General features: G+C 41.4%; 3 protein-coding genes across 7 annotated transcripts; 1 reads left to right on the top strand and 2 right to left on the bottom strand.

Moving 5' to 3' along the window:
- Positions 1-25,930: 25,930 nt before the first annotated feature.
- On the bottom strand, positions 25,931-37,591 carry LOC146651596 (lactase/phlorizin hydrolase-like). Its single transcript, XM_085383865.1, has 16 exons — positions 37,042-37,591; positions 36,700-36,770; positions 33,250-33,327; positions 33,060-33,153; positions 32,144-32,228; positions 31,360-32,038; positions 30,616-31,264; positions 28,976-30,514; positions 28,596-28,864; positions 28,205-28,495; positions 27,897-28,095; positions 27,220-27,422; positions 27,030-27,136; positions 26,642-26,773; positions 26,317-26,540; positions 25,931-26,157 (listed from the first exon to the last, which is right to left on the bottom strand). Exons 1-16 carry the CDS (start codon positions 37,565-37,567, stop codon positions 25,931-25,933), a joined length of 5,373 nt encoding a protein of 1,790 aa, XP_085239991.1. The 5' UTR covers positions 37,568-37,591.
- A 14,592-nt stretch (positions 37,592-52,183) lies between these two features.
- Positions 52,184-59,545, bottom strand: LOC146651597 (lactase/phlorizin hydrolase-like). The gene is made up of 14 exons (XM_085383866.1): positions 59,488-59,545; positions 58,847-58,931; positions 58,061-58,739; positions 57,317-57,965; positions 55,677-57,215; positions 55,297-55,565; positions 54,906-55,196; positions 54,598-54,796; positions 53,635-53,837; positions 53,445-53,551; positions 53,086-53,217; positions 52,761-52,984; positions 52,389-52,611; positions 52,184-52,223 (listed from the first exon to the last, which is right to left on the bottom strand). Exons 1-14 carry the CDS (start codon positions 59,543-59,545, stop codon positions 52,184-52,186), a joined length of 4,698 nt encoding a protein of 1,565 aa, XP_085239992.1.
- A 32,722-nt stretch (positions 59,546-92,267) lies between these two features.
- Positions 92,268-222,225, top strand: hdac4 (histone deacetylase 4). 5 transcript variants are annotated; one of them, XM_085384896.1, is made up of 29 exons: positions 92,268-92,409; positions 105,919-106,113; positions 148,508-148,570; positions 165,351-165,406; positions 170,623-170,799; positions 170,881-171,026; positions 171,805-171,955; positions 173,867-173,987; positions 175,769-175,887; positions 181,188-181,316; positions 181,428-181,534; positions 183,866-183,985; positions 184,290-184,500; positions 185,534-185,751; positions 190,056-190,328; positions 191,299-191,485; positions 191,808-191,941; positions 192,686-192,788; positions 193,891-193,937; positions 197,145-197,252; positions 199,152-199,207; positions 199,395-199,482; positions 200,572-200,691; positions 200,787-200,884; positions 206,820-206,938; positions 207,660-207,793; positions 213,754-213,838; positions 214,024-214,165; positions 214,922-222,225. In XM_085384896.1, the coding sequence occupies exons 4-29, from the start codon at positions 165,403-165,405 to the stop codon at positions 214,959-214,961; spliced, it is 3,237 nt and encodes a 1,078-aa protein (XP_085241022.1). In that variant the 5' UTR covers positions 92,268-92,409; positions 105,919-106,113; positions 148,508-148,570; positions 165,351-165,402; the 3' UTR covers positions 214,962-222,225. The 5 variants fall into 5 exon arrangements, with proteins under 5 accessions (XP_085241022.1, XP_085241020.1, XP_085241021.1 ...); XM_085384894.1 differs by lacking the exon at positions 165,351-165,406; XM_085384895.1 differs by lacking the exons at positions 148,508-148,570; positions 165,351-165,406.
- The last annotated feature ends 569 nt before the right edge of the window (positions 222,226-222,794 follow it).

The raw sequence follows: 222,794 nt of genomic DNA on the forward strand, positions 1-222,794 counted from the left end.
TTTTATTTTTTTTTTATGTGTGTGTGCGTGCGTGCGGAGTCCTGTCTGTGCCCCTCAACAATAATATTTAACTAGTCTATTAATCACAGTTTTGCTAAATAAAAGGATCTGGCTTGCATCAGTCACATGATCACATTTAACCAATGACCGCCCTTGACGGCAGAACGCGCTGGTTACGAGCCGGGAACGAGCTCACAAAGAGCACGCGCATTTTTAGCGGTCCGGAGCTGTAGGAGAAACACAAGTTAACTCAGAGACACAGACTGATGCGACAAACCCAGTAAGTAGGTGTACAGCGCACACTGTAGTGTATAGCACCCAGGAGTATTAGCTTATTACGTACACGTTGGTAAGCTGTCTTGTGGCAACTGACGAACTGAAACAAACTAGCGTGCTGTGTGTGCAACAGCGCGACAAACATACCTGTCCTTTTATTAACTGCACAGGTAGTGCTGGTCATAGCTGCTGGCTACCTGGCTGTCATGGGTCTGTAGCTCTGTCACCGTTTTAGGGAACATATTTAGTTTTAAAGTATTTAGAAACATATTTAGTTTTAAAGTAAGTTTCCGGGCTTTTCCTGCCTTTCTGGAGGGATTATATTTCACTAAAAAACGATCTAATATGCATGACCACATAATTATGCATTATTATAATTATAATATATTAAAAAAGAACATACATTATATTTTAAAGAACATACATTAAGAAGCAGATTATATTAGATTTATATTTTAAATAAGACAAAATTTGGATTTTACAGCAGTAAAATGATTGTATTTCTACAGTTTAAAAATGTAATAACCCCTGCACAGAGTGGATAGTGAAACAAATGGAATCATCATAAATACATTATTTCATATTTATTACTTCCCCCTCCTCATTGCTTTATTATTGTAGCTCTAGTAATAAATAATAATGTAAGGATTCTGGATGAGCACCATGATGCCCATAGTATATACAGCAGGGCTCGCAAAATTTCAAAATCCCTGGTAGCCCTTCGGGCAGGGACGCTTCAGTTTTTGGTAGCCCAAAATAAATTTAAGTAGCCCAAATAAAAAAGAGAGCAATTTTTTGATTGATGTTTTGTTTCCTGTTTTGTTTCCATTACAATATTATACATTAAAGTATAATATTGTAATGGAAACAAAACATTAATCAAAAAATTATTGAAACACAAATTACAACATTGTATAAAAATTACAATCATCAACTCAAATATTTGGTTCTAATTGAACAGAAATTTCTATGAACTTGTAAGAACTGTAGAACATGAATCAGTCTGTGTCAGATCCTGAATATGAAATTTCCACTGAAGTCACGGGTAAGAGGCAAGTGGAACCAAGATCGAGGCCATTTGCTTTTTGAAGTTTGCAAAGACTGCTAAATTTTGCCAGAGGTAGTTCACTCTTTGCAACATAGTAGCTGTTCTAAACAGATTTTTCAGGTTTATTTTTAGTATGTTATTTGCAATTGGTGTTTGTTCTGGGAAAGATATTGCAGACTGAGAAATAATGCATTTCTTGCATTTCTCATGGGCTCTAATGGGGGCCTTTCTTAAAATGACTGGTCCCAGTAACAAAGGCGCTTGTCGACTCAGAAATCGAGGGAAAACCAACAACACACCCGGCAGAACATTAGGCCTATGTTATTTGCACGGGTGCACATAAGTGGTCCGCATGTGCGCATTCCCTGTCAAAATAAAAGACGCGCACCAGATAAGAAGTTTATATGGACGTTTGCGTCCATATAAAAGGCACTGTTTTTGTCCGCTAGAGTGGGATTTTCACGGCACATTCTGCATCACATCTCTGTGTGTTCATCATTTGTTTGAAGCCAGCTCACCTCCTGCAACCAGTTTTCCGAGAATACACGCTTCTTTTGTGGTTCTGACTCCTGACATTTCTTTGGAGGTAGAGGAACACCAAAGTAATTGCTTAAAGGAGCTTCTTCGACATCTTTAAGAGTTCTAAACAAATGTCTGTCCTCCTCCAGAAAATCTTATGTAAGCAAACAAGCGTTGCAACTTCTTATCTTGTGCACGTTTTTTATTTTGACAGCGAATGCGCACCTGCGGACCACTTATGTGCAGCCCTGGTTATTTAGCTCGTCATATTGCAGCCACAGAAATTCTTTTGTCCATGAAACCATAAAGCTGCACTTTCTTTTTGCCTTATAGTCTGATTTGTCATAACTTTTCCGTTTTGCGGTAAGCTTTTCTTTGGCTGTCACTTCTTCACCCTGACCTGTCTTATTTGGCTCAGCAGAACTGAAATATATATCCTGCTGCTTTTACACACGCACTCACATAAGCTCAGCGATTCTCTGCGCGATCAACCTCTCACATGTTTAAGCTGCGGGAGATTTCACTTGTCATGTTTGCATAGTAAGCTAACGATTAATAAGACGATGTCAGAGGAATTGGTGCGCAAATTATCATCACTCACCAATCAGTGCTGTCGCTCTGTATACACAGTTCACACGATTGCAAAGTGAAAGCAAAAAACAAGCGCAAATTCAAACGCGATTTCAATATGTCACATATTGACAGTGGCTCACCGATGCCAATGACATAATTACCCAGCTACATTTCCTAAAGAATGCAAAAGCATTGACATACTTTTCCTTTCTACGATAGCCCGACGGGCAGGGCAGAGAAAGATTTTGGTAGCCCGACTGGAAAAATCGCTAGCCCCGGGACGTCGGGCTAGCGATTTTGCGAGCCCTGTACAGTATTCTGAAGAAGGTCTAAAATGTCATTGTGTGTGCGTGCATGTGTGTGTTTTATTTAGATAGATTTAAAAAAAAAAATATTACTCATGATATAACATTGTCCAGACATGCCTGGTAAGGACATGAGGAGGAAACAGTAGGAGCTGTGTGAGGCTACTAAAGGCAGTGCTATAACATTTTTCTGTCATCATTTTATTATAGATTAAGTGCTGGAGTTGTTAGGTGTGGATAATTAGATTATATTTATTGCAATAGCAAGTTGTGCCTTGTTCTCAGATAGACAGCAAGTGGAGAGTGATATATGAAATGATGGGATGGAAGGAAGAAGAGAAGCAAAGAGTGATTCACAGGCAGAGCCTAAATTATTTCTCACAGTTTTTTGTTGCCTTATGGTTCCAAGCGCTGTCACCAATCTTTGCATTTTGTTATTATCTCATGACACTTGTTTAATCAGCTACCATCTCTCCTATGAACTTTTTAATGTCTACAGTCTCAGATCAACACAGCCCTGCCCTTCCTATATTAGATTCTTGATGAATGTGTGTTGTTGTTATTCAGCCTGGTTCAATGTGCCCCTTTTTAACTTTGAGCACCCGCCCCTTTAAACGTCTCTGCACGGCCCTGCCGTAATATGTGCTATGTTATGAAGCGCAGTATTTAGAACCCGAATACAGACAGACAATATAAACCAACAAATCAAACTGAAAGTTGAAACTGACAATAGGAGAGACCTAACTTCAAGCAGTGGTGGTGGTGGTGGGGGGGGGGGGACCTGAATGCCCTCAAGTTGACTGCATTGGCAAAATTTAAATGGGCCAAATCTAAATGGAGAGGAGTTGTGTTTCTGGGGGTATTAACAGCAAAGTCACACCCTGCATGTTTTCATAGAAAAATAATTCAGTTTTCACTGAAAACTATATTAGGAGGTAAAGTTACTTTGGTAGGCTTTCTTTTGTCTTAGTTTCTTGTCCAGAACACATTTATTAGATGTACAGTATTTATGACAGTATTTATGACAGTGCTAACTGCTTATCACAGGTCCCAAAGGTCACTTACCCACTAAGGTGGGCAAGTGAAGAAGTGAAAATAGAGTGTGCTGTACTTTAACATGAGACTGAAAAGCAAAGTTAATGACTGCATGTGGTATTAGTCATAATGAATGTCATTAAAATCACATTCATCTGTTACCAGCAACTGCTGGTGACTCCACTGCAACAAAACGTAAATAGATATGGCAATTCCTAATGTAAAAGTTACTGTATTACACTGCTTCATTCATTTACAGCTCCTGTTCATCTGTATTATTTTTTAAATGCAATATCTCAGTGAACTGGGAAATTTGGAGATCAATTTGGAATTAGAAACAGTATTCTCAGTTTGTTTGGATAAACAGTCCTTGAAATGGTTTAAGTACTATCTTTCTATTAGAACCTGAGTTTAAAGTCAAGTCCACTCACCAGTAATATACCAAAGGTGTTCCTCAGGGATCTATTTTTGGACCTCTTTTATGTATGTTTTTCCAAGTTTACAGTATTTTTAATGTAATGTAAACAGTCTGTGTGTGATTCAATTCGGCAATCACACACACGCACATAAAAGGACCCAGCCTACAGTTCATATTCAGACCCTTCATGATCATAAAATTGAAACTGTTGATTGTTATAAATACTTTAGACTCTGGCTGGATGATAGACTCCTTTTAAAAACAATATGGAATGCCTTTCAAGAAAATTAAAGACAAAGATCAGATTTTTACATCTAAATCTTGCTTCTCATTCACACGTTGTTGCATCTAATTCACAATTTTGTCTACATTGATTATGGTGATATATTTTATATGCATGCTTCTACATCCACTTTGAAGTAGATTTAGTGTATCACAGTCCATCATGATTGATCACAGATGATTCTTTTTTTACTCGCCCATGCATCTTGTTTGACAGAGGGATTGTGCTGCTCAGCAATAGAGCGCAACATTTTATGATATTTATTTACAGTTCTGTACTGCATAGGACTGTACCTCTTCTTCACAGTGAACTTGGAAAAAACAGGTTTAAATACTTTGGTTCCTATAACAAGCCACAAAAAAATAACTACTCTTGCATGTGTTTTTTTTTCTTAATTTGTGATCATCTTTAATATGTTGTTTTATATTATATTTATAATTATTTTTTTACACAGGTCTCAGTCTTATTGAGACTACCTTCGTACATCATATTGATAATAATTCCAGTACTGTTCTGAACTGCTGCAAAATCCTACCTGTTACTAATTTCAGAGTTCATTAAAATCTTTTTAAGTGTGTTGTGCCTCTCAGTGTTTTGCACAAACAACTGTGACATTTTCTTTGATTAGACCCTGATGTGCCTTCTAAACCCCATTTCAAATTTTGCAGGATTTCCTTTACATAACAGTCTGGTTGTGGTTTCATGCAACAGAAGGTGAATGATGGATTTATTCACTTTATAACTCTTGCATAATAGCTCCTCATCGTGGCTAGCTGCTGCAATAACTAAAGTTGTGATACATTTTAAAACATGAACATGAGCAAAACAAATGAACAAACTGAAGGCACAGATGTTTATTATTGACTGCATTTTACTTACTTTTTACTTCATATTACTGAGCATATTTATGTCAGTGGGTTGGTGTGTTGTGAAAGATTCATTATAATTAAAAGTTATTGCTTTTATTTTTCTTTTAACTACCTTCAATAATTACCATCTTTTGACAATAATGTTTGGCTTTAAGATCACCTTTGGTTTTAAAATTGTTTACTTTGGATCTACAGACCTACCAAGGCCTGGCTGTGTGGCAAGCAGAGGTTGGACCCAAACACAGGACTCCAGAGGTGCTGAGAACTACTAACTAAAAGTACCAAACAATAAACTCTTGGTGTGGTAAGTAAGAGGCAAAACATGAAGCACACAGCATGGGGAGAAACATGACGGGAGGACATCAAGACTGACGACATGATGAAGAACATAAATACACAAGGTTGAAAATGATGTGCTGGGAGTCCACTGTTCTCGCCGGCTCTAGTGAGCCTCGTCCTCCCGGTCAGTGATTGAACTGGTGGGGTAACAGACATCTCCGAAAATGTCAGAGCACTTTTACAAATATGAGTAATTAACAAGGGCCGGACAATTATGACCAGAAACACTAAAGTAGGGGCGGTGGGGATATGTGGTGTCTTGATAAACAGAGCAGATATTTGAAGTTTACTCAGCTACATTCTCACTTGAAAATATCTTAAAAGTTTTTTTTGTGACCTAGAAACAGTAATATTTCAAACTTTTTAGCCACTATCCTCCACCATTGCCACGTTTGAGTTTGGACAAAATGCATTCTGGGATATTTGGCTGCACGAAGTCCATGCTCGATAAAATAGGAGGAGCAAGAACACATTTGGCTTGATGCGTATTCTGAATTGGAACATTACTTTGTCTGTGACTGATGACGTATCACAAGTCCATGAGAATGCAAGTACACACAAGTACGCATATTGAGAATGGCCATTGTCACTGAAAGCTCCGTGTCAACTAATGAGAGAGAAGCCTATGAGGCAAGCTGCCAGTGCCTCAGCTTTTACTGTTCTGAGATCAGCCAGGACCTGCAGTTCATTTTGAAACATGGCTAGCATTAGCAAGTAAATGCACATAAGTGATTGAGCATCGTAACAGATGTCTTTCCTCTTGCTAACCACCTTGGCCAGTATGTGTGATACACAGAAGATGGTGTTTGAAAAAGTTATCAGTAACTGCTTTAGTGCATTAGCATTAGCAAGGAATTAGCAAGGAAAGCTGAAATGATGAAGATGGAGACAGACAGCAGCTCTGACCATGTCCATCAAACAGGCAAGTTGAGCAGGTGCAGTCTCAGCAGCACTTTTAGATTAGCATCTATGAGAATGTCTGAATGGAATACATTTAACTAGCTGTTTTGTCAACACTCCACCTTCAGTTTTCATTCATATTTTAATTCTCTCTATAGATATTGATCGTTAACCTTATCATACCTCCCACCTACCTAGAGGTCATCACAGAAGAGCCACTACAAAAATATGTTTTATAGAATATGATGTTGAACATTAAAAAGCATCAAAAGTATTTAAAATCGGCTCAGTCTTAAACATGTGTAGCAATGGCATTGATTCATTTAACACTGATGGGGAACATGTTTTGAAGAATAATTATTTTAATTTTGATACTTAATGCACAATTTTCCAGTAATAGTTTGTGGTCTGAAGGGTTTTCGTTGTCACGGCGGGGTGCGCCGATGTGTGCGGAAGCAGGACCCAAAAGCAGATGATGACGAGGGATAGTAATGATTAACAGAAAAGTGAACCTTTATTGCGATGACGGCAGGAAATAAACCAAGAGACCAAAGCAAACAGGCAAAACACTAAGAAACAAAACACTGAACTGACAAAACACTAAGAAACAAAACACTAAAGGTACTAAGACCAAAAACTATAACTATGACCGAGGTGGAAAATAAACAGGCTATGACTATGACCATGATTCTGGTGAGAATAAACAGACGAACTGACAATGGCATGAAGAAAACAAAAGGCTTAAATACAGACATGAGGTGATCAGGGGAAGTGGCGACACATGGGGGAAAACAGCTGACAGACATAAACCTAATGACAGGACCAGGAGAGGAAAGCTAAATACAATGAACAAAGAACACATGACATTGTCAGAATAAAACAGGAAATGACAACACAACTTAACAGACCTAATACGTGATGAAATAAATAGAAAACCCCAAAACATAGAAAACCCAGGAACAATAACTGCCTAAACTAAAGGCAAATAGGAAATAACACAAAACTAACAACATCTCAAAAAATGAGAACAATACAAAGAAAGCTCAAAGTGCTGGGTCGGAGACCCAGCCTGTGACAGAGCCCCCCCCTTAAGGGCGGATTCCAGACGCCCCAAAACCTCGAAAAACAAAACCAAAAACAACCCACCAAGGGCGGGCGGCGGGGGTCCAGGTCGGAGGGCCAGAAACAAGGCCAAAAAAACAAAAAGTCCATCAAAATCACAGGAGCGCAGGGAACAGTTCATGACTCCTCAGGGGGCCGACCCGGAGGGTGACGGTCCAGAAAGTCATAGTTCATGCGATCAGGGGGCCGTCCGTGCGGACGGCAACGGCGGCGACACGGAAACGGTTCAGGGGGCCGACCGTGCGGACGGCAACAGCGGCGACACGGAAACCGTTCAGGGGGCCGACCATGCGGACGGCAACGGCGTAGAAACAGTTCAGGCGGCCGACCGTGCGGAAGGCGGCGGCGGCGCCCAAGTGTCAGGCGTACCGGCCGAGGCTTGGAGGGCACAGGACCAGGCGACGCTAAAGCAGAGGCTGAGGCCGGACCAGGCGACGCTGAAGCACAGGCAGAGGCCGGACCAGGCGACGCTGAAGCACAGGCAGAGGCCGGACCAGGCGAGGCTGAAGCACAGGCAGAGGCCGGACCAGGCGAGGCTGAAGCACAGGCAGAGGCCGGACCAGGCGAGGCTGAAGACTCTGACGAGGCCGGACCAGGCGAGGCTGAAGACTCTGACGAGGCCGGACCAGGCGAGGCTGAAGACTCTGACGAGGCCGGACCAGGCGTGGCTGAAGACTCTGACGAGGCCGGAGCTGAAGACTCTGACGAGGCCGGAGCTGAAGACTCTGACGAGGCCGGACCAGACAAGGACGAAGGCTCTGAGGCTGCGGCTGACGAAGCACAGGCTGGAGCTGCGGCTGACGAAGCACAGGCTGGAGCTGGACCGGGCGAAGCACAGACCGGAGCTGGACCGGGCGTAGCAGAGGCAGAACCAGGTGACAGTGAGGCAGCCACAGGTGGTGAAGCAGAAGGTGGCTGGACGGGCTCCTCAGGCCCTCCAGCTGACGAAGCATGAGGCTGAACGGGCTCCTCGGGCCCGCCAGCTGACGTGGCGTGAGGCTGGACGGGCTCCTCGGGCCCCCCAGCAGACGTGGCTTGAGGCTGGATGGGCTCCTTGGGCCCTCCAGCTGACGAGGCTTGAGGCTGGATGGGCTCCTTGGGCCCTCCAGCTGACGAGGCATGAGGCTGGATGGGCTCCCCGGGCCCTCCAGCTGACGAGGCATGAGGCTGGATGGGCTCCCCGGGCCCTCCAGCTGACGAGGCATGAGGCTGGATGGGCTCCTTGGGCCCCCCAGCAGACGTGGCTTGAGGCTGGATGGGCTCCTTGGGCCCTCCAGCTGACGAGGCTTGAGGCTGGATGGGCTCCTTGGGCCCTCCAGCTGACGAGGCATGAGGCTGGATGGGCTCCCCGGGCCCTCCAGCTGACGAGGCATGAGGCTGGATGGGCTCCCCGGGCCCTCCAGCTGACGAGGCATGAGGCTGGATGGGCTCCCCGGGCCCTCCAGCTGACGAGGCATGAGGCTGGATGGGCTCCTCGGGCCCTCCAGCTGACGAGGCATGAGGCTGGATGGGCTCCTCGGGCCCTCCAGCTGACAAGGCATGAGGCTGGTGTGGTTCTCCTGAACCTTCAGCAGACGAAGCATGAAGCTGGCTGGGTTCTCCTGAACCTCCGGCAAACGAAACATGAGGCTGGCTGGGTTCTCCTGAACCTCCAGCAGACGAAACATGAGGCCGGACGGGCTCCCCGGGCCCTCCGGCTGACACTGAAATTGGCTGCACCAGCTGTACCTCCGTCTCCGGCTCCAAACCGGCCTGGATAGCAGTACCACAGCAGCTTAGCTGAGCCTGATGGCTAGCTTTTCCAGGGCAAACAGTCTCTGTATAGCCGGGCTCATTAACCGGAAAAGTAGTGTCAATTTCAACAACTTCCTGAGAGAAAACATGAGGAGCCAAAATGTAATCACTCACTTGCGTTTGTGATACGGAGCGTCGGTGGCGCGCACGCCGCTTTTTCTTAGGAGTGGAAGACGGCGGAGCGATGGGTGGAAGTCCTTGGTAACTCCGAGGTCCCCCGAGAGCCAGTCGAGTTCCCCGGAAAGAGTGCTCGTGCTCCGGAATGAGCCACGGCTTCCACCGGAGCTCCTCCTCCAAGAGAGCGCAGAATATAGACTGGCGCTCGTCGTCGTCCAAGTCTATGGTGTGCGGCGCTTCCTCGCGCTGAACTGTGACAGGAGTATGGCGAGACTGTGATGAGGGCGTGGAAACTGGTGAGCTGAGAGGTGGTGACGCTGCGGCGAATCTCAGCGAACCGACACGAACACACTCAGGTTCCGGAGGCAGCAATGGAGATGACTGATTGTGGGGTTGTTGTGACTGGTGGGTGCTGGAAGCCATTTCCTGACTCGACAGTCCCTGGGCCTGCAGCATCTCCTTTATCCTCGTAAAGGCATCAACGATGGCAGGTGAGTCCGGGAGCTGGAGAAGGCGGGGATCCCTCTCCATAATAGCTTCAGCAGTGTTAATCATTACCAGCTTGCTCTTCAAATCGGGCGCTGTGAGGACGCGGTTGAGGATCGCTTGGATCTGAGCCATCTCCTCCAGACACTCGGTGAGAGCAGAGTCTGCTGGGTCCATGACTGGTCAGTTCGTTCTGTCACGGCGGGGTGCGCCGATGTGTGCGGAAGCAGGACCCAAAAGCAGATGATGACGAGGGATAGTAATGATTAACAGAAAAGTGAACCTTTATTGCGATGACGGCAGGAAATAAACCAAGAGACCAAAGCAAACAGGCAAAACACTAAGAAACAAAACACTGAACTGACAAAACACTAAGAAACAAAACACTAAAGGTACTAAGACCAAAAACTATAACTATGACCGAGGTGGAAAATAAACAGGCTATGACTATGACCATGATTCTGGTGAGAATAAACAGACGAACTGACAATGGCATGAAGAAAACAAAAGGCTTAAATACAGACATGAGGTGATCAGGGGAAGTGGCGACACATGGGGGAAAACAGCTGACAGACATAAACCTAATGACAGGACCAGGAGAGGAAAGCTAAATACAATGAACAAAGAACACATGACATTGTCAGAATAAAACAGGAAATGACAACACAACTTAACAGACCTAATACGTGATGAAATAAATAGAAAACCCCAAAACATAGAAAACCCAGGAACAATAACTGCCTAAACTAAAGGCAAATAGGAAATAACACAAAACTAACAACATCTCAAAAAATGAGAACAATACAAAGAAAGCTCAAAGTGCTGGGTCGGAGACCCAGCCTGTGACATTCGTACAATTGCACTGTTTGTTTTTCCAAAGGAATGGTTTAAAAAAATCCTCCACCACTTATCATTTTAAACTAATAACAAATAATTTTTAGTAATATATGATACTTACTTGTCTATAGTAGTAATTATATTTTACAATTCTTCAGCCAGGAAGGAGGGCAGAAAGATGAAGAGCCCATGTGGAGTGTACAGATGGTGTGTTTTATTTTAATCGTGTTAGATGAATGTAGTGGAGGAAGGGCAATCATCTCTGCTTGCCTTTCTGTAAAAGTCACGTCAGATATACTGGGCATATCATTGCTGACCAATGCAAGTGATGATGGACTTGGAGTAAACTGCATTTTGACTGACAATATAATTTTGTGTCACAGTTAGTTGAAGCTGACTGTGGAGGACCCAAGTGCTGACATGCGAAAAACAAAACTTTATCTTAACAGGAAGCGAGACGTTTATTTAAGGCTGGTTAACAGTAGAAAACAAAAAGGAAAAGGCAAAACTAAACAATAACCTAAACTGGGAGAACTAAGCCAAAACATAAAAAAATCTGAAAGATGAACATGGAAACCTGGCATGGAAAAACCTGGAACGTGAAGACTTGGCATGAGCAAATGAAGATCTTCATGGCAGACAAGGAACAAATGAAACCTTAGAGGCTAAATACACACAAGAGGTAATCAGGGGAAGTGCAAACACATGGGGAAACAGCTGATACGAATGAAAATAATGACGACACAGGGGAAGTAAAACTACAGGGAGTGCAGAATTATTAGGCAAGTTGTATTTTTGAGGAATAATCTTATTATTGAACAACAATCATGTTCTCAATGAACCCAAAAAACTCATTAATATCAAAGCTGAATGTTTTTGGAAGTAGTTTTTAGTTTGTTTTTAGTTTTAGCTATTTTAGGGGGATATCTGTGTGTGCAGGTGACTATTACTGTGCATAATTATTAGGCAACTTAACAAAAAACAAATATATACCCATCCATCCATCCATCTTCATCCGCTTTGTCCGGGGCCGGGTCGCGGGGGCAGCAGCCTAAGCAAAGAGGCCCAGACCTCCCTCTCCCCAGCCACCTCCTCCAGCTTATCCGGGGGAATACCAAGGCGTTCCCAGGCCAGCCGAGAGATATAATCTCTCCAGCGTGTCCTGGGTCTGCCCCGGGGCCTCCTCCCGGTGGGACATGCCTGGAACACCTCACCCAGGAGGCGCCCAGGGGGCATCCTTGTCAGATGCCCGAACCACCTCAGCTGGCTCCTTTCGATGTGGAGCAGCAGCTGCTCTACTCTGAGCCCCTCCCGGATGGCCGAACTTCTCACCCTATCTCTAAGGGAGAGGCCAGCCACCCTTCGGAGGAAGCTCATACCCGTTTCAATTATTTCTTTTTACCAGTGAAACCAATATAACATCTCCACATTCACAAATATACATTTCTGACATTCAAAAACAAAACAAAAACAAATCAGCGACCAATATAGCCACCTTTCTTTGCAAGGACACTCAAAAGCCTGCCATCCATGGATTCTGTCAGTGTTTTGATCTGTTCACCATCAACATTGCGTGCAGCAGCAACCACAGCCTCCCAGACACTGTTCAGAGAGGTGTACTGTTTTCCCTCCTTGTAAATCTCACATTTGATGATGGACCACAGGTTCTCAATGGGGTTCAGATCAGGTGAACAAGGAGGCCATGTCATTCGTTTTTCTTCTTTTATACCCTTTCTTGCCAGCCACGCTGTGGAGTACTTGGACGCGTGTGATGGAGCATTGTCCTGCATGAAAATCATGTTTTTCTTGAAGGATGCAGACTTCTTCCTGTACCACTGCTTGAAGAAGGTGTCTTCCAGAAACTGGCAGTAGGACTGGGAGTTGAGCTTGACTCCATCCTCAACCCGAAAAGGCCCCACAAGCTCATCTTTGATGATACCAGCCCAAACCAGTACTCCACCTCCACCTTGCTGGCGTCTGAGTCGGACTGGAGCTCTCTGCCCTTTACCAATCCAGCCACGGGCCCATCCATCTGGCCCATCAAGACTCACTCTCATTTCATCAGTCCATAAAACCTTAGAAAAATCAGTCTTGAGATATTTCTTGGCCCAGTCTTGACGTTTCAGCTTGTGTGTCTTGTTCAGTGGTGGTCGTCTTTCAGCCTTTCTTACCTTGGCCATGTCTCTGAGTATTGCACACCTTGTGCAAAAAGCTAAACAATCCAATCCAATCCAATCCAACTTTATTTATATAGCACTTTTAAAAACAACAAAGTTGACCAAAGTGCTTTCCAATAATAAAACAGAGATAGCAGTTAAAACCATACTTTAAGCATACAATGAAATCAATAAACAAAACAAATATATAATTGAAAAAGAAGATAAAAATAAATCAACATGAGTAGAATAAACAATAAGATATACAATGAATAAGATTAACAAAGTAAAAAGATTAAGAATGACCAACAGCTGACTAAAAACTGACTACAAACTGGCTCTGATAACACTCCTAGAAGGCCTTTGAAAAAAAGTGTGTTTTTAAAAGTGATTTAAACATTTCAAGTGTTGGGGCCTGCCTAATATGGAGGGGCAGTTTGTTCCATAGTTTGGGGGCCACAACAGCGAAAGCTCGGTCTCCTCTGTGTTTCAGTCTCGACATGGGGACAGCAAGGAGTGACTGGTCAGATGATCTGAGAGACCTTTGTGGAGTGTATTGGTGTAAAAGGTCTGACAGGTAAGACGGAGCCGGGCCATTTAAAACTTTAAAAGCAAGCAATAAAATTTTAAAATGAATTCTAAAATGGACAGGCAACCAGTGTAAGGAGGCAAGAACAGGGGTAATGTGCTCACGTTTGCGTGTCCCTGTCAACAGGCGAGCAGCAGCATTCTGGACCATTTGCAAGCGTGATAGTGAAGCCTGATCAATACCAATATAAAGTCCATTACAATAATCAAGGCGAGTGGTCATAAATGCGTGCAAAACTCTCTCCAAGTCACAAAAAGAAATAAAAGGTTTTACTTTAGAGAGCTGCCTCAACTGAAAAAAGCTTTTTCTCACCACTGTATTTACTTGTTTGTCCATTTTAAGAGCTGTGTCAAATTTTACTCCAAGGTTGGTGACAATTGATTTGACACACGATGTAAGAGGACCCAAGTCAGATGGAGGGACACCAGGTCCATTCGGCCCAAATATAATGACTTCAGTCTTCTTTTCGTTAAAGTTTAAAAAATTCAGAGCCAACCATGCTCTGATATCCTTAAGACATTCTAAAATAGGCCTGAGGGGGTTAAGGTCATTGTGTTTCATCGGTAGATAAATTTGACAATCATCTGCATAAAAATGAAATGAGACTTTATGTTTTTTAATAATATGGCCAAGGGGAAGTAAATAAATACTAAAAAGAAGGGGCCCAAGGATGGATCCTTGAGGTACACCACATGGGACGGGGGCGGAAGATGAATGAAATTTACCAAGTGAGACTGAAAAACTTCTATCAGAGAGGTATGACTTAAACCACTCCAAGGCAGTGCCTCTAATTCCAACATGATGTTCTAGACGATAAATCAAAATATTGTGATCTACTGTATCAAAAGCTGCTGTGAGATCCAAAAGCACAAGTAAGACAGACTTCCCAGAGTCAGCAGTTAATAAGATATCATTAAAAACTCTCAAAAGTGCAGTCTCTGTGCTGTGAAGTGCTTTAAAACCAGATTGAAATACCTCAAAAATGTTTTGACTCTCTAAAAAAGTCTGCAGCTGTGAGCACACTTCTTTTTCTAAAATTTTAGAAACAAAAGGAAGCTTTGAAATAGGTCTGAAATTACTCAACAAAGAGGCATCCAAGCCAGGGCGTTTCAGCAGAGGCTGGACCACTGCCTATTTAAAAATTGCAGGTACATGGCCTAAAGTCAGGCTGCTGTTTATAAGCCTTTGAATATAAGGTCCAATAGTGCCCCAAACTTCTTTAAAAAAGCAAGGGGGAAGAACATCACTGGGAGAGCCAGACTTGATTTGGGTGACAATTTTACCCAGTTTAAATAGAGACACAGGTTCAAAATGGCTAAAAATTGCTAAAGGCGTAAAAATAACAGAAGGGTCATAAGAAGGGGGTAAAATATGTGCTCTAATAGATAAAATCTTCTCCACAAAGAAATTTAAAAAAAGCTTCACAAGTTTCAGCAGAAGCTTCTATACAGTAGGATTGGGGAGGGTTAAGAACAGAGCTTAAAATACTAAATAAGACACGGGGCTTATGGCAGTTGTCATTAATAACACCTGCAAAATAGGCGGATTTCTGGTTCTTGACAATTTTCTGATATCTATGCCAGCTATCTCTTAAGATATCGTAAGACACTTGTAGCTTGTCTTTTTCCCATTTGCGTTCTGCTTTTCTGCACTCTCTTCGAGCAGCCCGAGTGATGTCGTTCAGCCACGGCTCAGACTTCAATTTAGGCCGCCTGACCTTCAGAGGAGCAACAGTATCCAGAATGATTTGACAAGTAGATAAGAATTTTGCAGTCAGCACCTCAGTGTCGGCACAGACTGAGAGCTCTGAGTCAACATTTAAGGCCTTATTAAAGGCGGTAGAGAACTGGACGGCACTTGATGGTTTAAACATGCGAGAAGCAGTAGGAGGGCCACAGGTAGTGATATTACAGGGAAGAGAAGTTTCAAACAATACAGGCATATGATCAGAAAAGACGACATCATAAATTTGAAGATTATAAACAGGTAAACCATAAGACAAAACCAGATCCAGAGTGTGTCCATATTTATGAGTGGGACCAGTGACAGACTGCAAAACATTAAAAGCATCAAGTAGGTTTAAAAAGTCCTTTGCCAATGGTTTAGTAGGACAACACACATGAATATTCATATCACCCAAGATTAAAACCTTGTCATACTTTGGCATTATTTCAGCCAAGAACTCAGAGAAGTCATTAACAAAGTTCCTATTATATTTTGGTGGACGGTAGATCACCGCACAAAGAACAGGATGACTGCTACCAAGCTCAAACATATTCAGTTCAAAACTGGAGAAAGTGACAGGTGACAGCTGGCGACAGTGAAAAGTAGATTTATAAACTGTGGCCACTCCTCCACCTCGGCCCATAGTCCTTGGTGAGTTAAAATACGAACAATTTGGCGGTAACAAGGTCAAAATAGACTAAGACGTAATCATGATCAGGGGTATGCAATTCTGAATAATAATAATTATTATAATAATAATAATCAACAGTCTAGGTAAGGACAAAAATTGGCCTTATTTCACTCCAACATTTAATTCAACAACTTCCTAAGTATAAGAGCTTGCTGCATATTTTCAAGGCTGAAATAAAAGCATTAAAATGTAATTTAAAAATGCACACACACACACACACACACACAGTCTTCTGGAATAATTCTTCTAGTCCCAAAGTTTATAACAGCCTACTATAAAAATTATCTTTGCTCCAGCCACAGGGAGTCGGATAAGCTAATTCAAGCTTTTATATGTTTGATGACAGCGGCAGAGACTCAGGACAAGCTGCTGTACATGGATGACGTCAGCCACACTCTGCATACTGTCATAAATGCACAGAGAAGCCTGATCAACGATGGGCTGCTCTTCCCCAGGAGTAGAACCAGCAGGCCTAAAAACACAAACTGCACAACTCAGCACTTGGGGTGAGGGGGAGGAGGAGGGGAGGGGTGTTGACCCAGTGAAATGACCAAACAAAACAAACACACTGCCAGTGTATTACACTTTACACTTTAATTCCTGGATTTGGTTTCGTTATTATCTTTCTAAATTCTGCTGCTGATTTTTTATTCTTAATATCCTATTAATTATTTGGTAGTACTTTATCTTACAGCTCAGTAATAACGGGGTAATAGTAGGATTACAAGTGGGAGACAAGAGCATAATAATGTTGTTATTACCACTTAAGTTGTCGCTATACAACTACCAAAGTAAAAACCACTTAAGATCAAAGTAACATCATGGTAGCAACATTGGTTACAGTTGAATAATATTACAAAAAGTCTTATGAAGCTGGATATAAAGGGCCCCAAAACTGGTGGTAATAATGCGGAAATACAGCTCAGTAATAAAGTGCTAATAGTAGGGTAACAAGAAAATAATAATGAGGTAATTTCTAAGTTATTACCACTTATTTACCTCTGGTAGCTCTGTGAGGAAAAAGAGCTGCAAAATGCAAAACTGTTTGTTTCTATTTAATAACATATTAATAACCTATTAAAGCAAAGTGTTTGATTATTACCTGGAAACACCTGTGGTAGTTTCTTTGTAATAAGCCTAAATAGAAATAGCCTGACATGCCTCATATATCGATGCTTGCATAAAACAAAGTTTTATAACAATATATGTGGAATCAAACCCATATTCTAGGTACTGCTGTAGGACTGCAAGGTAAGTAATTACTACTAACTTTTTTAATTAGTTAAGTTGTATTTAAATTTCTCTTGTAGTTATTAACTTACACCAAATACTATCAACTTACATCACTAACAGAGTAGCTAACAGTAGGTTAGTAGCTAATGTTAGCTTAGCTAATAATACTCAGAGTAGCCATAAAAACTAAGGTTGCATAAAAGTAAGGTGGTCATGAAATAAGCTGACCATTTGTTATTGAAAATATAGACAGAGAATTAGATGTGGTTAGTTACAGGGCTTTGCAGTTGACGTCACGCCGCAATGTATTGTGGGAGCGCTGCGCCATTTTCCAGGTCCACAAATCAAAACAAACACAAGAAAGATGCTTAAAAGCAGCTCAAAAGAGAATGGACTGTATAGAGACCGATTGCGTCCAGAGCCGAAGCGGCGGTACTTGCAGAAAATAGCGTGTATTGGAGATGTGGACCCATATGAAATACGGCCGTGGAGTAGAAACCCTGAAGACCTACCTCTATTGACGTAGCCTGATATATTTTCGTACCTTGTCTGTGGAGTCAGCGTGTAAAAGTCATTATTCAAACAAAGTCAGCTTGAGTACTGCGAGTGAAATGCGTTTGATTTCCCTCTGAACATTCAGATTAGTGCAGCATAAATTCATTCATTCATGCAAATTACAGTGAGAACATGTGGAGGCTCTGTTAGAGGGATAACACAGTGCATTGATGTGACATTGTCCTGAAGGATTTAGTTATTTTTTATGGTTAAAGAAATTGCAATGATTTACTCATATTTATTATAAATAATTCTTATTATACATCTTGCTTCCATGTTTGTATCCTGTGTCACTAAAAATACATTTTTATTTTAGTTTTAGACATTGATTAATGACCTGCAGAATCTCCTTATCATATTAAGTGATTAATAATTGTCACTTTATGCTTTCTCCATCTCTAAAGTGATGACATCCTTGCATTACATACTTTAGGTTCATTTTCTGCAGGCAAGTTTCTGACAGAGAACAGGCAGATTTAGAATATAACATGCAGCGTTCTATAGATGGATACATAAAAAAATGAAAAATTACATGTATTGGCTAACTTTCTAAACACTTTGTTACATTTATGATAAAGTAGATAAAACACATTTGTGTCGGCCTTGTCTCATTAGTTCTTGTCTTTGAATTAACTTTGTCTGTGTGTGTTTCAGGTCCTGCACTCGCAAAGACTGAATGAACCAGCATTGTAGCCATGGGTCACTGTGAGCATCACAGGTAAGGTTGAAGCTGCCCACTGCACCTGTATGGCCGGAGTCGCGGAGACCTGCACCCATGTCGCTGCTCTTCTGTTTAAAGTAGAAGCAACAGTCCGGATCCGTGGCACAAGGACTGTTACAGATGAACCTGCATACTGGGTTTTGCTGGGTAATATGACCAAGATACAGCCAGAGGTTGGCCATAAGATAGACTTGTCCTCTTCAGCTGCCCAAAAAAAGGCTCCTGCTCAAAACATAAACAGACCACCCGTATTGAAAGGTAAAAGGAGCCATCCTCAAAAAAGAAAAATCCCACCTGCTACTGTGGAGGAGTTGTCACTGCTATTGGATACTTTGCTGGAACACAGTAAAGCTGTGGGTTGTGGGAATGACCCATAATGTTTTATCTAGGGGTCTAGATTTATGCCTGAAGTGCACTGCTGTGTAAATAATTTGCATTTACTGAATATCTACTGACTGAGTCCCACTGTTCAAAAGTTGAATAAAGAAACAAACTAATTTTTGACAGTTTTTTTTTAAAACCACTTTACAGAACATCACATTAGTTACAATGTAGAATCCATGTCATTTATAGTTTACAAATGACTAAACGTTTACACAAAGTCATGACAGTGTTTACATGATATCACTCACTACTAACATTACTTTAATTACTGTATCTTTTGAAAAAAGGCACAAGGCTTAAGAATATTTAACAGGAGCAAGTTTCATTTTTCCCCGGTTTTAATACCACACTGTTCACCAAACGCAGCAAACCTTCACCATCTTATCCAGAAGGGTCACCTCTTCACCCTCACATGGAAGAAGTAATCTGATTGGCATGGTGGTATGTTTGAAGCAGGTCTCTTGTGTAGCGCTGGAACCCAGTCATGATGTGTTTCATCCATTTCATAGATGTGAAATGGATGAAACAAACAATAATACCAATATTTGGCATTATTGTTTGTCTGCAATAATGCCAAATAATTAGCAACTCTATAAATAGAACGTAGTTCTGCAAAATCACTCGGTAGAATGCTTGTTCTAATTTGCTATGGCCTCAGAGTGCATCGAAAATAAAACTAATAGGCTATAAAGAGCGATATGAACATATTTAGAACTTACCGGAATGAGAGGAAGAAGGAGGTAAGTGACGGAAGTGACGGAAAAAGGTAAGCGACCCATGTTGTAGGTGACGTCAGAAGCCGGAGATTTTGGTGGGAAAAAAGCAAATGGTAGCGTAGAATTTAACAAAGTTTCTTTAAGCTTCAGTATTGCCAAATAAACTAACCGATTGTCATATAACTAACAACATCTGTCCTATCATCTCTAACACCCTGGAAGACAACGAGGAGAGTTTAGACGCTCTCCAAGATTACATCGACCGGTGCTTCCAAGATTTAGTAATGAAGAAGGCCTAGAGGGCGTCTTCCCCGGCCAAAGTTGAGACGCCGTCATCTAAAAGATGTTGCCCGGCAGACTCCCCCGGCACAACATCGCCTGCCGGCAAAGACACCGTAGACATCCTGGAGTCAATCGATAAGCGATTGTCCAGTTTTGATGCGAGGCTATCCCTGGTGGAGATCTTACACCGGAAATTTAAATCTCTAAAAGAATCCCTGGAGTTCAGCCAGCAGCAGGTGGAAACACTTGTATTAGAATTGCTACTGCTCACACTGTCTAGCAAATACACCGGACAATTACATCCACGCTCTTCGGTTCTGTCCACCAGTTCAGAAGTTTTGGCGCGAGATATGTGAAGACTTATCAAAGTGTCTGAAATGTAACATTCCAGCCTCCCCTTTAGTATGCTCGCTGGGCAACTTGGATGAGGTCACTGCAGAAATAAACACAGCCCACATTGTTTTTACGGCCCTATGCATTGCCAAGAAAATGGTCCTCATTAACTGGAAAAATAAAAATAATCTTAATTCTAACCAATATAAAAACCATCTAATAGATCACATTAGTCTTGATACAGCCTCTGCCATCACATTTGATCAATCCCTTGGGCTCCTTTGATCGGCTTCATCACCTAGTGGGGGTGGGGGGTCATGGTCTGGTCCTGCCTTCGCTATTGTGGTTGATATGGGGGTAGGGACGGCCTTAGGGCGTCTGGAGAGTCCCTAGGGACGTTTTCTCTGGAGGGCCTAACCCGGGGGATGTGGCCATGACCTGGTTAGGGGCTCTGGTGGCTCTTAGATGGTGTTTTCCTTGTGGCTGCGTACAGCGGAGATGGGGGAGGGTCTGTGCTGGCGGACGTTGGTTACTGGCCTGGTAGCCTGGCTGCCCCTGGGTGGGTCCAGGACGGGCGTGGAGGCTTGGGGGTCTGGGGGTGCGCCGCCCCCGGTCTGGGGTGCTGGCTGGGCCTTGGGGGCTTGGGTCCTGGTTGTTGTGTCGCCGGGGCTGTGGGCGGGTGGGTGCAGGGGGGCTCAGCCCCAGTGCAGGGGACCTCCGGTGCATCGGCCCAACTAGGGGGCTCTCTAACTGGTGGGGAGGCTGTTATATCTTTGCAGGTGGTCTCCTCTCTACAGGAGCTCACTCTGCAGGTGGGGGAGAGATATAGGAGAGGTAGAGAATGAACTCAACCTGGGTGTCTATTGTCTTGTGTAGTTTGGGAGATGATTGGATGATGGGGTGGGTGCAGTTTTCTCTGGGGTGGGCTGCCCTGGACTCTGTGGGGCTGGGCGGTGCTGCTGCTGCGGGCCCCGGTCCGGATGGGCCTGGGCCCCCTTGCCCTGGTGGGTTCCAGAGTGTGGGGGTGCCTACTGGGGTCAGCGGGGGAGCTGGCCCCAGGGAGGGGCCGCTTGCTCAATCTATTGACCTGGTTTTCCTGGGATCCAGGCCTGAAGGGTGGTTCTTCCCACCGTGACACCTGAGGCATAATCACACACACCTGCTGCTGATCAGCCTCATCTTGGGAGCTACTCAACAGAGTGGCTGTTGTGCTCCAGTCAACGCTGGATCGTTGTGATAAAATTCTTCAGTTTCGCAGTTAACTGTATGTTTGAGAGTTTACCACCAGTATGGAAGTTACTCTGTGGTTTCCAGGAGAGTTGCGGAAACGAGAAGATGAAGCGAGCACATTGTATATAGCCACCAAGAGAGTGGAAACACGGACCACGGACACTGGGAGAAGATACCACACAGGAATCGGGAATAGACACTCACCAGGAGCACACACAGGGATTTATCTGTATCTTGTTATCACTTCACTGTAAACACTGTAAAATGTTTACAGAGTCCACAGTGTTTACTGTAAACACTGTGTTCTATATCGAGAGTCCTGTGTTGGGGTCCTGACTACACAGCTGACAGTTTTACTTACAGAATTTTCAAGAATGGGTCACTGGGTCAAACCAGCAACTTTAAAGGCCGGCTTTTAGGCCAATGACCTCTGACTAAAATAATTATAGAGAAATACCTGTTTTTCAGGCATTTCTCGTTTGTGTGTAATCCACACATCCAGGAACAAACATACACCATTTCTTTGCTCACACCTGTGAAGATGCCTACATCTGGTCTCCAGGGTGACCCACCTCATCTCAACAGGATGTAGGCATTAACACACAGTAGGGGCCTGTCTCAATATGCGTACTTGTACGTACTTGCATTCTTGTGTACTCGTGATACGTCATCAGTCGGAGACCAAGTACTGTTCCAATTCAAAGTACGCATCAAGCTGAGAACGCGAAAAATTCCCAGACGTGTACTCGCTCCGCCGGTTTTATCAAGCATGCATCGGTGGTGACTTGTGTGTACTTAGTACAGCTAAATATCACAGACTGCATTTTGTCCAAAACCCAAACGTGGCAATGGCGGAGGAGCGCCGTTAAAAACCTTTAAATATTACTCTTTCTGGGTCACAAAATAAACTTTTATGTTATTTTCAAGCGAGAATGTAGCTGTGTAAGCTTCAAATATCTGCTCGATTTATCAAGATATCATATATTTCCAAATGTGCTCTGACGTTTTCAGAGACGTCTGTTACCCACCAGCTCCATAGCAGACCGCGAGGTCGAGGATCGCTAGAGCCAACGAGACCAGCGGACTCCCGGCACATCGTTTTCAACCCCCTGTGGTCTTTCACTACTCAGGTTAAACATGATATATAAGTCACTTAGATCACTTCTAAATGTTAATATTTGGTTTATTTCAGTGTATTTCATAACATATTAATCACAGTTAAATTAAGAGGGGATGGCAGTAAAAGTTCCGGACCTGTGACATCATCAAGTACGCTGGTGTTCCAATTGTACAAATCGCGTACTTGAGAATTGAGTAAGGGCCTAGGTGTCTTTTCTGCATGCTCCTCAGCAGCTCTTGTTAACAAGCAGTCGGTTTCTGATTCCACCCGTTCTCCATTTATAATGAGAGTGGAGTTTCATGGTTCGTGGGAGTGCCTGGGAGGTTTTCCACCTGTGGCAACTTGTCCTCCCCTTTTTATGTAGGACCTCCAGCACCTCACCTGCACTTCATAAACCTGTGCAACCTGCTTCCCCTCGCCTGTTCGCTAAGCTCTCCACGGCGAGGTGTTTGCTTGCACGGTTCATACTCACCTCAATATCTGTTTCTTCTCCCTGCCTGCTTGCCTGTTTGCCTGCCCTCCGGCCTTCCATTAGACCTCGGACTCTCTGGAAATTCCCACAGACCTCCCCTTCTCAGAGCTTGCAAACCTGGACCTGCAAATTAAGGAAAATCACTCACCAGCAAACATCTCTCACCTCCTGCCTCCCGTTCCTCTGTCTCTCACCATGACCATTTTAGTAACCCAGTTTTCTGGGACTATTCCCCATGGCAATTACTAACCTAAATCTCAAACTGTTAAACATTTTCTGTTATCAAAATAAACTTTCTTGTAAAGAGTTATTTTATGTGTTTTGGTGTCTGCATTTAGGTCCATTCCTTGAGTGAACCTTCAGTTCATGACAGGGAGTGGACCTGTCTGTGCTGTCTGAAGTCTATGAAAACTTCTTTTAAGGATGCCCAACCAACACAAACCTGATATTTGTCTGAAAAAATAAAAGATTTCATTGTGGTGTGAGAAAGGGCTAAAAAATCTAGAACATGTTATACAAGATGGAAGGTTTATTTCATTTGAAGAACTTGTATCAACATATTGAATCAGCAACAATAAATTTCTTGAATACCTGCAACTGAAATCCATCATTCCATCATAACATCCATAAATTCAATTCTAGTCAAATGAAGCTTATGTGTAAGATCAATACGGAAGATCTATGGCCTCACATTTGTCCGCTCTTAGGTGGTGCTCTTAGTACTTCCAAACAGCAGGCCACCTGACCTTCTGGGTGTTTGAAGAGAGCAAGGTTAGGGAAACCTGGTCGGTGCAGCCGTTTTGTGAAGGGCAGTTGGTGGAGAGGCGGAGGGGCTGAGCAGAGCTGGTGTCAAAGCTGTGATGGACCAGTCCTGTCTGTCTGCAGTCTTTGTCACTGGCAGCGCACGCGTCTAGGAGGCACCTTAACCAGTGATGCTGGTCAGTGGTGAGACCTGCATTGCTGTGTTGCCATATGTCATGGACAGCTTGGGTTATTTCAGTCGAAGGAGGGTTATCAGACCCGGATGTTGGGGCTGACGTGAGCAGTGGTGGCAGCTGCCTGGTGACTGGCTTGTCTGTCCTTTTTCTTCCTCTAGCCACACTTGAGAGACAAATTCTCTGTGCCTAGGGTTATGACTGGCTTCAATGTGTCAACACAGGGCCTCCAGCAGGTCTGTGTTTACCAGAGATTGCAAGGCTGGTCATCAATACAGCTGTGCAGATAGAGCCCTTTGACGTGACAGAGTTGGCTAACTAGGGTGCATTGTTCTTGGAGGGGGGCAGGCAGCTGGAGTGGTGGCCACCTGACTCGACAACTCCACTGTTGTTTCCCTGTGGCTGAGTGGCTCTGGTCTTCACGGTTGGTGTTGGGCACTCATGTGGCCAGGCTCATCACACTGATAGTGACGGTTTACTGGTCGATGAGGAAGTCTTTAGAATGATGGAGGTCGAGGCTGGCAGACTTCAGCTATACAAATACAGGCCACAGGCCAGGCCAGTTTGTGAGGAGTCACCAACTAAGGAGATACAGTACCCTGACACTTACTCTCATCAGGTCTCTTTAACAAGAACAATTTAAAGTGCGTTATTCTGCTCCTTGTTTGTGAAACACTGCTCTACTTTGAAGACCGCTGAAGTCAAATGCACTGAAGTAAAAAACTGCAAAGGTTTAAGAGGCCACTGGATTTATAGCTAAATAACAAATGTTTAAACACAGTTTTAGACTTTTATTAACAAATGAATCAACCTACAACACTGATCATTATTTAGCTTAAATGCTGCACATGGCACACAGCAGCACAGGACATGATGGATGATGGATATATTGTTTAGATTTACATTCTAATTTTAATCACTTCAAGGTAACAGTATTAAAAATTGCTTATCACTGTACAAAAGAGTGAAGACAAAAAATCTGAAGAGGAAGAAGGTACTTACATTTAACAACAATCATGACATTATTCACTGGATTATTGTTTACAGTGTTTTATTTGATAAATTTGATTTTTTGATAAACATATACAAAAACATTATTCAAATATGAGGCTTATTATGCATCCTATACTATAACTGGAAAATTGTTTTTTATTACAAAAATCACTTTTATTTTTTAAATACAGGATAAAATGACACTTTAAATAATCTTGTTGGATTCTCAAGTGTTCATGTTGCAGCAGTGGTCAAGCAAATGATACATGATGGACAAGGATTTAATAACTGACTAAATCATGACAAACTTACAATTTTAGTTATAAGACATCTTACACATACTATGTCTGATGAGCCTAGGAGTTCAAGTATTGTTCAATTTTTAAGGGCCTGCAATCAAATACTGTTTACAGGGGCCTACACTGCACATCATCTTATTGGCAGTTACAGTTTTCACTACATTTGATACTGCCCCATGTTCACTATTCTTGGACCTTTTTTTTCATCTTAAGGAAGAAAACAGAAACACAAATCATCCCTACTACTGCAACAATCATGTGGTGTAAAGTCCAGTCTCAGCATCATTGGTGGAGGGATCCAGACCAAGGAATTTCACGCTGTTAATGTTGACTGGTGGTGCAGCTGTTGGTGCAGAGAGACAGTGAAAACAATACTGTCATATTGTTTGTGAACATTTGCAGATAGTAACTTTAAATCCAACCTTTATTTTAACTGTTGCATGGCTTAGGAAATAGAGGGTTCATGAGAGAGTACTAACTAACCTGCTGAAAAGATATTTATTTGAACATTTAATTTAAAGGTCTATCATTCAAAGTAGGAATCTGAGCAAATCTTTTATCACTTTACCTTCAGACTATGGGTTCAGGCACTCATGTCCTGATTCAGGGTCGGGGAATCCGTTGCACTTAATCATTTTGGTGTAGAAGTTAACAGAGCTCTTAGGCACTCGAGGAAGATTAGGGTCTGTGCGATTAACGTAGAACAGACCAAATCTCTCTGAGAAGCCAGCAGTCCACTCTAGGTTGTCCATAAGTGACCATGCTGTGTAACCACGCACATCCACACCATCAAGCAAGTAAGCTGTGAAAAGAAAATAAGTACCTTCATATTCTTAAAATTCTTCTTTCTTTTAGAGAATGAGCAGAACAATTTTTAAGCATCCATATTACACACAAAACATTATTTTCCTCTCCAGGACACTTGTGGCTTTAGATTTCATATAAGGGGAAGCTTTGATACCTTTCAACACCTCGTTGATGTATTGGTCATAGTAGTAAATCCTGTGAACATCATTTAGATCAACAGTCCCCCGCTCTGAAACTCCATTCTCAGTGATTACGATTGGTGGATTTCCATATTCATTCTTAATGAAGTTCAGCAATCTGCGGATACCAAATGGTGCGATCTTCAGCCAGGAGGAGCCTGTATCCAGCCAGGTACGATCAGAAACTCCCATGGCACCCCTGCAGGGGACAAAGTTAAGAGAAGTACAGAATAAAAAAATGAAGCTGTTCAGAAGAAGTAGTCCCAGCAGACATTTATTTTTCAAATGTTAACTTCTTACTTATCTGCCTCAATGCTTTGAGCATCTCCGTGGTCCACAGGGAATGCCAGCACAGATGTGTAATGGTTTAGTCCAAAGAAGTCATGAGTGCCCTTAATTCTCTTAATCTCCTCTGGAGTGAACTCAGGCAACCTGGAGAAATTGAAGTAAAACCAGACTTACTAATTTTAGTAGACTTAAAGTTAAATTATTCTACTATAAAGTTGTTTAGAAAATCGAATACAAAATTTTAAATATTTAATAACAGCGTTTTGATGGATGCTCAATCATCCAGATAAGGAAATCCCAAAAAGTTGATTCTGTTCATATGGAAGTAGTGTTTTCAGTAGGAGAAATGTTTTGTGAACAGAATTAGCTTTTTGTGATTTAATAATAGCCTTTGTAATACCGAGACTGTGGTAGACCAGCAGCTAGACTTCGGTCACGTATTCTTTTCTTCATAATTTCACTGTAGTCACCATTAAATATGGGATGGGCAAACCAGCCAAGGTAGAACTGCACAGAGAGAAACATAATAGTCATTTGAAACTAACTGCTGTCAATTTTTCTTTTGTCACATCTGAGAAGAAATGGCATACCTCCACCACACGTCTTGCAGCGTCATAGTCCTCCTGCCTATAAGGATTTCTGGGTTCAGACCAGTCAGAGTTGACAGTGATGGAGATTATGCCGTTCTGTTTGGCCCTGTACTTGTCATTGTAGAGATGCCAGGCCTCGGCATGAGCTTTAATCAGGTTGTGACCAACAATGTAGGGCAGAGTGTCTGGTCCTGAACTGATTCCTGGTGAGAAAAAAAAACCAGAGCATATAGGCAGCAAATGTGTCATGTTTGTTTGCTTTTTTTCACTACGGTTTAGAAATTTGAAGAACTGCTATAAAGATTACAGCTTGTTTCAAAACAGTCAGAAATTTACCTGGACAACAATTTAACATTTTTTCTTTAACACTATATTACTCTGTAGCACTTATAGAACTTGGTTAATACCAGTGTAGTATTAGATGCAAAGCATTACTTAAACCAGGGGTGTCGAACTCCAGGCCTCAAGAGCCCGTGTCCTGCAGGTTTTCGATGTGTCCTTGATCTAACCCAGGTGATTTAAATGGCTAAATGACTTCCTCAACATGTCTTGAAGTTCTCCAGAGGCCTGGTAACGAACTAATCATTTGTTTCCGGTGTGTTCCAGAGTGATATCTAAAACCTGCAGGACACCGGCCCTTGAGACCTGGCGTCAGAGATTCCTGACTTAAACCATACCTGGGGCAAAGCTTCCAAAGCCATATCCATGGTTGGCTGTCATGATTGGTTCATTAAAGGTGATCCAAATTTTCACCTTGTCACCAAGACGGTCAAACATGAGGTCAGCATAGTCCCTGAAAAGCTTAATAAAGTTCTCATTCAAAAAGCCTCCATAATCCTCTATAGCTTGTGGCAGGTCCCAGTGGTACAGAGTAACCTGAAGGGAAAAGGAAAAGAAAGGAAAGGAAAATGACTGTCTTACTAAATCTAATACATTTACATGTATCTTTTCTGGCACACAGGGAAATTAATACAATTATTCATACCTGTGGCTGGATATTTGCAGCATGCAGTGCGTCCAAAAGTCTTTGGTAGTACTTGATTCCAGCCTCGTTAATGTTATTAATGGTGCCATCAGGAAGGACTCTTGACCAGGATAAGGAGAAACGATAATGGCTGACTTTCAGCTGCTTTAATATCGCAACATCCTCTTCTATTTTATTGTAACTGTCACAGGCTATGTCCCCATTGTCATCATTTAATATTTTGGAAGGACTGTGAGCGAACTTGTCCCAGATGCTTAGACCTTTTCCATCTGCCCTCCATCCTCCTTCAATCTGGACACAATAAATGCAAAACAAAAATTTAAAGAGATGAAAACAAGGCAAGCAAGACAGTATTGAGTAAAAGTAAAATTGCAGTAAAAGTATAAGTTACTTGGTATGATGCTGAAGCAGAACTCCACATGAAATCCTCTCGGAATTGACCATAAAGCATCTTCTCATCATCTGGCAAGGGGAAACCATTATCCTTTATGATGTTGTAATAGTAATGAGCTGAGTACTTTGGTGTTCTTGGACGGTCTGGGTTTGTGAAGTCCACGTGGTGCAGCCCAAATAGAAATTTGTACCCGTGCAGCCACTCAAAAGCATCCATAAAAGCTGTTGCTGTGTATCCTCGCAACCGCACACCATCAAGGTTATTGGCTGTAATGTAACCACAAATGCAAACACATACATACAAAATAAATGAACAACCAGTCATGGCAGTGGTGGAAAATGTTAAATATCTTCTGAAATATTTTTATATCACTGCACCTTTGAGAGCCTCATCGATATAGGTCTTGTAGAACATTACTCTTTCAAAGTCATCCCATTCTACTGCTGCTCCATTCTCAGTAATATAAATCTCTGGATCACCATACTCCTCCTTGATCCAGTTGAGGAGTCTCCTCAAGCCCCAGGCCACAGCTTTTTGGTTAGGAATGGCTGTAGTTGGTGAACTGGGTTCCTCGGATTCTCTCATGTCTCGGTCCCATTCATAGGAGTGAGGCTGAAGTGCAGCTGTAAAGTAGCTCACTACCCTTGTAGTGTAATGATTTACACAGAATACGTCAGCAGTTCCCTTGATGAAGTTCTTTTCTTCTTCAGTAAAGGAAGGAAGTCTTGACTGTGGAAGACTTTGGATTTCACTTTTGTTCCCAACTTGCCACTTCAGTACATCAGGATAGTCACCATTCTTAAAAATAGGATGTGCAAACCATCCCAGTTGGAACTGCATCGCCCGGTCAGCAGTCACCACTTCACGGACTACGTTGACATCAGCAGGTTCAAACCAATCAGCGTTGAGGGCTATGGAGATTAGACCACCCTGCAACTGACGATATTTGTCATCATATGTATGGTAGGCCTTGGCATGGGCTTTAATGAGGTTGTGTGCAACTATGTATGGTCTATATCCTGGGTCCACAACATTTGGTGGCATATTTCCAAGTCCATATCCAGACCATGCAATTGTCTGAGGCTGGTTAATGGTTATCCAGAATTTCACTCTGTCACCAAAAGTAGCAAAGCAGAAGTCGCAATAGTCATTAAAAATGTCTATCATCTCTGCACTTTCCCAGCCATTGACCTTTTGCAAAGCTTCAGGAAGGTCCCAGTGGTACAGTGTTACCATGGGTTCGATATTGTACGCTATAAGACCATCAATGAGTCTGTTGTAGTAGTCAACACCTTTCTGGTTGAGGGACTTACGTGTGCCATCAGGAAAGATCCTGGACCAGGACAAAGAGAATCTGTATGACTTCACCCTCAGAGCCCGCAGCATGTAGAGATCTTCATTAAGTCTGTTGTAACTGTCACAGGCTACATTGCCGTTTGCATTATCAGGAATAGTGTTAGTTGTCTGAGTGAATGTATCCCATATACTAGGACCTTTGCCATCAGCATTCCAGCCACCTTCAATTTGGTAGGCCGACGAAGAAATTCCCCAACTGAAGCCTTCAGGAAAAGTGCCATAATGGTACATTTGTCTATCAAAGTTTGACTGTGAAGAGAATTTCTCCCAAACTACCTTTGCCTGAGATGGAACTTCTGAGGGTGGTAAAGCAGCTAAACGTCGAGTTAATGGCCTTTCTGCAGCTTTAAACTTCTTACTTTTTTGTGAACTGAAACCGTTTTGCTCGATAATCTCAGCGTACAAATATGCAGATTGCTTTGGGGTCCTTGGTCTGGATCCCACTTCAAAGTTGACATAGTGAAGACCAAATCTTTGACTGTAGCCTTGGTTTGCCTCAAATCCATCCATGAGTGACTGCACTGTGAATCGCTGCACATCCACTCCATCTGTGAGTGTTGCTACAAAATGAACAAACAAAAACAAAATTAATATTTGAATTATTTTAACTCTCTCTCTAAAAAAAATGTGCCTTCAAATTGGGGAAATCTCCAACACTAACCTTTCAGGGCCTCATTGATGTAACTTCTCATGTAGTCCATTCTGCTGGTGTCAGTGAGACTGTCAACACTGTAATCTGTTGGCATCCCATTTCCTGTTATGTATACAGGCAATTTGTTAACATTCAGGTATTCTGTTGCAATGTAGTTCAGGAGCCTTCTAAGTCCCCAAGGAACAGGATAGATCCAGTCAGAAGCTGTGGAACTCCATGTGGGGTCCACAGTTGCATGGAAGTCACCCACACCGTCAGGACCAGGGGTGCACCCACCATCACTGTTGCTGACCAGCCGAGAAGTATAGTGATTTAAACCAAAAAAGTCAGCAGTACCAAGTATCCTCTTGCTCTCTGTGGGAGTGAAAACTGGGAGCTTTGCTGGTACAGAGTCAGGGCATGCGGTTTTCTTCTGTTCCACCTGATCTTTGAGTATTGCAGGATAATCTCCGTCTACAAATATGGGATGTGCAAACCAGCCCAGCATAAACTGCAGGTAACGGTCTGCAGCTGCTACGTCTTCAGGTTTGGCAGGGTCACTGGGCTCAGCCCAGTCAGAGTTCAAGGCAATGCCCACTTTTCCTCCTTGTGTTTTTCTGTAATTGTCATTATAGACATGCCAGGCCTCGGCATGGGACTTGAGAATATTGTGAGTGACCTGATAATGCAAAATCAAATGTTAAGTACATTAGTGCAATAATTACACTTGTAATAAAGTGATTAATTGTAGTATTCTAATAACATCACTGTCACCTGATAGGAAGATTCCACATAGTCCTTTACTCCTGGGGCATGCACACCAGTACCATACCCGGCATGGCTCACTACCCAGGGACTATTGAATGTGTTCCAGATCTTGACTCTGTCTCCAAACCTGGAGAAGCAGAAGTCTGCATAGTCTTTGAAGGCCTCTACAATGGAGGCATTGGTCCATCCACCATAATTCTGGAGTGCTTGAGGCAGATCCCAGTGGTACAGAGTGACAATGGGTTGTATGCCAGATGCAACGAGAGCATTTATCAGCTGGTCATAGTATTGAGCTCCTTTTTCTGATTGGCTCTGTCGGTACCCTGTGGGGAAAATACGGGCCCAAGAGATGGAAAACTGGTAGGTGTCGACCTGAAGACCTCGCAGAAGGTAGACATCATAATCTACCTTACGGTAACTGTCGCAAGCTAGGTCAGCTGTCTGATTTGCAAAGGCCAATCCCTCATGACCAAACCGGTCCCAAATAGTCTCTCCTTTCCCACCTTCTGACCAGCCACCTTCAGTCTTAAAGGATACGCTGGAGGTGGCCCACTGGAAGCCAGAGGGGAATGATTCCTGAAGGAAAAGATCTCGTTCTGCTGTGGTCTGGGACTTAAATTTATCCCACACAGTCTGATAACTGTTTCTTAACCCTGTCATCCTGGTGTGGTGTGAAATGCCATGGCTTTTGGAAAGAGAGAGACATGAAAAATATAAGCAAATCTTTAATACAATAAGAAGAAGAAAAAACAGAATTCCAGTACATATAAATCAGAAAATGAACTCTTACTTGACAAGAGCATCTTCCGTGTCCAGTTTGCCTAACATGTCCTTCATGTCACATCCCACAATATTCAGGCCATTGTCCATCAAGCCTGTGTTGTGTTCAAGAAATATGAATTGTTTTATGACTGATGATAAATAACTTATCTTGAAAAATATATTACTCTTAAAATAAAATTTTGTGTAATTAATCAGTTTATTTGTGAATTTCGCAATACTTCGCTTAGTTTATGTAAGGAATTTTATCTAACTAAATCTAGAAATAATCCTCTTTAATCTTAAATAAAAACCCACTTGCTGTTTCTTTGACACACCAGGGCTCTATTAGCTGTTTCAGTAACAATATGTATTCACTGTTACTGAAAAATAGTGAGCACAAGTCGTAAGCAAAGGCTAAGTCTACAGGTGCCTTATATAACATCACTGGCCCATAACAAGAAGATTTCATGACACAATAACACTCCCAAAATCTAGAACTTTATCTTAATGTATTCTGTTTGGGTAACAACACCAGAGGATTTGCCCAGATGTTGTGGCCTTTGGTTTTTCTTTATTCTGCCATCCCGTAATATCTTCAGATCGCTGTTTTACAAAGCCATTTTTTGACAGGATGTACACTGTACACATTATTTAGTGATGTTATATTCACAGAAACATTTAACATTACATGTATGAAGTATACATATTCATTTGGTATGTTCTTGGTAACTAGCTTATTAGGCACCATGAGTACGAATTTCATGTAGAAAAAAAACACAAATCTCTACTAAGACAGCCACTGGAAAGTCGTATTGTTTCTTTTATATATACAGCTGCACATTCATAAAATGAGGTATTGTTCTCATGTCTATTATGGGAAATTAGTTTTAATTAATTATTAATATCTTATATTTGCTAAGTCAAAAAGCTGTCATGACATTTACCATTTAGGAAATCTCCAAGAAGCTGGTAATCACTGGGAGAACAATCATGAGCACTCATCTCGTAAATCAGGATAGGCAAGTTCCTGCTCAAAATCTACAACATAAAATGAAACATATGTAGCTTTGCTGTATCAGCAAAATGTTAAATGCAACATTTTTAAAAAACCCCATCTTATTACAATTTCAATACCTGTAAGTTCCTCAGTTCATTTTCAAACTCTGAAGAGATGGCACAGTTGTAGTCAATGTGCACTGACAAGAAATCCATCTGTTTAAAACAGGAGATACACAACATGTTGTCACATCGTTATTCTGAGATGGGACATAATGAGAAGAGACTTAATGTGAAATGTATTACAGTAAACCTTTCCTTTTTTTGCACGACTGAATGTAATGCTCCATTTTTGTAGGAAATTGTTGTTTTTAACATAATTTTTTATATATTTTAAGGTGATTAAGCGGACTTATGTTGCCACTTCCATCCTTTAAATAAATACAAAAAAAACAAATTAATCATCTTTGAAACAAACAAAAAAAGTATATAATTATATGACCAATTAAAATCCATATAACAGCAATCAGTAGTTCCAGGTTTGGTGACAATGATTCCAATTTCCTTCGGGAATGATTAACCTCACGTTATTGCACATTAGTGCTGCTGTTCTTGTTACTTTCTTGTCACTAGAGTGTGTGGTGTAAAGAGGTGTTGAATGCCTTCAACAAAACCAAAATTAAAAATAAATGAAAAAATTGGATAATAATTAAAAATTTAAATACAAATTTAACAATTTATTTATTACATTTAATAATTATTATAATTGTTAATGATTATTTGATTCGTTAGAAATAGTTTAATAAAAGAGAAAAATCATCTACAAGAAGCAAATATGATTTCACAACAGCCATTTAATGTGCACATTATGCACATTTTTGACTCTAAGTGGCATAGTTTAACAGTTTCAATTTTCAGTTTTAAAATGGAAAAAATGTTTTATCCTCAGACAAATTTAAGATTTAATTGTTTGGCCACAGTAAAAATGGCCTCTGTGATACATGAAAGCTTTTTAATGTGGTCACTGATTGTGACCACACAAATTATGTGGTCACATAAATTGACCAAATAATTATATGTTCTCAGTCTTGTCAATTAGTGGTAAAGATCATATAAATGACCATCACTGGGGACGTTCATTGAAATAATCATAATAAGCAGATTAACAAATTCACCAGTGAATTGCTTAAAAAGCTGAATTTGAGGCTTGTAATATGTTGGAGAGATTTAAAAACAAGCTTTAAATGCACGAAAATCATGAAAAATCTCGCATCAGATGGAAATTTGCATGGTTACTTACGTGATTAAATTTCTGCAAGAAGTAGTCTATTACTGGCAGAAATTAACGCAACTTATTTCCTTCAAAGAGGACATTTGTCACTTTTGAGGCCATGGAAGAATTTTGTTTCTCATATATTTGGTAGGTTGGTTGCTACTATCAGGTCTCACATCTCCCCTCCAGCTTATGATTCCTCTATGAGCCCTCTATGTGTCACCTCGACATTATTATATTTCAAAGAAGTCTTTGACACTATTGGACCCAACGTTTTAAACATTATTAACATCTCTTGCATTCAGTTCTTTAAAAACCTAATCTCAATGCATCAGTTCTGTCAAATTTTAGGCCAATCTCTAAACTCCCCTTCCTGTCCAAAATCCTGGAAAAAAATTGTTTTTCTTCAGCTCCAGGCTTTTCTGGAAATGAATGACATCTCAGTTTCAAAGCACTACATAGCACTGAAACTGTGCTTTTAAAAGTTCTTAATGATCCATCCATCCATCCATTCGCTTCCGCTTATCCACCCCCCTTACATATGGGGTCCCTCAAGGATCTATCCTGGGCCCAGTACTCTTTTCCCTTTACATGCTCCCATTAGACTCTATTTTCAGGAAACAAGGAATCTCATTTCACTATTATGCCAACGATTCTAAAATTTACTTTCCTCTTAAAAAGAATTCTACGGACTCTCTAAACGTTTTGCTAGACTGCCGTGATGACATTAAATCGTGGTTTGCATTACATTTTTTTAATGTAAACAACCAAAAAACTGAGATTGTACTATTTGAACCTTCTGACCCTTGCTTTTCTCTGAAGGTTGACCTTGGTCCTCTGGAAAAGACCAGAAATCCCTTTGCAGAGAATCTGGAAGTGTTCTTTGATAGCAGCTTTTTATTTGAGAAACAAATTCTGTTGTAAAAGCTTCTTCCAGCTCATCTCTCCAACACTTGACATTTTTAAAACTCATTTGAAAACACATTTTTTACTCTCTGGCTTTTAATTGTGACTAAGTGTGTGTGGTGTAAAGAGGTGTTGAATGCCTTCAACAAAACCAAAATTAAAAATAAATGAAAAAATTGGATAATAATTAAAAATTTAACTACAAATTTAACAATTTATTTATTAAATTTAATAATTATTATAATTGTTAATAATTATTTGATTGGTTAGAAATAGTTTAATAAAAAAGAAAAATCATCTACAAGAAGCAAATATGATTTCACAACAGCCAGTTAATGTGCATCGCTTTTCTCTGAAGGTTGACCTTGGTCCTCTGGAAAAGACCAGAAATCCCTTTGCAGAGAATCTGAGTTCTTTGATAGCAGCTTTTTATTTGAGAAACAAATAAATTCTGTAGTAAAAGCTTCTTCCAGCTCAGGGTCTTTGCAAAAACTAAGAACATTTTGTCATTTGCTGACTTCGAGAAAGTGATACATGCATTTATTTCATCCAGGCTTGACTACTGTAACAGTGTTTATTTTGGTATCAGCCAGGCTCTGCTCTCTTGTCTTGAGCTAGTTCAGAATGCTGAAGCCGAACTCTTGACAGGCACTCGTGAACATGGCCATATTTCCCCAGTCTTGGCTCATTTACACGGGCTTCCAGTATGTTGTAGAATTGGCTTTTATCCTCAAACTTAATTGTGACTAAGTTTTGTGTTGTTCTTTGTGTGTGTTTGATCTACTTGTTACTAGTGATGTGCGATACCACTGATTTCCTTTCCGATCCGATACCAAGTAAAATTCAGGGTGGTATCGACGATACTGATCCGATACTGATACTTTGTACAAAGACTGTTTCATTATATTTCATATATACTTGTATTATGTAATTGTAATAATATAATAATATAGCTTCATAATGATTACAGGACATCAGGACTATGAAAGGCGTAAGAGGAAGTAGTTCCTTCTAATTTAGACGATCCAAATGATATAGTTTCTTTCCATTGTGTTCCTGTTAATGATAAACTACAAATTTACCCCAAAGTACTAAAATATTGATATTTTAATATGAGAATCGATTCTAGAACATAAATTACTGGTATCAGAAGAATCGGTATTTCAATATCGATCCGCACCACTACTTGTTACTTTTTACTATGTGCAGCACTTTGGTAAACCTGTGTTGGTTTTAAATGTGCTTATAAATACATTGATTGATTGATTAATTGATTATTGCCAAAATAAGATCAACAACTGAAAATTTTATTAGGATCCTAAATAAAAATCATGCAAGGAGGTGAAATTCTGACTATACCTATATTATTGTATAGATTATGTATCTATAAAAGAAAAGAAAAAACTTACACTTGTTGAAGCTTTAATGTCGGAGAGAGAAGCCACATCTTTAGTTTTCAGTCCAAGTGACAGACGTCTACCTGTAAATATGCAAGCATGAAAGGCACTTTTACTGTTTGGAACTGCTGAACATGTGCTGAAGGATTTTATTAACTTAGTTTGGTTATACACTGATGGAAATTTATTTTTACAGGTGATTTCTCAAGACACTTACATATAAACAAAACCTTAAGTAAACTCAAGCCTCAGAGAAATAAGAACAAGTATTGACTAGTGAATAATTCTGAAAATATAAATTTAGTCATGTTCTTTTGTCTTTAATCTTCACTTTTTCCTGTTAATTTGACTCACCTTTGTCAGGAAAGCGCTGATGGTACATCTGGTAAATGTTCTTGTTTAGTTGAAGGATGTTCTGCAGAAAACTGGGAGCATGTGCAGGCTGCCCGTCATGCCAAACACCATCCAGTGTCAACCATGAGTGTGCAAGTGGTGCAAACTCTTGGAAGGCAAACTCTGCATACTGCTGAAACATCTGTGCCAGCTCCTGGCTCTCCCAGCCTCCATACCTTGATTGCAGAGACTCTGGAACTGTCCATCCTTGAAGGATGACCAGAGGCTGAAGACCTGCTTCCAGCAGCTGTTTCAGCAGGGTCTGGTAACATCTAACCACAGCCTTCTGGGGCTGGCTGGGGTGGCCTGTAGGAAGAAGTTGAGCCCATGACAGCAGTACTTTGAAGTGGGTCACCCCTCTGCTCTGCAGGTACTCAAAGTACTGCTTAGAGCCAGGAGGAACGGGATGACTGCAGTCAAAGGCATCATTTATGCTTCTGTCTGAGCTTCTGACCAACTGCTTTGTCAGAGGCCCTGCAAGAAACATGAAGTCCTCTCTTCCATTTACCTCACTGCTCTGACAACTACAGAGACAAAAAATGTACAGACTAAAGACCCACAACAGCTTCTTCATTGTGGCTCAAAAACAGAACAACTGATATTTTTCGAGTGTAGCCGAGCTATTTAACAGCAATATCTTTCCTTTTTTTTTACATTGTTACACAATTATTGTTATTGGCACCTCATCTAGTTATCACAAGTGTTTTATTGTAGCTTTGAGAGATAGGCAGATAGACTCTGGACTCTAGAGATAACACCTTCCCCATCTTCTGTTCTTGAGCTCTGATATACTTTTTATTGCTGTAGAATCATATCATAGTCATTAATTTTACTACTCCTATCCTAGGTGCTTAATTTTAGTCTTTTAACTCTTTTATTTACTTTTGACTTATGTTGGTTTGTTTTTATGTTTAACATAGTTAACATTTTACTGTCGAAGTGTTGCAAAGGTGTTGAAAACATTATGTTGTTATAATTATTACCACTTTTATTATTGTTATCTATGAAGCCTTTTTATGTGCAACAAGGTATCAAAAAGATTTATTTGATACAAGTTTAGTTTTGACATGTATTCATTTATTTGTATTAATAGTAGGGAAATCCTACCAGTGACTGGACAAAGATGGACTGAAAGACAGCACAGAGGCATTAATCATGGCAGTAGCAAGCCCTAAGCACAAGATCAACAGATGCTGGGGTCTACCACACCAGGCAAGACCCCAGGGGCAGGCTGTGTAAAGATGATGCTGAGACAATCTAGCACATAACAGCAGGGTGCAAGAGTCAGGACATACATGGAAGGCCATAACCAAGTGGCCGACATAGTAAACAGCAACATCTATACTGAGTATGGCCTGGAAGTCTTGATGTCAAATGAGTGGTTGAGAATTACCAACCAAATTAATATCCTTCCAGATATAAACAAACTGGTGATGGCTAACCAACTGGACATAGCAGTAACTACCATATTTTTCGCACTATAAGGCGCACTTAAAATACTTTTATTTTCTCAAAAATTGACAGTGCGCCATATAATCGGTACGCTTTATGTATGAATTCTGGTTGTGCTTACTGACCTCACACCGATTTTATGTGATAGACAGCGCTCAAAAAATGTTTTAGTATGACTTTGGTAAGCTACGAAACCGCACCGCTTGATGGATTGTCGGAGCATTACGGTTACAGTAGTCAGGAGCCTCACGCACTTGGAGTAATCTAGGTCCAAAATTCAGTCCGCTTCAAGTCCCAAAGTCAAACAAACACTGCGGCATCACTGAGAGTTAGCAAACTGTCTAAATTATTTCATCTTTAATAAAATGATCAGAGTTTCTCCTTTACCAGGTGTAACAATTAAGTTTAAATCCAGGCATCCATGAAAACAGAATTTAGTACATTTAATGGAGTTAAAAGTTAGCAGGAAGTTAGCTCGCTAGTTTCCAACTAAACATGACATACCATGTTCTGACTAGGAGATTTCTGAAAAGATTAAAACGTACACCTCTGCTATCACTTCCAACATAAGTGAAGACAGAAAACTAAACAGCAGTGGCGTTTGTAGGGTTACTGAAGTTGGACTATCTGGTATATAATGTTGTGCTACATGATCGCTAGCGACACAGCTATGTTAGCATAACACTAGCACAGTGAAGCTGGAGGATGAACACCAACTTTTTTCCACTCGATAAAAGTTAACGTGAGGGTTCCCAGTGGTTAGGGTTGAGGGCATGGCAAGATGCTGTAAACAGACCAAACTTTAGTCAGGAGAACAACTGAGATAATACATAACACATATATGGTAAATGGTCTGTATTTCTATAGCGCTTTACACATCCAGTCATCCACCCATTCAAACATTCACACAGTGGTGATGGCAAGCTACATTGTAGCCACAGCCACCCTGGGGCGCACTGGCAGAGGCGAGGCTGCCAGACACTGGCGCCACCAGGCCCGGGTGAAGTGTCTTGCCCAAGGACACAACAAACGAGACTGTCCAAGCCAGGGCTTGAACCGGCAACCTTCCGATTACAAGCCGACCTCCCAACTCTTGAGCCACGATCGCCCGTATATGTATACATATATACATAGCACACCATTGTTTTTCTTGTGACATTACCAATAAGTTTGATGTGTCACATGGCCCTCTTCCTATTGAAAAACCAAAAGTTGTATCCAAGATGGCCAACTTCTAAATGGCCACCATGGTCACCACCCATCTTGAGGAGTTTGCCCCCTCACATATACTAATGTGCCACAAACAGGACTTTAATATCACCAACCATTCCCATGTTATTACGGTGTATCCATATAAATGGCCCACCCTGTAGAATGGAACCAAAGGCACCCGCAGGTGATGATGTTTCGTCGACATTGTTGTGTTTGTTGTTATGTAAATTTGACAAGCTGAACGCATTCCTCGCTGTACAGGAGACACGGCACAAGATTGATTAACAATGGTCTACAGCCAATCAGGAAGCAGAACACAATGCGCTGAAAAAAAAAGCATGCAAAATTGCACAAAAAAAAGCAGCAGGTGAACTGTGATATAGCAAGGGACCACTGTATTTTTATTTCTTCATTTGAACACAGTAACACACTTCAGTTTCCAATAAGTTTATTGATTGGTTTCAGTACATTTGTTCTATTTGTAAGGGCGCACATTTTGTTTACTTATATATTTATACTAGGGGTGGGCGATATAAACGATATACGATAGAAACGATATAAATTTGGCCAACGATAGAGATTTTGACTATACCGCTCTACCACGATAGCGCATGTTGATGATGTCATCAAGCTGCGCCTGTTTTGGTTGAAAGTATTGCAGCGGCTACAACCACTATCATCTGCAAATTATGCCAGGCGACAGTAATAACAAAGAGATGAAGCACTGTTGAAATATGGGGAAAGCCAACAACTGCGCTTCCTCCATTTACGTAACATTGATTCATTAATGTTGAATTCTCTCGCAGCTGTTCTATTCCCATGTTGTTGCAGTATATTAATAACTAACCTTGTATTGTGGATGAATTATCTGAGTTGTTCTCCTGACTGAAGTTTGGTCCATGTATAGCATCCTGCTTTGCGATTGCATGTGTCCCCAACCACCAGAAACCCTCACGTTAACTTTTATCGAGTTGGTGTTCATCCTCCAGCTTCACTGTGCTAGTGTTATGCTAACATAGCTGTGTCGCTAGCGATCACGTAGCACAACATTATATACCAGATTTCAGTAACCCTACAAACGCCACTGCTGTTTAGTTTTCTGTCTTCATTTAGGTTGGAAGTGGTAGCGGAGCTGTACGTTTTAATTTGTTTCAAAAATCTCTCAGTCAGAACATGTTTAGGTGGAAACTAGCGAGCTAACTTCCTGCTAACTTCTAACTCCGTTAAATTTAAATAAATTAAATTTAAATAAATTCTGTTTTTATGGATGCCTGGATGTTAAACTTAATTGTTAGACCTGGTAAAGCAGCAACACTGATCATTTTATAGAAGATGAATGAATTTAGACAGTTTTTAACTCTCAGTGTTCGTTTGACTTTGGGACCTGAAGCGGACGGAGTTTTGGACCCAGATACTCCGCGAGGCTCCTTACTACGGCAGACGTAATGCTCCAACAGTCCATCAAGCAGTGCGGCTTTGTAGCTTACCAAAGTTGTACTAAAGCATTTTTTGACAGATTTCTGCACGCCATGTATTACATAAAATCGGTTCGAGGTCAGTAAACACAACCAGAATTCATATATAAGGTGCACTCTCGATTTTTGAGAAAATTAAAGGATTTTTACGGTGGAAAATATGTTATACAGAAAAAAAAGAATATATCGCGATATATATCGTTACCGCACATGCTTCAAATTATACCGCAATATGGATTTTAGGTCATATCGCCCAGCCCTAATTCATACCAATTCATCTTATTCGTGGTTTGGTTTGTGACTAATCTTTGTTTCTTTCACCTGCTTCTTACCTTCTATGAACCCTATGAACCTGCTATTCCTGGAGTTACCAGACAAAAGCTGGGCTCAAAGCATCTAAAATACATAGAGGGGATGATTGGACTGCACCACCACTTCCTGCCGAAGGAGGAGAAAGTGTATTTTCAAAGATTTTGTATTTGATTAAATACTTGAGTTTAGGGTTTTAGTGGGTTTTGAGTTTCCTCTTTGGTGTTTAGTTTATTAATAAACCAGACTGTACTGCATCATTTATGTGGTTTATGATTGTGTTTTGTTTAGTTAGCCCTGTTGTGTCATAGTGATCTGATCAGCCATTATACATACCCCTGTGTGTCATTTCCTGTTTAGGTCAGTGATGTTCGTTTGGGCAGTTGTTTGGTTTGTTGAGTTCGCAGTTCTTTGCCTGAGTTCAGTTTTGTTTCTTTGACCTCTTTTATGAGCTCAACATTTATTACTTTTTTAAATATAATTTTTGGGGGTTAAATAAATAAAAAACGTACTTTTCTAATAATTCCTGTGACGACTCCTGCTTTTTCAACTCGGTCCATCACGCCCATATATAATTTACTTTATGCATGTATGTTGTCAATACAAATAATGGCAGTAAGAAACACAGCTTTTAATTGTTATATATAGCATTAATATCACTTTGACCTTCAGAGCAACCTGGTGATTTTGAGAGGCCAACAGTCAAATTTGAAATGATACTTTAAATCTTTATACACTAGTTTCTACATATTGACTAAACACCAAAGTTATAAAGCTTTTTGACCAGTTTTGACCAATAAAACATTAATTTGGCCTTGAAGTCCTTGATGCATGCAAGCCAAATTTTATCTCTACACCGCTACAAAGAAATTATTGCAAATTTTCAGAGCTCTTGTGTTTGCAGACAGAAAGACTCATACAAACACAAATGCTACCAAAAACGTAACCTCCTTGTTGGAGGTTACAAAGATCTGATCAGACTGAAACTAAACATTTACTTTCTCAATGTCAAATATAAGATAATTACATAATGTAACTAATGTAATCTTGCCATGATGTGTCCCAGATCACTTGAACTTTGATCCACACGTGTGAAGTTATATCACTTTTTCTTATATAAAAAAGTAATCATCATAAATGCCTAATCTATACGGCTCAAATCAAAAGGCGACACCTGCACCCTAATCAATAAGATTCAGTTTATTGAACAGGGTTGACAAAAGAATGACTGAGAGATTTGAAACGACCTTGAGATTACAAGATTAAAAAAACAATAAAGCAAAACAACATGTCTTAATTATTCCTTATGTGTTTCACTTTTTGATTTGAATGTCCTAAAGTTTAGAATAACTTAGTATCAAACTGTCTTTGTTTGAGCCAAAACTTAGATGTACAAATCATTACATATCTTTCACACACTGAAATCAACAGAAATGTTTAAATATGAATATCTTTTAAAAAAAAATTATTTCTTTATATTTCACTATAATGTAATATAAAAAAAAGCATGTAGAATACTTCACATTCACAAGTAATGCATTTTTCAATCAACTTTCAGGTTGAAATGAGCAAACACATGTTGCAAAAATGAAAATATCAGTACATAGTCTACGCAATTCTGGAGTTTCTATATATTCGCTAAAAAAGGTGAGCTTCAGACCTTTTTTTCTACACATTGTTATAACGATTCCAGCTTGAAATGATGAAATAATTTTGTTAAATACGGGCATGTTTTGTCTCCAACTATATTTTAACCTGAATTAACTGACTTTTGCAGGACAGCACGTCTCAAAATCGTGGGTAGGTAAAGTAGGTGTTGAAAATAAAAAATGTGCACATATTTAACCAAATTATTTTCATAGATATCATTTGATCACCTCCTGGAAATTCCTACATTTGGTACTATGCGTGTTAATGAAAATAACATTTTCTTCACTTTTATGACTAAGAATTTATTTTTAAAACTATTCTGTCTCATTAGCATTATTATGAAATGTAGTTATATACTATTCAGAAATTGTTAGGTATAGGGTTAGGTTGGTCCCTACACAGCACCCTACACCTGTGACAAAGACAGGTAGAGCTATGTATGTTTTATTTATTTAGTTTTTTTCTTCATCATAGACACTAAAACATAGATACTGTTAAATTTGTAAGCGTAGTTATTTATTATCACCATAATTGTATTGGGTGTTACACTAGATTTCCTTTATCTTCTTTTGTTGACTTATCCACATTTATTTGATTGTTCAGAAATGATCACCCTGCTTTGTGAGATTATATCTTTCATGAACACCTGTCCCAAGGTCATGATAAGGAGTGTAGGTTATTCAAGCAGGAGAAAGAATATTGTAGAAAACTATATTTGTTTGTGTATATCTCAATCTCTCTGAGTGCATTTCAATCTGTGTGGAGATTTGTGTGAGCCTATTGAAAAGTGTGTGTCATCAGATCTCTATGTGTAGTATTAACTATATTTCAGTTCAATTACATTCAAATCACAACAACAGTCACCTCAAGGTGCTTTATATTATAAGGTAGACCCTACAATCATACATACAGAGAAAAACCCAACAATCATATGACCCCCTACACTGTAAAGAAATATGTATTATAAAAGTATTTTACTGTGTGCTTTACAGTTTTGTACTGTTCTTCTAGAATATCATTAAATTTACATAAATAGACTGTGATTTTACATTTCAAATGTAAATTAAGGTAAAATCACTGTAAATGTAATAAAACATAATTTTCTTGTTTTTTAAATGTATCTGTCTGTACATATGCATATTTAGATTGTTAAAATACATTCACAAATGTATCATAATTTCACAAATATTTATCCGTTATTTGAAAGATTGAACTGTTAAATTCAAATGTAATGCTATGGAAAAATATATAAAATGATTCTTATAAACTTTTTTTACATCGAATAATTATTATTATTACTGTTATTTAGGGCGATCGTGGCTCAAGCATTGGCAGTTTGCCTTGTAATCAGAAGGTTGCCGGTTCGAGCCCCGGCTCGGACACTCTCGGTTGTTGTGTTTTTAGGCAAGACACTTCACCTATACTGCCTACTGGTGATGGCCAGAGGGGAATTGTAAAGTGCTTTGAGGGTCTCAAAAAGCGCTATATGAATACAATCCATTATTATTTAAACCAACTGTTAACTGTATATTTCTGTACATTTAAGTATTATTATTCATATTGTCGCATTCATTGACCTTGTTTATAGGTAATTTCATTGTTTGATCACATTAAAATGTACCTAATTTAAGGTTTAAAAGCAAAAAGAGATGAATAACAAGTATGATTGAATGCAGAGAGGTTTATTAACACATAGTGAGAAAGGTGACTGAAGTAGAAATACTCAATGCATCATGGGAATCCCCCAGCAGACTACACGTACTGCAGCATAGCTGAGGTTTCAGGGTCACGTGATTCACCCCTAACTATATGCTTTAGCAAAATGGAAAGTTTTTGACCTGTGAGTCATACAACGCTACTCAAGTCAAGTGGCTTTTATTGTCATTTCAACCATGTACCGTGGTACGGTACAGAGTGAAATGAGACAATGTTCCTCTGAGACCCTGCTTAAAGTGCAATGTGCAAAAATTGCAAAAAACAAGATAAGACAGATGAGTGCTTGGTAGTGATGTGCATGAAGGTGTGTGTGTGTGTGTGTGTGTGTGTGTGTGTGTGTGTGTGTGTGTGTGTGTGTGTGTGTGTGTGTGTGTGTGTGTGTGTGTGTGTGTGTCATTCCAGTCACTGAGTGCTCAGGACTCTGACAGCTTGGGGGAAGAAACTGTTCCACAGTGTGGTAATGAGGGCCTGGATGCTCCATTACCTCTTTCCAGAAGGCAGCAGGGTGAAGAGTGTGTGTGAGGGGTGTGTGGGGTCCTCCACAATGATGCTGGTGGCTTTGCGGATGGAGCGGGTGCTATAAGTGTCCGTGATGGAGGGAACAGAGGCTCCAATGATCTTCTCAGCTGTTCTCACTATCCGTTGTAGGGTATTGAGATCTGATACGATGCAGTTACCATAGCAGAGTGATGCAGCTGCTCAGGACACTCTCGATAGTGCTACTGCAATAGAGTCTGAGAACAAAGAGCTGCAAATGGGCATGAAAGCTTCCCTTTAATTTATTTGAAAAGCAGTGGTCTGACAGCAAAGTGCATCTGTGTCAGTGCAACATGATCTGTACTAAACATTAATGCAACTGAGAAGAAGAAAATATATTTCCAATGGCAAAATACTTTCAGAAAGAAATGATGATAGTTGATCGACAGGGCATGTGTTTGTGAAAGCCATAGCATAAAAATTTGCAGAATTTTTTATAATCATCAAACCACTCAATTCAATACATTTCAATTTTATTTGTATAGTGTATAGCAAAGTATAAGAGATTCCAGCATGGTATTTTCATAGCTAAAAAATACATTAAAATTTAATTTGAAAATACACACACACACACACTCACGTAGTCTTCTGGACAAATTCTTCTAGTCCCAAAGTTTATAACAGCCAGTAGCAGTTTTTGATACGGGCGACACGGGCGGTTGCCCGGGGCGGCATCGTGGTGGGGGGCGGAATCACGGGCATCGGCACAAAAAAGAAATGATCATACTCATGCCGCCCCGACATCAGCCAGCGCATAGTGGGAATGTCACCGAATGTGTAGGCACGTATCGGCTTTCTATCGCCCATTTGCTGGGCGTAAGGGCGCCCTCCGTTTACGAGGTGCGCCTGCTGCTTGTGGCACAGGGAGGAGAGGACGGGGCGGCGGGGATTCTCTGGCTGGCTGTAGCTCGCAGAATAAAAGAAAAGAAAAACAAAACAACAAACACGAAAACAACAGACATCATGATACAGACTTATAATTTGCACCGATGTTTTTTCGAAATTCTGTACGCGAAAAGTGAGCGCGAGAGCCCTCGGTGCGCCTGCTCGCTGCTGGTCAAAGTAAACTTTATTGTCATCTCCGCTACAGTCCAGTATATAGAGAGACGAGACGACGAGGCTCCAGTTACAGCAGTAAACAAACAATAAATATAAGAAGAGTAAGAAAATAAATATACACTTTAGGACTCGGGGTAAAGGATCAATAACAATTTGAAATTTATAATTTACAGTTTGATGATTTAAAGTCTCACACACAACCCGTCGATGTTGCTTCCAAAAAGAGCACATTTCATTCATAATGTTGTAAATCCAAATCCATTATGTATTCATGAGTTGAATCCTGGGTTGTGCGAAATCCCAGAAATAAACCTTAGACAAAGTGAATCTGTGAACTAAGGTGTTGGTCTGTTAGGTTATTTTGTGGCGATCCTCGGGTTGGGGGATTTGTTTTCATACTGGAGTGCAAAATTAAAACCAGTGGAAGATGGACAAGAAAAGTTCAAAGTCATCAGGTGCTCAGTTTAGAAAAAAGATAAAAGAAGAGGAGGAGAAACGAGCAAAAGAAACAGGTAAGCAGATGTGTGATTGGATCCTGGCAGGTCATCCTGAAACAATCAGAATCAGAATACTTTATTAATCCCTAAAGAAATTATGTGGGTTACAGTTGCTCCAAGAAGAAATGGTAAAAAATATTAACAGTAACAAACTAAACTTCAAACATTATGTTGCAGATTTTAATATTAATTAGTCAGTGTCAATTGTTGATTTGTCCTGTTTTCATTGTATGACGAATTATGATGGCCGTTTGCATACTATGCATACTCTCTCTCTCTCTTCATATATGTGTGTGTGTGTGTTTCTCTGGTGAAATTCAGTATGGTTCCGACAACAGTTTTATGTTAATGTGTACAATCCTTAATATGTTTTACGTGTGTGTTTGGGGGGGGGGGGGGGGGGGGGGGGGGCAGAGGGAGTGTTCGCCCAGGGCGCCAAACAGGCTAGGACCGCCACTGATAACAGCCTACTATAAAAATTATCTTTATTCCATTCACTATTACTCAGATAAACTAATTAAAGCTTTTATATCTTTGATGACAGTGGAAGAAAACAGGACTGTTGCCAAACATGGATGACGTCAGCAACACTCTGCATACTGTCATCAAAGCCCAGAGATTCCCGATCAGCGATGGGCTGCTCCTCCCCAGCAGCAGAACCAGCAGGCCTAAAATCTCCTTTGTACCCTGAGCCATCAAACTGTACAACTCAGCACTCAGGGTGAGGGGGAAGAGGAGGGGAGGGGTGGATGATGTCAACCCAGTGAAATAACCAAACAAACACACTGCCAATGTATTACGCTTTACACTTTAATTCCTGGATTTCCTTTCATTATTACCATTTTAAATTCTGCTGTTGATTTTTTTATTCTTAATGTTCTATTCTTAATTATTTGTACCTGCTTGGTAATTTTGTTTTCTTATTTGTATTTCAGTTAGTGTTGTGTTGTGCTGCTGGAACCATAATTCCCCTCAGGGGAAATTAAAAAGGTATTAATAAGGTTCTATTCTGTTCTACAGCAAATAAAATCTACCGCCTGATACAGATAAAAGACAATTATAATAAGTGATGATTTTAAATCATCTTTAAAGGAAACAAGGTTCAAGGTTCAAGGTTCTTTATTTGTCACATGCATAGTTATACAAGTATAACACACAATGAAATGTAGCCTGACACGCTCCTCAACATGTGCAAAAATTGGGGGGGGGGGGGGGGGGGGGGGGGGGGGGGTGTAGAGGAAGAACATTATATATATATATACATACATATAGTATATACACTGGGTGAATGTGCAGTAGTAGCAGCAAGCAGGTGAATTCTGTACATTAATATGAATAGACATCTGACTATTTTACAGGATAGACAATATAAACATATTTAAAATTAAAGGAATTGAAATGTACATTGTGCCTTGGTTTAGAGTGTCTGGAAGAGTCCTGTCTCAGTCAATTATAGATGATGTGAGAGGGCGGGTGTGTGTGTTTAGGGCACGGATGGCTTGGGGATAGAAGCTCCTCTTGAGTCTCTCTGTCCTTGCCCGGAAGATGCGGAACCTTCTACCAGATTGCAGAAGTTGGAACAGTTTGTTGCCAGGATGGGACGGGTCCTTCAGTATCTGCGCTGCTCTAGTCCGGCATCTCCTGGTGTAGGTGTCCTGAAGCGGGGGGAGAACAATCCTGCAGCAGCGTTCTGCTGTACGGATCACTCTCTGGAGAGCTTCACACAGCTGTTCCCAAACCACGATGTCATGTTCTGTGTGAGGATGCTCTCCACAGCGCCTGTATAGAAAATCCCGAGGATCTTTGGAGAGACCCTGAACTTCCTCAGTTGTCCTCAGACACACATTTTCAGTTTGGTCGAGCTCAATATAAATGTTTCCTATTGCTGCTTTAGTTGACTGTGTTACCACTATTAGAATTTTTATATATAATATATTTATATTTTGGTTATATTTTGATTTTTATTTGACTTTTTTCAATTACTTCCAACTTTTTAACTGGGTTCTTGGAGACCCTGATTACAAATGAGGGTGACTGTAAAGCACTTTGTGTCAGTTTCTTTTGTTTTCAATTTCTTTGTTTAAGTATCTTTGCTTGTGTGTGTGTGTGTGCGCACGCACATGTTCTTTCAGGTTGTTCTTAGAAAATTTGATTACTTTGGTAATAAGAAATTAGATTACTCTGGGACACAGGTTTTATCTTTCTTGAAATGCAGCCCACAGTTGTTAGATGTGCAGAAAGTATGACGGTGCGTTTTCCTAATTGTTTACTACATGTCCCAAAGGTCATGATGACAAAGGACGATTAATGCAGCAGGAGGAAGGAGAAAGTGCTCTGTCATGGTGGAAAATATAAATAAACAAGAAGCACCTGGAGAGTACAAACCTCCAACAAGCTACTTCTCCACTCTCTGGACAATATTTACTTTTAAGGCAATAGTATAAAATTTTTGATATATTCATTCTATTTTGTCTCGTTCTTAAACAAAGAAGTTATTTTCAAACTTCTTTGTTTAAGAAATTCATATCTCAAAGAAATAAATCCCACTGATAATGTCTGAGCCTAATGCCTCAAAACTCGAATGCCTTAAACTATAGTGATAATGTATGAATGTTAAAATGAGGTCAGAGGTCAAACGTGGCATGATATTTGTTGCAGACTATGATATTTAAAATCAATTAAGCTTTAATTTTATTTTCAGCTGGCTTCCTTTTATACTCTACCTGTTTCAGGTAAGCATCTGGAATAAGTTATAAGCAAACATGGACACATGGAAAAAAAAAAAAAAAAAAAATATATATATATATATATATATATATATATATATATATATATATATATATATATATATATATATATATATATATATAATGTCTCTGGGAATTGGTGGTAAAATATATTTTATATTACTTTGTTAGTCTCAGGTGAGTAAAGCACAAATCATCAATACAAAACACTCTAAAAATGTGGGGGGGGGGGGGGGGGGGGGGTATTTGTTTGTTTTGTTCTGTATAAAACATGTGACTTCTCCACAGTGACCTATAGTGGGACTGTGATTTCTGCAGAACATAGCAACTCCAGTTTAAATCACAGCTTTTGAGATTAGCAGTGAGAAGCAGCATAAAAAAAGGGTTTTCTATTTTAATTTTTGGAAATGTTTTTAAGAGATTGAAAGTAATCTTTTTTTTTTACTTTTTATTTTGTACTTTTTCCAAATTTATAGTACATGCAAACAAAAAATGTAAGTAATCTTTAATATAAAAATATAAATATATATATATATATATTTATACCCACACTCTAAACCCATACTTCATACTGGTACTCAGGTTGTTGCACTCTAGTTATAGTATTATTTATTGTAATGTCTTATTACTTGTCATTTCTGCTTGTTAAAAACAAACAAAAAAAACATAATAAACTTAACTATTTATTTATAACTTAAAAAAATGTAATAATTCTGTTTCTTCATTATTTTTGTTTCTTTTCACTCCGGGACCGTGTGTACATAATTTCATTCCACCTCATGTTAACATGTGATGCGCATGACAAATAAAGCTTTTTGACTCCTTCAGTCCTTGAAAATGATTTTAACGGAACACCAGATTCTTCAGAGTTCTCTCACTTCACTTCTCTCACTCTGATAAATATTAACATAATGATACCTTTACGTCGCCAATTTTTCCTCCTTTCGGTTCTGGCCTTGACTGTAGAGTTTTTTGTTTTTTGGGGGGGGGTTTTCCTATCCCCCGACAGACATGGCTGGAGGATTGGAAATGGAGAAAGAAAGAGAGGATGGAAAGAGAGAAGAAAAACAGATCTGCTAGAGGATGTAGGGAGCCATGGCCCTGTCCCCCAGGACATGAAGCAGGCATGCAGGAGATCCAGGCCCATGACATCCAGAGTGCAAAAGCCCAAGGAGGACCATTGGAGGGGCATCCGTGCCGCCCTCCTGGAAGGAGCTGAGAAGAGCCAGAGATATGGGGTCAACCAGCAGCCATGGAGCAGAAGCCAAAGGGGCCTGCAGTGATGTGCCCGCTGGCTCTGCCGGCACCCAGCTGCGCCAGAGTGAACCGAGCTGCAGGCCCAGAGGCCTAAGGGCCCCCAAGCAGCCACCAGGAGTGAGCCAGTACATACCTGAGCGCCCAGCCCCAGACACTTAGAACCACCAACGCACCGGCGCCTGGGGGCATCAGCCAGGGGCAGGGAGTGTGGTGAGGGCTGTAGAGTGCTGACTGAAGCTGGAAAACAAATACAAGTCCAAACCTTAGCAGATACAGTACCCTGACACTTACTCTCATCAGGTCTCTTTAACAAGAACAATTTAAAGTGTGTTACTCTGCTCCTTGTTTGTGAAACACTGCTGGAGACCGCTGAAGTCAAATGTATTGAAGTAAAAAACTGCAAAGATTTAAGAGATTTCAGAGGCCACTGGATTTATAGCTAAATAACAAATGTTTAAACAAATATAATAAATATAATGGATATATTGTTTTGATTCACAGTGTAATTTTGATTACTTCAAGATAACAGTATCACCATCAAAAATTGCTTATCACTGTACAAAAAAGTGAAGAAAAAAATCTGAAGATGAAGAAGGTACTTACATTTAACAGCAATCATGACATAATTCACTGGATGTTTTTGCAGTGTTTTATTTGATATATTTGATTATCTGATAAACATATACAAAAACATTATTCAAATTTGAGGCGTATGTTACATCCTGTACTATAACCTGAAAATTGTTTTTCTTATTACATAAATTACTTTTATGTTTTTTGAGTACAGGATAAAATGACACTTTTAATCATTTTGGGGGATTCTCAAATCTTCATGCTGCAGCAGTGGTCAAGCAAATTATAATGTACAAGGATTTAATAACTAAGTCATGAGAAACTTACAATTTTCTATGTCTGATGAGCCTAGTAGTATTTTTCAGTCTTTAAGGGTCTGCAATCAAATGCTGTTTACGGGGGCCTACACTGCACATCAGCTTATTTGCAGTTACAGTTTTTACTCCATTTTGATACTGTCCACATGTTCACTTTTCTTGGACTTTTTTTTTTTATCTTAAAGAGGAAAACAGAAACACAAATGACTCCTACTACTGCAACAATCAGTAGAGCAAATGTGGTGTAAAGTCCAGTCTCAGCATCATCGGCGGAGAGATCCAGACCAAGGAATTTCACGCTGTTAATGTTGACTGGTGGTGCAGCTGTTGGCGCGGTTGTTGCTGCAGAAGAGACACAGTAAAAACAATACTGTCGTATTAGTTGTGAAGATTTGCAGATAGTAATTAACCTGCTTTTCAGCAGGTAAGTTAGTTATTTATTTGAACATTTAATTTAAAGGTCTATCATTCAAAGTAGGCATCTAAGCAAATATTTCATTCTTTTACCTCCAGACTCTGGGTTCAGGCACTCCTGATTCAGGGAATCCGTTGCACTTTATGACTGTGGCATAGAAATTTACAGAGCTCTTAGGCACTCGAGGAAGATTAGGGTCTGAGCGATTAACGTAGAACAGACCAAATCTCTGTGAAAAGCCAGAAGCCCACTCTAGGTTGTCCAACAGTGACCACGCTGTGTAACCACGCACATCCACACCATCAAGCAAGTAAGCTGTGAAGAGAAAATAAGTACCTTCATATTCTTGAAATTCATAGTCTATTTTAAAGCATCCATATTACACACAAAACATGATTATGTTATTTTCCTCTCCAGGACATTCCTGGCTTTAGATTTTTTTTATAAAGGGAGGTTTTTGTTACCTTTCAACACCTGGTTAATGTACTGTTCATAGTAGTAGATCCTGTGAACATCATTTAGATCAATAGGTCCCTGCTCTGAGACTCCATTCTCAGTGACGATAATTGGTGGATTTCCATATTCATTTTTGATGAAGTTCAGCAATCTGCGGATACCAAATGGTGTGACCTTTAGCCAGACGGAGGCTGAATCCAACCAAGTGGGATCAGGAACTGTCGCTGCACCGCTGCGGAGGGCAAAATTTGGTAAATCACAGAATAAAGAAGCAAAGCTGTTCAGAAGAATTAGTTCCAGAAGACAGTTGTTTTTCAAATGTTAACTTCTTACATGTCTGCCTCAAGGCTTGCAATATTTCCATGGTCCACAGGGAATGCCAGGGCAGATGTGTACTGGTTCAATCCAAAGAAGTCATGAGTGCCCTTAATTCTCTTAATCTCCTCTTGAGTAAACTCAGGCAACCTGGAGAAATTTAAGTGAAACCAAACTTACTTATTATACTATAGAGCTACTTAGAAAATCACAGACAACTTTTAAAGATTTAATAATAGGGTCTTGATGGATGCTCAATCATCCAGGTAAGGAAATCCCAAAAAGTTGATTCTGTTCATATGGAAGTAGTGTTGTTAGTGAAAAACGCTTGTGAACAGAATTAGCTTTTTGTGATTTAATAATAGCCTTCATAATACCGAGACTGTGGTAGACCAGCAGCTAGACTTCGGTCTCTTATTCTTGTCTTCATAATTTCACTGTAGTCCCCATTAAATATGGGATGGGAAAACCAGCCAAGAGTGAACTGCACAGAGAGAAACATAATAGTCACTAGAAACTAACTGCTGTAAATTTTTGTTTTGTCAAATCTGAAAGGAATTGGCATACCTCCACCACACGTCGTGCAGCATCATAGTCCTCCTGTCTATAAGGATTTCTGGGTTCAGACCAGTCAGAGCTGATTGTGATGGAGATTATGCCGTTCTGTTTGGCCCTGTACTTGTCATTGTAGAGATGCCAGGCCTCGGCATGAGCTTTAATCAGGTTGTGACCAACAATGTAGGGCAGAGTGTCTGGTCCTGAACTGATTCCTGGGGACAAACATAGACACATTTGCTGCCTATATGCTCTGTTTTTTTTGTTGTTATTGTTTTTATTGCAAGGTCGGGGGGGGGGGGGGGGGGGGGGGTGTTGTCACTATGGTTTAGAAATGTGAAGAACTGCTGTACAGATTACAGCTTATTTCAAAATACTCCGATATTTACCTTGACCCCATATCCATATCACGGACAAACAGTAACAGTTGTTTATGTTTTTAAACCCATTTTGCACAGAGAGGCATTTTTTTGGAAAATGTATTGATAGCAATGTTGAATATTCTTACACAATAAGACCAAAACAAAATAACTACACATAAAATAATTACACCATAAAGATGGTTTATTTTTCTACCTCCACACGTACATGGGTATTTCTGAAAACAGAGATTTTCTGTTTTTGTTGATAAAAAAAATCTCCACCATGGCAGGAGTTTTTAAAAATATACTTTTTCAGTGACCCAAACTGCAGTTTACGTGTGGACGAAAGGCCCACATGCATAGAATAAGCTGTGTTTTCAAAAATACCAGTGTAGGTGTGGACGTGGTGTAAAAGAGGTAGTAGTTGATGTTATTGCTACCTGTAATTTATTAGTTTACATTTATTTGTTTAATTCTTCACAAACAGTTTGAGGTGTGAAATAAACCGCAATTGAATTTGAAAACAAAATATGTGTGTGTGTGGATGGATCATGTGTTTGTGCCGGGAGGGGGCCTAGAAAAAAAAATTGGAAACCACTGGCTCAAACCATACCTGGGGCAAAGTCTCCAAAGCCATATCCATGGCGGGCTACAACGAGCGGCTCATTAAAGGTGATCCAAATTTTCACTTTGTCACCAAGACGGTCAAACATGAGGTCAGCATAGTCCCTGAAAAGCTTAACAAAGCTGTCATTCAAAAAGCCTCCATAATCCTCTATAGCTTGTGGTAGATCCCAGTGGTATAGAGTAACCTGAAAGGAAAGGAAAGGAAAATTGGCTGTACTTGCTGACTTGATCTACTTTACATGTATATTTTCTGGCACAAAGATTTTCTGTTTGCCAGAAAGGAATTATTCATACCTGTGGCTGGATATTTGCAGCATGCAGTGCGTCCAAAAGTCTTTGGTAGTACTTGATTCCAGCCTCGTTAATGTTATTAATGGTGCCATCAGGAAGGACTCTCGGCCAGGATAAGGAGAAACGATAATGGCTTACTTTCAGCTGCTTTAATATCGCAACATCCTCTTCTATTTTATTGTAACTGTCACAGGCTATGTCCCCATTGTCATCATTTAATATTTTGGAAGGACTGTGAGCGAACTTGTCCCAGATGCTTAGACCTTTTCCATCTGCCCTCCATCCTCCTTCAATCTGGACACAGTAAATCCAAAACAATAATTTAAAGAGATGAAAACAAGGGAAGCAAGACAGTATTGAGTAAAAGTAAAATTGCAGTAGAAGTATAAGTTACTTGGTATGATGCTGAAGCAGAACTCCACATAAAATCCTCTCGGAAGTGGCCATGAAGCATCTTCTCATCATCTGACAAGGGGAAACCATTATCCTTTATGATGTTGTAATAGTAATGAGCTGAGTACTTTGGTGTTCTTGGACGGTCTGGGTTTGTGAAGTCCACGTGGTGCAGCCCAAATAGAAATTTGTACCCGTGCAGCCACTCAAAAGAATCCATAAAAGCTGTTGCTGTGTATCCTCGCAACCGCACACCATCAAGGTTATTGGCTGTAATGTAACCACAAATGCAAACACATACATACAAAATAAATGAACAACCAGTCATGGCAGTGGTGGAAAATGTTAAATATCTTCTGAAATATTTTTATATCACTGCACCTTTGAGAGCCTCATCGATATAGGCCTTGTAAAACATTACTCTTTCAAAGTCATCCCATTCTACTGCTGCTCCATTCTCAGTAATATAAATCTCTGGATCACCATACTCCTCCTTGATCCAGTTGAGGAGTCTCCTCAAGCCCCAGGCCACAGCTTTTTGGTTAGGAATGGCTGTAGTTGGTGAATCAGGTTCCTCTGCTTCTCTCATGTCCCGGTCTGATTCATAGGAGTGAGGCTGAAGTGCAGCTGTAAAATAGCTCACTACCCTTGTAGTGTAATGATTTACACAGAATACGTCAGCAGTTCCCTTGATGAAGTTCTTTTCTTCTTCAGTAAAGGAAGGAAGTCTTGACTGTGGAAGACTTTGGATTTCACTTTTGTTCCCAACTTGCCACTTCAGTGCATCAGGATAGTCACCATTCTTAAAAATAGGATGTGCAAACCATCCCAGTTGGAACTGCATCGCCCGGTCAGCAGTCACCACTTCACGGACTACGTTGACATCAGCAGGTTCAAACCAATCAGCGTTGAGGGCTATGGAGATTAGACCACCCTGAGACTGGCGATACTTGTCGTCATATGTATGGTAGGCCTTGGCATGGGCTTTAATGAGGTTGTGTGCAACTATGTATGGTCTATATCCTGGGTCCACAACATTTGGTGGCATATTTCCAAGTCCATATCCAGACCATGCAATTGTCTGAGGCTGGTTAATGGTTATCCAGAATTTCACTCTGTCACCAAAAGTAGCAAAGCAGAAGTCGCAATAGTCATTAAAAATGTCTATCATCTCTGCACTTTCCCAGCCATTGACCTTTTGCAAAGCTTCAGGAAGGTCCCAGTGGTACAGTGTTACCATGGGTTCGATATTGTATGCTATAAGACCATCAATGAGTCTGTTGTAGTAGTCAACACCTTTCTGGTTGAGGGACTTACATGTGCCATCAGGAAAGATCCTGGACCAGGACAAAGAGAATCTGTATGACTTCACCCTCAGAGCCCGCAGCATGTAGAGATCTTCATTAAGTTTGTTGTAACTGTCACAGGCTACATTGCCGTTTGCGTTATCAGGAATAGTGTTAGTTGTCTGAGTGAATGTATCCCATATACTAGGACCTTTGCCATCAGCATTCCAGCCACCTTCAATTTGGTAGGCCGAAGAAGAAATTCCCCAACTGAAGCCCTCAGGAAAAGTGCCATAATGGTACATTTGTCTATCAAAGTTTGACTGTGAAGAGAATTTCTCCCAAACTACCTTTGCCTGAGATGGAACTTCTGAGGGTGGTAAAGCAGCTAAACGTCGAGTTAATGGCCTTTCTGCAGCTTTAAACTTCTTACTTTTTTGTGAACTGAAACCGTTTTGCTCGATAATCTCAGCGTACAAATATGCAGATTGCTTTGGGGTCCTTGGTCTGGATCCCACTTCAAAGTTGACATAGTGAAGACCAAATCTTTGACTGTAGCCTTGGTTTGCCTCAAATCCATCCATGAGTGACTGCACTGTGAATCGCTGCACATCCACTCCATCTGTGAGTGTTGCTACAAAATGAACAAACAAAAACAAAATTAATATTTGAATTATTTTAACTCTCTCTCTAAAAAAAATGTGCCTTCAAATTGGGGAAATCTCCAACACTAACCTTTCAGGGCCTCATTGATGTAACTTTTCATATAGTCCATTCTGCTGGTGTCAGTGAGACTGTCAACACTGTAATCTGTTGGCATCCCATTTCCTGTTATGTATACAGGTAATTTGTTAGCACTCAGGTATTCTGTTGAAATGTAGTTCAGGAGCCTTCTAAGTCCCCAAGGAACAGGATAGATCCAGTCAGAAGCTGTGGAACTCCATGTGGGGTCCACAGTTGCATGGAAGTCACCCACACCGTCAGGACCAGGGGTGCACCCACCATCACTGTTGCTGACCAGCCGAGAAGTATAGTGATTTAAACCAAAAAAGTCAGCAGTACCAAGTATCCTCTTGCTCTCTGTTGGAGTGAAAACTGGGAGCTTTGCTGGTACAGAGTCAGGGCATGCGGTTTTCTTCTGTTCCACCTGATCTTTGAGTATTGCAGGATAATCTCCGTCTACAAATATGGGATGTGCAAACCAGCCCAGCATAAACTGCAGGTAACGGTCTGCAGCTGCTACGTCTTCAGGTTTGGCAGGGTCACTGGGCTCAGCCCAGTCAGAGTTCAAGGCAATGCCCACTTTTCCTCCTTGTGTTTTCCTGTAATTGTCATTATAGACATGCCAGGCCTCGGCATGGGACTTGAGAATATTGTGAGTGACCTGATAATGCAAAATCAAATGTTAAGTACATTAGTGCAATAATTACACTTGTAATAAAGTGATTAATTACAGTATTCTAATAACATCACTGTCACCTGATAGGAAGATTCCACATAGTCCTTTACTCCTGGGGCATGCACACCAGTACCATACCCGACATGGCTCACTACCCAGGGACTATTGAATGTGTTCCAGATCTTGACTCTGTCTCCAAACCTGGAGAAGCAGAAATCTGCATAGTCTTTGAAGGCCTCTACAATGGAGGCATTGGTCCATCCACCATAATTCTGGAGTGCTTGAGGCAGATCCCAGTGGTACAGAGTGACAATGGGTTGTATGCCAGATGCAACGAGAGCATTTATCAGCTGGTCATAGTATTGAGCTCCTTTTTCTGATTGGCTCTGTCGGTACCCTGTGGGGAAAATACGGGCCCAAGAGATGGAAAACTGGTAGGTGTCGACCTGAAGACCTCGCAGAAGGTAGACATCATAATCTACCTTACGGTAACTGTCGCAAGCTAGGTCAGCTGTCTGATTTGCAAAGGCCAAGCCCTCATGACCAAACCGGTCCCAAATAGTCTCTCCTTTCCCACCTTCTGACCAGCCACCTTCAGTCTTAAAGGATACGCTGGAGGTGGCCCACTGGAAGCCAGAGAGGAATGATTCCTGAAGGAAAAGATCTCGTTCTGCTGTGGTCTGGGACTTAAATTTATCCCACACAGTCTGATAACTGTTTCTTAACCCTGTCATCCTGGTGTGGTGTGAAATGCCATGACTTTTGGAAAGAGAGAGACATGAAAAATATAAGCAAATCTTTAATCAAATAAGAAAAAAAAAGATAACAGAATTCCAGTACATATAAATCAGAAAATGAACTCTTACTTGACAAGAGCATCTTCCGTGTCCAGTTTGCCTAACATGTCCTTCATGTCACATCCCATAATATTCAGGCCATTGTCCATCAAGACTGTGTTGTGTTCAAGAAATATGAATTGTTTTAAGTTCAGTTCTGATATAGTTCTGATATATGTTATTGTAACAATTCACTATTCACTATTACTGAAAAACATCATAAGTGTGTGCTAAGTCTATGGGTGCCTTATATAACATCACTGGCCCATAACAAGAAGATTTCATGACATGATAACACTCCCAAGATTTAGAACTTTATCTTAATGTATTCTGTTTGGTTAATAACACCAGAGGATTTGCCCAGATTTTGTGGCCTTTGGTTTTTCTTTATTCTGCCATCCCGTAATATCTTCAGATAGCTGTTTTTTGAAAAGGATGTACACTGTACACAATAATAAGTGGTATTATAGTCACAGAAACATTTAACTGGTGTATTAGGCACCATGAGTACGTATTTCACAACACGAATCTCTACTACAACAGCTACCGGAAAGTAGTATTACATATACAGCTGCACATTCATAAAATTAGGTATTGTTCTCGTTTCTGTTATGGGAAATGATTATTAATATCTTAAATTTGGAAAGTCAAAAAGCTGTCATGACATTTACCATTTAGGAAATCTCCAAGAAGCTGGTAATGATTGGGAGAACAATCATGAGCGCTCATCTCGTAAATCAGGATAGGCAAGTTCCCGCTCAAAATCTACAACATAAAATGAAACATATGCAGCTTTGCTGTATCAGCAAAATGTTAAATGCAACGTATAAAAAAACATCTTATAATGCTTATTGTACCTGTAAGTTCCTCAGTTCATTTTCAAACTCTGAAGAGATGGCACAGTTGTAGTCAATGTGCACTGACAAGAAGTCCATCTGTTCCAAGCAGGAGATACACAACATCAGGTTGTCACATCATTCTGAGATGGGACTTTTTTGAACCGTTACGTCATCATTTTTTAGAAATCTTAAGGTAATTAAAGTGACTTATTCTTTGTTTTCATTGGCATCATTTAAATAAATTGAATGTCATGGTTCAGGGTCAGTATGACCCAGCATTTTGAGTTTCTTGTGTTTTGGTAATATTTTGTAGTATGGTTTATGTTCTGATTCACTGATAGTCTTATATGCTGTTTTGAGTCCTGTATTCCCTGTTTAACTCCTTGTTTGGATTCTCTCTTGAGTCTTGTTTATTTGTTAGGTTCTCTGTGTATTTTATATTTCCTAGCCCAGTATTATTATACTCTTGACGTAGTCTGTATTTGTAGTCTTGGTCTTGCCTCTGTTAGGTCTGTTGTGTTTCCACGTCATAGTGTTTAGTCTGCGTCTTTGTGAACTGTCTCATGTTTCCTGTTTTACTTTGACAGTCCCTTGTCTCTTGTCAGTGTTTCTACTTTTGCTTCCCCTTGGTCGCGCCATGTTTGCTGACAAGACACAGCTGTGCTCTCCTCCTGTGTCTCATTCCTTCGTTATCCTTCAGTGTATTTAAGCCCCGTGTTTCTCTGTCAGTGTTGCGTTGTACTGTCACCGTGCTGTGTGGTTTTCTTGGTTTCTTAGTTTTTAGATTCAAGTGTGTCCAGTTTATTTCTAGTTTTCTAGTTTGAGGTTTTGGTTTGTTTTTTGTGACGTTTACTTTTTATGGAAGGTCTCCCTGATATAAACGCTGCCGCTTTAAGTTCAATCTGAAATATGAGTCCTGAAATTGGGTCCTATATCCTGCCTACCACACAGCACTCAACATGACATAAAAAACCAAATCAATCTTATTCTAAACAAACAAAAAAACAAACAAACAAAAAATATATAATTATATGACCAATCCATATAAAATCCATATAACAACAGTCAGTAGTTCCAGATAACCTCAGGTACGTTAGTGCTGCTGTTCTTGTCACTAGAGTGTGTGGAGTAAAGAGTTGTTGAATGCCTTCAACAAAACCAAAATAAAAAGAATAAAATATTAAAAAATTGGATCAAATAATTATTTAAATGGCTTGAAATAATTTTATAACAAGGGAACAATCCTCTACAAGATGCAACCCCCCGCAAAAACAGTCAGTTAACGTGCAATTTATGCACGTTACTTGGAATGGAAATAAAGTTTTGTCATGAGACAAATGTAAGATTTCATTGTTTGGCCACAGTAAAAATCGCCTGTGTGATACATGCAAACCTTTTAATGTGGACTGATTCATTTACAGACTTTAAGTTATCAATGAGTGGTAAACATCATGTAAGCGAACATCTGTGGGGACGTTCACTGGAATATTCATCCTAAGCAGATAAGCAAATTCCTTAAAAAGCTGAATTTGAGGTTTGTAATATTTTGGAGAGATTTAAAAACAAGCTTTAAATGCAAGAAAATCATTAAAGGGGATATTTGTCAATTCTGAGGCCGTGGAAGAATTTTGTTTCTCATATATTTGGTGAGTAAATAACTGGAGCTTATTGTAAATATAAAATATTTCATTGCCGATTATCAAAATAATATCAACAACCGAAAATATTATTAGGATCCTAAATAAAAATCATGCAAGGAGGTGAAATTCTGACTATACATATATTAGTGTTTAAAAGATATGTATATATAAAAGAAAAGAAAAAACTTACACTTGTTGAAGCTTTAATGTCGGAGAGAGAAGCCACATTTTTAGTTTTCAGTCCAAGTGACAGACGTCTGCCTGCAAATATACAAGCATGAAAGGCACTTTTACTGTTGGGAACTGCTGAACATGTGCTGAAGGATTTTATTAACTTAGTTGGTTATAAAATATGATTTATTTTTACAAGTGATTTCTCAAGACACTTGTCTATAAACAAAACCTTAAGTGAACTCAATCCTCAGAGAAATACAAAAAAGTATTTACTAGAGAAGAATTCTGAAAGCATAAATTTAGTCACGACACTTTTGTCATTAATCGTCATTTTTCCTGTTAATTTGACTCACCTTTGTCAGGAAAGCGCTGATGGTACATCTGGTAAATGTTCTTGTTGAGTTGAAGGATGTTCTGCAGAAAACTGGGAGCATGTGCAGGCTGCCCGTCATGCCAAACACCATCCAGTGTCAACCATGAGTGTGCAAGTGGTGCAAACTCTTGGAAGGCAAACTCTGCATACTGCTGAAACATCTGTGCCAGCTCCTGGCTCTCCCAGCCTCCATACCTTGATTGCAGAGACTCTGGAACTGTCCATCCATGAAGGATGACCAGAGGCTGAAGACCTGCTTCCAGCAGCTGTTTCAGCAGGGTCTGGTAACATCTAACCACAGCCTGCTGGGGCTGGCTGGGGTGGCCTGTAGGAAGAAGTTGAGCCCATGACAGCAGTACTTTGAAGTGGGTCACCCCTCTGCTCTGCAGGTACTCAAAGTACTGCTTAGAGCCAGGAGGAACGGGATGACTGCAGTCAAAGGCATCATTTATGCTTCTGTCTGAGCTTCTGACCACCTGCTTTGTCAGAGGCCCTGCAAGAAACATGAAGTCCTCTCTTCCATTTACCTCACTGCTCTGACAACTACGGAGACAAAAAATGTACAGACAAAAGACCCACAACAACTTCTTCATTGTGGCTCAAAAACAGAACAACTGATATTTTTCGAGTGTAGCCGAGCTATTTAACAGCAATATCTTTCCTTTTTTTTACATTGTTACACAATTATTGTTATTGGCACCTCATCTAGTTATCACAAGTGTTTTATTGTAGCTTTGAGAGATAGGCAGATAGACTCTGGACTCTAGAGATAACACCTTCCCCATCTTCTGTTCTTGAGCTCTGATATACTTTTTATTGCTGTAGAATCATATCTTAGTCATTAATTTTACTACTCCTATCCTAGGTGCTTAATTTTAGTCTTTTAACTCTTTTATTTACTTTTGACTTCTGTTGGTTTGTTTTTATGTTTAACATAGTTAACATTTTACTGTCAAAGTGTTGCAGAGATGTTGAAAGGTTTGTGTTGTTATAATTATTACCACTCTTATTATTGCTATTGTCTGTGAAGCCTTTTTATGTGCAACAAGGTATCAAAAAGATTTATTTGATACAAGTTTAGTTTTAACATGTATTTATTTACTTTTTATTAATAGTAATCATGTAGAATTCATATCCTGAGGTATTCACTAAGTGGGGAATTTATCCCCACTTAGTGAATACCTCAGTCAGCAGAAATCTAAGATGGATGAGGAGCAAGAAGAGGAACTATCATGGAAGGACCGTCCTCTCGACTAAAAGACAGCACAGAGGCACTAATGATGGCAGCACAGAAACAAAGACCTAAGCACAAGATCCATAGAGGCTGGTGACTACCACACCAGGCAAGACCCCAGGGGCAGGCTGTGTAAAGATGAGCCTGAGATGATCCAGCACATAACAGCAGGGTGCAAGAGTCCGGGCATATATGGAACGCCATAACCAAGTGGCCGGCACAGTAAAAAGCAACATCTATACCAAGTATCGCCTGGAAGTCCGGATATCTTCCAGGCCAAGGGAAGGTGATGCCTAACCAACTCAACATAGTAGTAACTAGTAGATGGAGCTATACTGAGGGATAGCAACATCAGGAAAAAGGAATACGTGAAGCTTAATAAGTACCAAGAGCTAAGACAAGATGTCAAGGGTGAAGGTAACAGTGGTCCCATTAATAACAGCACTCAGTGCAGTGACCCCCAAGCTGGGCGAGTGGCTCCAACACATCCCAGGAACAACATCCAAGATCTCTGTCCTGAAGAGCACAGTCCTAGGAACAGCAAAGATGACCCTCAAACTCCCAGGACTCTGGTAAAGGCCCGAGCTTGAAGGACAAAGAATGAGAGCCGGAATTTTATACATTTCTTACAGAGAAAACTGTTATCGCAATTATATTCTTGTCAAAGTAAGTCTTTCAAGAATATAATTCTGATAAGAGTTTTGTCTGTAAGCAAAGTGCATGTAATATTACTTCTAAACTACAATGAAAATGATGTTATCACAATATCATTATCAATATTCAATTTTTCCTACATATATATATATATATATATATTTTTTTTTTTTTTTTAATGTAGGAGAGGGTAATGGGTCATAGGCATTATTTGTAAATAACTTATCATGAATACATTTTGCTTTTTATATATGACACATTTTGAGGTTCACTTGACAGTAAGGCAGATGTGAAATGTAACAGTAAGTCCACCTATGACCTGAAGTCCTGACCTGAATCCAATTGAGACGCTGTGGCACGACTTTAAAAAGGTTGTTTAATGCTCTAAAACCCAATTACAACAATTCTGCAAAGATAAGTGGGCCAAAATTCCTCCACAGTGCTGTAAAAGACTCATTGCCAGGTATTGCAAACACTTCTGTGCAGTTGTTGCTACCAAAGGTGGCCCAACCAGTTTAAAGAGAAATCACTTTTTCACACAGGACCATGTAGGCTTGGATTTTTTCCCCCTTAATCATAAAACTGTCATTTAAAAACAGCATTTTGTGATTCCTTGTGTTTTCTTTGTCTAATATTTAAATTCGTTTGATGATCTGAAACATTTAAATGTGACAAACATAGAAAAATTAGGAAATCAGAAAGGAGCAAAAACTTTTACACACTACTGTAAAAAAAAAAAAACTAAAGTGATTCTGAACTGTATCCAAATAATTGTCCTAAATGTTGCCAATACAAACAAAGACCGTTGAATTTTAAGCAGAGTTTAAAGATAAAATACATTTTGTGAAAGTTTGACCTTATATGACATTAAAGAAGTGATCTATTTAGACTTATTATCACTTCAGTGTCATGGTCCGGAGTCTGTGACTCCGTGTTTATGTTAAGTTTATTATTATTCTGTGGTTTTGGTTATCTTGGGTTTTTGTACTCTTCTGTTTCACGTTTCATGTGCCGATGTCGGTGTCCTCCAGTCTGTGTTTAGTTGGTGTGTGTTGTGTTTAGGGTGTGTTTCCTGTTTTACTTTGAAGGTCTCTGTCTGATGTCAGTGTGTTCTGTTTATGTTTCCCCTGCCTCGTCAGCTGTTATGTCTCCCAGGTGTGTTTCCCTCCTGTTCCCCATCCCCTGATTACTGCTGTGTGTTTTTATAGTGTGTGTTCCCTCGTCCTCATTGCTGGTTTGTCTGCTTCTGTCCGTCTGTCTTCCGTGTATTTCCTCGTACCTCCCTGCGTCTTCGTTTCTGGCTTGTTTTGTTTTGCCCAGTTTAGGGTTGCCTGTTTCATGTTCGCCATTGCTGTTTGTATTTTCTTTTGTTATTAAACTCACTTGCACCAGAGCTGCCGCTTCCTGGGTCCTAACTAACTCGCACAACTTGCCCCGGCAACCCGTGACAATCAGAGGAACCTGCTGATTTTGAGAGGCCAGCGGTAACTGTTAGTTACAACATGATGTAACTAACGTTATCTTGCCATGATGTGTCCCATACCACTTGAACTTTGATCTACATATCACTTTTTGTTATGTAAAAAAAAATATCATCATAAATGTTTAATCTGTACGGCTCAAATCAAAAGGTTGTAACAGCCACTATGGTGTGGTGTCCCTTTAAGACACCCAAGTCGAGGGTTGATGGTGTCATCAGTGTGTGCCACTGGTCTCTCTGCTCTCTCTCTCTGTGATGGTGTGGACATGTGCTTGCACGCTAGTACATGAGGAGGGACGGATTTTATGTTTTACCTCTCCAGACACCTTTGTTTGCAACGTTATGGGTTGTACGAACACTGTGCGCTATGTTTGTTAAGCTGCAGCCGTTCAACCGGGCTTATATGGTTGATGAAGAGAAGGTATATTAAAGAACACACTGTGGAATCCCCAACGCCAGCGTGAGTGTGTATTCTTTTGGCTACCCTGCTAGGTGTTTTGCCGCCTCCTCTCACTCCACTAAACGCAACCCGACGTTACAAAATGGCGCCCGAACATCTTCTCTTGGACCTCAGTATGCAGTATCTTCGAGCAGTTGATGATTGGTACATAAAAAGGTACGACGCGGCAAAGTGGCTGTCCGCCATGTTTCGCGGGAACGGACCAGGCTGGCCTGGACGAGGACGTCGGGAGGATCAAAGGGTCGCGGCGGTGCATTTCCATGGCAGCGGCTGGAGCTGCCCCAGCGTGGTTTGTGGACTGTGGCGCCGTTCTCTGTTTGGCCTCTTCGTCGTGGCTCCATTGGATGCGCGTGGACCTGCGTTTCCTGGGCGTGGGTTCGATGCAGCTTTGCCATAGTTCCTGAATTTGAATTTTTTTTTCTTATGTATTTCGTATTGGTTACTGTTGTAACATGACTGTTGTTTGGGTTTTCTACAGTACTTTCTGGTACTGTTTTCACATATTATGCTGTCTGTTGCAAGTTTGTGAAGTAGAAGAAACGCAATGAAAGAAAAAGGGAATTTCATTCTGCAATTGTCCTGGCTATCCTAAGTTTATTTTCTTTCTTTAACCTTTGTTTAAATGGACATTCACCATGTGGGACACTGTCATGTATGCCAGTTTGTCAATATTGCACTGTACATTTCCCTGTTTTGGTTTTAACTTCTTATCCTGCTGACCATGTATGGAGGCTGGTTAAGTCTGCACTGTACCAATGCTGTACAGGTGTGTAACAATTCCTCCACGACCTGCTTACTACCTAAAGTAGCTATGTGTGGTGAAAGGGGGTAGCGGGAGGAGGGTCACCTGGGTCCGGCTGAGGGCAGCCTTTGTTTAACCCGGGGGGAATATGTAACAGCCACTATGGTGTGGTGTCCCTTTAAGACACCCAAGTCGAGGGTTGATGGTGTCATCAGTGTGTGCCACTGGTCTCTCTGCTCTCTCTCTCTGTGATGGTGTGGACATGTGCTTGCACGCTAGTACATGAGGAGGGACGGATTTTATGTGTTACCTCTCCAGACACCTTTGTTTGCAACGTTATGGGTTGTACGAACACTGTGCGCTATGTTTGTTAAGCTGCAGCCGTTCAACCGGGCTTATATGGTTGATGAAGAGAAGGTATATTAAAGAACACACTGTGGAATCCCCAACGCCAGCGTGAGTGTGTATTCTTTTGGCTACCCTGCTAGGTGTTTTGCCGCCTCCTCTCACTCCACTAAACGCAACCTGACGTTACAAGGTGACACCGTCACCAATAAAATTCTGACAAAAGAATGACTGAGAGGTTCAAAACAACCTTGAGATTACCAGCTTGAAAACCAATAAAGCAAAACAACTCGTCTTAATTATTCTTTGTGTTTCACTTTTTTAATTTTAATGTCCTAAAGTTTAGAATAAGTATGAAACTGTCTTTGTTTGAGCCAAAACTTAGAATCTTAGAAATCATTACATATCTTTCACACATTGAAAGATATGTAATGCCCAGTATGCCCGATGGCCAGTCCCGCTATGGTCTTGCATCAGTTAATCCTTGGCACATGTGCCCTGGGTTGCCGACCCCTGCTCTGGACAATATTAACTTTTAAAGAAATAGTATAAAATTTTCTATGTATTCATTCTGTCCCTCTTTGCAGCACAGCAAAGAGGGACTCATCCAGGCTGGAGAAACTGATCAGGAGGGCTAGCTCTGTGGTCGGCATGAAGCTGGACACTCTGGTGACAGTGGCAGAGAAAAGGACATTAAAGAAACTGATGGACATTATGGACAATGCTGGGCATCCTCTGCACACGGCCATAAACAACCAGAAGAGTCTGTTCAGTGACAGGTTGCTTCTCCCCAAGACAAGAACTAACAGACTTAAAAACTCCTTTGTCCCACACGCCATCAAACTGTTTAACTCCTCTCTGGAGGGGAGAGGGAGGGGAAACAGGAGGACAAAGGAGGGGGGAACAACTAAGCTGTAGTGCCTCTGCACCTCACTGTACAATACCTTGTGCAATACTTTTTGTAAATAGTCAACAGTGCAATAGACTCAATACTTGAAATGTGCAATTCACTTGTATTTTTATTTTTTTATTCCTATTTATTCTATTTATCCCCTTTGTATATTTTATTTATATTTGTCTCTGTATTTATATATATGTGTGTGTGTGTGTGTGTGTGTGTATATATATATATAACAGTTCTGTAACTGTAACTTTGGTCGTTGCTGTGCTTTTTTTGGAAGTCGAATTTCCCAGAGGAACCCACCCGAGGGATTAATAAAGTTCTATCTTATCTTATCTTATCTTTCTGTTTTGTGATTTTTTTAACAAACTTCCTTCTTTAGCCTACTGCCTGAAAACTTGAGCAGGACACATGTTTGTTTTGATTACACAAACATGTAGGAGTAACTCATGGATAATAGATATTGATTTGTAAATAACTGATCATGAATAGCTTGAGCGTATTAGCTTATTAGCTATGATATTATACTACAGTGCAGCTCTCTGTCTCTTGAATGGGGTCAGCTTGAAGGAAAGGCAGGATTGTAAAAGTGAGGTCAGAGGTCAAACATGACATTTTTTGCAAACTATAATGTGATTTTAAAATCAATTCATTTTAATTTTATTTTCAGCTGGCTTTCTTTTATACTCTACCTGATTCATGTAAGCATCTGGAATAACCCAAGTTGCAAGCAAACATCAAACCGCAATACAACACATAGAAAAAATTATAAATAAAATTAAAAAAAATTTAATAACACACACACTTGAATCAGTCTTCGCCTTCCACAAACAGTCACTTAAATAGTAACCCAAATGTCAAACCTGATAAACCTAATAAACAATCACCAAGCCATGAATGTGTGTTTCTTTTTTTTATGCACCTTTTTAAATAGCAATCCCTCAAACTAATAAAAATATAGGTAAGGGTAGAAGAAGTCCTGGCCTGCATTACACCCTGGTATAACAGCCACACCAACACCAACAGCTACGACTGATGAGCGCGTGGCCCAGTGGGTCTGACTAACTTCCAAGCAAAACTTTACTCCTCCTGGTCGTGGACATCTTCTGGAATCATCTGTTCTACACCTTTGAGTTCTGGAAATATTATGAACTCCTTCAGAATACTTGAATTTTAAATTTTAAGTTCTTTAAGTGGCCAGCTGATTACAGGTGGGGCAGTCTGAATGACACCAAGAGAATGGAGTACATGAGCAGTAACATCAATGAGGCATTAAAATGTTATGTATATGTTCAGAGTAAACAAAGTTGTTATCTTTAAAAAGTCATAAACGCACACAAATCATTAACTTGTGTGTGTGTGTGTGTGTGTGTGTGTGTGTGTGTGTGTGTGTGTGTGTGTGTGTGTGTGTGTGTGTGTGTGTGTGAACTCCTACACCATTCCTCACATCTATAAATTGTGTCTTCACATCTCACGTCATATTATCAATGTTTAAACCAGTCCAATCACTGTAGGATGAAGGAATTGCTGCATTTTCTGTTTAATATAAGCTTGTGGAACAAATGCACGTCTCTAACAGAGGAGAGAGACAGTGAAAAATATAGCTGAAAAAACAAGTCGATATTTTTTTGTTTTGCTCCCTTTTGTAACAGTAGAATCCCAAAGTCATCACATTACACATATACAACACCTGTACACTGCCTCTCACCAAACTTACTGGCTTGTGGCTTCCTTCGTATTTGTGGCTCCTGCATAAATATGAAGGATGATCTTAAAATGTTGTTACCTCCTGAATGCAATAAATGAAATCTGTTAGGATGAAGAAAAATAAAGTCTTGATAATAAGCCACGTTTCGGGGCACCTCTTCTTTGTCCAGACTAGAAGAAATGTTTTTTTGTTTGTTTGTTCTCTGAGTTTCTTCTTATTTCTAACCAACTTATAACTTCCCTATTATGACAGCAGCTTTGCTAAAGCAGTAAAACAGGTTTGCTCACGTGTGCCCTGAATTTATCCAGCTGGCAGAAGAGCTTCACCTTTTCACGTGCCAGTGTCAATGATTGACCTCTGGATGGCGCCAGTAAATTATTTTCTAACGAGGCTTTTGCTGTGACTCTCTACCTCTTACTACAATATCACGATTTTATAATAATATTTCACAAAAATCTGAGTTGAAGGTAAAAGGATGATAAGCTAATGAGGGCATTTTAAAAGGCATTTATGTGCTTGTGCAATAAAACATATTTCTTTGTTCTGAGCTGCACAACGTGGTATATTTCATTCCTCCACTGGTCTTTTATTGTCATTTTACTGAAATAACATGATGGGAAATTTTGATAAGGAGTAAATTTGTTCGAATTGATTTTTTGAAATGTGGAGTGAATGACCTACTTTGTTCTGATGCAATGCTTACTCACTTTCCCGAAGGGATCACTGAAGCACTTAATTCACATTACTGAGTGTACATCATCATTCTTAAACTGTTGAGCTGCTCCATGAGTTAGTTTTGCATTTCGTTTTACTTCCACTATTTTCAAGGATAGGTCACTGGGTCAAACCTGCACCTTTAAAGGTTTTTTGGTCAGTGACCTCTGGCTAAAACTATTGTGGAGAAATGCCTGTTTGTCGACTCAGTAATCCACACATCCAGGAACAAACAGAGCACATACACTGTTTCTTTGCTCCCACCTGTGAAGAAACCTACATCTGGTCTCCAGGGTGACCCACCTCATCTCAACAGGATGTAGGCATTAACACACAGTAGGTGTCTCTCTTCTGCATGCTCTTCAGCAGCTCTGGTTAACAAGCAGTCTGTTTCCTCTCTGAAACCTCAGTCACTCTTGATGGGGTATGGGTCAAACTGAGGAAACCATGTTGGCTCATAGTTTCATGAAATGTCTTTAGGTCAAGTAATTAATATACATAAAAGTTTGATGACATGTACATGTGCACCTGCTGATCTCTGTTTCATAAACACTTATTTAAGATACTAAATAATTACACTGCATGCATCTTTTCCTAGTTTTTCTCAAGCATGATGAAATGAGGACCAAGCCCCAGCATAAAATAAATATTATATTGTACATAGCAGTATATAGTAGTCCAGTATATTTGAACTGCAAGTCATGCAAAGCTGCTGTAAAGAAAAAAAAATATGCAGCTCGAGATGAGCGTCCAAAGTTCCCTTTAATAGCAATAATAATGCAGATGCTCGTTTTCACCACAACTTATATTAAACACACTCAGAAGAAGAAAAGAATTGGCAAAATGGGGCGACCGTAGCTCAGGGGGGTAGGGAAGCGTATCTGTAACCGGAAGGTCGCCGGTTCGATCCCCGGGCTCTCTGTCCTGATCGTTGTGTCCTTGGGCAAGACACTTTACCTACCGCTTACTGGTGTTGGCCAGAGGGGCCGATGGCGCGATATGGCAGCCTCGCTTCTGTCAGTCTGCCCCAGGGCAGCTGTGGCTACAACTGTAGCTGCCTCCACCAGTGTGTGAATGAATAGTGGCATTGTAAAGTGCTTTGGGTGCCTTGAAAAGCGTTATATAAATCCAATCCATTATTATTTTTAAAAAGAAACCCTCTGGATCAAAAATATTCTTACTGCAAAATTCATAGCTTTGGATTCACTTGATTTGTATAATTACAAAGTATTTGGTATTCACTGTAGGTTCAAGGGTTTGGTTTTGATATCATCCCAGTTCAAATAAATCTGACAACAAGATCTTTTTGCTTCTTAGTGAATATCATCAGCTACAGTTACTCCACGAAAATACACTTACAGTCGGTCCAACATCACAATAAAAGTCAGGTATAGCTTTAGAATACAACACCCATCTGCTGCTGTGTACGACCTCTGCATGCTGTGTTTTGCAGCAATACAAAAAAGGAACTTGATGTTCTTCTGATGCTTTAATCAAATGCTTGCTGAGTGAAAGTCTCCCCTTTGTGTCATGAAGGGAGAGTGATGGTGATTGCAAACTGCTGTGTGCCATCTTTGCTTCCTGTTATAGCCTCAGCTGTGCGAGCGCATGACAACAGTTAATCTCTTTAAGAGTTTTACAGATTTTTTTTAAAAGTTAGTTTACCCTCCTGTGCCATTTGTTATTGCTGTATATATTAGCTATGTGTCATGTACTAATCCAATCTGACATACAAAAGTGATTAAATGATGCTCCACAAAGGCAAAGAACTGTGGGAGTCTTCAGCTCTGTCTCTCTTCCAGGACAGAGGCTGAGATCTTCCCATTTGAAACACTAGGAGAGGAAAACATTACTGTTGAAGAACAGTGTGGGATGAGACTCCGGAATGGAGGAGGAATATTTTCATTCCAGTAATAGCAATGTGATACTTTAAGAATGTTTCCAGCTGAGCAGTTGGAAGCAGCACCTCCTGCAAGACCGAGCTTTCTTTTGCAATTAATAAAATATATCGAAAATCACCTCGATGAGAAATTTGCAGCTACTGAACATCACCCAAAAATCCTACCAGTGATTTCCTTCATCTGCGTGAATCCAAACAAAGGTGCTTTGTATTTTATTTTGGCTTTAATTAAAAAAGATTGAGTGGCTAACACACATGTCCCATTAGAGATTTCTACTAATTTGTCTCTCCAATAACTCCACTGTTTTGGAAAATTTGAGTTATAGCAAAAAAGCCTCATAAATATTTACACTCATACAAACATACATCTGTAAAGAATAACACTAATTGTTGGGAGTTGTTTTGTCTGTTTCCTGTGGCAACCTGAGATTTGGAAATCCAGGTCTGTGTGTGTTACTTTTATGAGTCTAATTAGTGATGTACTTGCTCACTCTCTGCCTCACACACACACATTCCAGTATGAAACTCCCATTGCTATGTCTTAGTTAGTTGGTTGTTTTGAGGTTACCACGGCATCCAATGAATTACACAACATGCATACACATTTAAGCTGATAAACAGCTTGAACGTGCATGTTAAATTATGTCATTTGCCTGTACGAACAATAGCAACCTTGTTGTGTGTTTGCAGGCCACTTTGAGAACATAAAGGAAGTGCAGTTTGTTTTTATAGCTCAGTTCATTCTCACTGCCAATTCAAAGTGTTTTACATGTAGGCGGGTAGAAGAACAGAGCAAAGTGCATTAAAACAAGAAAAAGATTACAAGATTTAATAAGAAGAGAGCACTAGCTTTCATTTCACTTCACTTACGGAATAATAACTTTAGTGACGTGAATCCTGGAAAATATCATATACAGTGAAAGCAAGCAGGCCCCTCTGAGAAAGACTGTGATGTGACAGCGTGGAGGAAAAGCCTTTTAATGGAAATAGAGCTTCAGCAGATCCAGGATTAGGGTCAGTGACTGGTGGGGTGAGAGGAGTGTGAAGACAGGGAGAAAAAAGATCTGAGCAGGTTGATGTGGCCAATCATCTCAAATCAGGACTCCTCTTCAGCTCCTGAGTCAAAGATTTCTATGGAAAATTACAGGAAGAGGGCACAGATTGAGATAGCTGTATGAAGTATGCTGCAAATGCACAGAAAATGAAAGAAGGAAGTAGGAAGAAGAAGTGCTCAGCCCGTCATAGGGTTTTCCACAGTAGCCAAGGCTTATGGCAGTATAATTGTTCATTTACATCAGATTAATTATCAGAAGTTGAATAGGTCTGTTTTGCTTCTCCACGAACTCCTGATCGAACAGCAGTCATAAGCTTGGTGCTACACAGAAATGCATAAACATAATTTATTATCTTTGTTTCCCCAAATATGATCCTCTGCGAGCTGTAAAGTTGGGGTTTAATTGCAACTAAGTTGCAATCAAAATGTAGAAAAAAATAAAAATAAAAATAAGAAAGAGTTGCTCAAGACAAATCAAATCTTTCTTCGTTTGGTCTCATCGACTAATAAATGCTTCATATACAATACATATGTTATTCCTTACCAAGACCAAAACAACGGCATGTTTTCAATAAGGTTCCTTAATTAATAAGATTTCACGTAAAAACAAGCAGCGTGAATTGAATCACGTTGTAGTGTTCCATCCGAGAGCCTAATTGGGAAATAAGACCTTGGTGGTGAGGGTGGTCTGATTTTAGTTCCTTTTTGTTGCACTTTGTAGCTTGTCATCTTTCAGCGATACACAATCTTTTCAACATTTTATCACATTTTCTGTCCCCTGTGTGTGTATGGAAACCCACCAAACTAAACGCTCATACAAACATGACCAAAGTCTGAAAGACTGAGGTCAGCCGGTGTAAAATCTGGGATCCCAAAGCTCAGGCAGTTTTTTCTACTCAGGGCTTTATGGTGTCACTGAGAGGGGATATCCCTAATACAGTTTTCACAGCACAGGAGCCAGTGCCACCTGCTGTTTGAACCTTCTGTCTGCACCAGTAGAAAAAAAGAAGAAGGCTGGCCTAAAGGAAACGTGTCTTTAAAAGGAGAAATGCTAAAACAGTTAAAATAAAAGAATAAGGGGTTTTAAATGAGCAGAGTAGGTTTCCTCAGCCCTGTTACCTCAAATGCGTCATATTTGATTTGAGTTTTTATGCAAAATCTGAGTAAATGACATGATGAAATTAGCAACAAATTGTGCAATGTAATAGAAATTGGTACAAATTAGAATACAATTAAAACAAATTGGTAATCGTATCTTTAAGAACAATCGTCATAAGAAGGTTCAATAAACACTCCATTTTCCAAAAAACTGAATTTTCTGTGTATTTTTTAAAAATTTGATTTAAATGATAAATGGGTGTCAGATTGTCTTTGTTAGATCATTTCTTTCACTGCATGATAAAAATGTTGAAGGTAGCCTTTAAGGGATAGATGATGTTTTGTGATCTATCAATATTTTTATTAAAGTTGTCAAATGAACGAAATTGGTGTCAAGTGCGCGCAAAGATCTGTTTGCACGACGACATATATGCAAACAACTGTAAAATTTGCTTGTCTACATATTTGATAGACGGCATGGATCATTTAGATGCAACATTTTAAAAAAAGGTCTGGGCCTCTTGACTGTTTCAACTGTGTCGCTGCTAAAACAAGCAGAGGAAAAGCATGTATGTCAACAAGTCTTAACTCAGCTCTGATATCAAGCTTTACTGTGTTGAGGGAACTAGATTATACCTCAGGCACTTGTTTTAAAGCCTGTTAGAAACAACTGCTGCGCTAGGTGTGAAATCTCTATAGGGACTTGTGCTAACCCTGTTTGAAATCATCCTATGTTTTTATTGAGATCATTATCACAAATATTGCCTTTGACAGAATCAATTTCCTTGTTTTGTGCTCTGTGGTGCCATATCGGCTAAATGTTACATTCTGCATTAGCGAATCCCTCTTTACAGGTCCCTGCACGAAATAAAGCAGGAATGGAAACTGGTGCAGGAAATTGGAAAGAGGGTTCCCGTTGTGCTGCAGAGACTGCTGTGCCTACTGCTATTTCCTCGGAACATGCCGGCCGTGTACAGCTCACCAGATGTATGTGTGCCCTCCAATAATCCTCTCAGTCCTTGAGGGGGAAATTCTGGTCAGGCGTGTAATACAGCGTTACCCATAACTCTGCTGCTGCTTCAGAGCTCAATTACGCTTTATTGTTGGGACAATGACCTGGCAGTAGTCTGCCGTTTGGCACCTTCAGTCCATCTTGGCTCATTCATCATGAGGCCTGGTTGGCTTTGGCACTTCAAAGGACATGCGGCAGTATGCACACAGCAGCTGGTATACAGCTTGGTGTTTCTCTGAGGCTTACAGACTGCTCGCTAATGTTTACTGAGTGCCAAAACCAGTTTAGAGTCTCTGCTGATTATAACACTTAATTTTCAGAAGTGAAAAGGGAAACATGAGTTACCACAGTCTGGATTTATTTAGACTTTTCTTCTGAATTTGCTGTCAACAGACAGGGACACAGCCATAATATGAGAGCAGGACTTTTAATAAAAAGGGAATTACTGTAATATTGTACTTGTATGCAAATACAAAGTCTTCTCACAAGCCAGGACTCTATGTAGTAATCTGTGATGTCTCTACAAAAGTATAAACTCAACTTGTGAGTGTTGTGTACCTGCTCGAGGGTTTGTACAACTTTGTCGGGCAGGTTGGAGTCTTTGAAAATCCTAATTAGGTCTGACTGTCTGGCGTGCCACTGGTCTCAGGGAAACAATTAGCAACAGCCCCAACATGACAGGATGTAGTGTGCCATTCTCCCACCAGGCTTACTCACCCTGCTGAGGAGAACCTGTGCAACTGCCTCCTCATTCTGCAAAACAAACTAGCAAACACTTTCAGGATCATCAGGTAGGAGAGTGATTTCATTAGTTCTATGAGAGCCTTCCTGCACAGAATAAAGGTATATACCAAATGCTGCACAGCTGTGTGCTGTAGTATCGCCTCCTTTTCCCAGTTATTGGAGGTTTGCACTGTGGCGCCAGGGAGCTCTGTTCATTTGAAATTCCGAAATGAAGCTATTATAAAAATGGTAACAGGTAACTGCAGAGCACCCCTGTATGTTTTTCTATAAGAATCGAGATTATAGAAGCTCGCAAACAAGTGGTTGTTTTGAATGAATCAATTCGTCCAAGAGCGAGTATCTGGGTAAATGAAGAGTGAGTTTGAAGAATCACCTTCCCCCTAAAAGTTGATAGAGTTTGGAGTAAAAAGGTTTTTGCCACTGATGCATGTATGTATGACTTCAATGCTTTAATTTGCTGTAATCACAGAGCTCAAGATTCAGCAAATGGTTACAAAGACAAATAATTACATGAAGGCCAAAACAAAATGTGATGGATATGACTAACACTGTCACTGCAGCGGCCGCCTTCACATGCCATTTAACCGCACCACTCCGGCTCCTGACCTTTGCTACTTGTCATCTCTCGCTAGTTCCGTTTCACAATGCAACAAAGACAAAAATGCAGAACGTGGAAAAAACTGAAACCCGGTTACACAAAGAGTTTTTATTTTAGAGCCGATTGAATCCAAATGACTCACAGACTGACTCATATACCATTCACTGCCTCCGCTGCTGCAAATGTAAGACAGAGTCAAATGAAGTTACTCAAAAGGACCTGTAGACATTTTCAATAGCTAGCCAAAACCTGATTATTTACACAACTTTAAACACAGACATTTAAGCCTAAATCCATCAACCCTTATTTGATCCATTATTGATACCTGCAGTATCAGTTAAACTATAAAATGACTAAACTTTGGTGTCCCGGGAAAAGCAAGTCTTATCATAGTTCTTTCTTTGCATAGACCTCCAACAGACTTCCAACAACAGAATGAGCTACTTCTTAGGTTAGCAAGTAAGCGCTTGTAACTTAGTAAACTGGCATCATCTGCCAGAAATATGCATGTCACGTTATTTAATCTCAAAGCATCAATTTCCCTTAATTCAACCTCACTGAACTTCTAGCACGGTTCTTTTGTTTTACTCTGACTCACAGGCAGTGCTTTGGTGCTTTGCTCTACCACAAACAGAAACAAAGCACCTACTGACACACATGCAAGAAAATACTGGAAATGAAGCATTTTGTCATCTGCCTCAACCAGTCATGCCAGATGGCTGCATTGAACCCAATTCTGACATTATTTCCTGTTAGAAGGGAGTTTTTCCTTCCCACTGTCGCCAAGTGCTTGATCATCTGATTTGGGGGATTTTCTGTGTATTACTTTAGAGTCTGTACTTTACAATATAAAGCGCCTTTAGGCAACTGCTGTTGTGATTTGCTATAAAAATACAACTGAACCGAAGTGAATCGAATCATTCAGCAGTTATTTTTGGTTTGTACTGAGAAATTATCTGAATTAACTCTAATTTAAGCAGTCACTAGGGCATCTGCATCAAAATCCTTAAAAGGTTTCCTGACTTTCTTACAATTTTTTTTACCTATTATTTATATTTCTACTATTTTATTTGCTACTGAGGAATTATTCTATAGATTTCAATTTTGAATTCTTTGAGAGTCTTTTGCTTATAATGTATTAAAACACACACACACACACAAACACACACAGCTAACAAGAGCTCAGCTGGACATTTTGACTAAAGCAACTGAACAAATAAAACTTCCTGTTGCAGCACGAAGTTTAACCCCACTGTGAGCAACAGCTTTCTGCTCAATTACCTTTACTTGTTTGAAAACACAATCAAAATGTTTCAAAAGGGCTTTAAGTTAAAAGTGTTTTTAGAGAACAATGACTTTAGATTTCTCCAGGGACCTTAGTAATTAGGAGGTAAGAGGTATGCCTGCCCAGGTGGATTTCACTGTTGACTCGATTGCATGGTGAAATTCCCAGTAGGCGTTTGCTGTTTGGCTCCCAGCATGTGCTGATTTCAATACAATATCTGTAAAAACCGCTACTTTGAAACGTATACGTATGCCTGCAGACTGTTTGACATTTGCCTGTCTGTTAAATCAGTGCACATACTTTGTAGTGAAGCACTTCTGTTATTAGCAAAGGAGGTGGATGATTCGGGCTCTTATTCGTAAAGGTCACCCCCTCAGGCAATCAGACATGATTTGTGTTTGAGTGCATAGATGTGTGCATCTGTGCAGGAGACTGTCTTTACTTTAATAATAGAGTTTTTGTTACACTCGAGATGACAGCTTACAAAAACACGGCTACAATTTAGTATTTTATTGATAAGCATAATGTCACCCCTCACCATGCAAAGACATCCATCTGTACATTGTCTTTACCAGTTATCCAGTTCAGGGTCGGGAAGAGACTCAAGTCTATCTAATGCTAACGATTGCACCACCATGCCAACCCTGTGCAGTAGAGTTTAACAACAGAGGGTTATATTTTACCTTCATCAGCCGAAGCAAAATTTAAGACATGCACATATTGGCTCTATAAGCAAATATCTTCATCTGCAAAATGCTGGTTGCTTTCTTGGTTTTTATTTGTAGACTCTTGTAGTCCATGTTGTATTCCCCAATCAGATTTCAGCAGGTCTGATTAGTATTTAAACAAGGGGAAGCAGAACAGTGCTTCTGGATCAGAGTATCTGCTGGCCACACTGGCAGCAGATTGTGCATATAGCATGATGGCAAGCTTAAAATGCAAGCTGGTTATATTTAGCGCACATACAATGAAAATGGACTCCAGGGTGTTGGTATAAGTCAGCAGGAGCAATCTCATCGTGAGCATTTTCAAACGTCCAACTTCATAAGCAGACGCAGATTGTGTTTCAAACCTGAATAATCCTAAATACACGATGTAGTGCATTTTAATTGGCTTTTGAAGTCAGATAATTTAAAATAATCATGATAAGGGGTAACTTTACAAACACAGATGCACTGAGAGTTCATGCCATTTGGTGTTTTTATGTTTTTCTGCCTGTCTTATCTCAGTGTGAATGGAGAAGTAGGACATAATTAGAGGGTACAATGAGAGCTTCCTCGCTGCAGAGTTTCTTCTTTGTTTAATCTTTAACATTTTAATTTTTTATTATTTTTTAATGAAGGATCCGTCTATATATTTAATAATGGAGTATTTTTGCAAGGTTATGAAAACAGGCATATTAGGCCTTGAACACTCAGTGATCTGTCTGTTCTTGAAATTCTACTTCTCTGAACCATCAGGACCATATGTCCCACCCAGATCTGTACTGTACACACTAGCAACAAAGGCTGCACAATGTGACTGTTTATCGTGTGGGTTTAAGTGCACAGCCCCTGTTATGTAATCACTGATAATCCACTGTTACCACAGTAATGCTGCTCACATCTGGTGTGGAGATTGCACTGCACTGTGACAGCATCAAAGCGTCTTTCCCACTTCACTGTCATTCCTCGAGTTCTCTTTATAATGGATCAGTGTTGTTAGTAGCTTCTGTTTATCACACCGTCACAGGACGTTATCTGTGCCACAATGTTCTTGGTTCTTTTCAGATATTTCTTAGCAGCATTACTGTGCAGGCTGGCAAACAAGCATATAGTATGGAACAAGCCCTACAAAGCTTTGACTTAAAGCTTAAAAAAAGGCATTCTATATGTCATGTTTCACGTTTTGCACTGGTATTGGGAGGGGGTGGAATTTGCAGGAATAAGCGTGGATGCGCCATTAGCGTGGATGAACACGAGGACAAAGAACTTAAAAGGGGAGGGTGTTTATGGAGGGATACACCACAAACCAAGCATCTATGTTACTGGTTAAAGCAGAAAGGATGGAGCCGGTGGTGACTCAGGATCATGGGTTCAGCATTTGTAGTCTGAAAGAGGAACTGGATTTGAGTTGGGGTTGTAAAATGGGATAAACTGGCGTGTACGCACCGTTACAGGAGAAAGTGTGTAGGGCGTGATCTCTGTCATCAGAGCCATCGTTGGTGTCAGGAGATGTACGAAGGATCGCCAAAGCCACACACATTTGCACTATTGCAACCATGCTCGGCTTGGATTACAGGATTGGCTGGTGTTTTAAGGTTTAGATACCATTAATCCCTCTTATCCACTTGCTGCACCTTAAACTGACGCAAAAAGATAAGCAGTATAGCAAGCAGTTAATATTTACTGGTGGTTATCCCTTCTTTAAACATCAAGCAACAGAAAAGCTACAACAACCAACAACACTTATGTGTGTAGAGCGAATTACGCTCTACACCTCCAGTCATTCAGCATCATGTTTTTAAGGCAGTAAACAGCAGTTTTGACTAAACATTTGAATGCCACGTACCGTGATTGACATTTCTATTGCATTGCACTGTATTATACTCTGCTCAGGGTTTTTTTGCATCTGTTATCTGCTCCCACACAGGAAAAAAAACCCTGAATGGATGGCTTTGTTACACATTTATACGACTCTGACATTTGGTTAAAAAGTGAAAGGTGAAGAGCTGCTCCTCTGGTCAAGATGTTGAGTAAAAGCATCATCACATCTAAATTTTGCTGAAAAGGGGAAAGAAACCCTTCCTCATCAAGACCTCTGCAAACTCCTCGGGGGATCGGCGTATTTTAACCCAGATCCTTCTCGCTGTGATGCAACATTGCTTATTATTATTAGCACCTTACTGCCCTGATGTTGCACAAATAAGCGACACACAATGATGACTAAGCTTTTAAAAATAAAATCTACATCTACGTGTGTTTTTATAATGGGGAAAATGTTCTGTCCAGTAAGACGAGTTTGTTTACCCATTGTTGTGCAGCTATCTGATCACAACTGTTTCATAACCAACGAGATTTCAATCAAAAGAGCCAAAAATAATACAACGGAACAAAAGGATTTACATGTTTACATATTTGAGATGCCTTTCCAGTGTGTCATGGTCCCCCTTGTCCTCCAGGTGGAGACTTGGCTTGTGCTCTCTGTCCTCTACCTGTATGAATGTGGGCGTGGCTATGACTAACCAGTCTCTTACAGTGTCAGCGTGGTCTTCTGATTTCTAGAAAGCACAACTTTTCAGTGCAGCACCACCACTACTTGCTGGACTGTTGTCTGATGTGTGGTAGTGTAGCTTTTACATATCCGGGATATGGAGACCTGAACACAAAACACACAACCCCAGGTCTGAAGCACAAACGGAAGCCTAGGTATTTATATACTTGCTCTCTACGTCACACCACACTTAGTTGGTTTCCCTTTCTAGCTGCAAAAGCATGTAATTTCCCGTCAGGCTGCAGCCTAGTTTTACACTGAAGTCTGGGCCTCTCTTATATAAACCAATATAATCAGCATATAAGCATTTAAGATTATATATTTATTACCTAACACTGCTTTACATACCTTATATGAATCCTTACTACTCACCTGGCCTGAAACTCTGGGCAGCGGAGGTCAGCCCTGCAGAAAGAGAGGAGCAGCTGTGTTTCCTGCTGGATCCTGTTGTGACGTTCATTGTTACTGCTCATTTTGAAAATTCTGTTCATTAAAACTGATAAACTTGTCAGCTGTTTCCTACATCTGAATACTTTAGTGAAACCTTGACACAGTTACCTGAAGGGCCGCTTGACTGTGCCTGGCTGACAGGATGACTGCTTGGTGTTTTTTTGGGGGGGGATACCATCTTATTTGATAACAAAATAAGATGATATGTCACATAAAACTAATTCCTACAACTATTAAAAAAAAATCTGAGATGTAGCCAAAGCTATGAAAGCATGATATTTATCATCTAGACTCACAATGTGCCTCAGGACTGTTTCATCAATCACATGTTTATGCCCACGATTCATAAACTCCTTAAATGATGTGTTTTATCTCCTTTAGCATGCCTACGATGCTCCAACACCTGAGTAACAAATCACAGTCTGCAGACCTGTTTCATAAATCTTGCTTTTCACCGTCTTGGATTAAACTGAACATGCATCGTTTGACATTAATCGCTGACACAAATTGTCTGTGTGTTGGACCAAAGAGCTAAATCGATGGGCTGAACATTCAACAACAGAAAGAACTAAAAGTCGGGCTCTTAATCACATTAGCTAGATGCACAAACACACGCCCTGTTAGCTTTTTTTCCTTCTTCTGTGGGTGGAAGAAATCTTAAAATTAAATAAGATAATGGCAAAGAAGATCATTATTAGATTATTCCTACGCACAAAACCCTGTTCCCTGCACACCAGTTTACAGCAGTACCAGCAATTTCCCCACTCCATCATGTGTGCCCCATTTGCATTTGCAGGCATCTACACCAGATCCTCTATCCCACTTTGAATTGCATTAACCTACAGTGTGTGAATGTGCCAGCGTTAGCTTATCTCTTAAAAGATAATGCTGTGCTCTCTGGAGAATGCTCTGCTATCGTTGGATTGCAAGAATTGATCTTCCCGTCATAGCGGGCAGGAAATCCATCCGCTGCTGTCAAAGCAATATTACAATGAAGGCATACAGTGTGTATTTCCTCAAGATCTTGGGTGACTGCGGAGCTCAAACACAATTACCAGTCAATGTTTGGAAGAAAAGCAGCAAGATTTAATGAAGCAGGTGTTTTGAAAGGCCCGCACTGGCATTTCTAAGGAGGGTTGTTGACAGTGATTGTGTGGGCAAGCTGCTTCTGTTAGCAGAGAGGGATTAGCTGTAGCTTATTAGGATTTTTATGTGATGAAGATGGAATACGTATGATTTTTACAGACAAAAATAGAATATAGTCATGCACTTTTGTTGCAGTAGATGATTTATGGATCATTTATGGAAACTCAGTGCTTCTGGGACTTCTTGTTAACTACTATAGCTCCACAGTTTTAAGGCTTTGTTTGAGTCATTTGCCACGAGTTGTTTTGTTGATCTGCTGGGGATTTTGAGCAATTACATTTTACAGACTTTATCTGAAGTGGTGAAGCGGTGTCTCCCTGTCAGCACCCTTATGTTTTAAATCCTATTACAAACCATTTTTCTGTTTTTTGGCATGCTATTAGATATCATACTTATGTCTCATATGATGCAATAAAATGCTGCACAAAAAATTTAAATTTGCAGACATGACATGCAAAATCTGCTTTGAGTTGTGAACAAAAAACTTACTGCGACGGGCATATAAAACTCCAGAACATTAGCTGATTCCCGTTCAAGATCATCTGCCAAGAAGGGCAAGTAAGGAAGCTAAATTGTGTTGGTGTGGCCCAAAAACTCCTGTTTTCAAATGAGCGGTTGTTTTGCTCGGTGAGATGGTGAGATGACAGAGGTTTCTTCCCGTTAACAGGAAGTTTTTCCTTCCCACTGTCACCAAGTGCTTGCTCATCACGGGTCATCTGATTTTTGGGGTTTACTCTAGGGTCTTTACCTAACAAAATAAAGCACCTTGAGGTAACTGTTGCTGTGACTTAGTGCTATATAAAAAATGCAATTAAACTGACCTGAATTGAATTGAATCATGAGAGCTAAAGTTTAAATGCAATGCCTTCCTTCCAGCCAAAATGTCACACAAACTTTAAGGGAATCCATAATACTCAGAGTTTGTATGAATTTCTCTGACAGGTCTCAGACAACAAGAAAGTGATATTACAAAGAATGTCACTTACGACAGTTTATGCTGACATTACTTTGTTGAATTAAAACTAAACATCAAATATCTTTAATATATAAACAACTTATGGATTTAAATGTCCATTCCGTTGCTAAAATTAGGGGGGCTTGGGAGCAGGAGTTAGGAATAATTTTTTCGGATCAGCAATGGGAGAAAGCAGTATCCAATGTCCGTTATAGTACGTCCTGTGCCAGGTTACAACTCATCCAGTTCAAGGTGTTGTACAGGGTTTACTATTCAAAGTCTCGTCTGTCTGAGATTTACCCACAAGTGATGGATCAGTGTGAGAGATGTCATGCCACCCCATGTGACCTAGGCCATATGTTCTTTCTGTGCCCAAGACTCCATGGCTTCTGGAGTCAGTATTCAGTTATTCTTTCCAAAGCTCTTGGGACCCAAATCTGCATGGACCCTTTTCTAGCTGTTTTTGGGCTTCCAGTCAACACTGGTCTAACCGACCCTACACACTTCAAAATATTAGCCTTTACATCACTTTTGGCTAGACGTTGCATCTTACTCCTTTGGAAATCTTCAAAGCCACCTTCAGTTTCTTTTTGGTTTAGAGATGTGATGTCATCTCTTAAATTGCAAAAGATAGGCCTTGTGGCGAAGGGCAAATACAGAGAATTTTATTCTATCTGGGGCCCCTTCGTGGACTATTGCAAGTCATTAAACGCTCTACCAGCTGATTAATATCATGTCTCTTCCCCCCCCCCCCCCCCCCTTTTTTTTTTCTCTTTCCCCCCTTTTGGGGTTTGTGTTTGTTTTGGGTTTCTTATTAGGTTTTGTTTTGTTTGTTTACTTAAGCGTGTGTGTAGGTGTGCCTGTGTGTGTGTTATTGTGTCTGTTCATGTAAGAAAAACTAAAAAATATGTGAGGGGAACAGATTGTGTTGTCATTGTAAACTACTGTACACTTGTCTCTCAATAAAAATATTAAAAAAACAAACAAAAAAAAAAAAAACTAAACATCAAGTTATGTCTCAAAGTAACAGGTTATTTATCATCACGATTCAGATTTGTCACACAGTATTTAGGAATCCTTTTACATTCAACAAGATTGAGAGCTAAGCTAAGGAAAACTCTTCTATTTTGTGTCATTCTCTTTTTCTGAAGCCCGCAGGCTGTTGTCTCTCGTCCTGACAAGGGTGACAAGATGAGTATCAACCCAAGTGAGAAAAATGTCTCTCTTGCCCCATTTTCGTGTCATTCAAACTCTTGAGAGAGTCTCTTATGTCACTTAACTATGTTGGATGGTGTCATTCTGACAGCAAAAACTTTCACAAAGACGTTGAAGGATCTCTGGTTTCTTTTCATGCTCTCACCCCGTAGTGCGTCATAACAAATATTGGATATGGTTACATTTTTGAGCACACTGTGGAATTAGATGTTATCTCAAGTAATGAGGTGAAATGCACATTATCCACCGTGAATCTTGATTTTCTGTTTCAAGGCTAAGCACTCCAGTTATTGTTGAAATGTTTGAATGCAGACACAAAAAGGGGGCTGAAAAAGTCAGGGTTCATCCACAGGCACACAAACATGTGCAGCTTAAGTTTTTTATAAAAAAAAATAAAGAAAGAAACACTTTAATAGTTCAAAAAGTTCAAAGTTGGCGTTACACTCTTGTTTTTCATGCTCTGCACAAATTGCAGCTCTTCCAGACTCCTCTATAATCTTTTAACCTCTCCTTTTTCTTCCTGCACTCAAACACAGGAAGCTCCACTTTGTCAGCCGTCCATGTTCAGGAGAACTTAGCAAAGATTGATGGGTGAACAAGTTGACAAGGAATGAAGCTCTGGATATGATCAGAGGAAGGGAAACTCAAGATGAATCGTTGCCACAGAGAGGTGAAAAGCCACAGGAAGTCTTCACCTCATCCCTCTCTCGGGGAAGACGATGACCGTATGAGTTTTTCTAAAAGCCTAAGAAAGAGATGAAGCCCAAAAATGCACCCATGCCAAACATTTCATTTTTTTTCTGTAAAATCTCCATCATGCTAAAATACAAAAGCAGATAATTACTTCTATGCCTACTGTGTTTGCAAGCGGAAAGTTTCAGACACTGTGCATGATTTCAGTTTGTTTTTTGAATGCATTGTTTATTACAGCATGAGCATAATTTCACCAAGACATTCTTTTCACATATGTCTTTGTTACACAGTAAACAGAAAGCAATCTGTCTCTTTTGTCTGCTTGTAGTGAAACTGCTTTCAAGAGCACAAGATCCTCCTAATACACAACTTCATATCCTTCTGCTGAGGGATTCTATTCTTTGTACAGGCTGAAGATCTTGGCTCTGTGTGAGTATAAAATCAGCGAATCTGGAGACAATATGGCCAGGAGAGTCATGCAAAGTAAAAAAGATTTTGCTTGTTGACGAGCAATTGATAAACTGTATTCTGGTTCTCTTTACCACCTACACTTAGATCCAAGCAGGAATCCTGTGACTACCACCTGTGGCCACAGAGGCTGCTATTGCTCCTGGTCAGAAAAAGCTGCATGTGTTGCTTTACATCAGCGTCCATGTGCACGAGCTTGAAAACAATGATGTCAGCCACCATCTGTTCTGCCATTAAAGGACAGCGTGCATATGCTGCTCCATCACACCGAGAAAAGAAACTCTGGTGTGAAGCAGCAGATCTCATCTCAGCACAAAATCAAAGTGAGTGTACTCAGAGAGCTAGGAGATGGAACAGGCCATCAATGACCCCAAAGGATGAAAGATGCTGCACTTGACAAGCTCGCAAACAAAGAGCATCGCAACACGCTGCTGGAATTGTTCCTTATTCTTACTTTTCAGTCAGTCTACCGACACATCAGTATAAAGAATATTTGAATGTGATCATGGCTAGAGGTACACTGCAGGAAATTCTTAGTGAGAAATGGACAAATCACTTCTTTCTTTATTTTTTTATTCCAAAATATGCAGAAGCCAGACTGACCCTCAGGCTACGGTGTCACTCAAGGCCAGATGTAGACCACATCTGGCCTTCTCAGAAAACCGTGTAGTGATGTCGGCTGTACTCTTTGGCAAAGGGCAACACTGAATATGGGTGCGAACTGGTCAGTTACTCAAGAAAAGTAATATATCGCACATTACTCATTACTTTTCCTTAAAATCATGCCAGGGATGGAAATTGATAAGTATTTAGCAATTCTGATTCCATTATCGATATCACCTATTGATTCCTTATTGATTCATATTGGATTCTCATTGGCTCCTCATTGAGTCACCACCATCGCTAAGCGCCATATCAAAGACATTACATTCATGCAAATTAATTGTATGCGGTGGGTCAAATGTTTGTGCATGTTGGGAGTATTTCCCTTCTTCGTTCTGATCAGTTTTGTGATCATTACTCAAAAAGAAGTCATTATTATACATACTGCACTGAACACTTTTCTTAAAAGTAATGAAATACATAATTACTCGCAGGAGAAAGTAATTTGTTATACTACTTGTTACTTTACTTTTGCATTTCTCCATAAAATGATACGAAACACATTGTCTCATAATTATCATTTAACGATATAAACCTACATGATACAGTTTCACACACCAACACAAATACCTTTCATATTGAGGACACATATATCATCTTTCTCTTAGTATTTTGTAATGAACAAAAAGCCGACAACACAAATATCAAAGATGAAAACCAGCACAAAGAGACTTTAGTGCAATCGCCATGGCGATTCTACTATAGAAACATAAACAGGTAGAAACTGAGGCTGCAGCCTGACTGCCCATCAGTTTGTTGCCTAAATTCAGGGTCTGGCTGCTGGGCTGGGTCGGCATTCACTCAGCTTTAACTTCACTCTGGGTTCTTTACTAGCTTAGCGTTAGCATGCTGTCCCTGCAGATGCTTGAAAAGAGCCATTATGTTGGGTTAGCAACATAATGCAGTTTTTCTGTCCTGGATGCAGTTTCTGCATTACTATCACGCTCTTGTAGTTTTTCTGGAAAAACAAAACAAAACAAAAAACAAATGTTCATATCTCAAAAACTGTATCGCTGTACTGCATTTGATCAGCTCACTTTCTTTTAATGCAGTGCAGATTTAATGCAATCTATGTTGCTGTGGGTCAAAGAGTTGTGCCATTTCTATTCCATAGTGCTGAATGAATGAACATGATCCTAATGAGCTCTTTATAACTATCTAGCTATATCAAATAGCTTGGTGTGGCATCTTGTGTTGGCCCTATCTGCTTCCACTGCAGCAGATAAACTCTGGATGCATCCCATTCTTAAATGCCGTGGACGGGTTTCAAGAGAATACTTATTATGCTGTCAGTGGAGCTTGTGGCCGGGTTGAGCCATCCCATCGTTGTTCAAATCAGCTTCCTTGCTTATGTGGACAGGCCCGTGTGAGAGGATGCTCATTATGCTGTCAGTGTTGTTCTTTAGCGAGCAGCTCCACTGGGTCGAGTTGTTTCATTTCTCTTTGGGTGAGCCCACACTCTTAAAGCTGGAGTGTTTATGTAATCCCAGCCTTGTTGCTGCTACATCTGTGGCAGCATCAGGTGTCCTTTCAAGCCTGACAGTAATACAGTCCACTGTTGTGCAGTACTTGCATCAGTGCAACTGCTTATTATGACCACACACGGTGCACTGCTGGGTGTCGGTTATTTAAGGACAAAGTTACCACATAACAGCAATTCATCACATTTCTTTGACAGCCTGGCTACATTAGCGAGCATCTTCAAAACTTCTCTGTTTTGCTTCCAGCCTGCATGAGTACTTCCTAGTCAATTTGTCCTTTAAATGGAAGAAAAAAAGTCACAGGTTCTGTTTGCTCCATGAAAAATAAAGTACGCCTTTATCGCCTCATAGCCATAATCGCATCCAGACAATGTGTTTGGATAATAAGTAGATGAATGATGTTTAAAGGGGATGAGGTGATTTACAGCTCACTGTTCTATTTTATCCACCTAATTAAACCTGCTTTCCCACTGAGCGTTTTGTTTTTGCCGCTATTGTGTCATTTTTATTTTCATGCTGCCGCTTGTTATTGATGTCTTTGCTCCCTGTTTCAGCTGCTGATGTGTGTTAATTCCCCAAACGCTGGTAATTAATGGCACTCGTCAGAGTTACTGGCTGTGTACATTCATAATGTTGCTCTTCAAAGATAAGATAAGATAAGATAAGATAACCTTTATTAGTCCCACACGTGGGAAATTTGTTTTGTCACAGCAGGAAGTGGACAGTGCAAAAGTTATGAGGCAAAAATTAGAATACAATAAGAATAAATACAGTACACAACTGTACAGAATAGAATAAAATAAAATACTATATACAGTAGAATAAAATAAAATAAATATACAATAAGATAAAAATAGAATACAAATACAAATACTATATACAACTGAGTAAAAATACAACGATGACAGAAAGGATTATTGCACTTAGTATTATTGCATATGTATGGATGTGTGTGCTTGATCAGTTAAAGTCTTTGTTGTGGAGTCTGACAGCAGTGGGGAGGAAAGACCTGCGAAATCTCTCCGTCCCACACCGTGGGTGCCGCAGTCTCCCACTGAAGGAGCTGCTCAGTGCTGTCACAGTCTGCTGCATGGGGTGGGAGATGTTGTCCATCAGGGATGACAGCTTAGCCGCCGTTCTCCTGTCACTCACCACCTCCACTGGGTCCAGAGGGCATCCTAGAACAGAGCTGGCCCTTCGGATCACCCTGTTCAGTCTCTTCCTGTCCCCAGCAGAGATGCTGCCGCCCCAGCAGACCACACCATAAAAGATAGCAGAAGCCACCACAGAGTCATAGAATTTCTTCAGGAGTGGGAGTGACCCCCTCCCCCCTCCAAAAGAGTGAAAACATTAGATTGCACAATCAAAAGGGAACTAAGAATGGCACTTTTTCATGAATTGTGCAACATTTTAATCTACGCGCTGTGATTCATAGCGTCATTTTACTAGATAAATCAGGGAGTAAGCCCTATTGCTTAATACTGATACTGACTAAGGTACAGCGGAAGGAAAGAAGATTAATGGGAAAAAGAAGTGATAATAGTTCCTGGAGCACCTGGTGTGGTCTTCTGCTGCTGTAGCCCATTTGCCTCAAGATCTGAAGCGTGATGTATTCAGAGATGCTCTTCTGCATACTTTGTTTAGAACAAGTGATTATTTCAGTTCCTGATCCCTTCCTATCAGCCTAAAGCAGTCTGGATGTTCTCCTCTGACCTCTTATGTCATCAAGACATTTTCACCCAGAGAGCTAACAGTCACTGGGTTTGTTCTTTTCCACAGATATGGTTGGTCTCAACCATATCTGAATGCCTACATACACTGAGTTGCTTGGCTGATGAGATATTTACATGAACATGCAGTTGAATAGGTGCAAATACTGTAAAATAAAGGAAAATCCTTCCATGGCCTGTGTAGCTTTCCTGCTGTTGGCACACATGCTGTCTATAGCAGGCTATGAACTCATCTCTTTTGTGCTGTAGTTTCTTTTAAACATCACAGTAATGACTTTAAATAAACTAAACATCTGTTTGTAGTTAATATTATACACAAGATGAACTCACTGTTCGCTGACTTATTTTGGGATGCTGTGTAAAACTGACCGAGCCAATAAAGCTGTCACAGGGATTAATCGTGGCGACCAGAGATGGGCAGTAACGCGTTGTTACTGTAATCCGATTACTTTTTTCAAGTAACGAGTAAATTAAGGGATTACTATTGCAACTTTCCCGTAGGAACGCTGCGTTACTGCGTTACTAAAACCGTGATTTTTTGCGAGAATGTCTCATAACAGTGACGTAGGCAAGTGCGACGTTCGTGACAACAGCTGTGTGCAGATCAACAATGGATCACATATGGAGTGCAGAGAGAGTATGAGCGTGCAGCGTTTAAAGCGTGGAAGTACTGACCTTACTTTGAGTTTGATTCCATAAAAAGTGACAAAAACATTAGTGTCCGCTGTGCGTGGGAAGAAAACTTCTTTTTACAGCGAAAAAAAACCCTAAACTTCCAACAAGCACCGAGTAGCTACGACGTAATGGGAAACTCACAGAGAAACTCGTGGATTCTTCCACTGACTGCCGCGGCACACCTTCACCAGGGTAAACCTCCGCCTAACCCACTCCTGCTTTACAGGTGAAAATAGAGCAAAAGGACCACTGAGTCTTTGACTTTATTTATTTTCTGCTGTGTTTTACTTGCATCTATTTGAAAGACTGAGTGTAAACACAAAAAATATTTTATTTTATGTGCTGGAATGTGCAGAAAATAGGTTTAAATGTTAAACTAATTAGAGAATGTTGCATATAATAAAATTTTTGCTTGATGTGTAAAGTTAAAAGATTAAAACTAATAAAACAAGTTTAAAAAAGAGACTTTTCCATTTGGTTACATTTTGTATGATGGATTATGCAGAAAAAGTAGAATTGGGCTGAAAGATCTATCGCTTTATCACCTCTTCAGGTTGTAAATTGTGTTTTTAAAAAGTAACGGAGTAACTAAGTAATTAATTACTTTTGAAAATAAGTAATCAGTAAAGTAACTGGATTACTTTTTTGGGGAAGTAATCAGTAATTAGTTACTGATTACTTTTTTCAAGTAACTTGACCAACATTGGTGGCGACTGAAGAGGAAAAACTATGAGACAGATGTATGCCATGCTCCAGTTTGTTAGAGGAAGTTGGAGTTGCACTTCTCAGCTTACGGAAGTGTTCCTTTAACAAACAAGGGGAATCAAGAGCACTACCCCCTGGTGAGAATTAAGCCTTTTGGTGCTGTGCAGATATCAGTTACATATGTGGTTTTGTGGCTATTGAATGTCTCCTTGGACACTATAAGGCAGCTTTATACACACATACACACACACACATATATATATACATATATATATATATATATATATATATATATATATATATATATATATATATATATATATGTGTGTGTGTGTGTGTAATTTGAAGTGTATATGGTTTTAGAAGGCTCACTTCCAGGAGGGCAACTGCAGTCCTCCAACCCCTTCTGGAAAATCTACTGTTGCCACATATCTCTCCACCTAAGTATTAAACCAGCTACTGCGTGTGACAAGTTGACACATGTTATCTGCAGTTTGGGAAAGTCGACCCGGAGTGGGAAGAACCAACTGAAACAGCAGACTGAGTTCGCACGGGGATTTCATTCTTCGGTACCAGTGGGTGCATTATTTTTCCTGATTAAAAAAAAGTACAGGCTTGTTTGTGTTATATATTAAAGTAAGAGGAGTGCCGAGCATTCCAGTGACATTAGAAACCTTGTTTCTTTAGTGCAGGCTGGGTTTTGCTTGGCCTGTACTTTGGTATTTGCCTAAAAATACCAAAGGTTTGAATCAGCACTCAGGAGCTGTTTTACTGTTTATTGTAATTTAAACAAAATTAGGACATATATATATTTGCTGAGCACATACTTGGATATCAAATGAATCCTCTATTGAATGTAAAATACATAAAAACCCCATTAAACAAGTTAAAAATAAAAAAAGCTTAATGTACTTGGTAGTAAAGGAGGATAAGGACGGGTGATGATACCTGTGTGTCAGAATGGTGGTCTTACCTCGTGTCCACTTAGAGATTTTCCCGTCAGCTGTCAATCATACTGCCCGCAGACCCCGCCTCCTACGGAAACACAGGGGGTTGTCTGACACGTGATTAATTCAGTATGGCGGATCTGTTGGATGACTGATTTTTTTTTTAACGGCACCGACGGGTCCTAAAACCCTGCTCCGTGGATGCTGTTAAGCAGCGGGAGAACAGCAACAGCTCCCAGCCAGCACAGCTCGGTTCAGGTACTGTTTCTGTTCCGTGTTTGTGGAAAAATAAACAGTGTTTGCTTTGAACGTTTAAGGCACATGATTGAAAAAAAGTTAGCGATGTTTATCTCTGGGGTCGCTGCGCTTTGCGTCTCCCCGAAGTGAGCTGCAGTCGTGGGGCAACTCCACTTTACTCTGTTTCGTGTGGGTTTGTGGGTGTTTTACAGTCAGCTGAAGGAAGCCGTGAGTGTTGCGCAATAGATGCGTTGTTGCTCACTTTCAGCAGTTTGTAGTAGGTTATCAAAAACAGTGTGTTGTGCAACATTGTTGCTCAGCTTTCAGTTCGGTAGAGGCAGACTGCGGTGAGAAGCGGACTGTTATTAAAGCGTATTCACTGTTTCTGCCTCGTGTTGGCACACTGCCTTCATGATGACTTTGAGGTTACAGCGAAGGGCTGCCAGATGTTCTGGGGAGGTTTCGGCGCAAACAGCCGCGCTTTCAGCGGAGCTGTTCGAGCTCACATAAAGTTTTGTTCTTGTAGTTAAACGCACCGCTTTGCTCCATAGTTCCTCAAGTAACACAGAGACAGCACGGGTGTCCGTGTGCGTGCGTGCGTGCGCGTGTGATGGAGGTTTCTGCTGAGGTCGGACCGCGCTGCCGCAGTTCTGGCTGTAAACTTTGTCTCGGTGAAGTGTAAACAGAGCGGAGCAGCAGCAGGGCTGTGCCTGTGCTCTGCTAAATCTCCTGTAAGCCTTCACTAGTGGAAACTATTCCCTCAGCATTACAAGCTCTGGAGCACTTCTGGCGCATGCTTGTAAACTCCAGGCCCCACGGGAACAAGGTCACAGCAGTCCACTAAAGAAATGTCTGAGTTGTCCTCCTAAAGGATGAGTCTGCCGAGAGCACAGGCCAGACTGGTGAAGATGTAAAACAGCATCATTGAATTATGGCAGGATCTCTTTCTACAGCCTGCTGCCTGTTATATTCTTACTCTTTAAGAGCTGATGTTCAGCAGTGTCTGTGACTGAGAACTCGTTAGGCATGTCTGATCTTCTGCAGCTTCAAAACGTCCTCATGTGGTCTCATTCAGTTGTTTGGTGATGACGGATGTCATTACATCATGATCTCAATCCTTTGAAGGTAACAGCATAGTGAAGATGATGGTGTAAAAGAAATAAATGTTTGTGAGCCAAACGCTCGGGCTTCTGGCATCTCTGAACGATCAGCTCTAGACTGTTTTTCACTCTTGGCTTCTCGTGATGTCATGCAATCTCAGACACGCCACACTGATTGTGAGCACAGCAGCTGCAAACTTGAACCTTCTGACTGAGACGGGCAGCCAACCAGAAGAAAGCTGATTTGGGGAGTGAGTTAAATGGGTTGTTAAGACAGTGGATAACCTGAGAGGTTACACCAAGGCCTACTGTAGGATAAAAAAAGGGTTATTTGAACGTTGGAAAAGTGACTTCTCTAAGGAGTTGAGTCCAAGTATTGAGCTGGAATAAGTGGGAGAATAAGATGGTTGGAGGATGGGTGTCCCCTTTAAGAAGCATATGCAAAGTCTTGTTGTACAAAACAAACTCTAAACATGCCTAATAAAACTCCACGGGGCTGGCAGCCTGTAATTATTCTTTGGCCACATGAAAAATTCCAGAGGAAGACCATATTATGGCGTTTTGGATTGCAACGCAAAGCCGCCACAAAAAATGTTTTTGTTTGAAATAAATGGTTTTGCATTTGCACAAAGTTTTTCTTTGTGGCGATTACTGCCATTTTGCATTCTACATGCAAAGAGGAAATGTTGACATGGTTGTAGTGCGTGGTAATGATTTCAGTTATTATTATCTAAGTCTCTTTCTTGTTTTCTTTGTAATGATCATGGGGTGTGAAATATCTTGCAGTTCCTCTGGATTTTAGTCTTTGTAGACCAGTGATGATGATTTGTGTGGGTTATTGTAGAATGTGAGTGCGAAACGGAGTCGGACCCTTTTGCTTTCTGGCAAGGACGACCCTACAAGAGTTGATCGACCCACCCAAGACAGTTCTTGGATTTTGACCAGATGCTCTGTATCCATCTGTATCTGCATCTCCGTGATGGGGGTGTACAGTAAGCTACAGGAGAAGCATAAATAATCTGGTCAGATTTCAAATGAAACACCTGTTGTATTGCTTGTATTGACTTTAAAAGACAAAAAGTCACCTGCACATTTGATTTTCCCCTTTCGACAGCTTTACGTGGACTAAGGACTTAAAGGATAACTGAGAGTTTTTAAATCACTGTAAATTAATTGTGAGTCCATCTAACAAAACATCTGCATGGCTTAAACACCTGCAGTAACTGTCTCACATTTTAGACTTTTGTGTTTGTGGAACTGAATTATTCCTAATTGTACTGTGCAATGTGGGATTTTGATGTGGGCAGCACAGTGGTGCAGTGGTAAGAACTGATGCCTCACAGCTGGTCAGCCGGGGCCTTTCTGTGTGGGATTTGGGTGTTCTCCCTGTGCAATCCAAAGACATGTGCATGTGTTAGCTCTGCGATAGACCAGCGCCCTTCCCAGGGCGTAACTCGCCTCTTGCCCAATATCTGCTGGAGGGTGTTGGATCTTAGGCGTTAGTGTTTAAGAAAATAGTTTTTTTTTCTTGTAATATTTAAGCTAAATGAGACTTAATAGCACAATACAGACTGGAAGTCCCGCTATTGTTATTATGTCAGCCATATTATGTCCACTTTAAAGGAATCTGTTGCAGTTAGTGCCATGTGCAAAAGGCTGTAATATTAGGAAGTCTGCATTTTCAAGCAGGACTTTGGGTTTGACAGTAAAGAAAAAGAGAACTTCTGTCTGTCTCTAACACTGGGCTGATTGGGGTAAATGTAACCAGTCTTTTCATCTTTTCATCAGGGAAAAAGCTTTTATATGATGGCCTGCAAGTTGTGCTTTTGTTTGTTTGAGTATGAACCGAGAGTGCACTGTGAGATTGTTTTGTATTTCTATTAGGAGCTATTAGGCGGATTAAAATGCTGGTTTTGGGAAAGTACAAGGAAAAAGAGGTTTTTTTTTGTTATTTTTCTTCAATCATCTAGTTGATTCAGCCTCTATTTTTTCCTGGAGTTTCCCAGATAAAAGTTGACTAACAAGACAGGTGATATGTCATGCTGATATCTTTTGGTCGTTACTCCAAACTCATGATACTAAGTCACGTAATAAGAGAGGTTCAAAGTTATATTGGTCTTTAAACCAACCAAGCCTGAGGCAAAATTCATAAAGTACCAGAAGTGTAGGATAAGCATTTCACAGTGTGACTGCTGACTACCAACTGACCAATAGGAATGCAGTGTGAAATGATGCACTGATCAACGAGCGCTTGTGAAAGAGCCAAAACAAACTCAAACAGTATAGATGGAAGTAAAGCATGCAGAACAAAATAGTTGAGATTCCAACAAAGAAGAAAATCTTGTTGAGAAGCTTTGTTTGTATGATTTGTCCCCCAGCTGGTATCATCACTGCGCCAAGGAGGGTGTAGCACGGAAAGATATAGTGGATGTATAACAGCTGTACATCTTGGCCCCAATTCAGTACTACGCATTAATATCATAGGGAGTACATGCATCAAACCTCTAAGTTCCATGTTGGCTTGTAGTATACTCAGAGGAGTACAGAAATCTCAAGATGTGTAGAATAGACTAGAATAGCCCTTTATTGTCATTGCACATGGACTATGAAAATGTAGGTGCTCCGCATCAACTGTGCTGGGATAAAATATAAATAGCAAACAGGAGAAATGTGTAAAGTCAAGAAACAAGAGAAATGTAGACAAAAATAGGAGAAAGGCGCACATAAGAGAAGTTGCAGTAAGTGACCTTAGACCAGTAAGCACACGGGCTACCTACATCATTACCTTACCAAAGTTCATGAGCACTTGTGTCCTAAGTTTGCCTCTTTTAATCTCTTTAATAAGCTCATTTATCTTGGTTCCATTGTGCTTTGTGAAATTCTGGGTCTGACTTTCCAATTTCCTTCTATTATTTAGGACAAGCTGGCGCTCAGAACGTTTGCTTGTTTGTGGACAGTTTGTGGACGTTGTTGGATTCTAATGGGTTCTATTAATGCGACTGTTGTGCTCGGAGACAAATAAAACCCAGCAATCCACAGTCACCCAGTAGGAATTTGTAAACTGGGAAGGTCGTTCCACCAGCTCACTGCCGTTCTGAATACTACTGTATCTTTGATTTCAGTCTGTATTCATTTATTCTTTTATTTTGTCCTTCTCTTGATTGCACAGTGTTTGAGAAGACACTAATATAGTTTGAATGACACTTGGGGAAATCGGCTGCACATGAATCCTTCAACTAAAGCAGCCAACCAGTCAACAGATGGTTACAGTACATTGTTTTTTCTCATTTGGCTTACTGTTATGCAAGTTTATAAAAAGAAAGGAAGCTGGATATTGGCCAGAAAAACAGCAAAAGTAAACAAGAGGAAGATTGAAGGCAGTAAAAAAAGGACTGTGAATTTTCAATGGCCAACTGTAAAGAAGCTCTCAGCCTCAATTGATGTGATTTGAAGCTTGATGAATCCTTGTGTTGACCCCCTTTGGGTGCTGTATGAGTTCATTGCTGTTGACTATTCTCCAACATTCAGCTCTATCCCCAGTTGGTGCCTCAAAACTCCAATAAAAAAACCCTGTTTAGCTCTTTTGTTCTTGTCCTGACTTTGAACCTCTAAAATCAGTTAGCATGTGGTTGGTATTTGGGACAGGCACCCCTGTTTGTTCACATGTTGTTTATGTTACACTGATTGGCTTTGTAAATGGCATTGGAGCTTTGGTTTCATACTCAAGCAGCATGGTCCAAATAGTAATTTGTCTATCAAACCAAAACTGCAGTTGACAGTTGCTTTTCAAATGAGTGTAGTTTAGATTTTAATTCCTCTTAATCACCATATGTTGGTTTTAGTCTCACTTCAATAACCTTCATTGTGCCATGTGTATTTAGAAAACTAGATGCAGATGGCAAAAGTTGCTTCTCGGTATCTGACAGTGTTAAAGTTGGCACATGCTAACCATTCAGTGTTTTCCACATGTAAACTTGCGCGGCTGTAGGGTCTAACGGCCTCAGTATATTAGCAGTATATTTTTCATTATAATTTCTTTAGCTGTCTGTTGGAATGACACCATCACTTTACTAGTAGATGATCCCTTTGCGTTTTTTCTCATTCTTCTGCTGCTAGCCGCCTTGTTGCTGCCCTTAACAGTTTGGGTTTTCCGCACAGGTCGGGCTGGCTGGCTGTTATAGCGGTCCTCAATGCCATTCACCTGCTTATGCACCAAGAGTCTTCTACATCTGTATTTACTTCAATATCACCATCTGGGACTGACGCTGGCAGTGGTGGTCTTTCTTCGTCAGCAGTTGTAACCTTTTTCTGTAACCATGACCTGGAGCACATGGACAACCGGTTCACCTGCTGCTGTGCCAGGCTTACTGATTTAAAGTCAGAGTTGGAGTTACTTGCGTGAAGTATATTTGAATGAATGAATGAATCAATGAATTTTAGAAAGCAAGCATGCACACACAATACTTGCAGACTACTCCCTCCCTCCACAATACCTCCTACCTCTGTTACGGTTGTCAAAAAAATAGATTCTCAGATACTAACTTGACTGATAATACTGCAAATTACTTTGTGATTATGTTATCATTTGCAGCAGTACCAATACAAATGACAGCATCTTGGCCTCCTCCAGTTGACACAAAACATCACACAGAGCAGTTGCAGACAGGTAGGTACACAGCTCCTCCCCTTACCAGCAGCTGAAGTATTTGATGTCCACAACACTGAACAATTTTGAGAGGTCATGAACCATCATAAATGTTAACTTGGCCACCAAACAATAATTTTAGTTGCTTAACTATTAGGAGTTACAAACCCAGCCTCAGGGGATCACAAACTAGTGTACGCCTAGTGTTGGTGTTGGTCCCATGCCTCCTTAATTGGGAGCGCTGCTTTAGGAATTGCATCTGGTATTAAAATCTTTGCCAAATCAAAGGTGGATCTTTCAGCTGAAGGTATTTTCATTTGATAGCAATGTTAGCCATCTGTTAAGTTATTAATTATGATGTTACAGACAGACAAAATTGATAACATTTGTCTCCTGGCTTAAAATTGTCATTAAGGTAGCGGGCTAAGAATGAAATCATAGCATTATCGTTCTTGCCTGTCTGTAACATTATAATGACCACTGTCATGTTTTAGTGTTTTGGTGCTCCCTAAGACAATCTTAAAATATTTGTCACATACATATTTTACAATTACTTTTTTGCACTATATACTATATATAGTCCAATCAAAAATGGTGTTGTCACTGTTTGCACGATTCTAACATTTCTTTAAAAAACAAATGGCTGTATAAATGCTATAGAAGAATCCGCCCATTTACCATTTACAGTATCAGTGTGCTAATGTTTGGATTTTCTAAACCAGTAAGAATGTAGGGAAACGTGCAACCTGATAAAATCAGCACACATTGCTTATATTTTGATCCAGAAAACTTTCAGTACAGGTATGTTGATGTTAACCTTCCAGGAAAGACAGCTGTGCATGCTAGGACTTTTCTATTATTAGCAGAAGAGTGCTTTGTTACGTTCAGACTTGTTCATTAGTATAGATTGAAATTTCACTTTAATCAAAGAAAATTGATTTTGGCCCGAAAAGAAGACAAAGATTGAAAGCAGCAAGAAGGATGCTGGGATTTTAATGGGCGGCTATACAGAAGCTCTCATCCTCAACTGATGTGATTTTGAGGTTTGATGAGTTCTTGTGGTCACCCAATGAACTCATGGCTGTGAATTATTCTCCCACAGTTCAGCCCCTTACACCCTGTTGGTGCCTCGCAACTCTAATAATAACCCGTATTAGCTCTTTGTGTTTTTCCAGGACCTCCTCCTGACTTGGAACCCGTCCTAGCGCTCTGAAATCGGTTATCATTAGGTTTGCAGTTTGGAAAGACATCCTTATTAGTGCCCATTTTGTTTTCCTTTCACTGATTGTGTCTATTAATAGCACAGCTGTGTTGGGTTAGAGCTTGGTACCTGTGATGGACAGGCCTGCACACTCAGCCATTGTGCAAATAGCCATTTTTTTAATAGGCAAAAGAAAGACCATTTCAGGTAATCTGTCTGTTCTTGTGATGGGAATTTTGGTTCATATTCCCTTCCTAGTTGCATTAATATTCTCAAACTATTAATTTAAAAAAATAACTCAACATAAAAAGTTGCATCTGGTTGAGTCAACCATCAGCTGAGGATGCAGGAAAAGTGAATTTTCGGGCATTTAGCTGGTGTGCTTCACCCACGTCGGGATATTTTATTTGACATTTAGATGAATTCCAGCATTTTGTGACGTTAACCCAGTAATAAAAACTGTGACTGAAGATGAGTCAGTACATGAACAGAAGTAATGCTAAAATGGTATGTTGTTGAGAAATAAAACACGACCTCCACCACTTTAGGCTTGAATGTTTAGTAATGATTTGCCTTCACCGTAGCTGCATTTAAAACATTTTAAAGTCGCTTAATTTAAAAGACTTTTAATGCAATATCCGTGATGTTATTTGAATTTGTGTAGAACTCCGGTACCAGGTCTCGAGGCTGGTCTCATGATTTTTATCTCCAGTCATTTCATTAACATGTACTCGGTTACTGTTTTGCATTTTGATGTGGAACATTGTGTGCTGTATTGAAGTTGATATGAAGGGAAAGGTGTCAGTAAAATGAGGACTTTAAAGAAAAGATGATTTAAAGAACTTCAAGTGGACGAGGCTTGTGTCATTGAATAGACTTCATCCAAATATCCACCCACTCCTGAACCAGAAACACTGTCAGAAGTGTCTTACCTGGACTGTTCCTCAGTAGTCTAGCTGCTCTTTTCAGATAAAAGTACATTTTGGAGTAAAGAGGCACAGAATCCAATGGATTTGAAGTCCAGCGTGACGTTTCTGTGATGCTTTGGGGTGTGATCTGCTGGAGTTGGCTGCTGTTGGTCAGCTGTGCTTCATCAAGTCCAAAGTCAGTGCAGCCTTCTACCACGAGATTGTGGTAGAAGCTCTTCATGCTTCCATCTGCTGATGAGCTTCATGGAAATCCTGATTTACTTTCCAGCAGGACTAAGCTCCTGTCCACTGTGCCAAAACTACTGTCAAAATAAGAGCAGTCATTTCTGTGAAGGTGCACGCAGGCAGATATAATGCAAGACCTGTTTTAGGGTTTACGCACCCAAAAGTGATGGAGTACAGGTTCTAATTCTTATGACCACAATCTACCTTTTCAAAGCAATGACGGTTTCAGGCTTTTTGGAAGCAGTGGTGGTGCAGTGATTCAGCTGTTCTCGTAGGTCTTTGGCATGTACAATCTAAAACTATGAGATTTGAATCTTTTTTGTTGTTGTTGAGTATTTTGGCTTTGAAAAGAGCAGTTTTGTTCTTAGTGTCTCGTTTAAATAAAGCAGGAAACCTCATCAGCTTCAGTCACAAATGCAATTTTAACATTCAGTTAACGAATGCCTCAAACTTTAGTTATCACTCACGTCAGGAGAAACTGCAGAAAGTGAGAGTCTGCATAGAGAGCTTTATCTAGGGCACACTTTATATACCTCAGCATCAAAGGACATTCTTATATAAACAGGACTGTCTCATTCGGTATATGTTTTGAAATTATATCAGCTGTACATTACCCAGCCCTTGTTTTACACCCTGAACTTCACAGTAGAGCTGGGCGATAGAACGATAACGATATGTATCGCGATATAACTTTTACTCGATAGAGAAATTAAACTATCGCGATAGACCTCGCCGCTCTTGTCCTCTTTAAAAAAAAAAAAAAAAAAAAAAAAAGTCAGCCAATCCAAATTAAGTAGCGCAGAGCCGAACCAATCACAGCCGCAGCGTCACGTCGCGTGACTTGTTACGTACAGCACAAGTGCCAAGCCGCACGTGTGTTTGTTTGGGAAACAGCCAGCGGGTAATGGAGGAAATGAGTGTGCCGACTAGAAAAATCAACCGAGCGTGACCGAAGAGAAAACAGATGATGGTTCCAATGCCGGAGAGATTGTCAAACGGAAGAGCCATAGAAGTTCCGTAGTGTGAAGGTATTTCGGCTATTTCAAGTCTGACAAAAAACAGAGTAGCGTTCACTGTAAATTGTGCCGAAAGCAAGTCTGGAAATACAATAAACTGGTGCATGCGTCACACTGTGCGCCACGTTATTGTTTCAGTGAAATGAATTTCTACAATACTGTTAATTCTACTCTCTGCAGTGTTTAAATGCTTACATATACACACAGTTACTGTCCCTCCACACATACGACTCGGTTCTGCTTCTATGCCCCAGCTTTGTTTACTTTTTCCCACCGAGGCTTCTAGACTTCTGATTGGCCAACATTTCTGCACGGTTAGGAATCTAGCGCCACCTGCTGCTTTGGCATGTTCATAGCAGCGTTTTCCTTCATTTCTGCCTTTATGTGTGGACGGGATTATTTTTTAAAACGAAAACGGAAAATCTCCGTTTTCAAAAATACCCGTGTACGTGTGGACGTAGCCTCAGTCTCTGACTGGAAGCGCTAATTCGTCATTCGGCTTTTGTCAGACTAAAGTAACTGTTAAAACTGTTTGAAAAGCTAAGCTATACAACAAGGAGAGATTGAGAATTTCCTTTTAGTTCTCAGTTTATTTGATATTGACAAAAGTTAGTCAGTTTTGTCTGTTCTTCTGTAAAACAAACTAAGATTTATTTTTAGAATTAATATTTTGTTTCTAAGTGGAATTGACAATTTAGTCTGTTTTCGTTTGTTCTATTTTGAAACTTAAACGCTTTAGCGGCTGCCTTTTGTGTAGTTTGCAATATTTGCCTTTATTTATCTGAAAAAGTCTCATGTTCCTTAAGTACATCTACCCTGTTGAACTTATTATGGGAAATAAATATTTAAATAAAAACAAGCTGCTGATTATTTCACATTTTACTTGTGAGCAACGGCACATTTAAATCTTACAAATATAGTTATTTGGCTTATATCGTGATAGATATCGTTATCGCCTGAAATGAAAAAAAACATATCGTGATATGAAAAAACCTTATATCGCCCAGCTCTACTTCACAGATGGACCGACCAGCTCCTGTCAGACACACTACAATATTCTACTTTTGTCTTGGTGGTAATAATAAAGCAAAAAGCTTCCTGTTGGGCCATCCACATCTATTTCAAGAATACTGAGCTGCTATCACACTGTAAAGACTCTACACCTCAGAAACATGTCAGTCCATGGCATACAAGGCACTAATCCCATCGCCAGCTGAATAATTCATAGTCAATTAGGGCTGAGAGGCTGAGGCGGTCTTCATGGAGCAAATGCATTTTCAATGATTCATTTCATGAGCTATGCAAGGGGTCTCTTAATTGTTGTTTACTGCTCACTATCCAACCACATGTTATTTTTATGCTATCGTGATTACTCCCGGCAGTGCTCAGAGTGCTTGGGAAATGAAGTCCATTAAGGGGTCCTGAGAGCTGTTTTCCTGTCAAGCGCCATGAAACGTTTCCAGATCCAAACTTCACTGCATGAGAATAATAAATCTTATCCAGACGAGTTAGCCGGTGAAAATGAGATGCTTGAAGAGATGCAGGTGATGTGTTTTATGGTGCCACAGTGCAGGAAAAAGAAATATCTGCAGTGTTGTACAAAGATCCATTTTTAATGGGATCCCCGTAGAGTAATTAAGATTCCAGGAGAAAAAAAATGAAGTCATGTGGAAGTAGCATCACAACTGACAACAGATCAGCTTTACAATCTGCAACTGGCTGGAGTCGGTAAAGGCCTGTCTTTGAGCTCCATGGTGTATGTGTTTGGCAACAGAGAGAGCAGGAGGAGAAAATGCCTAAAGTCACTGCTGTCACACTATAACAGACTGTAAAAGCACATTGTGTGTGTACGTGTGTGTGTGTGTGTGCGCGTGCGCGCGTGTGTGTGCGCGTGTGTGTGAGACAACTCGTCTGACAAAAATAGGTGGTTTGAGCTGAGAATAGCTCCACTGCCCTCCAGTTGGCACCCTGGCGACTTTTTCTGACACCCCATGCCTCAGCAAATCCATCAACACCCATTTTCGGTGTCCCTCACGGTCATCCAAGTGTCACCAGTGTACATGTAACTAAACACACACCCTTATCAGGAATTCAGACTGACATCTAAACCTCTTCCATTGTTGTTTTGCCCAATGGCTTGAAAGATGCTATGAAGAGCACACTCAACTCAAAGAGTGGAAATACTGTGTTTTGACTTTTGTCATAGCAACACATTCATCTTTTTCTCAAAGTCACAAGTGGCAGTTATCCCATCAGTACTCTGACACTTTTTCCCCTCACATTTGACGGCAATTAATAATCTGGTTTCTCAGATTTTGTTCTAGACTTAAGGGACCGTTATGGTGTTTATGGTAATTCCTGATAGCTGAGGTAAGAGCCTGGAGACTGTTGGCAGGAATACGTTTCCATGAAGTTTTATTTTTCTGCGCAACAGAACTGAACGTAGGTATGTGACAGTAATTCAGTTTAGCAGCTTTAAAGAGCGAGCGTGTCTGTTTGAGAAAGAGAAGGGAGCGCAGACGCACTTTGCTGCGGCCGCTGTGGGGTTTAAACGGACTGATTGCAGCTCTCATTACCACATGTTTGTTTTCAGCTCCGCCGACACCTGTTAGACGTGACAGAGGTGAGTTTTAGTTTCTGCCGGTTAAAGTTGAAGAGCCAGAGGCCTCTCTGTGTGTTTGTTTGCGCACCGCTTGCAGTTTTGATTGCATAAGACACACAAACACCAGGCAGTATGAAAAGTTTTCTTCCCCTCTTTCTTCTGCTGTTGACTCAGAGGTGAGTCTAAGCCTTCATGAAGCCTCTGTTTGCATTTCATTTGGGGCTCTACTACAGCCTTTCATTTAGGCAGTGACTTTCCCAGGCCGACCATGCAAACTGTGGGAGCAAACACGGTAACAGTGTAACAGTAATAGATGTGATCAAATCTTAAAATGCTTGCAAAGGCGTGTGCCCCGGTAAGCTCTGATGCATAAATGTGAAAAATGCGGTGTATTATTGTTGCAGTGCTTAATCACCGATGTACACCTGCTCAATCTCTTTGCTGGGTGTGGCTCAGGCAGTGTTGTGATGACAGTTCTGATAGTGACTCGCATTACTCTGTAAACATGCTGTGATTTTACGTAAAGCCAGATGGTTCAAATGAATCATTTTGATTTGATAAAAAAATAAACATCTTATACAACTTGCCAGTTTGCTTTCACTCCGTTCTCTTTCTTTTAGTCTCCGTTTTAAATTTGCTCGTGCACTGAAAGTTTGGAAGACCCACATGGACATGTTGTAGCCGGCTCCTGTCACTTGAGGGCAGTGTCAAAAATATGTGGACCAACCCGCCCTGTGGGCTACTCTTGTTGCTGTTTGCTGTGTTGTTGGTCCTTTGGTTTAGCCCCTGCTGTGGAGAAGAGATGCCAAAATATACAACAGAGTGTTAAAAATGAAAACGAATGTCCAGTCTGCCTTTTTTGTACTTTTTCCCTCTTCGTAGTTAGCCCCACTGTTGCTCCCTTGGCTGTTCAACCATCAGCATTGGAGAACATCAGTCCTGTAAGCCCACAAGCTGTTGTGGAAGTTCATCTTCACAGCCCCTGCATAGACTGAATTCCCACTCCTGCTTTTCTCCACCAAATCCAAGCTGTCTAACACCTGCACTGCTGCCCTGAACTTTTCTCTGTATAACTGAGCAGAGTTTTGTGTCAAAATGAAAATCTCCAAGCCAGTTGGATTGAATATTAAAGAGTATTTACTGAAGCAGCTCCCCAGAGCAAAGGCTGCGTGATGTCCGATTGTGAGAATGGAGAGGGTATTTGTCCGGGAAATTCTCTGCAAGCCATGTGTGTTGCCTGCCGAACACACTCTCACCTAAACTGAACTCTGTGTTTCCAGCATTGTTGCAGACCGTCTCCTGCTGTGTGCTGCATGTGAGAAAGTGCGACTCAGGACCGTGTCCTAACTTGATTCTTGCCACATTTTCTTCACCTTATTTCTCACTTTTAGCAACAATTGTAATTGTAAGACTGTTTATAACAGATTTACAACAATTAGGAAGTTGCTGTTGAATATTAAACACTTGGCTTTGTTTTGTAACAGCAATAGCAGAAATTGCAGTGCAGTTTATTTTCTAATTGTCAGTGGTTTTCACCAACTATGTGTCAGAATGTCCTGGACAGTTTTGTGCAAGAGACTTAATTGGGGCTGAAGAGAGGCAGAAACTTTGAACTGGGGTCATCAGTTCTTTGAAAGCTGGTTGGCATGCAGGGCTGTCTGTGCTTTGTTGCCTGTGCAGGGAGGAATAAATGAATGGCAAAAACCATAAACGTGTTTGTTTTAAGTTTGTTTAAAAATTTGGAGCATATTGCAGTGATAAATGAGCGCCTGCATGAAATCCCCCGCTTTTTTTTGTATCTCCTCCTCACAGGCTGTTTGGTGAAGCAGTCCAACGAGGTCTTCTTCTGTGGCACAGTGTGATGAATCCATGTTCCTCTTTGGTCGAGCTGGGTAGCGAACGATGGTGACCATGACAGAGGCGCACTGACGCCCTCGCTCCTCTCTTTCCACATCAAGTCTGCACGAGCAACAGCAGCCATAACAATGAGCTCTCACAGTTGCCAAGGTAAGAAATAAGAAATGTAAAATTTAAACACGGCAGTTTATTTTGAATAGATTTATAGCTGCTGTGTTATGGGAAAAGTATATATTCTTTTCCTCCTTAGCACAGGTCTGGATTTTCTATTTTACTTAACTGGACAAAAGGTCCATTGTGTCCTCACTTCCCATCAAGCTCTGCTTGTGTTGGTCATGTTCAGCAAATTGATTTCACAGGCATTTATTAATTGTTGCAGTACTAAAGATTCTGTGTGACACAATGTAGCTTGCTGGCATCACCTTCTATTCTTTTGAAAAGTGTTTGGAGAAATGGTTGAGTCCCTGCCAAAAGGCTTTTCAAAGGGATTTGCGTCAGAGGGGATTCATGTCGTCACATTACGGGGAAAACTGGCACAGGCCAAAGATATTTACTGATTTCTTTCTTGGTCTTCTTCCTCTTTTTTCTTTTTCTTAAATACGCTGCGTTATGCAAGTGATCGTTGGAGTGGGCCGTGTTTTCCTGTTTCATTTCCTTTTTATTTTGGTCATTTCTGTTCCCTGCTCATGCTCAGAATATATGACATAAATGTAACTTAGCAGTTTTGGTTTTTTTCACATAATAAATCTGAATTGATGACGTTTCTCCAGTGTTTAGTTAAAGGAAGAGTTGTATTCGTCGCATGTTTTTCATTTCATTTGGGGAGGTGGAATTTTTACGTCACAGCTAACAATCTGCTGATGGACAAATCTTTTGAAAAACAAGTGTCAGCTGTTATGAAATGAAATAAAAAATAGGTGAGGGATGATTGTGTTTGCATTAGGCCAGAGCATTCATCCAGTGCCAGACGTTCCTTATCTTTGGGGAGCTCAGAAATTAAGCTCTCATTGCTCAGTTTCACTTCATGTTAGCAGTTCATTTTCTCCTTGTCGTCCTTCAGTTTGTGCAGTTCTGGTAAAGCCTTTTTCCACGTATGACAGATCATCATTTCCTATTTTTTCAGACCACCACTTAGAGGACTAAAGAGCCTTTTGTCTGATTTAAACTTGGGTGGCAAAGACTGGCATGTTGACATGCTACTTGGCATTTTGGAACTGGGTTTATGGCCTTGGAGGCAGAGCTAGAACACACACACAGAAAAACTCTCTTATCCCTGCAAGACCTTCCCCTTCTGTCTACCCCCCTCTCCCTGCCCTCGTCTCCTCTCTCCAGCAGCAGTAATCGGTGGCAGTCCTGGCTGAGGGGGATCTTGCGTCAATAAATCGTCATGCATAGCGACTCGCCGGCCTGGAACACAAACAGAGAGAGGGGCCGTCTGGTGCTGGAGGCCTTGTATAGCTGGTTAAAAAAGCTTTGAGACCTCTAGAGTCTAACCAGAAAAAATCCTGGATGTTGTATGCACTTGGGTCAGAGTGTATTGTGCAGTCTCAGTCTTGTTCTTGCCTCTTGGACTGGCCCCAGCCTCCTCTTCTGTGATGATATGGATGCTGCTGTTTAGTACTTATGCTTTATGTTTGCAGTCTGGACAGAATGTGTAAACAAAGCAGCCACAAACTTTGACAAAGTGAGACCAAGAAAACTCCCCGCTGGATTTTTTTCTTGCCTTGAAACCATGAAATGCTGGCGGCATCTTAACGGGTCTGCTTCATGTCCGCAAAAGCACCTTAGTCACTTTAACGTAGTAGGTGTGATGACATTCTTGACTAACATATCACTTTCAACATGACAACCACTTGCTTTAAAGTAACTGATAGTTGGAGCTCTGAAGATCGCTTTTTATGGTGTGGAGCTTCAGTGCTAATCAGCAGTGAGGCTTTAACAGCCTTTAAAAAGTTGGGGGAGATAAAATGATCGCAGCGTTGTTTAACAGACCATTCACATGGTTAAAGGTGAGGTTGTTGCTGTTGTCTTAGGCTTAGTTGTGAGTAAAATAATCACTCGGCCCCAAATTTGAGAACCAGCAGCCTTACTGATAATTACACACGTGATCATTTTGGAGACTTCCACTAACCTCATACAACAGTCACCTGTACATAATAACATTTTACATCTAACATTTCATTTCTAATTTACTGCAGACATTGGCTTAAATTGTCGAGAAGGTAGAGACGTGTTTACGTCTCCTGCTACTCTGGCTTTCTCCCACAGTGCAAAGATATGCATGGGTTGGGTTAACTGCGAATTCTAAATTGCTAATTATTTAAATCTGTAGGTGTGAACGTGAGTCCGTCTCGCTTCCTGTGACGACGTAATAAAGTGAATCAAAAGCAGACCCACACTTCCTTTCTGTGACACACACAAACACACACAAAATAAAAGAAGTGATCACAATAAAGGAATCGCACCTCCTCGGTCTTTTTTTAATTTAGACTGTTGGTTTATGGCAGATGGCTGTGAATTATTCATGTTTTTGGGATGACCACAGCCATGTGTAGATTTTATCCCAGAGATTATTCAGTATCAGGGAGGAAGGACGGCACAATAAGCGCCTCATAAATGATGCTGGAGTTGAAACCAGATAAGACTGTTTTGTTTTGTTTTCTCTACTGATCGAGGCAGTGCGTTCTTCATGATCTTAATGATTTTTTTTTTCCCTTGGCTCTCGTCAATTTTGTCTGGTTCTAGCATTTCAGTAGTGGTGCTAATGTCGCAGTTTTAAACTAAAAATGCAGGGTTTCATTCTGTAGTCTTTCCTGGAGGGTCTGTTTCCTGTCAGAATATGAGATACGTGTTTAGGCCTTTGGGGTCAGCTCATTCCTCTAACAAAATTTAAGCCCAAGTATTAGATTTAAAGGTAATCAAAGGCAGCTGCTCTGCAGTTTACGCTCCTGCATTTGAAATAGGAGTAATTTTTAATTCTTTCACTTGCCCTTCCTTCTCCTCTGTCACTCTAATTTCTCAGTCTGTCTCGTTTTCTCTCTGGCTCCAGGTTTTAATCAGAAATTGTAATAAAGACTCTCAGTGGGAGCTATCAAAAGCTTGCAGTGGTGGATTAGAAGAGAGTGGCTAGCCTGGGCCAGGCCACTGCAAGTGAAGTATAATCTTCAAAAAGGGAGCTTAACACCTGCCGGTCCACGCCGATGATTCCTCATTTACAGAGGCCGGTGTCGCTGTATCGGAGAAGGCTCTGGTGTTAATTGATGGTTTAAGTCTGAACGTTTTGAAAGTTGTCTAAAGATGACTGAAGTCGACAGAGTCGAGAGGCAGAGTGAATTAAGCAGGAGCTTAATCAGAGGAAGTTATCAGGGAAGTCGAACACAGAGCGAGGTGGTTCAATTCATCTGGGCTTGATTGCAGCCGTGCACAGAGCAGCTACTGCTATCTAGTAAGAGCTGGAGGAGCACAACGGTACTCTCTCCTATCCGAGCCTGATTGCTGCATTCAAATCGCGCAGCGCGGTTATTGTTCTAATTTATCCTTGGCTCTGCAGAATATTTCTCAATGGAGTGATGGATTGGAATGAGAGCTGAACCGGACTAAACAGAAGCATTTTTAGGAGAACAATGGGAGCTGCTGTGGAGAAATAAGATTACTGCTTCATGATTGTGTTCCCCTCTACAGTTTTCCAGACTATTCCATTCAAGTAGTCTCATTGTCAGATGAAACAAGCGTGCGGTGCAGCCTTCAGAAGAATTTATTAAGCATTCAGAGCTTTGCTGCTGCCGCTGCTGGAACAAGAAGCTCGGTACTGAATTGCGGTTTTGTGTTTTTTGTTATGCATAGTGTTCTTTCACGTAATTAAAGATCATTTCATAATTAGATTATTTTTAGGGCTGTTTTTGGTAGCAGTGACAATGTGGTAATGGATTTTTAACGTCCTCTCATACCCGGCCTTTTGTGTTGATTTTTTTTCTTTTCTTATTTAATCTTTCAGCAGCCGTGCTAGTAAACGAGGCTGTCCTGAAACTTAATACTTGCTGCATGTGACGTTGCTTTGTGGGGAAAAGAAATGAAATAACAGCATGAGCTGACCTTGTATGTAGTTATGGGGTTTTTCCCAGATGTCCGGTCTGGCATAAGTAGTGAAATGAAGAAAATGATTGACCTCTAAGATTAACGCGTAAGGCTTCACATCTAGAAGTGAAATGCAAGAGGGCCCCATTGTCTTTAAGACCTCTGCCCAGCAGAAAGCTCTGAAAAGAATATCCGTGTACTGCTGTATTTCCCATCTGGCTGTGGGATGAAGTCCGCTGAGTTCAGCAGGGGACAGCCGAGAAGAGGGAGGTGGGTCAGGTGGGTCTCTGAGGATGTAATCCTCCTGCTTCTATGAACAAAACAAAATCAAAAGTTCCAGCAGTTACACAATCCCTTTTAGGAAGGACTCGGTGCACCCTGGATCTCTCAGGGCAGAATGAACTTTTCCAGGCATTAATCCGAGGATAAGCCCCGAGTCCCTCTAACTCTGTGTGCCACGGCGTGCTAAAAATGCATGAAATACCCCACGGAGCCGCCACGCTCGCTATGATTGGCATTCCCCTGCAGATTTGTACTTGTGGCACCAATTTGGTGGTTTGAAAAAGCAGGTCTTGCCTTGCAGGAAAGTTGCTTTAAAAATAGAAACTGCGTGTTTCAGAAACAGTTGGGTGGTTTTGCAGCGACTCAGTTCCATAGATTAAGATTAACTGATAAGCAGTCATCCACTCAGACCACAGTCTAAACACTCTTATCTCAACTCTGCCTCTTAAGGTTTTAATGCAGGTCTGATAAAACTGACATTTAACAAGGTTTCTATTTGCTTTGCTGATTAATCTCATGGATGATGAATAAACTTTTAGAAATGACTAATTCATTTAGCAGAGGAAGGTTTATTTTTAGATTGAAACGTTTATTTTAATACTAAACCGATATTTAGAAACTGTCGCTGATATTAGAATACTCTCATACTTTTGTAAACTTGTTTGTAATAGTCTTGGTTTATCTAATGGAGCTTTTATTTTATTTTTAGTGGATCAGTTATGATTTTTTTTTCCCCCCAGAAATATACTCTATTACAGTTATGCATATCAAACATGGTCAAGATATGTACGAGCAATCTCAGGGAGCTAAAAGCTCGGCTTTCAGACTCTAAATGCTTGCACTGCTTTATCAGTTGCTTAAAGTCAGTCTGTCAGTAATTTTTGAGGTTATTAAATACATAAAAAGGTTTGTATTCTTAATTATAGTGTGTAGTTACATTTTCCAGCAAACATATGCATTCTCATGAGCTTGTAATTAATCTCTTAAAAATACATAGGAGTTGGGTTTGTAGTTTGTGGAAGCTATCATCTTGCCCCACCATATTTAAATGCAGTGGCTGGGACAGAGATTAATGCAAATAGTTGTGTTTTTCGTATGTAGCTAAAACTGACCACATACATGGAACACCAAAGGTGGAGGAGAAGAGAACTCGATGGCCAAAGGGCAACAACAGGTTATAAGCCAGTGGTCCCCAACCTTTTTTGCGCCACGGACCGGTTTATGCCTGACAATATTTTCACGGACCGGCCTTTAAGGTGTCGCGGATAAATACAACAAAATAAAACTAGTACCGGTACCGAAAAAAAGAAGATTTATTCATAACACACGTGAAAAGACCCAGGAAAACCAAGTTAACGATAAAAACGATAACAAAATAACGCTGAAAACCGATAGAAACCCTGAAAACCATACATTTCACACCTGAGCCTCAACTCTCGCGGCCCGGTACCAAACGACTCACGAACCGGTCCCAGTCCGAGGCCCGGGAGTTGGGGACCGCTGTTATAAGCTAACGGTGCCAGCTAGTATTATGCTCAGGTATCCTAAAAATCACACTTTAGCTCCCACAGTTTGATTACATCCTCACATCATATGAGGGTTTATTCACTTAGCATCAGAGCCCAACAATGTTACGTTCACTTTATTAAAGACAGTTTTATTAACGCTGGCTAACAGCAGCTAATGGGGACTAACAGCAGCTAACTGAGGCTAATGGCAGATAAAAGCAGCGCTTATTGACAGAAAACAGCATATTGCCATCAAAACATCACTCATCGACTTCTTTCACAAAGTTTAAATGTGGATGTTTGTCACCAGAAATTGAGAGCTGAGGTATAAAATGATCACTTCAAATGTTTTGTTTGTGAGAGACAGCCAATCAGATGAAGGTAGGGGTTAAAGGGAAGAGAAGGAGGTATATTTAGAGATTCAGGATATGACTAATAATGATTTTTGTAATGTGAATCCTGCATGGAAGAATACCAAAACTATGGAACTGGAAATGAGTGTAGCACATGCCCTTTAAATTATTTTTTTCCCCCTCTGTGTTTGTGGAACTTTTGACTGTTCTTGTCTTCTCATTGTGATACTCCCCAAACAATCTGATCCTGGTTAACATCATTTAAAGTAGCAGCCTAATCTTCAGAGTTTTGCTAGCTGACATCATTTCACGGCATCTTATTCATGATTAATTCACAGAAACCTCCTTCTCTCTCATTCCTTTCCTCTGTGAGAAGATAATGTCTCTATCAGCACCAGCCAGCAGCAGTAGGGCGTTGTGCCACGATTCTGCCATGTGACGGCTCTACTTTGAGTGGGGCCTTGGTGCTTCTAGCCTGCTCAGAAGGTCATAATGGAAACAAATTGGCCCTAAACCTTCCTGCCTGTTGCTTTTACTGAACAGTACTACAAACCAACCCATTCCAAGAGGGACTTGACATTTTTTTAAGCAGCACTACTCAACCAGAGATGATTCCTAATATGGCACAAGTGACTTTGTTGAGGTAGAGGAAGACGATTTCAGACGTGGAGGTTTCTGGCTTTATAACTCAGATTCATCTGGGGAAATCAGGGTTGTTTAAGTGAGTGTATTATGTTCCTCCTTCTGAACCGTGTGCTCACCAAGCCTTTTGAACTCCTACTGCTCCAATGGAGCTGCTCAGCTGCCAAGAGTCGACTCCTGTGGTTGCACTTGGCAGCTTGCATGTGTGAATGTGTGCAATCTGAAGCCTTTTTTGAGACATACTGGCTTCTTATTAAGAATTTCTTAAATAAATAGCAGGTAAGATTGCTTTTCATAAAATTTCTTCCGTATGACATTGCAATGATGTTGCTGGTCAAATTAAAAGCAAAGCTATATTTAGATATCTTGTTTCCATTGCCATTCGTGTGTGTGTGTGTGTGTGTGTGTGTGTGTGTGTGTGTGTGTGTTCCATCTTTTAATGTAATATAAAAAACAGATCTTTGTGGAATGGAAAGATCCTCGATTTGTGATATTTTTGTTAGCATCAAGCTGCTTGTTGGCTGCAGCGCACAAAGCCACAGTAGTGCTGCTGCATTATCTGTGTTTTGGATAAACACACTTGCTATTTTGGATGTGGAGTGATACATGAGTGGGTGGTTGATATGCAAAATGTCAAGTTTATGTTTTCAGGTATATTTAGCCGCACAGAGTGAACTGAGTGAACATTAAGGCTACGTTCACACAGAGTGACCTGTGAACTTTTAAAGAGTCAGATAAAGATGAAAACGCGACCTTAGTCCGATCATTGGCGAGCTGAGGGGAAAAATGGGAGGAAGACACTTTGAAATTAGTCTGGTGTGTCACTGCTTGATTTCATATGCTATAACAGCATTTTAAAATGTATTATACTAATGATATTAAGCTGTCTTCTCTTCTCATCTTTGGTCAACTGCCACTGATTTCACTATATGAAATGAAATTATATTGGCTGTGGTTAATCTGGCTATAACTTGGAATAGAAACTAAACTCTTGGGTGCTGTCTGGTTGTGTTTTAGTGCTCTAGGTTGAGTTGATAATGATAATTCAGAAAGAACAATGGATTGGCTGATTTTTTTTTTTTTTTATTGATTTATTTGATGAAGTCCTACTTTTAAAAGCAGAACCTCATCAAGAGCAGCAATATCTTGTTCAGCATTTCTTGACCAAACAGCAGAAAGGACAAATAACGCAAAAATATTGCTCTTATGAAATATATTCCAGCAGGCGATCTTTGAAAACTTTAGCCAAGTCTTTGAGAAGCAACAACTGGCTTCCTAATGTGATAGAAGTGGGATTTTCTTTTTTTTACATAGGTTAAGACAGGAAGCCTTGGTGTCTCGGACTAGCCACAGCCCAGTTTTCATCCAAATATATTATCATAAACTCATAAGATCGTAAAACTCTGCATTATCTAGAATACCCATATCACCAGAGGCTACATGAAGCCTTTACTCTGGGGAACAAGGAAACTTCCTGAATTAATCTATGCGAGATCACCGAGTTCAGCCACACTCGTCATCAGTCAAATTGCATGTAAATGAGGTTTGTCGTCCTCCCACTTCGTAATTTACCAGATTTCTCTTACATCCATTACCACAGCGTAGCACGCTCATTTCTCCAGCTTTCAGAGGCAGCAGCCTATTAGATGAATGAAGCAGCAAGAGTCTGCTTAGACTTGGTGTTGGCTAGATAAATGAGCTAGTTGGGTAAGAAATATGACTCGCTGTGACCCGTGAGTTTGGAAGCTTGTTAACTGGAGTTAACTCCAACTATGAGAAAGATTGTAGTTTATGAAAGGTGTATTTGCTGTGAGTGTGTCTGTGTACGCATATATCGAATATAAGGACTCCTCTGCTGTAGCTCAGTGAAATGTCACTGATTGTTGAGCTCATGCTAAACTATCTCCTCTTTGTCAGGCCGACAATGCTTTTGTCTTTGTGTCTGCGTCTATCAGGCTCTCTGTCATTCTCACACGATTGCAACGGGAGCTAAAACTCTATTAATGAGCATCCGTGCAATGACAAGCCACTCGGCAAGCATTTCAATGCAGAGGAAGATGCTGACACAACATGTAACGCACACAAACACCGCTTCTTCCGTGGGAATGTTTATTTGACCTGACAAAGATGCACACTCAGAGGATTTTTTGGTGGGACTGAACAGTTGGTTAACACAGAAACTAACACTTGGACAGTGAAGACTGCTGTGGGTGTTAGAAAGTTAAATATGCAGGTGTTTTAAGGATTTTAAGAGGGTATTTCTGAGTTCTGATGCTGTGACTTGTCCTTCTTCTAAAATATTTTATTTTTGAACCATTGGAGATGTCACTTGGATGAGTGACATAATGTTTCTCCCACTGAAAACGCGGTGTTCAGATGAACAGAATCAACCTTTAGGCATTTCCTTTGTTGAGCATGGTCCAAGACAGATCTATCGAGAGCTGTGCAGAGCAGCTCATCCTTTCAAGATTGAAATATTTGACATGTAAGACATTTGAACCTAATATGAAAAGTAATTCCTCCTTTATCATTAGGCTAACCATATTCATCTAAATTCGCTCTAATGAAGTAATCACAAGTTTATGTTAGTGCAGGGTGCCTTGAGGATTATTAGTGGCAGGGCTAAAAAACAAAACAAAAAAACAGGGAAATATGCTTTTGATCTATTTATAGACCCTATTACTAGACACCAGTTATCCACCCTCCCCAGTGTTTTCCTCTCCCACAACTGTATTTTATTTGGAGAACAAAGGACATTTTGTTGGGAGCACAGATCTAATGGAGCTCTTATTCCTTTTTGTTCACACCAGAAACACACAGTAGGCTCATACCAAAACATAAACAAGCCACATCAGAGCCCAGTCCCACTGCCGTCTTCGCGGTGGTAGTTTTCCATCATAGAATTGATTTAATTGCACTGCCAGCACCTTTGAATACCGCTTTAAGGTCCAGGTGCACAGTGTTGCTCTGGTCTCACCCCGATGATGTTATGAGCTTGGTGTTATGTCTTTATAGGCGGATCAAGGCAGCCTGTTGCATTACCCAGTGAGGTGAAGCCCTGTAATAATGTTGGCAGCAATCTAAAAGCAGCCCTAGATTACAGTGCCTGAATGACATCATTACTCAGCCTTAGTTGCCGGCGAAGTGTCACTTAATGTGCTGCAGGTAAGACAGATGGCTACAAATATTTGCACACGGTGAATCATAGATTCTTAACCATTTTCTGGCTTTCATGTGTTGTTGTTGTCGTAGATATGTATATGTTTGTTTAAATATCCAAATAAAGGTCAGGGCCAGATAGACTTTAAAAGTCTTTAAAAATGTACATTTGCTCCTAGAAACTTGTGGTCATTTGGAAATCTTCTAGAGCTTCCTGATAAAATAGTTTTGGTCCTGAGCTCTTAATTAGAAGATGTAAGGCTGTACTTACTTTTTCACATGACTGCAAACTTTCTGTGAAAATTTCTTTATCATGTGACGTAGGGCTGTTCGATATAACGATATAAAAACGTCTATCGCTTCATTTTACGCTATCGTTTGTTTTGTGGTGTCGCAAAATAAACTGTTTACGGCAATATTTTTTTCACCGTTTTGATGGTCACTGTAGTGGCTATATTAATTTCTTAAAGTTGTCTCATTCTCTTATATTTAATATAACCACACTACAGACGGACAAGCGCCTGTTTTTATGCGTTGTCGTTGGCAACAACGCCGGTAAAACCATCGCGTGTCCGCTGGTTTAGTTTCCACAAACCTTTCACAATAAAGCTCAAGATCCTGTTGAGACTTTTCAAAATAAATTGAATCACATGAAAGATGCAGAGTGTTTACGGATGAGAAGCAAAAAAGAGCCGCCAGGTGCTAAAAAATAAACCTTAGACTCAAATGTTAGAACAGGCTTTTCCCCGCAGCACATTGTGTAATAAATACAAAGAAAACGGCGGGCGTCACAGCTTATGTCTAAAAATGTATAGTTTCAAGCATCGGTTAAAACACTCAACCCCAGGTACACGACGCCCAGCTGGAAACACTTCACGCAAGTCGAGCTGCCCGAGATTCACCGAATTTACAGAAAATGTTCAATTTTTGTGATTTATATCGTTATCGGGACGATAGATGTCTTATATCGGGATATGAGATTTTGGTCATATCGCACAGCCCTAATGTGACGACGCATTCGTCCTTAAAGTTGTTAGATGTGACGATTTGGTGTCCTGGATTGTGTGGCGTTGGAAATACATTTCCTAAAATGGGTTTGAACCAATAACCTTTTATCCCCTAGATGACATTCAGAGGCAATCTACTGATATTCAGGTCAGAGAAAATAGACAGCTTTCCATCTCTGCTGGCAAAGGTCAGGCTGGACACAGGCCTCCGCTATTGAAGGCCCTTTTGTTGCGACCACAACAAACAAGCAAGCCATTCTCAGCTCTGTGCTGGTGTAATTATGCTGCATAAAAACAAGCGTGACGATTTTAATTGTAATTAGAGGGGGAAAATTGGTGAAGGGACTGAGCCAACGGTAAGCAACGCATTACTGTATGTGTGCGTTAGTGTGTCGGTGTGGGTCTATTAGTATTTGAGGACATACTCCTTGTGTTTTTGCCCCGGGCAAGCACAGTCACAGGCCCTTTCATTTTTCCCTTTTACGTGAATAATGAATCCATCGCGGCTGACACTTATTGAAATGGTGCTTCAAAATCAAGCGGTCAAAGGCTGTAATTGTAGCATGTTTAGTCATACTGTGGTTAGAGCAATGACTGTGTAAAAGATGGATGACGTGACACCGCCTCCTCCCATTGTGCAAAAATGAAGCCTAAATATCCCACTTGTGGAGGCTGCCATCTTGCAAATTTGGAGCCAGAGTCTGCGCAGTAGTGACTTGAGGTGGAGCAACTGTGTAACGCTCCCGCCATCACACCCGCTGGACGTGACCGCAAACACGTCCCTCTACACTTTTTACGTAGCCCGGTGGCGTGAGTTTTTTGCTGGTTTACCGCGACTGACGACTCGTTTAATTAAGGTGTCACTGTTATAAAAAAAAGAAACACAGCTTATCATCTTATAGTTCTAAAATCACTCTGTTGTTAATTCGTTCGCTAGATTAGCCGCTAGCATACGCACTGTGTTGGAGGCTTGTTGCTAGCTAGTTAGTGATGCTACACACCTGTTACTCTAATAGTCCGTGTTATTGAAGGATTCAGCACTTCTTGTGTTTTTTTTTTTTTTGTTTTGTTTTTTTTAAATCCATTTTTAGACAGCGGTGAGATCAGCTGCACACTCCACAGAGGCCCAGAGTTACTGTTAATATCAAAAATATAACGGTGTCCTTTGAGATTTTAACATAAGACTGTGAGTGCAATGGATCTAACACTGTTTAAATCTCTACATCCTGGTAACATGGAAACTTTAAAAACATCAGCAGAACGTTTCAGTAGTGTAGTCTAATTTGTTCTTTTCATTACAGGGAGTGCAGAATTATTAGGCAAATGAGTATTTTGTCCACATCATCCTCTTCATGCATGTTGTCTTACTCCAAGCTGTATAGGCTCGAAAGCCTACTACCAATTAAGCATATTAGGTGATGTGCATCTCTGTAATGAGAAGGGGTGTGGTCTAATGACATCAACACCCTATATCAGGTGTGCATAATTACTAGGCAACGTCCTTTCCTTTGGCAAAATGGGTCAAAAGAAGGACTTGACAGGCTCAGAAAAGTCAAAAATAGTGAGATATCTTGCAGAGGGATGCAGCAGTCTCAAAATTGCAAAGCTTCTGAAGCGTGATCATCGAACAATCAAGCGTTTCATTCAAAATAGTCAACAGGGTCGCAAGAAGCGTGTGGAAAAACCAAGGCGCAAAATAACTGCCCATGAACTGAGAAAAGTAAAGCGTGCAGCTGCCAAGATGCCACTTGCCACCAGTTTGGCCATATTTCAGAGCTGCAACATCACTGGAGTGCCCAAAAGCACAAGGTGTGCAATACTCAGAGACATGGCCAAGGTAAGAAAGGCTGAAAGACGACCACCACTGAACAAGACACACAAGCTGAAACGTCAAGACTGGGCCAAGAAATATCTCAAGACTGGTTTTTCTAAGGTTTTATGGACTGATGAAATGAGAGTGAGTCTTGATGGGCCAGATGGATGGGCCCGTGGCTGGATTGGTAAAGGGCAGAGAGCTCCAGTCCAACTCAGACGCCAGCAAGGTGGAGGTGGAGTACTGGTTTGGGCTGGTATCATCAAAGATGAGCTTGTGGGGCCTTTTCGGGTTGAGGATGGAGTCAAGCTCAACTCCCAGTCCTACTGCCAGTTTCTGGAAGACACCTTCTTCAAGCAGTGGTACAGGAAGAAGTCTGCATCCTTCAAGAAAAACATGATTTTCATGCAGGACAATGCTCCATCACACGCGTCCAAGTACTCCACAGCGTGGCTGGCAAGAAAGGGTATAAAAGAAGAAAAACTAATGACATGGCCTCCTTGTTCACCTGATCTGAACCCCATTGAGAACCTGTGGTCCATCATCAAATGTGAGATTTACAAGGAGGGAAAACAGTACACCTCTCTGAACAGTGTCTGGGAGGCTGTGGTTGCTGCTGCACGCAATGTTGATGGTGAACAGATCAAAACACGGACAGAATCCATGGATGGCAGGCTTTTGAGTATATATTTGTTTTTTGTTAAGTTGCCTAATAGGGCAGCACGGTGGCACGGTGGTTAGCACTGTTGCCTCACAGCAAGAAGGTCCTGAGTTCAATTCCACCATCAGGCCGGGGTCTTTCTGTGTGGAGTTTGCATGTTCTCCCCGTGTTTGCGTGGGTTCTCTCCGGGTACTCCGGCTTCCTCCCACCGTCCAAAGACATGCAGCTTGTGGGGATAGGTTAATTGGATAATACAAATTGCCACTAGGTGTGAATGTGAGTGTGAATGGTTGTCTGTCCTTGTGTGTTGGCCCTGCGACAGACTGGCGACCTGTCCAGGGTGTACCCTGCCTCTCGCCCTATGACAGCTGGGATAGGCTCCAGCGCCCCCCGCGACCCTGAAAAGGATAAGCGGAAGCGAATGGATGGATGGATGCCTAATAATTATGCACAGTAATAGTCACCTGCACACACAGATATCCCCCTAAAATAGCTAAAACTAAAAACAAACTAAAAACTACTTCCAAAAACATTCAGCTTTGATATTAATGAGTTTTTTGGGTTCATTGAGAACATGGTTGTTGTTCAATAATAAAATTATTCCTCAAAAATACAACTTGCCTAATAATTCTGCACTCCCTGTATAAATAGAGTCCATATTATATCAACAGCTACATTCACCCTGGAGAGAAACTAGTGAAGGAGACCATCAGGACCAAGCTGGGTTTCAGGGTCCAGAGGTTTGGAGAAACTTCTTCCCTTTCTTTCATCACAGCTGTCCTGTGCCAGAAGTTCTGTTGACCCACTGAAAGAGGCATCATTTAAGAAACAACAGGAACACTGAAGCTCATGGCATTGATCAAGCAGGACTCATGATCTTCACCAGCAGCTCCCTCACAGGGAAATCTTCAGCGCTCCTCCGTAGGCCCGCCCCAGGAGATGGATAAACCCAGCATTTCATGAACACTGTGATGGAGACCTTTGCTTTGTGTAATGTTATAAATACTCGTATACTCCCCAGAGGCTCCAGGTTTTTACATAAAGATATTATATTCAGTCCTGTAGAAAGTTATATATTTAAAAATATACGATCCTCTCTGGTTACTCTGGTATGAATAACTCTGCATCACTTTATGGTAAATAACACTATCTGCAAAAAACTGAGAAAGAACTCCAGACCACAAGTTTGTAGTTAAACATACAAGTGACGACCTTTGACCTTCATCAGGTTTTATTTGATTGTGTTAGAGAAAATTTCATATGCTCTTCATGCAGCTGAGTACATCAAGCGTTTAAAACGGAAGCTGTGCAGGTCTGAGATCAGCAGCTTTGTGAAACACCAAACTGAGGTCCTGTTAATGCTGATATATAGTGACACAGTTACATGAGTGATTAATCCTTTTGTTTTTTTGTCTTTAACTTTATCAATAAAACAGCTGCAGCTTTCACTACAGCACATGTGGTATTTTAACCTTTGCACTGTTTTCATCAGTTCATTTTGCAGTTAACATGTGAACATGTTGGATGATCTGTCTGCTGTCACTGGGTGGTGCTGAGGTCTGAATCTGAGGGCAGCTCCTGTAATCACAAAGAGAACAGAACCATCACAAACTCAAATATAAATTGTATCCCTCAAAATTGAAATAAAGCTGATTCTTCTGTCCTCACACACTCAGGATCTGAAGTTATTCTCTTACATTTTTTTCAGTATTACAGTACACTACAGTACTTTAATCCATAGTTCCTGATTAATGAGGAGTTACTGAAGTACAAGCTTTTAAAAAAATGTTACTGTCTTTACAGATGTAGCAAGAGACTGAAAACATGCTGCTGTTTGCACATATTTAGTATTCAGCTCTGCACAGGAGCTGAAGCAGGGTGCAGCCTCTTGCTTTTACAGTATAATACTTGTAATAAAAGTACAGTAACGGTAATTAGTGACTGAGTAGCCCGGGGCGTTTCTCTTGATTTCTTTAGTCAGGGTAAATTCATTCACCTGCATGGGTTAGCTAAACGAACCCTGACAGCCGAGTGCTCATTTTAGCTAGCTAAGGTCTCAGGAGCTAGCTAAGGACAGTAGTTATGGAGTAGCTTACAAACACATTTAACTGACCGAAAAAGTGCAGCGGGGGCCTCGGGTCCTTCAGTCGGGTAGTCCAGTTTAGTCAGTAGGGCTGGGCGATATATCGAGTTTTTAAAAAAATATCGATATATTTTTATACGAGATATAAGATGTGACAATATCTTTTATATCGATATAGTCTATGTTACGTTATAATTATAGTTGTGGAGCCACAAGTTTGCCTCTCTTTCGTCCGCTTTTGTCTTTCCACAACGTTACTCGGCCTCGCCCCTCCTTCACTGAACACAACTCCCCCTCCTCCCCCATCGCTTCACCTGCAGGCAGCGACAAGATGGACACGGCAAATCTCCGTTAACGAGTTACTGCGCATGGCCCCGTGCGTGGGGCTGGACGGCGTCAACGTGTTAACGAGCTAACCACGCTAACGAGCTAACCACGCTAACGCCATGCACGGCCTGAAATCCTTTCATTTTCTCAAAAATCGACAGCGCGCCTTATGTATGAATTCTGATGTGCTTGATGGCCGCGAACCGATTTTATGTGGAACACGGCGCTCAGCAATCTGTCAAAAAATGTTTTAGTACGACTTTGGTAATTTACGGAGCTGCATCGGCTTGATGCCTTGTCGGAGCATTACGGCTACCGAGGAGCCTCGCGGAGTGATACGTACTGTGCTTCAACGTAATATTACCGTATTGTGTGTGTATAAGGACCATAAATGGCACCTGTTAAGAGACACGGTTACGAAGCGGATTTCAAACTCCAGGCTGTCAGTCACAAACTTGGGAACAGAGCAGCTGTGAAATCTGCCCTTGTTATTATGCTCAGCGTCTTTTAGTTTACATTTTGACTGCACAATTGTGAGCTCTTTGTTATGCACAAAAACAAAATAGTTTTCTTTTATTTATGGAGCACTTTTATTATATAATAAATGCTCATAATTTATTTTTGAGTAGTTTTTTTCATGTACATCTATGCTGTATGTTAATAAAAGTGCCCGTGTGACATCTGGGACACAGCTTTGACTAAGAACTCTCTTTTTGTTCTTACCTTATGGCTTTAAAAAAATATCTAGATATAAATCTTCTATCGCCATCCAGCTAAAAAATATCGAGATATGAATTTTGGGTCATATCGCCCACCCTAGCTGTCAGGTTAAAACACTCGGTCTTGTTTTCGTAACGTAAACGCTGGCCCTCCTCTCAGAGCCTACGCTCTATCTACTATTCCCGGACAGAGATATGCAAGTTTCTCCGTGACTGCAGCTGCCAGTCAAAGCTGCTATGATGACGTTTCACCCCAATTTAACATCACCGCGGTAGGAATTAGAATCAAACTTATGGGAAAGGAGACCCCTAGGACATAAATCAGCGTGATCAGAACTATTGAAAACAAAAAAAAGAATCTTTGGATAAAAATTATCTGAGGAGAATAAATTTATTTTAGTCTGACCCCAGTCCCATCCGCTAACATGGAGGAGGCGGGGTTTATGACCTATACTGCAGCCACGCACCAGGGGGCGATAGAGACGTTTTGGCTTCATTTTTGGGGTGCTGTCGCGTCGTCCATCTTTTATACAGTCATTGGGTTAGAGTGAGAGTGTTCCAGAGAGGTCTTTCTACCTTTATTCAGCCAGTTGTTCATTGGTATTGGTACATTCTAACATTTCATCGTGAGCGTGTTTTCTTTCTGTCATAAAATCTGTAGTGAACTGAGGTGAACTAGTTGTTAAGTTGGTGTTGTGCATGGACACATAGGGAATAGTCAGTCATTCACTACGTTGTGTATTTTGGGACCAGATCCAGCGGTAAGGCAGCACTTTTATCAAGCGCACGTTGGCAGTACGATTGATTAAAGATGTCTGATAGCGGGAGAAAATGGAGCGCCCAGATGAGACTAGAGCCAGCTCTTGGCAATAGTGGGAAGGAAAACTCCTTTTTAGCTTAGATTCTTAACCATTTTCTGGCTTTCATGTGTTGTTGTTGTTGTTGTTGTTGTTGTTGTTTGTTGTTGTAGATATGTATATGTTTGTTTAAATATCCAAATAAAGGTCAGGGCCAGATAGACTTTAAAAGACTTTAAAAACGTACATTTGCTCCTAGAAACTTGTGGTCATTTGGAAATCTTCTAGAGCTTCCTGATAAAATATTTTTGGTCCTGTGCTGATTTATGTATTTGAATAGTTTGGTGGTTCGTATGAAACCTTTGTGCTGTTTGGGTTTTTTCATCAGACGTGGTGCCGTGCACGATGGCCAAACATCAACACTTTGGTCTCATCTGTTAAAACGACATAGTTCTAGAAGTCTTCTGGTTTGATCTGAGGCAACCATGCAAAACTAAGCTGTGATGCTATCGTCTTTTATTAGACAGAAGAATCTTTCTCATTGCAACAATTGCAAACAAGCTATATGTACAATTTTTTTTCTTTTTTTAAACATCGTATTGTCATGAATTTTAACCTGCTGATTTTCTGCTTTTGCAGAGTTGATCATACGTGGTAATAACCAGTTAATAAAGTGATTTATTAGCAGCACCAGGCTGCTGCTCACACTCTTAATTAGAAGATGTAAGGCTGTACTTACTTTTTCACATGACTGCAAACTTTCTGTGAAAATTTCTTTATCATGTGACGTAGGGCTGTTCGATATAACGATATAAAAACGTCTATCGCTTCATTTTACGCTATCGTTTGTTTTGTGGTGTCGCAAAATAAACTGTTTACGGCAATATTTTTTCACCGTTTTGATGGTCACTGTAGTGGCTATATTAATTTCTTAAAGTTGTCTCATTCTCTTATATTTAATATAACCACACTACAGACGGACAAGCGCCTGTTTTTATGCGTTGTCGTTGGCAACAACGCCGGTAAAACCATCGCGTGTCCGCTGGTTTAGTTTCCACAAACCTTTCACAATAAAGCTCAAGATCCTGTTGAGACTTTTCAAAATAAATTGAATCACATGAAAGATGCAGAGTGTTTACGGATGAGAAGCAAAAAAGAGCTGCCAGGTGCTAAAAAATAAACCTTAGACTCAAACGTTAGAACAGGCTTTTCCCCGCAGCACATTGTGTAATAAATACAAAGAAAACGGCGGGCGTCACAGCTTATGTCTAAAAATGTATAGTTTCAAGCATCGGTTAAAACACTCAACCCCAGGTACACGACGCCCAGCTGGAAACACTTCACGCAAGTCGAGCTGCCCGAGATTCACCGAATTTACAGAAAATGTTCAATTTTTGTGATTTATATCGTTATCGGGACGATAGATGTCTTATATCGGGATATGAGATTTTGGTCATATCGCACAGCCCTAATGTGACGACGCATTCGTCCTTAAAGTTGTTAGATGTGACGATTTGGTGTCCTGGATTGTGTGGCGTTGGAAATACATTTCCTAAAATGGGTTTGAACCAATAATCTTTTATCCCCTAGATGGCATTCAGAGGCAATCTACTGATATTCAGGTCAGAGAAAATAGACAGCTTTCCATCTCTGCTGGCAAAGGTCAGGCTGGACACAGGCCTCCGCTATTGAAGGCCCTTTTGTTGCGACCACAACAAACAAGCAAGCCATTCTCAGCTCTGTGCTGGTGTAATTATGCTGCATAAAAACAAGCGTGACGATTTTAATTGTAATTAGAGGGGGAAAATTGGTGAAGGGACTGAGCCAACGGTAAGCAACGCATTACTGTATGTGTGCGTTAGTGTGTCGGTGTGGGTCTATTAGTATTTGAGGACATACTCCTTGTGTTTTTGCCCCGGGCAAGCACAGTCACAGGCCCTTTCATTTTTCCCTTTTATGTGAATAATGAATCCATCGCGGCTGACACTTATTGAAATGGTGCTTCAAAATCAAGCGGTCAAAGGCTGTAATTGTAGCATGTTTAGTCATACTGTGGTTAGAGTGAGAGTGTTCAGAGAGGTCTTTCTACCTTTATTCAGCCAGTTGTTCATTGGTATTGGTACATTCTAACATTTCATCGTGAGCGTGTTTTCTTTCTGTCATAAAATCTGTAGTGAACTGAGGTGAACTAGTTGTTAAGTTGGTGTTGTGCATGGACACACGGGGAATAGTCAGTCATTCACTACGTTGTGTATTTTGGGACCAGATCCAGCGGTAAGGCAGCACTTTTATCAAGCGCACGTTGGCAGTACGATTGATTAAAGATGTCTGATAGCGGGAGAAAATGGAGCGCCCAGATGAGACTAGAACCAGCTCTTGGCAATAGTGGGAAGGAAAACTCCCTTTTAGCAGGAAGAAACATTCTCCAAAACAAGGCTCGGGAGGGGCAAGCATCTGCTGCCATGTAAAGAGAAGTCAAGGGAAGTAGTCAAGATTTATAGTTCTGGACAGATGCAGATATTTCAGTTTAGACCAAAGTAGTAAGAGAATGGCAAGGCAAGGCAAATTTATTTGTATAGCACAATTCAACAACAAGGTGATTCAAAGTGCTTTACAGAGACATTAGAAACAAAAACAAATAAAAAGCATGATTTAAAATTGATTAAAACAAACAAACTAACTAAACACACATATTTCACACCTGTTCGCGCGATCTGAACCCTTATCGTAAGGGGAGCTACCAGTCCTTCTGTGGACGAGCTACTTTCTATTTTAAATTCCCTGAATTTAAAATACTCTCTAGACCCAGTTGGCACATTTTCAAACCATGGAGTATATTTACTTGGTTTACGGCACAATAACACCTAATGAAATTGAAAGGAAACAAACTATCCTAAATGGCTGTGTGTGTAGTTTTCTGTCAGTATACAAAATAGACCATGAGATAGATTTAAGGTCCTACTGCATCACCTTACAATGAACATGTTCTTAAACCTGTGTGCAAAACTCAGCTTGTGTTTCCATGGGATTGTATTTTCTCCTCCTTGCCACAGACAAAGCATGATCTTACTCAACCCACCCCCTCCTCCACATCCCCACATTTGCTTCAGTCAAACGATTTATGTCTAATTACCGGGTATAAGCTCTCCACTTCCTCTGAAAGGCTTCATATTAGAAACCAAATCTTATAATTAACCCATCCTTTCACATGAAAGTAATGGCAATGCTCTGCCTTGTCAGAGGCCCATGTTGACAGTTCTGTGATCTCAGCACAGCCCTTCCGAACACTGCCTCTCTAAATATGCCAGGCGTTTAGGGAAAGATGAGCTGGCTAATGGACTGCTTACTAGTGGAATGGAGTGAAGAGATTGACCTTGAAGGTTTTTGTTTAGTTAAGTTGTCTGAACAGAGAAAATCTCCTCCGAGTAGGAAAGTAAAGGAATATGATCCACATACGCTTTCATATGTGCCTAAATGTCTGTTTAGTTTAGATTAATTACACATTCTATACAGCTGCTGACTTATGGGGCAGAAAAATGAAGCCACCTTGCATGTGCCAAAAACTGCAGTTCCTGAAATGTCCACTTGAGGCTAAACCTTGTTAATATCCATAAACAAGGATATTAACAAGTTTGCAACCGTACTCAACAAAAGAAAAAACAAGTTACTTGCTGATTTTTCACTTTCTGCAAACCAACATGGAGGATGGTGCAGCCGTTAACATTGTTGCCCTGCACTGTCACAGTAAGACGATTCTGGGTTTGAACCTTCTGATCACCGCGCCAGGGTTGTGTTTGCAGTTTGCACGTCATCCTGTCCTTCCTCCCACAGTCCAGAGATATACATGCTAGCTTAAACGGTGATTCTAAATTAGCTGTAGGCACGGATGCAAGCAGGTAAAGCACTTAATGCATGGGGTAAAGTGGTGTACAATTGCCTCACTAATTTAGTAGGTTAATATGAATTGGGAACCTTTATTATATAAAAGCCAAAGTTTCCATCTCAGTAAATTGTATTAAGAATTAAAGTGTGTATTATTAGAGGTGGTGCTACTTTGAGTGGTGTTTTAGCCACAGATCTACACCCTTTCAAACATGTTTATGCTGTTTGTGCCATTTTCAAGCATTTATAGTACAATTATAATTATCTGACAATTAATTATGACTTGATGTGTCGATATTTTGGACTAACAGTCTGTCTGTGTTCTACGTTTGGTGAGCAATACTCTCCTATTTTGTACGAATTAGCAGACGTCTGTCTCTGAGTGTAGACTCGTACCGTCTATGTGCTGCATGCTGCTAACCAAGCTTGCTTGAATTAACTGATATTTTGGCACGCTACCCTCTTGTCTAAATATAGCCTTGTCTGGCTTAGAAAAACCAACATGGCAATGCCCATAAAGATAAAGTTTAGACTTCTGAAAAGCAACTTTTATAGGCTGTGCATATTTTATGTTTCTGAAGTAATGTTTTAAATTTCTTTCAGAATTTAATCATAAATGTGTCTATGGTTTTTTGTTTGTCCCCCATGTCTTCTTTGACAGGTGGACCAATCTGAGTGAAACATGAACTTCATCATAAATACACTGACTATTCTATTTTTTTGAAAGAAAAAAATGTGATTTATTATTAAAAAAAATTATGTTCATTCATCATCCCTCTGCAAATGCGACTTTACTTTCTTTTGCGTGAATTCGTTTTTTGGGTCATGTTCACCGTACGTAGCTTGTATTTAACTCAACGGTCACAAACGTGTATCTGACTGTGACAGAATTTTATTTGACTCATAACTAAACATGGAATGAAGAGTTTGAAAGAACACCACAGTTGATCTAAACCGATGAACACCGGCATAAATTTTGGCTATTTTTACACCAGTTTAACTTTTCTGCTTCTTGATTTATTGTCATCCTCTAAATTTTGGTGTTTTTTTTTTTTAACCTCATTCGTTCCTGTTTACATACACAAATGTGATTGGCAGCACAGCATGTGAGATGAGTCCCAAGTTATTTACATTTTTATGAGGTGATTTCTCGAGTTCTAAACAACACTTGTGTGAAAGTTGGCTCTCCTTCAGTTTGTTTCCATTGCTAACTGATCTAGGGGAGTTTCAGGAGTGGATTAGTGTTGCTGAAGGAGCTTGTTGACATCAGATGGCATGGGAACTATGAATCCACACACAAGGCTCAGTGAAGGAGCTCAAGCAATCCTGCACCGGGCACGTAGAGAGAGGGGGGAAAAACAAATAAACTAAGCCTAAAGTAAGTATCTCCACAGTTGGCTTGTTCCCATAGACATTTGGTAGAGGAAGAAGATGGATACAAGGACATTCTGGTTGTCAGTGATAGACTTGGTTAAAAAATTCCCAGTAATTCCCAACAATCCAAGTGGCTTTAATATAAGCTATTGAGATATCAAACTGATAATTTGATTATTAAAAGTTTATCAAATAAACTGGACAAATTATATCATTAAACATTTTTAAAACCAACTGTGATCAGTCACACCCTCTACATGCTGCAGAACAATCCAAAGATAAGCCAGTTATGACCCATCTGTGTTATCTTAGATACAAAAGAATGAAGTTACTTGTGTATCAAGACGTGAAGTTCAAGTGTAGTGCGTTATTTGGTGCTCGTGCAATCAGAACACTCAATGAAAGAAACATACAGTGTAAGTATGAGCCCAGTATGAATATTAATAATTGTAATGACAGTGCAATTCACTCAGCATCAGACTGGTCTGTAATCCTATAGTAAACTCTTCTAAAACCCAAGTGAGTCACTATTATTACAGATAATCCCCTAGTCTGGTTTTGTGTGACATGCTGGTGAATGCAGAAGTAAACTACACACACACACACACACACACACACACACACACACACACACACACACACACACACCATTCTGTTTACAAACTGATTACATTTCAGCTATTATCTTAGTTGAACAGAAAACAGCACAAAGCAGATGGCTGCTGTGTATAATGTTACAAGATTGCTTTTATCTTATTTATGTTGTGCTGCATGAATGCTGTCAGCAGACTGTCATCAGCAGAATGTATGTCCCAGTATGCACTCGTGCTTAAGCAGATCAGGTTATTACACAGAGATCCACGATGCAGATATTCTAGTTTAGAACTCGAGCACAACAGGAGAATCTTGTTGCTTTTAAGCGGTTTCCACACGTGGAGTCTGGACAATGTCAGGAGGATCAGGTTGGGAAATTGTCCTGATTTGCCCTTTTTCTTACCTGTAGCATCAACAGTAGGTAGTCCACATGAGATGTGTTTTTCTGACAGTTAATGCCGTGTTTTGTTAAGTGGAGGGTTAGCAGGAGTTCAGACTCATTGTAACCTGCTACATTAATAGACTTTGTATCATAGAGCTCCCTGGATAAAGGATAGTCAATGTTGAGTCCAGATGATTGGAGTCAATGTCCCACATACATGTCTTCATGTCCTCCACGTGATCTCTAGAAGAAGCCAGGACTGTAATAAAACTATTACAGTTAAACAAGCTGTGAAGAAAGATTTGTAATAAAAATGAAAACTAACTGAAATTATTTTGTGAACTTGGAAAATTAAAGTATTTTAGTATTTGTTAGTTTGGTAAAAATGTTAATTCAGTTTGCCTGATGAGGTATTGATGGACAAATTTATTCAGACTTTGGGTCAGCTGCTTTCAAAAAGTTCTCTGTTTTTATTCTAATACTTGAACTTCATTTCCTCACAATAAGTCCAATTTATTTTGTTTTCAGGAATAGGGTAAAGTATCAGGGAATCTAATCTGGCAAACATGGAAAGAATGAGATTAAAGATTTTGTTGAGGAAAAGCTAAGAAAAGCTCTTGGGTTTTCAAACTGCTGTATGTTCGTGCACAATAACAAGTGCTGCAGTTCAATTCATTATCACCAAATGTTCTCCCTTAAATACCTCAGGACGTCACACTAGAACTGTGCTGACAGCATGGTTTCATGGGGAACTGTTGTTGCACCTGGCTGCATGCACCTTACCGAATGGTCCACTTAGAGCTTGGACACTTTGGACTCTTAAACTGTTGATTGGTGTTTTGTGAAGCTAGGGAATCAGGTTAGTTTGACATGGAAATTAATGTTTGGGCTCTGTGCATGGCAGAAAACGCAGATCTGCACATGCAAGTGTTCAGAATGTCACTTACAGTGAACGTCTCATAAATATCAACTCCATTTAAAAAAAACAAAAATGAAAAAAACAAAATCCACAAGTGGAGATCAGCCAAATTTAAATCAGCTGTGTTTTTTGATTTTTAAAAGCAGAGCAACAGGATTTTATGATTGCAGGCAGTCCAGAATGAATTTACATAATTACTGTTGGATGAATGGACTGTAAATTTTCCCTAAAGAGGACTTTAAGCAGAATCAAAAATCTAAACCTTCTCACAGGCTGGGGCCAAACGAACACTTCACATGGACTTTATATAAGAGTGTTTGAACACACCAGTCCAGTATTTATTGGTTCTCATGTCTTTGAAGTCTACAGATTTTTTGCACTCTGCTTGAAATATCTGAACTTTTTGAGTTTGTTAAGATATACTTATTTAGCAATCGCCAACATACACAATAACAGTGCATTAGCACAGGAGAGCCAAATACTTGAACTGGGGTTACCTTGCTCATCTCTGCTTGCTATTCAAACAAGCAGAGAAACCCCACCCTTCCCCCTAAACCTCTCTAGCACCCAAGTCCAGGAGGTTTGCCAAAAGCAGCCTAACACTAAACATTCACAGCACCGGGGAAGAGAAAGCAAACTCTGGGAAGGTACAGGATTGACGTCAGAGAGAGCCACATGTAAGAAATTCCTTCCTAATTACTGGGAATGCACAGGCTTTTTGTATAAAAATGTTCCAGTTCATATTCATGTTTTAAAACTTGTCTCTTTGTTTTGTCTTTTCGGTGTTGTGTTAGTTCTCTCTGGTAGTATACATTAGCCAGCCCTAAAAATGAACTACCTCCTTGTTGATTCCCCCTTTATTTTTTTTCCCTGCACTGTGGTTGCACTTAATTATTCTCTCCTTCAAACTGCTTTATTTCTTATGCTCCTCTTCCTTCCTTCCTTCCTTTCTTCCTTACTGGTGTTGCAGCGAGTCTTCTTTTCAGGAATGTACTGAAAGTTGTTGTAATAAATCTTTTCCATCACTAGCAACATGCTGGGGAATTCTAATATTATGGTCCTTCACATCTACTGTGAGTATAACTTTAAAACTTACACACAAAGTAGTGTGCTGTTTTATATTTGATTGTGTTTTTTTAACAGTTATTGTTGCATTAATTTATAAGAAACATGTAAATATATTCAAACCACTTAAAAAAAACTAGCTGCTGTCCTTTGTAACCTTTTTTTTCTTTTTTCTTTTTTTTTGGCCTGTCCCGTTTGGCTCTTTTGCCCTCAGAATTGTTGTCTAAAGGCAAAGAAAGATGCCCAACGGATTTACTTTACCAAACTGACCATCCCAGCCTTGCCGTAATGGTCCATTTGATTCACCTTTTATTGTTTATTTTATTTTCACTTACTGAATACGGGACAGACTTGACTGGGGGAAAGAAGGGGAGAAAGAAAGAGGGAAAGAGAAACAGCTGAGAAGAGGGACGGGGGAGAAGGGCAAAAGACAAAAACCAACAGAACGGGCAGAGAAAAAAAAAATGCATATATCGATCACCTGGATCACCTGCTGAGAAAGAAAAAAGAAAGCAAGCAGAAGAGAACAAGAGTAATAGAATAAACAACATCACAATGATATATGGGAATATGACAGTAAATACTAAATGTTAAACATTATTGTGCAGCACATAAGATCAACAGAACACAGTGTGCTTTGAGGTAGGAGCCAAAAAGGGTGTAGTTTGTGGGTGTGATCACCCGTGTGTACACCTGTGAGCATGGACGCGCTTGTTTTTTTAAAAGGTTCCTTCATGTAATAATCTGCTAGAGGGTGTGGGGGGGCCACAGCCCCGTCCTCCAGGGCTTGAAGCAGGTGTGGAGGAGATCAAAACTCCAGACATCCAGAGGCCCCCAGAACACAAGAGACCAAGGAAGACCAACAGAGGGGCAGCTGCGCCACTGTCCCGGAAAGAGCTGAGGAGAGTCCCAGATGAGGGCTCACTCAGCAGCCGCAGAGCAGAAGCCAGGGGGAGTTGCAGTGACGCGCCCGTGAGCTCCGCCGGCAGCCAGCTGCGCCTGAGTGACCGAGCCCCAGGCCGAGAGGCCGGGGGCACCCCACCTCCGAAGTGGCCCGAGCGAGCCCCAGGCTCCAGGCCCCGATAAGCGGCCGCCAAGGAGTGAGCCGGTGTGTACCTGGACGCCCATCCCCGGACACAAAGAACCACCAACGCACCGATGTCTGAGGGGGTCCGCCACTGGCAGGGGAAGTGGTGGTAGGGGGAGATAGGCCTCCAAACCTTGGAGGGCCTGAGATGTCCCCAGAGAGGTGGCGCCTGACACCCAACCTGACATATAGACACAGACATACAGGCACACACAGACACAAACATCCATTCCCACCCTCATGCTCTCATATGCACTTACTCCACACTCAACCAACGTGGAGACAGACATAAAGAGACGTTGTACACACGATCACACTCCCCAAGCGTACTCTACAAACCGGGTCTAGGTGCCCCCGCCCCTGGAGGGGGGAACTGCACCCAGACCCAGGTGGTGTTTCCCTTTTCCCTGCGGTGGGGGGAGGCAGACCGCCCCGACTCCGCAGCAGCAGGAAGGCTCCACACTCCAGACCGCAGTCGGACGGCCAACTCCTCCTCCTAGCCCCCCCCCCCCCCCCCCCCCCCGCTCCAGCAGGTCGCAGAGAACGAGGGTGAGAGAAGACTCCAAACCTCCCTCCACCCGCTCATTGTAATGTTGATGCATGTGTGTTCTAAGGTGCATTTAAAACCCAGGAGGGCATGGAGCTACCTGCCAGAGAGCAGCAGGTAAGCGCATGGTCCCTCCTGCTAGCCCTCAATGTCTACGTGTATTTAAAATTGAGAGGTGGGCAACGATGCCAGGGGTGGGGTGTACACCCTGATGGTACTTTGGACTCCGTGTATCGTGCCCACCCCCAAGATCCTATATGTATGTGTAATGAGAGCGTGAGTAATGTGAATGTCTAAGTTGTGGGATAAAATTGAGGCAGAGGCAGCCAGAAGGGGACAGAGGGGGGGGGTAGCCTCCTCTGCACCCTGGTGACATACCCCTACTCCAAGGCCCTGCATGTGTGGGTGGTTGTGGTGGAGCGGGAAGAGGGAGGCAGCTGGAGATGGGGAGGGAAGGAAGGGAGGGGCAAGTGACCCCTCCCTGGGGCCAGCTCCCCCGCTGACCCCAGTAGGCACCCCCATACTCCGCGACCCGCCAGGGAAAGGGGGCCCAGGCCCATCCAGACCGGGCCCAGTGCAGCAGCGCCGCCCGGCCCCACAGAGCCCGGGACAGTCCACCCAACCCCACCACAGAGAAAACTGCACCCACCCCACCATCCACTCATCTTCCAGACTACATAAGACAATAAACACCCAGGCTGAGATCTTCCTCCACCTCTCCTGTATCTCCCCCTCCTGCAGAGGGAGCTCCTGAGGAGAGGAAAGCTCCTGCAAGATGTGACAATCTCCCCCACCAGTTGAAGAGCCCCCCAGGTGGCTCGACGCACCGGCGGCACCCTGCTCCAGGGCTGGGCCCCCATGCACCCACCCGCCCACAACCCCGGCAACACACCAACCAGGACCCAAGCCCCCGAGGCCCGGTCCGGGTCCCAGCCCAGAGACGGAGCGCCCCCAGAACCTCACGCCCATCCCGGACCCACCCAGGGCCAGCCAGGCTACCAGGTCAGTAACCCACGTCCGTCAGCACGCAGCGGGGCTAGGGGAGAAAACTTAACATTTAGTATTTACTGTCACTTATTTATAGTTTTCTTGAGAATAAAATGAAATGTGTCAAAAAAATTATTTAACTTTAGAACAGATCTATAATCACAAAGAAAACTAAACCAGAAAACCTAAAGATAAAACTAAGGCTAAACCTTGTTAAATGTAATACAGACCCCCAAAACTCAGAACACTATATGTACAGAAAAAGGCAAAAATGTAAATACAAAAACTCCAAACTCAGGCAAAAAACTCAGGGTCAATGACAGCTTTTGTCATTTCTGTGTTTTGTATCTTTGTGGGAGATATTACATCTTAAAAAATGTTGTTTGAAAAGCCCTAAAATTCATAAACATGGTCAATAACTTGTATTCCATTGTATAATATTTTTTATTTATTTTCAGTCAAAGGTTACACAGTTTTAAACATTTAGTTACTTTGCATGGGTACATTTCTATTCTAAATGCTCTGTCCACAAATGGCCTTTGGTAAGAATTGCTTCACAAAGTCCAGGAACAGAGATGAACAAAGATAAGACCTGTCCACCTGCAAACTTTAGCTTCACCAATCAGAAAAAACAGAGGCATAAAACAGCTCATCAGACACTCTTTGATCTAAGCTTAGGATAAATAAGGATTATTTCCAACTAGCAGTCATGCAAAGCTATTATAGTCCAGCAGTCAGAGTATAGAGATGGAAATTAGTTGAATTAGATCATCTGAGGAACATCAGCCAATAACGTTCAGACTAAACCGACCCACAGTCTTCCTTCTCACAGTAACCGGCTGTCTCCTCCTCTCTGTGGAAAATCTTCCCATCAGGCTGCACCTTCCACCTCAGTTTCACCTCTTCTCTGATCCCTTGCAGAAGAAAGAAAAAAAAAAAAAAAAAGGACTGTACTGAAAGGTCATCGAGTGTGTTTCATGCTCATGTTCCCATAATTGCATGAAACTAGACTCAGACAATTAGTTGTAGTGTTGTTGCTTACTTTTACCTATAAAGTCTTTGTACAGTAATGGATATAATCAGTGTCACAAATGTCATTGTGAGAACATGAATTAAGAAAAGTATTAACTATTAATTGCGTTCCCAGTTTCAGAAAATGTATGAAACTTTACTAAACAATCAATGATTTATGCAGCAGGACACTAAGACACAAAAGACCTGTGTGCATCCTGTTTTTACAGGATTACATTGGTTCATTTATAAAGTTTAATTTACTTTAATCTTACTGTAGCTGTAGATCTTTGTCTTCTGTGAAATCACATATTTTTGCTAAAGCCCGACAGAGTTGAGGCGGGGCAAAAAGTGGAACACGATGTGTCTCTAAAATCGATTTCCTTTTCAGGGTCCTTGATAGAGTTATACTATAGTGCTTTAGTTTAAAGAGGAAGGAGATGGGCTGAGTGGCGAGAGTTGATTTAGGAGAAAGGAGTTTGATGGCGAGGTGCGAGTAGGTTTCACACACTCACAGGGAGGATTTGTGCTGAAAATGGAGACTGTAGGAAGCTCGGGGATTTATGGAGGATCGCATATCGACTGGAGGATGACTTTGAAGCTTCTTCTTTCTCCCCCAGGAAGCATTTTATTAGTAGGGGAGAGCTACTGATCAGACACATTTTGGTGGACGATATATGTTGGAGCCAAAATGAATGTTAGGGACTTTCCTTTCCTTACAGGCTCCATATTTGGTTTCAGTTTCGGTGTTTTATCTTAGAACAATTTGTGAAAATGGACAGATTATTTGTTTTTAATAGTCAACATCAGCCCAATAATACAGCAGGCTTGTATATTTCTTTGCATCCAGTGTGATCATGTGACATCTGTGAGCTGTAGTCTCAGGGCTGCTTAATGTTTTGGGCATGACACACACACACACACACACACACACACACACACACACACACACACACACACACACACACACACACACACACACACACACACACACAATTCCTGAAGGATGTGTAGTGTGTCACCCTAACCCCTGACCCTGCCTTATAACTCTACGCTGTTGCCAACAGCACCTGAGGCTATGGGACAGTGGGATCACTCGCTCCGTCCCTGTGTGCCTTACTGCTCTTCCTTTCACCATCTCACTCTCCTTTCCCTTCTAAAGCCTTTCTTAAATTGTGGTTTTATTGCTTTTATGATGAAAGTGTTAAAAGGATTTGTTGGTGGATATGAAAGTTGATAATATTGTTAATTTTGGTTTAACTTGCCCTCAAATGGAACTACAACGTAAATGAATTTAAATGATTTTAATCAAATTACATTTAGCAGATAACACCCCCCCCCCCCCCCCTGTTAGCATCTCTTTGGTTCATTCTGGATTGGGTTTCAAATGTTTTGTACAAAGTTTGTGGTTGTTTGATTTATTAAGGCGTAATGACTTAATTAAATTTCACCGTGATTAACAATAAATGATCACATCACCAAGGTTGCTCATCCGACCGAGCCTTCTAGACTCCTTTTTTGCTCATTATATTGTTTTTAGCAGTCATTTTATAATTGAGTTTGACTTGCGCTCATCAACAGTTGAGAGGCATCTGGAGGTCTGATTAATATAGTAATTTACAATATGTGAGAAGCATCAAAGTTCGGATCATTAAACCCAGATGTGAGAATGTGTGTTTTACGCCATAGCTATGAAATAAGCACAAATACCCTCTGAAAGCCTGAGCTGTAACCTGACGTGCACGGCCCTGTAAGTGGAACTTCACATCACAACCTGCTGATTGGCCTGTTGAGTACAATTCATTCCTCATGTGCATTTCCGGATACATTTGTGCCACAGTTTTTTAATTTATCACTGAGAGAACAACAATCATAGCCTTAGTATGATGAATAATAGTCAAAGCATCAATGTAAGGACTCACAAATGTCAGCAAATTCCTGGAGGAAACTGTTGGAATGGACTTGAGGGAATGTGCAAACATAAAAACTGACCGCAACAAAGAGCAGGCAGTCGGGAAGGAAAGAAGTCCTAGCGTTGATTTGTTTGTCTCGACTGACACTGTACATAAAACACTGCGACATGACCACGCAGTAATTAACACATAATTCACCAGCACAAACATTAATGTTGGCAACAGCGTCAGCCTCTTGTGCTGGTTACGTCGTAGGCTCTACAAAGATTCCCCACAGAGGTCTAAATGAGGCCTAAGGTCTTAGTTTCTAACTGTGACCTGAGATTGTAGTGCTGAGACAAATAAAAATCATTCAAAGTCTAATGTGAATGCAGTATCTGTGATACCACATTAGGTAAAAACTGCAGCAGGGTAGAATTTTGGCTGTCCAGATGTCCTGGATGTTTCCAGGTTCAGTAGCTTGTGGGTTATTATAGGCCTAAAAATGTAAATGATAATACAGGATAGGGCGGAAAAAATCCCCTCCAGCTTTTTAACCAGCGTTAAACATCGGGTTTCTTTTAAGTTTACCTATTAACATAATGTAAAGAGAATCAGGGGCATGCTTTTGACTTTCACTATATCTACATATGTAAACGCACAGCCTATAGAGAGACTAATAACAGGTCTCAGCAGCATACACACAAAATCAACAGGAGTCAACATGACTTTACATGCTGAGAATCACACCCATATTCCCGGCATCAACACACACAGTGAATACAGTTCTTGTAAAAACAAACTCTGATACACAAAAGGTGCAATTAACTCCAGCGGTTTACAGCCTGCTGGTGTAGCTAGCTTGTCATGACGGGTCTCTGTTCGTCTCACTCTTTTGTCTTCATCATGGTGGCTTCAGTCCTGCATTTTAAACTGGTGGTGCCTGCATTCAGCGTAGGAGAACTTATCAACCCTCTATTGTCCTTATCGTAAGAAAAAGTCATTTGTCTCTTTCACAATAGAATGGTATGACAAATGAGTTGAGGTTAGAGGGTAAACATGGTACTGTGTAGAGTTGTGATGAAACCTTGGGATTTCTCTCAGTGTTACATCCTTTGGATTTCCTGCTCTTAGTCCTTTGTGGCTCTCAAGGCTAATAAAGCACAAACGTGTTTTGAAGTCAAGTTTAATCGCCACAAAGTTGGTTATAACATTTTAGACAAATATCAGCGAGGTACGGCAGATACCGCGGTTAAAATAGTTTGCCTTCTTTCTTGTTGGTGCAGCTTGGAGCACACATGGTAATGACGCAACATCTCTAAAGTTAGAAATATCCTGTCTCAGAGTGACGCTGAAAAGCTAATTCATACATTTATTACTTCTTGGCTGGACTCCTGTAATTCAATATTATCAGAGTGTGCTTAAAAACTCCCTGCAAAACTTTCAGCTGATCCAAAATGCTGCAGCAAGAGTCCTGACAGGGACTAGAAAGAGAGAGCAGATTTCTCCTGTTTTGGCTTCCCTTCATTGGCTTCCTGTTAAATCCAGAGTTGAATTCAAAATCCTGCTCCTCACATACAAGGTCTTAAATAATCAGGCCCCATCTTATCTTAATGACCTTGTAGTACCATATCACCCTATTAAAGCACTTGAATAATCAGGCCCCATATTATCTTAATATAGTACCATATCTCCCCATTAGAGCACTTTGCTCTCGCTCTGCAGGCCTACTTGTTGTTCCTAGAGTATTTAAAAGTAGAATGGGAGGCGGAGCCTTCAGTTTTCAGTGGAACCAGCTTCCAGTTTGGATTCAGGAGACAGACACTATCTCTACTTTCAAGATTAGGCTTCAAACTTTCCTTTTTGCTAAAGCATATAGTTAGGGCTGGACCAGGTGACCCTGAATCCTCCCTTAGTTATGCTGCAATAGGTGTAGGCTGCTGGGAGATTCCCATGATGCACTGAGGTTTTCTTTTCCAGTCACCTTTCTCACTCATGTGTTAATAGACCTCTCTGCGTTGAACCGTACTTAAATCTCTGGTTTTCTTCAACAGCGTCTTTTGTCTCATCTTCCCCTCCTTACTCCAACTGGTCGAGGCAGATGGCCGCCCCTTGTCTGTGGGTCTATGTTACAATATAAAGCACCTCGAGGTGACCGTTGTTGTGATTTGGCGCAGTATAAATAAAATAGAATTGAAGTGAATGACATAGCCTCCCTGATGATAGCACACTATAACAGCAGTATATATATATTCATTTTCAATGTTTACATTTTTTTTAGTTAAAGTGGATATTTTATACGCTTCCTTATTTCTTTATTTTCTGTCAGACAGAGGAGGATAAAATTATTTCAAAAATTATCTTCAAGTTTACACACAGTGTAAATATTTCAGCAGAGGTTTGAGCTGTCACTGTTAAAGCATCATGCCCAAAACAGAAAAAAGAAATGTTGATGTTCACAAAGCAGGAGGTGAATATACAAAATTATCACAGAGTTTCCAAAGTGGATAGAACTGGAGTGAGGAGTATAATCGGGACATTCAAAGAGGGCCATTCAGCACAGAAGGAGGAAGTGAAGGTTTCAAAGATCGACTCTGCTAGAAATGTTTAAAGACCCCACAAGGACTCCTAAGACACTCAGGAAAGACTTAGCCAAGTTGTAGATTGTAGAAATTTTAGCCTCAAAGAAGACAATCACATCAGAATCAAAATCCTGCACGGGGACGGACTGTGATGCCACAGACCAAGACAAGCTTATAGTCTGGCTTGATGTCTTCTGCAGGAGAGACACATCAAGTTGAAAACTACAACAATTTGTTGCTGTGTGTAAAATTATCATTCATATTAAATATGAATAAGCACTCTGGGAAAAATCTGTCAGAAACAATCTTGGGGTCTGTATGATGTCAGCGAGAGAGGAAAGCCTTAATAAGGTAAACTCGGGAGCAGCTCGGACTGCAAAGCTCACAGAAGCCCCACCTAGTTTAGATTTTCTGCTCGTGAGGAGCAGCAAACCAGCAAAACAACACTTAAAGTTTCAGATAGTGAATGGACTGAGCACAGTATAATGCAGAGTATAAGATGAATTCAGACTATTTGAAGTGTAACTGCTTTAATGAAAGAAAAACATGTATTAACACTTGTGTCTGTGGGACTGTATTAACTTCTTTTTACTTAAAATTCAGCAGAAATGATCTGTTTTGTTGGAGTCCACACTCTTTCCTCCACACCTGTATATTTTACAATCTTGTGGACTCTGCCGAGTGCTGTGCACATGTTGTAATGCTCTTACAAACACAAAGGTCCTTCTCTCTTCCCAGTGACCCCTTCAATCCTGGACAGATGTCACTCTCTCTCTTTTTTTAAATTCCTTTAAATGCCTTTCTCGAACATGCGCACAATCTGCTGTCTCTCAGTGGACTTACTTCATGTTGCCTGCATGCTGCCAGCCCACATGGACTCTGTTTGTGGATAGTTGGTGTGTGTGTGAGTGAGACACAGTAAGAGTGGTAGATTGGATCAGACCGTTTGACCTAAAATCCGAATTGTTACTTTTTTAGCTACAAATATCCTGTCGAGGATATCTGGATGCTCACGCGTGCTCCTGGTTAAATGTGTACACAGCCCTTGTTTCACTGAGCACTGAGTCTTTGTGATGAGTTGCACCTAAAATGTAATGAGAAACATGGGCCCGAGTGTCACCGATGCTCTTTGTCATTGTTGATGGCACAAAAACGTGTAGTAATTAACCTCTTTTCCGGGAGCATCTTTACAGAAAAGCAGGCCTCGCACACATACGCAGATCACTTCTTTCTGTGTTTTCAGCTGTGACGCTGCTGCATTTTACCACAAATCTGTTTTCCTGTTAATGAATTTGAGAAGGTGGCTTTGTTTCTGTGGAGGTTTTAAGACAGTTGCAATGAAAATAGGAGTATATAGTACATCATATTGAAACTATATAAGTTTTTTAAAAAATATATTAGGACAAGCATTTGGCTATTCCTCTCTGCAAAAACTGCTTCTTAATTAAAGCAGCGTACTTGGACAAAACAATGATGAAAATAAGCTTTTTTAACTTTTTATTGTATATAAATATCAGAAGCTCTGTTATTCTTCTGTTTAACAAGTAAATATACTTTGGCCTTAGAAACTAGTATTTAAGTCTTAACGTGATTGTAGTACATACACATAAATGCATATTGTGTGTACTATAAATACCTAAATTATGTTGTTTAATAGCAGCCAAGCCACACAAATGTATGTGTACACAAACAGTACACACATGTGAGTGCAGTCAGACAAATGTAAAAAGGCTCAGCAGTAAAAATAAAGTCAAAGTCTGTGGTTTGTCTCGTAGGTTTAAAATGCCCAGAGGAAGGGCTGAGTAGTTGGTAAACATGGCCACAACACCAACAAGTGGTTTGCAGCATTGCAGTGGTGAGAAGTTTTTCATGGGTTTAGCCTGCACATAGATGGATTCAACAGGCAATACAAGGATTTGCTGTTCTGTGCATTGCTAATTATTAAAGCATGAATGAATAATGTAGAGGTCAGTCTCTAGAAAGTTCCAGTAGGTTTGATTAGAATCTGTCATAGGGGCACCATCTCAGAGTTAGCTGAAACTCTATCAGGCATGCTCTGTAATTGATCTGTTATTATATACAAAAGTCTGCATCAGTGTGAGTGATTAATCTGTGCGACTTTAATTTATAGACTGTGATTGTTGGAACTGTTGAACTTTTATTAGAATATGATATATTTGTACACAATTTTTCTCTTTATCTTAGTTGATATAGTCTTCAGTGGTAATAATATCTTACTGAGGCTAAACCTCGGCAGACATGGGGTCAGGGAGAGACGCCCATCTACTGCGACCGGTTGGTGGTGATGGGACGGAGACGGGACAAAAGACACGCGGTGGAAGAGAGCCAGATATTAATAATAACTGATGACTGAATAAAGAGAGGTGTGAACACGTAGTGAGTGAAGACGAAACACCCAGTGCATCATGGGAGTCCCCCGGCAGCCTACGTCTATTGCAGCATAACTAAGGGAGGATTCAGGGTCACCTGGTCCAGCCCTAACTATATGCTTTAGCAAAAAGGAAAGTTTGAAGCCTAATCTTGAAAGTAGAGATAGTGTCTGTCTCCTGTATCCAAACTGGAAGCTGCTTCCACAGAAGAGGGGCCTGAAAACTGAAGGCTCTGCTTCCCATTCTACTTTTAAATACTCTAGGAACAACAAGTAGGCCTGCAGAGCGAGAGCAAAGTGCTCTAATGGGGAGATATGGTACTATATTAAGATAATATGGGGCCTGATTATTCAAGACCCTTTATGTGAGGAGCAGGATGTTTTTCCACACAGAAGTGGCTGATTCTACAGCTGGTGACTTCTTGTTAAGCTCAGGAGTCATGTTGGTTTGACCTGTCCTGTGACTCTTTAATTATACAGGTCATTTTAGACAGTATGAGCAAACAACGGATAAAACCCTTTAGCTGGAGACTGCTTCACATACACTATAAGCTAATCTCCTAAATAAAGCTGATGTCAAGGAAAGGGGGAAGAAAAGAAGCTTCCTTACCAAATACAGAAACTGCAAGTTTCCATGGAAAGTCATTTTTTCAGTCACATGATTGAGATCTCATTTTGGATTGAGTCTCCTCATATGTTGGCTTCCCAGCAGATTATCTTGCGGTTTAGAGTGGCGATGACAGGTTGGCGTTGCTGGCACCCTCTCGGACTGGCTCGGAGTTTGGTTGTAGCAGAAGGGCAGTTTTGGTGGAGCCTCGGCAGACAGAATGGCATAGTTGGCAGAGTAGAGGGTGGCAGGGCTCAGAATACACCAGACTGAGTTGTAGTGGACTAGACAGGTTGGCGTGTATGGTAATGGTGCAGAGAAGCGGCCCTGAACAAGGCAGGTTTGACACCTTCGGTCTAGCGGGAGGAAAGGTGTGTGCGAGATGGGTGTGTAAATGTCATCACATTGTCTTATGTGTTCTTATGAATGTTCATGTATTCTTTGTGCTTCTCTTATTACGCTGTGGAAGGGCTCTCCCCTTAGCTTAGTACACCGGGTGTGTATCCACTGAACCAGGCACTCCTGCTTCCTGTTGGCCTCGGAGCCAACTTGTCGTTCTGCCAGCCATCGGTAACTTGGCACTCCTCCTCTTCCTTTTCCATGTGGCGATCACGTATGTCTGTCCACAAGGAAGGCTGTTAGGCTTTTACAAAAGGAATATGACATAAGGAAAGAGAGCGAATCATTTTCCTGCCTGAGCTTACGGGCACACATGTATTTTTTAAATTTTATGTCAGATTTATTTTTACATACCGTATGTACTCTGTATTCCTACTTGTCTCTGAGGAGTATGGTCAGTCTTTGCTAGGAGGTATGCATATGGCAAAGGTCACAGGTCTGCACATTAAAATAATCCATTACATACACATAACACATATAACTTATGCACAGCATTAACACCCCGCAGGACATTACTTACTTTAATAACACTTTGTGCATTATGCTGCACAACAAGCACATCCTCTAAATACTGGTGACACAAAATGTGTCATAACAAAATAAATAATTAAGCCGTTTCGAGTGCTCCTCTTCCCATTTGTTCAGCAGCTGAGCCAGAGCTCGGACCACCGAATGAGCTGTGAGTGGTGGCGAACCTCTTTGCCTCGTCTCTCTTGAACTTTAGCTCTTTTCACCACCGTAAATGCAGATAATAGTTGTACTGTAGAGAGGACAACTGTTCAATAAAACTCTGACACAACTGATGTGTTATTTGGACAGTATGGATAAGTGCCCTCCTTAAAATGAATTAAAGGGCTTGGCAGGCAATTTTGCAGGTAGCACTTGGTATCTTCTCCAATGGACTCGATGTAGGTACTCGATTGATTAATGCTGGCCTTTGGAGAAAGTAAATCAGGAGCAAAGTAGGACATATTGGACCTGGTTAGCTAGAACACTGGCGTTCCAATTTTTGTGTCTAAGGGACATCAGAGGTCAAGACAGAATTTGAAAGCATATCTATAATACACGGTCAGATGAAGGTGCTCTTTGAATGTGCGTATGCAGGATCTATCTAACACGACACCTAAAACATAGTTCTGTGTGCTTTGCTCGGCACATAAAATTAATCTCTTTTATCTTCTTGCTACCAATCAGTGCTTTAATGTAATGTAATGTTATGCAGGGCTAATAATCATGTATGCTTGATACAAAAGGAAAAACTGGACTTGCTAATGGCCTTTTAAACAATGAAAGCTATAAACCGATATAATGGTGATTCAGTCAGATTGCCGAGTTAAGATCTGAGGTTTATTGTCAGTCTGTTTGTTGATTATTTTGATTTACTGATAATTTCCTGATAACAGGAAATGCCCTCAAGTAGCCTGTTTTGTCATATCAACAATCCAACCTCAATTCATCGGTTGAGTTTATCCCCACATGTGTAATCCTGTGACTTGTCGATATGTTTTTATTTTATTTTTTTAATCATAATTGTAAGAAAATTAAACTTTGGCAACATCATTGCCGTCACACATTTTCCCAGAAACACCAGGTGTTTATCCTGTGCTTCGTGGATGTGCCTGTTCTAAGAAAATGAACAATATAATTTAACACGCAAAACCTAAATAAGAATGTAAAGAATGGGAGACGACTCAAATGAAGATTTAATTACTGCTGTTTTTTTTTGTTTGTTTTTTGTTCCAACCCATAATCTCATTAACAATACTAACCTTCCTCAAGTGTTCCTATGTCATGTTTACTTTGGGCCTTTATCAGTTTCTGCACAACACTGTCATTTGTTGTGCTGGAAAATACATTAACAACAAGCACTGTGACTGCTTGTTGAGCCGAGATATTCAGGCTATTTAAGGGTAGTGCCATGAGTATTGCAAACACCAGGTTTAAAACAACACGTTCTCTCTTTCTGCCTATTTGTTTGTTCTGGTTCCCATGGAGACCTTCTCTCATCACTGCGTGTTATGGCAGAAAGCTCTTGACCCGTCTTCCCGCTCAGGCGTTAAGAGGTCATACCGGTCATAGTCGACAACCCAATGAAGCTGGTTGGTTTCCGCGAAATACATTTCCTCTGCACATGCAGATAATTACACACATTTCTGAGCCTTATATTTGTCTTCCTTTTTAAGTCACTTCCTCCAGTCACACATAAAAATCGACTTCTGTAAAACTGCTCTGACCAAGACACAATAAAAACTGAAGGTAAACAGCATTTGTGTTGCTGATCGTTGTGGCAGATAAAGAGTCATAAAATCTTGCAGCATAGATTTCCCCCCATTACGACACACTATACCAGGTAAAAGTAGACCTTAACTGTCATGCACAGCTCCCACTTTGTCTGCCGATCTTAAAGCACCACCCCATGACTTCTTTTTCAGGCTAAAATCAGGCTGTTATACACATCTCTGCATATATTAAAGAGAAAGTCATACACAGAGTTTCCATGAGGCCAAAGGCAAAGAGGTTAAAATGAGGTGGTGGAATTTAGCGTAACAGAGGGAAGATGTATAACAGCCCCTCACACGTTCAAATCTTCCTTTGTGTGTGTTTAAGTGTGGCCTGTCTCTTGCCCATCAAGCTCTGGTGTCATCTTTCTGCCATCTGCCACTGCCATCCTACTGACATGCGCGCACAAGCGCACACACACACACACGTGTGCACACACAGCTTTCCTATAATACTCTGTCTATTCAAAGCTTCTCTTCTCTTTAGTTTTGTGTCTTTTCTTTTTCAATATGTTCTGTTAAACACACAAAGGAAGCCGGCGTTGCCCAGGAATTCAAGAAATGCATTTACTGTGTTTGTATGTGCGATATGAATATTTAATTCAGCCCTTCCCTTCATCATGTATTAGTCATAGGACAGTCTGCTTAGGCTCAAAATAGTGCCTAGCAACCCAGAAAAACAAAATCCATAGTAGCTGTGGGTATGTCATGTACTGCTGCTCGATCATGTGGCCACAGCACTTGGTCTCCTTTCACATTTTCCTTTTCTTCCACACTTTCTCTTTTCTTTCCGCATGTCTGTCTCCAATGATTCAAGAAAACGATGAACATTTTTTTGATGTTGTGATTTCCATTCACACTTACTATTTGCTTTTCAAATTTGCTAAGCATTGTCGATTTTATATCGTGTGTCAGTTTTCGTCGTTTTTTGCTCGTCTGGCACACATTTTTAACTCTGACAGCCTGCTGTGTTTGTGCTCGCACCCACTGAGTATAGACAAAGTTAGACATTTACTACATTCTAAGAGTTTGCTTCCCAAAAGTGGTGATAATTGCAGGATTACTGACCCCACCATGCATACCAGCTGCCAGTCTTAAAGATAAACTAATGTAGGCTGAACGAAGCTGAGTAGAAATATGGCAGCAAGCTTGTATTCAGCACAAGAGCTTGAATTCAAGACCACGGAGCGCCAGAGTGACAGTTTGTAAAAGCAAGCATAAACTGTTTGCCGTTTGACGGTGTCGCCCAAAAGCTGAAATTTCTTCATTGAGGTAACCTTGGAAACGCTCTAAAATGTATATTAGCTGCCTTCTTAAAATTCAGTCCAGCAGGCTAATTATAACTCTGTGTGTCCTGTACAGTCAGTAAGTGTTGGTGATCACATCCCTGTACTGAACTCATATAACTTAGTCATGAAATAAAACATAACACTGTTGTCACTTGATGCCAGTGTGACTGATATTGTGAATCACTTGCTAAACGAGGCTGCAGTACACAGAAGAAGAGCTCGAATATCTGTTGATAAATGTTGGAGGGCTGTTATGAATAATGGAAGATTAAATGTGATGTTTGCTTGATATAAGTTTATGTTTAACTTGCCTCTAACAACAGTGAACAAAAGGGTTTACAATTCACTACATACACTGACGTGAAAGCTGAGAGTCGGCACTGCTTCACTTTCACTATTTCATTTATAAGCCCAGCATACTAGAGCCCCACTCCCACACACTGTGAGAAAAATCCCCATACTTCTTGACCACACTGCTCTTGCTGCAACTACAGTACATGGTATAATCTTCTTTTTTCAAGGTCTTAGCACCTGATAGTAGGTCAAAGTCTTAGGCCGTATGAGAAAATTTAAAAATGGATAATAAATACAGTTTAGAAATATATGTTAGCAGCAGTAAGAATGGGAATACAGGAAAAAAACCTGTGTTTTTAAAAAAAAGGGATATGTGTAAAATGTAAATAAACTATATGTAATGTGTGTGCGAAATTATCCAGGCTAAAGAGTGAAAAAAGATATTAAAGCTAAATGATATTAGAACTACATTAGTGTATATGGCATGAGTAACTCACACATCTGTGAAGGCACCTTTAATGCTTAATGATTTATATAAAGGTTGTGGAGAAATATACTGACACCCACGAATCTCTTTTCTGGGGAGGATTTTATTGTCTCATTCTACACCTGATACAGTACAAAAAGAAAGTTTCTGGGTGCAAAACGTACTCATTGAAAACTTCCTCAGTATGTCCTGAAACTATCAAGTAGAAGTAAATTAGAAACAAAGTAAGCTGTAAATTGTTGAGCAGCTGAAATTCAGACAAGAGTGGAGGTGCGGGGAAAGCTCTTTAAAAACCAGGAAATCTTCCTTTCAAATCTCAAATGTATTCATCGTCTCTCATGTGTTTTGAAAGCTGTTGCACAGATCCAGTCCTCAGTTTCAGCAGCTGTTGTCTTCCAATTAGTTTCCAATTAAATGTAGAGTTTTGGAAATTACTGAATTCTCTTTTATTACATTTTTTAAAGGCTAGTCCATGACTGAATCAGTTGCTAATTGTTTTATTATCACATGCAGCTAATAATTACACATGCACTCCATCATACGACAGGGGCCTGGCATGGAGGACGTGTAATGGACAAGGCTTAAGTCTAGTTCTGGACTTCCAGCTTTCTGTACTACATCATGCAGTTTGGATTCCTAAAAGAAGCCGGAAACATTGTTAAAATCTCCTGACATATTGATAAGTGCAGTCATAAGTACAGCAGGCCTTCTTTTGAGCAGATATCTGTAGCAATGAAGCCAGATTAAGAAAGCCTGAAGACTGATCCATTTAAGAAGAGACTTTGACATTGTGCTTGTGAATGCTTTTAAGTCATCTTCAGTACTTTTCTTCTCAGATTTCACTAATGCTAATTTCATAAGCATCCCAATATAAATATTAATACTCTCACTAATGAGGGCTTGCAAAGATGACTGAAATTAATCCTACTTAACTTAATCCAATCCTGCACAGTCCATGCCAAATTGAGAATTAATTTTGAATTCTATTTTAAAGTTAATTTTGTTGCCACATTAAAGACCATATTTAGCCCAACTTTTCCTTCTCTCCGACAGGTGGATTAACCAGCACGGAGAAGCCTCTGGAACTTATTAAACCAACGGCACACAACCATTTTGGTAGGGCTTATTTGTCTGTTTAACTGCATGTGTGTGAACTGTGTTTGGATCGGTGTTGATGGCTTGGATCAGTCTTGTCATTGTTTGGATTCACCGTACAAATTTTTATTACAGGTTTTTACAGGTTGGTCAGAAATGATACCCGGGTAGTCGATGACATTTAAACCAAGCTCTCAAATGGTAATAAGGGGCCAAAAAGTTTGCAGGGAAAATATCCCCAAAATTCATTACACCACCATCCAAACTGTTGGTTCCAGGGGGGGCTGGGTACCAGGGTACCAGGGGGGCTGGTTAGCCTCAGTTTCCTGTTCTTGGTTTACAGGAGAAGCACATGGTGTGGTATGTCTGTGAAGGTTCTCAGTCATGGTCATCGTAGTCTAAGGAGCTTGGAAAGAAAAGCGTCTGGACTTCTTTAAGTTGCTTGAAGATATTTCACCTCTCATTCGAGAAGCTTCTTCAGTTCTAGGGTCAAATGGTGGAGTCCTAGATTTAAGCCGTGTGGGAGTTTCCCCCCCCAAAGAGGGACAGTGGACCCCCCCCCCCTGATGATCCTCTACCTAATCACATGAGCCAAGGTGTGAAAACGGGTGTAGGCCACAGTCAGCCAAGCCCCACCCTATCATGGGATTTTCTGAGGTCAGAAGGCCCAGGATATGAGCGGGCGTTAAGGCGTCTGGGAAGGAATCTCAAAACTGGATTATAGATGGCAGACAGTTTGTGCCGTAAACCACCGCCTCTGTTCAAAGAGGGTCGCTCATAGTGGACATACATAGCTTCTTCCATTCCTCTTTCAAAACCATCATGATGTGGTGTTCTGCTGCTACAGCGCATCTGCTTCAAGGTTAGACGTTTTGTGTGTTCAGAGATGCTCTTCTGCGTATCTTGGTTGTAACGAGTGGTTATTTGAGTTCGTGTTGCTTTCCTATTAGCTCGAAACAGTCTGGATAATCTCCTCTTATCTCAATGGGGCTTTTTCACCCAGAGAGCTGCTGCTAACTGGATCATTTCTCTGTGTTGGATCATCGTAGAAATGGTTATGTGGTGAAAATCCCAGCAGATCAGCAGTTTCTGAAACACTCAGACCAGCTTTTCTGGCACCAACAACCATGCCACGTTCAAAGTAAATTAAATCACTTTTCTCCTCTCTGTTCTGTTGCTCTGTTTGAACTTGAGCAGGTCATGTTGACAGTGTCTGCGTGTGCACATGCGCTGAGTTTCTGGCATGTGATTACCTGATTAGATACTTGGATAATGAGTATCTAAACCTGTTCAGTAATGAGCAGTTGAACAGGTTATCCAGTACAATTAATTCAGTGGTGTACATCTTACATGTGTTTACTGAGAGCTGAGCAATTGATCCAGTCTTGTCTTTGGGTGGTGTACACCACAGGTGATTACAGAACATTAATGCTCAGAGGTGATCAGGTTTCTCTTGCTTGCTAATATGTGGCTTAAGAGTACACCCTGTCAGTGTCTGATTATGAGGGAACTTATCATTTAGGCCCAGCCATGCAATCATTTCCACTAGCTGACGTTGCGTGTTGTTTTTAGTACATGACAATTTGCTATTCAGTGACAGACTCCGTTTAGAATTCGCTCTGCGTGTGTCACTTCATGTGCATTTACGTGAAAGTGCACGTGGCACAAGCAAATTTGGTTGGAACTTCATCTTCTTGTTGACTGGAACGTAGGATGATCGCGCCACATAAGCATGTCATCAACCCACAAGCGGTATGTTTGTCCCATGTGGCAGGACGAAATGCTGATGCAGCAGTGATGTCACAGATATGGGTGCCAAGGCTCGGAGCTGTAGCCTGCTAATAGTATGTTTCATTGCCTGCAGTGGTGACCCACGTAATGGCATAAACACACAGACAGACGCATGCACATAGACAATGGTGCAGAAGTTTTAGGCATTCGTGATCTTTAGATTGGTATCCATCCCGCAGTACTTTGAGGCGGAAAGCTTACTGGTGCCAAATACAAAGCACGAGAGTGATTGTAAAGGACTAACTTCAGTGACAAGAAGAACCATGAATCCTCCGGATTGTAAGGCCTCTGCTTTGATCTCACCAGCAATGAGTCAGTCCAGGAGACACGAAAACAACTCAACCGACTGCCTACATCCATGTATTTAATAAAACCCAAAACAACAAGTGGCTCTCAGAGGCTTTCAAGTTTCATTTTAGTTTTCATTTAAGTATAAAAAAATGTTAAAACCCCTGCTTTATGAATGAAATTGAAATAGAGTGTTTTTAGAGTTTCTTAGCAAAGCTGTAAATCTAGAAAGTTTTAGTCTTCCATAAAATTTGATGTCTGCAAGAAAGCTTTGGTGTAATTATGCGTTTATTGGAGCTTGGAGCATAATATAATGCATGTACAAAATTATACCCCATTAGACCAACACACTTTATCCCCTCCTGCTCTACTCCTCGGTTAACTTTGGGCTAGATGCCTGCCTTTGTTGAGCTGGTATCTATAATATGGAGAGAAATGAACTTAATGATATTGACATTTACAAGTCTTTAACTGACTCCCTAATGAGAGAGCGAAACAGAAAGAATATGAACGTGTGGGCGAGTGAGCAAACTGAAAGGGGAAGTAAATGTGAAACTTATTAATGTACTGCAAGTCTGAGATTTGTAGAAAGTGTTAGAGCTCCACTGTAGCCTGTGTTCTCTGCTAATAGTGACAAGCAGGGATTAACCTTTGACCCCTTTCTCATGTGGTGGATAGGACCAATGGGGGTTAAACCTGTGTTATATACAAAATCGCATCACTGTGTAATGATACATTGACATTCACAAAAATGGAGAAGAGAAACTAACCCTGTGTCATATGAAAGAAGTGAAAGTAGTTTCTTAAAGGCACTATTTTTTTGTGTGTGGTATGACTCATGTTTGTCACCATATCAACAAAGAAGCAGTTAAAAAATAAATTGTTTGAATTTATTTCAAGGCTTTAGTCACTTCCTCCATACAAATTGCTATAAATTGAAATATCAATAAGACCTCACTGACACAAGCTTACAGACCAGTAAATGACCACCTGGTAACCTCCAGCTTCTAAGAAAAAATTTGGTTTTCCTGATTGGTTGGCAAGTGGTTGCAAAGAGAATGCTGCACCAAAAAACTGATTGCCTCGGACGCCTGCACTTCCTACAGAAGACGGAAGGCGCCCATGCACTTGCAAACCGAGTCGCAGTAAAACTGAAAAAGACATGACACATACTGGAAAGTGGGCACTTTAAAACTTTTTTTAAAAATGTGACTTACCTTTCCAAAGGTGAAACTTCAGAAGGTGGAAGATTTCCATTTCTAGTTTGGACTAGAGATGGACCGATCCGATATTACGTATCGGTATCGGTCCGATACTGACCTAAATTACTGGATCGGATATCGGAGAAAAATAAAAAATGTAATCCGATCCATTAAATATCACGAAAGCACCTCACAAAACTTGCAACACGCCGTAACTCACCTCAGAACGTTAGCACGTCGGAGCAGTATGCATCACGTGATAGAGCGGCTGTGGCATGCGGGACCTGTCGGTGGTCTGGATAGCATGTGGAGCTTCGCTAGCAACCCAGCATTTCATCTCCGACAAAGTTATCCCGAGAGAAGTAAAGCAAGTGTGTAAGTCCATCTCTGAATGTTTGTAAAGCATTCCTGCGTTAAGCTTAACAAGCGACTGCCTCTCGCTCTCCGGCTGCTACTTCAATGATGAAACTGCTTAACGATCAGCTGATCGGCTTTTCTGTCGCGAGTCCGTGTCTCTAGTTTGCTTTTGGCCCACTTTGCACCAGAAAGAGGAAACCAGCGGCTGAACAACAGCAGCACGTTTAAGCTTGATCAGCTATTGTTAGAATTTATTTAATATTACTTTCTACTTGAGGATCTTTTTCTACGTAGCTGACGCTGGTAACTGTGCAGGGGCGGATCTAGCAAAGTTTAGCCAGGGGGGCCGATAGGGCATTAACAGGGAAAAGGGGGCACAAAGACATACTTTTCTTTCTTATTCTCATTTAAAATGTCGAGCTTTTAATAAATAATTATCTGACACCCAAAGTTTTAATTTGATGTAAAATGAATAGAAGTCAATTACTGTATATAGTAACTATTAAGTCTAATATATATACCCTAGTAAGCTATAGTACTTTTTCCTTTGGGAAGGTACCATCTGTGCAGTCTGCAATTTTGTTGAAGAAAGATGTTGAATCTATTTAATATTTCTTGAAAAATAATTGATTTCTGTGCATTTTTTTTTCGCACTGCATCAAATTAAGGTTGATTACGTCGATTAAGCATCATGAGGTGGAGCGTGAGGGGTGGTTCCCTATTTTTTATTTATTTATTTTTGTTGTTGCTGGGAGTTGGAACCCTATTAGTTAGGTTGCTTAATATTTATGCTAAGTACTCTTTAAAATACCAGAATAGGGAGGATGGTGTAGGTTTAAGTTTATTAGATTGATCAGTATTGCTGAACTATGAAATATTTTTTTTGCATACAGGTATAACAGAATAGCTTTAGTGTAGTTGTTGTTTTAAACTTGAGTATGAACTTATACAAAATGCAGCAAGATATTTAAAAAACAGTTTTGTTGATTAAAAAACATTATATCGGATTCATATTGGTATCGGCAGATATCCAAATTTATGATATCGGTATCGGTATCGGACATAAAAAAGTGGTATCGTGCCATCTCTAGTTTGGACCACAGTCTCCTGTTTCACAACTGTTAGACAAGTTAGTACCTTCCATACAAACTACATGTGACTATAGCAAATGCTCATTTCTTTCCTCTTGTGGTGGTTGTAAGGTGGTCTCCAACTGGTCTCTACGTCTGTGTGACTGGCTCCATAAATTACAATGTACATTACACTTTAAATGCTGAGAAGCTGTACACAAAATGTCCCACAGTGTATTTAGAGTGGAAAAAATATTTCTAGGGCATTATATTACATTACTTTCTCTTGTGATGATATTTCAGTTATATTACACCAATTCCCTGTGAGAAAGAGTTTGGCGATGGTAGGAAGGAAGATCTGTTGTCTAACAGGAAGAGACCTGGCAGAACCAGCATCAGGGAGAGGCATCCATCTGCTGGGCCAGTTGGTGGGTGAGATGAAAGGGGAGGCAGCACAGAGAGGACACGGTGCCTCTTTTGACTGTTTTAATTGAAATACACAGGTACTCATAGCAGATTCCATTGATAATTTGACTTGCAGGAGTCAGTACTTCATGGCTCTTCATTGGGGTGCTTATCAAGTCAATGAGGTTAAAGTGAAGGGAAGTAGCTGTAAAAAGGATAAACTAAATAAAAAGAAAATCAGAGATCCGATTAACTGAACTGCCACAAAATTGATGTTGAATAGTGTCGATAGTACGCACACTAACAACAAAGGGCAGTGAAAAATGCAGAATTCCTGCTTTTTTGCCATAGATGGAAGATTAACCGGTTCTCTTCAAAGCTAGTACAGTTGTATTTCTACAGTTAACTCGCTGGACTGAGATGCTGAATAAATTCACTTGAAAATGTGGAGACTGTTCCAACCCTAAGAATAACTAAATGTTTAAATGCCTGCCAAAAAAAGGACAACAGCATTTTATTGGAATAGGTACAGTACAATGGTCTATTAACACATTCATACGATGTGTTAGAATTAATTAAGTGGGTGCCAAGAGCAACAGTAACACTTCCTCTGTGTGTGTGTGTGTGTGTGTTTATTTGATTCTGCAAAGTCCATTTCAACACAGACCTTAATGAGATGCTAACAGCATCAGTGAGTGGTGCCGACCTTAAAGCCACAAGTCTGTGACTGTGCATTTTCTTTCTTTTTAAAGTTTCAGATCAAAATTTGAGTCAATCAGGCGACATGATGAATGCTACTGAAATTTAAAAATGAGGGAGATAATGAGGAAGACTCTGATAGAAACAGATTTGGGTGCATATTAATCAGGATGACTAAATTGCACCCAGGAGGAGGTACTGTAAGAGGAACAGAAGTCTGCACCTTCCAGAGTCACTTCCACACTTTGGATGTGAATGTAGGTTTGAGCAGCTGCTTCTATCAGTAAATGCACATGTGACATTAGACAAGGATGTGAAAATTACAGGCTAAACAAACGTGTATTAAGTGAGTTTTTTTGTGTGTGTGTTTGTGCTTAGTTTGGCTTATCTATCCATCCATCCCATCATATATGCTAAACTGGGCTTTTTTTTTCCCCCCTCGGTGAGCCAAAACAGCTTTCTCCCACTCTGCACAAATTAGCAGCAGCCCACGCTCCACTCACACATAACTGTCAGAGCACAGACGCTGCAGGGAGCGAGGAGGAGGGAGGGGAAGGTGAGAGAAGTGATGAGGAAGGAGGAGGAGAGAGGAAGACAAATTGAGAGAAGAGGATGGAAAATAGAAGAGTAAAGTGGGAGCAGAAGTGACAGATTATGTAGACCAGAAATGCTTTTGTAGCTCACAGAAGGACTTTGTTATGGCTCCTTTCATCATTGCCTGCCTGGCATGCACCGTCGTAATCGGCAAGAAATTTGACAGCAGTATTTCTTTTTTTCCTTTTCAGTTTTTTAGTCTTAAGGCTTTGTGCAGTGTCCATTTTCCGTCTGCACAGTGCTGATATTAGGGCTGAGCTGAATGAGAGGCTTTGAGCAAGCCTGCTAAGAATGAGGAGCTGTTCACACAGGAAGTGGCAGACCTGTTGGTCAGCTCCTGTTGTCTGGCTGAACTGCTTATCTTATCGTATCTTTATTTAGAGTTGTCAATAATCTATGAGCACTTAAGAACCTGAGAGCAGGTTAGTGGGAGGAGAAGAATAAATGCAATGAAAGGAGATGGTAAGAGGCAGGAGAACCGCAATTTGAGTAGAAGAGAGCCTGGATAAGTAGAAAAAGAGGAACGAGGAAAGGCACATTATGCAAATACCAGCAGCCTCATTACCATTTCAAAACTCTGGAAAGGAAATCAGAAAAAAAGTGGAGAGAAACATTTTTGGACTACACCAAATTCTTTCCCCCTCTGCATCTGCATCTCTCTGCACATGCACAGGATGCTCATTGGCATAATGCATTTCCTAGAATTAACCGCTGACAGCTAAATCGCTAACCTCAACCTTAACCCCGCAGAAATGTTCTCCCTTCAGTGATGCTGAACTCCAATAATTTAGTGCAAATTTGGAAATAACAGCAAAGCAAGGACAGAAGAGAGTGGAAACGCAGCCGAAAGAGGGAAAGGGTTGGTGGTGAAAAGCCAGAGATGGAGAGCGAGGTGTGTTCCAGAGGACACCACTTGTGTAGGTCACCATGACCAGACACTTGTCTGCCAGCCAGACCCCTGCTGCCTCCATCCCTACTCGCTGGAACAGAGAGTTTCGTGTATCTGCGCATGAGTGTATGCTTGACCTTAATCCTGACATTGTTGTTTTGTGTGTTGGTGTTAGCTCCCACTCTGTTAATGTAAAGGAACATGCTTTACGTCACAATGGGTCAGATTTGCTTGTGGTACAACCTCATTTCTTTCTTTCATTCTGCTCGTTAACTTCTCATTTCTCTTCCGTACGACATCCTGTCATCACATCCTTTCATGTTTTTTGCTTTTGTATGCTGAAGAACTCATTAGGAAAACAAACTTCCCCTCAGGAAAACCTTTGAAGTATCGCCACACATTATCATCACATTACCCTTTTCTTTTTTTTAATCACAATGAGTGTAAGCACTAAAACATACAATTTCAAGACTTGAGTCATCCATTTAAACTGAGGACGTAGGTCACAGATAAATAAACGGAACATTATAACCTTGTGAATTTTTAGTCCTAGATCCCAGCAGTGTCACTTAGAAGTCCACACCTTTTCCTAATTCCTAACCGAAGGCCACCTGTTTAATACGTACATGCTCACCAGGGAACCCACAAGGCTGTCGGGTCCTGGTTCCAGCCCCCCATATGGGCCCCCAGAGCCACCTACCAACCCCCTCCCCATCCTTGTCACTCCCTGACCTGGCATGGATTCCCCTGCTTGGTGCCAGGTTGGTGTAGGCAGGAGCTGGTGGGCAGCTGCTACTTTTCTGCTTAACCACCATCACTAGCAGAAATACACACACACACACACACACACACACACACACACACACACACACACACACACTAACAAAGACGATGCTCAGGAGATTTTTCCAATGGGTTCTCTGAAACTTCAGATGAGCTAAGATATAATCCTCTGCCCTTTGCTTCGTCACGACTTATTTTTCCCAAGCGGAACAGAATAATTTAACTATTTTTAATATTCCTTAGAGGCTGATATAAAGTCCTCTGAGCATACAGCCACGAGTTTAAGGCAGAATCCTAAAACAAACCTAAAGCTGTCGGAGAGCATGAGGTGAAATCAAATCTGATCCTGAGCGGAAGATAGGCGTTACAAAGGGAATACAAGGCAGTGTATTAGAGCCTGATTATATTTACAGACATAGCCTGAGGTTGTGGCCTTCATGTCAACCCCCTTAAAGAGACACACACACATACACACTCTTCACATTTGGGCATAAAAAAGTATGGCGGAGTGCTTCGAGCCAGACTTGTTTTCGTCTTCCAGCAGAACAGGCATTGCCTTAACCTACTTTGTCTGCATCAGTGCCATTATCCTGACAGCCTCGGCAGGTTCTGCATGAGACTTTGTGCGGATGTCATATAGGGAGAAAAATTTTACCATGTTACCAGGTTATAAATATTGCATTTGGCCCTGTTACGGCTGACTGTCATGGCTTTCAAAAACCTACCAGACGTCTCAAGAGTGAGGCTGTGTTAGTCAATGTTTGTGTACGAATACATAAAAAAACCACAAAAAAACCCCAACCTTCATTTTTGATGTGAGATAGTAACATTTTGGGGCACAATGGGAATTGGTGAAGAGGAGAGATGTGGGGATTTGAAGTGCCAGCGAAGGTGTGGTTGTGTAGTATTACAGGACAGCAAAATGGAAACGTTTTTTTAATGATGGTTTTTCTACTTTTGCATTCTGATCACAAGGGAACCAACCCTGATCGTAACACTTTTAAAATTTGTTTTTATTTCCTCGTGTGTTTGTTCACGTCACAGAGTTGAAGGGGAAATTCCACAGGAACAGTTGAAGGTAGGCCTGGAAACTTTGTGACCAAATCACAAACATTTTAAAACAGTCCAGTGAAATCGTCACGCCTCCGCTATATAAACCATGACCCGTCTGCACCGGGCACGACTTTCTGTTTCGGCAGAGCAAAGTTGTCTAAATTCTGTGTTTGGTTTTTGGTGTCTCCTGCGATTGTGACGCTTTGGGTCGCATCTTCGCTCAAAGTTCACCATGGTTCAACTCTGTGGGAAAGTTCAGCCTGGGTGAACTTCCCCTGAGGAAGGTGGAGCTTTTGAGGTTGTATTGATTTGCTTTCAGTAGAAAAAGTACAAATATGTGCATTGTGGCTTCATGCAGATGAAGGAAGTGTTATTGCTGCTGTGGGGCTCTTGAATGAATACAGCCAGGCTGTGAGTATAGACTGCATATAAAGTATATCTTTCTGAAGGTACTTGATGAGCATTTCCACCTTTGCTCTCTTGGATCATAATAAAAAATAGCTTAACCTGTGCACTTTATGCACGAGAGAGATTTCACTGCTCATTAGGTGATCTGGCCTTCAATGGTCTGAAACATTGTTTGTGTGTTGTGTGACAGCTAAGCAATAAGACGGCCTGTTGCCGTCAATAAATAGGTTGTTTTTACTGTTTTTCTGCAGCTATAAAAAGCTCAAGAGTGGGATAGACGTAGTGCATCAATAATGAGACTTTTTCAAAATGATTTTGCCTGTTTGCTCTTTGCGGGCAATGGAAAAATAAAAATGCATTGTTTGTGATTAAACCTGGAGTGGTCAGAGATATAAAAGTCCCTGAACACAAAGAAAAGCATGCTTACATAGGGAGTTGGTACCACCGCCTTGAACACAACTTGAATGCAGAATACAGATTGTGGCATAACCAACAAGCTCTGCAGACTTTCTTTGTCTTGCATTGATTCTGTTAATCTGCAGCTGTGGTTTCCCTCGCTCTTTCCCTCTGCCTGTTTAAGAAAGACTCGAACGGTAACGTATTAGCATGTGCACGCTAGAATGCGATATAATCAGCAGGCAGTATTGCGAATACTCTTTTTTTTTTTTTTTTTTTTCCCTCCTCTTTCTAAGTTCTCATCAATTACCACATCAGAGTCTCCAGTTCCTTTAAAGCCATTTGTAAAAGTAGTGTTTGTCTGTTTATATGCAAATGGATATGTTTCACATTTGACTCCAACTATGCATTGCCCTTTCACTTCCTGTCAAACTCACTTATTAATGCAGAGGTGTGTTTTGTAAAGGCTTTTAAAAGCCTTAGTAGAAATATATGGCTCTGGAAGAGTCTTCTGGAAGCTATTATGGATGACCACTCCAGGGCTCAGACCTTTGCTTTCTGCTCGCAAAGAATTTGTTACCATTTGTCCAGGACACCATCACAACCAAAGGTTAGCTTTCCTTGGTCCTGGAAAAGGAGTTCATTATATATAATAAGCCCACAGGCTAATGACTACGGCATGGCTGTCAGTGATAGACTGTACTTTACCGCAGACTCATTTAAGAGAAGAAATAGACAATGGTTTTCTGCCTGCACCAATTTTCTAAGTAGAGTAGAAGATGGTGCCGAGAATGACGAGAGGTGAGCGTTTTGTAGAACTGAAAAAGTGAATATCAAGAATAGACTTTCTAATCTGTGTATCTCTTTATCAGATATCTCTAATCTTCTATGCTTACAGTTTCTGTAATAGAAAATAATCAGAGTAAAAACTAAGTATAAATAGGTATTTGAAAAAAAAAAAAAAAAAAACCTTTTAAAGGGCAACAAGTCCTTAATATAGCCCCACAAGATGATATTTGTTTATCCTCCATTTACATCTGTGGTCATCTTTGTGTTTGTTTGTCTGTGGTTTTATTTTTTCTTCATTGTTGACAAGGCCGTAGTAAACAACAGCTTCATTGCTCATGAAGAGTCTGAGATTTGAGCGGTTGGTGTTCTTGTGACCCATGTGATTGTAAGAGCACAGGGAGCAGTGCGGTGGGCTGACGTCTTTCATAAGTTCAGTTTAGCATCACTGAAAGCTAATGGGTCTCTGTCTGCTGTGAGCTCGGCGAAGGCATTACAATTGAGATGGAGCGAGACGGTATAAAATATGAATGAACGGAGTTCCTCGCTGCAGCTGGCAGCTCGAAGCCTCTCTTTCTGTTATCTTTGCTGCGTTTTTAAGGTGTTTTTAAGCCTTGATGTTTTCAGTTCTTCAGAACTGCCAGAATTTATATTTCTGTGGAGCTTTACCACACCCACACACACACACACACACACACACACACACACACACACACACACACACACACACACACACACACATATCCAGGCTGTACAGTGGGCATCATTTGGCCCAAGCTTTTTCCAAAAACAATGCTTTTAGCTTTAAACAGTGAAAAGCTGAGATTCATCATCTGGATACAAACCAAGTAAATGGTAAATGGTCTGTACACTATACACAATCATCCACCCATCCACACACACATTCACACACTGGTGATGGCAGCTACATTGTAGCCACAGCCGCATTGGGGCGCACTGACAGAGGCGAGGCTGCCGGACACTGGCGCCACCGGGCCCTCTGACCACCACCAGTAGGCAACGGGTGAAGTGTCTTGCCCAAGGACACAACGACCGAGACTGTCCGAGCCGGGGCTCGAACCGGCAACCTTCCGATTACAAGACGAACGCCCAACTCTTGAGCCACGATCGCCCGAAGAAGAAATATCTGTGGATGCAATGATTTTATTTTTGAATAATAACTTTCATTGCACTTTCAGCTCTTCTCAGAGTGTCTTTTACAATATGGCTGGATAATTTTATCTCTGTAGGCCTCCCACTCATATAAATTATTTAGCTCTATAAGGTTTGTGTTAGCAGCCTAACACAGCTAGAAGCGTTTAAGTTACATCTCTGCTGGATGACAAATCATTTCACTGTGTATATGTATTCATAGTGGATCTTACAACCATACTTAGAAACAGCGAGACAGCAGCTCGAGACGTTTTAGAAAACTGATGCTGCTTCCTTGTGATTTGTCCAGTCAGCGTATGTGTGTATATTTACGTGTATTTGTGTGTTTGTGTATGCAAAGAAAGGCAGCACCACACAGGTTTATAGCGATGGTATTGATTTCTGTCACTTTTGCTTTTATGTGTATCCACATGCTGTTCAATAGACAGTAAAAAGAAGCTGATATCAATCGCTGTAAACATTTTTAAACCTCAGTCACTTCTGACAACATTCAGTTCACTCCAGTATATCAACAAAATATATATACACACTATATTTTGCCACCTTGTAAATTCTGCTGCCTCTGTTGCCATCCTAGTGGCCCTTTTGATATCTAGTACGTTCTGGGCTCTGCAGAGGGACTGGCTTACAACCCATCTGCATCCCCCTTCAGTTCACCTGCTTCTTCCCCCATTTTACTTTTGGAGGCTTCTTTTAGCCAAGTGCACTTTGTCTTTTAGTTTATTTATAGTTTATCTGGGTCCTCTTAGAGACCAGAGAATAATCTGACCGGGGATTTGGGATCAGACTGGGTGTTACCCTGTTGTAGCAGGTGGAAACCTAAGATGCCCCCTTTCTTGACTTTCATGGCGTTAACTAAATCTGTGTTGATATTATTTTGAAATACTTCGTAATACTAATTTTAGTTATTATATATTATTGTATTGTTATTATAAGTTTCAGATTTAGTGCCTCAATTTTGAGATTTTCCCAGTGTGCCATTAAATGGGAACGCTAAAGGGGAGAGAAGGGAAGGTAAAGGGGGATTACAAAGAGAGTATGCGTGTGTATTATAAATAACTCAAATCAATAATAAACGACATAGTATTTTAAGTTGGGTCTGGAGTTCTCTGGGGAGATGGATGAAAAAAGCAAAGCCCCCCATCACTATGAAGAGGAGGAGGGAAGACGAGAGCATACCAAGGTACAAAAATACGACTTGGTGTCTTTTCTTCTTCCTGAGCTTGAACAGGTTCGTTTATTGTTTAGTGTGTGTGTGTGTGTGTGTGTGTGTGTGTGTGTGTGTGTGTGTGAGAGCAGCTCTCGTGTGTACATTATGAGTCGGACACCGTCCATTACTTATTCATCAGTTCTGTCTGCCTGCTTGCCACACTGTGTATTTCAGCATGCCTTGCGATCATTATGCCACATGCATTATTTAAGACACATGTGCACACTGACTATGATGCAGATAGTTATTTATCTGTGAATCACTCACTTATTGCCTCGTCTGTTTCTCTCTAAGGCTTCTAAATAACTGCAAAAGCCCAGTTTCACAGGAATTCATTGCCTAACTTGTATGAAGGTTCTGGGCTTTGACTAATACGAGTTGGTTTTACTTGATGAGCACTCGTCACATCCAGCAGTCCCAAGGATGCAGTTCGGTAGAAGCAACACTTACTTTATCTGCATGCAAACCTGTTGTGTATTTGACCTGATTGTTGCTGGCTGGCTATTGTCAGACATCAGTGATTTTGGCAGCGAGTCTTACGTGGAAGTCCCATATGTAGTTGTTATTACATTTGCTTAATATGCAAAAAAGCTGCAGTCTGAGGGGAGGAGGCACAAATGCTCAGGAGGGAGACTGCGGGAAGGGCAGCTGACGTAAAATATTTCCAAATAAAATATGTGGATCCATCTGCTGTGGTGATCCCTTGTGACTAAGGAAGCAGACAAAAGTCCCAATAAGACACATATTAACAACAGGAAACAACATCTGCTGTGGCACCACAACATGGTTTGAACAACTCCGTGTGGAGCAAGAGAAGTTCTGTTTGTGTTGAAACTCTTTGTGAAGAGCTGTATATGGCACTGCAGCATGCTCCTTTATTTCAAGACTTTTGTTGATTACAAAACAAATTTGCTTTAATTGCTTCTTTCTTATGTTGTCCATCCAAACAAGCCCAATAATGCATGAGTGGTCTGAAAACAAGTCGTCCTTTTTGTATGCGGTGTTGACCAACAAACATTTTCCAAAGCCGACTACACGCACCCCGCTGTTCATTTTCATTTGTTAAGTTGTCAGATCGTTGCTGCTGCTCTTTGACCGTCGTCTTTCCCTCCCAGCTTTTCTCTGCACGCTGATTTCGCCGCGATGTGTCAGCGGCCTGTACGAGGGAGATTCTCCCTGTTCTAAAAATGACACGGTGTTTGTTTGCGTGCGTGTATGCCATTGCGGTTTGGGATCAGTAGCGTTAGGTGTTATCAGTGTCATGGCTGCATGATGCTTAGCTAAGCCTTTGACGTCAACACTATACAACAAGCTGATAAGGCAGGCCTTTATCGCAGCCAGGTGTGTAGGTGGGTTGTCTGATCAAACAAAATTGGCTTCCTGGATTCTACACTGAACTTCAAAAATAGCTTCTGCAAACACGCACACACAGGAACAGACCATGCTACACACGCATACATCCACACGTGTATGTACATGCACATTCATGGGAACATATGCAAAAATAGGACAGTATGCTGCATGCTGGTATCCTGTGTGCTTCCATGATCTCTTTAGTTTCAAACCTATCAGTGTAATTCCTTTTCCCCCCCGCTTCTGCTCTGTCCGTTTATTCTTATCTTTTCTCTTTTTCTTTTTCTTTTTCTTCTCCTTGTCAGCTTGGGCATTGCCATATTCCATATGCACTAATGTGAATAATAATAGAAATGAATAAATAGATAAAGAAAAGAAAAGAAGAAGAAAAACACGCAAGGAACCTTTAAAGAGTTTACAGAGCCCGTCTTGGAAAAGCAAGATCATGATGATTGCAAAAGCTGCCAGGCTAGACGGCCGTTAAAGAAAATAATTCTTTGTTATTTTTTGATTTTTTTTTTTTTCAGACATAAAAACTGCAAAGGACATCTCTGACCTTGGATGTGTATGTTGCAAGCACTGGACATATCTCAGTTGGACTGAGCAGTCCTAACCCTTCAGTGTTGTTTAACTCCATATGCAGTGGATCAGAAAACCATCTGTTTCCCATCAGAATCAAAATGAAGACAATTGTTTTCAACTGCCTTGCAAACGGGGTTACTCATAAAAGTGAAAAATTGAACATTCTCCACAGTGGCAGTATATCACTCATGTTTTTCTAAATGCAGTCCCGCGAATTTCAACTGAAAAAAACAAACAAAAAACAAACACTGGCGTGAGAGCCGAAGAAAGCCGACGCCATCACACCATCATAAAGTTGCTTGGCCCAAAGTTGCACCACATACCTGCGTATATGGGAGGGGCCGTCTCAAGAAATCGACCTGTGACTCAGCCCACAGATTCTGTTCACCATGATTCCTCTGTGCAGCGCTTGGTCCAGTTTGATTTTTGAACTTGTCAAAACTTGTATTTATTTAAAGAAATTAAAGCGTAACTGGCTCCACCCGGGCTCTGAACTGGCACCCTGTCGGTGAAAGGCAGGTGTCTGATTCCAGTTCACAACTGGCACCCTGCCTTTACTCCAGTGTAATTCAAGGGGAGTTGGAAAGCAGAGTGTTAGAGCGCAGAGGACAACTAACCCACTTGGGGCAAACAGTCAGGTCCATCCTGCCTGTTTCTTTTAACACATATCGACTGAACCTTCATTGAAAGAACCAAAAGGCACGTCAGGTGTTGCCCCCAGAGGAGCACTTGTCTTAAGTGGACTGATTCCACTCAGTAGGCCAGTCCTTCAGCCGTCCCCTAAACGCTCCCCGTTATCATTCAATCCCAAACTCATCACTAATCTACAAATAAGGTTTCAGGCCTGTGATTCAGCGTCTCTCCTGTTTACTAGTCATGCATTCTTGCTAAGATTTACTTATTTAACTGCTTCAGTAGAACTCCTTAAACAGATGAACCTCTTTCCGTCTTGTGTAATAATAATCCATTATTTGCATATTTAGGTGGCGATGATTCACTGGAATAAAAGGTACTTTTCTTTTTAAAAACAGAAAGAGTTTCCAGAACAAAGTTACTAACATCATAAAGTTTCTGGGGTATCAGTCTCCACCAGTAAACAGCTCGTTTTGTTTCTATGTGCGTGTTTGTAGTGAACAGAGACAATGTCTGTGACGTATGTGTGTCTTCAGTGGTTGTAATGTATTGCTACTGTCAAACCAGCTTCACAGAAAGCGACTGTCTATGCTGTAAGGTTCCTGGTGTGTAGGAGGATTTTACATAAAGTGTGTGTGTGTCTGTTAATAAATGTGTAAGCGTGGGTAAGTACAACTTGGCTCTGTTTAGTCCAAAAATGCAGATTTAGTGCACGAAAGCATAGGTGGTGTAGGGAAATAGGAATGTAGACAGAGTGTTTGCCGGTGTGTTAGAAGAGGGAGAGTGACTGTAATAAAATGCTCAACATGCCCGAGACTGCCCCCTGATGTCACTGAGAGCCGAGGGAGAGAGAGTGGGAGAGAGAGTGAGTGGGAGGGGACCGGAGGAGCAGAGGGAGGGAGGGAGAGTGGCAGCTGGAGGGCAGAGCAAAACACGTCAGTGAGAGGAGCAGAGAGAGGCGACAGAGTGAGAGACGGACTGTGTGAAAGATCGAGAGGGAGAAAGATTTGTTGTTAGGACCTAACCCAGGCCGGTCTGCTGTGTCTGTGTGCTGCAGTGGACTTGAACGCCATCTCTTCTCACTCGCACTTTTGGCTACAAACGCACTTTCTGTCTCTCTCTCGCTCAGATACTGTACGCCACTCTCAAACGTGCAAGAACAGCGCAGCACGGCATAACTGATGGGTAAGAGCTATTCCTGTTATGCAGAGAATTACTGTTCAAACCGCATGTAGTGAAGTGCTTTATGTTATCCTCGTGTAGCTGTGCTCGGCCGGCTTGTAGGTTTGTTGTGGTTTTCCTTTGTGTAAAGGATGTGTTGTTGGAGTCTTCTTTCACAGAGTTTATTCAGTGCAGTGTGCTGATTGTACATTAAGTGATCAACAGGCGTGCATCTGTTTATGCAGACTCTTGTTTTGCCTGTGGATGTGTTGCTGTGTTATGTATATATGTTCACTTAGGGAGTGAGTGCATGTTCGTGTGTGTGCATGTTCATTTGCTGTGTGTGTGGGTGTGCGGCTTGGAGTAGTGGCAGTGTTTATTGAATGGCACTGATGTATGGAGGCTCGCTCAGCGCAGCCTTTAACTGAATGGAGCAGATGGCAGTGGCTGCGTCTGTCCTTCCGCACAGCCTATTGTGCACATAAGTGTGCATGTGTGGAGCAAAATGCATGGAAGTTAGTAAGCTCACTGGGACTACTGCTCGACATATAAACAGAAAGGACTGAATGTTAGATTGCATCCCGTATCACCATTTGACTCTGCTGCTGCCTGCCTTGGATCACTTTAATTTATCTCAGTTTACTCCAGCTTTGACATTTAAAATCACAGCGCTGTGACACAGCTAGATAATCTCCTTGAAAAGTGCTAGTATACACTTTTTGTATCTCTTTATCTCCTAACGAGAACACTTTAGTACTAAATGCATTTTGTTTTTTTATAAGTTAATCTGGGGAAATATTGCCAGAGAAAGGAGGAAGCAGAAAAAACCCACAGGTTTTTGGTGGCCATGTTACCATGCTACTGGGACATGCAGCGAGGCATACATCAACAGTCACACCCACCCACCCCGGACTTGACAGTAAAGCACTGAGCTAAATGCACATGCAGATCGTTTGTTGAATCGCTTGCCTACCGTCATTGGTTCACCCTCCACCTCAAGCCCCACCCCTTCTCCACTGTCCGACCAACCACTGGCCACAGTCCCAGCAGTCACCATGGTGTTTGCCTCCCTCCTCTGTGAGCACCTGAGTCTGCTGGGCTCGCAGCCGGTTGACATTATGTCAGCGATTGCTGTTCATTCTAAATTTGTGAGGCTTGTGTTGACATTTGCTCATTCTGTTGGAACTGTGAATGAGTTTGCACTCTTAGTTTCTCATAAGCTGTGAGTAAACATACATGGGAGTGCACAGGAGCCCAGTGGGGCGAGGAACTCCTCTGGGAGTCCTCGTCTATAAATAACTCTGTGTGATCCATAATCTTAGCCTGATTGGGGGGGTGATGATGAGCGGAAGGAGGGAGGGGTACATCGAGGGACACAGTGATGAATGAGGAGATAAGAGAGAGAGAAGAGGAGGCAGAGCCTGGCATTTCAAGAGTTTTGTTTATGTTGGGTTTCGTTGCTTTCAGTCAGGCCGTAGTCATGAACTCTCTCGATCCTGAACGATTTCTACAAAGTAAACACAATTTCCTGTCCAGAGTTTATCTTACGTTTGCCTTTTATAGTTTTAAAGAGACGTCCTGGGGCTTAAGGACATTTAGAGCCAACTTCATTTGTGAATTATTCGAAAAAAGACTTTTTTTTTATTTATTACAATTTGCAGTGTTTTGTGCAACAAGGTTGCAAGAACCGCAGCAGTAGTCTCCACACGTGCACATATACTCGAGATAGAAATCAGTGCGTAATAATAGCGCTAGTATTTTTATTCGTTTATTTCAGGAAGCATCTGTTAGCATTCATTCTGAATTGCTCATCCAAATCTGCAGCGAGAATCTTTGCATTATCACGTCCGTTGTTGTCGGGGTGAGTCAGCTGTTATGAAAGCACCTCTCCTCCCCGTAAGCCAATGCCATATTCACAGAGTGCGATCAGTGTAAGCTGGGCTAATTACTTCACAGGTGGCTTCTCCCAGGGCTGTATGTCGCCCTGTTTGTCTGCCGCCATTGACAAGGCTTTGTTTACTATAAACATGCCTCTGAGATTTGTTATTAGGAGAGCTGCTGGTGTTTTTGTCACGGTGCAACTGTAACAGTACTGCGATCCTTGAGAGCCGTGTCAGCTTGACTGTGAACTGTTAGTGACGCAAATATGTTTCCTTGGAGCTCCAAACTTTTGACAGCCCTCTTTTTAATGATCCAAAGCATAATTGTGTCTGGATAATTAAAGAAAATAGTTTCAGCCCCTAAAGATACACAATCCCGACAGCATTACAGTCTTAAGTGCATCTTCTCTCATGTGAGATGCATTTATCCAAGAGGATGAAACCATAGGAGCAAAAACATTCTCCTTGGGCACTGGAACGACTTCTCCGAGTCTGTGCAGTTTGGGTATAGACTGTGTTGGTACATGATCCTTATTTATCTTCCTGTGTCTCTTTGTGTAGCTAACAACACAATCTGTAGCCAGCAATAGCTCTCAGTGCAGTCTTAATGTGGCAGCCCAGTGTGGTTAGCCTCGGAGTAGCTGGTCGAAGCGATGATTATTACACCGCCTCCCTATTTCTCTCCATCTCTGTCTCTTCCTGGCCGTCGGCACTAGTAGCCCCTCAGTTTGAGGATAAGTAGCTGTACTTAGTTTATTTTGCTGCCTGGCTTTAGCCTTGCACTTGGCCATTGATCACAGCTCCGTAAGTGGCCGGCCATGTTAACATAATAAAACATACAAAGGCATTTGGCTTTTAAAATTGCTTCCCATGTAGACGCACAGAGGTAACCCAGTGCTTCTAAAACACTGTTTGCACAACACAAACCGCACAAAGGAATATGCATCACAGGGACAAGGGTATATTCAGGACCAGCTGCTCCGAGGTGGGGAGAGGGGGACTGCTGTGGCACAAGTTTAGCACTGTTTTTGGGTAAAAATTATTTTGGTTCTTTGGCGCATGTTTTTGGCTGAGAAACTCGCTCTGCTGTGTTTGAATCGTGGCACTAAGTGTCAGCTTGTTGGCAAAACGTGTGTGTCTGATAAGTTTCATGTGTTAGTTTACTAATCTGTGCTGCGAAAACACGAGTTGCTCCATATTTCATTTCAGGTCATGCGAGACAGCTGCGTTTGTTGTTTTATTGTTTAGTAATAAACATCTAAGGATTCCATAGGGTTGCATGAAAGTTTGGATAGCTGAATTTGTACTTTGCTGTGAAGTGATTGTGTGTGTGTGTGTGTGTGTGTGTGTGTGTGTGTGTGTGTGTGTGTGTGTGTGTGTGTGTGTGTGTGTGTGTGTGTGTGTGTGTGTGTGTTTGAGTGTTTGAGTGTTTGAGAGCGTGTGCCAGAGGCCTGTTTACAGGACATTTGTGCCACTCAGTTCATGTGGAAACATTTACAGTTGAGGTGGCATTAATTGAGGTCCAGCTCCATTCATGTTTGTCACCACTGATTGTCAAACAAAACGTTTTGTTTTGTTTGACCTTGATGTTTATTGCTTATTAAATATGTGTGTAAACAGCTGACATGTTTGTGTAAATGTTTGCGTGAGAGGCGAGAAGGGGGCTGAATTTGAACATGGTTCAGTGCGGCTGGCTTTGTTTGGATAACATGGTTGATTGGGACCGACTCTTTACTCAACATGGCAGTCACTGTGGTCCTCTAATGAGGCTCCTGCATGTAGACACAGATGACTCACCCGTCACAGTAAATGCTGCTAAATTCACCTGGCGTTATGTTTTTTTTAAGAGCAGCAAGAGTGGCGCAGCTGGATGGTAAACTCTTAAGTCTTTAAATAAACCTCCACCCTTGCCTAATTAATTCTAAGCCTAGTCCTTTTCATCTTTTCCAACTGAAGGATTTAACAGAACTTCTAATGTCCAGCCTATAAACAAGTCCCTGCAAGAGCAGTGATACAACCAAACACACACACGTGTGCACCAGCGAAGCACCAGCAAGTCTGGCCTAGCCACACCCTTCTTCTCTCCCATGCTGTCCCATTGGGTGGTGTCAAGTTTCTCCCCGCACTGAAAACCTGCCCAGTACCAAAGATGTCATTGGACCTTTCCTGCAAGTAACTGCAACTTCATCGCCACCTCATTGGCCACCAGGGATGCCAGAACATCCACGATAGGCTGGGGAGCCTTCGCGCTGGTTTTAGGTTATTGATCGCTGGTGGAGGGCTTGGCGTGGTGCAAGCTGCTTCTCCACACAGCAGATATTGATCCGAGTAGACCAAATGGTGCATGTGAGGTTTTGATGTATAAGTCAGAATTTACTTGCAACACTGCATAGATAAAAGGTTTATTTCAAAAACTGAATCTGCAATTTGGATTGAATGGAGTAGCGTGCTAATGGTGTTTGATCACAGCATGTTTTATTCAAAGATCAAGGCACAGAATTTGATTTTTTTTCTCGTTTCCCTGGTGTGCTACTTTTTGTGTGTAAGCTGCTGTGTTGTTTGCTTGTAGAGAACTAATCTGATTGCACTCGTACCCTGAGCTGTTGCATGACAAGCAGGGCATTACCTTTCATTTACCATGGGGCTCTGTGCGACCTCGCTGGATTATTCATATAAAGCAGATTAAATGATGCAGACTGAGTAAATCATAAAGGAAGCAACAAAAACAGATGGGTCTTTACGGTTTATTCCTGCCTGCTAATATTTTAACACCTTGTCGTGAGGTTTAAAAAGTCGATTCCTGCGACCTTTTTCTTTACGGTGTCACGTCTGAAGTCGTGACGGCTGTGACACAAGCAGTTCTGCTCACACACACACACACGGTAACAAACCGAAACGCAGACACGCACAAATCCTTGCTGTGAAATTCATGTTGGGGTGGGATGGGCGGTGTTTTCGCTCTCTGATGTTTGTATGGATTTACATAAACACGTTTTCTCCCTCTGCCGCTTACACTGATGCTCTGATGATCTCCGGCTTTCAAAATCTCAGACACATTTTATGCTTTCGCTGTGTCCCTAATGCTCTTATCTGCTGTGTACAGCTATAAAAACAGACTTAAGTTCTCAGTGCTAACGTTACAAGCAGCCGCGAGCACCATGAAGTGTAATGATGAGTGCAGCTGGCACGGCCACAGAGTTTGGACATCTGATGTAACAAGTGTCCGTCTGTCTCATTTGGATCAAAGAGGACATGATGTTTTGGCTGCTATTAAATGAACTTAAGATGATCTTTAAATAATTACAAATTTAATGTGAACATATAATAAAATTTCCTGCTCACTGTTCCCTGCTGTTTCAGTGGACGTGAGCACAGCGGCGCTGCCCTCCACCGCCACAGCCATCCTTCCCATGGATCTGCGCATAGTGGACCACGCTCACCACCACCAGCAGCAGCCCTCCTTTGGCTTGGTTCCTCCACCCCACCCCACGCCACCCACCTCCACGTCTACTGAGACAGGCCGCGGACCAGTCATTAGTAAGTCTCCGCTTATCTTGCGGCATTCCAGCCCGTAGATGTAGATGCGCTGAGTAATCGCGTCTCCAAAACCTCCCACAGGCCAGCAGGAGCAGCACCTGCAGCAGGAGCTGGTGGCTCTTAAACACAAGCAGCAGCTCCAGAGGCAGCTACTCATCGCAGAGTTTCAGAGGCAACATGAACAGCTATCACGACAACATGAAGCCCAGATGCAGGAGCATGTCAAGGTGAGGTGTTGTGATGAAGATGGAGAGGAGAAAATTTCCTCTCCTCCCTTCTGTGTGTGTGTGTGTGTGTGTGTGTGTGTGTGTGTGTGTGTGTGTGTGTGTGTGTGTGAGAAAGCTGGATGGGGGTGAGGCGGGAAATCTTCCTCGGATACTGTAGAGCTGTACTCAGCAGAAATATGCCTGGTGAAGGGCAAACAGAAACAAATTGAATTTAAGTGTGTATGCTGGTGTAATCTGATCTAGTGCTGGTACGTTTTTCAGCAAATCACCCAGCTGAAAACGCCCCAAAAAACCTGACTGTGTTGCCATGACCACAAAACCAAAAGGTAACAACGACTGTCATTTTGGCCTGACTGCATCTCTAACGGGCGTAGCTACCTCGATGCCACCCGCTTTGAACCTGGATGTGACAGCAGAGTGACCGTGAAACCCTCATCCTTACTGGCTAGTGACACACAGGTCGTTACAGGTTGCTTGCCAACAAGTATATTCCGGATAATCCAATATAAAATAAAATAACAAAAATGAGTGACTGAGCCCATAAATTCATCAGGAGAGTGTTTACAGAGAACCGTTTCCCCATAGACTTCTGTAGGACTGGAACCACAGCTGTCGCCCCCTTGTGGCCATTAAAAATAATGCCATTCTATATTAGCTTTGCTTTTCAGACTCAGTCTTTCTTGCTTTCTGTGATGTTATTTATTTATCTGCAGATCACCATGGCTAAGTCCTTTCAGCTCATACTGATTCTTCTTTACTCTCCTCGTCCTTCTCTCAGCACCAACAGGAGTTACTGGCGCTCAAGCATCAACAAGAACTGTTGGAGCACCACAGAAAGATGGAGCAACAACGTCACGAGGAGCAGCTGGAGAAGCAGCAGCGGGAACACAAACTCCAACAGCTCAAAAACAAGGAGAGGGGACAAGAGAGTGAGTAGCGACTGCCACAGAGAATTATTTTTAAAGAAAGCGACCAAGAGATCTTCATCAAAAATGTGCACAGTGTTACTGTAAGAAGGTAACGTATGGCCAAAATAGTCAGTTCAGTGCTTGGATTTACTCCGCAGTGGGATCAAAGGTGTTATGAACAAAGTCTTCGTGTTCGACCGAGCTCTGCTGTGCGCTGCCAACATCTGCTGTACCTGTGCAGAAACACTGTGTCATATTATCACAGCAGGTGTCAGAGGAGCTTGGCCCTCGCAGCCCCTCTGTCACAGCACCTGCAGTTACAGCACAGCAGTCAGAACAGCCTGACCTCACACATTCACCGCAGGGAATATCATAATAAGACAGCCAAGACGGGGTTAGAGGGGCGAGACGTCGTGCAGAAAGACGTGTCGTCAGTTTTTCTACAGGCGGACTGATTGTGAAATAAAATGACAGCAATAAAGCTGAACCAGGCAATGTTCTCTCTCTCTCTTTATTCCCTTTAAACATATTTCTTGGTCTGGTATCATTTCTTTAGACATCATTGCATCAGTTATTTAATCTCTGTGCTCACCAATAACAACTGGGACAGAGCAAGATCATCTCTATTGTTTCCTCTACTCAAAATATTCGAACTCTCCTTTAAAATAAAATGTGATTCCTTATTATTTTAGCAGCATCAAGCTAATTGTGTTTCTAATTGTTACAGCTAAATAGTACTCGTATGAAAGACTCACTGCGTAATTGACTTTGAATTTCCTTGTTGAATGGCGCTTTGTTTATAAACTTGCCCTTTCGATGACATTTCTGAGCCACACTTTACTAAATTGCTTCTTCACTTGTACTTATACTTGAATCAGTCTTGTAATATAGGAAATATGCATCCATCCATGCTGCTGTGTGTTTGTGCGCATTTTCATGTCTGTAAATGAACAAAACGAGGTTTTGGATACGACCGTAAACACAGTTTAACGAGGAGGAAATGGCTCACGTATTCCTGTATTTGTACTGATATAATATATGTATATACACACACACACACACACACACACACACACACACACACACACACACACACACACACACACACACACACACAGTGTATGGACCCCCACTTTTCAGAGCCATTATTTTTTTCCAGTAATGCCCTTTTTCTCAATCATTCTGCGCTGAGCAGAGTGAGCCGACAGTTTGACGTCTATGGAAAAAGCATTGGGTTGCAAACAGAGGAAGCTTTGTTAAGTACTGCACTAAATTGCATCTGAGGCAGTCTCATAAAAGCCAATTTGCTTCAGTGGCAAAGCAGACATTTTGGGATGTCAGCACTTCCAGCTGCACCATGATTTAGGGAACATGTATTAGCTGTTGTCATTTTCACACAGTGAATTTACCACTTCTGCTCTGAGGCTCGACACGTCACCTGTTATCACTCCTACTGTCACATTCTAATGAAAACACACCTCTACTCTATTCTCTACTTTCTGAAACCAGTTTTTTAAGCCCGGCTTCCCTCGCTCTTCATCTCTCCTTCCCTCTCACCTGCCTCTGTCTCCCTCCCTTGATAATTTGTTTGTTGCTGTGAGAGGAGGTTGGTAATTGAGGAGAGACCAGGAGCGGAGTGAAACTCGTGATGCACGTCTTCGAGGCAGGTTACGTAGCGCTGCAGTGGTCTCAGTGGGATTTCAGTGACACTCTAATGCAAGATTGTGCACTCTGATTGTAGAACTCAGATTGCCATTATCTGTCAAAGTATGGATGGATGTAGTTATAATCTTCCTAGTGTCACAGACTGGAGAATATGGCAGCAGCTCTCGTAGGGCAAAAGGTTCTTTGTGTTTTGGTTGGGAAGGACGTGGCTGTGCTGAAAAATGTTCGCTTGCTTACTGTTCTGCCCGTCTCTGTGTTGCTGTGCAGGTGCAGTCGCCAGTACAGAGGTAAAGATGCGACTTCAGGAGTTTGTCCTGAACAAAAAGAAAGCCTTGGCTCAGCGAAACCTAAACCACTGTCTGCCCAGTGACCCACGCTACTGGTATGGGTGAGTGTCATTGTTTTTGCACACGTTCTGCAACAACCGCGTCACAATTTGTGGAGGAATTCCTGAATATCTGTTTGGCTGCACTCGGAGTGTAAGTAGTGAAAGTGAATTTCTGAGTGTTGCATGTTTTTTTTTTTTTTTTTTTTTTTTTGCCAGTTCATCTCAGTGAATAAACATTTTACCACAAATGCATTGCATTAATTGCCAACTTGACCCAATTCGGTGGAAAACTGATAGCAGACTAAATTAATCTTATTGCTGTTTTGTTGCTGTCTTGGCACAAAGTCAGTTTGAAGATGGTGGCTGCCCGCGAGCAGTCACAGACTTCCCCCACCTTCAAACCAACCATTTCAAGTTCATTGCACACGGAGGTTGCAATGAATCTCCAACCACTGTGTTCCTTATTGTGACTGTACCATTGTGAACGTGGTGCCGGGGTTACCACCGTCCATCTGTGTGGAGTTTTGATGTCCTCCTCCTCCTTCTTCCTTCTAAAGTCAAACATTTTAAAGATGAAAGAATTTTAGAGCAATTTCTTCACACGGTCAGGAATTAAATGACAAACCCCTGAGCCCTACACTGATGGCTCTGTTATACCGCGGTCCACTTTTCTACTTCTGATAGAAATCAGGATGCGACGTTTTGGATTAACATGTCATTAACAGCTCTCGCTGCCACCATCAGACTGGTCTTTCATACATCAGGTGGTTTAATATAGACTTTGTAGATTGATTGAAGTGAAAAGACTTTGTTTTAAATGCTTTATGTTGACTTCTTTTAAAACATTTTCACATCAGTATTTCAATAACCTTAATATTCAGAGCTATGAAACATCAGCATGTCATATTTCTCATGCATTTACGAGAGTTTGGTTGCTGCTTTTTTTTTTTTTTTAAATCTAAGCAAAAAAAGAATCGACACTAGGAAAAATATCAAACATAAAAACCAGTGATGAGCAACATGAAAGTCTCTCATCATCCTGGCTTTGCAAACATGGCGAACCCCGTGGTGTTATGAACTCCTGTTGTGTAGGCGTCTGTCATTGATGTGCTTTTGTGTTCACATCAAATTTCCAACATCAGCATTAGCCTCTCTGAGTCGAGCTGCAGAGAAAACGTTGAAGCGATGAGGCTTTTTTTCCTGTCAGTGTTTGTTGTCAGTGATTGACAGCTAGCTCTCTTTGAGGTGTGTGCGCATGTTTGAAGTGGGCAGAGAGAAAAGACAATGGCACCTCTCCTGTGCTTTAAATATTTGAAGAGGCTTTAAGCAGTCAAACATTTCTGCCAAGGCAGGAGATGATGGAATAATCAGGAGGACTGTGCTGCCAGTCGCTATAAATCACGCTTATCACGGTTTCCCCTTTCTTTAGGGTTCTCTCCGTTTGTTTGACCTGTTGGCATTCTCCTCACTTCTCTCATGCGTGTATTCCCTCTCTGTTTCACCTCTGCCTCTGTGCATTTTCAGCCCGTTTACTTTCCTAAAATGGAAAAAAAAAGGTTTTCAGCTTTCAGGCTTTGTCCCTCTAGCTTTACCTCTTTCTTCCTTCCACCCACGTCATTGTCCACGCTCTGACGTGTCTAGCTGACTTTGGAGAGAAGACACAAGCTTGTGTGTGGGTATGCAAGTATCAAAAGTCACGTATAGTAATAGATTGAGCTGGGAATGTGTCGTGTGTACAAAGCCGGCGGAGCAGAGTTTCCGCATTCATGTAGCACGTTATACTGATACTGTTTAGTGTTTTTAATCGTCTATTTTGTGTTGTTTTTTTTGTTTTTTTGCAGAAAAACTCAGCATAGCTCTTTGGACCAGAGCTCACCTCCACAAACGGCACTGTCAGCGTACAACCATCCCATGCTGGGCACATACGACTCCAAAGATGACTTCCCTCTCCGCAAAACCGGTACAGAAGGCTTTGCTGAAGTTGTGTTGATTGTTGACATTCTCCACACTTCCACAGTGCTGCACTGATCTTCCTTCTTCCTCATTTAGCAACGTGAAAGTTTTGTCTTACCGGTTATCAACCACATGAAAAATTACGGGAGCTCTTAAAATTGTTGTTTAAAAAGATAACACGGAAGATTGAAGATAATAGAGCCCTCTGTTTGCTTAGTAGTCCGTTAGCTTAGCATTGCGTGAGGACTGGAGGCGGAGTCTGTCTAGACACACACTAGATTTTGCTGTTTTGGGTTTGGTTTTTTTATGAAAAGCCAAAGTAGAAATGACAACAATGGGCAGGTTGTCAAGCAACCAGCACAAACTCAAAGATAAGAGACCTGAAATGGTTCTGAAAAAACATTTGTCTTGGTTTCAAGGTCTTACAGTAAATGTGAGTGGAAACATTTTTGTTTACGGTCAGCTTCTCCTTAGAAAAACTCTGTAGGCTGTTTGCATTCTTTAAGATTTTAACCCAGTCATTCGGTCACACGTCTTCACAGACACCATGGATCGCTCCGGTCAACAAAACAGCGCTGAAGGAAATGTAAAACAAACTTACTGCCTTTTGGTTGCATCAGATTCTGTCCATCTGTCCATATTAAGCACAGCCAAGCTGTGATTATTCACTTAGCGTCAGCAGCTGCTTTGGCCGTATCACTGGCTGCTTTCACAGCTGGAGGCCAAACTCTGTGTACTCTGCACTCTTGCCCACCTGCTGCGCATTGGAGGCAGGAATGATTTTTCCTGGCACACAAACTCACACTGCGAGTTTCAACTTTCAGGGACACTTTATGTAATTCAGGAATTTTCCCCTGAGAAATATCCACAACTTAAAAATTCTTCCCACTGAGCACTGACACAAAGCTTAATGAGGAGTTAATTATATATCAGAGCGCGCGTGCAAAGACCTCTTTAAGATAAGTGTTTTGGATTTTAAGGTATTTCTGCTTGTGCGATATAACCAGAGAAAGAGATGGAAAACTCGATTGCGTATAGACATACAGATACGGCTACTGAGGAACTGTTGTGTCAGAAGTGAGCAGGACTGGCTGAAGTGAATATGTGAACTGTGTTCGGAGGAAGTGAGTGAAAGCAGTCGCCGCAGTCGTGCACTCTGCTGACGCTGGAGCTGTCACACATGACGTTTTTGCCCTATTATGTTCACTGAATGTGCATTAAAAATTATTTTTTGACTAGCAAGTTCAGGCACACAGTATATTCCAAAAGGGGCTCATTGTCCAAGTATGGAGGGCTTTGTGGTAATGACTCTCAGAACACAGAAGGCCACTTTGAACGCTATGGCAGGAAGTCTGCAAGGCCTTCACGACAGAGGCAGACTTGTCATGCTGACCCCATTTCTCCCTGTCTCTTTCATACGAGATCACACACTGACATTCCCATAACACACTTTGCACTAATGTCGAAGCATGCAGGATATCCGCGTGCAATTCAGAACTTTCCTTTTTCCTTCTTTTATCCTGCTCGGCTTTACATTTTGACACTCCTTTATGAGCTGCATGTCTCTGGTGACTGTAGTCAGGAAGGTCACGTCCTAGCTTCGAGTTTAACTGCGTTCTTTATTGCTCCTATCTAACCCCAGGATGAACACTTAGCACTTCTACATATTAAACTAAACAAAAGGTAAATCAAGCAAAAGACTGACTGTTCGTGATGTTGCTGGTTGCGCTATGCTCTTATGGGTCGCTCTGGTATGTTACAAATGGCGGTAAAATAGCTGAATTGTAAAAATGACTCCATTCTTTCATTCTCGCTTCTCATATACGGCTCGGCTGTCGCTGGTTTTAACAGTTGTGTCTCCCCTGAGAAAACCTCAGTGTTTATAATCAAAGGGAAACTGTTGGCGAGCTCTTTGGTGTCTTATGTTCATATTTATTTAATGTGCCCGCAAGAAATCTTTTCTTGAATTATGGTTTTTAATCACAATGCTGTCTTTTCATGCCATAAAATGGCTTTAGTGAACTGCTTAATCAAAGTTGATTGACTTTATTTTATTTTTATTTTTTGTAGAACACATGCAAATGAGACAAAGGCTTGTCTATATGTCTTTGTGTCTGTGTCCATCTAATCCATTTATCTAATGTAGATCCACATATGATGTTTCTCGGAAGCTCAGTTGATGAGTTTCAGCAAACTGCTCTATTGATTTCCATAAACCTCCCTCCCTCCCTTTCCTTGGCACAGCAGCACGGCTTCCCCCGGCTTGACTCCTTTAGCCCGGGACTCCTCTGTCAAAACAAATGAGCATCTGATCAATATGTTTTAGATCTGAGAACCGGTTTCCCCGTCACCTCCCTATTAAAATATTAAATACCACATATGCAGATGTTTAATCTGAGATATAATGGATAACTTGAAGTGTAAGGGATCAGAGTTTTTGTCCTGTTCCGTGAACAGGAAACCATCAGCACGATTCATATAGCCACGTGACGTCAGGGAGTCTTGATGCATGGTCAAGCATCCAGGTAGGACGTTTCTAGAATTTCATCTGGATGTTTTGAGGGGGTGATAAAAGATATAAAATGTGCCTTAAATTCAAATATGTTATGCCATATCACATTTATCATGCTCGGACTGTTGGTTTTTAAAGTATGTGTTATATAGGTTATAAAAGTCCTTCTGGTCCCATCTATTATCACACCTACAAGGCCACACAGTTATGCTGCCTAATGTCCTGCTCTGGTGGGAGATTATCTAAATCTGAAAAAAAGAAAAACAAAATCGAGGCAGTACTGTAACAAGCAGTGTGTCCATGAAGAGTCAACAATAAGGAGCAGGAGAGGAAATAATTCCAGAGAAATGGGCTCTTAGACTAAGCCAAAGAAAGAAGGGCATGGATGGAGGTGAAGGAGGCACAAAAGGCTGCAATAAAACGCTATCATCAGCAGAAAAAAGAACAGTCTGGGCCCTCTGCAGCGAGTGTGTTCGCACGTGTGCACACTGGTGTGCTTCTGCCCAGTCGGCATTAACACCCTTCAAAGTCACTGTGTCCTGAGGTGAACACTCCCATTGTGAATGGTGCCCAGCAAAGACATACACCCTGCTTCACCCTCCTTCCTCGTCTCTTTAACGTCCTTCTAATCTCCAGCTTGTCCTTCGGTAGCGGTCGCACTCTAGCCGCTCCCTTTAGCACTCCATATCGTAATAACTCTCACACACAAAAAACAACCTTTGTGGTTCTTTCTTCTCAGTTTCCATCGCCTGGCTGCTCATGTACACAATCTACAGACCAGAGGGATTTTTGATTGCAGAAACTTTTTGGTCTATTTTTAGTCTGGTCAGTAGGATTTGAACTATAATCAATCGTGTTTGAGCAAGCTTGCAGGGAGGTAAACGCTCCAGTTTGAGAGCAACAGAGTGGCTCAGAAACATCGGCTAGCATCTGATGACTATTTAGCTTTTTCTTAGTTATTACTAATGTATCAGTAAACAAGCAGGGGCATGTGACTCAGTCCACAGGTAGACCTTTGATGGAGGTGGATCAGCTCAGTTTCTCATAGGTTCTCAGCACACGGTTATCTTACTCTTGCCAGTATTTAAACGAATAATTGAATCGTGTTTAAACCAGACAGAGTCAGTCAGGTAAACCAGTTATGTTGAATGCTTTCTTTTATGACAGCTACAAACTTCATCAGTGAATGCTGGCATTCATACAAAGATAACACTGATTGCCTTTTTTAATGGCTGAGAACTACACAAAGGCCAACTTTTGTTCTGTTTTGTTGATTAAATCAGAGATTATTAAAGCAGAGAAAATCTGACGTGCAGTTATTATCGGGGTTTTTTGTCAGTTATCATTATCGTGTCAGCACTGAAAGAATGGTCAGGCTGTTACAGTTCAGCATGTCATAGTCTAAAATATAACTTTAATGCACTGCGCTCCTTTTCTCACAGGCTTCACTCTCCCAGGGTCTCCTCCTGTTAAACTAATGCATAGCATTTTATCCTCAGTCTCCCCGTCCCTCTTAACAAAGACTTTGGAAGAGTGCCCTCCACTAAGAAGGTCTTTTTTAAATAATTGACTTTCATAAGTTCTGCAGCACTGTTTCCCCTTAAAATTGAGAGTGCATTTGAAAAAGTACTTAGACATTATAGATTCATGATAGTTTATCTCATCCCCGCTGACCAGGTGGTATAATGAAAGCTAGCACCTCTTTGAAGTACATTAAAACTTGGTGCATTATCCTACTTTGATTAGCATTCTAGGGGCCAGAGGGTTTGTAGTGACCCAGAATAATTCTTCTGCTGCAGAATAAATCTCCACATTACACAAAGAATCAATCGCTTCCACTTGGCTGTACCAAAAAGCCCCGCCTCCTTCTCTGAGGCTAATGAATGAGGCATGGTCTGTTTGATACTAGGTCAGGGGACGAGCATAGGGTCAACTGGTGGTCAACCGTCCTGCTTTACCTAAGGGAACGGAAGGAAGCCAGTGGAGTAGAGAATAAATCTGCCTTTGTTTGGTAAACTGCCTACAACAGAGACACCAAAGCAGCACTGCGCAGAAAATGTCAAGCGCGGATGGTGACATGACAGGAATCCCGGATATACCGTACGCCTGCCTCTGACAAGCCTCTGCACCTCATGTAGCGCCTTCCCACACCACACACAGCATTTGCGTAGTAACCTAATTGAAAACACTGTCAGTTTTCTTTTCATTTTTCGTGTTTGTATTAAATTGGAAGTGTCTGGAAACAAGCAGTGTTCATTAGCAGAGCGTGAAGGCAGCATCATTAAGCGTGGGGTCAAGGAAAATACCATTTGGCTGCTTCCCCTGGTGTTGCACCGCTTCCCGCTGTCACATGATGATGGCAAACCTCAGCTCCCAAATATGTCAGCCAGTGCATACAGTGTGGTCTATAGGGACAAGCTCATTAGCACCGCTACACGCCAACAAACGAGCTCCCACTCGTGTGACCCACAAATCTGAGGGCCAGACTGCCAGGTTAGAGAAACTGTGTAAACTGTAAGTCATTTATGGGGCGAGCTTGAGCTGTAACACATTTTATTTTTAGAAATGGTGTTTTAGTTGGAAATTAAAGGCCTCTAGCCCTGTCGCAGCTCAGCTATTTCAGTTATAGACATTACAAACAGACATGAGTTTAAGTCAAAGAAAGTCTGATTTACTTTAGGATGTAACATTTTAGCGTCTTTACATTGCAATATGAAATTCTTTGAGGTGACAGTTGTAGTGACACTAAATCGTTTAAACTGGATTGAAATGTATGGACATTTGTGTCTTTTCAGCCTCTGAGCCCAACCTAAAGCTTCGTTCTCGGCTAAAACAGAAGGTGACGGAGCGTCGCAGCAGCCCTCTGCTCCGTAGGAAAGATGGACCCCTTGCTACTGTTAAGAAGCGTCCCCTAGACGTCGCTGGTAAGGACTCCTGTCACTGTTGTTTTAAGGTGCTATCACAAATAGTCACCCAGTTTGATGCATTTCAGTGCAGAAAGTTGATTCATTTTTTCTTCATTGTATGTACTCTAGAGTCTGCATGTAACAGTGCACCAGGCTCAGGTCCCAGTTCCCCCAACAATGGCTCCAGTAACATCCCCACAGAGAATGGGATCACAATCTGCAGCAGTCCAGGAGAGGTAAACATCATGGCATCTCTAATTATAGCGTATGCACATGTGTGTTTGTGAAGCAGGACACCAGGATTTGCAGTGTTAATTTATTTTAATAGAGGCGTCAGCCTGTGAGTATATTTAATCCATACACTGTATATGAAAGATGGACTTGGCCACCATGACTAGGGATGGGTATCGGTATCCCGGTTCTGACATAAACGGTAGTAACCAGACCGAAAAACAGCGCACATTTCGGTGCTTTTTTCCTGAGATGTGATACACTTCAGATTCTAGCCAATCATTTTACGTTTCCAAGGATAGTAGGCGGGCCCAGGTGCGTCCGTTCTTTTAGAGCAGAGCTACAGATTAAAAATGCCCAAGGCAAAGCGGTTTTGCTGTACTTCACAGCAAAAGATGCAAACTCAGCAGCCTGCAACAAGTGCTTTAAGCTGATACTGTGATACTGTGCAAAGGAGGTAACACCAAGAATCTGATAAAACACCTGGCGACGCATAGCATTTTGTTAAAAGGCGAGAAATGCACCGTATTTGATAGCTTGCTGCGAGACCTCACACCGTGCACATCTACTGCGGGCGTGGTGCATGTTATCGGACGCGGAGTTAGCAACATCCCCCAAGAACCGGAAGAGGAGAGTCCTGGCCCCTAGCCCTGCCAATGTAGAAGAAATGATGAGGATGATGATGCAGCAGCAGCCGTTCTTCTCTGGGCGAGTAGCTTAATGTTGTCCGTGTATAATTCACGTTGAGTAGGCTAACCACGTTATTACATTAATGCATGTAAGGTGAACTAGCAAACACCGTCGTGGGTACATGCAGCTGTCTTCTTGTTTGATGGCAGGTACTCCCTCCACCCTGGCCAAAAAGGCTAAAATGACCAAAGAAAAAGTGGAAAACAGTTAAACATGAGAGGTTTTTGGACAAAGTGTGTGTTTTCCATTCTTTAAGCACCCTTTAAGCACCGGCACCATTTTAAAAGTACCAGTTTGGTACTGGTATCAGATAAAACCTAAACGATACCCATCCCTAACCATGACATCAACCTCTGCTGTGGTTAGCAGTTTGTAATAGTAAACTATACAGATGCACAGATAGCTGCTTATTAGTGATAAGTAACAAAAGAACATGATACTAGATTTTCACTCTTCAGAGAAACCTGTCGCTTCAAACAGCCACACCTTTTATTTCCACATGACTCTAAGAACATTTAACTGGGCGATAGAGTCTGCGTCAGAGGACAAAAGTGTTCAAGGCCCAGAGAGACAACCAGCTTTCTTAGAAAAGGGTCTCACTGCTGTTTCAATAAATAACAGCAATGAGACTGAGAACTAAATTCACACATAATCACACAAAACTGTGTTATTTATAGTACTCCAGGAATCAGTCCTAGATAATACAGTCATAATGTGTGAGTCATACAGGCTACACAGAAAATTCAAGGACAAATAACCCGCATCACAAACTTTCTCAGGTGCAAAAATGGTGAACTCTGCACATCTTGAGACAGTTGGAGTCTCCGAATGTGATTCCTGGAATCCCATCGACATTTTTTTTAAACATTCTGCAATTTTTAAGTGATCTCACATTTTATAACGAGCCGCACGAGTGGATAAAAAACATGTTTTACATCCAAAGAGACACGAGGGGTACTTTCAAAAGTCTTGCATGGGCTCTTCAGCTCCAAAATCATCAGGTATTCATCAGTGGCCTTCAGCCAGCTAGGTTAGGTACACTCTGAAGTTAACCCTGTTGCTTCTGTCTCTTTGGGTCTGTAACCCTTTCATGACCGAACTCTGTGTAAAAGAGCCTGGACCACAGCCTGACCCTGTGGTGTTAGGTGAGGTATAAAAAGCTCCATACAGTTGACATAATGGGGAAAGTAAGTAGGAAGACCAAAAGAGTTGGTGCCAGGATGTAAACATGTTTATTTCTGCTATTCTGTTATTCTCTGTGGACTCATGTGCATTTGATGCCAGCCTCAAGTGGCAGTTTGAGGAACTGCAGTTTTTGGCTGTTAAGCTTTGGCTTCATTCTTCACCTGCAGAGAGACCCGCATCTGTTTAATCAGTGTCATCATTTAAGTCTTCATAAAGCAAGTCAATTTTAATTTTCGGGGGAAGTTTTGATTTTAGGTTAATGTTATATTTGGATTATTCATGTCATAGCTGTGGTTACATATTATGGTAAATAGATTTAAATGAATCTAATATCCATGACTGTGTGCCCGTGGCTGCGTGTGCATTTGTATGTGTGAGAGAGATGGAAAAGTCTTGCACTGTACACAGCACTGTTTTCTTGGATCTGCACTGTATTTATGTCAATGTGGATGTGTCTGCAGACCTCGCTGCTCCAGAGGCTGGCAACACGGGAAGGGTCAGTTAGCCACCTCTCTCTCTACACCTCTCCGTCTCTGCCCAACATCACCCTGGGCCTGCCAGCCACAGGACCTGCTAGCACTGTGAGTCCATTTAAAAGAAAATACCACAGAATCAAACTTTTAGATATCAGAATCAGAATCAGAATACTTTATTCATCCCGAGGGAAATATGACATTAGTTATAGCGAATCGTTCATTAGTTGTACTGTAATTACTCTCATCACTGTGGAGAAGGTTCATTGGTTAGTTTCCTTAGAAATACAAAGGATATTACAGAGCCTGTAACTGGATTTGAACTCGTCAGTCTTGTCATTGCCTTCATTCTTTCCTTCTTTCCCCACCTTAACATCTCTTTCTCCCTCTCCCTGCCTGTGTGTCTTTGTAGGTGGTATCGGGACACCAAGATGGCGAGAGTCATCTGGCATTGCCTGCATTGCAGCAGGGCATTCCACTGACCCCTCCTTTCCTGCCCTCCCACCTGCCCTCCTACTTGGCATCTTCAGCACTGGACAGGGAGGGCCCAGGAGGGGGCACGGTGGGTCACAACCCCCTCCTCCAACACATGGTACTGCTGGATCCAAGCCACAGTCCAGTGGGTCAGTTTTCACTGCAACATTTGCAGGATTTTTATTTTTCTCTCTTTCAAACAGTGGGTGAGGTCTGAATTATTGATACTGTGTGGTCCACCGAAAGAATCTACAGCCCAAATATTTTGCTGTTTCTTCTCTAAGCTTTAGCGATAACAGTATTATGTTTCAAAGTGTGACAAAATAATTACTGGAAAGATTACATACACACAATTCAAGGTTCTAATGATTTGGGCAGCTTATAGTTTTGAGAGCATCACTGGAGGAAAAAACGTCAACGATTTTTAAGGAATAAAATAAATACGATTTTTGTTTGAGATTATTTGTCGTGGATTCGGAAAATGACCTCACAGTTCATTCTGTACTGCTGCAATCTGTGATCTCATTGGCTATTGTCTGCTGAATCTGGCCTCTAAAGATGAAGGCCGATCTTTTTTGGAAAGCTTCCCATGAAGCTGGCATATATGAGGGCCAAGACTTCCTCTTCCTTCTGCTGTTCATTGTTTATGAATGGAGATGACTTAAAAACACTAATAAAGACCTAAATAGCTGTCAAAGGATACATTTTGCCAAAATCAATCCTTTTTTGGCCTTTTGATTGCTCAGATGTGATTCAGCCTGAGGAGTGAAACTCTGTCACTTACAGTACATTTAATGCATGATCTATTTTACTGTTTATATTGCAGGGGCTGCTTGAACCAAGCTACTGAAATTTATAAGTGGAGACAAATGTGGCAAACTTGTCTGACATCATCTTATTTTAAAATATCACTTCAGCTAGAAAAAAGCAGGACCTGCACTGCATTGCAGCTAAAATGTGCAGCCGGTATTCCTGAGTAACGGTTTCCATCCGTCATATGAGAGGGGCCCCTGTGGTTCCAGTTGTAAAGCCTCCAGTTTCTTTTAAGTAGATGAAATAAAATCACCTAAAATTATCACCTAAAATATGTGTGAATGATGAGTGGAGCTACAGAAATAAGACACAGCTTTTGGAAAAAAATGCTTGAGATCATTTCCTGCAACCGCTCTGTGTTTTCTGTAGTTGGGCTGGGTGGCCTACCGCTGCCATCGTCCTCCGTCTCCAAGCTCATGCGCAGCCACCGTCCCCTGGGGAGAACGCAGTCGGCGCCTCTGCCCCAGCAGCAGTGCGGACAGACACAGGCCCTGCAGCACCTGGTGGTCCAGCAGCAGCACCAGCAGTTCCTGGAGAAGCACAAACAACTGTTCCAACAGCAGCAGCAGCAGCACATCATCAACAAGGTATTTCAACACATGTCTGTGCGCAGTATCAAAAGTAACTCTGAACAGCTGCGGTATTGCAGGCAGCTGTATGTCTGTCCATATACTGTGTGTGTGAGTGTTTGTCTATCTACATGACACTGACTTGGTTAATGTTTGTGAGTCCTATTTTCTTTTCTCCAAGCGCTGGATGATTCAGCCTGCAATTAGCAATTCTTTTAGCTAGTTTTTTTCTTTTCTTTCTGTGTTCATGTGTCCCTGCTTCTCACTGTCACCCTGGCAACTGTGCACTAGAGGAAGCATCTTCCATATATGGTCACACAGGAAATATGACTCACTGCTTCATTGTTGAAGAGTGTGCGTATGTGCAAGCTTATGTGTGAAGTTGCTCTATGATACAGTCATAATTTATGTGGCTGAAATTCATAATTTCATATACTGTGTCACATGGCTGCATTAAATGTGCCCAAAGGTTCAAATAATCAGGTAAATATTTGTAAAAGTAATCAATGTGATCGAAAATCTGAGGCTTTGTCAGCTTATCATGGACGTGCATTCATCTACTCAAGGCATAGCAGCCCCCCAAAAAAATATATTTATATCCATGCACAATAGGGGAAAGTTATTTGACTCCCTGCTGAATTTGTGCATTTGCTCTCGTGCAAAGAAATTAACAGTCTCTAATTTTAATGGTAGTTTTATTTTAATGGAGAGAAACAGATGTTTCTTATAGTTGCTCACCAGGTTTGCACACCCCTCAGGAGAGATTTTGGTCCTCTCCTCTTCACAGAAACTTTAAATCCTTTAGGTTTCTTTGCTTGTCAGTGGGGTTGGTGTTCTGTGGGTCATACTCAGCATTTTCCTCCCAGTAAACATGGTTTCGTCCGACACCCAGGCCTTTTCTGAGTCACTGAGATGTTCACGGGGAAACCTAAGACCAGCCTGTGTGTGTGCCTTCTTGAGCAGGGGGACCTTGTAGCTGCTGAAAGATTACCAGTGGTGGTGTTCTTGGTGACTGTGGGCCCAACTGTCTTAATAGTTTTGGGCTTATTCACCACCTTTTCTCATGATCATCCTCTTGCAAGCTCTTGCATGGAGCTCCAGACTGAGGGTGACTGTTGGTCATTTTAGTTTTCTTCAGTTTCACCTCCTCACCAAGCTTCTTACTGATGCTTTTGTTGTCCATTCGACAATTTTGGACAACTTTTTGGTCTTGACATGATGGTGGAGAGGTTGGAATAAACAGGTGTACTTTATATACATAACAAGATGAGCTCTGGCGTATCTTTAATTGACTGGTTGTATCCCTAACCCCTAGTCTGTGGGATCTAGAATTCTGGCTGGGTTGCAGAGGATCACTGAGTGACTTTTATTCTGTCTCTCTCCATTAAACCGAAACTGCCACAAAATACAAGACAGTTTGTTTATTTGTAAGTGAGCAAACTTACAAAAAAAATCCCCCATTGTTTATATATGATTAAGATACTAAATCAATAGTTTTATCACATAAAAAGCAAGCAGTGAGTGTCATACTTACCAGAAACATCCTCCTGTAATCTTTCTTGTTGTGGATGTCACCTCAATATTTCAGGTTGGGGATCAGGCTTGAACATGTATCTGCAGAAAGAGTTTTTCCCCACATAAAGATTTATACACTAGTAAGAGGAAGAGACGGACAAAGCATGCATATTAGAAGGAGGCGCTGAGGGAGACTGGAACTAAAATGGTTTGAGTTGCACAGAGGATGAGGTGAGGAGCTGCCCACTAATCACTAACAATCAGCAGCCAAAGTTTGCGGTACAACCAGAACAACATATATGCATAAAAATGAACAAGTGTAAAGTCACCAAAGCTTGTGGCAATTTCTGTAAATCCCATTAGGTTATTTGTCGGCAATTATAATGAGCTATAATGTTCTGTGTAATTTTGCGTTGAGTTCTGCTACATAAGTCTTCCAATTAAGTCAGTTCATTTTTATTATTATTAGGGTCTAATTGTAGCTTACTGGTTTCCCGACTTGCCTCATGGGAAACAGATACTGGATTTAAAGCTGCTGGAACGTTGAGGTCTTTGTACAGTTTGCTTTATTTCCCTGGGTTGGCGTGGTTACTCGCAGCCTATTTTCTCCTGTGTGGCTTGAAGGGATGACAATTGTGTATTTGTGTGTGTGGTGTCCATGACGGGCCTCGGATAGACTTTCAAGCAATCCCTTACCTGATGATTTCCTCTTCATATAGCAGTGGAATTATCACACAGGATTAAATAAAAGGCGTCCAGTGAGGTTTTCAGAAGAGGCAGGAGTTCAGTGACTGCATGAAGTTGTTAAAAGACGCAGGACAAAAAAAGGATGGTGGTTGTTTAGTTAACTGGAGCCATTCTGCGTAGCTTTAAAAAGCTGTAATGGCACCTTTAACTTTAACGATCTGCCCTTTTTCAGCAAGAAATGTAACCTGAGTCCATTACTCAAAATATCACCTGAACACCTGAAGAGCTAGACTTTAAGCTTTAGACCACAACAAGAAAATGCTTTGGCGTGTGATGATCGCTGAGCGTTACTATAGTGCTGTGTATTATTTTACCAAAGTCATGCACAGAAGTAGATTAATGAATAAAACCTCGAGCTACTGAATGGTGTAGTTGTTCTCCTGCCGTCCGTGTCTGACTGCCGTGTGTGTGACTTGTTATCCTGATATTTGTGACTGTAATTATAGCTCCTGCATTAACCGCAAAGCAGGATTATGACAGTGCTATTTTAGGTGTCTATTCATTTCCTGCTTTTTAATGTTGCCTAATATCATTGCACCATGGAAGTCATTGGAGAAGTTCCCCCAGCGGACTCCGTAGTTACTCATTGCCTTTGTTTTGTTTTTGCCTCATAAAGATCAGACTTAATGAGGAATTTAACATTATCCCCAAGAAATATTGATTGCTGCGAGCTGGTTTTAATATCTGCTATATTTCTGTTTGACGTGGGAAAATACGCGACTAAAGTTAGCAGCGTGGGACGAATATGTTTCCAGTGATGCATGTAACGCCTACCATTTGACTCTTAAAAGTGGTGCTAACTATTATGTAGAAATATCCTGTTGGCAGGAGTTATTTCATTTACCCTTTTCACCCTTGGATATCCACCTCTTGACTCATCTGCAGTCTTCCTTCCCTTCCCTATTTGCATCTATCAGTCAAGTCAGCAGGAAAAAGGGGTCTTCCTGAAAACTTTTGGCTTTTTTCTGCAGCAGAAAGAAAGAAATGAATGAAAGAATCTTGAAATGGTTCCAACCTGAGCTTGTTGTGTGCCACTATGGCGGTACAGCGGTGTGCTTAGGGGAGAGAAATAAACGCACAGAGTCCGAGTGTATCAAGTGTTTCCACCACCCCGTCTCTCCTCTCCCTCTTCCAGCTGATTTAACAGGGTTATTTAGTGTCTGTCCCCCTTATGGTTCACGTCCCAGCCACTATTTCCTCTGTAAAAGAAGAAGGGTTAGACAGAGGGAAAGAGAACAAATTGAGAGAGAAAGGAAGAGAGTCAGTGTGGCAGGAGTGTTTTGAGTTTGTTTGGAGAAGAGGGACTGGGATGAGGCAAGAGCCTGCTCTCTCTGACGTCAATGGACTGTTCCCTGGGCAATATGCCAGCCGTGTGTGTGTGTTCCAGGCACAAACAGTGGTCCTGTCCAATCATGACCTGCACATCAAGGTTGAGGTCTGTGACGACAGGGACGAGGGCAGCTGCCAAAACAAGATTATTACAATCCCCCCTCTGCGGTGCTTCCACTCTCTTTCCTCGCTTTTTCTTTTCTCTTACATGTTCAGACACGACGAACTTAGCAGTAAAATTCATCCATAGTCTCAGGAGATTATATCATTAGTTTGAAAACAAATAACTAGCCTATCAGAATCCAGAGTACAGATGTGGTTTATTTCTGTGTGTGCAAAAAGTCAAAAGCCCCGGCTAATGTTAGCTTTTGGTGGGTTTATCTAAGGTTGTTTTCATTAACTTTGTACGCGGACTGATTAGTCAGTTATTTTTGGAATGAAAAACATCCAAAGTGTAGTTTTAAATTGGAGCATGTTGTCCCTGATGTTTCCTTAGTGCTTTCCTCCCTTCATGCTTTTGAAACTCTCGGTTCTGTCTTTTTTCTGTTTTCTGGAACGTCTTTCTGTTACTGGCTCCTAACATCATCAGTTGACTCCCTAATCTTGGCCGAATGTTATGTGAATATTTTCTTTTATGTCCAAAGTGTTCCAGTTTTTCCTCTAAAAACATGCATAACACGTCAAATCACTGCGTCAAAAGTTTGACCTGGCCGTGTCTTTTTGCCCTCTAGATAATGTCCAAGCCCGGCGATCAGGCCTCAGCTGCAGGCCCGGGAGCCTCAGGACCAGGCAGGCAACACCAGAGTCACCCGGAAGAGACGGAGGAGGAGCTTAGGGAGCACCAGGCGCTCTCCTCGTCATCATCGTCCTCCTCTCCTACCTCTGGGCAAGAGACGGGGTTGCTACGTGGGGTGGTCATCAAGCAGGAGCCTCCGGATCCCCAGGAGCAAGAAGAGAGGGAGCAAAGAGAGAGGCAGGCTGAGCAGGACTTCCTGTTCAGACAGGTAAGCACGAATGGCGGGGACCAGTTGGAGTGGAAAAGACGGACTGGGCATGAAATTCAAATTCCACAAGTTTAATCTGGCATTTATAAAAAGGGAGAAAGTTTCTTCTTTTGCATGACTCTAAAAGCAGTGTCAGATTCATATGTTTGACATAATGTCTTCATATATGTGCATGATGATTCAAACTGGCAGCGATTACACAGTATGGAGGATTCTTTTTGTATTGCAGTAATCAGTAAGTGGTTGTAGCTGGGCTGAACAACACACTGATAGCAGTGACAGATGGAGCTTCTTGTGACTGAAACATTACACTCCACATTTGTTTGATCTGCCTTTCCTCCCGACTGGACTGACTACCCAACCCGCTTCCAGTATAATATGTGTATAAATATCCTCGAAATTAGTCCGTAGCACAACTTCATGCGGGCATACACGTGCAAGTATTTTATGTAAAAGCTGTTAGCAGCAACAAATCTCTCTGTTACACGTGAATTTGTACATCGCAGTCTCTCTTTGGCCACATCCCTGCTGTCCGCTCAGCCAAATTCAATCAGACACTCCTCTCACTGTCGCCATGGCGCCCATAGTGTAGACAGACACACCCATCAGAGCAGGAAAACACGACTGCTTAGCGAGCACTGAAATATTCCACTCAGGTGCTTACAGATCATTTTGAAAACAATTACATAAATAGTTACATAATAACTTTTCTTTTCTGTAAGCAGTTTAAAATAATTATGACGCCTTAATGTGAAACACTCATGTTTGGCACTATGTCAGCTAGAAAATGTTGCTTCAACAACCAAATGTAGTTTGGTTCTTTGCAACAGGAATCTCTTTATGGAAGCTGATTAAACTGGGCGCTATAGCAAGTAGGAAGATGTTGGTATTTGGTGCCATCTTCTGGTGGGAAACTCATATTGCAGCCCAGCTTTCTGTTGAATATTGCACTGTCTGTGTTTGTGAGCAGCAGGCTCTGCTCTTAGAGCAGCAGCGGATCCACCAGTTGAGGAATTACCAAGCCTCGATGGAAGCAGCCGGGCTTTCGGCCAATTTTGCTGGCCACCGGCCTCTGTCGAGAGCTCAGTCATCGCCAGCCTCTTCCTCCTTCCCCATGGTCGTGCAGGAGCCGCCAGCCAAACCTCGATTCACTACAGGTCTGCTGAGTTACATAATTATTTCTTTGCACATACACACACACACAGCAGTGATGCTTTTTATTGTCATGAGCACCACAGTAATCAAACACAATGCAGAGAGTGAGTAGCTGTGTGCAGTGTTTAAACATCCTAAACAGGGTTTTTGCTTATTGCACAATGATAACCTGTTGCTTTAGAAGAAGCAGGTGCAATAGATGATAATCACACCACGTCTTATGGTGTGACCGTAAAATGTCATCGTGACAGCTGTTTCTATCCTTGTTGTCAGTGGTGCATAATCACCCATATGTTTGTGCGTGGTGGTGTGTGAATTTCCCAGGTCTTGTGTATGAGTCTTTGATGCAGAAGCACCAGTGCATATGTGGTAGCACAACGAGTCATCCAGAGCACGCTGGCCGCATTCAGAGCATCTGGTCCCGACTGCAGGAAACAGGCCTCAGGGCGCACTGTGAGGTAAAGACAAAGTTAGACTTGTGTTATTATTGAAGGACAATTAGAAAATGTACATGAGTATTTAGCTTTCAGAGGCAAACAATAAGAATCGTTGTCAGTCTTTGGAAACGTTGAGAAAGCAAATGTTAACTTCACTGACGTTTATGCAGTCGTCTCCTGTTTGATTGATGCTAAACGCTTTACACTAGAAGCTACGCTCATATGTTTTCCCTCACATTCATAATACACTTATCTGTCGCACACACACCCTCTAAAATAGTCAGGTGCACTGGGACAATTCCGGGTTCAGTATCTCATCTAAGAACACTTATGGAGCAGGCCAGGAATCAAACTACCCACCACACCTGCCCAAATTTAAAAAACAGAAAAAAACAGCACATTTGTTGTTGTGTCATTGGAAATTGTTTCATATATTAGTGTTTGTGTTATTTTCCCCTGACAGTGATGTTTTACCACTTTATTGCAGGTTGTTGTCGTAGCCAGAAGGAGGCAGTGTTAATGCACTTCTTTTAACGTTTGTCCTTATAGGTGAAAACTCTCACATTGAGGTTTCGAATATGATCTAATATTAAACTGACTCAGTGACAACACTGGGACGCCCTGTATATTATTTCTTCGGACTAACAATATGATAAAACTTCTGCAGAACTCTGCTCTCCTATCCTGTTTTTGCGGGGAGTTTAAATGCGGAGCATGAAAAGCTAATCAGAAGTTGTGTATCTTTTTTTTCCTCTCTGTTTTCAGTGTATCCGTGGTAGGAAGGCCTCATTGGAGGAGTTGCAAACAGTCCACTCTGAAGCCCACGTCATGCTATATGGAACTAACCCGCTGCGGCAGAAACTAGACAGTAAGACATGCTTCCTCACACACATTCACACATTCACAAACACACTTTTTCCAAGCGTGCACTGCTTCACCTCCTAGACTAGATTACTCATTAGTTTAGTCTAAAAAAATTGTGGATGCTTTAAGACTTACTGGGTTTTTGAGAATTGTAGCGTTTCATGCATTTATTCACAAGTCTGAAGTTGACCGCCTGACTCTGCAGGGTCCGTTTAAAGGAATCTGTTCTAATGCTTAAATCGTATCATAACTAAAGGTCCTTCTAATAAAGTCCTCAGAGGTGTTACGATAAGACAAGGACCAACTAGAGCTGCTAAACTAAAAGTCTCGCAGGCTGCTTAGTCACTTATGTCTGGCCTTAAAGTGCAGGTGTAGTGAAGTAGTCTGCATTATGTGAAAAAATCAAAGGGGCGAGCCCCAGTGGCGATCTTGGCTTTCACTCAGTGGAGGCATAAATTCCTCTTATTATTACTGCTCACACAGGAGTCTTACCAGATACTCCTGTGTGAGCTTCAGCGTACAAGTGGGATAGCCTACAGTAAGAGCTGGAGTAAAGGAATAAACCACAAAGGTGGCGGCTAATCAGGAATTAAAGTATTCACACTATATTAAATATTTGTTAGTGGTGTAGTGTTTAACTCTGGATTAGGATTATGTTAAGCAGTCAGATTTAATTTCAAAAGAAATTACAAATAATAAAGTAAGCTGATGTTGTTTTGTTTGAAAGGAAATTAAAAGTGTAAGCACACATTTGAAAAGAGTTCACTCGGGGTCAGTAACTACGTCAGCTTAGTTTGTTTTCAGACATGTCAGAAATGTGAAGTTTATTGATTTTCTTCTTCAGTGACAAACTGACCCCTCTCTGGCCAAATCTAGATTTTTTTTCCTGAAGAAGGCTTGATTGAGAGGTCAAGCAGATACTTTTTTTTCTTCACCTCACCTAATTAAAGCATGCCCTTGTGTACTATTGCTGTTAGATAAGGTCACAAAGTCAAATAGTTGGTTTTAAGGGTGTCTGTGAGTCTGCAGTGCAACCTCTTCCCTTAGTAACCTTTCACTTTTGCTTTCTCTCTTTCTAATTCTTCACTTCATTTCTTTCTCTTCAGGTTCAGTAAATCCCATGTTTGTGAGGTTGCCGTGTGGAGGCATAGGGGTAAGTCACTTACTCTGTTTGTTAATTCATGCTTAAGTCATCTTCCAAATATTCACTGTCTAATTAAGTATTTGTAATTTGCGCTCTTGATATTTCTTGGAAAAGGCCATTGTTAGTCATACTGGTTTATTCAGTGGAAAATTGTTGTAATAGACACTTGTGTTTTTACAACACTGTTAGTCTAATCAATACCCATCTGGCACAACTCCATCAGACTCTGGAACGAAGCAAATAAGCATAGTTTCAGCCTTATCAAATAGCAGTATAATAAGTGTCTCCTTCGCCCACTCATTCTGCCCCCTGCCTAAATAATGGTCCCATTTGTTCTCTTTGCACCAAACAAACACACACACACACACACACACACACACACACACACACACACACACACACACACACACACACACACAGCCTTGACACACTAGCACGCAGATGCACACAAACACACACAAACACCACCCCTCAAGGACCAGAGGCAACAAAAGCTGTTGCTCGCCTTTCCGCCGTGTTAGTAATTGTAACCAGATGTTACGAGCTGTGTGTGCGTGCGTGCGTGCGTGCGTGCGTGCGTGTGTGTGTGTGTGTGTGTGTGTGTGTGTGTGTGTGTGTGGCAGAGGGTATGACTTTGTTTGTGTGCATTGCATCGTTTGTGTTTGGGGATTCTTGTGTGCTAAGGCAATGATTTTGATGGCTGCTTCAAGTTGGAAGTGATAATGTATCTGAAAACTGATACATTGGAACAGTTGTGTGTGTGTGTGTGTGTGTGTGTGTGTGTGTGTTTCCATGCTTTTTTTGTTGTTGTCTTCACAATATTGAGCATTTGAAAGGCTACATCATGCCTACCTTGCCACATACCTGATCTCTCTACATCATTCCTCATCTCCTCATACCTCTGTTTCCTTTCTCCTCTTCTTGCCTCCTTTGGGGCCACCACTCCTGCTGCTGCGGTGGGAACAAGAAAAGCCGGAGTTCTGCGTTGCTCCGTTCTGCTCTTTATAATGGCAAATGGGACTAAATTGTTGTTTTCCTGTCATACACACACATACAAGTCTTACATACACACACTCACTCGCTTGCAGAGGAAGGGGGTTCAAATTAAGCTGTCAGCCTGTGGAGAACCATCATTCTGTCATACCAGCACGTTCCCGCTATTTTCTGCCTCTAACACATACACTCACTCACACTCACGCACATGCACATGCACACACACACCACTTCCCTTTCACTTTCCCCCGACGAGCTTGTGTCCCCCTCCAGGCTCGAGGCAAAACTAAACATCAACATGGGAAATAATAAAGCACTCGCGCTGCTTCAGAGCAGCATCTGTTTGCGCTCATTAACCTGACTTGTATATATGATTCAGTTTCCCATTCACTCACTCACTTGACTCTTGATTTGCTCGCTCGCTCAGTCATTGACTCGGCTACTACATACTGTCATCCACTTACACCGCGTTCCCCTCTCTTCACATTGGGTTCCATTAGTCACTCATCAACAATGCACTCCATACTTCCTCACTCCCCCCTTTTTTTAGTATCTTTAGTGTATGTTGAGCGCTCCACAGTTTCATTTCATGACAAATTCTTTCTTGGCGCAACTTTAAAAGAGCCCCTTTTCTTCTCCGTGGATGTTATTATGGAGTAATCATCCGGCCTTGATCAGTTTCGTCACTGGAGACCGGAGGAAAAGGGGGGCGGCTGCCTGAAAGGCTGTCGACTCGCTCGGCTCGCTGACTGGTTGAAGGACCGAGGATCTGACTGGGTGGCTAAGGTTAATGTTCCACTCGGTCAGTTGACTGACTGAAAGGCCAGCGGCGTGGATGAAAGGGCGAGCGACTGGCAGGTTAAAGTTAACATATTCAAAGACCCCCAGGTTTACATCAGGAAAGCCTCGCTTAGAGCTCTGGCGTCGGCCGCTCTGCACATGTGTGCACGGTTCAAAACACACTGACACACAGGCCTTCACTTTCTTCTTTTCCTCAGCCAGCTTCTTCTCTCTGTGTTTATCGTGTGCTCCATCTGCCTGCAGTATCTGCCATGCCTGATGGAGGGTGTGTATATTATCCTGTGCGTGGCCCTCTGCGTACAATCAATCACACATACTATTGTGGTCTGTTGGGCTTGTATGCATGTGTGTGTAGGTACTGTAGTGATTTGGGCTGGGGGGGGGCGCTGCGCTGCCCGTGCTTCTGCATTAATCAGGCTTGACCACTGAATAGTTTGCCCCGTGTCTAAGCATGCTCAAACACACACACGTCGGGTATTCATATCTTATGGGTATATCTAATTGACATAAAGCTTTCCCTATCCCCTCACCCTACCCCTAACCATGATATATGAATGCCTAACCCTTACCCTATACCTAACCATAACCCTATTGTAACCCTGTCACTAAAGCCACATTTTGAGTCTCAGAAATGCCTTCAGACTTGCAGGAACCAGGATTTTGGTCCTCACACGTATAGTAAACGTCCATTTCTTGGTCCCCACAAAGATATGATCACACACACGCACATTTTAGTCATTTAAAAAAAAAACAAAAAACCTCATGTTCTATACCAAAAAAAAATTTTTTTTTTAATCGGCCTTTTACAGTTTTTTTTTTTTTTTTGTCGTGTAATATTTTAAGGTGGATAAATTATGGAATGTCTCTAAATATCTGTAAACGTAATGAGTGTTGTTTGCCTGAAAACCCCTCTATATGGTTTAACCTTAAAACTGACGTATAACTGACAGCTTACTATAAATTTGCTGCTTAACCTGTTATTAATTAAGGCTTTTGTGTTTTCATCATATTATACTTAAGTCTTTGATTGGTCTCTGGAGTGCGGAGTTACAGTGTCATATCCTTACGGATCAAAGGGATTTTTAGAAAGTCTGTTGTGTTATACACAGCACGATGAATCCTCCAATTTTATGTCTCGTAGTGTTTCTCTCTATTGTTTTCCTCACAGTGAATAAATTTTCCAGCCCTTCTTGCACCGCTGCAGACAAACTTTCAAAGAGTAACTTTGATGCTGTGAAATGACACAAGCTAAATGATTTCAAATGTGCTCAGTTTTACGACTTCTGCCCCACTCAAGTGCTGTCAGTAACACCAGCAAAAAATAGATAAGTGGAAAACAGTATGAAGTTGCATATTTTGGCTCCGTTTGAAAATGTTATTTAAACAATACAAGGCCTCATGTGTGTTTGTGTGTGTTGGCAGGTGGACAGCGACACCATTTGGAATGAAGTCCATTCATCCAGCGCAGCGCGTCTGGCTGTTGGCTCTGTGGTGGAGCTCGTCTTCAAAGTAGCATCGGGAGAACTGAAGGTTGGTTTGGATGCTCCGTGGAGTTCGATTAGTCATGGCTGTTTGCAGGGCTGCAGTGTATTTTTAGGCATTGGAGCACTTGTGGCCTTTAGGAGCGGGTAAATGTGCGTTAACCTTTAAATGCTATGTAACTCAAATGGACTCTGCAGTATAATTGGTCCCCTCCAACTTCGAGGGGTTTGATTTTAATATCCTTGTTAAGGTCTTACTGCTCTAGTCGATTTTCCACCTGAGTTCCAGTCACATAGGCTTACAGACAGAACAAGGCCCAGCGCAAAGAGAGCACTATATCAGGTCACCTCTAGTAATGTGCTATCCGGCCGTACTTCCAGACACCTTAAAGGAAAAAAAAAAAAAAAACAAGGAAAAAGTTCCAGAACCAACTTTCGCACCTCCCAGACAGACATCCCCACCCCATCACGCCTCTCCCCATCCCAGCCAGACTCGTGCGTCTGTGGCGGTGGCGGCTTGCTGTTTGAACCCAGCAGGGAGACCCGGTGCACACGCACCGCAAGCGCCAGCAGTCCCCATTAACAGGCCCCCTTTAGAAGTGTTGCACCAAAGCCACCTGCAGACCAGGTTAGCGTTAGCTTTGCACCAGTATAGCACACTATCTCGTGACGTTCTTCAGCAAGAAACAGTAGCACACCATGCTGATACCCAGCTGAGTTTTGGGTGGGGTTGCTAGCATCCTGCCATCATGTTGAGTGGGCATGAGTGATTGTGCATCACTTTGCACAATTAACAACAACACAGTTTAGTTTGAGTGATTTCCTGCTTAAAGTTTGCTGGTATTGACTTACCCTCAAATTAATGCTTGTATACACATGCACACACACACCTACACACACGCACGCATGCTTACACACATGCAGACGGTTCTCCGAGGATCCTTCATGGCCAAATGACCACATTCCACCTGCACCAACAACTCTATGAACTCCACAGAAAGCCATAAATCTACTGAAGGCACACATTCACACTCCCTCTCTCTCTCTCTCACACACACACACACACACACACACACACACACACACACACACACACACACACTTCTGTCTCTGTGGCTTCTACTTTCTGTTTCCCCCCACGTCTGTTTTAATTTAATTACTTTTTTCTTTGTATAGAGAAACTTCACTCGCTCACATACATATGGTACCGTACAGAGTTCTTTAACCGTGTGTGGGGAAACCAGTAGAGGCAGTTGTCGCTACAGTAATCTTCCAGCTGGCTGCTAATCCGCTGCAGCTGACTCAACATCATTAGTCCAGTTTGCAATCACTCTACATAAGCTCAAACATCTATCTAATGTCCCCACATTGCGCTGGGACCCTCCAAAAACAATTGCTCGGAGTCCTGCCTTGACAAAGCTCGCCTTAACAGACTCATTGTTCCCGTGAGGACACGCATGCACTTTCAGTGGGAGAAGCTAACATCTGTATTCTTTATAATACAGAAATAGATTTTAATACTTCTGAATGTATTTGTGTTCTTTCTGTTCATCGACACATTACTCGTCCTTACGGGGTAAATAGCGATGCTGGGAAAATAATGTGTTCGTTGTTATAGTCCAGTTGTGTTAGCATGCTTTTTAGGTTAATTTGTGATGAGTTGTAAGTATGAATGTGAGAGTGTGTGGTTATGCGTCACTCTGTGTTTGCTCTGTGATGGATTGGACACCTGTCCATGGGACCACACGAGGGGCTAATTCAGCCTGTGTAGGCCCACTATCCCAAGCCCCCACGTTAAATAAGCAATTAAGAAACTGTCCAAGCGCAGTCTTTATGGATTTCCATGTGTGGGTTTTTGCATGCAGCAGTGGATTTGTGAAACTATTTTTTACTAGTCTTTTAAATGAAGTGAGCAGGCGTGTCATCTGTGATCTGTTTTTGCCGACAGAATGGCTTCGCTATCGTTCGACCCCCTGGACACCACGCTGAGGAGAGCACACCTATGTAAGTAATCTCATCTTACAAAGCTGTTTTCCTCTTACTTTAGTGTTTCTGTACTTTTTATACAGCACTTACTGCATGATGCAAATAATATTGCTTAAGCATGAGTATAAAATTTAAAATGTCATCATTTTGTTGCTGTCTTCTTCTCTTTTTTTTTTTTTTTTTTTTTTTTTTGTTCAATCCTCAGGGGTTTCTGTTATTTTAACTCAGTCGCCATAGCAGCCAAGCTCCTGCAGCAGAGGCTCAATGTCAGTAAAATCCTCATCGTAGACTGGGTGAGTTTCTCAGTGGGATGTTTGTTACATGACAGCATACCTGTATGCACAGGTACAATATTAGACACGATGTGGCTCAAGGTTCTTGCACGGTAGACGTCTGCTCTCACTTGAAGGACAAAGAGTTGAGAGAGAAACTGACAACGTTGGCTAGCTACTCTTTGTTTCTCTTTATGCTCGTGTTGCATCCCAGAATAATCCCTTCTGCATAACTACTTTAAAATAATTTTTTATACCATAAAGTGTGAAAGAAAGAGACTGTCAGCTGACAAAGGCACAAACGTCTCACTAACTTCTATTAACAAAGAAAAGAAAATAGCTGCTAGATTTATGAGGCAGTAAAAATATAAAAATCCTCATTATGTTATCTGTTCCACTTGTTTTTAAATTGCGACGGGTTATGAACATAGCAGCCGCAAACTGAGCTCTTGTCTGGCTATTTGGGTCAGATATTATCCCTTTTTTCTTCACAGAGAAAAAAATAAAATTTATAAGAAGGTATGACGGAGCCTTTGTCGTGTCCAGGAGCGGTGCTGTTCAGTGGCATCCCTGGCTGGTCACGGCCATTCCCCAAAGCCTTTGAAGGGCCTTTTAATTTCCTCTCTGTCTGTCACAGGGGGACGCTGAGTGCAGGCTCATTGTCATGGCACTCGCCTCCAGCCGCCGGGACATTTTTAGAAATTGTGTACTGTAGCATTCATAGACATAGACAATGAGGTCATTTATAACTGACGCTTTTGGCAAAAGTGAGCAGCTGTTGAAGTCGAGTGTTTTATTGAATCGCGCTGAATCCTTTTGTGACATCGCAACAGGCTGGAAGGAGATGATATAGTCTGGCAGTATAGGACTCTCTCTCTGCATCAGTCAGCTGGTCCAAGTGGAGGTGCAGAGATTGATGGTCCCGTTTCTGTGAATCTCATTAATTTCCTCAAACCTATTCATCATAATCCGTCTTAATGACGAGGCAGTCTCTATGTGCCCCTGGTATTTGGTTTTTCTTTGACCGAAGAGATTTAAAGGATAATTACACTGAAAATATTATTATATGCTTATTTTTTAATAAAAAAATGCCCATTATAATCTTTCCAGGATGTCCACCATGGCAATGGAACCCAGCAGGCCTTCTACGCTGACCCCAGTGTCCTTTACCTGTCCCTGCATCGTTACGATGATGGGAATTTCTTCCCGGGAAGTGGCGCACCCGATGAGGTAAAGACGACAAATGCTTTTAATAAACCTTTCAGACCCAGCCTTCGGTCAGCCCACACGTAACAAACCCAGTCACGTGTGTTTGCGCTTCCTAGGTGGGCAGTGGAGCAGGTGAAGGTTTTAATGTGAACATGGCCTTTACTGGGGGACTGGACCCTCCTATGGGGGATGCAGAGTATCTAGCTGCATTCAGGTAAGACAGTGATGTCACTCACTGCAGTCTAACTCTTCCTGTCATAGCCTTGGAGTATGAAGTACAGTGTGTAACAAATTACCTGTTGGTAGCTGTTAAGAACTTATGGTGCTCACCCTTATCCCATCTGATTCCCGTTAGGCGCGCTCCTATAACTATACATAAGCTTCCACAGATACAGGCATGCACTTGGTGCAGACATGTACCTGTCTCTCATACATTTTTAGTTCACACAGCTGGAAAGGAGAAGGCCTGGATTGGTTCCAGCGCTCTTTGAAGATGAGTCCATGTTTGCAACTGTCTGTCCATCTGGCCCGAGCCCGACACATCAAACCAACAGGCCACTGGCTCATCGCGGCTTTAGGCACGCAATCCCCCGGAAGTACACCTTAGCTTCTTAATGCACCCCAGAACCCAGGGTGCTCTCGCTCCCCATCTCTCTCCTTTGTATTCTTCTCTCTCCTCCTCATCCTCCTCTTTCTACCCTGCTCTTTGCATCTGCGTTGATGACAGCCACGTAATGTATGTCATACTGCAGCTATTACTTATAATCTATGACTGAAGTCAGTAGCTGCTGCCTCATTCTCATTCCCTCTACCATCATAGACGTGCTACTCTCAGGAATTTATAAATAAATAAAACCACAAAAAGAGACTAGTAACCGTGCTCTGTATTAAATCACCTTTTAAATGTTAATGACTGTGTTGACAGTTGAGATGAGTATAACTGAGAGCTCTCCAATACTAACAGCACAAGAGACCATTAGGAAGACCTTAAATTACTAAGTTATTACTTTTATAACTCTGTATTTATATGTTTATTTGCGTTAGGAGGGGAAAGAATTAACCCTGCACACTCATTTCAAGTTTTAGAAATTCTTGAATAGTTCCAAAAATATAATCATGAAAACACAGTTAACTGAACCAAAGGGAACTTTCACTCAAACTCTGGCTTCCTGTGATTAAGAATTTGCCTCAGAAAATAGAGTTCACGCTTTTTTTTTTTCTCATTTACAATTATTTAATATTTTATTTTACACTCTTAACGCACACTGGACTAAAAGTGTTGCTGTCATCTGGATCAACTTTTCTTATGCCCTTGTTTTGTGTGCGTTTGTCCTGGAGTGATGAACACAGATACGTGCATTTGCATATCAGCCTGTGCATGCTGAGGTTGTTAATGCGATTGCGATTCAGCCTTCTTTGCGTGAGGCAGAATAGGAGCTTGGTGTTCATGAACCTCAGGTCGTGTCACCATTAATTCCCAGAGGCTCCAGAGGTATTGGACAATTTATATGCCCCACGGGGGCACCAGCAAACCTGTGCGCAGGTCATAGATCTGTCACAAATGCACGCACACACACACGCATGCATGCACTCATTGTCAAACAAATGCATCATGCCCTGATTCAAATTTGCATGATTGTGTGCAAAATGTGCACAGTGCAACAGATGTGCAAATGCACACCTTTCATATCTGTTTGCTCACACATCTACAACCCAAAATAAACACCTGGTGAACACAGTTGCTCTTTCACTCTTATTACTTGTGTGTTTTGGTCTTTTCCTTCCTCTCTCTGTCTTGAGGAGGGGATGCGTGCCTTGCAGCCAGTACCTTCCCATTCCTCCTCTGGCCTGTGCCACGTTGCATTTGCAGGGGATCAAGTCTGAGCCTCCAGAAAGCACAGAGAAAAAAGATAAGAAAATTGGCCCTAATGAAAACCAGAAGCACCGTCTCTTTCCCCGTCTCTCTCTCTCTCTTCCTCTCTCACTCCCATCCCACCCACCCCCCTCTTTTTGCCATGAACTTGGAAAGACGAGAGAGGAGGAGAATTAAATTTAATTCAAACCAGCTCTCCGCAGAGCCAGATGACAGGGCTTTGAAGTGTAAGTGTGCGTGTGTGAGTTTTTCGCTCTCTTATTCTCCCTCTTCTCCTGCTCTCCTGTTCATTTTTTATGAACGAAGGGGGGAAGCCTGCAGTTTAACCTTTTGTTTGCTGGTTTGACAAGTGCTGCTCCCTCTGAAGGATCTTTCTTTCCTTTTTTTCCCCCATGAGAATGAATTTCTCTGAGCTTTAAAGCTTACAAATATCTAATTTGGTGGCATTTTCATCTAGACCAGAGCCAGTCATCCTATACAAAATGATAGGATAGTAATACTTTTTTTTTTAATATATATTCTGTACATGACAGTACTGCTTTTCATGTTACAAAGCTGAAGTACATGGGATCACAGGGCATAATCAAGATCTGGCAATGTATAAATTCAGGACTAGATTAATTACATACAGATGTGTAGTCCCGAGAGAGGAAGTTATACTTGGCTCAAAAAAATGACAGCTATGCCGAGACCTATTGCCGCGTTAACTTTTTCGAGTGTGCACATTTGATATCATGTTGGGTGACATGTGCCAAATACTAAAAGTGCTCACTGGAATCAGACAAGGAGAAATTACTTGGAGCAGAGTAAATGAAAAAGAGTGTGCATTATAAGGTTGAGCATGGTCAAGTCTTTTAAAGCGGTGCCAATCGAAGATATGTGTTCGCCTCCACAGATTTTACGCATGGAGATCTGTTCATACAGCTGAGGGAATGCTCCTCACTCTGTGGACAGGAGCTCCTTCTCTCTGAAAAGACTGAGAAAATACCCCCAGTGATGTCACCAGGCTTATTCTGGCTTGCAGAAACAGGAAGTGTAGGATTCGTTGTTTTCCCGAGCTCCGCTGCATCTATTTTGAGTATTCTTATTAAAGCCATCTCATAGCTGAAGTGCAACAGCCATTCAGCATTCCTTTGTGCTCTCTGTGCATGCAGACTCAGCTGCACCTGTTGCTAGGTAAGCCAAACAATGCTAAACAAAAGTTTAGACCACATAGCTGTCAAGTAATTGCATTTGTAGTTAAATGTAACTGGGAGACAGCCAGCAGTGGTTTAGATTTCAGCCTCTTTGGTCAGGATGTCCCATCGCTTACGGCTCAGTCGTAAACTCTCCCCTCCCTTAATTAACAAAAAGTCTTTTTCATCTCAGCGTGCATAGCCTCTGATTCACGCACAATTAGCCCTTCTCAAAACCACTTACTTCCCTCTCTGCCAGCCTGGTAATTGATCACTGCGGCTTTTTATTTGTTTAAATGTCAGGATATTATTCCAGTGGGGTGGGGTGTGGAACTGTCGACACCAGCAGTTTTCAGCATTGTGACCAGAACTAGTTGCTGTTTGTATTCAAGGTTGGAGGGGAGAGGGTGGAGGAGCCCTTGGTGGTTGAGGCATATCCTCGGCAGTCAAGGTTTCCCACCAAGTCGTGTGTCAGGCCACATAAGCGTCTGTGGCAGGCTTCTTTTAGTGTGGGGTCTTTATGGCCCCCAAATGTTAATGGGCCAAGGCTGTATGCTTAAATAAATGTAGCAGTTAGTCAGAGGGTTTAGCAGAAGTCCTTTTTAATTTAACATAAATCCAAACATAATTATCTGTGTTGCTCGTGTACACGTTTGTGTTGTTTACGGCTGTCTGACTTGAAGTATATGAAAGGCTGGAAAACAGCAAAAAAAAAAAGATGCAGTATGTCACATCTTTCGCCTCATTCATCCACTCTTCATTTATGTCTTTACTCAATTAAGTTCACTTTGTTTTTCATCCTATTCGGCCTGACGTTTTCATCTGAAACGCTGCCAGCTGCACGATAGCGCACAGTGACGCTCACACTCTGCGTATACTTACTGTCTGGGACTCCCAAAAACCTCCCAGTGCTACCTCCCACCTCTCCCTCAGACAGCTGTGTGTATGTAGGAGTGTTGTGTTGTGGTGGGGGGTGGGGTGTGCACAGCTAAGGGTTATAATTTGGTGGTGAGCAAGAGATGGAAAAACCTGCGGCCTACGGAGCTCAGGGCACGCTGTTCACCCACAGCTGGCAAACCAACACCGTGTTCCTGAGGTCAGCAAAGTACAGGGGACCTACAACGAAACCCTGTGGTACTCCATCAGTCACAGACCTCACTAAAATGCTACTTGCCCAAATATCCCAGGCCCCAGAAAAATTGTTGTGCCATGCCAGAGGTTCCACAGCGAATGACAGAGACACTTGTTTTGCCATCTGGGAAGTCCTATTTATGAACTCAGTTAGACATTGTAAATTATGCTAAACCAGAATGCTATGTCACATGATACGTCTGTGCCCCTCCTGTTATTACTAGTTCGAGGATTGATTATTACAGGTTCATAACTTATGGAAACCCCATAAACATCTAAAGTTTTCACTTCTTAAAAGTTGTGTTATTGTTATTTTGTGATAGGACGACAAAAAAAGTTAAATATAAACAGCTCTAATCTTATTTTATCTAATCTGCTTGGTCAAAAACCCTTTCTTCAAAACAAGGTCATCCTATAAACCGACTGGATTTTCCAGCCACAGCTTGCAGTGAATCATTCCGCACTATTCCACTGTTGATTTGATTTCTGTGTATGACACATTGCACACAAGCAGTCAGATGAAGGTTGTACACAAGCAGCCCTCATTCACCACACCCATCCAGTCTTAGTTATCCTCCGTACTTAACACGCATACACATATGCAATTATATCTGTCCTTCCGTTTTTCCTTTTTACTTAAGGTTCATGCGGTTCATTGCACTAAATTTCCAAAACTTCCACTTCAAACATTTATGTGGCAGTTTTCCTTACCACACACATACTGTACAAACAAACTGATTAGTTGGATGTTTGCTTTGAAAACCATGAAATGGAGAAAAATGACCGTTTAGAAATTTAAAAAAAAAAAATACTGCAATTCATTGACAGTGCGAGTGAATTGTAGCATCCTCAGAGTGGAAGAAAGCAACATCACGAGGGCACTAAGAACACTGAAGCCATTTCTTAGTATATTGATTTTATAGCAGTCCTTGTTACTCTTCTTTTAGTCATCAGAGCTAACACAATACTGATGCAAAGCCATATAGCAGTCCATATATGCCTTCAGATCAGTCCATCGATCTCAAAGCAGAGGTCAAATCTGACATGATACTTTAAGTCTATATATGGTACTTTCTATAAGCTGCCAATTTATAATAATTTTTGTCAATTTTCAAACAATAAATCATCAAGTTAACCTTGAAGACCTTGGTAGATCTAACCCAAATTTTAATGGATTATAAACATGACTGCAAAGTTCAACCTTCCGAGCTATCGTGTTTAATAACCTTGGCTGAGGTAATCGTTATTTGGTATTTATAAGTCTGTCAGACCTGAGTTTGTTGATGTGAGCACTTTGGTTTTTGTGCTTCTTTAATGTCCACGTATGCTTTGTTGTGAGTTCCTTATCCTTTGACACAGTTTCATGTATTGGAAATATGGCAGTGGGAAAAACGAACTGTTTATATTCACATGGGACAGCTTCTAATAGTGTTATAATTTAATCTTGAAATCTCAGGCTTGGTGGTTTTGATTCTCCTTTTGGTGGTTTGAGCTGCATTTCTTTCTAATCTAAAGTATTTGCTGTATTTAATGCATTTGTTTTTTTTAAAATACATGTTTCATACAGTAAGAGCAGCCCGGTCACCCTGTCATTTAGATCAAATATTAACCATATGTGGCAGTTCAAGAATATCCGGTTGCAAGAATGCCAGTGAAATGTAGTGTGACACTTTTTATAGCCTTGCTTGAAAAATACAATATAATAGTGAGAATTTTCCACAAGGCTGTGTGACAAAATCTAACCTCACTTATCGCCAAGATTTTGTGATGTTTTTGAGAAACACTAGACTTTAAAATTACTTCTGGTTTCTGGCCTTCGTGTGTGGGGCAGCAAGCCAAATAAGAAGCATGCATGCAGATGCTGATGTGTAAGGTCGAAATATAGACATCAGAAGCTGAAAAGCTTTGACTGACTGAGATTTAACTAAAGTGTTTTTACGGATACATTACGTTGCCTATTGTTTCTCCAGGACGGTGGTCATGCCTATTGCCAATGAGTTTGCGCCTGATATGGTTCTGGTATCTTCTGGCTTTGATGCAGTAGATGGACATGCCCCACCGCTGGGAGGATACAAACTGACAGCCAAATGTAAGTGCTGATTCAAACTGTCCATTTCATTTCTTCTAAATCTGTTTTTTCTTTTTCCTATGAGCTGAATCATATATGCACATCTTAAGGCGTGCACCACGTCACTCGTGCCGTATGCTCTGTGATGCTACACTGCTTTCAATGCTAGGAAAGACTCAAAAACATAAACTCGCCCCTTTTGTGTGCAGTGTGCATATCTAACTTACATATTCAGATAGAGACCCTGGCGTGACAGCAAAGAGCTTTTCTAAAACCATCCAGCAGATCTCAAATAAGAGCTAGGGGTCTTTGTTGTCAAAGAGGGGGGGTTATGGGTGGGTTAAAGAGGATTGCAGGAAGAGGGGATATGGTCGAATTTAGGGGGACTAAAGTATGGCTGAATACATATATAAGAACGCCCCTCATCCTGAGAGGAAAAACATCAAAGGCTGTGACCAAGACTAAACGCAAAGCCACATTTATTAAAATTAAACCTGGCTTATATTAGGGCTTGTTTTTTGCCCCCCAGTAAATCCACAGTGCACTCGCTTTCTCTTTTCCTCTGTGATGCATTCACCCCTTCCTTCATCCACGCTCCAGCCGCTTTTTTTTTTTTCTTTGATCAATATCCAGAAAGGAAGTTAGAGGCTGAATACCATTTCATTCTTCTTCTTTCTTTCTTTTCCTGCTCTTTCTCTCTCCCTCCCTTTGCCATTTCTGCTGTGATTTCCTGTCTGTCCAGGCTTTGGCTACCTGACCAGGCAGCTGATGGGTCTGGCAGGCGGTCGGCTGGTGCTTGCCTTGGAGGGGGGTCACGACCTCACAGCCATATGTGATGCCTCTGAAGCCTGCATCTCTGCTCTGCTTGGCAATGAGGTAAGATGTGCAGAGAGAGAAGGAGAGAGTACTTTAAATATTTGTCAAGTATTGTCAAACTGTTCTTGATCAGCACATTAAAGATGACCGTTTGCCTGTGTCAGCTGATATGTGATGATATGTGAGCACTCATATAATTCTTGCACTGGAGTTTGAGCTCCAGTGCAAGTAGGCGGTTCAGTAACACTGCAGACTTTTTGTGTACACTTTAAATGAATGACGCTAAAACAAAAAGTGTTACAAATGAATCACTGAGCGATGATTTCGGTTCTTGATTTGCTGTTACAATGTTTTAGGATTGAATATTTAAGTGTTTGTCATGTATTTTCTTACATCGCACATAACGGCGGTGTTTTGGTTCATAGTCCCTGCTGAAGGATGAACCTGTTTTCAAAAGTATTTTATTACTACACCACAAGTTTGTACAATTCTGCAACAACAGCAGGCTGATTTTTATTTTTAACTCATCCAAGCCCAAGCTCTTCACATTTTCTTCATCTACCCCACCACTCAGACAGGAAGTGAGCACCAAACACACACACATACGTCAGAGGGAGGATTTCCAGGCAGAAGGTTAATTGTAGAGTGTGTAGGTTGTGGAGTGGAGCAGCTCTGTGATTCATGGCTACCCACAGATTTCTTCTAGCTGGTGTCTGATTCATTGCAAAGGAACCAGCGAACTGCGGTTTCAAGTGGAGATTCTTGAGAGACACTTTACATCGAGGATTAATATCCAGACTGACATATATTAACATTTATTTTAAAAATGGAACAATCTAAACTGGAGTCTTTGCCACACGCACAGGCTCAGATCGTTGTCATTGGAGTTGTTTCTGTTCCTGCTAAAACCGTCATCTTCTGCAGTATCAGCAGTATAGAGCACCTTGAAATACAAATACATCATACCATGTGATGTAACAGTGTATTGATGCAGTGTTATTAACATTTTCCTCGGGACACTTTAATGCAAAATACTAAAAAGCAATAATAATTAAAAATGTACTTTTATTTTATAAACTCTAAACAAAGCCTGCATGAAAAACAAAATAAAAATGGCGTTTCTAAAAAGAATCATAAAGTGCATCGTGAGCACGCTGGCGATGTTTTAACCGCTGACTAAACAGATCAAAGAAAGCTTCCAGCTCATGGGAAATGGCTAAACTTGGAGGCTAAATGTAATAACCTGCCTCTCTGTACCTGCATTTTGCCCACCAATGACTTGAAGCTGCAGTACATAGCACTGCCATTACATCTGTTAAAGCTTCAGGAATTCAAGGACACTTCAGAAGGGCGGATGCTTTTTGCTGTCACGAAGGTTTGTGCTCATGACTTCCAGCTTGAAGGACACTTTCGTTACTCACAGTACCGCCCTGAAGCAAAAATAATATTTTAGGCCAGGGGCTTTGCTTCTAAGGTTTCAGCCGCCTGTAGAGCACCAGTCTCAGCAGGGGTTTGGAGGAGGTACCTGGACGAGTGCCATGGGGAGCTGAAAATTCGAAAATAGGCAGGAGGCAGGGAGCGTCAATTGCCTCGGCTCTGCAGGGCATCCCTCTCACCCGGGGCCCTGTCATTGATACACATCTGAAAGTGGTTACCCTCACACCTCTGCAAGCAGGGTCAGCCTTGGTCTTGGAATCCGATAATAAAAGGAAATGGAGCAATCATTTGAAGTTGGGAGGGAGGAAGCTATTGTTATTAAGACGTGTGTAAGTATTGTTGTACCTGTGCAGGTCTTCGGAGTCTTTTTCAATAAACCTGGCCACTATACACAAGTCCCAACAACTTGGCTTCATCTTTAATTTAAAAAACAAAATCTTGAATAATGATTTTAAATATATTTATACATATATATATAGATATAGATATATGGCAGGAGCCTGACAGGACATGTTGTACAGAAGGCCTTACTGGCATGTGTTGAATGGGCAGACTGGTTTGAGTAAAGTTGTGAAGAACACAATGATGTTTTTCCCTTTCAAAGATAGAACTAGAGTTTGCATGACCTGCTCCGGCTGGCTCTTTGGCAGCAAGTGATGTCAGCTGTTTGAACAAAGGCAGATCACACGGTTGTTTGGTGCTTTGATAGCTGATAGCAAAGAAGAAAAAGTAGACTAAAATGTCCCTGATCGGATCAAAACAGCAGGAAGCAAGTGTTTCTAACGTAATCTCAGCAAACGTTTCTGTAATGGACAAGGAATGTTGATGGAAAACGTCAGTGGGGGATGGAGCTGGAGGGAAAGGATGGTGGCCTGTTTTCTTGTTTTGTTTTTCTGTCCTGGTAATGGCAAAAACAAAGTTTAGGAACAGTGAAGCCTTGCCAACCTTTGGGTCCAAGGCCAGCTGGGCATCAAATGAATAACAGTCAGAATAAATCCTTTTTTTTTTTGAATGACTGAGTACTTTCGTTCTCTTTCTTTGAGACTGTTTCAGTTTGTGCATGTGTGCGTGTTGGAGGGATGGACTGAGGCATACGATCACTGCTGGTCAGCTGTGCATTTGTTTATGTTGCTTCCAGCTGCCTGGGGGGGGGCGAGGGGTTTGTCTGCAGGTATCATGAACCCAATGCACGACTATAACTGAAACACTGTTCATGCTGTTGGTGCTCTTTAGTTGACCATCATGGACTGGGAGGTAATGCGCAGGTACTGCAAAAGACTCTGTATGTTATACATCATCTTCTCTTCCCCTGTGTCTCGTACTTTCTGTGTTTTACTCGAACTTGTGTGAGAGTTCTAGCCGTACTTTCTTTGGCAGGTTAAGACAAGCTTTGCTATAATGAGTATTGGGTTTCTTTTGAAAGCAGCTCAAATTAGCTGGTGGGAAGAGTTAGGGAAGAAAATTGCTGAATGGACTTTACAGGCTCTTTTATTCAGTCTCACTGCTGTAATGCATAATGCTGAAGTTTCTCTAGTTAAATAGCTCATGAATGATGCATTGGCAGCTCCACTAGTCAACTCTGAACTCTGGACTAATTGATGATTGCTCACAAACAGATGTTGGCCCAGCTCGAACCACGGTTGTTAGCAATTATTTGATAAACAACTGGCTAATATGCTAATTGTTACCAGCTGTCAATGAGGTTATTTTGTGCGTTTACACTCCAGTTACAGTAAGACACTCGACTTCACCTGTCCCCCTCTTTGGATCTGACTGTTCCCCCACTAGAGCAAGGCTAACCCACACCTTTATTCCAAAAAAGGTGGCCTGCTTTGCACAGTGCACATCATTTCCTTGTTTACTTAGCATAACATAATCAACTGGTTTTAGCGACCGCCGACACATGCACACATACACAACAGTAAACAATGGATGCCTTGTGCACTTTTTCTTTGTTGAACAAGTGGAATTCCTCCTCTTTCCACTGTTTTGGTTTCAGCCTCTCTTAGGAATGTTTTTACCGGGCCACGTTCCTTTCGCTCAGCTCATGGCTTTCCATGGTGTCTCAGTTCCTTTGGGCAGGAGTTTTTGTATTTTGGACCGCTGTGTCACAGAGCGATGCAGACCTCCTCAGAGATTATTCAAACCATCATTCTCTCGCACTTATCTATCAAAGACTGCGACACATTTATAATGACACCAAGATCCAGACATCCGGCCAAGGCCAGTACAACCAACTCAAATAAGCAGAATTATCATCACAGAGGATGTCCTGGAGAAAGTTGGGCTTGTGTTAGAGTACGCTTGCATATCTGTATGTGTGTGTATATGTGCGTTTGCCACACCTGCTGGGTGGGGCCCCTGGACTACCCTGACAAGAGCCATTAAAGTTTATAAGCGTGAGGCCCAGCTGTCAATCAAGCTGACAGACTGCCCCTATCCAACTCTGCTCTAACGTGAACCTCACGAAACCCCAGAGAACCCCTGACCTCGCTCTGACAGGGAGCTGACGCACGCTGGATTTGCACGGGCTGGGTAGTTCTGGGCTGGAACTGGCTTGGGTTATGGTGGGTAGATGGTGGCTGTAGCCTGGAGGTTGGAGGAGTTAGTTTTGACTAAAAGATTAATGATTTCAGTCTACAGACTTGGAAATTTTGAGATGGGATAATAAGCACTGCTGTTTCCTTCTCCGCCACAACTAAAGTAATGTTACACCACTTTTAAGGAGCAGAGCTGCATACGACTCGGGTCATTTCATGTGCTTCTCTCCCTCGTTTCTTTGTCCAGTCAGTTAAATGACATTTGAAATTACAGTATCACATAAATGTGATTTCATTTCTGTGAAATGGCAACACCAGAGAAAAAATCCAGACATTTATTCCGAGTTCAGCTCTGCTGAAGAGGCGGGATATGAAGGAGAGCCGGCTGACACGGGTTGACGCGTACATCATTGCCAGACTAAATGCGGCGCTGAAGAACCAAACCTTCTGCGGTAATTGAGCTCCATGGCTGTCGATTATTGAGTGCAGCAGCTCGTTCTCGTAGCTGGGCCTCACTGCTGTACCTATAACGGCAGCGAGGCAGATCTGTCACTGAATCTTAGGTTAGTGTTGAGGAAAGGTGTATTTTAACCCTAAATTGAAGCAAGCCGTGAATTAAAATGAAATAAGAAGTGAACAGAAAGGAAACAAAGAGGTGACTGAAAACCATCAGCAAGGTCCCGAACGGCCCTTTGGTGCGTTGAGGGTTTTGTTTGGATTTAAACAGTATGGAAAAGTAAGGCCGGCTTTGACTTATTACATAGATAAATAGTTGGAGTTGATGGACGGTCATTAAGCTTTAGGAAGCTTAATGACCGTCCATTGTTACTGTATGTTACTCTGGATGAAAGTGTTGGCCAAATATTAAATAAGCCAATGAAAATATTGTGCTAAAACTGTGTGCGCGCGCGCGTGTGTGTGTGTGCGCGTGTGTGTGTGTGTGTGCGACCTCTGTCCATTCTTCATTGCATGATGTAGCCTGTCGTGCCACAGTAGGATTAAAGTATCCCTCTCCCCAGACTGCCTTTTCCCTCTTCCCTCTGAACTCCTCCCACACACTATTTGTTTTAATTATAAGAAAACTTCCAGCCTCGGCCAAGCGAGACCAACCGACAATGACTTTTTCCTCTTCTCTCTGGCATTCTGCTCACAAATCTCAGGCCAAACTGTTTTTCTTTCTCTCCGTGTCTCTCTTTACATGATTCTCAGTCAGTGCTTTATTCCGTTGGGGTTATGACTGAGCAGAAAAGGGATGCATGTTGTCTGTGGTGGAATGTGGAGCTGAATGAGCCTATTTGACAAAATGGGATGAGAAAGTGTCGTATGTGCAGTTGGCCAAAAGGGAAATTGAATCATTCCGGGTTGGGAATGCACTTTGGGGAATAGCCCTGTTTTCTGTGTGTTGCGGTTGGAGCTGAGCTCTCTGAGGATTGCATTTTTCGTGCGTGCACGTGTGTGCCAGTGCAAGCGCTTGGGTGAACTGGCAGTTTCTGCTTTAATGCATCTGTTGCACTAGCATGTGTCCTCGGAGTGGGACGCTGTACAAAGCACGCATTGTCGATTGTGTCAAAGAGTAGCAGAGCTGCTGATGAGTGGGAGGTGGTGTGCATCTGCAGGCCTATTTTCTATTGTGTCAGCAGCTCAAACTTGCTCCCCACCTCTTGGATTGACTCAACTGTGGGCCGTGGGCCACGATCAAAAACGATCCCTTAAACCTGGAGGGACTCGCATTAGTTCAAGTGAAGTTTTGGAGGGAGGCTTCTGAACAGCTGTCAGTCACATTTATAGAAAGGCCTATCTCGCCATATGCAACTCACCAGAAGAAACGCTGTGATACATTTAAAGCGCTTAACCGATGTTCCCAGTAGACATAGCTTCATCGCCAAGTTAGAGCAGTTTTATTTCAGCAAAGGTGCCATAAGTAGTCTGACAGATGACTCTTCTGATGGTTCAGCGCTGATACTGTAAAAATGTGCATGTTTTTCTTTTGATAGACAAAAACATTTCATGCTTAATTTTTCTATCGTTTTCTGTTCCTTTCAGTTGGACCCCATTCCCGATGAGGTGCTGCAGCAGAGACCAAATGCAAATGCGGTACGGTCTATGGAGAAAGTAATCGAATTTCACAGTGAGTAGATCTTTTACATTTTTTTCCTGCTGGCATTAGAAATAATAATTAGGTGTAACTAGCTTCCCTAAGGGTAAGTCAGGTAGTTGGTAAGCAAAGCTTCTAAATGCTAAACTTCACATTCAAACCCAGTTAGCGGAACATATTATATCTCTGCACACACTCTATCTGCATTTCGTTATTAGGTAAATACTGGTGCTCACTGCAACGTTCTGCCTCCTCGCTGGGTTATTCTTTGAGTGAGGCCCTCAAGCGTGAAGCAGAGGAAGCTGAAACTGTTTCTGCCATGGCCTCATTGTCTGTTGCAAACAAGCACGTTGGAAAGAGGTAAGTTGATTGTCGTCATTTACAGTCACTGGTTTACATTAGTGTACATTTGGCTCAGGAGGTAAAGCAGGTCATCACGATATCGCAACACCAGAGCCAGAGTTACCCCTGAAGAAGCTTTGCTTGTTTAGAGGGATTGCCAAGAAAAAGCCTAAAGTTAGGTTTACAAAGTTGCTTCTGAACAACAGAAGGTGTTTGCCCATAATGCACAGCACCTTGTTTAATGAAAACAAACACGGCACATCAGCCCAAACACCTCACACCAAGTTGTTTTTCAGTCAGAGGACATTGGGAATCTTGTAGTTAGAATTAAATGTGAGGCTACAGTAAAACCGTTGCCCCGACTGGGCCAGGACACAACAATGATCCCAAGCACAATGGGATTGCTGAAAAAGAAAAGAATCAAAGTGCTGCAGTGGCCCAGTCAAAGTCCAAAGTGATTGAAATGCTGCTGTGAGAGATAAATGAATCAATGAATGACTGCGAATCTAAAAAAACTGAAGCAAAGCTGCAAAGAAGAGTGAGCCAAAATTCCTTCACGATGTGAGAGAAGGAAAAAGTCAAACAGAAAATGATGACTTCTAGTTGTTGCTTCAACACGCTACTGAATCCTGTGAAAACTTTCTTTTACAGGACTCTTTCAATGCAGCCTTTTCCTGCTGTAACATTATATGTTGTATTTGTTGTTAATTAGTTGAAACAGTTTTAAGCATCTGTTACTTCTCCTTTGTTCATAGTGTTATCTTTTTTTCACAGGGCTGAAGAGGAACCGATGGAAGAGGAAGCTCCTATGTAAAGAAACATCCACGACCTTTTTGATCACTCAGACTCGTCTGTGGCATTTTATCGTGACAAAAATGGACCACTGAAGATGAGCGACCCTTTTGCTGATCAGCGGTGCACTGAGCAATCAGCATAAACGCGTTGCATTGCATTGCACTTAAAGACTTTTGGATATACGATTGTTTCAGCTATCCCGTAATGACAACCTCCAGTGCCAGTGCTTTTAAAACACTAGACAGACATACTTTTGATTGCCAGTGAGAACCATGCAGAGGACCTACAGTCATCTACTCTTCGTGTAATTCTGCTCTGTCCCTGCTTTATCTTCATCTCTTCGCTTTCGTGAAGACCACCATAGCTATTGTGATTGTTACTCTGGACTAAAGATGGGTTCTTGCTCTTTCCAGATATCTAAACGAGAGGGAAAAAACGTCAGTTTTCCATGTTGTTGAAGGTTACAGATGAGAAAGGTCACAAACCTGTTAGAGTAAAAGACATTTGTGCCTTTCCCCCCACCCCGTCTAAACTTGGTGGAATTTTTTTGAACTCCACTGGAAGAGTTTTGCCTTAAAAATAGTTTTGGGACTGAGGCCTCTTCTCCCCAAGCCCTCACACATTTCTATCCTGGCAAGACATCCACTGCCTGCATGTTGTTGGCACATAGACTGAAGGACTTTGGCATGTTTACCTATAATTCCCTGCAACCAGCCTACTGTCTCTGCCCCCACCTTTTCCCCTCATTTTCAGTGTCAGCTTGGAAGGTAGTTCCCAGCCACAAGTTGGAGGTGGCTCCTTTAAAAAGGAAATTAAGAGTTGGAATTGTATCGTTTAATCACATAGGCACCAGTTCTTCTTTGTCAGAGAAAGATATACGTAGCATGCACTTTACTGGAGCACTTGGACTTATGAAAGATAGAATCCTGTTTATATCGTATGTAGTAGTTACATAAAAATGAAGCCAAAGCATGACAGATTATTGTCTCTGTAGAGTATAACCACTTACCGCCCCACACATATAACAACGACTGAGCAGTGTCGGTATTTACATTAGAATTTGTCTCACTTTTTCAGACATTTGCCGAATGGAAATAAACTAATCTCACATGGGCTCATTTGTTGAACCAGCCCTCTCTTTAAGACAAGGACCATACCACCTGGGATTTTCCAGAGGGGTGTTCTGGAGCTTTCACAGCTGGCCTAACATCTTTCGATCCTTTCGATCAAGAACATCTGCTTTGCAAATGTCAGGTGATACGAGGCAGGTGTGAATGTTTCTGCCTCTTCGTTTCCAATAAAGCACAAACTGTTCTCTCTATATTTTTTTAATAGTATGCAAACATTTTTAGGTGTTCTGCATTATAAAATGCAGTCCTCTTTTTGACAGCCCTTGGCTCAAATGCACATATTTGAGCTTTAAATAGCACATGTAGCTCAGCCTGTCCTCCTGGATTCTGAATCGTTTCGTTAGGCCGGGTCTCGTTACTAATCTGAGCATCAAATCTTTTTGAATCAGCATTTTTATATGTTATAATATTTTAGAAGACAAGATGTAAAATTTTCCTGCTCTGACTTTTTTGAAGTCAAGCCCATGATATAGCTCCCAGTCGCTCTGCACCACACACACAGCCAGCAGCTAGGTCGTAGTAGTTTAATTTAATAATTAAACAGTCCCAGTTTAGGACTATAGTGGCCCCTCTGATCAACATGCTAACTTCCTTCCAGCTTGTGTTTGGCCCTCTGGGCAACTACCTTCTGCTGCCTTTATTTGACCTAAAAACTAATCGTGTCTTTAATGTCGTTTTTAAGTGAACAGGAAACGGAGCGCTGTGGTATTTACTGTTATTTACTGTACATAGGACACTGATCTCCTGAGTATTCCTGCCACACACATTCACTATTTTTGTGGTTTGTTTTCCTCTCTTTCGCTTTTTTCTGCTTTTGAGCTCTAGTGACTTATTTTTGTACAATTTTCCTGTTGTTTTGTGCGTGTTGTCCACTCTCTGTTTCTCTGTTATGTTGTAAAGCTGACATACTTCACAGCAGGTGAGGGTTCAGACTCTGTTTTTAGTGGACGTTACATGAGTACGTTTTCTGGGTTCAGGGTTTTTGCGGGAGCGTTGGGATTCAAATGTTTCTACTTTGTATAATGATGGACAATTGTGTATTTACTGTCTGTTCATAGTAGATTTATATATAAAAAGAAATGAGTATATTATATATCTATACATTACAAAATGCTACGATCTTGTTTTTGAAGTTGGTATTGAAAAACAATACTTTCCGTGGGTCTTAGTTACAGTTGGCCCTTTTTAGGGTGTTACTGAAGGCACCTTTTGCTGTTGATCATGTGTTGAGCAGCATCTTTCTGGCTGTTTTTTGTCTCTCAGCAGTAATGACTTTTTTGTTGTCTGTTTTGTTTATTTCATTAGTTACCCCATTGGTACCATAACACTGTTACAGTAGGTGTGCAGTCGCCCTCTGCTCAGCCTTGCATTTTAATGCACATATTTGTCAGATTCCATACCTTTTCTTTCTCGTGCAGATGTTCTTGCGCGCATATCTTGCCTGGCATCTGTTAAGTTTCAGTATTTCAGGAAATTTGAGTCTTTTTTTTTTGTTCCTCTTTGTTAAAGATTATCATCTGACGTATTTGAAAGAATAGGAAGAATAGCGAGGGCGGATTAGAATTGGAACACAGCCATTGCTTTTCCCCCCCTGTGTTAAATCACCACGACGGGCCTTGCAAATGGTTTTGTATGATCAACGTTTATTTCCTTATCAGGCCAAGTATGCTTAGTTTTTAATTTAAATTAACATTTTTCAAGTTCACAGCTGAAGTCTCATCAGCTTTGGTATGCAAGTTATGTTTCTGTATCTAAAAATCGCAGTTTGATCACAGTAACAGCCAAGCAGGACCGAGGTATCGATGCCTTAAAAAAAAACAGGAAAAAACACGTTTGATTTTCTTTTTTGGGGGGGAATTTCAATCAGACGTACAAGAAATAAATTTGCTTATTTTAACTGAATGTATCTAGCAGAGATCTTCCCTCTCCTTACTAATGCACCACTAATGTCTTTAAGTCTCAAATCCTTTCCGTAACTTTTGTAGTTGAGATATGGATATGGTAGATTGTTTCCACCATCATCTTTTTTTAGTAAATTTCTAAAGATAATGTCTATACCAATACAGTTTGCATTAAATCGTGCATAAAGTAAATTCTGCCAAAACAAAACCTCTGGTCTGGTTGCAGCAGGGCATCTTTTATTATCATTTTTTAGCTTTTTCTGTACATTCCCTTTTTGTGAGACACACATTGTTTTCTTCTCCTTTGTAGATGTTGGCCAGCTTCTTTGTGTGTGTGATACTTGCGTACTTTCATAGTCGGGATATGAAAATGCATATAATCGGGCTATCCTGAATATGACCTCAGCTAGGATATGCTGACATCTCGGCTCATTTTAACACACTTGAAGAGATGCCTTTCAGTAACCCAGCCCAGAACATTCCCAGAACCTTTGCACAACAGTGCCAGTCATGGCTTTTCTTCTGTTTAATGCTTTCGTTTCTCAAACGCTGCCAAAACTAACACTGTCTGGCTACTCTGGCCATCTGTCTTCACTGTTAGTCTTAAAACAATGTCCAGTAACCAAAAAGAAAAAAGCAGCATTCCATTTTGGTGTAATTTCCATTTATTATAAGGTAAATCTTTTTTTTTTTTTTTTTTTAACCCTCGCAGGTCTGAGAGCTGTCTTGTTTCTGTAGATGCCCCGGTCTGACCCCACGCAGCTCCTCCTCTTTTCTCCCTGCATGATCCGTCTGTCTGCATGCATTACCTGTCTGTCTGTCCCCTGCCACACACCAGCACAAGGGATCAAGCACTGAAGGACTTTCACTGTATCCAAACTATTTTTATCTCTTTGCTTCTCTTTCTGTTTCTAATATGGAGGAATTTGGGTGCTTTCCATGTTGTGCTTTCACCTGTAGCGAATGAATCATCAAACCTGGCAGACTTAAGTTGAATAAGTCACAAAAAGAAATAGTATCAAGCACAGACAATAGATTTTATTGTATTTATGTAGAAAATGAATTGTTTGGTGGGATGCTTTGTAAACTATAAGACCAGAATGGACTGTCTTTTTTTTTTTTTCCCCAAACCAGGCGAGATGTGACTTTGGAGGATTTTCAGAAGATATTTGTGTTTTCTGTCACGTCTGAACTCATCAAAGGGCTCCATCCAGACGCCAGGTCATTGTTACAGTTGTCCATTCCAGTAAATAAGCCAGTTATCTCTTTGACCACTGTGGTTCAGAAACAAACAGTTCTAGGTTTACATATGTATAAAATGCATATTCTTTTTTTTTTTATCAGTTATGTTTTTGACTTGTTCCACCATTGTTACAAAAATAGTACATTTTTCTCGGGAACCTTTGCTCTAACATGTTGTCTTTGACATGTACATTATAAAGTATTGTTTTGGAAAAAAAAACCTCAATGTGTGTTTTTATGCTTTTACTGTTTGCTGTAATTTCGAAGAAAAAGCATGAAGGCAGACGTTCAGGATGTGTCCTCATACGCGATAAAAGAAATACTACAGAGATTTAAAGGGATTGCACTTAAAAGTTCGAGTGCAACAGCATATCCGTATCTGCTTCCATCGCTACTTTGCAGCAGTTTGTTGTGGTGGGTAATGGTTGGAGACTAGACAGAGTTTAATCCTGCATAAACATATCATATGGTTGCATATGAATGCCACGCTTGGTAAAATTTCCAAAAAAGATGGAGCCTGAGAAAGGCTTGTGTTTCTGAGGATATTCTGATGAGGTTGATCTGGCCTTGCAGACATGCAGTTTCCAACTGGCAACTTCCAAGTGAGTCAATACCATAGTTAAAATGTAAATATCAAACTTTACAGCATTAAAAAGCTCACAAGTCCAAGGCTAGTGCAAAAAACTCATCCATCTGGATCTGTTCAAGGTCAAAATCAGGAGGGTGGATGGTTTGACTGAGAGGTGTGCCAACACAGCAGGGTGTAGCTGATGGTTGAATCTGCCAAGCTTCGCCTCCAGTAATTCCAGTCATAGTCAACTGGACCTCATGCTAATATTTATGATGATGGTCCATCCATGCATTCATTTTCTTAACTGGTTATCCAGTCCTGGAGCGTATCCCAGTAGATTCGCCAGTTAAACTAATATGCTTTTGGCCAAATCTCCTGCGATGTATATTGACCGCAGACTGTTTGGTCAGATATTCTGCTCTAACAGAAGCTAAAGGTCCGAAAATCCCCAGATTTGATTTTTCTTTCAAGCTTGTAATCTTTAATCCAACCAACAGCCAAAAAAACGGAGTCAATTTATCTATATTGCACATTTAAACACTACAGACGACGACCAAAGTGCTGCACTAACAAAGTCATCAAAAACAAGCAAATGATTTAAGACCAAAAAAATTTAAATTAATAAAAATATAAATGACAACAGTAAATAATACAAATTAAAATAATGAGAGTGAAAGATGGCACACTAAATTAAAGCTAATCTGAAGCTAAAGAAGCTATCACACTGCACACAGCTCCCTCTGCAGGCACACAAGTTTTTATAAATGTTAACATTCAAAGTTGCGCTCCCCAGTTCCTGCAAACAGCCTTCAGTGTAAAATTGGGGTAGTGTGCCTTTACGTCCAGAGGTGGGCATCATTGGCAAGAACGACAACAAGGGCCCCACAGTAGCTTTGACCAGGATTAAACACCCATTTGGAGAGGTCAAAGGTCTTAACCAGCGTTGAATCCCTGATGGTGGTGGAACTAACGCTAAGACAACAGTCCAAAAACAAACAAAGCCAATCCCGACTTTCCTCCCCTCAAATAAATATACATCGCTGTGCTTTCGGTCAGAGTCTGAATTCAGTGAGTAACAGTGTAAATAACACCACTGCGGCAGGATTTGTAGACTTGTCAGGTTTGAAGCACCATGCAGTGTAAAAGACAAATGAGAAGACAACATCTGGTTTCTTGAGAAAATGACATTCAGCTGAGGCGTGAGGGACAATATTTACCATCTTAGAGATGCTGAAAAGAGCTCTGAAAGCGCTACTACTAAAAACAACGACAGTAAAGCTGGGAATGTGCTCTTTTATGGTTCCTCTGTGCCTTGAGATGCTCTAATGGCGTGCCTGTGACACACACAGACTGCCCGTCTCACCTTAAGTTCACCGTATTCCCGCTATGCAGTGACACACAACCCCCGTGGCCTCTAAGTCAGGTCAGGTCAGAGAACGGGTGAAGCCCTGCTAGTTGAACTTTCCCCCCTCCTGAAGCTCAACCCACAAGATGGTTTCTTCTTCCACAACAAAGAACTGAAAAGTCAGAACCCCCCACCCCTTATTTTGTTTCCCTCTCATTTCCCTGCAGTGACATTCTGGTCTGCCGCAGCTTTCTTGCCTTGCTCATCTTCCTCCAGCGTCAGCCGTTATCAGTCAGCTCTGTCATTACCCAGCCGCCCGTATGCGTAAAAAAAGGCCTCATCCTCCCAGCTGTGCTCATCGCCGCACTTTTTAATTGCAGGTTCGAGTGACTCCAAATGGGCGATGAGGCTTTGGCCAGTTGCTTGGATGACATATAAAACTAATTATAGAAGAGAGTCATTAGAATTAAATTTGGATCTTCAGCACACAAACATCAGCTATATTTAACAGGTCCTAACAAACATGTACGTTGGGATCACAGAGGCGGCCCAGTCGAGTAATGTCTGTGAAGTCTTGGAGAAGGAAAGGTCGACGAAATGTTAGACACAAAATTAGAACAAATCCAGCAGTTTCTCTCGACTTCTTCTATTCCAAGCATGACTTTGGAAACAATGGAAATGAACGTGAGGAGCCTGTGGCCGTTTGCTGTTCTTTCCATCGGATGTTCCGTCAGTCCGGCTGACACTTCTGATCCATAGTGTATTTGAAAAGCTGTGCAGCATTTGCTTATCTTGCTACTGTGTGTGTTTAGTCTACTGTTCGGTGTGCGCTGACATCAAAAATGGAAAGACACACACATGGCTGGAAGGCTCTGCAAACAGAACAACAGTAGGTCACTCTCAGCTTGGGTTTCAGGACTAAGTACGAAGTTCAGTGACGGACAGCAGCACATACTGTACATCCACTGATCAGCCACATTAAAACCACATGCTTAATGTTGTGTAGGTCTGCCTCTTGCCAACAGAACAACCATAAACCCATCTGGGAATTTCCACGGGACCGCTGTGGACGTCCTGCGGTCGTCTATAACAAGGACATTAGCAGCGGATCCTTTGGGTCCTGTGGATTGTCTGATGGAGACTCCGTGGATCAGGCTGTTCTTCCACATCCCACAGATGCTTGATTAGTTTGGTATTTGGGGATTTTGAGGGCCAGATCAATGCCTCGGGCACTGTGGTTTGTTATTCAGCTGTTCCTGAGATGTCGTTGAGGTGTGGCTGAGCACACTGTGGTTCTGGAGGAGGCGAAGGACAATTTAAAATCCTTCGATCGTGGCTCAAGAGTTGGGAGTTTGCCTTGTAATCGGAAGGTTGCCGGTTCGAGCCCCGCAGCCTCGCCTCTGTCAGTGCGCCCCAGGGTGGCTGTGGCTACAACGTAGCTTGCCATCACCAGTGTGTGAATGGGTGGATGACTGGATGTGTAAAGCGCTTTGGGGTCCTTAGGGTCTAGTATAGTGCTATACAAATACAGGCCATTTACAATTTCTCCTCATATACAGGGTCTTTAATTGTTAGACCCCATCTCAGTGCATTATCACACCCAAAACAGTATTTTGCACTCAGACTGTGGGCTTACTTGTTGTTCCTAGAGAACTGGAGGCAG

The sequence above is a fragment of the Rhamphochromis longiceps genome, linkage group LG16, assembly GCF_057381845.1.
Source record: "Rhamphochromis longiceps isolate RC_006_pf linkage group LG16, R_longiceps_female_GT1.1, whole genome shotgun sequence".
Taxonomy (NCBI): Eukaryota; Metazoa; Chordata; class Actinopteri; order Cichliformes; family Cichlidae; genus Rhamphochromis; species Rhamphochromis longiceps.

Coding starts and splice junctions, on each gene's coding strand:
- hdac4 (XM_085384894.1), top strand. CDS start 106,092: ATGAGCTCTCACAGTTGCCAAG. Junction 191,942..192,685: donor GCCTCAGGGCGCACTGTGAG/GTAAAGACAAAG, acceptor CTCTGTTTTCAG/TGTATCCGTGGTAGGAAGGC. Junction 199,208..199,394: donor GCTGAGGAGAGCACACCTAT/GTAAGTAATCTC, acceptor TTCAATCCTCAG/GGGTTTCTGTTATTTTAACT.
- LOC146651597 (XM_085383866.1), bottom strand. CDS start 59,545: ATGAGCGCTCATGATTGTTCTCCCAATCATTACCAGCTTCTTGGAGAT. Junction 58,932..59,487: donor TCTTGGAGATTTCCTAAATG/GTAAATGTCATG, acceptor AACACAACACAG/TCTTGATGGACAATGGCCTG. Junction 54,797..54,905: donor CTGCAAATATCCAGCCACAG/GTATGAATAATT, acceptor CTTTCCTTTCAG/GTTACTCTATACCACTGGGA.
- LOC146651596 (XM_085383865.1), bottom strand. CDS start 37,567: ATGTTTCTTGCAGGGCCTCTGACAAAGCAGTTGGTCAGAAGCTCAGAC. Junction 28,865..28,975: donor TATCGATGAGGCTCTCAAAG/GTGCAGTGATAT, acceptor GTTACATTACAG/CCAATAACCTTGATGGTGTG. Junction 27,423..27,896: donor CTTTGGAAGCTTTGCCCCAG/GTATGGTTTAAG, acceptor TTTTCTCACCAG/GAATCAGTTCAGGACCAGAC.